Genomic DNA, 288,358 nt, shown 5'->3' with positions numbered 1-288,358 from the left:
AACTCAAAGCTGTGTCAAGCAGCATGCGATCAAGCATTCTGCATAACATTGTAAAAAATTTTAAAAACCCACAGATCAATGGAGAATTCCTAATGTGTTGGCATCCAGGGATTTTTTTTTTTAAAGGTGTCTGGAATGAAATGGACAGCACCATTGAACTTTGATTTTGTTCAATGTATTTATTTTTATTTACTCCATTTATGCCCCATCTTTCTTCCCAGCCATGACTCCAAGCAGCTTACATCATTCTCCTCGCCTCCGTTTTGTCATCCAAAAACACTGAGAGGTCAATTAGGCTGAGAGTATGTGACTGGCCTAAGGTCACCCAATAAGCTACCATTGCAGACTGTAAGTAAATAAAATTTTATTTGTATCCCGCCCTTCCCCGCCGAAGCAGGCTCAGGGCGGCTAACAACATTTAAAAGTGAACAATACAATAATAAGGCATTAAAATCACATTAGAACCAATCAATAATTAATTAAAACATTTCTAAATCTAACACTATTAAGTCTGGCAGTAAACATTATTGTTTGACGCTATGTCTGTCAGATGATGTAGTGGTGGTGGATCCCTAGACCAGACCATTTTGGCGTTTCCTTTGTTGTGCACCTATAATTCAGTCATTGATAAACGCCTGTTTAAAGAGGGTGGTCTTGCAGGCCCTGCGGAACTGGTCTAAGTTCCGCAGGGCCCGCACTTCCTCTGGGAGCTGATTCCAAAGATGTGGGGCCGCGGCGGAAAAGGCCCGAGTGCGGGTGTTTTGAAGTTTAACTTCTTTTAGCCCAGGGATAGTCAATCTGTTTTTTCCTACTGACCTCAGTGCTCTCTGGGGCTCATATGGGGCGAGACGGTTCCTCAGGTAGGTCGGTCCTTGGCCATATAGGGCTTTAAAGGTAATGACCAGCACTTTGTACTGGATCCGGTATACAATCGGCAGCCAGTGCAGTCCGCGCAGCCCCGGCCGTATATGCTCCCATCTTGGGAGACCAAGTAGCAGCCTGGCCACCGCATTCTGCACTAACTGCAACTTCCGGGTCTGGCACAGAGGCAGCCCCATGTAGAGAGCGTTACAGTAATCCAGTCTTGAGGTGACCGTCGCATGGATCACCATTGCTAGGTCCTGACGCTCTAGGAAAGGGGCCAACTGCCTTGCCCGCCTCAGATGAAAAAATGCTGACTTGGCAGTGGCTGTTATCTGGGCCTCCATTGATAATGAAGGCTCCAGTAAAACACCCAGGCTCTTTACCCACTGCGCCATCTTCAGCGGCGCACCGTCAAAGGCCGGGAGAGATATTTCCTTCCCCAGAGTGCCACGACCCACATAGAGAACCTCTGTCTTCGCTGGGTTCAGCTTCAGCCCACTCAGTCTAAGCCACGTTGCAACAGCCTGCAGGGCGCGGTCCAGGTTCCCCGGGGCGGAGGCGGGCCGGCCGTCCATTAGTAGATAAAGCTGGGTGTCATCTGCATATTGATGGCAACCCAGCCCAAATCTCCAGGCAATCTGGGCGAGGGGGCGCATATAGATGTTGAATAACATCGGGGAGAGAACTGCTCCCTGAGGCACCCCACAATCTAGTGTGTGCCTCTGGGATCGCTCACCCCCAATTGCCACCCTCTGTCCCCGGCCCATGAGGAAGGAGGAAAGCCATTGTAAGGCCAACCCCTCAACCCTTATGCCGGCGAGGCGGTGGATCAGCAACTGATGGTCGACTGTGTCAAATGCAGCCGACAAATCTAATAACATCAGTACTGCCACACCGCCTTGATCCAGTTGCCGCTGGAGGTCATCCACCAAGGCGACCAGGACTGTCTCCGTCCCGTGGCCCGGTCGGAAGCCAGACTGGCACGGGTCTAGGACAGAAGCGTCATCTAGAAATCTCTGTAGCTGCAACGCCACTGCCCTCTCGATAATTTTACCTAAAAATGGTAAATTAGACACCGGTCGGTAGACTGGATATATGAGCCTAGGTCTCCGACTTTCAGCTTCTAGTCTGAAACTCTAAGCACTACAAAACAATGAGCAACAGATCCTAGAAGAAAAATTAAAGTTGTTTTTTTTATACTCTGCTTTTCTCTACCCTAAGGCAGGAATGTCAAACATGTAGCCCAGGGGCCAAATCAAGCCCCCAGAGGGCTCCTATCAGGTCCCCGAGCAACTGGCTGTCATCTGCTTCCTTCTCCCTATACCTTGCTTCCTTCATCACAGTTTGCTTTGCCAGGCTTGCTCAATCACACAGGAACTACAGAGAAAAAACTCTATTTTCTCCATTGGCTGAGGCTCTTCCCTTGGGGAGGAAGGGGGAAGGAGGCTGAGCTTGCTTTCCTAGGCTTTCTCAATTGCACAGCAGAGCTACTGAGCCAAGCCTCTCTTCCTTCTATTGGCTGAGGCACCCTCTTTCCTGGTCCCCTGGGGAGGGAGGGAAAGAGCCAGAGCTTCCTTTGCCCAGTTCCCTGGATTCCACAGGGGAAATACAAAGAAAGCACCTTTAAGATCAATGAGTGCTAATGTTTTAAGCATGTTTTTAAGGGTTTTTTAAAAAATTATTTAATTGTGTTTGTGTCCTTTATAAAGTTTATATCTCTGCTACCTAATCTTAAATAGGTACACACATGGCCCAGCCCAACATGGCCCAACCCGACAAGGTGTCATTTATGTCAAATCCAATCCTCATAACAAATGAGTTTGACACCCCTGCCCTAAGGAGTCTCAAAGAGCAAGTTTGGTGTAGTGGTTAAGAGTGCAGCCTCTAGTCTGGGAGAACCGGGTTTGATTCCCCATTCCTCCACATGTAGCTACTGGTGTGACTTTAGATCAGTCACAAGTTCTCTCAGCGCTGTTCTCTCAAGAGCAATTCTCAGCCCCACATGCCTCACAAGGGTGTCTGTTGTGGGGAGCAAGAAGGAAAAGGAGATTGTAAGCCGCTCTGAGTGAAGGGCAGGGTATAAATCCAATCTCTTCTCCTTGAAGCAGCTTTCCCTCAACAGTCACCTTGTGAGGTAGGTGGGGCTGAAAGAGTCCAAAGAATGAATGTCTGATTGCTGGTTGTTTCCATTTTGAAGTTCATGAATATTTTTTTTCATTTTGTTGCTTCAGTCGATGGAGAGAGAGCATTTCCCAAGGTCCTCTTTTGTAGTCTCCAAGCCTGAAAAATATGTTGATTCCAGCTGAGGGTCATGCCATCAGTGTTGACCTTCAAAATATTCTGTTATTTCCCTTTCCTCACTTGCATGTTATCAGCCTGAATACATCCATTGGCCCTGTCTTGGGGCCATTTCAGTTCATAATACCTAATAGACAGGAGATTGTAACATTGTAAGCAACAGGAACAAGAAAAATGACATAGACAAAAGATTGTGTTAATAGAAAAGGAGGAGAAGAAGGATCTGGCTGGTGGTAGTGTTGCCAGGGTAACAGGGCTGCTTTCATTCAAATTTTTCTCTTTTCAGCTTAAGGACATTTTCTACTAGTTGTGGTACATATTGTGTTGTAGTTCTGTCCCCACCTCTGCAAGTACATTTTATATATGCAAATACTGACTTAATTTTTAAGAGGCAAGAGAGAGAGTCATAATCAAAGGAACAACAGAGAAATCAGAACTGTCGTGGCAGAATTTTCTTTCTGGAATTAAGGGACACACATATGGGTGTTTTGAATGGATTTTTCAAGTAACAAAGTGGTCTTGGGAAAACTTTCCATACGAGCAATTTCCTAGCAGTTTTTAAGCCTGTGAATTTGCATTCTTGTTATAACGGTAGAATGTTTGCTAGACCACGTTGCCAGAGAAAAACAATGAGGATGGAACTGGAAGTCACCTCATGGGTGACTAAACTTTTTCAGAAACTATGGGAATCACAAAAATAAATAACACAAAGCTGACTTATGCTGGCCCTGTTCACACAGTGAACGTTATCATGCACAGTGTACACTTGATTTTCCTTTATATGTGCGTTGAGTAATTCTCATATACATTCAACACACGTAAAGCTAATTGAAGCAGCGCTTTTAACCAGGTACTGGTCCTTGGTTTCATTTGTAAAGTAAATGTGTGTGGACTCTTGCTTACAAGCAGGTATATGCATGTATATCTAGGATGTACATGCAATCAATGTAACTCGCAAATAGGGTTACTGAGTCAGACCATTGATCCATCAAGGTCAGTAGTGTCTGTCCTAATTGGGAGATACTCTCCATGGTCTCATGAAGAGGTCTTTGACACCAACTACTCCCTCACCCCCTCCCTTTTAAAACTGGAGATGCCTTCTGCATGCAAAGCAGATGCCCTACTCATTGAGCCATAGCCTCTCCCCTTGACAATGAACACATATGCTGTCTTGTAGTAAGTTGTAGACTATCAACATCAATATTGTATATTCAGACTGGCAGTGGGCTTCCAGGGTCTCAGGTAGAAGTCTTTCCCATTACTTACTACCTCAGTCTTTTTTTAAAAAAAAAGCTGGAGATGCCAGGGACTGACCCTGGGAACTTTTGAGCCACGACCCTGACCAGCATTTGTCTACAATCCTAAACACTATTGAACTCAGTGAGACTTACTTCCAAGTAAACATGCATGGATACAGGAGAGTATCAGTTTAAAGATCAGCCATCAGAGTTGTTGTCGTTTCTTTTTCCTCCGTTTCCCTTGACCTCATTTTTTGTTTCATTTGTTGATGCTTCTGTTGTTTCTTTAATAACCCCCTTTTACAAAATGTATACAGTTTTTATAGGCCACTGATGAACTAATAATGCTGGAAAATACGCACACTTCTACAAGAAAAGAAAATGGGACAAAAATGAAGACTAATGAAGAGAAACTAACACTGGGAGATGAGGATTGCACTAGAAATTTTGGTATGTCTTGTCTACTCTGGGGAGGATGAAGGGAAGGGAAAACTAAGAAGAGCAGGTGTAGCAATTTGCTTTTCTTCTTCTTTTTAGCCTACAGCTTCTATCATTTTTTAAAAAAAAAATGAGACAACTGCATTCTCGACAACTACTCACAGACCAAATTTTGCCTAATTTGCGCTGTGCTGAGGCCCATCGCAATGAGCATGTAACTAAGGATAATTTGATGTTCACAAATAAGGCACTAAAAATCCATAATTACCTTGTTCACAATGCCCATTTTTGATTGAGTCAAGCACTTCATATGATTGCTTTGGTCATTAGCTTGCAATTCAAAAGGATCAGTGCTTTGAGGAGTTTTTGCACCTATGTTGCAGCAATATTCCATTCAAGCATGCTCCCAGTTATGGGTTTTATTTATTTATTTTAATGAGGAATGCCCTGGAATCATCATCTCGGGAAGATCATGTGGTACTGAAATTCAGCCATGCTGGTCCATGCACATAGCTTAATGTTCCCAAACAAAGATAGTTATGTTCAGTTAATACAAACAAATACACATACAGTTTAGGAAGTCAGGCAGGGAAGTAAGACAAGGCTGGAATTTGAGACTATACTGCTACATATAGTGCGTATTATCTGTTTGCTTTATCTTTCTCTCACTGTGCTGTTTTCTTCTTACATAGTGCCATTTCTGCATTGTTTAACATTCCATGTCTTAGGGGAGGGATGGTGGCTCAGTGGTAGAGCATCTGCTTGGTAAGCAGAGGGTCTCAGGTTCACTCCCTGGCATCTCCAACTAAAAAGGTCCAGGCAAAGAAGTGTGAAAAACCTCAACTTGAGACCCTGGAGAGGCACTGCCAGTCTGAGTAGGCAATACTGACTTTGATGGACCAAAGGTCTGATTCAGTATAAGGCAACTTCATATGCTCATAATACTTTCTGCTTTTCAAAGATTTCAGGTTTTCACGGCTGGCATCATCATTAGGGTTTGTAGAATCTTTCGGGCTCAAGTGCTGTGTTCTACTGGAGAAAGTTTTTCTTCCAGACGTTTCGTTCTCAGCTGCAGAGAACATCCTCAGTGGCGTTGCAGCCGGAGCAGGCGTTCTGACCTTCTTGGCTGCTGTGCATTGAGTGTGCATTGCTGTGCATTTCTGCTTTGTTTCAGATTTCTGTAATCCTTGTCCTGTTGTACTGTTTATTAGATGTCTCATCCTATTGATTGCATTGGCATGCAAGGGAGAATCCTGTTGTGCCTCGGTGAAGAAGGTAGACTATAAATAATATATAAGTTAATTAAAATAAATAAATAAATAAAAGTTGTGCACTTTCCCTTAGCCTTCACCTCAGTGGGATTGAGACACCCAAGGAAAATGCCTCCACTGCAAGTAGGGTTGCCAGCTGTGATCTGAGAAAGTCCTGGAGATTTGTGGATACAGCCTGGAGAGGGTGGAGTTTGGGGGCAAGACGAACCTTGGTGGGGTATAACGCCATAAAGTCCATCTTCCAAAGCAGCCATTTTAGTAGGGGAACTGATCTCTGTATTGCAGAGATGAACTGTAATACCAGGAGATCTCTAGGCCCCACCTGAAGATTGGCAACCGTAACTGTAAGTTAGTATGTGTTCTCTCAAGAGGCCTGAGCAAAGAGATTGCAGGAGACAGCCCTGACAAAGCATTGCACAAACAAGCATCTACAAAATATTTAGACCTAACTCAGGCAAAATAAGCAAGGCTCAAATAAAGAACTTTTGAGAAACAGATACAAATCCCTTCCTCCATACCTCCCACAGATAGCAGGGCTTCTAGTATTTTATTTTAAAAGAAACATAAACATGACAGACAGGGAAAAGAAAAGCAGTGCAAGAATGTGAATATGCAAAACATTTACAATCCAATTTTGACTGCTGGAGGGGAACAAACATTTTCTTGTGTATGCTCCTAATTTTCAATCAGTTTGTGATCTGACAGAGAGTCTCCCAAATGAATATTTTAAGAAAACTGAAAAAGTCTGGATTTATAATCCTCCTCAGAGGCTCTCTTTTTCCTTTCCTACTGCTAAACAGGCAGGACTTGAAGGCACAGAATGTTCCATTATGAAGGTACTAAGCAAGCAAATGTACTTTGGCTAAACTTAAATCTGGGCCTCAACATTCTAACCTGAAAGAAGTCATTTGTTCTTGAGATACACAGTCCTTTTTGTTTTGAAACCAATAGGTCAAATATATAAGGAGTGTGTGTGCCTCTAGCTATCAAACACAAGAAGGAAATAAAATCAAGATAATTGAGGACCTTCACATTCACTGACAAGCCTGATGTAATATTGAACAATGACAGTTTATAAAAAGCTATTGCAAAACAAGCCTGCTAAAGAACATTTTGCTTGCCTGTAAGACTGAAACTAGTAGCAAGTAGTCCAGGCTGAGGGGGGTGGGTGGGGTCAAGGTAATGCAAGGAGGAGGAAGTCAATGCACAAACAGGAGCCTTGTTTCTGAGCCCATATGGTACTTTCTCACGTTGATTTCTTAAAGAAACGATCATCTAATGGGAATTCCCAACAGAAGTAGCGCAATCAGGACTCCTTAATAGCCTGAGTTCATTTTTAAAGTCACAACAATAAATAGTATAAATAGACCTCCATCTGAGTGCAAAGGTCAAGCTTCTCCATTACTCCTATTGGATTTATCTACAGCCTTTGATACAGTAGATCATGCCACCTTGTTGAGGCACCTGAAGGCGGAAGTGCGTATCAGAGGATGTACCTTTAACTTGTTCGAACCATTCCTCATGAACTACTTCTTCACCCAAAGGGTGATTAACATGTGGAATTCACTGCCACAGGAGGTGGTGGTGGCTACAAGCATAGACAGCTTCAAGAGGGGGTTAGATAAAAATATGGAGCAGAGGTCCGTCAGTGGCTATTAGCCACAGTGTGTATATGTGTGTGTGTGTATAATTTTTTTGGCCACTGTGTGACACAGAGTGTTGGACTGGATGGGCCATTGGCCTGATCCAACATGGCTTCTCTTATGTTCTTTTCAGTGTGGGACCTGCCTTCTGGGGTTTCACAGGGTACAATTCTATCCCTCATACTTTTCTACTTATGTAAAGCGCTTAGAACAGATAATCTGCAGTTTGAGGTTGATTGTGCCATCAATATGCTGACAATACTCATCTCTAAATATCCTTATCCAGATCTCCTAGTGATGCAGTAAGGGTCCTGAATCACTGTATGGCAGCTGTGGTTAACCGGCAAAAAGTTAACAAATTGAAACTAAAACCTGAAAAGACAGAGGCAATGGTGGCTGGGAAGGCAAAGATCTTGAAGGACATTATGCTCCCCACTTTTGATGAAGTTCAGCCGATCCTTGCTGACTCATTTAAGAACTTTGAGGTTATACTGGAACAAATGTTATTACTGGAGAAACAAGTTAATGCAGCTGCTGATATGGCCACCTGGGTTTACACCACAGCCTGGAGTTGTTCAGTGCCTCAGATCTTCTGGAACAGCTGATCCCTTCCTTCTCCTCCTTACCTATGGAAGTGGGAGAAATGGCCCTTCCAGGGGAGAAATAATACTGCAGTCATAAAAGCTCATTCCTTGAAGTAAGTATCATGGAATAAAATGGGACCTACTGCACAGCAGACCTGCTTCAGATTTCCCTGCTTTTGTGCACAAAGTAGGTCTGGGAGATGTTCTTTCTTTCTTTCTTTCTTTCTTTCTTTCTTTCTTTCTTTCTTTCTTTCTTTCTTTCTTTCTTTCTTTCTTTCTTTCTTTCTTTCTCTCTCTCTCTTTCTCTCTCTCTCTCTCTTTCTTTCTCTCTTTCTTTCTTTCTTTCTTTCTTTCTTTCTTTCTTTCTTTCTTTCTTTCTTTCTTTCTTTCTTTCTTTCTTTCTTTCTTTCTTGCATGGGTAGAGTCTATTGGATCACTCATGTGCACCAGACCTCTGGACCAGAGCAAGTTATCTTCCTATTCAAAATTAAGGGAGCATTTGTATAAGAATGTTGATCTTCTTGGATTCATGCATTGATGAAAAGCCTATTTATGCATCCTCTGAAGCTTCTGAGAAAGAAGTGTCCTTCTATGAGTCTAAACAATGAAACATGGGAAAAGGCTGTGTTGACATGATTCCTGCCCTTAGAAAAACTATATCTGTTAATAAATTCTGGAGATATATTGTTCATGAAATTAGCATGATCACTGGAGAGTCACTGGAGCCATTCTCCTAGGTTGGTGGCCAGAAAAGCCTCAAAATAAAATCTCAATGAAAAGAAGAAGACTGAAGATTTATACCCCGCCCTTCTCTCTGAATCAGAGTCTCAGAGCAGCTTAGAATCCTCTGTATCTTCTCCCCCCACAACAGACACCCTGTGAGGTGGGTGGGGCTGAGAGAGCTGTTAATAATAGTGCAAGGTTTGCACTATTATTAACAGTGGCAAGATTGGCCCTTGCAAAACATTGGAAGAACCGCATGATGTCCTCATTTTTATTTTTATTTTTTTATATATACTTGGAAAAATATCCTTTTACACTTCTCCAGCACACACATCCAAATCCCAGGAAGCCTTCGTGAAGCTATGGTTTCCTATTGTTACATACCTATCTGACCTTGACATTTTGCCCAAAATAATTTTTTTTTATCATAATCTGATATTTTTCTAAAAGTAGTGACACTTCTTTACTATTGCATTTTGGCTTTATTGTGTATATGTTTTTTGCTTTGTTTTGCTTGTGTGTTTGTTTTCCCCCTTTCCCCTTCATCTTCCTTTTCTGGGAAGTTCACCCTGTGCATTCTATAAGCTGAGCTCTTTTGAACTCTTCAGTGTGTTTTCTCTGTGTAGGGTGTTTATTATGCAGCTTTTTATTTTGATCATATTTTTTTATTTATTTTTATTTATTTAGAATTTATATCCCGCCCTTCCCACGAATGGCTCAGGGCGGTGTTGTTGTATCTACCTCTTGATCCTAGGATAATGGTATAGATGTGTTATTATAGGGTTTTGTCTGGGGGATTTAAAGGGTTACATATTTTGTGAATAATTGACTGCACTTGTTGCATATTGTTTTTAAAAGTTTAATTTAAAAAAAGAGAATTTATTTATTTATTTGTTTGTTTGTTTATTTATTTATTTATTTGGGATTTGTATCCCGCCCTTCCCACAAGTGGCTCAGGGCGGCTTCCAACAACTAATCAAACATAAATTTAACAATTTTAAATATAAAACAATTAAATAATTAACATTTAAACATTAAAACCAGTAACATTTCACTTCATAAAAACAATACAGCTTAAAACCAATAACATGTCATTTTATATAAACAGATGGCTGGCCAGTTACATCAAGTTTTTATCCCAGCTAGGTGTAGGCTAGCCGGAAGAGGGTCGTCTTACAGGCCCTGCGGAATTGAGCCAAGTCCCGCAGGGCCCTCACCTCTTCCGGCAGCTGATTCCACCAAGTGGGGGCCATAACGGAGAAAGCCCTTTCTCGGGTGACTTTCAAGAATGCAAGAAAGAAGAACTGTATCTGCTGGATGTTCATGCCCCATCTGTAGCACAGAGGAAATAGCATAGGGGAGGGACGGTGGCTCAGTGGTAGAGCATCTGCTTGGGAAGCAGAAGGTCCCAGGTTCAATCCCTGGCATCTCCAAAAAAGGGTCCAGGCAAATAGGTGTGAAAAACCTCAGCTTGAGACCCTGGAGAGCCGCTGCCAGTCTGAGAAGACAATACTGACTTTGATGGACCAAGGGTCTGATTCAGTATAAGGCGGCTTCATATGTTCATATATGTTCATCCACTGAGAGCTGAACTGGAGGAAAAACTTTTCATATGTAACACCACCCGAAAACTCTTACCTACCATAGTGATTGCCATTACATTAAAAAAATGTATTAACCTATGTATTGGCCCACATGAGAGTTGCACAATTTGTTTACTAGGCTGCATGTATATAATGTTGGACTGTGTGGTAATAACCATTCAAACATTCCATTCCAGCAGATGTGTATGGTACAGCTGTGGTTACATAAAACTGCTTGGGCCAGCAGTGGCATGCATAGGTAGGAACCTTTTAAAATATTCCATCCACTGTATGAACCACAGCCAATGATAAAGTATTTTTGGTCGTCCTGTACATGGAAGGTCATTTAAATGCCCACAGGACTGTTAACTGTAACTGATGGAACACATACTGATTTCAGGTGGGTATAAGGCAGAACAATCACCAGTGCATCTCTGTTGTTAACGTTCACTGTCCATCTAGTACAGAGCATAAATAACTGATTTTTTGGGGCTACATTTTTATTCTGATCTATTGCTACTCTCTTTTTCCAAGGGTGACAAAGAGCACTGATACAACTGTCTCATATTTAATGAAACACAGAGAGAGTATTTACTTTTTTGACTCTTCATCTTTATCCTCATGTATTTTTTAAAACGTGCATACACACCTGAATTTTAATGCAATGATAATTCTCAGTATAGAAATGATCGTTCCAAGCGATGGATAAATTGACACAAGCCTCCTTAAACCTTTAAACTGCTACATTTGAGCGAGCTGACTCTGTAATCTGTGTATCAGGTTTTTAAAGATATATATGTATTATATTATATGAAGTTATAAAGCTTTTCTTCAGATGTTGTGATTTGCCAAATAGGTAGGCAGCATTGTCAGAACAGATCTGCATCTCTTTCTCTGTTGTGTGTTGTTGTTGTTTTTCTTATTATGGACTCCAAATTGCCTGTGATCTAATTTGCTTTGATTGAAAATGTTGGCAAAAGCACATTTTTATTTCTAAGTGCTTTGCTAGATAGGAGTGAACCAGGAATTTAACTAGCATTTTTCGGATAACCACTCCTTCAATTTGATTGTAAGGAAAGAGTAATATGGAAGCAAGATATTTGTATTTATAAAGTAGACAAAATGTGCTAGCCTATTTAGATAAGTTAGAAGACCCATGCTGGATCAGACCCAGGGCCCAGTCAGGGCCCAGTCATGCAGTGGCCAACCAGCTGCCTCTAGGAAGCCCACAAATGGGACAACTGCAGCAGCATCCTCCCGCCCATACTCCCCAGCAGCTGTTATAAAGAAGCGTACCAGAAGCCTCTGGTACTGGAGGGAGTAGATATCTATCATGGCTAGTAGCTATCATGGCTAGTACTACTTTTAACTTTTCTATTTCTCAGCCATGCACATGAGAGAGAAAGAGAGATGTGTGTAAACCTCTTTATAATACTTGCACCTTTTCTCTGCGGAGAATTACAAGTAAACACATACAGCTATATCTATATATCACATATTGTGCTGAAACACACAAAAAATCATTCTGTAGAGCTCTACCTCATAGTGGAGCCACAAACACTCTAGCCCACTCCACCTGAGTCCACCTAACCTCAAAATATTCTGGTGAACTTTGGCTAAGCTGGGCTATTCAGGCTGCCATGCTACTCTTAAGCTGTTCAAAAATGTGAATAAGACATAGTATGTCATCAGCTAATTTATGTTTCTCCTTAAACCACAGAGAGTACCCTCCAGCTGCATATACTGTGAAAAACCCACTTGCAAAGACAGCAAGAAGATCAAATCAGTCAGTCCTAAGGGAAATCAACCCAGACGGTTCTGTGGAAGGTCAGATGCTGAAGCTGAAGCTCAAATACTTTGGCCACCAAATGAGAAGGGAGCACTCATTGGAGAAGATCCTGATGCTGGGAAAGACAGAAGGCAAAAGAAGAAGGAGATGGCAAAAGATGAGATGTAACTAACACAAATTTGAGCAGACTTCGGAGGATGGTAGAAGACAGGAGGGCCTGGCATGACTTTGTCCATGGGGTCACAAAGAGTCGGACTCAACTGTGTGACTGAACAACAACAGCAAAAAAAAGACAGCTTCAGCACAATGTAAATCTTTGAAAAAACAATGTATCAGAATCATTGTTCTGATTGATACATTGTATATGCATAGTGAACACACATGGGATCAAAGAATAGAAAATTGTTGGCCTTACCATAAGTTGCTAAGATCTTGTTGCTATAAAATTAACATTTAAATATGTATAATTTCTTCAAAACCTACCCAACTTTTAGACTGTCTACCAACACATAGCAGACATGTTTATGCCTATTGCACCTAACTCGGTATCAGACTATTAAGCACAGATTCAATTATGATATTCTCAAGCAACGTATCTCCCCATCCATACACAACTTTGTGTGAAAACACCAGTTCTTTATTTTTCTACTTCTTTAACATCTTTTAACATAAGAAATCAAATAAACTCAGCTTTTCATATTATGCAACACTTTCACAGCTACAAAACATGCTTAGAGTAGAGATGGGAATTATGTACCCAGCCAAGAGAGGAAGAATCTCTTCTTGATACCTGGCATGCATGTTAATATTTCTAAGTTGCCAGGGACACTGCCCTTCAGATCTGAAGAGTAAGCTGATCGTGCAGTGCTGCCTTAAATTCATTAAGTCTGAGGGCCCTGCTAACAAGTTCTGATGCCCATATATTATGGGGGTAGCCTCTCCTTTATTAAGCAGATATATTAGAAGAAGAAGAAGATATTGGATTTATATCCCACCCTCCACTCCGAAGAGTCTCAGAGCGGCTCACAATCTCCTTTACCTTCCTCCCCCAAAACAGACACCCTGTGAGGTGGGTGGGGCTGAGAGGACTCTCACAGCAGCTTCCCTTTCAAGGACAACCTCTGCCAGAGCTATGGCTGACCCAAGGCCATGCTAGCAGGTGCAAGTGGAGGAGTGGGGAATCAAACCCGGTTCTCCCAGATAAGAGTCCGCACACTTAACCACTACACCAAACCGGCAATATATTACTTGCCTTGTTCTGAGGTAGCACTCACAGAAACAAGTAGAGGTTTCAGAACGTATGTAACACAACTGCTTGAATTACATACAGTACATTCTCTTACACAGAGTTGTTCCCTTCTTTGTCTATTACTTCAGTTGGCTTAGTGGGGTGTACCTCTCTTTAGAATTGCACTATTAATTGGACAGTCAACATGGTACAGTGATCAGTGTCAGAGACACAGATTGAAATCTCCAGTCAGCCATGAACATAATTTATTTTTATTTCAGTAAGGCTTTTGATAAAGTTCCACACTATATACTTGTTGACAAGTTGGTAAAATATGGTTTGGATTTTATTACTATCAGGTGGATTTGGGACTGGTTGACAGAGTGCACACCATGAGTGTTTGCAAATGGTTCCTCGAGATGTTGACAAGATGGAACATATCCAGAGAAGGGCAATAAAGGTGTTGAGGGGTCTGGAGACCAAGTCTAGAGGAGAGGTTGAAGGAGCTGGGTATGTTTAGTCTGAAGAAGAGTGAAGGGCAGGGTCTCCTCCTCTTCCTCCTCCCCCCAAAAGGACACAAAACAGCGTGCAAACTAAAGAGCCTTATAGAACTCTTTAGCATGCTAGACATTCAAAAAGCAAGAAAAGATGGGGAGGAGGATTTTTAGGCCATGCTTCTAAGGGTCTCTCCGTCCCACTGCATCTTCCGTAGGATACTCTGGTGACCTCAGTGGGGACAGGGTGTGGCTGGCTGGTTTCAAGTGGTGCCCTTGAAATTCTGGAAGGAAGAAGCCAAAATGGATGCCATTCAGTTGGAAATTCAAAACCAGATTAGAGATAAGTGCCAGGAAGAACTCCGAGGACTCTTCCAAGAGTCCTTCTACTAACAATGCTGGAGATGAAAGCCACAGTCCTAAGAGACATTTCCTGGGAGTAAGTCCCCTTTAATAAAATGGGACATACTTCTGAGTAGAACTGCCTGGGATTGTTCTCTCAGTCAGAATGCTTATGATATGCTGCAGAGACTTTTCTGCTGGGATTACAAATGGAAAAATTGTCAAAAGAAGATAGAACTATAATTTGGTACTTGCTTTCAGCTGCTAGGACACTATATGCGCAGTTATGGAAGAAAGAAAAAATACCAGAAAAATGGGATTGGATTGTAAAAGTTATGACATGGAGTGAGATGGACAAATTAACAAGAACTTTAAGAGACTATGATTTAGAAAATTTTAAAAGGGAGTGGAAAAAATTTAGAAGTTATGTAGAAGACGAGTGGAAAGTAAAAGGACATTGGACAATTTTTGATAATGATTAAACGTTAGAAGAAAGAAGAATATTAATTTTAGTTCTTAGGAATTAAGGGTACCTTTTAATGTTAGTATTTTGAGTAAATAACACTGGCAGGGGTCAAGTAACGGGGGGAGGGGTGATTAGAAAGAAGCAGATGGGATAGATGAAAAGAAGTTATTAATGGAAATTATTACCATATGTTATCAATAAAATTGTTTAAGCAAAAAAAAAAGAATGCTTACGGTACAGTCTTAAACAGAGTTATACCTCTCTCAGACCATTGATGTCAACACTGTAAATTGATTTGTAACACTGTAAATAAAGATAAACATAAGTGAAATTGTGGTAGTATTGCCTAGTGCTGCTTCTGTTCTCTACCTGAAAAATTTCTTTGACAGCTAAATTATGGTATTCCCAAAGCAGACAACAAAGTTGATTGTGAAATTATCTAAATTGACTGAACTCATGAAGTTCAGGGACAGGCATTAAAAAAAATTCCTCAATTGTCAGTAATTTGGAAACATTTTAAAATTTTTGGCAAGAGCATTTCCAATTATCTCTAACACTGCAATGCTACTACAATGGGCCCACTGGTGGACCACCTGATGGCACCTGGGCTTTGGCCACTGTATGACATTGGTGTTGGACTGGATGGGCGATTGGCCTGATCCAACATGGCTTCTGTTGTATACTAGACCTAACTGAAGACCCACTATATTATAGCTTCTCTTATGTTCTTACGTTGTCTTATGACTGAGAGGTGATACAACAGCCATCTTCAAGTATTTGAAGGCCTGCCATATAGAGGATGGAGTGAAGCTGCTTTCTGTTGCCCCAAAAGGTTGGGCTGGAACCAGTACGTTGAAATTAAATAAAAAGAGGTTTTTATTTATTAGAAAGAACTTGCTGAGTGTTAGGGCAGTCCTGCAGTGGAACAGCCTTTCTTGGAAGGTGGCTCCGCAGGTTTTTAAGCAGAGGCTAGATGACCATCTGACAGTAATGCTGATTCTGTGAATTGAGGCAGATCATGAGAGGGGAAATGGGAAGGGATGAGCTAATACCTGGCTCTCATAGCCCTTATTACATGTCCAGAGTAATGCCAACCACCACTTTAGGATTGGTGATTTTCCTCCAGGCCAAATTGGCCAAGAGATCCTGGAGGTTTTTTGCCTTCCTCTGGTCACAGAGCAGGGGTCACAAGGTTCTTTTCAGGATAAACCAGATGCAGCTGACATGACCAGAAACATAGGGTTAAAGTTGCTGGACTAGACAAAAAAGATCATAGAGGATATTACGGCACATAAACCTGGCCTCTGAAGGAAGCATGCCAAGAGGGGAATCTAGAGACCCAGAATAGAAGAGACTTGAGGAGCAGAATAAATCTGAAGGAGTAAGAGGAATACAAAGTGGTCAGATAATATTCCACTGACAGAACAATGGATCCTGATAAATGGGATAAAAAAACCCATTTTGGTAATTGAACTGATATACTTGAAAAGAAGGAAGGATATACCTCAATTGAACAGAGTTTAGCAAACCTCCCCACACACCCCCCCCCCAAAATTGCTAATTTTGTGTAATTAAGTGGAGTGAAAAGATTTCAGTGGAATGTTATTTCAAAGATTTCTGTTAATTTGTTGTGTAATCTTGTAAGTTAAATAAAAAGAATACAAAATGTTGATACAGTTATACAGCACTGTGTAGATTAAAACCCATCAATGGATAAATACAATTTCTTTAGACCCAGGAAGAGAACCACTGAGAACTGAATGAATGTCCAATTTCACTAGGGTTGCCAAGTCCAATTCAAGAAATATCTGGGGACTTTGGGGGTGGAGCCAAGAGACTTTGGGGGTGGAGCCAGGAAACCTTGGGGGTGGAGCCAAGATCAAGGCTGTGACAAGCATAATTGAACTCCAAAGGGAGTTCTGGCCATCACATTTAAAGGTACAGCACACCTTTTCAATGCCTGCCTTCCATAGGAAATAATGAAGGATAGGGGCACCTTCTTTTGGGGCTCATAGAATTTGACCCCCCTGGTCCAATCTTTTTGAAACTTGGGGGGTATTTTGGGGAGAGGCACTAGATGCTATACTGAAAATTTGGTGCCTCTACTCAAAAAAACAGCCCCCCCCGAGCCCCAGATACCCGTGGATCAATTCTCCATGATTTTCTATGGGAATAAATCTCCATAGGGAATAACAGAGTTCCCAGGAGACATTCCGTCCCCCCTCTTTCTGACGACCCTGAAGGGGGGGAAGGGCCTCCAAACCGGGGGATCCCCTGCCCCCACCTGGGGATTGGCAACCCTAAACTTCACAGTAGTGATAATGCAGTTCAAGAATGTAAGTATTGATTGAGGGCCAGAAGATATTCATATGTACGAGAAAGTTGTAATTATTATTTTTAAATAGACAAGATGAAAAGTAGCAAGAATGAACTAACATTTTATATAGTCTACAAAGACATTTTAATTATAGGAGAACCGTTTTCCCACACAGCTTACCTCGGAGTGACGTCCCTCTTCACCACCCAGCGTCTGCTCGGATTTCCCACCATCTGCTCTGCAGAAGTAGGAAGTGCCAGGGCTTCTGCATCGCAAATGTAAATCGCTAAAACCCAGTTTACGTTAGCGACGCAAAAGCCGCGGCTCTTCCTGCTTCTGCGGAGCAGATGGTGGGAAATCTGACCAGACGCTGCGTGGTAAAGAGGCATGTCACTCCGAGGTAAGCTGTGTGGGAAAACGGTCATAGATTCAGGTTGGTAGCTGTGTTCATCTGAAGCAATAGAACAAAGTTTGAGCCCAGTGGCATCTTTAAAACCAACAAAGTTTAATTCTGGGTGCCACTGGATTCAAACTTCATTCTGTTTAAGTATAGATAACCTTGTATGGTGTTTGAAGTTATGAGATAATGAGCTAGCCAAGAATGGGTGCCCTTATCAAGTGGGACAGTTAACTATTGTTAGGAGATTAATATCCTATAAATATGAGAAGTATTAATCAAGAGCTACGTCTCAGAAGGGGCTCCTTGCCTGTGACCTTCTCTTTGGGGTAACAGACTTTTATCGACTCATGTAAATGCTCTCATTTAATTTTTTTATGTAACGACACATAGCATAATGGGAAATAACTTACCCCTTCTAGAACCTGTAGCAGACTCTGAAGTGCTTGAAATGGCTGTGACTTCTTGGACATTTGGGTCTTGTACAGCTGACTACTGCAAATACATAATAATTTAAGCTGCTAAAATTAAGAACTATGCAACAGCAAGATCCTGAATCCCAAAGCACTATAATTTGCAGGTTGCCTAACCCTGATCAGCAGGGGAGGGAGGTGAGAGAGGAGGACTAACCATACCATTGCTTCCTCAACCATATGCCTGGTGAAACATCTCTGCCTTGCAGGCCCTGCAAAATTGTAGTAGATCCCACAGGGCCCAGATGTCAGTCGGCAGAGAGTTCCACCAGGTCAGAGCCAGGACAGAGAAAACTCTGGCTCTGGTTGAAGACAGCCAGACGCTCTTTGGGCCAGGGAGCTCCGGCAGATTTTTTTTTTCTTTTGCTTGAATGCAATGCTTTCTGGGGGACATACCAGGAGAGGCAGTCCCAAAGGCATGTTGGTCTCTGATTGTTAAGGGCCTTAAAGGTCAAAATCAAAACCTTCAATCAGTACTCAGTCTGGAGCCAGTGCAGCTGGTTGAATGTGGGCTGTTACAGGGTTCCTGTAAGAACATGAGCCACTGAATTCTGGACAGGACAGGAAAGTACGCATTTGACAAGTTCAATTGTATTCCTGGGGGAGGGGGGGGTTGTTTTTTTTAATGCCACTTGTTACCTCTTTTCTTTCTCTTTGGGTGGGTCTCTGACCGTATTAAACTACACTAGACTTGACTTGACAAAACTCTTTTTTCTCATCTCACATAATAGGGAGCCTGAGAATTTCTCCAGCACTGCTATTTGTTAGGCGACGCTGCTCTGCTTATCTACCATTCTTCAGAGAAGGAAGAGTCATCAGCAACAGATTCAAGGGCTATCATATCTCAGCATGTCACATCTCTCTGACCTATATATGCCACTCTACAACTTTGTATGTGTGTTACAACAAAGGTAATTACCGGTATATGAAAAGTGGCAGATACCCTTGTTCTGTTCCACAGGCCTCACCCTATGATACAATGTGCAGTCTATATATAATACTAGTTTATGAATTCTAACGCTTGGGAATCATTCATGACCTCAAGGTCATGCAATAAGGGAACAAGCAATATCAGGCAACATTTGAGTAATTTTAAATAGACAGGGACACCATTCACCACACGGAGACACTCTGACGTTATTACATTATTTCATAGCTACTTCCACATGGAGAGGAGTTTCTGTGTTCCTTCTGAGAAGTACAAAGTGACAACAGAGGCTCTGCCTTGTTGTTCTCCCTGCACTTTCCTGGCTTCAGTTCTAGGGTTGCCAATGCCCAGGTGGAAGCAGGGGATCCTCCAGTTTGGAGGCCCTTCCCCAACTTCAGGGTCATCTGAAAGTGTGGGGGGAGGGAAATGTATTCCCTATGGAGACTGATTCCCATACAGTATAATGGAAAACTGATGTGCAGGTATCTGGGGATGGGGGGGAGCTGTATTTTGAGGTAGAGGCACCACATTTGCAGCATAGCATTCAATGACTCTCCTCAAAACACCCCTCCAAGTTTCAAAAAGATTGGACCAGGGGGGTCCAGTTCTATGAGCCCCAAAAGAAGGTGTCCGTATCCTTCATTATTTCCAATGAAGGGAAGGCATTTAAAAGGTGCACAGTCCTTTTAAATGTGATTGCCAGAACTCCATTTGGTGTTCAATTATGCTTGTCACACCCTTGCTCCTGGCTCCACCCCCAAAGTCCCCAGGCTCCACCCCCAAAGTCCCCAGATATTACTTGAATTAGACTTGGCAACCCTATTCAGTTCCCCACGGTCACTATTCCTCACCATCACTGAAGGGCTTTTAGTAAGAAAAAGCCACCCTAAAGACCTTTGATGGCAATATGATGGAGGAGAATAAAGTAAGGAAAATGGCACCAGAGTGGTCAGGAGATACAACAATGCACCCTTTCTGTCCACATGGCCATGTCCTGTGCTCCAGACCTAGTACTGAGGCCTGCAGTGCCCCACTGCTGGGCACCCTCCACTGTGAAAACTGCCTTTTTATACTCACTCTGTTTCCTGTTAATTTACCAGTTTTTAATCCACAAGAGGACTTGTCCCTTTATCCCATAAGTTCACGTAGGAGCCATTTGATGAGGAGTTTTATCAAACTTTCTGGAAGTCTAGGTAAACAATATCTACTGGGTCATTCTTGTTCATGTTTGTTCACCTCCTCCAAGAACGCTAAAAGGTTAGTGAGAACTTCCATTATAGAATCTATGCTGATTCTTCCTCAATAGCTTTTGTTCACCAATGTGTCTACTAATACTATCTTTAATAACAGATCCCATCAATTTACCCAGCATCAATGTTAGACTGACTGGCCTGTAATTTCCCAGCTCTCTTCTCATATCTTTTTGAAATATGGGGGTTACATTAGCTACCTTCCAGTGCTCAGGAATGGAGGCAGATTGTAATGTTAGATTACATATTTTTGTCAGGAGATCCACAAGTTCACCTTTGAATTCTCTCAGAACTCTTGGATGTATGCCATCTGGGCCTGGTGATTTGTCAGTTTTTAGTTTGTCCATCAGTTGCAGGGTATCCTCTCTCATCACCTCAATGTGACTCAGGTCTTTCAACACCCCACTTGAAATTGGCAGTTCTGGAGTATACAAGCAAGTCCCATCTTCCACAATAAAAGCAGAGGCAAAAATGCATTCAGCTTCTCTGCCATTTCCCTATAATCCTTTAGTAATTCCTTTACCCATTGGTCATTCAAGGTCTCCTTTGTCTTTTGGGACAACCCCCATTTACATAAATGTACATAACAACATTATGGTCACTGTTCCCAACCAATGCTATCACATTTACATTTCTCCACAGGTCTTCAGCATTACTTAGGACCAAGTCCAAGCCTCCCCTGGTAGATTTTGTGACCATCTGCTCCATGGCACAGTCATTGAGAGTATCTAGAAACCTAATCTTTCTCCTGAGTTGGACACATATTTGCCCTATCAGTGTGTGGGTAGTTAAAAATCATCTATTACATCACAGTTACCGTATTTTTCGCACCATAAGATGCACTCCCCCTCCCAAAAAAAAGTGGGGGGGAAAGTGTGTGCGTCTTATGGAGCGAAGGTACGTACCTTCCTCCGGGGGGGGGGTGATCCACTGCCTCCGCCTCTGATCCCGGCGCTTCCCACGCGCCTGCCTGCCTGCCTGGCTCCAGCTTTGACGCTTACAGCAAGCGCCAGGATCGCTCCCTCCGCCCTCCGATCCCAGCGCTTGCTTTAAGCATCAGAGCTGAAGCCAGGCAGACAGGCACGGAGAAAGCACACCACCCCCTCCACAGCTGGTGCTCGCGAAGCGCTGGGTTTGCGGAGGGGGCGGGTGCTTTCTCCGTGCCTGTCTGCCTGGCTTCAGCTGATGCTTAAAGCAAGCGCCGGGATCGGAGGGCGGAGGGAGCGATCCTGGCGCTTGCTGTAAGCATCAGCTGAAGCCAGGCAGACAGGCACGGAGGAAGCACCCGCCCCCTCCGCAAACCCAGTGCTTCGCGAGCACCAGCTGTGGAGGGGGCGGCGTGCTTCCTTCGCACCTGCGTGCCTGGCTGGGAGACAAGCGGTGAGATCGCTCCCTTTGCCCCCATCACAAACCCAGCACTTCGCAGGGAGCGATCTCGCCGCTTGTCTCCCAGCCAGGCACGCAGGCGCCGGCGTGCTTCCCCCGCGCCTGCGTGCCTGGCTGGGAGACAAGCGGAGAGATCGCTCCCTCCGCCCCCACCGCAAACCCAGCACTTCGCAGGGAGCGATCTCGCCGCTTGTCTCCCAGCCAGGCACGCAGGCGCAGGGGAAGCACGCCAGCGCCTGCGTGCCTGGCTGGGAGACAAGTGGCGAGATCGCTCCCTGCGAAGTGCTGGGTTTGCGGTGGGGGCGGAGGGAGCGATCTCGCCGCTTGTCTCCCAGCCAGGCACCTGCGTCTAATGGTCCAGAGTGTCTAATGAACCGAAAAATACGGGTATTTCATCTAGCTGCTTTCCTTTATTATTTTGCAATTTTTAAATCATCCTTTGACCTTTGAATTAGTGGACAATAACAAATTCACGTCAGCCTGAGTCCCTAAGACTTAATGGTCGATCCTGCTGTGCTACCTCATAACATAATAACTGTTACTATCACACATGAGTGCTTAGCAGGGGCAGATTGGGACACCAAAACAGCCTTATGTCAGCAAGGGCCCCACCACTGGTCCAGTTTTCCATGATCCCCCAATGGAGGAAAGAAAGGTGGGGCTATTGCATTCCTCACCAGGAAAGCTAGGAACAGCAGCATCTTTTTTTGCCTGTCCAGCTAACTCCACTCACCTCTACTGGTCAGCCCATGCAACTGAACAGGACCAGACAGTAGTGTTCTCTTCACGCAACTCAGCAGTACTGGGTTGAGCATGGGGGCATGCAGGGGCACCCACCTTGCCTGTGGGGGCAACCTGGGCTCCGCCAGACCAATCTCCTCACCCTCTGGTCTGGTTGAGTCTGGGGAGGGCTCAGGAGAGGCAACCCCCCTGGGGAAAATCCAGGTGGCCATCATGGCCAGTCTTCCCCTGCTGCTTGATGAGAGATGGCAGCTGGTGTGGTGCAGAGTGACAGACTAGGATCTGGGAGACCCAGGTTCAAATTCCTACTCATTGGATGACCTTGTGCCACCCAGTCACTCTCACAGCCAAACCTACCACACAGGATTGTGGTGACAATAAAATAATGCATGCCACCCTGTGTTCCTTGGAAGACATATAATATAAAAATGCTAACTAAATAAATAGAAAAAACTTAGACACAATTTTACATTTTTCTTTCATATGAACATATGAAGCTGCCTTATACTGAATCAGACCCTCAGTCCATCCAAGTCAGTATTGTCTACTCAGACTGGCAGCGGCTCTCCAGGATCTCAAGCTGAGGTTTTTCACACCTATTTGCCTGGACCCTTTTTAGTTGGAGATGCCGGGGATCGAACCTGGGACCTTCTGCTTACCAAGCAGATGCTCTACCACTGAGCCACCGTCCCTCCCCTAATGACCCAACACCCAAATTTATACATTCTAATCGACCCTTTTGCTTTCAAAGGATGTTACATGCATTTAAATGTTCTGCATTTATATAGAAATGTGTTGATTTTCCTCCACATATTATTCATTATGCCATTTACTTCTAAATCTCATAAATGATCTACTTGATACTGGCAGCTCCGGTCTCCATTTATTCTCAAGTTGGCTGCCTTTGCATAATCAAACATTCAACTAGTAGAATTCTGCTCTTTTTGCAGAAGACCAGAACAAAATAGTAAAAAGGGGAAGCTTACACCATTTTGTTCTAGTACTGTCCAAATAACCCACATGTATGAACTGCTCAGGGAATGAAAACAGTGAGGAAGGTGCTGTGGAAGTGGAGTGGGGAAATAGCCTGCAGCGGAGAAAAAAATATTGACAGACCTGACCTGACAGTTTTGTGTCAGCGAGTACTAGCCTGTCTTAAAGTATTCAAGACTAACGAACATCTTAATAGTGTACTGTGAAAATATCTACCTGATAACTAAAGAATGAAATGCGGAATTAAAAACAACCAAACCAAAATAACCTATTGACTCAGCCAAATGGATCAGCTGGAAAAGAACTAGTCTAGTTTTGCTGTTCAGTGTGGAGTTGAAAATGATGCCATCAGTAATTTTACCTGTCTCTCATATATCTTTCTTACTCCACATATTCTGTGGTCAGTGCAGAGAAATCTACTGTGGCAAACCTTGATAGCTTAGCCAAGGAAAATAGATTTGTAGCAAGGCATCTGCAAAGTTCCCAAGATAACTGTAGTAGGGCAATGCTATATCACAGAGAGATCATTAATTAATTTTGGGTTTGTAGAATCTTTCAGGCTCAAGTGCCGTGTTCTACTGGAGAAAGTTTTTCTTCCAGGGGGTTTGGTGCCCTCTCACCACACCCCCTCCAGCCTAGAAATAGCAGCTCTCCAGCAGCCCTGGCCTCACTCAATGCACAGCAGCCAAGAAGGTCAGAGCGCCTGCTCCGGCTGCAACGCCACTGAGGATGTTATCCGCAGCTGAGAACGAAACGTCTGGAAGAAAAACTTTCTCCAGTAGAACACGGCACTTGAGCCCGAAAGATTCTACAAACCGTAATGATGATGCCAGCTGTGAAAACCTGAAATCTTTGATTAATTAATTTATTTATTAAGATTTTTCTACCCCAGTTTTGGGATCCAAAACAACTTCCAATTTTATTTTCTTGTTCCCTATTTTATTCTTTGTCTAGGATGGTCATAATAACATTAGGTAGAGAGAGAATGACAGACTAAAGATCAAACAAGTTTCCATGGCAGAATAGGGATTCAAAGCTGGGTTTCCCAGATCCTAGTCTGCCACTCATACAACTATACCACACTGGTTCTCAAAAATCCATTGTATGTATAAAGTGCCATCACCTCACAGCCAACTTGTGGCAACCCCATAGGGTTTTCAAGGCAAGAGACGTACAGAGGTGGTTAGTAGGGATGCCATTCCCCAGGTGGGGGTGGGGGATTCCCCAATTCCATCGCCTCCTACCTGCCACCAGCCAACTGGCCTTCATGGGAAGTCCCATCCCAAGCCCCACCCCCAACAATGACTACCAATGGCAACCACTCTCCCTCCCCTCCTGCGAGATTTAAAGGGCCCTCCAATGTGGCCCACTGATCAGATGGAGGGACCTTTAAATTTTGCAGGACGGGAGGGAGGGTCAACTACTGGCCACATGCCTGAACTCCAAGCCGTGAATTTGCCACTTGGAGTTCAGGCACTCTTCCCTTCCCCCGGTATCTTGCAAAAAGCATTTAAAGGGCCCCTTTATATGTTTTTTTTGCAAGAAGAGGGGGGCAGTGTGCGCGCCTGAACTCCAAGCAGCAAATGCACTGCTTGGAATTCAAGTGTGCAGGGAGCTGGTCACGAACATTATGTCACTTCTGCATGACATCAATACATCGGGGACATCCCTATCCCCTCCAGAAACACCCCCAAAGTCCTCCACTGGTAATGAGGAAGGACCTGGCAACCCTGGTGGTTAGCCACTGCTTGCCCCTGTGAAGCAATCCTGGACTTCATTGGTGGTTTTCCATCCAAGTACTAACCAAGAGCTGATCCTGCTTAACTTCTGAGAGATGATAAGGTCAGGCTAGGTCAGTCTATCTAGGTCAAGCTGAAAATCAATTACTAAGTAATACAACTAATCTACATTTATGGGCTTGGGTCCTATTAAAGATTCCCATGCATAAGAACACAAGAGAAGCCACGTTGGATCAGGCCAATGGTTCATCCAGTCCAACACTCTGTGTCCCACAGTGGCCAAAAAACCCAAGTGCCATCAAGAGGTCCACAATGGGGCTAGAAGCCCTTCCACTGCCCCCCCCCCAGCACAAGAATACAGAGCATCACTGCCCAAGACAGAGAGTTCCAACAATAAGCTGTGGCTAATAGCCACTGATGGACCTCTGCTCCACATACTTATCCATTCCCCTCTTGAAGCTGTCTATGCATGCTAAATAGTCTTGGCTGATGAAGCATGCTTGCTCTTGTACAAGCACTTCCACCAGTACAAAATCTGTGGTATTCTGTGAGCCCTTGTGCAAATGGAAGTTTGAATATAAGAGACAGAAAGTGTGCAATCTAGTGTACAGTGAATTTGTTCATAGGAACATAGGAGTCTTGAAGCTTGTTATTGTAAGGGCCATACCAAAATAATATTGCACAAGTGAGGTGCAGAAATAATGGCCAATTGACTAAGGAGATTAGAATAAATAGAGGTGTCCAACAGGGCTGCATCTTGGCTCCCTACCTTTTTAATTTCTATATAAATGATATCAGTAGTCATCTTTTTGGTGAACACTACTCACCTCACTTGGCTCAAAGGCCTATTTCAAATCTGTGTTATACCCAGGGTTGGAATTCTAGCAGGAGCTCCTTTTCATATTAGGCCACACGCCTCTGATGCAGCCAGTCCTCCAAGAGCTTACAAAAAAGAGCCTTGTAAGCTCTTGGAAGATTGGCTACATCAGGGGGTGTGACCTAATATGCAAAGGAGCTCCTGCTAGAATTCCACCCTGGTTATATCGATGATATTGTGTTGTCATTTTGGTCTTGGATTGTGCTAAGCTATCTATTGAATGTTTTTGCTTCATATTGTTTCCAGAAGTCTTTGGATATAAACTATCAAAAGACAAAAGTGGTTGTTTTTTTGCAAAGGTGCACCTTCATGCCACCTATTTTGGTCTATGAATGGCCATCCGATTGTTCAGGTGAACACCTTTTACTATTTTAGGTATCTTGTTTTCCTATAATTTGATCTGGACAAACTAGCATCAATACATTCATCAGCACTTCTAAGATTTGTTTGGACCAAAGGAGGAAACTGCATACCAGCTGCCATTCATGCCTTTCAGGCAAATGGAGCCAAGGTCAATGACAAATATGAGTCCTGTTTAACTTCTTTCATGTGGTCATTGTCAACTCTCCCTAGGAGTATCTCAGGTCTGTCTATCCGTTTACTAAACCATCCTTAGAAGCTAAAGCTTGGATAGCGATTTTAGGTTAGGTTAGGTTTCTTCGATTTATATCCCTCCTTCCCTGCTGAAGCAGTCTCAGGGCAGCTCACAGTTTACAACGAAACAGCAATAAAACATTGGGCGTTTTCGCACTGACCTTCAAGTGGTGCGACCACCCTCCTCACGCCGGCGGATCTGCAGGGATTTCGCACCAGAAGCGCCGGCGCACCCAAAAGAGCCGGCGACTTCCGTCGCGAAACCAGCTCAAACGGAAACCGCCAAGAAGCAGGAAAACGTTTGAGCTGGTTTCGCGACGGAAGTCGCCGGCTCTTTTGGGTGCGCCGGCGCTTCTGGTGCGAAATCCCTGCAGATCCGCCGGCGTGAGGAGGGTGGTCGCGCCACTTGAAGGTCAGTGCGAAAACGCCCATTGAGTTAAACATTAAGTTAAAAACATTAAGTTAAAAACAATTCAGGTGCTAATTCCAATACAATTTAATGATGGTATTCCTCATTAGACTAAAGATTCTTTATTCCTATTTATACCATGTAGATAAAGATGATTTTTTTTTTTAAGTTCTTGGTTAAAATTGGTAAATGGCAAGCTACAGAGAATTGGCTTTTCCCATGAGCTCTTTAACCAGATGGACTATTCTTCTGCATGTCAATGTATCAGATCTAGTATCTTACATATTGATAAATGGAGTAGTTGCTGCAGAGCTTGAAGTCTTTCAATCCCAAAGTTATCCCTGCCTGCTTACTGTAAATATTTAACAGTTCCTAAGTATAGAATACTTTTCTCCAAGGCTAGATTAACCCTCCCATGAACCCCCCCCCCCAACACACACTATACTACTTTGGCATAAGGGTCAAAATAGCGTTGCCAATCCCCAGGTGAGGGCAGGGGATCCCCCGGTTTGGAGACTCTCCCCCCACTTCAGGGTAATCAGAAAGCGGGGGGAGGGGAGGCAAATGTCTGCTGGGAACTCTGTTATTCCCTATGGAGATTTATTCCCATAGAAAATCATGGAGAATTGATCTGTGGGTATCTGGGGCTCTGGGGAGGCTGTTTTTTGGGGTAGAGGCACCAAATTTTCAGTATAACATCTAGTGCCTCTCCCCAAAATACCCCCCAAGTTTCAAAAAAATTGGACCAGGGGGGTCCACTTTTATGAGCCCCAAAAGAAGGTGCCCCTATTCTTCATTATTTCCTATGGAAGGAAGGAATTGAAAAGGTGTGCCGTCCCTTTAAATGTGATGACCAGAACTCCCTTTGGAGTTCAATTATGCTTGTCACAGCCTTGATCTTGACTCCACCCCTAATGTCTCCTAGCTCCACCCCCAAAGTCCCCAGACATTTCTTGAATTGGACTTGGCAACCCTAGGTCGAAATGACCCTCTGTTACAGCAGAAAGCAATGGAAACCTGATAGCTCTCTCAGTCATGGCATTAGCTACTAAGAAAAAAAAAATCAGGCCTCAAGAATGACTTCCTTCAGAAATGCAGGACAAAAGAGAGTAAAATTTGGAATTGGGGTCAAAAATACTCCTCACTGAAAACAAGCACATAAATGGAGTCCAGTTGACCATACCATATTTAAATGACTTGCCATTGGGACAATTAGCAGGCAGATTCCTAGGAATTCCTTTCTCTGAGCGGCTATGTGACTGTAAATCTGGTGACGCGGACACTATTTGGTACTTCTTTATAGTTTGTAATAAGTATAATTTGGCTTGCAATAAACGGACTACAATCCATATCCAAAAATGGAGTTCTGCCACAAAGTAAGAGTTTGCCGCAAGATAATTAGCAGCTATTGATCCAAATTTGACTGGCGGTTGCAAATTTTTTGTCTGCGGCATTTGATGGTATCATTTCCTAACATAAAAATTTATATCTGTGTTTTCCATATTGTATATTTATGTTCTCTATATTGTCTGTACGTTAACGTAATACTTTTGTATGCTTATCAACTTTTGGTCTTCAGGTATTAATAAATGGCTGAGACTATTGAAAGGGATATATTTAAAAAAAATCTGATGGCACTATGTTCTATTATATGCTATTTCCTAGGGTTGCCAACTAGCCTAGATAAAATTTCCCATTCCTTTCAGTAGATGCTTAATAGGAAGTTATTTACCAGGTGTTGTTACTGACCTCCATGCCGTGAAAACTTTCACCTTCCCACTTCCATCCATTAAGCATCTACTAAAGGGGCAGGATATTTTTCTCAAAGCCAATCGACTACCTCACATCTCCTTAACACAGCACTGTAGTATAGAGTTCACGGATATTCTGCTATTCATCATAAGCAGGCTACCAAAGATCAGTATCCTGCAGCTTTCAAGATGGCTACTGGAGAGCCAGTTTGGTGTAGTGGTTAAGTGTGTGGACTCTTATCTGAGAGAACCGGGTTTGATTCCCCACTCCTCCACTTGCACCTGCTAGCATGGCCTTGGGTCAGCCATAGCTCTGGCAGAGGTTGTCCTTGAAAGGACAGCTGCTGTGAGAGCCCTCTCCAGCCCCACCCACCTCACAGGGTGCCTGTTGTGCGGGAGGAAGTTATGGGAGATTGTGAGCCGCTCTGAGACTCTTCGGAGTGGAGGGTGGGATATAAATCCAATATCTTCTTCTTCTTCTTCTTCTACTGTTCCACTGGCCATACTTCTCCTACAATGCATTCATGCCTCCATTTCTGTGCGAGATACATGGCTGTTTAATAGCTATTGAAAAAATGAAGTGTGGACCTGCTAGAGTTTACCCATCATTTCCCTTACCTACAGTCTGAAGTGGCAAAGTCCATTCAGCTATTTTAGGACACTATCGCCTTTTTCTATTGCATTGCATAGGTCACCTTGCTTGGATGGGTCTGGGTTTTCCATAGAAGGAAGGTGATTTTTTCATTACACAGCACAATGTCCAATATTCTCAGCAAAAGCACGAACTGCCAAGAACCTTTCATCCTCCAACACATAGAATTTGAGACAGTCATGCAAATTACTGGCTGGTATGGTCAAAATCCAAGAGCAAACATAATCCTTTTCCCCTCAGGCTAGCCAACACACACAGAAAAATTCACTTGAATTACATTTTCACCGGCATTACCGAGAGATCATGATCTATGTTTTTCTAGTATTGAAGAATGTTTCCCATTTGTGTTAGAATTAGCATTTGAAACAGAGATGTATTTACATTGAAGGAACTATTTAAGATAAAATGAGTTTCTAAACCAATGAGATACCTGTAATGCATTTGTATTAACTCCCATATTGACAGCAGGAGAGGGGCTTTTTTACGCCAGGTGCCTTCAACAAGATAATCTTCCTAAAGCCAAACAAAAAACATATATTGTTTAATTTCCTTTTTCTACTATTGCTGGAGAGAGGTGGCAACTGAAATGGACTAAGGCTGCAATTTTATGTGCATTAAGTTAAGACTCCAGAGCCAACATGGCATAGCAGTTAGATTATTAGAGTAGTACTGGGAAAGGCCAGGTACAAATCCCCACTAATCCCTAGAGACAGCTCCAGAGCGTTATGTGCTTCCCAGGCCTGTGTATTCCTGAGAAGTGTAGAACTTCAGAACACACCTCTCTACCTGACCAGGGACATCTCTGAGGAAAATTCAATGGGTCATTAGGACCACATTTTAGTTAGGAGATATTGGAAAGACACTGGAGAGCCATCGTTAGTCAGTGTCAATAAAACTATGCAAGGTAAAACCAGTAGATTGCCTCAACATGCAGCAGCTTCTCCAGAGTCAGTGTGGTGCCGTGGCTTGAGTATTGGGATAATATTTGAGAGACCCAGGTTTGAATCCACACTCTGCCATGGAAGCTAGCTGGATGACCTGAGACCTGTCACAGACTGTTAACAGGGTTGCTGTGGAGAGGAGATAACAATATAAGCTACCTTAGATCCCCACTGGAAAGAAAAGTGCGGCATAAATGTGGTAAATAAATAAATAAATGGTGGGGGTTTTTAATATAATTCAGAACATTTCTATGCTGCCTGTCCGCCCAATTCAGGGTTGGCAAAGCAGCAAGCATTAAAACATTTCAGACATTAAAAAGCATTTCAAAACAAATATATAAGTAAAACATGATAAACACATGCAAACACACAAACAGGGAGAAGGACTAATAAGAGTTAATGATGGAACATCAAACCAAACAAAAACGCTTTTAAATATATATATATATATATATATATATATATATATATATATATATATATATATATATATATATATATATATATATATATATATATATATATAATTTTCAGTTTTTCTCATATAACAAAGTGTCCATTAATCTTCGTTATATTTCAGCATCACAACTTAAATAGTCTAACATCACAACTTAAATCAGTTGTAGAACAATGAGCTCTCTTATACAAATTTAGCATCTGAAAATTAGTTATACAATTATAAATTCAATTTTAAAAGTAAAGCAAATTTTTGTAGTACAGGTTTTTAGGAATTACTTCCTCTTCTGTTAAATAATGTTACAGGGAACCATGCCAGTATAAATTTCCCCTGGTCTTTATCTGACTGAAACATAAATGGGTCGTTTGTGCTCTTACCCAAAACAAAATGACCTCATAATCGGGACTGCCTGGTGGAAGACAACAATGCAAGGAGGTGGATGAATCTCCCTGACAAGGCTCTTTCACAGATTGCCAGCCATCTAGCAGAAGCAACTACTGCAGGGCTTCTGAGAATGCCCACAGTGGATGGGAAGGTTCATAGGGAAGAAGGCAGTCTTTAAGGTATGCTGTCCTCAAGCTGTATTAGGGCTTTCAAGGTCAATACCATCACCTTGAATTGGGCCTGGAAGCAAATTGGAAGCCAGGATAGAAGGAACAAGACTGGAGAGATATGGTCTCTGTCAGCTTTCTGGCTGCAGTATTCTTTACCAACTATAGCTGTCTTCCAGGGCTGTCCCATGTGAAGCACATTTCAATAATCTTAGCTAGATGTTTCCAGGGCACGCAGCCCAGTGGCAAGATCTTTCCTCCCAGGAACAGCAATAGCTGGCTCACCAGGAGACCTGGGTCCAGCAGTACCCCCAAACTGCAAAACTGCTGGATGCAACTACACCCAGAAAAGGAGATATCTCAGCTCCTAAGTCCAACCTTCTGTCCAGACCCCCAGCTCTCCACAAGGTTTTGCAATCTCCGCCCCCCCCCCCCCCAAAAAAAAGAAACCTTGGTCCAGTCTGGGCAGCAAAGCCCACCAAGGGAGACCCTGCATCCCCCAAGGAGATTCCTGTGGTTCATCCCCAGCTCTACGAAAAGGGGGGAAAGGGAGGCAGATGCTGACTTCCCTGAAGGCTGGATTGAGCTGGCCTCAGAGCACCTGGAAGGATCACTTGGCCCAGTGGAGCTAGTCTTTCCTGTAGCTGGAGGAGAACTAAATAGGAAGCCGTTTCACAACAAGAAAATGGATAACAGATAATATGCATTAGATAAAAGTTTATGGCTGTTCTAGTACACAAAGTAGAATTTTATGGGATGGATTTTAATGCATTTCCCCATCTATAAAACGGAAACTTGGATGACATGCTTACAAAATTGTTTGAAGGATAAATCCAAGGATTACGTGGGGAGGGGGAAAGGAATAATCATCCCAACCCAAGAATACTGTGAACATATAAAAACCTACAGCGGTACGTAGCTCTCAAAATGAGATAAACAACCAATATCCCTTATTTAAGACTGCCAATTCAAAAAAAGACATTAGTTTGATATACTATTCTAAAAGTGAAATACATTGGAATATTGATGTATATCTCTACTTGGTGAGAATGGGTTTAACATGTAATGAGATAAGAAACCAATATCCTTGTTCCATCCCAGAGAGGTGTTTATCTCATTACATATGCTAAACCCATCTTCCACTATATTCTAATGTATTCTTTTTTTTGTATTGGCAAACTGGAATGACGTTTATCATGTATGCTGCATCTTAAAAAGTAACTTAGGTGGACAGGAATGCCTCTGAGAAAAACATGCTCTCAGTTTAACCCAGGCTTGAGGAGCAACAGAGCAATTAACAGAGTTGGCTTTTATTCCCATTGACACTCTCACCGTCATTCTTCAATTCTGACATGTTTACTGCCTTTGTTGTAGTCCCACACAAATGGTGCTCTTTCAGTTTGTTAATGTCAACATTTTCCCTATTGGATTCTAACTTTGTATTACTTTGCATCCATAGCAACTGCCCCACCAGCTATATATAGCATGGCTCATTGTATCCCATTTCATCGTCTGACGAAGTGTGCATGCACATGAAAGCTTACGTTCTGAATAAAACTTGGTGAATCTTAAAGGTGTTACTGGACTCCATACAGAAAAGGTTAGTAAGTAAGTAATATATATATTACAAGAGTGCCTTTGCCATTGTTTCAGTGCACTGGCACAGATATGTGAACGGTTCACATTTTACTGCGATTATTGGCAATTCTTTACCATTTTTGTTTCTCTAAAGCAAAGGTATCAAACTCATTTGCTACAAGGACTGGATCTGACATAAATGTCACTTTGCCAGGCTGGGTCATGTGTGCCGTAAAATGCAACATCAGCTACTGGAGATATAAACTTGATCAAGGTAATTTCAGACGTTGCATGGCAACAGCAGGTGAATGACAATAGCAGCTTGATTACATTAGGTGTGATGAGCAGAGGGATAGTAGGCATGAAGATATAATAATAATAATAATAATAATAATAATAATAATAATAATAATAATAATAATAAAATTTTATTTATATCCCGCCCTCCCCGCCGGGGCAGGCTCAGGGCGGCTTACAGGGTGTGGCAAAAGCCATGTTAAACAATAAAACAATTATACATTTCTATACCATTTAAAATTTACCATTAAGTTTACATAATATAAAAGTCTAAAATCAATCTAAAATAATCTCATCTTATTGCTATCTCGGTTATATTGATGTTAGTGATGGCATGGTGTTCATTTCAGGTTCCATCTTGGAAGGCTAGCCGGAAGAGGGCAGTTTTGCACGCCCTACGGAATTGGCTAATGTCCCGTAGGGCCCGCACCTCTTCCGGCAGCTGGTTCCACCATTGGGGTGCTTTTATAGAGAAGGCCTGTTCTCTAGTTATTTTTAGTTTGGCCTCCTTTGGCCCAGGTACTTCCAGAAGGTTTTGTGAGTTGGATCGCAGTGCTCTCTGGGGAACATATGGAGAGAGGCCGTCCCTAAGGTAAACAGGTCCTCGGCCATATAGGGCTTTAAAGGTAATAACCAGCACCTTGTAACGAACCAGCACTGGTAATGAGACAGGAAGCAGCAGCAACCCCAGGGAATCATACAATCATAGAGTCAGAAGGGATCTCCAGGGCAGGGCCAGCCCTAGAATGCATAGAGCCCCCGGCAGCCTCGCTGCCCCCCTCCGCAGTGGTTCATAGTGCTATCCCCCCCCCCGCAGCGCCTCCTCTGTACCTCGTCCCTTCATCACAATTTTAATGCCAGGGAATGGGCAGTGAAGTGCTGCACTCCCCCTGCCAATCAGCTGATCAACAGGTAAAACTACACCGGGGGGCTGGCCCGTCTGGCATGCTCAAGATCAGCACCGGGGCAGTGACGGCAAGTCAGCTGCTGAAAGAGTGGCCGCGCCACTTTCTCCCCCACACACACTTCATTCCTGGATTGTGTGGGAAGGAAGTGGGGAGGAGAAAGTGGCGTGGCTGCTCTTTCAGCTGGCTCGCCGCCACTGCCCAGCGCTGATCTTGAGCACGCCAGAGGGGCGGCATAGGAGCTTCCAGTCCCTGGTCAGCCTTCAAAGAGCCTGGGAGCGTGATGCTTCATTGCCCATTCCCAGGCATTAAAACTGTGACAAAGGGATGCAGGAGGGAGGAGAAGGCAAGTAGAGTTTTGCCTGGGGGCAGGGTGGGAGGTCGAATTTGACACCCCTGCCCTACCGGCGCCCTAGGCAAATGCTTAGTTTGCCTAGTGGGTGGGCCAGCCCTGCTCTAGGGTAATCTAGTCCAACCTCCTGTACAATACAAGAAATGCACAAATACCCCCCATCCCCAGTGACCTCTGCTCCATACCCAGAAGAGATTGGGTTGCCAAGTCCAACTCAGGAAATATCCGGGGACTTTGGGGTGGAGCCAGGAGCAACGATGTGACAAGCACAATTGAACGCCAAAGGAAGTTCTGGCAATCATATTTAAAGGGACCACATATCTTTTAAATGTCTTCCCTTTATTTGGAAATAATGACGGATAGGGGCACCACCTTTTGAGAATCAAAAAAAGGATAGGGGCACCTCCTCATAGAATTGGACCCCCTGGTCCAATCTTTTTGAAGAAAGGCACTGGATGCTATGCTGATAGTTTGGTGCCTCTGTCTCAAAAAACAGCTCCCCTAAAGCTCTGTATGGGCCAGATGTGGCCCTTGGACCACATATTTGACACCCCTGCTCTAAAGCATCTCTACAAAGCAATTTAGTCCCTCCCTTCTCACACTAGCTATTTTAGCACCCCAACTATCCTTTAACTTAAAGGCTTTTTTGAGGAACCATATTTTTAAAGCTCCACATTTGCCTGTAGAGTCAGATGTTGCAGAATGCCAGGCTAGAACAAGGGGAAGCAAATAAGGGCTGTAAACATACAGAATAGGCACTGTGTTGTCTGACAGCAAATTTATTTAGCTTTGTTTACTCTTTTCTGGTCTCTCTCGGCCTAGCTCTGTTCAGAATGTAGCCATGAACATGGAAAAGGACAGTTCAAGTAATGAACTACCCTCATTCATCTCTTAAATGTCAGTGATATCAGCAGTAAATGTTAGCATGGTTAACAGTTTCATTGCTGGTCATTACTGACGAAGCAAGCCTTTATAACTCTTTTATTTCACAAAGGCCTTTTTTCATGTAAAAGAGCCCCACAGGTACCCAAAAGTGAGCTCTCACCCTCAGGTAGCTTTCTCATGTCTCATGGGGTCATGTCTATCATCCAGTCATGTGATAAGAAGAATTCTTCCAGGCTAATATGTAGAATAAAGTCAAGAATCCTTTCTCTTTAGGGTTGCCAAGTCCAATTTAAGAAATATCTGGGGACTTTGGGGGTGGAGCCAGGAGACTTTGTGGGTGGAGCCAGGAGACATTAGGGGTGGAGGCAAGATCAAGGATTTGACAAGCATCATTGAACTCCAAAGGGAGTTCTGGCCATCACATTTAAAGGGACACCTCTTCAATGCCTTCCTTCCATAGGAAATAATGAAGGATAGGGGCACCTTCTTTTGAGGCTCATAGAATTGGACCCCCTGGTCCAATCGTTTTGAAACTTGGGGGATATTTTGGGGAAAGGCACTAGATGCTGTACTGAAAATTTGGTGCCTCTACCTCAAAAAACAGCCCCCTAGAGCCCCAGATACCCGCGGATCAATTCTCCATTATTTTCTATGGGAATAAATCTCCATAGGGAATAACAGAGTTCCCAGCAGACATTTCCCTCCCCTCCCCCCGCTTTCTGATGACCCTGAAGTGGAGGGAGGGCCTCCAAACCGGGGGATCCCCTGCCCTCACCTGGGGATTGGCAACCCTATTTCTCTTAGTTACACAGAATTTGAGGGAAATTTCCTCTGTGCTGTCCTTCAGAACAGATCACCATACCAGAACAAACTGTTACTCAGCTTTAACTCTAGTTTCTCCCACTTTTACAACTGATCTCCAGCTGGCAGAGATCAGCTTCTCTGGAGAAAATGGCTGCTTTGAAGGGTGGACTCTATGGCACTGGACCATGCTGAGGCCCCTCTCCAAGCCCTGCCCTCTCCCAGATCCATCCCTAAAGTTTCCTGGTATTTTCCAACACAGACCTGGCAACCCTATCCTTTCCTTTAAGCGTAACAACATTATTTAAGGCATCATATTACAAAATAAACACACACAAATCCCAGTTTGATTCCCAGTAAATCTAGTGAGCCAGAGATGAGAAGATCTGGCAAAGTTAGCATACAGCATGGATCTGCGATGTTTTGCAATTAAAGATTCAAACTACAAGATAAAATAAGACCGCAAGGAAACATCATACAAAAGGAGATTGTTTAGATCGTTAGCCATGCAGAAGTTGTTAAGCATATGTCTGGCATAGGGATAGACTTATCCCCCGTTTAACAGATACAATAATTTTACATCCATTTGGAACAACAGATAGAATACAGGAAATGATAACCAATTCATTATGCAGTGGATACAATCGGCCACAAGAACAGCAGGTAGTGAAAGATGAAACTGGAAACAATGGGTTCAATCCAGACTAAATTGGCAATTTCTGCCAATACCATTCCTTTTGCAGACTCTCATGCCATTCCACAGGGTTCCCTATCCCCCTAGAGCAGTCTTGAAGGGAGATCAGTGGGTTGCAGTGGGAGGAGAGAAGGAGGAAAGTTCCATTCTGCCACTGGAAAATTTAATCTGGGTCCAACTAATAGGTCCCTTCAACTAAACTAGATCCTAAAACTCTATTCCGCAATATCTTGCTCCAACAAAGAAAGATTCAACCCCCCCCTCCCAATCACAAAAATAAAAATCATTCTGCATTGGTGAAAGGCCTTCTCCCTTGAAGGAAGGATTTGTAGCAGTCATGGGATCCAATTTAGCAGAAAAGAGTCACAGGACTCAACCCAGTGTATTTAAAACACAAAAAGAAGGATTAGAAGATGAAAAAAAAGGAATGATTGGTACATGGTGCTGCTAATTGTAGCTGAAGGTTTTTAAAAACACCTTCCTGGGTAAATATATCACAATACAGAAATTAAATTGCAATTAATCAAATGCTCCAAGATGATGCTTATATCATAGACTGACAATATAATTCCAACAATAGGTTCTTGTAGGACAGCAATTAAATTAAAAGATAAGAAAGAAACTGTACAATTTATTGAGGTTAATGAAGAGAGCATATCAAATTTATAATTACAAAGAAGTTTAACAATAAGATTAATTAGAGTATGCAATCTGTTACAAAAAGGGGTTCTAAACATTGAAGATAGATTCCTAGCAATAGGGAATGGAAAGCAGAACACAAGTTTTAAAAATTAAATTTTAAACACCTTAGTAGTTGTATCAAGATACAAAACTTTACTGTTATGAGAAAATTTTTAAAAGATAAACCAGTAACAACAGAATGGATATTTCCCTTAGTGGTACAAGGAAAAAAGGACAAAATCCAAACACTGTGCTTAAATCCTAGAGAAATATGTTGAAATAGATTGTCTATTAAACTTTTTGTCAAATGTCAAGGGCCAAGCTATTTATTATGTACATATTCTAGGTGCTTGCAGTTAATTCTGAAAAAAACTTTGCTATGTGGCCATGTATTCACCATTTGACAGTTTCACAAGACTGCCATTTTATGTTCTTCCCATTTTTTTTTCCAGAAAAGGGTGTGGTGGGCTGTTGAGGATGTGGTGGACCCAAAAATTAAGATGACATCTTAATTTGGGACACAATATCAGAGGACTGTGGTCAGAGAGTTTGAGCAATATTTTTTTCTTTTACATGAAGCTGTGTAAAAACTAAATGCAAGTTTATAATGAGAGAAATTTCATATTTAGAGGATAGGTATCTTGGATGGAAAAGAGATAGTGTGACTATCACAAAGAATTCTGCACCGGAAGAGAAGATGGGGTTCAGAAACACTGATGCCTAGTGTAGCATAGAAAACAATATATTCGCAGTCTTTATTGAAAAGAATACACAGGGGTGTTGCAAGAAGTAACATCAGAGGAAATCTGACAGGGTAAATTCATAATGGAAAAAGATGTTAGCCTTGAAATATTTTGATAATTTGAGGTAAATTGAAGTATTAAAAGAGATGTCTGAACACAGATTATGAGGTGCAGTTATTTTGCAGATATATAACTAGGGTTGCCACGTCCTTCTTCTCTAGTGGGGGACTTTGGGGAGTGTTCCTGGAAGGGTGGGGACATCCTCAATGCGATAATGTCACACAGAAGTGATGTCCCTATGTTGGGGACCAGCACCCCACATGCCTGAACTTCAAGTGGTGAATTCGCCACTGGAGTTCAGGTACCCTCTCACTTCTTGCAAATAGCATTTAAAGGGTCTCTTTAAATGCTGTTTACAAAAACAGCAGGGCTGCACGCTGAACTCCATTGGCAAATTCGCCATTTGGAGTTCAGGTGTGCAGCCAGCAGTCACCCTTCTCCCTCCCCGCTGCAAGATTTAAAGGGCCCTCTAGCTGACCTGTGGGAGCAGGGGCGGGGGGCATGCCTGAACCCCAGATTGAATTCAGCACTTGGAGTTCAGGCATGCAGCCAGTGGCTGCTCCCCTTTCTCTTTCCTGCAAGATTTAAAGGGCCCTTCCATGGATCAGCTAGAGGGCCCTTCAACTCTTGCAGGACAAAAGGGGGAGGGGTGGTCGTTAGTGGTCACTCTTGGGAGTGGGGCTTCCCCTTGCCAGACAACTGGTGGGCAGCAGACAGGAGCCTGCAAAATCAGGGGTCCCCTGCCCCCATGTGGAGGCTGGCATTCCTATACCAGTAGTGTATGTATCTAGCTGTCCAACCCAAAACAGAATTTAGGCCCAACCATAGTTTAAAACTACCAATATAAATGGACTTAGAAGGGAGTAACTCTGCTTAATATTGCATTGTAGCTCTATGACAGTAACACTCAACAATTTAATCCTTGTGTTTACATGTAAAACGATTTCATGTGTTTTTGGATGAGACACCCAGATCACTAGTAACTAGTAATTATTTTTCAAGAAGATCTTGAGTGATATTCCTCCAGTTTTACAACAGTTATTTTTCAATTGAAGTTATGTGATTTTAAATTGCTTTATACTCCAGAGAGGACATAGTCATAGCAGACATATTACCTAGCACTTATGAGAAGAAAAATGGTACTCCAGATGCAGAATTGCTTACTATGCATGCAAATTTGTTGAACAGAACAACAAGAGATGTTGAATAGAACAACAAGAGATCCATGGCAGCTCATTTGCATATTAGATCACACCCCCTGGCACCACCATTGTTTTGCACGGGGGGGGGGTTACAGAAAAGGTCCAGCAGGAACTAATTTGCATGTTAGGCCACACTCCCTGACACCAAGTCAGCCAGAACTGCATTCCTATGCATTCCTGCTCAAAAAAAGCCCTGCATGGCAGAATGTAAAAGTTTTTGATGAAACAACTATGACACATTAATAAAGGAATTAAATCTAAATGTGATGCAAAAAAAATATTATTACAAAAGGAATTCAGCACAACCGGTGGAATTCTTTTCTAAGATGGAATGAGAATCCAATGGTTGAAGATCAGATAAGTAAATATGGAAAACCATAAAAAATAATTGGTAAAGGAGAAATGTAAAAAGAGTGCAAGAGACACTGAATTGACCAAAATAGAATAAGAAAGCATTAATGTGAGAGTCACGTGAAACATGAGAGACTGGCTTCAGTTATCCATTGAGCCTAACAGTGTAGTGGAGATTTGAAAGAAATTAACTTTTAAAGCCTTACGCAGCCTGGGACCTACATACCTACGGGACTGTCTCTCCCCATACGAGCCCCAGAGGCCTCTACGATCGGCCAATCAGCATCTTCTGATCATCCCTGGCCCAAAGGACGTCTGACTTGCCTTGGCCAGGGCCTTTTTGGCCCTGGCCCCAACCTGGTGGAATCAGCTCCCCAAGGAGATACGGGCCCTTCTGGATTTATTGCTATTCTGGAGGGCCTGTAAAACGGAGCTGTTCCGCCAGGCTTTTGGCTGAGGCAGGCGGGCGTCCTCACACCAGCTAATTGGCCTCCCTGCACTGACCGCATCCAGTGTTCAACCTGTGAAGGATTTACATATCTGTACACCGATGCTGCCTCATTTTAATTTATTTTAATGGTCTGTTTAAATTTAATTGTTTTATGATGTGATTTTAATTATTTATTATGTTGTAATCCGCTCTGAGCCTGACCTGGGAAAGGGTGGACCAGAAATCAGAAGAAAGAAAGAAAGAAAGAAAGAAAGAAAGAAAGAAAGAAAGAAAGAAAGAAAGAAAGAAAGAAAGAAAGAAAGAAAGAAAGAAAGAAAGAAAGGAAGGAAGGAAGGAAGGAAGGAAGGAAGGAAGGAAGGAAGGAAGGAAGGAAGGAAGGAAGGAAGGAAGGAAGGAAGGAAGGAAGGAGGGACTTAACCGAAACAGAATGAATTAAGAACGTAAAGGTTAAGATCTGAATGTATAGCCCAATAATTATGTTAGACTAAAATTAAAAACATTAAATCTTGATATACATGAGTATACATTTATTTCTTACAAAGTAGATTTAAAAAACAAACAAACAGATCTTGGCCTTGGTGATTGCCTCAATTAAGAAATCAAATTGTACAGCAACAACCAAAAATGACAGTTATTGACCATGACCATTCACATTTCAGCCCACTGGCCTTCCTTAACGGTCGAACAAATAATATTGCAGAATGGCTCCTGACATTACAATACAACAATCATTGACGAAGATGGGAGGAAAAGGCAGATATATTAATCAGAGATCTCATTCTTGATAGTTTGCTGCCATGGTTAGGTACACTTCCTTATAGTATTGGTTTGATCCTAAATTTTTAAAGATATTCTTTCTTGCTTTGCCTGGCTGGCTCCATTGAATTTTTCTGACCAAGCAGAATTTGAGTGTGTTTCATTGGTAGAACACTGTGCCACTCCAGCATGGTACTTTTTCCAAAGTCCCCCTGCATCAGTTATTCGTGGTAAGTTTTGTTTTGTTTTCTTTTAACATAGCATGCAAAGAATTAGGCTGGAACCCTTAATTTTGATATACTTAAAAAAAAAAAGTAGAGAAGTTTTTACATGAACATTAAAAATGTGAAACTCTCTACAAGTAAACTGAAGTGGTACAGCCCATCATTCTACTTCATTGTGCTACACTTCTAGACCAGGCCCAAGTCTGACTGTGCCACATTGATTCTCTATCCAGACATTGCTATTTAACACTATAGCAACAAATCAGAACTAAACCCATTTACACTGAACGATGAACCTTTTAAGGTGGTGACTAATAATAAACTGTAATTTAGCTGTGCTGAATTTAAGATTTTTTTGCCAAATGTATGCTTTTCAGCGTATCACACATCTTGACCCAGATACCCACAGCCCAATGGATTAGTAGAAAATGGCTTTTAAATAATTAAGAAATGCTTTAGAAAAGAACTAGACTCTAAGTACAGCCATATTTGGCAGTACCAAATTACAAAACTACACAATTAAGAAACTGGATGGTCACCTGCAGGGAGTTGTTGTTTGAGATGAATGCTAGAATTAGACTCCCTCTGATTCAGAAAACAAAACCAGTGAGGGAGGGAGTAATTGAATAGAAATAAGGTAGAAAGGAAAGTGAAAGAAAAGGTGTTTTATGATTGGAGCATTTAACACCTTATCATAAATAGAGGGGAAAAAAACAGTTCTGCAGAATGGAAAATATCAGGGGGGATAAGGATACAACGTGTACAAAAGTATAAGAAGTCGGGGGTGGGGGGGAGGTTAGATCTAATTTAGAATCAGAAATTATGAATAGGAAAAAAATGTACAGTTCAAAATGCAAGGTTGTGGAAAACCCAAATATGGAGATTTTCTACAATAAGCTGGAGTCAAGGGAGGAAATGATCAGATTCAGGGATTCAACTGAAGATCAAAGTCAACTGAGTTCAAAGTCAAATTCTTCAAGAAAATTCTTCTGGAAGAGAAAGACAAAATATAATTTTGCCAGTTGCCCCCTGCCACTGCTTTCGCCTTTAAACCCCATGTTGTTCTGAGACTCCCTTAATCCAAGAGGCACATTTCAGGGTGAATAGTTGGCTGCAGTGGGGAAATAGGTCTGTTCCATGAGTTGAGCTCCATTCATGGTCCTTTGGATCTAACCTGATGGTGCAACTCCCAACATATACTGCAGGGTCTTTACAGCATGGACAGCTTGACTCATCAGTATTTAACCTTTGCTTTCCTTGCTGGCTTGCCTGCAGAAACAGGGTAGACAACAATATGTTTGTAACTGTATTTGATAGAGAGAGGGGTTTCTGTGTAGCTTCTGATTATGTGGCTGTGCTAAAGTTTGAAGTTTCTCTGGTTTTTACAAAATCATTCTATGCTAAAGTGGAAAACTTCTTTTCGCCCAGAACAAATCAAAGCACTCAGAAAGGCAAGATACCAACCAAAATGTTTTTGTCTAATGAACTTTGATAAAACTGCTCAAAGCAATTCAATGATTTTCCTATTTCTATTGGATATTTTCTCCCTAATACAATGAAGAAAGCTGACAGAAAGAAAGTTTGAAATGTGATGTTGGAGAAGTGTGTTATAGATACCATTTAGGGATGCCAGCCTCCAGTTGAGACCTAGGGATCTCCCAGAATTACAGCTAATCTCCAGACTTCAGAGATCAGTTCCCCTGGGGAAAATAGCTGTTTTGGAGGATGGGCTCCATAGTGTTGTACCTCACTAAGGTCCCTGTCGTCCCTAGGCTCCATCCTCAGATCTCCAGGGGTGCCGCCAGAGGGACCACTTAAAGCGAGACCGAAGAGCCTTTTTCTGGACCGGGGCAGAAAAATCCGACATGGCGGCATTCACATGAACGGTCGTATAAAGAGTTGGTCCCGTTAGTGAAAAGCAGTTGATGGATCACACAGTGATGGTGATTTCTGGGAGGGGGGGGGGTCCATTGAACAAGTGCCCAACTGCTTGGAGCTGGGAAATCAAACATTGCTTCAGCGGCAGGGGGAAGGGGGAAAGTTTCCGGAATTAACGTTGCCGATCCAAACCAAGGCACTGGCAGGAATTATTTTCCTAGAAATTGGCAGTGACAATGATATCTTGAAATCCTCACATTGAAAAGAAAGATTTTTTTCCTGTTCTGAAAAGTGGGATAACGTTTCTCCCCACCCTCCGATCCTGTGTTGATTGGAGAAGCAGAAGCGTCATCTCAGATTCCCGGATGATTTGGCAATGCGCATGTCCGCTGGGACTTTTTTTCAAAAACAAGGTGGGAGGCAGTATCGTGCATGAGCTGTCCAGACAACAAAAAGCCGATCTTGTGTCGCTGTTTTGAAAAAGGGCCGGACTTTCTGTGGTGTCAAATTAATGCGGCACTGATCTACAGCAAGTCGGAATGACGCTGGATCACGCTCGATTGCCAGATGTGGATGTCTGAACAAACACATTTAATCCGTCAGCGAGACGGAGCTGTGTCACCACTAATGGTACATCTGGCTGCACCCCAGGAGTTTCCCAAACTAGATCTGGCAACCCTACCCCCCCCCCCCCCAATTGGCTGGGGAAACTGGCAACCCTATGGAAACACACACACACAAAAAAACCCAGGTTCTAGATCAAATCAAACCTGAACTCTCCCTAGAAGCTAAAATGGCTAAACTGAGACCTAGTCCCCACTCACTTTGTTCCAGTCTTGTTGCTCCTTTTACCATGGTGCTTCTGCTGGATTTCGCACAAGCTGCCCCGGGGCGGTGAGTTGCCCTGCCTCTCCTCAAGTTCCCTCTGCAGTAGGCAGGATCCTCTGAAAACCAGTTTCTGCCTGCCATGGAGGGAATTCGAAAAGAGGTGGGGCAACTCACTGCCCCGGGGGCAGCTTGTGCAAAATCCAGCAGAAGCGCCGCAGGAAAATAAGCAGTGAGACCGGAAAAAGGCAAGTGAGGAACCAGTCTAAGGTTCCTTGGTCATGTTATGAAAAGGCAAGAGTCATTGGAGTAGACAACAATGCGGCAGGAAAAGAGGAAGACCCAACATGAGATGGATTGAATAATTCAAGGAAGCCATGACCCTCCGTTTGCTAGACATGGGCAAGGTCTAACAGTATGATGTTTTGGAGGTCATAGAGTCAGAAGTCAGAAGTGACTTGGTGGGTGTGGCCAGATAGGGAATTTGCTGTGGCAGTCTCCTGGCTTTGAAAAAGTCAGTGTTCTTTGAGGCATGTAGCAGCAATCACACAGTCCCCACCATGCTGCTAGGAGAGGCACAGGTTGCGCACATGCAAGAGGAGCAGTCCCACTGCTCTTTTGCATGCACAGCGCATGCATCCTTTGCCCCAGCTGTTCAGATAGCCAGGAAATGCTCTATGCGTGTGCGTTGGAGATTTGCTACCGGGAAGTTCCTGGTGGCTGTTTAATCCGGTCCCAACATGTCCTATGACAAGGAAAGGATGGGTGGGCCATGGGGTGCAGGTGTGTATGTGTGAACTTGCACATTAAATCCAGTGGTGGGGTGTGGCTACGGCGGATCAAATCCCGTGTGACTGCACCCAGTATAATGCTAAAAGACCACCAATTCTAATTCAGAAAGAGGTGCAGACAGTTTATTAAGGAAAACAAAAGCAAGCCTTGTGAAGCTGCCCCGAAAAATTCTCACAAGATAAGAGTGTACAGAACATATCTTGAATATATCAAAAATATGAAAAGTAAGGCTAGAATTTTATTTAGGGAAGAGAGATCAGACTGATAAGAGTTGCCACTCTCTAGGTGGAGAGTGGAGAGCCCCCATAATAACAACTCATTCACAGGCAACAGAGATCAGCACCCCTGGGGAAAATTGTGACTTTGGAGGGTTGACTCTCTGGAATCATATTCCCCCTGAGCCCCATCCCCTCCTCAGGCTCTGCCCCCGAATCTCCAGGAATTTCCCAAGCCAGAAAAGGCAACCCTACATGATAGTTTGCTAATTTCTTTCCAAACTGGGGAACAAATATAGTGTGTCAGGGGACTAAAATCTCTGAAATTCATAAAGATAACATACAGGAACTTAAACTGAAACATTAGTGGATTTATCAAGAAGAAAGAGGAAAAGGAACGTTGCAAGTGTTCTGTGTTCCCTTTCAAACCCCTAAACGGCATCTGTACACATGCTAGATCTAAGCAACCTGCCTACCCATTTAGCACCAGGTGATACTGCAAACAAACTTCAACCAACATATATTTCTGCTCAATATTTAAAAAAAAATGGAAATTATGTACCACAGTGTTTAAGATTTCAAATTTTATTGTCACTAACTCTGTGGCAAAGTCTTAAAACCCCTTCCCTACAGTGGCACTGTCACTTACAGCAGGAATTACATACACATTTCTGAAGGTATAACCCTTAATGTTGAAAACATAGGGGGGGGGAACCCTTAAGTGAGTGGAAATCCCATAATTAAATAGAACATAACATACATCTATGTATTAAAAAGGATGAATCTGATGCAGGAATACTAAAGCTTTTGCCTGTGCATTGTACATCCACACATTGACCATTCCTTTCACGGCCAGATAGGGCACATCTGCATGACAGTTCTCAAAACTCGCGGTGGAACCCTGGAAGCCGCTCCTCCTTTTCCTGCTGCTGCTGGAAACTCCTCCAGGGCTCCCTGACGGGGTCTCAGGAACAGTCCAAGAAACAAGATGCTTCTGGAATGATTTTCTCCTGTCTGCTGCTCAGGCTGTGTTCTGGGGCTCTTCCACACAGCAACAGCCAGGTCAGCATGCAGGCCTTTTTCTCATTGGCTGCTTTGGCCCCTTTCCTCTTCCACCTCCCCTAGGCTCAATCCTGCACCTCTGCCCTGCTGCCCCCATTGCTGCCTGGCGGATGGGGAGGAGGGAGGGCGGAAGACACTAGCTGTGCACGGAAGACACGGTACCCTGGAAGCTGTGCACAAAGATCTCAATGGCACTGCTGGCCAGGTAGAGCCAGCAGCCGAGTGAGCCTCCTGAGGTGGGCCAGAAAGGTTATACAGAATTCTGATTGGTGGGGCCCGGAACCCCCTAGCTGTGGGCCTGCTGGTTATACACATGGGGAACTGGCTGTGGCTCAGTGGTACGCCATCTGCTTTGCATGCTGGGGGTCCCAGGTTCAGTCCCCAACATTTCCAGTTAAAAGAACCAGGCAGTAGGTGATCTGAAAGACCCTGGAGAACCACTGCCAGTCAGAATAGACAACACTGGCATTGATAGATGAATGGTCTGAATCATGTGATAAGTGAATGGTCAGCTTCGTGTGTGCTCACATATGGAGGAGGAGACCAACACAATCTTAAGACCCTCCCTACAGAAACTGGGCATGTGACCTACTTGCATCGGATGCTGCAAAAGTGTATTGTGAAGACATCTCTAAGTGAGTACAGGGAGAAGCACGTTTAATATTAGCCCATCTATAATGGAAGAAAATGATTGCTCTACTTATTAAGGGATTATCCTCATATTATTTGATGTAACTGTTAAAATGCTTCTTGACAATGCAGTCAAAGAATTAAACACTCATTTATTTTACTCTACCATTATTTTTGTAATACCAAATAATCTCACAATAATTTGCATAAAATAGGTTTAAAGTTTAATTAGCAGAAAACATTTTTTTTTGGGGGGGGGGGGGAAACAACCCAGTGAACACTATTCAGTCAAAGTTAAGAGCATTTTAGTCCCATTGATTTCAAGAAGAATGTGCTTAGGCTTTGTCCCACTGAAGTCAATGGGAGTTCTTATGAATTCAATACGTTCCCCACTCTCCCCCAAACCTCCCCCCCTCCCCTGGATAGAACAGACAAACTCAGAAGCACCTTTAACATCGGGTGGATCATGCCCAATCTAAACCATCTGCAGTAATTAAAAAAGAGCAGAATTCAATAATGAAATAGCACGGTTTCTCCCTTCCTTTAAAACTAAAATATAAGAACACCACCAACTGCAATCATTTAAAATGCCACACTGGCTGTTGGAATCTCTTTTTAATGTCTAAACAGTTATTTTTCGAAGCAAATATGTTAATATGCAAACCAGTTAACAGCAGTTCTTAAAACAATTTCCTCTCTCAATATAAACACTTAGAACTATGACCAAATAGCAAAATCCACATAAAACCCCGACCTGAAGTCAAAAGGAAAAAAAAAAAACCACACCCTCTTTTTGCCCTTATAAATTCTGACCACAGGGTGAACTAGCAATGAGTCCCGACAGAAGCAAATGTGGACATCTCACGACGTATAGTACTAAAAGGGGAGAGTTCAAGCTCTGTAGTATACTCATTGTCATTATCGTCACTTGTCACCGTTGAAGACTTCTGAATGCACTCATCACAGCAGCAGCAGCAACAGTCCATAAAGGCCCGACTGAATGGTTTGCAGAGACAGAAAAGAAGAACTGGAGTCACACATGATTTAAAGAACAAAAGAAACTGACTAATGAGGTGAAGGAGGTCCATAGTCTGCTGAGAGACCCCTGTGGACATGTAGGCAGTGACTATGTTGCAGATGTTCTCTGGAATGATACAGAAGCCATATAAAATGGTCAAAGCCACCACCGTGCAGTTCATCTGGCTTTCCAGCTGGATCTGTCGCTTGTTGCCTCTTGTACATGCCTTCTCCACCTTGCGGATCTTCCTCGCTGTCACCAACGAGCAAGTAATTGTGAAAAGAGTAGGCAAACAAAAATAACAGCCGAAGTACCACCAGAGTCTTGCACCATCATACGTGAGGGCTAACACGTAGATGGTGTCCGGTAAGTGAGGAGAGATCTTCACCACGCACCGCTCCACAGGAGGGCTCCCACCAACTTCAGAATCTTCTTTAGTCATCTGGCGCAGAACCACCTCAGGAAGAGCTAAGAGGAGAGCCCCGACCCATATCACTGCCAGTTTCGCTGTCGTGGATGTACAGTTTTCAATCATCTCATAATACATCTGGACATTAGTGGCTGCACGGAACCGGTCTATACACAGAGCACATAATGTGAAAGTGGTGACTCCAAGAGATGCTACCTGCATAGGAGAAGAAATACAAAACAAAATTAAATAGAAACGAAGAACTGTGCCTAGATGCAATACTAGATTTCTAAGTGGCTACTAGCTTGGCCCACGAACCAGTTGAACCTGCATTACTAGGGCCGTTTTCCCACTGACCTTACTCCAGAGCGACGTCCCTCTTCACCGCGCAGCGTCTGCACGGATTTCCCACCAACTGCTGCGCACAACCAGGAAGTGCCGTGGCTTTTGCGTCGCAGATGTAAACCGCTAAAAACCAGTTTACATCTGCAACGCAAAAGCCGCGGCTCTTCCTGGTTGTGCGCAGCAGTTGGTGGGAAATCCGCGCAGACGCTGCGCGGTGAAGAGGAACGTCGCTCCGGAGTAAGGTCAGTGGGAAAACGGCCTAAGATTTAAACCAATGTAGTATTATTGCCTTCAGTGGGGTTTATCCTGATTCCAAGACTTTCTAAACCAGCACACAGGAAGAGACACAAGCATCATGGAAACACTACTGTTTCTAACTATGATTCCCACTGTATTATGCTGGCTCAACAGGAACATTATGAATTCACCCAGAAGACAGGAAGTAAGCTAACTTCAAGCCATATTTTTGGTTGATAAAAAAAGCCAGATTCCCAGTTCCTTCTGCTGTAGAACTTCCATTTGCTGTTAAAGCAAATGGAAGTTTCTGATGCTTGCTTTTTTACAGTAAACCTCTATCGTGGTGTACTGGTGCAATAAAAAAAATAACAGGAACTGCTAAAGATTTTCTTTTCTTTTTTTAAAAAACAACTGTTTGCCTTTAAAATAAATTAACCCAGCATCTGCACCATGGGGGAATAAAACCACATAAAATATTGGACAGCTGTCATTTTTTGCTTACTTAATGCTCACTGAGATAATTGAGATTCCATAATGGGCATATTTAAAAAGAGTCGGATTCCCCTCATAATGATGAAATATTCTTGTTTATGTACAAGTCATTAAAAGTCCTGCAAGGACATAGTGTGCAATTATATAAATGTATCATATGCATCGGCCCTCAACATTTAATGGCCATATCTGATTGCTAAAAGTCAATAGCACAGCAAAATATTTGACATGGGATTAAATTGGGTAGACTCTGGTTTAACTAGATGAGTCGCTTAATGACTTCTGGTGTATCACGGGGCCCCTTTAATTAACCTGCAAAGGGAGACATATTTAAATACGACAAAGCAAATCTGTAAATATTTTTAATAAGCAAACCTATTAATTTGGAGAGTTAAACTGTCAGAAATCCCTTCAAAGAAAACAGCTTAGTAAATACAAACAACATGGATGGACAAATTGAGAACACACCTTTTGGGAGGAATAAAGCTTAATACTGAGAAAGAGGTCAGAAAATAGCTGACAAATAAAGTTTTTTAAGACAGCAGAGCTGTCTTAAAATTTAAGACTTTGTGAACTTGACCCCAAAATATTTTACATTCACTAGTTCCCTAGCAGCCACATATTTAACCTGTTCAACCAACAGGAAAGTGTCAAGTTTCAATACAAAGGCTACAAAAAAGTTTGTTGTTACATGAACAAGCTTATGGGACTGTTTGTCTCCTTGCATGCAGCTTGAAAAGTCAACACTTCCACCTTTGCGACTAACCATCAATTGATGTTTTGTCAGAATTTGCGACCTTCCCTTCCAAACTTGATTGCAGGCTGGAGTTTGCGATTCAGACAAGATGGCAAACTATGGCTTACCATAAATGTGAAAGTCCTAAACTGAGGTGAGAATGGAAGGGAACAGGGCTGGATCAAGGTATTTGACGCCCATACAAGGTACACCCATGCCCTGCTGGGCCTTGTGCCAGTTTCCCTCCTGTGCTGCTGGGTAGATGAGAACAAGAGAGACCCTTGTAGACCTATGGTGCTCTCCTCAATGTGGTGCCCCAAGCAGTTGGATGGGTGGCTTGGCAAGAGATATGGCTCTGGAAGGGACAAAATGGGCAATCCTGAAGATTCACTGTCATAACATGACAACACAACCAGGCAAAGAAATGCCTTATATCAATTCCTTATAGAGAAAACTCCAGAATACCCCCCTCCTTTGTTTGGAGCCTGAAGAGTTCTGGTGAACTTCAAAGCTTATACTGTTTTACGCCCTACTGGTTGCTCCTAATAAAAGGTATTACAGGGACTGTGTTCTTGTTTTGGGATTTTGTTTTCATTAGAGAGAGACTACTATAACTATATTACCATGAATAGCGATGATAAGACAATACGACAGAACAGAATAAAGCCTGGGAATCCCCAATTTGGATCTAGGAGGACTGGAGAGAGAGAGAGAGAGAGATTTACTTGGGACTTGCATTTAATCAGAGGTGTTATTTGACCTCTGGGATTCTATCTGCAAGAACAGACCTCCATTTCTGCCTCCTTTCTACAAATAGAGCTTACAAACTGAATCAGGAAAAATCTGAGCATGGGATTTCAGTGAACTTTTAAGTTGGGCCTTCTCTATGATAAAGAGCTCTAAATCAACAAATAATCTAATTTTTTCAGTTTCTCAGAAATGGGCTTCCTCATACACACACACACACTTATATAATTTATTGTATTTATTAATTGCTCAATTATTATGTTTATGGATTGCTACTGCAAGGCTCTGGGTGATGTACAAATCCGGAAAAAAAACATACAAATAAAAAAATCAAAACTTAAAAACATTTTAAAATCAGATGGTGATAATTAATCCCAGTTCAGACTGCCAGCTACTTTGCAGGCAGGGAGAGGTGGCAAAATACATCTAGAGCAGGGGTAGCCAACGGTAGCTCTCCAGATGTTTTTTGCCTACAACTCCCATCAGCCACAGCCAGCATGGCCAGTGACTGGGGCTGATGGGAGCTGTAGGCAAAAAACATCTGGAGAGCTACCGTTGGCCACCCCTGATCTAGAGCAGGGTTCCCTCTAAACTGAGTTAGCGTGAGCTAGCTCACAGATTTTTTCACCTCCAGCACACAGATTTTTGTCTTAGCTCAGGAAGGATGACCCCAGAGCACAATAACTTATGCAGGAGCTCACAACTTTATGCCAGTAGCTCACAAAATAGAATTTTTGCTCACGAGACTCTGCAGCTTAGAGGGAACATTGATCTAGAGAGCAGGGAAAGGTGCCAGCTAAGATGGTAACTGTCACTATCCTCAACCAAAAGCCTGGCGGAACATCTCTGCCTTGCAGACTCTCTGGAATTGCATAAGGTCCAGCAGAGCCCTAATGGATTTTGGCAGAGAGTTCTACCAGGTTAGGGCCGGAACCAAGAAAGGGACCACCAGCAAATTGCTGCCAAAGGAGCATAACACTCTCCTGGGGACATAACAGAGGAAATAGTCTCATAGGTGCATTGGTCCCTGACTAGGGTTGCCAATCCCCAGATGGGGGCAGGGGATCCCCCGGTTTGGAGACCCTCCCCCCACTTCAGAGTCATCAGAAAGCGGGGGGAGGGGAGGGAAATGTCTGCTGGGAACTCTTATTCCCTATAGAGATGTATTCCCATATAAAATCATGGAGAATTGATCCGCGGGTATCTGGGGCTCTAGGGGGGCTGTTTTTTGGGGTAGAGGCACCAAATTTTCAGTATAGCATCTGGTGCCTCTCCCCAAAATACCCCCCAAGTTTCAAAACGTTTGGACCAGGGGGTCCAATTCTATGAGCCCCAAAAGAAGGTGCCCCTATCCTTCATTATTTCCTACGGAAGGAAGGCACTGAAAAGGTGTGCCGTCCCTTTAAATGTGATGGCCACAACTCCCTTTGGAGTTCAATTATGCTTGTCACAGCCTTGACCTTGGCTCCACCCCCGAAGTCCCCAGATATTTCTTGAATTGGACTTGGCAACCCTATCCCTGACTGCTCAAGGTTTTGTAGGTCAATACCAAAACCTTGAACTTGACTCTGTGCTCTAGGCCAGCATAGAGTGAGTTATAGTAGTCTAGCCTGGAAAGGACTGTTGCATGGATTACTGTGGCTACGTCCGGGCACAACAGTAAATGGGCCAATTACGAGGCTTGGAGCAGAGGTAAAAATGCCAGCCTGCCAATGTGTGTGACTTGGGCCTCCATGTTCAAGGAGGGATCCAAGATCACTCCCAAACTCTTAATGGACTGCACAGGTATCATTGACATCCCATCAAGGGTGGGCAACCTATGTCCCAATCCCAAAGCCTCCCCCCACCCCACAGCCATAGAACCTCCATCTTGGTTGAATTATATAGAGGTTGGTTTTGTAGAAAAGAGTAAGTGTCCAAAAGCACCTTAAAGACTAACATTTGTTGTAGAATATGAGTTTTCATGAGTCACTTCCCTCTTCTTCAGATACAACTAGAATGTGCGTTTGTCATCATGATCATTGAAAAGTGGTGGGATTTCAGATGCCAAATGACATTAGCAGGCAAACAGTAATAGAAGGTGTGATTGAATTAGGTGTGATATGCAGAGAGGTAGTAGATGTGGAGAAATCAGCATTGATAATAAGACAGGAAACCCTTTAGTCTCAATTCAGTCCAGGTGGATGCATTGTCTTGAGCAGGTGTGGCCAAACTGTGGCTCAGGAGCCACCTGCGGCTCTTTCACACATATTGTGTGGCTCCTGGAGGTCAAGGAGGAACTTAATGCAGGCTTACTCTCAAGTAAGCATACTTAGCATCAGGACCTCAGTCAGCCCTGAGCGCTGATCAATAGGCTACTATTTCTGTTGTTTGTGAAGCAGGGAAGGAAGGGGAAATAGGCAGACTTGCAAGCTCTTCTCCTCCACCATAGAGGTTGCCTGGAGACCTAGAGCAGGGAAAGAGAATGCAACAGCTGAGGGAGCCATTGGAAGGAGGGGTGGAATCAAACAGGGCTGTGCAGGGTTCTCCCTTAGTTCCATAGCTCTTGTAGGAGCTGTATTTACTAAACTTTGGTTTCAAGACAAAGAGAGATGCATAATGATGCAAACAGTGGTCAGTGATTTATATAGAACATGTGTGTTTCCTTCTCCCACTGGTGCAAAAAAAAAAAAAAGAAAGAATTTCCGTAACCTTTCCCTATGCTGGTTTTATGGAGGCCATTATTCCCAGCTTCCCCCCCTCCCCAAGTCTCCTAGCATGGTCATGTTATAAAGAGCATACATATGTATTTTATCTTTTGGTACAAGGAAATATTAAAAGTTTTAATAAAGATGTATCTGTAATATTTATGTCTTAAGGCTCTCAAACATCTGACATTTATTTTGTGTGGGTTTTACATTAAGCAAGTTTGGCCACCCCTGGTCCTGAGCTTTGTTATCAATTTCAGTTCAGCAGCCTCTCTTTCTAATCACCCTATGAAATTTCTTTGAAAGGTAACTGTTACTTTTAGGTCAGCAACTGAATGTCCTGGAAGGTTAAAATGTTCCTCCGCTAGTTTTTTGAATGTTGCATTTCTGATATCAGACTTATGTCCATTAATTCTTTGTCGAAGGGACTTTCCTGTTTGTTCAGTTTAGAGAATGGAAAGGCACTGTTGACATGTGATGGCATAAATCACATTAGAGGATGAGCAGGAGTAGGAACCTGAGATGGTATGGCTGATGTTGCTGGGTCCAAAGATGCTGTTGCTAGGATCTCTATGCGAGCAAATTTGGCATCTTGGTTTGTCTCAGGCCTTGGTACTAGAGTCCATGTTACTGTTAAGTAGTTTATCATTGTGGGTGAGACGTTGATTTAGGTTAGCAGGCTGTCTGTAAGCAAGAAAGGGTTGGCCTCCCCAGTGTCTGTGTGAGGGAAGTGTCACTATCCATCATGGCTTGTAATGATGCATTGGAAACTGAATATGATGTCAGTACTGCAGGTATAGGTAAAGACAGAGCTCTGGCCTAACCAAACTGAGAAGGAACTGTGTTCCCAGCATTGGAAGCCAAGCTTAGATATCTCTTTGGCAGCCATTGTTCTGTAAGAAAATTTCATGCAATGGGGGCTGTATTAAAATGATGCTGTGATGGACCAGCATCCGCCTCCCCAACCCCCTGCAGCGCCTCCCCCCGTTTCCTCCTCCCTCCTCTGCTCCACCCCCGCAGTCTTTCCGCCCAGCCTCACCACATCCTGGTTTTACCACTTTAAGGCCAGGGAAGGTGAAGCACCTTCCAGACGGACCTCCCCCCCCCCCCGCCGATCAGCTGATTTAATCGACTGAGAAAACTATGGCAGCGTGGCTGTTTCAGTGGTCGCTCGCTGCTGCCACCACTGTTTTCCCTGCTGATGGGATCAGCTGATCAGCAGGGGGCGGGGAAGGTTGGCCTGGAAAGTGCTTCATGGTACCTTCCCCAGCCTTAAAGTGGTATAAATGGGGGATGGCGAGGCTGCACGGGGGGTGGGTGGGAGGCTGCACAGCCCACTTGGAAACAGGCCACGGACTGGCACCAGTCCGTGGCCTGGGGGTTGAGGACCCCTGCATTGGTCCATCACAGCATCATTTTAATACAGCCCCATGCATAATCTTGTAAACCTCTATCATGTCACCCCGCAGTCGACGTTTCTCTAAGCTAAAGAGCCCCAAGCGTTTTAACCTTTTTTCATAGGGAAAATGTTCCAAACCTTTAATCATTCTAGTTGCCCTTTTCTGCACTTTTCCCAATGCTATAATATTCTTTTTGAGGTGCGGTGACCAGAATTGTACACAGTGTTCCAAAGGAGAGGGCACCATCGATTTATACAGGGGCATTATGATACTGTCTGGTTTGTTTTAAATTTCCTTCCTAATAATTCCCAGCATGGTGTTGGCCTTTTTTATTGAAATGGCACACTGTCTTGACATTTTCAGTGAGTTATCTACCACGACCTCAATATCTCTCTCTTGGTCAGTCTCTGCCAGTTCACAACCCATCAACTTGTATTTGTAGCTGGGATTCTTGGCCCCAATGTGCATTACTTTGCACTTGGCCACACTGAACCTCATCTGCCACGTTGACGCCCACTCACCCAGTCTCAACAGATCCCTTTGGAGTGCCTCACAATCCTCTGGTTCTCACCACCCTGAACAATTCAGTGTCATCTGCAAACTTGGCCACTTCACTGCTTACTCCCAACTCCAGATCATTAATGAACAAGTTACAGAGCATGGGACCCAGTACTGAGCCCTGCAACTTGTAAATTGGTTGGAGAAAGAAATGTATAGGTTAATATAAATATAATCTTTATGATCTCAGGAAGGGGGAAATAAATAGATAAATAAAATGAGTAAGCCAAACAAGCCAGATAAGTCAGTCCCATCACCGGGAGCTTCAAAATCAATAGGAGCAATGCTTTCACAAGAAGCCATAAAGGAATTACAGAACTCTATGCAATCATATTTTATTGGTTTTTAACTGGTGCTGAGATTATTCAGATTTCTGAGGTGCTGGTATAGAAACAAGCATAACAATACAATTGGCACTGTTGTCTTTTAGAATAGAAGAGGAATCAAGTCATCCTCTGCTGATTAAACCCATAAGAAAGCTTAATGTCAAGGTCAGAACAGGCAGAACTAACTGAGTAGTGGGAAGAGAACAAATGTAGCATTTGCCCCCTCAAAAGAAACCATTGAACTCTGTTTAAGACAAATTCCTGTCAGTTTTGAAGCCTCCCATTAGAATTTAAACTAGAAACAAATATTTGCAGATAATTTAGAAACAGGACCAATGCTACTTGTATCACTTTATGTCTGTAAGTTGTGAGGAGGAAATTAGGAAATGCAGAGTGAAAAGCAGAAGCAAGCTTTTCTAATGTCAGAATGGTCAAAGACAAGTCTAGCTAGCTGGCTGAGAGCTTGGCTGGTGGAACAGCTGGGCACTTGCCAAGAAGCAAAAAATTAGATGAAACATAAGCTTTTTTTTTTTCATAAAAAAGAAACCTAACTGAATGTGAAATCTCAAACTAGCAACCCACATCAACAGTGCATCCATCATGTTATGGGCACACAGAATTTGTACAGTTTCACTGACTGACATGCAAAATTCCCTTCTTATCCCAGATCTGCTCAGACATTCAAATGTATTTATTTATTATTTATAGTCTGCCTTTATCAAGAACTCAAGGTGAATTACTCATAGACAATCAGTACAATCAACAAAATGAGACATTCAATAACCAATGCATTACAACCGTAGAAATCTAGAACCATAACTAAGAACTGAAGCATAGCATAAGAACATGACACATTAAGTGATACAAAAACAACATAATAGGATCCTACTTAAAACACAGCAGTATAGACCAGTCTCTAACCATTTTTCTAAGAAAGTATGTGAACCATTTTGTATAGCTGCAAGCCTATTATCTGTGCAGAAAAGGCCTCTTGAATAATGCAGTTTTGCATCGTTTGCAGAAAGTCAGGAGAGTAAGAATTATCCTGACCTCCACAGGCAGGCCATTCCATAGGATGGAAACCACAACGGAGAAATTATGTGTATGGGCAATTGTTGATTTTGCTCATTTGCAGATTGGCACCTGCAGAAGCCCCTACTGACATGAGCAAAGTTGTTATGACAGAGTATGGGGAGAGAGGCTGTCTCAGAAATAAGAGGGGCCAAGCCAATGATGGGCTTTGTATGTGATAGTCAATACCTTAAACTGAGCCAGGTAACAAATGGGCGGCCAATGAAGTATCTGCAGAATGGGAATAATATGCATGATCTGTCGCAAAGGTGTAAAACTCATGGCCAACAGGCTAGAACCGGCCTGCCAAGGGCTGTAATCAGGCCCGCGGCTCTCTTCCCCCCACCCTCTCCTCTGCCTGTCCCCATCCTTTCAAGATTGAGCTGCCGGAAGCAGAGGACAGGGATGGCTCCATTGAAACATAGGAAAAAGTTGCAAAGAAAATGCGGAGTGGATTTTCAATTCCCACAGTAGGCTGTCTGTGCTCAGAGACCTTAATGGAAAATCCATTCCGTATTTTCTTTGCAACTTTCTGTATGTAATGGAGCAGTCTGCTTCCCCCAATATCTGTATGATTTAGCTTGGTTCTACTGGGTGGAGCATTTGTTTCAGTTTCCAGTTTTGTATGTTAACCCCAAAAAACCAGCAGCTTCAGCTGTCTCCTTGCAAATGGCTAATGTTTTGAGCCAGCTTGTCCCTGCTGAATGGACATGAGAACAGGTGCCTAAGTGAGTATTCTAACCTGGGAACTCACAGCCAAAGCCAAAAAAGAACATCACACCTGGAGAACAACAGGCACACTTAGTAGACTCGGGGAGGGGAGAGAAGCTTACAGTTCACAGCCATATCATGTCTTCCTAGGCTCAGAGGATTTTATATTTTTAGTTTTTGCTGTGATCTTTGTTCTTTTTTTGATGTTTTATTTTTAAAAACTGCATTGCCAAATCCCACTATCCTTCCACCTCTCTATTTTAGGCAGGCATCTTTTAAGGGTGGGGGAAGGTTTAGGACCAACCACAGTTAAAATATAGAGTTGTGCAAACTCCAGGAATTCTAGTTTTGCAGAGAAATGTTAGTTTTAACACACACACCCTCCTCATATGGGGCTACAATGAAGAACAAGTACTGAAGAGGACAACCAAAACTTTTATCTCAAACTAACCTGAAAAAACCCTGGAAAGCTACAGCCACTCTGAGTAGACCGGGGTGAGGGGGAAGCTTGCAATGCCCAGCCATTTCATATTTTCCTAGGCTCAGAGCGTTTTATATTAGTTTATATTTTTAGTTTCTGCTGGGGTGTTTGTGCATTTTCTTGATGTTTTGCTTTAAAAATTGCATTGCCAAATCCAACTATTCCACAACCATTCCATTTTAGGCAAGCATCTTTTAAGGGTAGAGGGGAGAAGGTTTGGGAGGTGTCAGTTATCAAAGACTATTAAAATAAGCAACAAAAACTAAATCTAGCAAGAGTGTTATTGTTTTAAGCATGTTCGTATTTTAAGTTAAAATAATATATTTTTATTGTGTTTGTCTGTGTCCTTTATAAAGTATATGTCCACACTACCTGTCATTACATTTATGAAACATGGTGCCGGCCCAACAAAGTCCCATCTGGCTCTTAAAACGAATGATGTAATAGACTAATTGAGATGGGTAGCCATGTTGGTCTAAAGCAGTTAAGTTTGATTCCAGTGGCACCTTTAAGGATTTGTTGGCCTGAAAGGTGCCATTGCACTCAAACTTTGCTATGATTGACTAAGGCAATCTTTTATAGACTTCTGATGTTGGTCTGGTTACAGGATAGCCAATGTAGGCTTAGCTCCATCATCTTACGCAACTGTAAATAACTTCCTGATGTCCCTAAAATGATTAGAGCACAACAAAGAACTGTAGTGTTGCCATTCTGGCAGATGAAACCCTGTAGCATAACTGCCTGTTGCATGAGAATTTGTTGCATCAGATTTAGTACTGCTATTTAGGGTTGTAAACTACAACACATTTGTGGTTCATATTTCTGTGCAATTACTCTACACTAAGTGGATTATCACATATTACTTTTGCTTCTATTTTAACGCTTAAGAGTACTCCCACTAAAATCAATGTAGTGCCTCCAGAAATGTATTTGACTCAGAAATGCAATTTCTTGCAGTCTTTGGAAACCTAAGGCATATGCTTAAGAATTAGTTCAAGCTATTTTGACAATGCAAAAATACATTTTCTTCTGAAAAGCCTGGTCATTTGGTATAAGTACAATCTGCAATTATTGTTTTTATACCTGGCTCAGAAGTGTAATTTCAACAACAAACATTTCAAATTAAAAAATACAAATAGAGCACAACAATGAGATTATTCCCACAGCAAACTGAGGCCCTGAAAAGCTTTCTAGAGGTATGAAATGAAATAGCTGGTACTTACTTATTTTATTTTTTATTATTAGCCAGAGGCAAATAACCATAAAATTGTATTTTCACCATTTTAAAAGTCTTTCAAGAAGATTTTTCTGAACAAAATTCACTAGTCAATTAGTACACAGATTGATAGAACAGATTAAACAGAATCAGCCACCCCTGGATACAACTATGAAGTCTTCATGCGGCTGCACATTTTCAGGGCATTTTTTCAACCACTTCAATAACTTCTTTTTACTAACCAATGCAAAGATCAAGCCAAGTTTGATTCAGGTTAGACCTCTGTACTGGTTAAGAGGGGCATGGGGTTTTAAGAACATTTTGGTTACCTTTTAGTTGTACCCTACCTTATGAGCAAAGTTCTCAGGGCTTTTTTTTTTTTTTTAGCAAAGGAATGCACAGAAATGCAGTTTCAGCTGGCTTGGCATCAGAGGGTGTGGCCTAATATGCAAATAAGTTCCTGCTGGGCTTTTTCTACTAAAAAAAGCCCTGGAGGTCCTTATCAACCTTTGAGGTCTAGTAGCCAGCACAAAGCTTCTTGCTCTTTGCCAATACTCATGCCATATTCAGCACCAGCCCGAGGGCACATAGCACCCTAGGCAGACTCGCAGCCCACAGCCCCCCTCCACAGTGCCCTGTGCCTCCCCCCACGGCTCCTTCTCCCTCCCTTCCCCACTCCAAGTCTACTTCAATGGGGGTCGAGCTGCGCTCCTGAGCTATCTAAAGGTGCCCCCCCACCGATTATTTGGTCGACAGGTAAAACCATGCGGTGTGCTCACTCTCAGTGCCAAGGCAGGCAAGCAGTGGCAGGAAGGACCAGCGTTCTGAAAGGGCACTGCCGCTGTTCCCTCCTCCCAACTTTTTGGAGGGGAAGGAAGTGGGGAGGAGGGAGCAGCAACAGCACCCTTTCAGGACGCTGGTCCTTCCTGCTGCTGCTGGTCTGCTCCAGCACTGACTGACAGTGAGCGTGCTGCACAGTTTTACCTGCCAATCAGTTGATCGCCGGGGGGCGCCTTTAGATAGCCCTGGAGTGCAGCGCTTGACCACTGTTCGGGGCATTGAAACAGACTCGGGTGGGTAAGGGAGGGAGGAGGAAGCTTGGGAGTGAGCAAGCTCGGTGTTTGCCATGAGGGAAGGGGGAAGGCCAAATTCGGCACCCCCATCCAGCCGGCGCCCTAGGCAACCACGTAGTTTGCCTAGTGGGCGAGCCAGCCCAGGCCATATTAATAATAAATGAATATTTTTATTTATTAACATTTGGCTGTGTGTTATTACCTGAATCTTTTCCATATGAGTGTTGTTCCTCCACTGTGACTACTAGTGGTGTTTGCGTAGGAGCCACCCTCCCACATCAAAATACCCATATATTACTGAGGGCATGGGAACTGCCCAGAAAAGGTATGAGAACTGGCAATCATTCTGTAAAGTTAAGTGTGCAAATTAGGCCTCGCCTCAAGCAACATTTTAAGCATAGCAGAATAAGAACTTTCAGTCTCACAAGAAGATCTGAACTGCAGTTACCCCAATGACTAAGTATGCCCCAGGCAACTTCTGAAAAAAGTGCTAACTCACTTTTTTTGTACACTGTGGTGGACACAGAAGCTTCCCAAGAAATGGCCGGGTCCCATGATCAAATGCAGAACTTTCCCACCAATTAAAACAGGCAAAAGCTGGCAACATCTCATGGGGTGCAGTCACACGTACCATTAGTGACGACACAGCTCCGTCTGGCTGATGGATTAAATGTGTTCGTTCAGACATCCACATCTGGCAATCGAGCGTCATCGAGGGTCATCCAGGCTTGCTACGCCTGAATGGCGCATTAATTTGACAGCACAGAAAGTCCGGCCCTTTTTCAAAACAGCGGCACAAGATCGGCTTTTTGTTGTTTGGACAGCTCACGCGCGATACTGCCTCCCACCTTTAAAAAAAAAAAAAAAAGCCTCCGCAGACATGCGCATTGCCAGATCATCCGGGAAACTGAGGTGACGCTTCAGCTTCTCCAATCAACACAAGATCGGAGGGGGGGGGGGAAACGTTATCCCACTATTCAGAACAGGAAAAAATTCTTTTTTTTCAATGTGGAGGATTTCAAGATACCATTGTCTCTGCCAATTTCTAGGAAAGTAATTCCTGGCAGTTCCTTGGTTTGGATTGGCAACGTTAATTCTGGAAACTTCCCCCCTCCCCCCCTGCCTCTGAAGCAATGTTTGATTTCCCAGCTCCAAACAGTTGGGCGCATGTTCAATGGACCCCCCCCCTCCCAGAAATCACCATCTGATTACGCATGCTCCAAGAAAAGAGCGTGATAGTATTGGATGTCTGATCGCGCAATAACAGAATGAGTAGCATTCTTGGATGCTCGTCTGAACTGCCCTGCATCGAATCAATATTCAGCAGTTCAGATTTGAGCGCTACACACCCGCTTTTAATGGTACGTGTGACCGCACCCATGGTATGAACTATGTATCTTTTATTGTCTGCAGTCTCAATAACTAGAAAATGCAAGGCCCCTCTTGAAATATAACTCATTTGCATTCATAACTCAACCTTGCTGCTATGCCACCCCATGAGAAATTCTGCCTCAATGCTGCATTTTTTAGCCAAGCTTGTCAACTTCCAAGATTATCCCTTGTCTTTTAAATATATCTTGACAGGTCACTTTTCCTAACTAATACACAGGCATTAGATTGACGTAAACATAGAAAAGACTAAGAGTCCAGTAGCACTTTAAAGACTAACACAATTTGTGGTAGGGTATATGAAGAAGTGAGCAGTGACTCACAAAAGCTCATTCCTACCACAGATTTTGTTAGTCTTTAGGGTGCTATTGGATAAACCAATTCCACACTAGACCTTTAATCCTGGTCCAGCCCTGTCCCCAAACTAACATTCTACACTTGAATCGTGGAATCATAGAAACCGACTCTAGGAGTTTATGATTCTATGATTCTAGTGTAGAAAATCAGTTTGGGGACAGAGCTGAGCCAGGATTAAAGGTCTAGTGTAAAATATTATTCTTTTCTACTGCTACAGACAAACACAGCCATCCATCTTGAATAAAACATGTTTTACTTTGTTCCTTGAACAGAAGGCAGACTTCCTTTAACTGTGCCCCCCCCCATAACTTAGTGCACTTGCTCCAGACTGACAATGGATAGAACAAGTCAAAGATACATGACTTGACCACAAAAATCAGGAATTTTAAAAGTTCACCTCCATGACAAAACCAGCTGCCTGAATCCATTAAAATTTACACATACCTTCAATCATCAACATTTAGATTTTCTTTTTGTTTACAGTTACTCTGGAATGCAATATGTACCCTGATATATAAGTGGTTAAAAAGTACCAACGATCTTCTTGATACCTTCACTAACAGTGCAACCCTATTCAGAGTCGCATCTGTCTAAGCCCACTCAAATAAATTGATTTAGAATAGAGTAAGTGCTGTTAGCAGTCTGATGGAGATGTGTTGTTTTTTTCTCACTCACTATGAACGTGCACCCCAAGGGTATTATAAGGCACAAGCAGGGTCTACTAAGAAATGAGTCCAATTTTATACAGCGGGGCTTAATCGCAGGGAAGTGTTCTGATGATTCCAGCCTTACCCCAAGAGAGACCATGAAATGACTACACAGATCAATAGTCACTCAAAATACTTTTGAAACCACAAATTAGCAGCTGATTTACCAATCAGAAACATGTATGATCTATAGGTAGTCTAAAGGTGTGGCCTAGACAGAACCCCTAGGCTAGGTGTTTGTTCCAATAGTAAGCAAATAGGAAGATACTGCATGATTAGAATGAAATGGATATTATAACAGTTTGTGCACAACTATAAATGAGTAGAGACAACCCCATTGCACCACATGGGTTACCCAATAAAGTGACTAGCGATAGATTAAGGACTGGCATAATCATTGCCACTGTTTAAGGTGGCTTTAAAGTGATCAGAAGTATTTCTGGAAGACAGTGTTGTCAACAGATTACTGTTAAATGGAACCTCCATGTTTAGAGGTAGTGTGCTGCTGAATATCAAGTGCCAGGGAAGGTGAAGCAATGGGAGAAGGTCATTCCCTTGATTATCTACTGGCAAGTTGTCCTGTACCTTTAAGAAAGCATGACCCATTTACATGTGTTTCTGTGAGCAACAAAAGGTGACCTAATTCAGTTAAGTATCCAGACTTTCACAGGATTGACACTTTGAACTATCGTTAAAGTTTCAAACCTACAATATAGAAGTATTACTAATGGTTACAGTGACATTTAATAATTGTGCTTGGTTTTGTGATAAAAGGATACATTCTTCTATACAGGTGTGTTGCATGGGAAAATTCCACTGTTCAGTTTATTCCACACCCTAAACAATGTCACATGTCAAAGTGATTTATTTAAATGTGAGATTAAATGCATTCTTGCCAGTGCACCTCCCGCTTCGAGAAGGTTAGGAGGACAAGGTCACACCCACTTCTCCCTCCTCATACTTAGAGTAATCTCTATTCAATTAAAATACAATCCAATTAATAGCTTCTTAATGTACAGAGTGGCCTTTTTAGCGGTAATGTGAAACTCCCACCCTTTGTTTATCCTCTTGATGGTAGTTTAGCATTATTTCTCCCCCGCTCGCCCCTCCAGTAAATAAATAAAGCAGATGACCTGCATAATAGAAGGATTCTGGCCAGTTGGCTGAAGGACTGGCTAGTATTAGGATACCTGGGCACTTGTCAAGAAGTGAGAATTGAAATGGAACCAGAGGCATAAAGCAAAAAATAAATGGGATCCAAGAATGGGATTTGGAACCAACTGGCTATGTTAATGATGTTAACCATTTGGTTTGAAACCAACTGGCTATGTTAACCATCATATTTATGGTTTTCTAGCTATCCAAGTACATCCTTTACTCTTTTGTCTTCCAGTTTTATAAGGAGAAACAGGGTGCTTCTTTTGCGAAACAGAAGCAATTCACAAATTCAAAAGCAAGAACAGCGTATGCATGACTTCACCACAAATATGTGAACTACATTATAAATTATATTTACTGTGTTTCTATTAAGTGTATACAGAACAACGGTACACATATCCACTTTACAGATAAAAAGTCCATGCCCTGATAATATATTGTGTTTTCCACTGTAACTGTGCACACAGATGGTTTGCTGGGAGTTTCCCACTCTTTTAAAAATGTCCCGTTACAGTACCCTGGTTTACCAATTAAGGTGAAGGACTGAAGCTGACACCAGTCATAAATACGCTTAAGCCAATTACCACTGTGATTGCAAACACTCTTGCTTTCAGGTTTTACTGAGTTCACTTGCAAGAACGTATGGAGAAGAGCATAACCTTTAACCCCAGTCATAAACACATCTGTCCCAATTCAAAGATTGTTATCAGTGTACAGAAGCACTTTCACATAGCACTCCAGCAAATGTATTCACAAAGATGTTCACATGCCGTTTCTCAAGCATAGAGAACTCCTGTGGATGGCGAGCCACAAGTCACACCCACTGTGCAGACACAAATCCAATTTGTTTCAACTGACTTACATTATCCTTTTAGGATCAGGGTCCCATTCTTGCTGAAATTAATGGGGTTAAATCAGCTAGAATCCTAGTCAGAAGTGCAAAATCCAACAATTCAAACTACCGCACATCGCTTTCAAAACATAAAAAAACTTTTTAACAATGAAGAATAGTGAATACGAAGAACAGCAAACAACGTATACCGTTGCAATAACTGTTAAAAGGGGGAAATGATTCTGTAAATACCGCAACCTATTTGGGCCAAAAGCCACTATGCCATTACCACTTTACTATGCTAGACTACTCCACTTACCTCAATGTATGGTACAATTTTGCACGAGAAATCCTCCAGTAGCCACTTTTTTGTGAGTTCTTGAAAGATCACCAAAGGCAAACAGAAGAAGATGATGAGGAAATCCCAAAAGGCCAAGTTGGCCAGTAAGGAGTTGGAGATGCTCCTCATGTAGTAGTTGTGGCACACGATACACATCACTGCCATGTTTCCCATTATCCCAATGCCAAAGATCACTACTGATAGGCACATGACTGCATAGGCACCATAGGACTCCTCAGTCAGAGGGTAGAAGGGGTTCTTGACTGCAGACGGTTGGAAAGTTCCATTCCTGTGAGCACCAGAACTCCTCTCTCCCATATGAGAACCATTCAAGGGTAACAACAGGGGGATATCCTTCTCCACCACCCTATTCAGTGTGTTATTGACATTTCTTAGAAAGCGGCTGTTCTTGAAAGTCTTGACTTTTCCTGCTTGTCCTCTGTCCAGAGGATCACGAGCGCCTCGTTTGCTTCTCCTATGCCTCTTGAGGCTAACCCTTGTGGCATCCCTTCTGCTTTCCTTCCCCCGTACTTCATCCTTAGGGAGCTCAGTCCCCAAGGATACAAAATAGTCTTCATCCCCCTGGTTCTCATCCTGTTCTTTCACAGGACCAAACCATTCAGCTGTTTTCTGAGCACGAGGCCCACGATGCGCCAGTTGCACAACAGTCCAGTCATTGGGGTTGCCATAATCCACCAGCGGAACCCATGCTGCCCGAGCTCTAGCTGTGGCCTTGGAGCCACCTAGCAGGTCTTTCTGCAAGGAAGCCTGGGAGATGCTCCCTAATGGGAATCCCATCATGCTCCAAGCGCCCTCTTGCTTGGGTGTCTCTCGTTGAGAGATGGCGAGAGCCGCTTGACACCAGGATCCGCACACTGTGCTCTTGGTCTTGACATCCGGCGACCCCTCCAGCCCTTCCTCTTTCAAAGGTGGCTGAAACAATGCCGCTTTGGCGACGGCAGAGAGCGCCCCCAGCAGCCAAGCTACGGCAAAGTGAGGGTGGAGCGGGTGCATGCTTAGGAAGAGGGCAGGGGGGACTCGCAGGCGCCTTTAGAAACAGCCGCTGCCCGGCTTGAAGGAGCTGCCCGTGGCACCCATTCTCCCATAAGGCGACCCCCCCAAGTGCCCGCGGCAAGTCTTCAACTTCGAGCCATGTCTCCAGCAAACCTATCCAGGCTCCCAGCGGGGAGAAGCAAAATCCCAAGAAGCCTCCTTCCGTCTTGGCCGGGCGCGATCGTTCTCAAGCCGCCACGACCTCTGGGGACAGACCCTGGGAAAGTTGCAGCATCCCGCGCCGGCGAACGTAGCAAGTGGAAACGGGGCCGACTGCCGCGCGCGCGCGCACACACACGCATTCTCTCCGCCTTTGCCAGCGAAGGTTGCTGGTGGGGCTCGGCCGCTTTCGCAGCCGCCCGAGGACGTCGTTAGCCGGTCGCCCCAGGGGCGAAGGTGCGGCGAAGGGGCTCCATCGCCTACCGCTCACCCCGACCGCGAGCGCCTCCTGGAGGCGGCGCTCGGGGAAACAGGTTGTCGCCTGCAAGCCGGGACCTTGGGGGGGGAAAGCAAGGAGGGGCGGGAAAGGGAAGCCAACCTCTGGCTTGAGAGGCGCGGCTGCCGGGGGAAGAGCGGTTTCCTTTCGCAGTCCAGCCGGCTCCGAAGTTGCTTCTGGTCCCCGCTGCAAGTTCAGGAGAGGGGGCGTCGGCGAGCCCTCCCTCCAAGCAACGTGTTGCTGCCGCCTCGTTTCCAACCTAACCTGCGGCAGCCCCGATGGCAAGCGCCGAGCAGCCCCCCAGGGGTGGATGAGGGGGGGCGCGTGTGAAAGGGAAGCCCGCGCTGTTCTTGGGAAGACGCTGCTGCTCTGCTTTCGCTCTCGCCTTCCCTCCGCGCTCCAGACGCTGGGAAGCGGCTTCCCTCTGGCGGCTTCGACCCTCATGCAACATCCACTCGCGCTTTGTGGCGCTTTCCAGGCAGGAGAGAGGAGGGGGACCTCCATCGCGCACGCGCCGCTCTCCCGTTCCGGCGGCGGCAAGCGGGGAAAGCTGGAACGCGGCCGGGGACGGGAGTCGCCGCGCCGCCTTCCTTCGGGAAACCCTTTGCTTGCTGTCCCGTGGTAGGAGCGAGCAAGCCCAAGAGGCGCGGGGGCAAGTGCGGGGCACCTTGATTTGTGCCGAGACGCAGCTGGGCTGGGGTTGCCAAGTCCAATTCAAGAAATATCTGGGGACTTTGGGGGTGGAGTCAGGAGACTTTGGGGGTGGAGCCAGGAGACATTAGGGGTGGAGCCAAAATCAAGGCTGTGACAAGCATAACTGAACTCCAAAGGGAGTTCTGGCCATCACATTTAAAGGGACGGCACACCTTTTCAATTCCTTCCTTCCATAGGAAATAATGAAGGATAGGGGCACCTTCTTTGGGGGCTCACAGAATTGGACCCCCTGGTCCAATCTTTTTGAAACTTGGGGGGTATTTTGGGGAGAGGCACTAGACGCTATACTGAAAATTTGGTGCCTCTACCCCCAAAAAACAGCCCCCCCCCAGAGCCCCAGATACCCACAGATCAATTCTCCATGATTTTCTATGGGAATAAATCTCCATAGGGAATAACAGAGTTCCCAGCAGACATTTCCCCCGCCCCCACTTTCTGACAACCCTGAAGCGGGGGGAGGGCCTCCAAACCGGGAGATCCCCTGCCCCCACCTGGGGATTGGCAACCCTAAGCAGGGCTCAAACTTGAGATTTGGCTACTCTCCTGCAGGGAGAACACTCGAAGGGGCGCTTTATTTTAATGCCAATGGTCAAAATGCAGGTTAGAGCAATAGCGTAGAGCAGGGGTGGCCAAACTGTGGCTCGGGAGCCACCTGAGGCTCTTTCACACATATTGTGTGGCTCTCGACGCCCCCACCGCCCTGCTGGCCAACTTGGAGAAGGCATTTCTTTCTTTAATTTAAATCACTTCTCCAAGCCAGCCAGTAGCTTGGAAAATGTATTTAAAGTTCTTTCTACCTCTTCCTCCTTCCCCCATCTATTGGCCCTTCTTCCTTCCACCCTTGTCTTGCAGCTCTCAAAAATCTGACGTTCATGTCTGGAGGCTCTCAAACATCTGACATTTATTCTATGTGGCTCTTATGTTAAGCAAGTTTGGCCACCCCTGGCCTAGAGAGAGAAGCTACACCTACCTAGTCCTAATGGGGTGCTACAAGATTAGGATGGTGGGTGGGATTTGGAGAGGGGACCTCAGAGGGGTACAATGCTATAGAGTCCACCCTCCAAAGTAGCCATTTCCACCAAGAAAACTGATCTCTGTTGCCTGAAGATCAACGTAATTCGGGGAGGGGGGATCCCCAGGTCCTACCTGGAGGTTGGCAACTCAATGAGTGCCCAATTCTGATCGGTGACCTGTGGGCAGTTGATGGAGAAAGACGGAGTTCAACTCTTGGGAGCAGTTGGATGAGAAAGACAGACTTCAACTTCCATATATTGTTGCCAATGAAACTGATATTAACATTTTTATGGGTGGACAGAACTATGGATCTTTCAGAATATTGCGGCCTTTGACCTCCTGTTCCTGGATAATTCAAACAAGGCTGGAGAAACCAGGTGGGACAGTTGACAATGGCAAGCCAAATGTACAAGCTTGCAGATCGTTGTATTTATTTATATAAAACATGCCTCTCAGATAACAAGTAGGTAGCTAAAACAGTAGAAAGCACAGTACTGAAAACAGCTTTAAAACAACTGTCGGGGGGGGGGAGGGAGGTGCTATATTCAAGGCACCAATCCTCTGGAGAATGTCATTAGCCAAAGTCTCTTCTAAAGCATTCTGTTTTATATACGGTACTCTCTGAAAATGCAAAAGGGAGATTTCATCTGAGAAGCTGTTTCATAACATCTGAGCAGCTACAGAAGAATCCCACAACTAGGAGAGCAGGGGTGTCAAACATGCAGTCCAGGGGCCAAATCAGGCCCCCGAGCCACTGGCTGTTCTCTGTTTCCTTCTCCCTCTCTCTTGCTTCCGTCTGCATCACAGCTTGCTTTGCCAGGCTTGCTCAATCACACAGGAGCTACAGAGCAAAGCCTCTATTTTCTCCGTTGGCTGAGGCTCCTCTCTTGGGGAGGAAGGTGGGAAGGGAGAACTTGCTTTTGTCAGGCTCCCTCAATTGCACAGCAGAGCTACTGAGCCAAACCTCTCTTCTTTCTATTGGCTGAGGCTCCTTCCCCTCCTGGTCCCCTGGGGAAGGAAGGAAAAAGCCAGAGCTTCCTTTGCCCAGTTCCCTGGATCCCATGGGAGAAATACAAAGAAAGCACTTTAAGATCAAGTGCTAATGTTTTAAGCATGCTTTAAGTTTTTTTTTTAAATCTTTGTGTTTGTCTGTGTTCTTTATAAAGTTGATATCTCTGCTACCTAATCTTAAAAAGGTACATACATGGCCCAGCCCAACATGGCCTGAAGAAGAAGAAGATAAAAAGATATTGGATTTATATCCCGTCCTCCACTCTGAAGAGTCTCAGAGTGGCTTACAATCTCCTTTACCTTCCTCTCCCACAACAGACACCCTGTGAGGTGGGTGGGGCTGGAGAGGGCTCTCACAGCAGCTGCCCTTTCAAGGACAACCTCTGCCAGAGCTATGGCTGACCCAAGGCCATTCCAGCAGGTGCAAGTGGAGGAGTGAGGAATCAAACCCGGTTCTCCCAGATAAGAGTCCGCACACTTAACCACTACACCAAACTGGCTCTCCTGGCCTGACAAGGTCTCATTAAGTCAGATTCAGCCCCATAACAAATGAGTTCGACACCCCTGCCTTAGAGTGCACCTTTAAAAGGGCTGGAATGACACAGCATTGCAGTGCTGAGTGACTCATCTATATGGGGCCATGCTAGGAGAGGCAGTCCTTCAAGTATGTGGGCCCCAGGTCTTTATAGTGACCTGAACAACTGTATTTTTTATCAAGCAGAAAAGTTCCTTGTTACCCCACATCCCTGCATCTCTTTTTTGCCACACAGCTATCTTTCTTTGTCCAGCCGGGTCACTTTCCTATTCTGCTTTTGCTACCCTTTAAGCTAACTTTTTAAAGTTATGCTCTCATTAGCATTATTTTATTTCACTGCCTTGTTCTCCTGTAAAAATTCTTACTAATTCTATTTTTATTTTTATTCCTGCTCTTCTGCCAGGAAGCTCAGACCAACATAGCTGTGTCCCGTTTCCTCCATCTTATCCTTACTCTATGAGATAGGTTAGGCTGAGAGAAAAAGTGATTGCCCAAAGAACTTTGTGATTGGGGATTTGAACCCATATCTTCCAGGGCCCAGTGTGGCACTGTAATCAGTACATGACAAGAGTCTCAGAGCGGCTCACAATCTCCTTTACCTTCCTCCCCCACAACAGACACCCTGTGAGGTGGGTGGGGCTGGAGAGGGCTCTCCCAGCAGCTGCCCTTTCAAGGACAACCTCTGCCAGAGCTATGGCTGACCCAAGGCCATTCCAGCAGGTGCAAGTGGAGGAGTGGGGAATCAAACCCGGTTCTCCCAGATAAGAGTCCTCACACTTAACCACTACACCAAACTGGCTCATAGGTGGACTCATAGGTAAGTCCTATTGAGTTAAATGGGATTTACTCCCAAGTAAGCCTGAATCAGACACAGCTGCAGTTCAGTGCATACTTGATTGGTAACAATTAGGTCTCATGGAACTGATTGGGGCTTAGCCAGGAAGGAAAACACAGAAGATTTGGTTGATACACTAAACTTTCCCAGATGTTTCAAGCTATTAAATGGCTAGCACTGAATTTTTTAAAAGCATGGTAAAAAGCATGCTTGCTTAGCAAACAATTCCTAATCCGTGTCCTTTTGGCAGGACTGCATCATGTCTTCTCTACCATCAACAATGTATGCGCTTATGGCTCGCAGAATTCTATCCATCAGTCTAATTCCCTGGGTTACACAGCCCCAAATGCTGAAACGTTGCACTAGGAATGTAAGACTCATAGACTGCAGCCTCACCCCCTGGTGCTATGTTAACCCAGAAGTGCCATTTCCAGTTGTTATCATGGGCATGTTTTGTCTGTAGAATAGAACAGGCTGCAGTAGAGAACCTAAGCTATAGACAAGATGAACACAAAAGATCTTAGGTCACCTTTCAGATGCCAAATGCCATTGGATGGGAACACAGCAGAAATGAAAAACTGGCTACATTTTACCCTTTGTGTGATTGTTCTAACACTTTTTTTTTTAAAAAAAAAAAATCTGCCTATTTGTTGCTTTTTTGCTGATTTTTATATGGGATGTGTAGTTTTAAGGCTGTTATTGGTGACAGTAGTGTTTGTGTTTAATTTGTATTTAATTTGTATATAAAGCCCTATATGGCCTAGGACCTGCCTACCTTAGGGACCGTCTCTCCCCACACGTTCCCCAGAGAGTACTACGCTCGGGTTCACAAAACCTGTTGGTAGTCCCCGGGCCAAAGGAGGCCCGTCTAAAATCCACCAGGGATCGGGCCTTCTCAGTAGTGGCACCTTACTGGTGGAACCAGCTGCCGGAGGAGGTGCGGGGCCTAGGGCAGTTCCGCAGGGCCTGTAAGACAGCCCTCTTCCGGCAGGCCTACAACACCTAACTGAAGAGGAGAACATCTTGGATGGAACAAAATGCTTTTATAGACCGCTGGTTTTATTTTATCTTGTTTTATCAATTGTGATTTTAACTGTACTTGTAAATGTTTTAAATTGAATTATGTGAATTATTGTGTTGTGAGCCGCCCTGAGACACTTCGGTGAGAAGGGCGGGATATAAGTCCATTAAATAAAAATAAATAAATAAAATAAACTGTAAATTGGTTAGCTACTCTCAGTATGCAGTAGAGAGATGGGAGAGAAATGAAATAAATATTCTATGGCTCCAGTTAATTAATGTGCTTATTTGGATGGAATTTATTTGGATTGGATTGTAAGAAATATCATATGAAGTCGGTTTTTAGCTATGAAAACACATGCCACCCTAAAAAATTGTTTGTAGGTAGATCAGATATTCCTCAGCATCTAACAGAGGCATTTCCCTCTAAATCCAGGCACCACATTACAGCTATCACATATAACAGCCAGTGCTAGATCTGTCTTTGATATGTCTTTTCAAAGTGCTTTTTAGTTAATTGAAGCCACATTACGAGAAGACAAGAGTCACTGGGAAATGTCATAATGCTAGGAAAAGTTGGAGGCAGTAGGAAAAGAGGAAGATTCAACATGAGATTATCAAAGATTTCAGGTTTTCACGGCTGGTAACATCATTAGGGTTTGTAGAATCTTTCGGGCTCAAGTGCCGTGTTCTACTGGAGGAAGTTTTCCTTTCAGATGTTTCATTCTCGGCTGCGGAGAACATCCTCAGTGGCGTTGCAGCCGGAGCAGGCGCTCAGACCTTCTTGGCTGCTGTGCATTGAGTGGAGCCAGGGCTGCTGGAGAGCTGCTATTTCTAGGCTGGAGGGGGTGTGATGAAAGGGCAATTGGTTTGTGGATGTGCCCATTGTTTGGTGGGGCTTCCTGGAAGGGTAGTGATAAGGAAACTGGCTTTTGAATGTGACCATTGTTCTGTGTTAATTGCTGGGAGGGTTGGAAGGGGTTTGAAGATAAGGAAGATGGTTGTTGACTGTGCTGATTGTTCTGTGGAATTTGCTGGTTGTTCTGAGACTTTCTGCAATTTATAGTCTGTAGGGTGTTTTGCAGAGCTGGGTACCAAGCCCTGGCTCCACTCAATGCACAGCAGCCAAGAAGGTCTGAGCGCCTGCTCCGGCTGCAACGCCACTGAGGATGTTCTCCGCAGCTGAGAACGAAACGTCTGGAAGGAAAACTTTCTCCAGTGGAACACAGCACTTGATCCCGAAAGATTCTACAAACCCTAACAACATGAGATTGATTGACTCAATAAAGGAAGCCATGGATTTCAGCTTGCAAGACCAGAGCAGAGCTGTAAGGGAGTTTTTCAGGTCATCAGTTGCTAGGATTGCCATAAGTCAGAAACAACTGGATGGCACATAACATATAGAAGCCACAGGATGGCCTCTGGCTAAGTTGATTGAAAAGGGACAGATTTTATGGAGGATAGGTCTGTTGTTGGCTATTAGCCATGACAATACAATGGGATCCCCCAGTCTATAGAATGCTGCTTCTGATTGTCAGATGGCAAAGAGTAGACAGCCGCGGGAGGCAGTTTCCTATAGGCCCTACTTGTACAACATCTGATTGGCCCCCATTGGAAACAGCATGCTGAACCTGATGGACCATTGCTCTGATCCAGCATTACTCATGTCTTAAGCTGTTCCCCTTCCCCCCACATTAGCACAACCAGCCTTTTTGCAATATCCGGCGCTTGGTAATGAAGGTGGCCCACGTATTTTGCTGGATTTTATTGTGTTTTTCTGGTTCTCTCTAGCTGTCAGGCCCTAGTTACATGTCCTCTCACATGTGTTGGTTTGTTTCTGTTTTCAGATGTACCTCTGCTGAATTCTGGGAACAACACATGGATAAGAAACAACAGACGCTGTAGATAAGGGTTTGGGCTACTTTACAGGCTGTAATTCCAGCCCTGGTTGTCTCACTCTAGCCAAAGTAAACTCCATTTGCACAAATGGGTGGCTAAGAGGAGGAAAAAAGAAAGGAAAAAAATATGTGTATGTGATACGATGTGTGTTGCCTTGGATTTCTCTGTGCTCAGCTGGTAGGAAAGGAGGTAATGATCATAATGAGCTTACGCTTACTATGTGGCTCTTCCTCCAGGTTCCCAAGGGGGCTTCACAAATAGATATGATAAATGTCCCCCTCTTTCCTAAAGGATGTTTCAGTCATCCTGCTAGAAATATTTGCATGCGTAAGCAGCGAACAGGCATCGAGAGTGCAGACTGGGGTTAATCGATTGACTCAGAACTAAATATTGTATTTTTCTGATAGTAGCTAATGGCAAGAAGCAGTGCCGGCCTCCTGGATTTGCATTTGTTATGCGATCCTCCTGACAGCTTAAAGCTATCATAGCCTTACACATGCATGGAACAGGGGATAAAAAAAAAGCACCCGCCTACATAACAATTCCGCGTTTGAACGGGCTGGATTCATTTCTTTGACTTACACCCCTCCCCCCTAGTTAAGCATCAGTCGTGTCTGTGACGATAGCAAAGAGTTAGGCTATTTATCATTTCCTTAATATCCATTATATGGTTTTAAAGACATTCAGCAGAAGCTTTTCCATGCTCCTGTGCTAGTCTCCACCAGCCCCATGGCATCCACTTTAAAAACAACGTGGACTGTGCAGTTGGCAATGCAGAAATTACACAACAATCTCAGGGTGAAAAGGTATAATGTTTTTCTGAACTTCTGATTTAGTGCACAATTTCAAACTTAGGGACATAGCAAGCTCAGTTTTCCCATAAAGGAAGAAGCTCACACACTTATCATATTTTGCAATAACCTTAAAGGATCTGAAAAGAGCCTAGCTGCTTGGTGCCAAATCCTGAAAAAAAGGAGTCACCACTGTTTTCAGTAAATTGGGAAGAGATAAATGTTAATCTGGATCCCCTCTACCCAGCACCCTCTGGAAGGGGAGAATCTTGGATGGAGTTCTGATCATTTAAGTAGTGGAAGCTGGGAAGTAGAATTGTAGGCTTCTGTCCTTGCTACTTCCAGTTGAGATTTATGTTAAAAAAGAGCCAGTTTGGTGTAGTGGTTAAGTGCGTGGTTTCTTATCTTGGAGAAGTGGGTTTGATTCCCCACTCCTCCACTGGCAGCTGCTGGAATGGCCTTGGGTCAGCCATAGCTCTCACAGAAGTTGAAAGGGCAGCTGCTGTAAGAGTTCTCTCAGCCCCACCTACTTCACAGTGTATTTGTTGCCGGGGGGGGGGGGGGGGAAGTAAAAGAGATTGTGACCACTCTGAGATTCAGAGTATAGGACAGGATATAAATCCAATATCATCATCATCTTCTTCTCCCCCCTTTATCTCAGTATATCATTGAATATCAGCCACAATAGAGAAAGAAATGAGTGCGATCTCTTAAGTCTGAACATTAAGGCTTTTTAACATTTCTAGTTAAGGCTTTTTGACATTCTGTGGTCTCCCCACAGCAGAGCAGCACCGGTACCCTTTAAGGGCTTCCCTGGGGCAGTGCTGGCGAGAGAGGGCGGCGGGGTGTGTGTTTGGTACCTGTAAGAGCCCCGTGGTGCAGAGTGTTAAAGCTGCACTACTGCAGTCCTAAGCTCTGCTCACGACCTGAGTTTGATCCCTGGTGGAAGTTGGGTTTTCAGGTAGCCAGCTCAAGGTTGACTCAGCCTTCCATCCTTCTGAGGTCGGTAAAATGAGTACCCAGCTTGCTGGGGGGAAGGTGTAGATGACTGGGGAAGGCAATGGCAAACCACCCCGTAAAAAGTCTGCCATGAAAACGTTGTGAAAGCTGCGTCACCCCAGAGTCGGAAACAACTGGTGCTTGCACAGGGAACCTTTCCTTTTTTCCTTGGTGCCTGTGTGTGTTGGGGGGTGGAGGAAAGGCCGTGGGAGCTGGTCTCCCCACGGCAGAGCAGCCCCGGTGCTTTTTAAGGGCTTTCCTGGGCCAGCGTTGGCAAGGGAGGGCGGGGGTGTGTGCGTTTGTGTTGGGGGCTGGAGGGAAGCTGGTGTCCTCACGGCAGAGCAGCCCAGGTGCCATTTAAGGGCTTCCCTGGGCCAGTGCTGGTGAGGGAGGGCAGTGGGGGGGGTGTTTGTGTGTGTGTTGGGGGCTGGAGGGAAGGCCACGGGAGCTGGTCTTTGTTAAGGCAACTGCACTAAAAATAGGGTTCTGGGGAATTTACCGTGGTAGGCAATCAGCCTTTTAGCGAGATCTTGAGAACCTATATATACAGAAGGTGTCTGCATTGCAAATCACCCAATAATGAGGAGATTTGGTCTAATAATAAAAGGGGTTTTATTATAAAATACCAGCAAACACACAAGGGTATAAGATCATACAACATGCATACAGGCTTAAGAAAACAGATATGGAATTGATAGAGGGGTAACACAAGGGTAAAAACATAGACAGGGTATCCGACCTGATCCTGGTGGCTTAGGGTCCAGACACAACTAGAAGATATAGACATGCACTGCGATGTGCCGTGCCTGATGCTCCTTACTTAAGAGTAGGGAGGGAGGAACAATCTGGTTACACATTGCTCAGGCAGAGAGAGAGAATGAGCATGGCTTTCTCTCTGGTTATATTATTTTTGGAAAGGAAAAGGTCCTCCCAAAAAGGGGCTGGCTTGTTGGTGGGCAGTATCTAGTCTATTCCGGGTACCTGATTGGATGCCCACCTCCAGCCAATGAGCAGACCTGACTCTGGTCACCTGAATGGATCTCCAGGTAACAATGGAACAGGGGGAGGCTCCAAAGTGGCAGTTTGGGCAAGGGTGGAAGCATGGGTGGAGGGGATTAAACAAGCTATCCAAACTTATCTAAAGGTGACAATAGAGGGCCAAATTGGTACCTAAGGTGACACCCAATCTATACAAAGAACTCTGGCTCTAGGTGAAGCTGGTCTTCCTCTTCTGCTCTTCTAGCACTGTCCATTGTGTAAAGTTCCATTTGACAAAGACTTGGGCGGCGTGGCAGGACCCACGCCTAAGCTGAGCTTGATTGCCTTATGTAGATATAACAGCTGTTGAGTACGTGAGCCTCTCGCTTCTCTGTCATGGAGTCTGGCACTGCAGGAAGAGGATCGCTGATGATATTAGCCTACCAACATGGCTTTCATGGTCAAGGCTGGAAACCGCTTGCCTGGACAGTTCCTGGCGGCGCAATGTCTTCCACTGCAACGGCCAAGATAGTGCACGCACGGAGCAGCTGGAAACCCATCTGTACTCCTGGCTAGCACTCTTCCAGAGATATAGAGTGCTGTTGTAACTCTGAGGCTGTTAGTCTTCACATAAGTCTCTTATAAAATGGTAGATAAAACCCACGTTTCACAGCAAATGCGTGTGAGTTGAATCTCCAGGCACCCTGGCAACCAAATGGATGATTACGATGTCTGTATATAACTGAAATGAGGGGTCTCTTCCACAGCAGAGGTCATTGTAGCACCATCATTGCTTGTGCCAGGGTGCTGCAAGCTTCCACCTCTCCCTGGAGTGCTGTGTGTTCTTCCGCTGACGTTGACTTCCCCTTGCAACATTAGGGACCATTGGAGGTAAGAACAGGGCCCAGCTGAGGTTGAAGTGGGTATTATGAGGCTGACTTGCCTTGTGCACTTTAAAATGCTCCTACCAGGCTTCAGTTGGGGAGAGGGGAAGCTCTCGAGCGGCTCGATGAGTAAGCAGGGAAGAAGCAGCGAGGAAAGCTTGGGATCCTCATCGTCCCTTTTTGCCAACTGGGAAAGGAGGGAGGGAGGAGGTCTCCCTGGGACTAGAAGAGCAGGACATGCTGCACTAGCATTTGCCTCAGCAGCCCCCTTCAGTCTCCCCCCTCCCACTTCCCCTGCTCTCCTTGTGGCGAGCTGTCCGGCTAAAGGCAATCAGAAGTTGCTACTGAGTGGTTTGGTTCTCAAAGGCACAGCATAAAACGTTCAGGAGCTGGTGTCCTCTCTCCACATCTCTCCCTTCACTCCTCTGCCTGCCTTACTCATTCCTTCCCCCTTTTCCCCACTCACTCGTCCTCCTCTCCTTCCTCCTCTCTCTTCTGTCTCACTTCCCCTCTTTTCCTCCTCCTATTTTCTTTCTTTCCTCCCCATCCATCCCACCCCACTTTCCCCTTCCCCCTTTTTTTGTTTTTTTACTCAGCTTCTGCTGGCACTACACTGCAGCTTCTTCCGTCGACTTGCCTGCTTTCTCTTTCTCCTCCCACCCCTCTCTTCACTTTCATCAGTGCCGGATAAATAACTCTCTTGTGTCCCTTCCCCCTCTCCAAAAGCAGCATCCTTTGGGGTTTTGATTTTCCTGTTCCCCACACCCCTGAAGGAAGAAGCCAGTAATCTTTCCAGTAGCAGCTGCAGCAGCAGCAGCCCCCTTTGCTTATGATTGTTTTCTTTTGTGAGTTGCCAGGTAGACTTTACAAAACCTTGTCCATTTTCTGACACCACTATCTGTTTCAGTGGAAAATGTTGCACAGACTTGACTTGTTCTTCCTGGAGCTGGGTCATGGTGATGGTGTATGTGTGTGTCAGCGAGAGGTTACCTAACTTAGGGCGTTTTCCCACAGAGCTTACCTCGGAGCGACGTCCCTCTTCACCGCGCAGCGTCTGCGCGGATTTCCCACCAACTGCTCCGCATAACCAGGAAGAGCCGCGGCTTTTGCGTCGCTAACGTAAACTGGTTTTTAAGCGGTTTACATCTGCGACGCAAAAGGTCCGGCACTTCCTGGTTATGCGGAGCAGTTGGTGGGAAATCCGCGCAGATGCTGCGCGGTGAAGAGGGACGTCGCTCCGAGGTAAGCTCTGTGGGAAAACGCCCTTAGTGTGATGACTTGTTACTTAACATTGTGCTCTTCCTGGATGAGATGAATTAAAAAGGGACCAGCATCTCCTCTATTCATTTGCACTGGAGTTTTCATAACAATGCATCAAGATAAACGTGAATTTATTTATCCAGCATTAGCAAACCACAAAACTAGATAGCTGATGTATTTACCTGTTTGTATAATATATAATGTATTCAGGGTCACATCTGTGCTAGCTGGTACATTGACTCTCAGAGACAGTTATGTGGATCTGAACCTGTTCCTTTAAAATGCAAACTGCTAAAAATGCTATTTTAATCTAAACGATGATATCCAAAGTGGGGGTTGTTTTTATTAAAGAAGGCTTAATATGTTTTGGGGATTTTTTTCATCTTTACGTAAAGAGCTTTCAGAGCTTGTTCCTCAAAGGTCCACGTCACTGATGGTAGTAGACCTGTTCTGGTAAAGCGAATGCAGCTGTCTGATTGTTAAGAAATGTCTTTCTGCTTTTGAAGCACCTTTTCTCCAGGTAGGCTTGCCAGCTCTGAATTGGGAAATACCTGGAGATTTTAGGGTTGGACCCTGAGTGGTGGATGTTGCCTTCTGACACACTTGCAGTGATGTAAGTGGTGTGAGGCATGTGCAGATAAGGTTGCCAAGTCCATCCCCAGAAATATCTGGGGACTTTGGAGGTGGAGCCAGGAGACTTTGGGGGTGGAGCCAGGAGACACTGGGGTGGAGCTAGGGGGAGGGGGGAAACGGCACTGGGGAGCGTGGCGAGCCGCCCCGTCTCGGAGCGGGCGACGGCGCTGCACAGCTGCCGCCTTTTCTCCGCTCGCCGTGGCTGCTCCTCCAAGATGGGCTCAGCCTCTGGGGTGGAATCGGAGGGGGGTGGAGGCGGGCTGGGGGCGTGGCAAGCCGCGAGTCCGGGTCCTAGAAGGGCCCGGATTTGCGGCCCGCCATGCTCCTGGCCTGCCTCCGCCCTCCCCTGGTTTTGCCTCTTGGCTGCTCCTCCGAGATGGGCTCAGCCTGGGCCCATCTCGGAGGAGCAGCTACGGTGGGCGGGGAGGGGGCGGCGGTGGCGCGGCAGCCTCGCCCACTCCGGGATGGGATGGCTCACCATGCTCCCCGGCACCGTTTCCCCCCCACACTTCCGTTTTTTTGGGGAGCGGGGGAAGAGGGTGGAAATCCTGGGGTCCCCCGCCAGGGCGGGAGGGTTGGGAAGCCTAGTCTGGGTCTGGTGTGCATAGGTTGTGCAGTAACTGAGCCTGGATGGGCAGTAGCCAATCGTGCTTGCTGCCACTGGCATTTTCAAGTTGGGAGGGGGGGCTGTGAGTGGCTGGCAGACTGATGCTTTGTGAATCTTGAAAAAATTTGTTTGGTTGCTGGTATTGCCCAATATTGATCAAGGATGCTACCTGGTGACAACTCCCAGCTCTTGCCCAACTTTTTGTGGTAGCTGCTGGCAACCAATATGTGCAGCAATGTACCTTCACCAACCCAACCTTGGAACCATTTTGCAACAGTTGTTAAATGCTTGTAACTGGGAGAGGGGGAAATGAGATTCAATCAAATAACTTACGTGTTTAGAAAGGCAGTAGTCCATTTGATGCATGTCAGAGTATTTTAGTTTTGACCTCTTAGGAGCAGAAACCTTTTTTCTTTTTTTGTTCCTTTTCTCCATTTTTCTGAGGCAAAGGAGATCGCATACTAAAACCTGGGTGTTTGCTGCAGCTGGTGCATTAGAAAGCCAGATATAGTTACCTTGGGATGGTTAGCTGAATTACAGTGCCATTCTAGTAGAGCCAATGGGCTTAGAAGGGTGTAATTCCGTTTAGGATGGCACTCTTAATTTTGCTTCTTCCTCTTGGTGTAAATTCCTATATTTCAGATTCAGAAGGGATTTTATACCCAGCTCCAGCCAATGTCCCTATTAGTGTTACTTTTAAAATAAATATAATATAAATTATTGAAAGTATGGAAACTGTTTTTTTAAATAGTATTTTAATTGGTTTTGACAACATACACGGTAAATAGCAGAATAAGAAGCAAAAAAACATTTCAGAGAATTTTAACAATTGTGTTGGAAACTGCTTTAAAGCTAAGGTACGTGTGGTGTTTGTCTGCTGGAGTGACTCTCGATAAATTAAACTCCCTAGAACTTCCGGCTGGGCGTGGCTGGATAACGAGTTCCGATGACATTAGGGGTGTGTGGCCTAATATGCTAATTAGTACCTGTCATCAGGGGTGCGGCTATTCTGCAAATGATGGTGATGTCAGAGGTGTGGCCTAGTATGCAAATGATGGTGATGTCAGAGGAATGGCCTCGCATACTAATGAGTTCCTGCTGGGCTTTTTCTACAAAAAAAAGCCCTGCATGGAAGTATGTATCAAGTGGCATGAAACCATTTATGTTTTCAAGTGAATCGTGCTTAGTATTTTTGTCTAAGAGGTAGCTAGCAAGATAAACAAGATATAAATTTTTCAAGCATAATACCTGTTCTTTTTTCTCCCCGTTTTATTTTGTTTGTACAACTACAGAATGACTGATCTCTTAACTTTGTTTTCTAAGATTCTTTATTGTCAAAACATTTTTTTTCACCTATGTCATATTTTCCTGTGTTAGGTATATAAAAACCTTCACAGAATTCTCCTAAATCTCTCTTCAGAATCAAAACTACAGGCCTACACTGAAATTATATATTTCAGTGTCATCTCATTGACTTCCATAACTAAATGAACTGAATTGGCAACTACTGTTTATATTGTTAGACATTTAATCGTATAATTTCTCTTGATTGAATCCACTAATTACACTTCAGACACTAGTCTTCTGGTGAAAACTGCATTAAAATATTTTGGGATCTAATTACATCACCAGATACCCTGTCCAGAGTAAAACTTATAAATTGGAAATAAATCATCATTTTCTGGACTTGCTTTCTAAGAGCAAGCTTTGCTGGAAATAGCTATCACTAACTCTGTTAAAGCTTATACTTGGCCAAAGCCTGCTGGTGATTCTTGGCCCTAAAGAGGTCTGACTGTCCTCAACAAGGCCCAAAACTGTTTCTCAATTACATGAAAATAAAAATTCCAAGTATGATAGGAAAGTCCTTGTTTTCTCCTTTTTATACATGATAAACCAAAAACACTTTGCTTTATGTTGTAAATTTAACCTTAGTTATAAGTTGGGTTGCCAAGTCCAATTCAAGAAGTATCTGGGGACTTTGGGGGTGGAGCCAGGAGACATTAGGGGTGGAGCCAAGATCAAGGCTGTGACAAGCATAATTGAACTCCAAAGGGAATTTTGGCCATCACATTTAAAGGGACGGCACACCTTTTCAATTCCTTCCATAGGAAATAATGAAGGATAGGGGCTCCTTCTTTTGGGGCTCATAGAATTGGACCCCCTGGTCCAATCTTTTTGAAACCTGGAGGGTATTTTGGGGAGAGGCACTAGATGCTATACTGAAAATTTGGTGCCTCTATCCCAAAAAACAGCCCCCCCCAGAGCCCCAGATACCCACGGATCAATTCTCCATGATTTTCTATGGGAATAAATCTCCATAGGGAATAATAGAGTTCCCCTCCCCCCACTTTCTGATGACCCTGAAGTGGGGAGAGGGCCTCCAAACCAGGGGATCCCCTGCCCCCACCTGGGGATTGGCAACCCTAGTTATAAGGAAATGAAATAGCTTCATAATCAGTAGGTTTCCTGAAACATAAGTCACAATGATTTCCATTAGGTATAAAAATAATTTTGAAAAATTGTCTTGTTTGAGAGTCCTAACTGAGCAAAGTTCATCCTTTAAAAAAATATCCCTCAGCATCTCTCATCCCAAAGCAGATTAACTAACAATTCATTCCTCTGCATATTTAGCTTGGAGTAAGCCCCAATGAACACACTACATGACTACAACTTACTTCTGAGAAGCAATAGATTGGACTGAGCTCTTAATTACACACATCTCGGCTATCATAAAAACACACTAATACCACAGTACAGCAAAAACTATAAATAAGTTCCACTGTGGTCCGGCTTTCAATAATTATGCCACATACCTCTTAAAGAATACCTTGCCAGAAATTCCCAGAGAATTCAGAGCAGGAAAAGTTTCATCTTAACCCAATGTTACAATGATTTAAAAACCAAATTCTACACATGATGTACTTTTACACACATGTGCTATATTGGAAGCCCAGCAAGTACATCTAGGATGGATGTGAGAAAGTCTTACCCCTTGAACTGATTTCTCATAGGAAATAATAGTTCACATCAAACTGGCCAAAATTCATCCAGTCAAACCTGTTTGATTTCATTACCTCACTTTTAAGGCTAGGATATTTGTGAAGCATGACTTCTGTATGTTTACACAGTACAGAGTTGAGGAGGGGGCCTGTCAATCTCCTGTTCCTTTAACTGTCGTGCTTGCAGAAATTTCATATGGCATGAAGACCTTCAAGATGCTGGGGAAACCTGCACCTATTCACATCAGTCAATAGTTAATACTAAAGCCCAGGATTCAAATGTGCCTTGAACGACAAGGAGAGATTTCAATTAGATGTAGTGAAAACTCAAAATACCTTTATTTTTTCCCTTTTTCAGTACGACAGAACACACATGCGCTCTTGAAAGACAGAGAAAGGTCATCTCTCACTAGTGTGAGCTACAGAACTATGCCAGACTCATCTTTAGGTTGGGAATCAGAAAGAGTTATTTCAGAATCAGGTACTGTGGGCAGAAGAACATGAAAAAAATAAGGTGAAGGCTAGCACAAATCAGTTTCTGCAGACCATGCAGATACATCAAGAAGTTCCGCGAATTTAGCAGACTCAGGTGGAGTGTGACCTTATTGATCCTCACCAGAATGACTTTGCTCCTTGCAAGGCACCTGCCACTTCAGTGTAACCACAAGTCCATAGCGGTTTATAGTAGAAACAGTAGAGAAAGTCCCTTGTGTAATTTGAAATGTACACCAGATTTTGATAGTCCTGATTGCTATCAGAAACATTAATGTTCAAGTCCATGGCACCATAGATTGAAATTTTAAAATCATAACGTTGAGGCCGGTCATGGACATCATTCTTGCCCTCCCCCCCACACACAGGGAAAGAGCATTTCCCCTTTTAAGCCCTCCCCCTTCCTTCCTCGGTCTCTCTAGCAAGCCATTTATTTAGCTCCAGCTCCACAAGGCTGGTTCCTACCAAGAGAATGACTCAATGTATTTTTAAATAACAAGACACCCTGTATGCGTGTTCACTGTAACTTGTGAACAGGACTTGTGTGTGTGCAGGCGTGTTTGGGGAGCGGGCGAGAAGGCTGGCAATATGCTTTCAATATAGTTACCCTGGATTTGGGTAGCAGAACTGTGATATATGGGCTTTAATTTATAGAGCTGGGGTGGCCAACAGTAGCTCTCCAGATGTTTTTGCCTACAACTCCCATCAGCCCCAGCCAGCATGGCTGATGGCTGGGGCTGATGAGAGTTGTAGGCAAAAAACATCTGGAGAGCTACTATTGGCCACCCCTGTCATAGAGATAACAACTCTGGCTGGCAGATTCCTGGATATTCTTGGTGGATCCTGAGGAGGGCAGGGATCTCAGTGGCATGTAAAGTCCACATCCTCCCCCCCCCACCCCGCAAAAAAAAGCCATTCTGTACAGGGGAAATTATCTCTGTAGTCCAGAGAACAGTTGTAATTGTGGGTGATCTCCAGGCCCCACCAGGAGGTTGGTAGCCCAATATCTTGGGAGTAAACCCACTGAATAAGAGGACTAAAAGTAGTTCTGCTTCCCATTGCTTCAGGTGACCTTCCTGGAGTTTGCTTTAATTTTCACACACCCACACACCCCGCCCTCCCAACTTTGTTATTCCAAGGAAGTCTCCCATCCAAATACTTGCCAGAGCAATTTCGTTTTTGAAAATTGGTTATCCGAGTGGGGGGGGGGGCAGTAGGGAGTTTGAGTGTTCTGGGAACAGAAACAGATTTGGGTGGGTAGCAGCGTTGGTCTGAAGTAATAGAACAAAATTTGAGTCCGATGGCTCCTTCAAGGCCAACAAAGTTTAATCCTGGCTGTGTGGGGCACCAGTAGGCTTCCCAAACCTCCCGCTCTGGCGGGAGACTTCTGGGTTCGCAGCCTCATCTCCCGCTCTTCAAAACTCTGGAAGCGGGGGTGGGGGTGGAGGGGGGGGAGAACATACCTTTAGGCTTCATGTTGTAGAGCTCCTGAGCCGTTTGCAAAATGTCTGCCCCTTTAAGGCTGGGCAGGAAGCAGGAAGCAGAAAGGGCTTCTGAGAACGGCCCCTCCCTTTCTTTTGCTTTCGTTTTCACAGGAAGTAGAGTTGTCCGGAGGAAGATCTGGTAAGTGTGTGTGTGTGAGAGGGAGGGGACAGGGGATTCCCTAGTTTGGAGGCCCTCCCCCCCCTTTAGAAAGCGTGTGGGGGGGAGGGAAATGTCTACTAGGCACTCTATTATTCCCTATGGAGAACGATTCCCATAGGGAATAATAGGAAATTGATCCGTGGGTATTGGGGGCTCGGGGGGGCTATTTTTTGAGGTAGAGGCACCAAATTTTTAGTATAGCATCTAGTGCTTCTCCCCAAAATACCCCCCAAGTTTCAAAACGATTGGACCAGAGGGTCCAATTCTATGAGCCCCAAAATATGGTGCCCCTATCCTTAATTATTTCCTATGGAAGAAAAGCATTTTAAAAGGTGTGCTGTCTCTTTAAATGTGATGGCCAGAACTCCCTTTGGAGTTCAATTATGCTTGTCACAGCCTTGATCTTGGCTCCACCCCCAATGTCTCCTGGCTCCACCCTCAAAGTCTCCTGGCTCCACCCCCAAAGTCCCCAGATTTTTCTTTAATTGGACTTGGCAACCCTATCCCCCCGCTTCAGGTTCATCAGAAAGTGGGGGGAGGGGAGGGAAATGTCTGCTGGGAACTCTATTATTCCCTATGGAGATTTATTCCCTTCTGCCATTCACTGAAATCTGAGCACCTGATAAATTAGAGAAGTGGCCCTCTTTTATTCACGCTTGGAAGCAACACCAGTTTCTTTTAAACATTTATAGATTGCTAGCATTTGTAAGTAAGTAAAATTTTATTTGTATCCCGCCCTCCCCCGGCAAGCAGGCTCAGGGCGGCTAACAACAACAACAAAACAACAATACATTAATAAACCATTACATTAATACACATTAAGTTAATCTTAAAAACCAGTTAATACATTAATTAAAAACCATTATTAATCTGATTGCATTAAACTAAGTTACATTAATTAAATCTAACCATATTATTGTCGTTGACGCTATCAATGGCGAATTTCCTTGTTGTGCACTTGTGATTCAGCTATTTGGAAACGCCAGTTAAAAGAGGGTGGTCTTGCAGGCCCTGCGGAACTGATCGAGGTTTGAAAAGCAAATGGCTCACAGTGTTTTAATGGTTATCCTGAGATGCATGTTATCTGTAAGAAACTGTAGTTGAAAGATCTCTAAGCGAGATCAGATCCAAACAGTGCCCATTTGTTACCATCAAATTGCCGTTTGTGCTTTCTTTTAATCTCCATTTTGACTCTGTCTTCTTTCTGCTAGTGAAAGCAGGCTAAGTCAAAAGGTTTCTGGCCATTATTGAATCAAAATGCCAAGAGCTAGCAGAATGAATAACACATTGCCTAACCCTATCATGATTTCTGAGAAAAAGAAACTCAGCCTCACCCTCCATCAGGCAATCAAGACTGTTAATCAGGGCCTATCAAATGTTTAATCAGTGTGCCAGCCACAGAATAATTTTGCAGTATCAACAAAAAAAATCCACTACAACCACATTCCCCACAAAGAGATCAGAATTTAATATAATTTGGACTGCTTCAATTGAAATCCACCCACCCCTGAATAGTTCAATGATGTGACTAAGAATGCATCTTACACAGAAAGGATTCTGTTTCCTTGTCATCAGCACTGCTGTGAACATAAAGGCATTTGTACTGGGAACAAAGTATCAACATATACATTTTGTTTGTGCTTTCCTCCATCAGCCACCATTTCCCTCACTGCACCATTAGAGTGCTTTTTTGAGGCTTGGTTTTTTAAAAATTGGTAATTGCTATACTGCAGTGATGGCAAGACTGAACATCGACATCTTGGGAATCAGTAAACTAAAATGGATGGGAATGGGTGAATTTAACTCAGAGGATCACTACATCTATTATGGTGGCCAAGAGTCCCGTAGAAGAAATGGTGTGGCCTTTATAGTTAACAAGAGAGTGAGGAAGGCAGAAATGGGATACAATCTCAAAAATGACAGAATGATCTCGGTCCGTATCCAAGGCAACTCATTCAATAGCACAGTAATCCAAGTCTATGCCCCAACCTCTGATGCAGAAGAGGCTGAAGTCGACCAGTTCTATGAAGATCTATAACACCTTCTAGAATTAACACCAAAAAAAGATGTGCTCCTCATCATAGGGGACTGGAATGCCAAAGTAGGAAGTCAAAAGGTAACCAGAACAACTGACAAGTGTGGCCTTGGAGAACAAAATGAAGCTGAGCAAAGGCTAATAAGGTTTTGTCCAGAGAACAAACTGGTCATAGCAAACACCCTCTTCCAACAACCTAAAAGGTGACTCTACACATGGACATCACCTGGTAGGCAACACAGAAATCAGATTGATTATATACTCTGCAGTCAAAAATGGAGAAACTCCTTACAGTCAGCAAAAACAAGACCTGGAGCTGACTATGGCTCAGATCATGCGCTACTCATTGCAAAATTCAGGCTTAAACTGAAGAAAACTGGGGAAACCAATAGGTCATTCAGGTTTGACGTTGATCACATCCCTTATGAATATACAGTGGAAGTGAAGAATAGGTTTAAGGAACCAGAGTTGATAGACAGAGTGCCTGAAGAACTATGGATGGAGGTCTGTGACATTGTACAGAAGGCAGCAATCAGCACCATCCCAAAGAAAAAGAAATGCAAGAAAGCAAAGTGGCTGTCTGATGAGGCTTTACAAATAGCTGAGGAAAGAAGGAAAGTGAAAGGCAAAGGTGAAAAGGAAAAAATCACCCAACTGAATACAGATTTCCAGAAAATAACAAGGAGAGATAAGGAGACCTTCCTGAAGGAACAATGCAAAGCAATAGAGGAAAATAATAGAATGGGAAGGACAAGAGATCTCTTCAAGGGAACATTTTGTGCAAAAACGGCCATGATAAAGGACAAAAACAGTAGGGACCTAACAGAAACAGAAGAGATTAGGAAGAGGTGGCCAGAATACACAGAAGAATTATGCAAGATCTCAATGTCCTTGACAACCATGACAGTGAAATCGCTGACTGTGAACCCGACATCCTGGAGTGTGAAGTCAAATGAGCCTTAGAAAGCATTATTAACAACAAAGTGAGCTCTCCCCACGTTGTTTGGAGCAGGGCCAGAGAGCTGGCATCTGTAGATTGTGTGTTCTGTGGCAGGGAAACTGGCATCTGGGTGAGACGCCCAGAAGCAGCATGCTTGTTGTGCTTGGCTAGCTCTTCCCTTGTTGTTTGGGGCAGGGCTGGAGAGCTGACATCTGTAGATTGCGTGTTCTGTGGCAGGGAAGCTGGCATCTGGGTGAGACACCCAGAACCAGCATGCTTGTTGTGCTTGGCCAGCTCTCTCCGCGTTGTTCAGGGCAGGGCTGGAGAGCTGACATCTGTAGATTGCGTGTTCTGTGGCAGGGAAACTGGCATCTGGGTGAGAGACCCAGAACCAGCATGCTTGTTGTGCTTGGCCAGCTCTTCCCGTGTTGTTTGGGGCAGGGCTGGAGAGCTGGCATCTAGGTTTGCTGCAGCCAGGTCTGCAGAGCAGACCTTGAGCAGATTGTATTTTGTGCAGCAGTGACGTTGGCAACTGAGTTTATATTCGTTTCAGGCCAGCAGGGTTCATAGAGTAGATCGAGGGATGTAGTGCATTTGGGTCCTATAGATATTCTCTGGTGTAAAGTTAGGTTTGGCTTTGGGTGCCCCAGGAATTGGACCCCTGGTCCAATTTCTTTTTGGCCTTGTGGGTTTTGTGTGGGACAGTGCCCTGAAGCTGCACAGCAGTTAGGGGGGCTCTCCTCAAAACCCCCTGCTCCCCAGAGCCACTTTTCCCACAACTACTACAATGGGGGAAGTGGCTCTAATTGTTTTTTTTTCTCATTATTTGGAACAGTGTTCCTTTTGGGGTGCCCACAGATGGGTGCAGTCTTTTGGGGCCAGGGGGGGTTGCATGTGGGAGAGTCCCCTGAAGCTGCCCTGCAGTTTTGGGGCCTCTCCCTCAAACCCCCCTCTGGCCAGAGCCACTTTCCCCACAGCAATAATAGTGGAGGAAGTGGCTAATTGGGCTTTCCCCAGCATTGGTGGCAATGGGCCTTTTGGGGAGCCCAAGGACAGGGACCCCCTGTAGGCCCAATCTTTTTGTGACTTGGTAGTTTTGTAGGGGAGAGTCCCCTGTGGGTTCCCTGCAGTTTTGGGGGCTCTCCCTCAAACCCCCTGTCCCCCAGTAGCCTCTAATTATGCCGTATGTTGTCATTGATTTCAATGGCCCATAGGGTATAATGGTGGGATGGGGCACCCTCTTTGGGTGCCCCTAGAATGGGACCCCCTGGCCCAATCTTTTTGGGACGTAGGGGGTTTGTAGGGGAGAGTCCCCTGCAGGTCCCCTGCAAATTTGGGGACTTTCCCTCAAACCCCCTCCCCTCCAGGCAGCTTCAATATACCCTATTTTGCCATTGATTTCAATTGCCATAGGGTATAATGGGGCTGTATATTCAGAAATAGCCGCGCATCTACCGTTTATACAGCTATTCCGAGTACCGGTATTTGGAAATATATGGTATTCCGAATTTTTTGGCCCCATATATTTCCGAATCCGATTTTTTCCGATTTTTTTTTTTTTGCACACCCCTAGTTACAAAATCAAGGTGGGCCTGGAGTTCTCCCAGAATTGCAGCTGATTTCCAGACTGCAGGGGTCAGTTCCCCTGAAGAAAACGGCAGCTTCACATCCCCACTTAGCTCCCTTGCCTCACCAAACTTCACCATTCCCAAGCACCACTTCCAGATCTCCTAAGCAACTCTAGAGTTGGCAACTCTAGCTGCTGGGAACACAAGAAACCCGAAGAGGGGTCATACCCTGCAAATAACTGCGTATCACTCTTGTCTCAGACCTAGCTGTTTCACTGGGCTGTTGGACAATAAGTGAGATAAGACTTGTACTTCTTGTTCATTTTTGTACTGTACCCACGGCAGGTCGTGCCACTAGGCAAACTAGGTGATTTTCTAGGGTGCTAGCTTTCTGGGGGTGTCAAAATGGGTGCCATCCATGTGACATTATCAGTGCGGGGGGGGGGCACCAGACGTTAGCCTTCTCTATGGTGCCTGACAGTTTAGGGCCGGCCCTGACTGTACCTAGATTTCTTTGCAGGTTTCATCTGTAACAAATATCATACACGTACTGAAAGAATGCTGCAGAATATGATCAGCCGCACCTCAGAAACTACAATTGCGCTTGAATAATTTGCTTCTCTGGTTTCCAAATACCTTTGCCTCTGGTTATTTTGTGTTTGCTGGAATGGGAGTAATGTGTCAAGACATCTGCATCAACATGGCAAGCAGGTAAATCAAGGGCATTTAGGAAAGCCAAGAGCGTAATGAAAGATGTTTACTGGTACGCCCATATCAATGTCAGAAGGATGAGCTCATAGTTAATATCACAGAATTACATACATCGTAACAAGATTTTAGAAGAAAGATATTAAAGTATGGTGAATGGCTTACTCCAGTTACAATTTGCAGACATCTTACTCATTCCGTTTGGGCAGGGAGGAAGTTACATCCAGAAAACTGTTTCCATTAAAAAATACAAAAAAAAATTATTTTCTAGTATAAGTAGCTCAATTCCAATATTCAAGAACTCAAATTAATTTTCTAAAGGAACCTAAGAACTATGTTATTAGCACCACTGGCTTTACATGTGAGAAATTTGTCTCAAGACGATAGATTTTTAAAAATGTAATAGGCAGCCAATTTGCTAAGAATATTTATTTATTTAAATATTTACATTCCATCTTGTCTTGTGGCTCAAGGCAGGTTACAAATAATGATGAAAACCAAGACAATTTTAAAAAATAAAATAAAACCCTCAAATAACTTCCTCCTCCCAGAAGTTGTTTCATTTACACAAAACTTCCAGCTCCCCCAAAATTTCCCTTCTCATGAGTCAGAAGCAACGATGTAACTTTGGTGCAAGAGAGCATGAAACATTGAGGATGTTTTCATCATCTCTTGCAAATAGCAAGGATGACACTACCAGAACTTTTCTATTCTGGAAAGCACAGAGGCAAAGCCGCCTAGGTTGCCAACTCTGGTTTAGGAGATTTTGAGGCAGGAAAAGCCTGCCCTCCGAAAGCAGCCGTTCTCTTCAGGTAGGATTGCCATCCTTCCGCTGGCCGTGGGGGATTCCCTGCCCGTAGGCCTCACCCCTAACGCTGATCGACTGGCCTGTAGAGAAGACTTAGCAGATGGCGAGGCCTACTCTGGCATTTTAGAATCAACACTGACAATATGGTGATGCCCCTTATTGCATGCATCAGAAGTTACGCTATAACATTTCCAGTGATGTGGAATGCTGTGGTATTTGGGTAAAAACTCTACGGTAAAAATGACTTCTACCATAGAGTTTTGGCCCTAGTACCAGAGCTGATCTCTGTGGTCTGAAGATCAGTTGTAATTTGTCATGGTTCAGCCAGGATTTCTCAGGAGAAGAAGAGCCTCAGGAAATCAGCTGTGAACCAGTAGAAACTGGCAAGCAAGAAGATGAGCTTCAGGCTTGTCAGAGTTCACAACAAGCATCTTCTAGCCCAGTTCCAACAGAGGAAACCCAGCCTTTCACTTTCACCCACACCCTTTGAGCACCAGAGATGAAGGCTTAGAATGGAGCTCCAGGAAAGAAGGCAAAGTGCATATTTTCTGGCCTAATACCAGCTGCTTACTGAATATGAGTAGCTGCAGAGTTACTCCCAAGCAACTGGCTGCAAGTAAGAACTTCTAGCCAGTCAAGACAGACTGCTTGATGTGGAAGCAACAAGTCACCAACCTCTTGACCTAATGACCACAGCTCTGAACTCTGCTCAGTTCCTGAAACCCTTGGACCAGCTCTTGACTCTTACTCTGAAATCATCCTGCACTCATGAATGACCTCAGACTGTTAGAGTAGGCTTGCCAGCCCCCAGGTGGGGGTGGGGGATTTCTCAGTTTTGCGGGCTGTGACTCACCCCCTAACAGCCATCCTTGCACATCATCAGCAATGCACTGACACCATTTCCAGAAGTGATGTCATCACATTGGTGATGTTGGGGCAACACTCTACTTTTTGAGCAAAACTCTATGGTTCTTAGCTGTTTTTACCATAGAGTTTTGCCAAAAAAAGTAGTGCAACATTGTCACGATGATATCACTTCTGGAAGTGCTGTCAGCATGTCACTGACATCACCGTCCACCACCAGAACCACTCCCCCAAGACACCTGGCAACCCTATGTTGGACTTTGTTTCCTGTATAATGCACTGAACTGGACTCTGCTCTCTCAGTAACTGACCTTGGACTGAACTTTGACTGTGACTCTGGACTGATCCTGGATTCTGACATAATTATGGGAGATCTCCATGCCCCTCCTGAAGGCTGGCAACCCTACACCTAACTTAGTATTCTTGAGGTATCAGAATAAAACCATTCCTTTTACATAAATTTGTAATTAAGGGGATGATCTTTAAAACTCTTTTTTACAGTCTGCTTCTAGTCTGAGCACTTTGTGAGACTCATCTTAAGATGCTATTGGTCTTTAATGCTGGGTTTTAATATTTTATTAATTAACAAGGAAAATGACAGTAGTTCTTCACAGTGGGGAGGACCAAGGCAGTTCTTTGTGGCAAGTAAGTGTGCTTTCAATACCACTGGCTAATGGGTCGTTTTACATTACAATAAGCGGGCAGTTCAAAGGAAGGAAAAGAGGTCGATATCTCCAATTTCCCTGTGAATGAGGCCTCGAAAAGCTAAAGAACATTTTTAAATACTGGAAATAATTTGACTTAATCTGAATATGGATACTTAAATCGATCCGGATTATAATTGGATATTTGTTAAAGAGACTATTATTTGGCTGTAATACAGTCTGAACAAAATGAGATATTTGTTAGAGAGATTTCTCCTTGTTGTCTGATTGAAATTGAAACGCTAACACTCAAAACTCCAGCTGGAGGAGATTGGAAAGGACGGACTATCTGGGACTCTGAGCTACTTTTCAACTTGGATTAATAGACTGAGTTTGTTGACAGAGAAAAATTGCTTTGCTATGCGAAATCTTCTACAAAAAAGATATTTTAAGCAGTTTAAATTCTCTGAAGCAGGATGTTGGTTTATTAACAGAGTTGATTAAGAAACAAATGGGAGCTTTTGTGCTGAAAGCTAGCAAAATCTCAAATCTACATGAGCAGAGTGCTAAAGAGAACCTGGTGACATTTCTGGAATTGAAATGGGAGAGTGACTCACTGGGAAACAAACAAAAGAAAATCAAAATGGAACCCTATGGCGCAGTTAAAAAAGAAGACCGGAAATGGAGATTGACTGAAGCTATGCCAAGAGGAACAAAGGCTGTGGAATTTTTCCCACTGCATTAAGGAGTAAGAAGGTGCATTTTAACCAGAAAATCATGATGTGGAAATCTTTCAGGAAGAAGGGCTTTTTGAACTAGATCTCTTTCCGTGGATAGTTGGATATGGACCTTGCAAGAAAATCTGATATGTGATATTAAAAGGCTAAGTGAGATTTTTTTTGGGGGGGGGGAGGGGCTATAATAAGTTGTCTTGTCTAGAGTAATATGGACATAAAAGCTAAAGGACTGAAAAGTTTTTGAAAAGAATTTCAAGTAAAATAGTTAACTTAGATTAACTTTTAAGAAGGCAGACAGCATAATTATTTTGTAATTTGGTAAACATCTTTAACAGGTAATGATATTAGCTTTTTATGTTTGCTATCAATATGGGTAAACCTACAAGCTAGTCTGTAATTGTTAAGAAGGTAGACATCATAATTATGCTGTAAATTAGTAGATCTCCTTCTAATTTGTTTGTTTGAAGAAATTGTCTATAATGAGATAGATAAATCATTGTGTTCTATTTTTAGCCTGTTAAGGATAAAGATATTTGTCTCAGACTTTATTAAGGAGAGAGAAGGTGCATTTTAGTTATAAATCAGAAGATAGATTTCTTTTTAGGAAGAAGGGTTTCTTGAACTGTCTCTATCTTGGTGGGTGTTTGGGTATGGAACTCTTAATAAGAACAGATATGTGACTTTTAAAGGTTAAGTGAGATTTTTGGCTTATATTAAGTTGTTTTTTCTAAAGCAATAGGGATATAAGAGTTGGATTAATTGTTAAAAAGGCAGACAGCACAATTATTTTGTAATCTGGCAGATTTGCTTTTAATATGCTTCTCTGGAGAATCTGTTTATATTTAGATAGACAAATTACTATGTTGTATTTTTTTTAGCTTGTTAAGGATAAATATATGAATTTTATGTGCTTATTTTAATGAGGGTATTGTTAAACTAACAAATTAGTCTGTGCTTTCAACATGGTTAAGCTAAACCAGCCAGTTCTGTGTTGAGATTGCTCTGACTTTTTTTATACTTATTTGTGTTGAAGAAGAAACGTTTAGACTTGTATTGCAAGTAATAGTTCAGTAAAAAAAAATTTATAATGAAAGACAAAGATGGCAAAATATATGGAGAACTTTATACTTGCAGGTAGAACGAATTGGGTATTTTATTTGGAGGTAGAATTATAACTGATACATTTGTGTTTTTCTTTGTTTCTGTTTTTCCCATTCTGTATATGCCCTTCTCCCCTTTTATGTATCTATGCTTCTGCTGCTTCTTTTTGTAGTTAAAAATCAATAAAAATTATAAAATCCAACAAACAAAATGATAGCATATTTAATGATGGTGGATAGCGACATATCCATTCTGTATCTAATCATTCTCCACTTCCCTTGTGTGATCTGAACAACAACCCTGTGAGGCAGATTAGGCTGGAAGTCTGACTGGTTCAAAATCACCCAGTCAGCTTCCACAGCAAGAACCTGGGTCTGGTAGAGCCCACTGTGAAGCCCTAACTCCTTTGCCATAGTGACTGTCATAGGGTGGCTGCTGCTGAATGGTAGCAAACAGCCAGATGTAGGGTAGCCAACCTACAGGCAATGTTTCCTCTAAGCTGCAGTTTTATGAGCAAAACTTCCACTTTGTGAGCTACTAGTATTAACGTTGTGAGCTACTGGCATTAAAGTTGTGAGCTACTGCATAAATTATTGCGCTCTGGGGTCATCCTTCCTGAGCTAAGAAAAAATCTGTGAGCTGGATGCTAAAAATCTGAGAGCTAGCTCACGCTAACTCAGCTTAGAGGGAACACTGCCTACAAGTGGAGCCATTCCTTTATTTGCCCCTCTGACTTCAGGTTTCCATCACCTTCCCCCTCCCTACATAGGAAAAGGACAGTTTTTCTTCACAGTGTGGGAGAGACTAAAGCAGCTTACATCATTCTCCTCTCCCCTCTTTGATCTGAACAACAACCCTGTGAGGCAGGTTAGGCTGGAAGTCTGTGACTGGTCCAAAATCATCCAGTCAGCTTCCACAGCAAGAACCTGTGTCTGGCAGACCCTGCTCTGAAGCTCTAATTCATATGCCCTCCTCAAACTCCACCACAGAATCTCCAAGAATTTCCTACCAATTTGGAAAGGTACCACTAAAGGCCTCTGGGTGAGTGGCCCCCCACCCTTGCTGTCTTCCAGCCACTCAAGTGAAGGCATTCACTCACCCCACACACACCTCAAGGGGAGCTGATCTTTGCCATCTGGAGAGCAGTTGTAATTCTGAGTGATCTCCAGCCATCACCTGGAGATTGGCAACAGTGGTTCCCCAGGAAAAAAGGCCTGTAGTGATACCTTAGGAATTTCCCACCAACCTGGAAAGGCCTCTGGGCGAGTGCCACCCCAGTCTTGCTGTCTTCCCACCCACACAAGTGAAGGCATTAATTCCTACCCACCACCCACCTCAAGGGGAGGTGATATCTGCCATCTGGTATTTCATAGCTTGAAGTTGGCAACCCTGCAGCCTCTGGATAGGAAAAGGACAGTCTTTCTTCACAAGGGAGGGGGAGGGACAGCAAAGCAGCTTACATTATTCTCCTCATTCCTCTCCCCCCTTTGATCCGAACAACAATCCTGTAAGGCTTCCCTGTCTCCTTCTCAGGCAACCATTCTGGGGCCAGGGTGAGGGGAAAAGGGAGAGAGGGAGTGAAAGACAGTAAAGGTGGGACAACCATGCCCTCTGAGGCAGTGCCAGGCTCCCTGGCTATTGTAGCAGCCTTTGGAGGCTGCGTGTGCTGGGAGGCTGTCTGTGTGGGCTGTTGACAGGGCCTTTTGTGAGGCCACAGGAGCTCTACAGCCCGTTCTGAAGCTGGTCAACAGAGAAGAGCTGGAGATGTGGCTGTCTCTGAGGTAAGACTTCTTCTGGTAGTTTGTTCAACATTCCTGGGTTGAGTAGGCATGGCAGGGAAGTCAGCCAATGGGATGCCAGCAGGCCCGTAGTCAGAAAATTTCAGATGAGGGAGCCTGCAAAATAAAATTTTGGGTGGAGGGGCCCCTCACTCTGGCAGTCCTCACTCTCTCTGCCGCCATTGCTCTGGTGGCCCTTGATCTCCCTGTGGTCTGGTGGCCCCACCTCCCTCTGCGATGTCTCCCCCTCCCTTCCTTCCACCAACCCACCTTGTGAAGGCCCACCCCTCCTTTCCCTTTCTTTTGCACCCCCCCAGCGCACCACTCACCACCTGTGCCTCCTTCGCTGGCTTGCTGCTACTGCCACCTGCCCCTACTTTCCCTTCCCGTCACCTTCCCACCCCCCCCACCCCCGCGCATGATCACAGCACACCACACTTGGGCCCTGCCGTGATTGCGTGGCAGGGAGGCAACAGGAAGGGAAAGGAGGAGCGGGCAGCAGCAATAGTGGCAGGCTGGAGGAGGAGGCCCAGGCAGTGGGTGGCGCCATGGGGGGGTGCAAGTTCAATGGAGCGTGGCGCTGGACCGGCACTGAATGGAGGGGCCCCACAGGGTTAAGTGAGTTTAATAGAGGGGCTTCCCCCCCTCCCGGGGCTATGGGCCTGGATGCCACAGACACTAACTGGTGAGTGATGGGCCAATACTTTCTTCCAGAAATATTAGCCAATGACCATCCTCAATTCGGCCATGGTGATACGAGTATTATTACGATAGATACACTTTTTACAGCGTGTTATGTTCTAGTTTTGTTTCATTTGTTAAGTCATCTCAAGGGTGCTTTATGGAGAAGTGGCATAGAAATCATCCACACAAACAAATGAGATTTTCCATTTATTTTGTATGCTAGCAAAAATAAGGCTGTCCAGTGAAGCTGTCAGATCCCCAGCTATTTTCCATCATCTCATTTTTTTTAATGAAGAGGGAGTGATATGCATTGCTTGAATGTTGTGCAACAAATGAAATTAATTGGAGGGACAAGGGGCCTTCAAAGGTGGTTAGCAAAGCAGTGAGGAGGGGCGGGGGGGGGATTGCATGTCTACATTTAATCTGTTTGTAGGACTGGAAGTCCTGACTTTGTTAAAGGCTTGGTGATTAATGACGTCTAACAGGAAGATGTTAAGAACCCAGACTGAGTGCTGGGTAAAGTATACATTAACTGGATCACTATTGAAGATTGGCCCCCACCTCAAAAAACAGGTCTGTATAGCTAAACAGCAAAAAATAAGACACCGAAACTCATATTAGCATCCCCAGCTTGTGTCTTTATATCACAACCTGTGAGATATTTAAAATGGAAGCAGAGGACATGGCTATTATTTCTAAATTAAACATCTGTATTCAAAAATGTTAGCATTGCCTGTTATCATAGTCTTCCCTGAGCCATCCCTGCAGGAGCGTTGATTTTCTTGGGGACAGAAAATTTTATAGAACATGTAATCTGTCTGAGTAAATCCATCAAAATTATTATTCCCTGCATACCAGATATTAGTCTTGCCCAATATTTAAAAAGATTCATCTCCCTCAGATGCTGGTAAATTATGAAAGGTTTTTCAAAGATCCCATGTGTAGGCAACCAGTACATTCTCTCCAACAAAAACAACGCTCTGGTAGATCACACAAAATAACAAATCCTAAGTACGCTGCACTATTAAGAAGAATTCATTATATATAAATATGTTTCTCCAAGTATTCACATCCATGATAAGCTACTTGGTGTAGCTTTTCTCCCCTCTTGGGGGTCCAGGAACATTGAGATTTGTGTTCAGATCAGTTTTGAAACTGCATGAGGAAGAGTTAAATCTCTTTTATCTTTCTCTCTTTCACATACACGCCCTAGTAAAATTGTTGTTTCTGAGGTTTTGCTTTTAATTGGTTTTAGTTTTGCTTTTAATTGGTTTTATTATCTGTTTTTCACTGTGAGCCACCTTTATGGCCCTGATGGGCAGAAAGGCAGGCTCTAAATGTTTTAGTGAAATCTGATTCGGATGTGGTCTAAAGCAATAGAACAAAGTTTGAGTCCAGTGACACCTTCAAGACCAACAAATTTTAATTCTGGGTATAAGCTTTCATGTGCATAAAATTAGGGGAGGGACGGTGGCTCAGTGGTAGAGCATCTGCTTGGGAAGCAGAAGGTCCCAGGTTCAATCCCCGGCATCTCCAAAAAAGGGTCCAGGCAAAGAGGTGTGAAAAACCTCAGCTTGAGACCCTGGAGAGCCGCTGCCAGTCTGAGAAGACAATACTGACTTTGATGGACCAAGGGTCTGATTCAGTATAAGGCAGCTTCATATGTTCATATGTATATCATGAAGTATGCATGCAAATGGAGGCTTATACCAAGAATTAAACTTCATTGGTCTTCAAGGTGTCACTGGACTTACACTTTGTTTTAGAAAAAATAATTAATAAATCCTGACCTCAATTTTATTTATTTATTTTTATTTATTTATTTAGGTGGGGGTTTTTACCTCACCCTACCCTGCAAGTGGGCTCAGAGTCAGGGCAGTTCACATCAGCTCATAGAATGATAAATTATTTCATAAAAACATAACAATAAAATAATTTTAACCAGGTCAAAATTTAAATTAATCATTTAAATATCAATTAGCAACTTGATAACTGATTTTCACTTAGGGTTGCCAAGTCCAATTCAAGAAATATCTGGGGACTTTGGGGGTGGAGCCAGGAGACATTAGGGGTGGAGCCAAGATCAAGGCTGTGACAAGCATAATTGAACTCCAAAGGGAGTTTTGGCCGTCACATTTAAAGGGACGGCACACCTTTTCAATTCCTTCCATAGGAAATAATGAAGGATAGGGGCTCCTTCTTTTGGGGCTCATAGAATTGGACCCCCTGGTCCAATCTTTTTGAAACCTGGAGGGTATTTTGGGGAGAGGCACTAGATGCTATACTGAAAATTTGGTGTCTCTACCCCAAAAAACAGCCCCCTCAGAGCCCCAGATACCCACGGATCAATTCTCCATGGTTTTCTATGGGAATAAATCTCCATAGGGAATAATAGAGTTCCCAGAAGACATTTCTCTCCCTTCCCCCCGCTTTCTGACGACCCTGAAGTGGGGAGAGGGCCTCCAAACCGGGGGATCCCCTGCCCCCACCTGGGGATTGGCAACCCTATTTTTACTCAAGTATGCTACGCTTATGCCAGGAGAGAGAGTGCATCATTTGGTGGAATAAGTTTGCTGCTCCTAGTGCTGATGATCTAAATTGTGCTATAGAGTGCATGAAAGCACTTGAGGCAAGGTGACTGATGTTATTTGATGTCCACTGCCTCAACCAAAGGCCTGGTGCTGATAGAAAAGGGACAGCCTGATGCTAAAAGTCAAAACAAAAGCAAAAAATGCACAGGTAGAGCATCAACAATGCTCTTTCTGATATTTATAAACAATTAATTATTGCATAAATACAGATATGCAACACAATAACTGGATTGGTGGTCACAATAACAAACTCTAATGTTATCATAATGAAGTCCCCATCAATGTCATAAGTGCGAAAGTCCACAATTATAAACAAAAACACAACCAAAGGCCTGGCAGAACAATTCCGTTTTACAGGCCCTGCAGAATTGCAAAAAATCCTATGGGGCCCTGGTCTCATAAGAACATAAGGCAAGCCATCTGGGATCAGGCCAGTGGCCCATTCAGTCCAACACAGTGGCCAAAAAACCAGGTGCCATAAGGAGGTTCACGGTGGGGCAGGACACTAGAAGCCCTCCCACCGTTGCCCCCCCCCCCAAGCACCAAGAACACAGAGCATCACTGCCCCAGACAGAGAGTTCCATCAATATGCTGTGGCTAGTAGCCACTGATGGACCTCTGCTCCATATGTTTATCCAATCCCCTCTTGAAGCTGTCTATGCTTGTAGCCGCCACCACCTCCTGGGGCAGTGAATTCCATGTGTTAATCACCCTTTGGGTGAAGAAGTACTTCCTTTTATCAGTTCTAACCCGACTGCTCAGCAATTGCATTGAGTGCCCATGAGTTCTCGTATTGTGAGAAAGGGAGAAAAGTCCTTCTTTCTTTACCTTCTGTATCCCATGAATAATCCTCTAAATCTCTATCATATCACCCCTCAGTCGGCGTTTCTCCAAGCTAAAAAAACCCGTTTTAACCTTTCCTCATAAGGAAAATGTTCCAACCCTTTAATCATTCTAGTTGCCCTTTTCCAATGCTATAATATCTTTTTTGAGGTGCAGTGATCAGAATTGTACACAGTACTCCAAATGAGGCTGCACCATTGATTTATACAGGGGCATTATGATACTGGCTGATTTGTTTTCAATTCCCTTCCTTATAATTCCGAGTATAGCGTTGGCCTTTTTTTATTACAGTCACACACTGTCTTGACATTTTCAGTGAGTTATGTACAATGAACCCAAGATCTCTCTCTTGGTCAGTCTCCGCCAGTTCATACCCCATCAACTTGTATTTATAGTTAGGATGTTTGGCCCCAATGTGTATTACTTTGTACTTGGCCATGTTGAACCTCATTTGCCATGTTGACGTCCACTCGCCCAGCCTTGACAAATCCCTTTGGAGTGCCTCACAGTTCTCTCTGTTTCTCAGCACCCTGAAAAATGTAGTATCATCCGCAAACTTGGCCACTTCACTGCCTACTTCCAACTCCAAGTCATTAATAAACAAGTTAAAAAGTATTGGACCCAGTACTGAGTCCTGCGGCACCCTACTGCTTACCACCCTGCACTCTGAAAATTGCCCATTTATACTCACTCTCTGTTTCCTATTAATTAGCCAGTTTTTGAGGCACAAGAGGACTTGTCCTTTTACTCCATGATTCTTGAGCTTACTAAGGAGCCTTTGATGAGAAACTTTATCAAAAGCTTTCTGGAAGTCAAGGTAAACAACATCTATTGGGTCCCCTTTGTCCACATGTTTGTTCACCCCCTCAAAGAACTCTAACAGGGAAGTGAGACAAGATCTTCCCTTACAGAACCCATGCTGAGTCTTCCTCAATAACTTTTGTTCATCAACGTGCCTACTCATTCTGTCCTTGATAATGGTTTCCACCACCTTTCCCGGTATTGAAGTCAGACTGACTGGCCTGTAATTTCCCAGATCTCCTCTGGAACCCTTTTTAAAGACAGGGGTGACATTAGCTACCTTCCAGTCCTCAGAAATAGAGGCAGATGCATGTTCCACCTGGCAGGGCCAAGGCTGAGAAGCCCCTAGCTCAGGCAAGATGGATGCTTTTTGGGTCAGGGACTACCAAATGTTGCTGGGTTTCAGACCCGTAACCACGGTGGGGCCCAGCCCCTCCACCCAACCCCCCTTTCACCTGTGTGGCCCCTCCTTTCTCTGCTGCTCTCCCTGTGGTCCCATTTTTGCAGCTGTCGCCGCTCTCCCTGGGCTCTTCCCATCCCGTTACTACCTCCCCCGGTCTCCCCGCAGCCCCGTTTTTGGCACAGCCGCTCTCCCTGGGCTCTCTCCTGTCTCCCTGGTCTCCCCACAGCCCCGTTTTCGCTGCCACCGCTCCCCCCGGACTTTTCCATGCCTCCCCTGCTCTCCCTGCAGCCCCGTTTTTGCCGTTGCTCTTCCCTGCCTCCCAAGCTCTCCCCGCAGCCCCATTTTCACTGCTGCCGCTCTCCCTGGGCTCTTCCCTGCCTCCAAAGCTCTCCCCGCAGCCCCATTTTCACCACTGCTGCTCTCCCCAGGCTCTTCAAACCCCCAAGAGCATGAGAGAGAGAGCTGGGGCCCAGCGGCTGGCTGCTGGAAGAAGCAGCCAAGCCTTCATGGCCCCCCACCCAAAATTTTATGTCCTGCCCCCCCCCCCCAAAAAAAAAAATTTCTGGCTGCGGGTCTGCTGGGTCTAGAGACTGCAAGGCTCTTTGGAGAGGTGGGGAGAGGGAGAGAGGTGGTGTCATGATCCTAGGCCGAGTGCAGTCTGCAGGCTCCAGGGAAGCTTGTGTTGGAGTTGCAAGTGGGCCTACATCTCCCAGGACCCCTTCTGTCCCTCTGATTGGGTAGTAGAGGTTTTGGAGGGAAAATTAGCCCAGAGGAGTAGAACCTGGGTGGAAAGCAATAAAAGGCCCAGCTAGAAAGGGAAGTTGTTCTCTCTGGAAAAGGCAGCAGGAGGGAATCCGTCATCCAAGGAGGGTGAGTGAGTCTACTGAAGTTAGAAGAAGGAAACGTTTAGGTGGTTGCATCAGGGTTTTTGTTTCTTTGTACCAAACTTTGCTGTGTTTCTATATTCACTGTGCACTAAACGTTTTGCTACCCACTTATTGTTTTGAGGACTTATAATAAACCTGTTGTTATTGTTAAACTGCCTGGGTCCTCACCTTTCTTCGGTCACAGTTAAAAGGTTCTTCCAACAGGGAAGATGCAGGGGTTGGGTGGGTGTTCTGGGCCCTCCTATACAGATCCTTACCAGAGTGGTGGCAGCCAATACTCCCTCTAAGCTGTGGAGTCTTGTGAGCAAAAATTCTACTTTGTGAGCTACTTGTATTAAAGCTGTGGGCTACTGCATAAAATTAGTTTGCTTTGGAGTAATTTTTCCTGAACTAAACAAAAATGTGTGAGCCGGAGGCCAAAAAAACCATGAGCTAGCTCAAAATAGCTTAGGGAAAACACTGGCTGGCAGCCAGCCAGTAGAAGGCCCTTCCTGGTCTCCTGCTGTGTGACAGATGATCCTGCAGGTATTCTGGTCCATGGCCACATAGGGCCTTCAAAGTTAGCACCTTTAATTTGGAACTTGCGCAGCTTCTAGTTGCATTTTTAACAGGCAGGGAAGATCCAGTCCTGGCCTCCTGAATGTTTTATCTGTTTTGACTTTGGGAGAAAACAGTAATGTCGATGAAATAGCAGTAGGAACTTCTGAACTCTGCAGGATATATACCAGAGATAATGAATATAATAAAAAATGTAAATATAATTAGAGCTGAGCAGAAATCTTCCGGAAAATCTTAGTTAAACTTGCTGAAATTCTGTAGTGTTCCTTGAAAATCCTACACAAATCAACCAATTTTTCCTACATTTCTCTTTTGATGAAATTTGCTGGTAACACTCTTGTAAATATTTATATTCCACCCCTCAACTGAGAAGCTAATTTCTGGGGCAGCCAAGAAATACCAAAGCAAGATTGCAAACACTGAAAATTAAGTTTATATATATATATTTACAAAGGTTGGTACCATACAAACAGCCTGCCACAGTGGGAGGGCTTCTGGAATTCTGGCCCACTAGTAGACCTCTTGATAACACCTGGGTTTTAGCCACTGTGTGAAACAGAGTGTTGGACTGGATGGGCCACTGGCTTGATCCAGCATGGCTTTTCTTATCTTCTTATGCAGATAAATACAAACCTCAGCAAGGGAGGATTAAAATCACTAGCAATTCCAATCAGCAATCAATCAAAGGAAAGTTCATTATTCACCATTCTGAAGAGATCATTCTTCTCTATTCCCTTAGAAATGACAACACATCCCTTTCCTTTCCTTTCCACTTCACTTCTTCAGTGGCACTTCCCAAAGGAAGGCATTCTACTAAAAGTGAAAGGGAAGGAAGGCCTCTTGCTACTCCTGGAAGGGAGAGTACATATAAGATATCAATTTATGTTAGCATCACAACTTACCTTAAGAAGAGCTATCCTTTCTTCAGTGCACCAGGATAATTTCCATGGATATATTTACTAAAAACTTACCAGTAATGCTGGGCATTGCTACCATTGGGTTTATCAGGTATCCACCATGCCAAATTAGGAGACATATCTCATGGGGTGGGGCTTGATGATATCACACAGAGAAGCTGTACAGTGGTAGAACTTCCATACCCTACTAGGAATGGTGCCATTTGGTGTCTGTGTAGTCACAATCACATGGTTTTAAAGAAAACAGCATGAAGGGAAAGGCTGATGTCTCTTCTTGTACACCATGGTCCTGATCTGAATCAGGCCCTTGTGTATTCCTAAGAATTGAGTTACCAGTAGGGAACTCCCAAGTATACCTCTGACCTTGTGGTGGGACTAGACACACAAATTCATGCTGCACTGCACTAAACAAGGCTTAAATCTGTTATTTTTATTTATGACAGTGCAAAAGCCCTTGAATCCCAGACATAGGCACAGATCCCACATGACCACAACACACAATGCCCCTCTTCTAAACTTATTTCTATAAGCCAGTGTCTCTGCAATCCAACTCTGCTACTTTGTTGCAGCAAAGCATGCAAGAATTAATAGCCAGGCTATGTGTGGTCATTAATGTATGCCCTGCTCTTGAAAATACATCAGTAAATGTTATCTGTCAATCAGGAATGCTATTAATGTATATTTGAGAGTGTAGGTGTGGTTTTGCATTTTCAATGCCTATTGAAGTTCTCAGAGTAGACTATACTTAGCACAATAGGCTTGGTGGAGCTAGTTTGGGAAAGATAAATCAGAAGGCAAGCTTTGCCAAGTTCTCACAACACTGGCCTCGATTCTGAGATATTAGAATTATTTATCTCATAGTTATACCCCCCCAAAGGGGACCAGTATTTATGATAGACTCCTTTATGAACCCATATAGGTTTACCTTGGCTTAACCTGCATTCTTCAGGAAGGCTGAGTGATTTGGATTTTGAACACTGGAAGGAAGAATCAAAAGATACATGAAAGTCTAAAAACAGAATTACCAGATTTAGAAGCACCCCCCCCCCCCCCCAACTTGCAATGCAACCCTAAGCAGACATATCTTTTTAGGCCCCCTGACTTCAGTGAACTAAGAAATGTGTAACTCTGCTGAGGACTGCACTGTAAGAGTACTAACAGATGTCACTGTAAGAGGCAAATTACTTGCACAGTCACAGACCAGATCAGCAAACATAGAGGGGTCTGAGCTTTGAATCTCCACTTGGTTTTGCTAATCAAAACCAGCATCCTGGTGCTGTTATTAGAATTTTAAACAGGAAACAATAGATGGACTTTTAAAGGACACAATTTCACTCCTATGCCTGTTTCACTGCAGCCATGTGGGTCCAAGTGGGCTGAAAAGAATTGATAGAGGGAGAGGAACACAGGGAAATCTGTAGATCTTTCACTAATAGTTGGCTAGACCTAATCCAGCATCTGGTCAAAGAATGTTTGAATCTGTGCAGTGACCACAGACTTTGATTTAACCTTAATTGAAAGATCTGAAACAAGATGAACACTTGAGACAACACCCACTAAGAAAAAATTGTTTTAGGAGTGACTTAAGCCACACTTCTTAATACTGATCATTGTTTCCCCATTGTTCAAATGATACAGTAAGATTAAACAGGCCCAAAAAAGTTTCACACGTCTTCTCATAATGACATCTCAGGGAGAGAATTCCATGGAAGATGCATGGTGACTACAGGGAAGGACCCCCTCTCTGGTTTCCAGTGATCTAAAGTAGAGGAATTTGATACAAGGAGTGGAGAAATTCATATCCAAGCAACTGCAGCAATTGGATGATGCTCTGACTTAGTCTTCTCTTCCTCTGCAGTGTCCAAGATGGGACAGAGAAACAAGAATGTGAATGGTATCTTACCTTTCTTTCACACTCTGTAAATCTCATCCCAAGGCAGACTCTATCAAAGCACACATTGATCTTAATGAAGCTTGATTTCCTATTGTCAGCCACTTTATCATGTCAGCTGATAGTAGGAATCACAAGTCTGATTAATACACAGAAAAATCTGTCTCATCAAGTCCTTTTGTACGGTTAATTTTACCCATGCCTTCTTCTACATGTAAGTAAATGTGTGCAAGTCACACCATGTTACACACATTCTAAAAGTTATCTACTCGGTTGGCTTGTTTGTTATCTTTCTAGGGCTTATTATACCTGCTTCTCAAGGTCTGTCTGTTTCGGTACCTGGCTAGCAGCAGCTTGGCAGGAAACATCTGTTTCCATGGAGACAGGCACACCCTGCTATTCTTATCTCCATGGCTGAATGGTTCAATAATCTGAAACCTTGGATATTGCAACAGGGGGAAAAATAGCCCTGTCTCCCTAGTAAACCCTTTTCTTCAATCATCTCAGATACTATACCTCTGTTGTCACTTAACCCTTTCCCCCTTCTTACAGTACCTTTTTGAATATTACTGCTTAACATTGTTATGCCATAAATGAAGTGCTGGGCTGCACAGAGCAAAGACATGGCACAAGGCTCCTCTGTATTTTCAGAAAAGGCATGCGAAGGATCATCCCGCTGTGTAGGAGAACTGTTCATCTAGCTATCCTACACCATTTTCTATATTATATTTTGATATAAAAATGTGAAACAGCAAAGGTTTTTCTTTGCCCAATGAAATATTTTTTTTTCCATTCAAGCCAAGACTCTACTGTCTGTCCTAGTTTGTGGTGGAAAATCAGAAGCCGCTAAATAACATTTTGTGTTTCAAATCCCTTCCTATCGTGTTTCCCACATCTTGTCCAGGGGCTGAGGCAGATCCATACATTTTGCACATCCCAACTAAGGTGTTCAGGACAAACTCTCTGATATAGTTAAATGGGTATCATTCATTTTTGATAGATTAGCAGATCTAATCAATTGTTTTATCAAGAACACAGAGGAGGGGGGGAATCTGTCTGCTCAGAGCTAACATATATAAAGTTTCTGGTTCAGACCCTGCATATGGTCAGCCTAAAAGAAGTCTTGTACACAGATTAAATTTTGCACCACCAGACCCAGTCATTTGGTTAAAATACTCATCATGCTGATTGACTGCCTCTGATACCAATAATTTCACTTAGTGTCTTCCCATGTAAGCATTACCAGATGATCTGGAAGAAGTCGCACACAGCTAAGATTTTGTACCATCAAGTCCATCCACTGGGGGTAGTGAAGTTGTCCATGTTGATTGGCTGCCTAAGGCAACAGTCATTGTGCTTAGCATCTTCCTGTGTGACTAACCTCTTTGCAACATCCATCCATCCATCCATCCATCCATCCATCCATCCATCCATCCATCCATCCATCCACCCACCCACCCACCTGGTTTATTATCAGTCCCTGCTGCTATTCCTCCTAGTGATTATTTGTGATCATTGTATAGCCTACATGACTGATCATTCCAGCAGTGATCAGAGGGATTATGAACCTGGAGGTGTCTGCCCCTCCCTTTAGCTACAGTGATTGTGCAAACATTGGAGAATGCTTTCATCCTGGGAGGTGGTTGAGCTTCATGCTGAATATAGCTGGCATCAGTAATGAGCTGGCAGATGGCAGGCATAGATTCTTATCTAGCAAATCCCATTAAAACAGATAAACAGCTGTGAAACAATCCCACCATTCACTAACCAGCATCAAGAACAGAGTTCTGAATGCCAGTTAGATAAATTAGATAGGGCACCAGTTCTCTTGGTCCAGCAAGGCTTCCATGCCTTTGTATGTACAGCTGTTCTATCACTGCATGCCCATGATAAATAACAACTGTCTTGGTCAAACCTGCACTTAACAGCTTGCAGTAGTGCATTGGCCAGATGAGAATAAGAAAGTTGTCATCATGCAGCAAAGCAGTTAGATGCACACTGGCCATTGCAGCCATCACTCATGTTTTAAGCTTAGCAGGCGGTTGTAACTGTTTTGTGAATGGGGCCCACCCAGAAGATGTTTGGCTAAACTCAATGGTGTTTTTATTATAAAATACAGGCAATCATACAAGGATGCAAAATCACTCAATCATACATACAGTCCTAGGAAAACAGCATGAAATATACAGGGGTAACACAAGGGTAAAACATAGGGTATACTACCTGGTCCTGATGGGCTTAGGGTCCAGTTACAACTAGAAGATATAGACATGCACTGCCATGTGCCATTTCTGATGCTCCTTACTTAGAGTAGGGAAGGGCAGGGGGACAATCTGGTTACATGTTGCTCAGGCAGAGAGAGAGAGAACTGCCATGACCTTGGCCTTATATTACCTGAGATATGCCTTCAGGGGACGAGGTCATGGGATCTGTGATCGGTAGGTCACATGACTAGCGACACTGTGGGGATGTCGGAACATGTGACTCCTTTATCACCAAAAAGGGGTGGACAGGGGGAGGCTCCAGTATGACAGTTGGGGTGAGCCATGTGTTAAGGGGATTAAAACAGGCTACACAAACTTATCTGAAATGACAAGAGAGTGCCAAATTGATATCTAAGATGACACCTGATTTACACAATAGCGCTGTCTCTGGATTAAGACTGGACTTCCTCTTCTTCCTCCTCTGGCTGGCATCGTCTTTTGTTGAAGGTTCCATTTGACAAGGGCTTGGGCAGTCTGGCAGGATGCACGCCCAAGATAAGCTTGATTGCCTTATGCAGATGTTGGAGGTAACTGCTGGATGCGTGGGCCTCCTGCTTCTCCCTAATGGCATCTGGAAGTGCAGGAAGATGGTCACTGGTGATGTCAGCCTTGGAAATGGCTCCCATCGAAAAGGGCTGAAAAACCGCTTGACTGGACAGCTCGTGGCAGCGCAACTTCTTCCACTGCAACAGCCAAGATTAGGCACACACGGAGAGGCTGGGAGATTCTTTTACTTCTGGGTTCCACCCATTCAAAGACAGAAAGTGCTGCTGTAAAGATGAAGCCTTCAGTATGCACATAGGTCTGTTAGGAAATGGCAGGCCAAAACCCAAGTCTTAGTGCAGATGTGTGTGAGTTGAAACTGCAGGCACCCTGGCAACCAAACCAGTGATCACAGTGTCCGTATATAAGTGAAAACAGGGGGTTCTCGCTCACAGAAAGACACTCTGATATTCTGGATTCTAATATTTTCACTCCGGTTGGGAGCACTTTAAAGTTTAAAGGGCTGAGGGGCCACAGCCCAACTGGGGTGCACTGAAAACAATGAGTGGTAGACTTGGGCTCTATATTCAGCATCCTGGTCTATCACCCACTGAAGAGCCAGTTTGGTGTAGTGGTTAAGTGTGCGGACTCTTATCTGGGAGAACCGGGTTTGATTCCCCACTCCTCCACTTGCACCTGCTAGCATGGCCTTGGGTCAGCCATAGCTCTGGCAGAGGTTGTCCTTGAAAGGGCAGCTGCGGTGAGAGCCCTCTCCAGCCCCACCCACCTCAGAGGGTGTCTGTTGTGGGGGAGGAAGGGAAAGGAGATTGTGAGCTGCTCTGAGACTCTGTCCTTGAAAGGGCAGCTGCTGTGAGAGCCCTTTCAGCCCCACCCACCTCACAGGGTGTCTGTTGTGGGGGAGGAAGGTAAAGGAGATTGTGAGCTGATCTGAGACTCTGTCCTTGAAAGGGCAGCTGCTGTGAGAGCCCTCTCAGCCCCACCCACCTCACAGGGTGTCTGTTGTGGGGGAGGAAGGTAAAGAAGATTGTGAGCCGCTCTGAGACTCTTTGGAGTGGAGGGCGGGATAGAAATCCAATATCTTCTTCTTCTGAAAACAATGCCTTGTTTTGTTTTAAAGATGCTGATGCTTTATGGACAAATGAGGCCGGGGTACACTTTTTTCTTCTCCCTTCCTTTATGCTCCTTCTGCCTCTGGGGGAGCATTTAAAATTATAATTTTTAATTTCTTTTTGAATATTCAGAAAGGTCAGGATTATCAGTTTCTCTAAATTGGGAGTATTGTTTTGATTTTTTTAAAAATTTCTGACATAACTTTCCAGAATAACAGTACTCCTGATATTAACGGAAACAATAATTATGCCCTTCCAAAATTTCTGATACAGAAATAAAACGATAATTTTGCTAGTGCACATTTTTAGTGCAGAGTCCTTCCATTCCCAGGAGCAGCACTGGTTTTGTTGTTCAGTCGCACAGTCGAGTCCGACTATTTGTGACCCCATGGACAAAGTCACGCCAGGCCCTCCTGTTTCCCACCATCCTCCGAAGTCTGCTCAAATTTGTGTTAGTTACATCAGTAATGCTGTCCAGCCATCTCATCTTTTGCCTTCTGTCTTTCCCAGCATCAAGATCTTCTCCAGTGAGTTCTCCCTTCTCATTTGGTGGCCAAAGTATTTGAGCTTCAGCATCTGACCTTCCAGGGAACAGTCAGGTTGATTTCCCTTAGGACTGACCAATTTGATCTTCTTGCAGTCCAAGAGACTCTCAAAATTCTTCTCCAGCACCACAGCTCAAAAGCATCTATTCTTCTGCGCTCAGCCTTCCTTATGGTCCAGCTCTCACAGCCATACATTACTACTGGGAATACCATTGCTTTGACTATACAGACTTTTGTTGGCAGGGTGATGTCTCTACTTTTTATTATACTGCCTAGGAGGAACCAGTCATTTTAATGAGCTATATAGCACTGTGTATATTGCCTTGAATTTCTTCAAGTAATGCAGTTTATAAATATTTTAAATAAAGAACTCAAATTTCGTTCTCAGGCTGAAGCAAATAAATCCTTGATGGTGGTGAAGAAATATCACTATCTGTAGTGCTTTACAGCAGTACAATTGATTGAGAGAGTGGTAGCTGATCAGCTCCAGGGGTTCCTGGATGACACATCAGCATTGGATCCATTCCCGCCTGGTTTCCACCCCAGCCATGGAAGGGAGACAGTGTTGGTTGCCCTGACAATCTCTGTAGACAGCTGGATCAAGGTGGTGTTCAACATACTGATCTTCTGACTCATCACCTTGCCAACGTAGGAGTCTGTGGGGTAGCCCCTCAATGGCTTTCCTCATTCCTCCATGGTTGGGGACAGAGGTGGGTGCTGGGTGAGGATGTGTCATTTAGGCAACCTTTATTGTGTGCGATCCTTCAGGGAGCACTTCTCTCCCCAATTTTATTTAACATCTATATATGCCCCCTCACCAAGCTGGTGAGGAGTTTCAGGCTTGGGTGCCATCAATATGCTGATGACACCCTGTTATATTTGTTATTGGATGGTCAGTTGACTACCACCCCACAAAATTTGGCAGAGGGACTGGAGGTTGTGGTGGGATGGTTTAAAAAAATGCAGGCTGAGATTGAATCCATCAAAGATGCGTGGGTGGGGGAGCAGCAGGACTGGATTGGACTTCAGGCTTCTAACCATTGACACCAGCAATATCCATCAAGAGGCTGGGCATGACTTTGGATGCCTCATTATTGATGGAAAACCAAGCCATGCATATTACTAGGCCGATGTTTTTCCATTTCTGCCAAGCTCAGCAACTGTCTCCTTTCATGTCGTGACCTGACCTGGCTGAGGTAATCCACACAACAGCCACCTTCAGACTTGATTACTGTAACTCACTCTATGCTGGCCTACCCTTGAGACTTACCTGGAAACTCCAGCTGATCCAGAATGTGGTGGCATGAGGCCTGATGGGAACATCATTGATGGCACACATTCAACCTGCGCTGCATCAGCAACACTGGCTCAGAGTGGAGTAGTGAGTCAGGTTCTGGTATTGACCTTTAAGACCTTGAATGGTCCAGGACCAATGTATCTGCGGGACCATCTCCTCTGGTATGTCCCCAGGAGAACTTCATGCTCTGCAGATAACAACCTACTGGTGACCCCGGCCCTAAGGATATCTGTCTGTCCTCGATGAGGGCCAGAACCTTTTAAATCCTGGCCCCAACCTGGTGAAATTCTCTGCCAAATACTACTAGGGGCCTGCGGGACCTTATGCAGTTCTGCAGGGCCTGTAAGGCAGAGATGTTCCATCAGGCTTTTGGTTGAGGGCAGCAATAGTTTTTTTCATTGGCTGGCCTCCTCCTACCCTCCCACTGCCCACAAAATGGCCAGGCAGTCCAAAATTAGGAGAGAAAAACCTATAGGATGCCATCTTAGATTTTTTTTTACTCTAGTTTTTAATTTTTTTAAATCAATTTGTATATTGAATTTTAAATATTTATATATCTCTTCTATGACGTTATGCCTCTCTGTACATCGCCGAGAGCCTGGCACAAGCTGAGATAGGGTGATGAATCAAATCAAATCATCATCCTCATCATGAAACAAAATTTGTTTTCAAATCCAGGCTGAATTACATACTTTAACACCACCAACAAATATTCTGTCAGTGGAAAGCTAGCTGGCAATGAGAGAATTCCCAGCTCACTTTTCTGTCTGATATTTTCTGAAGAAAAGGAGCTTGTTATAAGGGAAGCATTTCGCCATGGAAATCCCATTCCTTTAAATCAGCACACATGCAAAAGACACTGGTACATCTCACCCTGAAACTATGGCTATTCCAGTAAGTAGGAAAACTCTATGAATGAAAGGGACCAAAAATCGGACCCTCTTTGCACTTTTATGTAGGTGAACTGTTCAAGAGGAAATATGACTTGTGTTACAAAATCTCAGTCCTTTTGGATGATGCAGCTGTAAGAAACCACTGTCCTCCGGGGAAATCAGACAACTCTCAGAGCAGTTAAAATGTGCCTCCTTTGCTTACTAGAGTGCATAGATCCTACTGCCACTGACGTGGTAGGTATGCTTTTGTTATCTCTGCAGGCTGAGTTTCAAAAGCAAACTTCTTACAACTTCCAGGTCCATGGGTGTTTTTTGTCCCACAATATTTTAAAAGCAAGACATCCTTTTAATCACACCTAGCAGTTATAATCAGGATTTCGTTGAGGTTATAGGTAGCAACAGGGGTTGTTTTGTAGAAAAATAGGTGGTGGAGCTCATCCAGGATTGTTATGCAGCTGCACTGACAGAGTGTGCTGGAAGTTCCTTGTGTAGAGCACTCTGGTCAGCCCAGCCCCAGCTATAGTTCTAATGAAGACAAACTCAACAACAGCCAGTTCAACAAGTATATTAGGGTTCAGGCAATAAGCATAAGTCAGTCCAATGGTCAGGTCACTCACATTCAGTCCAGTCAGTTCAGTGGTACAATAAGCACAGTCCAGAAGAATAGTCATTTACCAGTCCATCAATCCAATACAGTCAAGCAATCCAACAGAATAACACGCCACTCTCCAACTCCTCTCCACGATTCACCCACTATTCACCCACAAGAGTTAGTAGTGTGGCCACTGTTGTTATACATCCATCAGCCAATCCCTTTGCTCATTTGGCTAATGAGTTTCACATTTTGCTCACATGCTTCCAGTTACAGCTGTATAGTTGGAGTTACATAACCTTAACACAGTATTATGAAGCCTTAAAGCAACATATGCTGTCATGCACCTACTATTCAATGGACAAGGTGGGAAGGAGGAGGTGGAACTCTCAGAAAGGTTCAGGAGCTGCACTCCTGTGAGCTCCCACTGAATCCGAGGCCTGGGTAGCAAACACCAAAGCCATATGATACCTTTTATTAAGGTCAGTGAGAATAAAACCACACAGTGTGTAAGCTTTCAGATTTTCCAGAACTTTTCATCAGTCTAGATGTTTAAACCAAAAAACTGAAAGAAAATGGTGGTTCAGGCTGTAGTCTTAAGGCTTCTTGTCTTCAGCCTGAGTAGAATGCCAGGCAATCTTGAATATAGTGTGCTGGGTTTAGTGGAGGTCAGGCAGTGCTGCTCTCTCTCTGTCATCACAGTGAAATACTGCATGGGACTGAAGACTGTTTAAAACATTTCTGATATATGGCAACCTGAGAAAGGGCATCAAAACACATACTTAGAGAGGGAATCATAGAAGCATTGAGTTGTAAGGGGCCTCCAGGGTCATCTAGTCCAACGCCATGTACAATACAGGAACTTCACAAATACCACCCCCACAAACATACATCCCCATGCTCCATGCCTAGAAGATGGCAAAAAAAACCTTCCAGGATCCCTTGTCAAACTGGCCGGCAGAAAAAATGCTGACTTACCCCAAAGCATCAATCAGCATTTCCCCGGGTGTGTAAGAAAGGGCCACAAGAACTCAGGACTGAAGCAACCCTTCCTGATCCTATAACCTGTCTCCTCCATCCTATAACCACGCATTGGATTTTTCCTACCTAAATGCATAATTATACATTTATCATTTTATTGGTCTTAGCCCAGTTTTCCAGCCTGTCAAGATCATCCTGTTTCTGTCTTCTACTATATTTGCAACCCCTCCCAATTTAGTAGATAAAAAATAAAATAAATAAAAATTAAAAAAATAAAGTATCATCAGCAAATTTAATAAGCATTCCTTCTATTCCTTCATCCAAATCATTTATAAAGATGTTGAACAAAACAGGTCCCGGGACAGATCCTTGAGGCACTCCGCTTGTTACTCCTCTCCAAGAGGATGAGGAACCATTCACAAAAACTCTATCAACCAGTTACAGATCCACCTAACAGTAAAAGGATCCAAACCACATTTTACCAGCTTCTCAACAAGAATAGTTTGTGGAACCTTACCAAAAGCCTTACTGAAATCAAGATAAACTATATCTACAACTTGTTGTCGAAGGCTCTCACTTGTTGTCGAAGGCTGGAGTCCATTGGTTGTTGTCGATTTTCCGGGTTGTGTGGCTGTGGTCTTAGCATTGTGAGACCTGACATTTCTCCAGCAACTGTGACTGGCATCCTCAGAGGTGTAACCCAGAAAACTGACCCAGACCCAGACTGACCCAGAGAGAACTCCAGTTTTCTGGGTTACACCTCTGAGGATGCCAGTCACAGTTGCTGGAGAAATGTCAGGTCTCACAATGCTAAGACCATGACCACACAGCCCGAAAAATCTGCAACCATCTGTCTACAACATTCCCCTGATCCAACAAGGTAGTAGCTTTTCCAAAAAACAACAGGTTACTGTGACATGACTTGTTCTTGAGAAAACCATGCTGGCTCTTAGTAATCACAGCAATCTTTTCTAAACATTTAAGCACTGACTATTTATTCCAAAACTTTTCCAGGTATAGACATCAAGCTGATGGGTTGGTAGTTACCCAGATCCTCCTTTTCCCCCTTCTTGAAGATGGGGACAATATTTGCCTGCCCCCTATCTTCTGGCACCTCACCTGTTCTCCAAGGATTCTCAAAAATAATGGACAGAGGACTCAGGACTAAGGCTGATCCAGGCAATCAGAAAGGATGAGGAAATAGAGATGCTGGGAAATAGTTAAAAAAGACAGCGTCGACACACAACATCGCCACCAAAGGAAAGACTGGATCTCAGGAGATGATGACAAGTATAAAGTTAAAAACTGGAAGGAATTAAAAGTTTTATTGCATTTCAGTTATAGGAAAGGAGAAAGAGGGAGATTCTACAGGAAGTTAAGGGAAATTGGGGTTGGAGGAAGAGAACAAATATCTCTCTTAATTACATTTCTTTCTCATTACATATACATCTGGTTCAATCACTACTCCATCTAAATTACATTTACAATTGGTATTTTCTATTTTGTCTCTTATAACATTCTACATTCTCTATAATTGTTACTTTGGCTTGCAAATACACATTTCTTCTAATTGCTTCATGTTATTCACCATATTATACAGGACTCACTCCTTATCTTATATATTCTTTATATACAAATATGTTGCTGCTTAGTTGTCTCAATTTCCACACCTATACTACACCCAACCAATCATACAGAGGTTACCAAATCATCTTATTGTCTTGTAAATTCCCTTCTCGTAATTTTGCTGAAAGCAAGTCCATTTCTGCTATCTCTAAAAGTTTCTGAACAAAGTTTTCTTGTTTAGGTATTTTTTGCATTTTCCACTGTTTTGCTTACATTATTCTTGCTGCAATTACTGCTGCTGCTGCATGGATCAAAAATTTGATTGTCGGTTTGGGAAGTGAATCTTGGCAAATATTCAATAAGTACATTTCAGGTTTATGCTGTAGATTAATCTTTAAAATTTTCTGTAAACAACTGTGAATTAGTTTCGAACAATTTTTCACTGTCACAGTACCACCACATATGATAAAATGATCCTTTCAATTTTTGACACTTCCAACATTTATTTGAAACATTTGAGTGCATCTTCGCCAATTTGCCTGATGTAATATACCACCTATTCCCATTAGCAGCCTAGCTAGCTTTTTTTTAACATCTTATAAAAAATTCTTTAAATGTGACTCATCTTGTAATCTTAATATTTTCTTTCCATACACTTTCCCAGGTAGCTAAATCAATATTATAGCCGATATTTTGTGCCCATTCTACCATGTTGTCTTTTACTATTTCGTCCTGCATCGCTTCCCAGCTTCTTTAAAGCTCCCCCTCCGATCAGCTGATCAGTGGTAACATGCTGCTACCATTGCCACCTCACTTCCACTGGAAGTGAGAGTAGGCGTCCCAAATCCCCCGCTTTTCCTGGTGACCCCCGATTTGATGCCTTCTTCTCCCGCTAGCCAAAACTCTGGAAAGCAGGGGGGGGGAATGGCGGCCCTTCCCACCCAGCCCCGATCTCAGCACCTTTTCCTTGCCCTGCCCTTCCCACCCAGCCCCGATCGCAGCAGCCTTTCTTCAGTTTTCCCAGGCTGCTTCCGGTCCCAATCAGCTGGCTGGCGGCGGAGGGGGGAGAGAGGGAGCCCCGCCTGCAAAGGACCATGTGCCTTTGCACCTCCAGAGGCTTGACTTGAAAGGCTTCTATTTAAAATGGTGTGTCTGTGTGTGTTTCTGTGAAGAAGCTGGCAGCAAATGGTGAGTTGAGAGGCTGATCCGCTGCTTCAGACTGGCCAGAAGGGGGGGGGGAGAGGGAAACGTCTTTATTATTTCCTATGTGATCGATTCTCATAGGGTATAATGGGGAATTGTTCTGGAGGTTTCGGGGGCTCTGGGGGAGCTGTTTTTTGAGGTAGAGGCACCAAATTTTCAATATAGTATCTAGTGCCTCTTCCCAAAGTACCCCCCAAGTTTCAAAACGATTGGACCAGGGGGTCCAATTCTATGAGCCCCAAAAGAAGGTGCCCCTATCCTTCATTATTTCCTATGGAAGAAAGACATTTAAAAAGGTGTGCTGTCCCTTTAAATGTGATGGCCAGAACTCTCTTGGAGTTCAATTATGCTTGTCACACCCTTGTTCCTGGCTCCGCCCCCAGTGTCTCCTGGCCCCACCCCCAAAGTCTCCTGGCTCCACCCCCAAAGTCCCCAGATATTTCTTGAATTGGACTTGGCAACCCTAAGTGAGAGCGCTGAGAGGCCCAGGCCAGGTCTAAGGATAGGGCCGATTCTAGCCACACTCCTCTGAGTGCGTGGGGGGGGGGGGTGGCGAAGCGCGGTGCCGTGGAAGAGGAAGGAAGGGGAGGGAGTGTCAGAACTGGCAGAACGTCAAACAGAGTCCAAACTTGTTACAAAGTATAGGCGTTTATTGGAGAACTACAGAGCTGAAGCTACAAGATAACACTGATGCCTAGGCCTGGCATCTAGTTACATTTTATGTGGTTAGGACAGCAACAATAAAACCATCTTTCACACGGGGTACAGACAAGTGTCTCATTCCCAGGGATCGTTATCAGAAGGGAGGATGCATTCCCGCTGTGAAGGCCTATTCGGCCTGGCTTCAAACGGCCATCTGCAGATGTTGACCAGAGGTTATCTGTTACCCTCCAAGGATCACAGGGTGTTTGAAATGCAAAGCACTTGGGTGTTAGTTGCAGAGGCCAAGCGTTAAGTGTTAAGGGGAGTCTGCAATATGGAGTCGGTGTGGCTCACAGCATACATGAAAGTTACAAGTTCTGACAGGGAGGGGGTAGTGGTGGTGGCAGCAGCAGCATTTTACCCACCAATCAGCTGATCAGCGGGGGGCAGCGAGTCTGCCTGGGGTGTCATGCACCCTAGTGCCGGCCTTGCATAATATCCCTGTCATTTCTAACTCTTTTTATTTTTATCCAGAGACTCTCAACTGAACTGCCACACTCAGATGCATGTATGTCCTCACAAGTATATACCTCCTTCACATATAAATGCTACACCTCCACCCTTCTTTTTTTGTCTGTCCCTTTTAAATGAATTGTACTCCACAATCCTAATATTCCAATTGTGTCATCCCACCAAGTTTCAGTAATACCTATTAGGTCATAGTCCCCTTCCTGTACTAGGACTTCCAGTTCCTCCTGCTTGTTTCCCATACTTTGTGCATTAGTGTAGAGACATCAGAATCCATGTTTGAGGCACCCTGAGATTTTTGTTTCCTTATGCACTTGTGAGTTAATGTTACAAGCATATGTGCAACTCCGTGCAGAACTTTAGCATTCTTATCTACAGTTATTGGCATCGTACTAGGCTTTGAATTATTGTCTCACTTCCCCATACCATTTAGTTTAAAGCCCTCCTTATTAGGTTAGTAAGGCTCTTACTAAACACCTTTTCCCCTACCTTTGTGAGGTGCAAACCATCTCCTGATAGAAGAGCTTTATCTTGAAATCGTAAGCCATGGTCCAAAAATCCAAACCTTTTCTTGATGACACCATCTATAAATGACGTAGCCAGTCATTTATTTGCAGTATTCTTCTTTCCCATCCTAAGCCATAACCTTCAACAGGAAGAAATGATAAAAACACAACCTGCGGTCCCAGCTCCTTCACTTTCTGACCCAGAGCCACATAGTGTCTTTTAATACATTCCAGGCTGTGCCTGGCAGTATCATTTGTTCTCTCATGGATCAGTAAGAAAGGAAAATAATCCGTGGGCTTGATGAGTGTTTCTACCCGTTCTGTCACATTCTGGATGCATGTACCCCATAGACAGCACACCTTTTGAGACAACAAATCTGGTCTGTACACTTTGGGTTCTACCCCTCTGAGTAGGGAATCCCCAATTACCAGCACATGCCTCTTTCTATATTGGGGAGCAGAAACTCAAGGCTTCTCATGTACAGGGTCCTGAGAAACTTTCTTCAAGCTTCATGGAGGCTGGAGAAGTAGCCTTTGTTCTAGTGGTTCAGAATCAGTATCTGTGGGGAGATCTTGGAACCCATCGCTTAGCAATAGAGGCCCAGAATGTTTCCTGATTTTCCTGCTCCTGCGGGATACATTTTTCCATGTGCCCTTCTCCTCTGTTGGGTTCTCCAGTTTGCTGAGATACTTTTTCCTCTCCCTCCTGTTGTCCTCTCAAGAGCAGTTAATGTGTTCTATCCATGAAATCTTCACCTTCACTTATACAGTGCAGTGTGGACAAGCATGGCCCATATCTTCTCCTCCATAAGACTACCAGCTTACATTTGCTGCAAGGGTAATTGCTGTTACCCTCAGGTAAAAATACAAATATCCCACAGACTTTACACGTCACTGCCTTAGCTCCCTCACCAGCCATTATGCTGCAATCCAATTTTAAAATTAGTTCTGTTTATCTTGGCTTCTCTAAAAATTCCCCTGCCAAACTGCCTCTTGGGACTACTTGAGCTACTCACTTTCCTACAAGGCCCCCAGGTCAGACTCCTAGGCTAAGAGCCCTTTGACTCTCACCCTTCAGCTCATGCCACACCTCTGGTGAGGAGGAGCCATGTAATTTAAAAGTTCAGAGCCTCCACTTCTCACTCAACAGCCAGAGCTGCAGTAGAGGGCAGGGCCAGCAACCACTCCCAGGTAAACAGGCCCTTCTCTCTCAGCAACAAGCTAGACACAAGACACACAGAAGCAATCAGAAACCCCTCTCCAGCAGGCTCCAAGCACTCACACAGTTCTCTCACACAACAACCTCAGTTAATGCTCCTCAGCAGCTTAGGAAAAGCAGTGTTAATACTCACCTCACCAGCAGTTCTGTCCCAGATCCTAACACTTTCCTCCAACCCAGCTGAGTCACTTCAGAGTCCAAAATTTTGATGCCCTTTCTCAGGTTTCCGCAGATGGTAGGGCAACCAAAGTAGGACCTTAGGACCTCTGAATACAACTGGAATGGTCAGGTAGGTTCATAAATGTGCACCATCACTTAAAAAGTTATGAATGAAAATCTGGCACTTTCTAATGAGTTTATATTTATAAGTTATTATTATTATTATTATTACTAATAGTTCAACAGGTTTAATCAGGTTAGCTATTTCTGATAGGATTAATAGTATAGTATGGTTTATAATTTTATATAATATAAAGAAATCTTCCCCAGCACACATTAGGGACTGATGTTTAGTACCACCTGTAGCTTTGCAGGAGTAACCTCAAAAAATGTGGTGACATTACAATGGAAATAGTCCTTGTTTTAGCAATGTAAGAAATAACTACTGATTTGAAGCAGTTACCTAGCAATGGACTGTCTTGCTTTTAAAAATATATTTCCCCTGACCTGGATAGCCCACTCCATTTAAATTACAGATTTACAACTGACTTACAGACAACAGAGATCAGTTTCTCTGGTGAAATGGCTGCATTGGAGGGTAGACTTTATGGCATTATATTCTCATCCTTCCCCAAACTGCCATCCCCAGTGTTCTCCCCCCAGATCTCCATGAATTTCCTAATCTGGAGTTGGCTATCCTAGATGGAAAAAATGCAGAAGGCTTGGAATGGAGGCAGGAGGGGGTATGGGTAAGAAGTAAGGCTCCTAGCCCTTTACGTGGGGGCAGTAGTTTCAGGAAGAATTAATATGGTAAATTAATTTTTTTCCTAGTAAATTATTTTTTATTTGCAGGCAATTTTTACATTGTGGGGGGGGGGGGGACCTTAGAGAGCCAATTTGGTATAGTGGTTAAGTGTGCAGACTCTTATCTGGGAGAACCGGGTTTGATTCCCACTCCTTCACTTGCACCTGCTGGAATGGCCTTGGGTCAGCCATAGCTCTGGCAGAGGTTGTCCTTGAAAGGGCAGCTGCTGTGAGAGCCCTCTCCAGCCCCACCCACCTCACAGGGTGTCTGTTGTGGGGGAGGAAGGTAAAGGAGATTGTGAGCCGCTCTGAGATTCGGAGTGGAGGGTGGGATATAAATCCAATATTTTCATCTACCTCACAGGGTGTCTGTTGTGGGGGAGGAAGGTAAAGGAGACTGTGAGCCGCTCTGAGACTCTTCGGAGTGGAGGGCAGGATATAAATCCAATATCTTCATCTACCTCACAGGGTGTCTGTTGTGGGGGAGGAAGATAAAGGAGATTGTGAGCCGCTCTGAGATTCGGAGTGGAGGGTGGGATATAAATCCAATACCATCATCATCATCAACAACAACAATATCTATTATGGATAACAATCAAGGATTTCCCCCTAATCCTAAAACATTACAATTGGTACTAATTTCTTATTATTTCTCCCACTTCTTAAATTATCAAGGGCTGGGGAATGAAGGCAGGGATTGCTGCTAGCTGCCAAGTGGCAAACCTAGTGAAGAGCAATGGGAACCTGAGAAGAAGAGAAGTTTCAGAGATTTCTCTTACTTTCTCCATAGGAGTAACAAAAGAACCTTCAAGCAGGTCTGGGCTTCTAATGTGGTGAAAACAAATACTTGTGATTAAGAAACAGTCCCATCTTTCATGTGCAGGATTTTCAGACAAGACACAGCAGGTAGCTTATATAAATAGCTGGCCTGAAGGAAGGGAGGAGAAAGAACATAATGAGCAAGGATTAAGAAATTGTTTATTTCCCTCTCAGATGCCAGTGAATTATCAGACAGAATGATCATTGTGTTGGAAGCAAATGCAGAACTTTAAGTCACATTTGGCCATCCTGCTCCTACAGCTTTCCTCCCTTTCTTATTAATAAGGATTTATTGAGAAGAATGCTGTCAGAGGGAGGCATGCTGTGCATTTACAGGTGTCAGTGGATGCTAGCTAGCTACAGTTTGCTCAAGTTTGGAACAGGAAATTGAAATATTGCTAATTTGTATGAGAAACAAATTCAAAATATATGCAAGATAGTTGCAGTAAACCATTGCATACTCCACACTTGTCAAAGTGCCTAGAAGTTTCAGGGGCTGCAGTTCCTGGGCTGGTTCTCTTTGGAGGTAAGAGAACTGAGCAACATATTGTATTTTCCTAATATCTGATTTAATTACAATAGAGCACAGATGGCAAAAGAGGCACTCCATACGGGGTAGAAGATCTACTACACCACATCACAGCATTTTTATAAAGGGAATATTCATCACCTTGGAGACCCTGAATGCAGCATAGAAATGTTCTTCTTCTCATCCTTCTGGTCTTCTGACTCAAAGGCCTTGAACAGATTGAAACCCAACTCTCTTACGGGCAATCACCAGAGCCAAATATTTGGTGACTGTTAAGATGGTTTTCTGAACCTCATCTGCAAGGAAAATCTGGGGCATTATTTTGAGATAAATTCACATAACCTATTGCATAGAAAATTTTTAAAATAAAGTTCTGCTTTTAGGGTCTTTGGACATTTTTTGTATCGTTTTTATGGTATTCATTATTAGTTTCTAATTCAGCTTTGTCAGAAATTCATAGAGGTTTATAAGAAACTAAGTAAACATAATTTTAAAAAATCAGATTCCTTGAGAGATCCTGTGCTCCTGAGGTGCTTCAACCCACTAACAGTGATCTGTCTAGTTGCTTAGCTCACTAATTCTAAATTTAAATTACATTTCCATCTTACATGCATCTTAGCTGGAAGGGGATCACCTTCCCCAGGCTCTGATATAATACCTGAACACAGATATATTCTACCATTTTTCCCATTTTAAACAGTTTTTATTATTAAATGTATATTGATCATACATCATAAAACATTAACTTCAACTTTAACAATCCTGCTATGTTTACAAAACTATGTTCTTAATAATGTACAAAATTTACATATTTCTCTGGTAATTTACATAAAACACTTTGGTGGTTCTGAACAAAGTCGAAGAAAGGAAACCATTTTTCTAAAAAGTTATCACTATCATCGTTGGCATTTGATTGTTGCAGGTTGTATGAAATCTTATCCATGGAGAGCCAGTTTGGTGTAGTGGTTAAGTGTGCGGACTCTTATCTGGGAGAACTGGGTTTGATTCCCCACTTCTCCACTTGCACCTGCTGGAGTGGCCTTGGGTCAGCCATAGCTCTGGCAGAGGTTGTCCTTGAAAGGGCAGCTGCTGTGAGAGCCCTCTCCAGCCCCACCCACCTCACAGGGTGTCTGTCGTGGGGGAGGAAGGTAAAGGAGATTGTGAGCCGCTCTGAGACTCTTCGGAGTGGAGGGTGGAATATAAATCCAATATCAATATCATTATCAATTATATCCCAAATTTTAAAAAACCATTGCCTTTTACATGGCAGAGATGTTGATTTCCAGTGCTGGGCAATTAATATTTTTGCAGTAAAAGCATTGTTAATTCTGATTTACGTTTTGGCACTTTTGCATTCTTCCATAGGTTTAACAAAATAGATTCAGGAGAAAAAGGGATCTTGTGATTAATAACTTGCTCTATTGTTGGTAAAATTAGTTTCCAAAAATTCAAAATTAATGGACATTCCCACCAGCAATGGATAAAAGAACCAATATTATCACATTCTCTCCAACATTTTGCATTGGTCGCTCTTTTGGCAAGAAATAGTTGTAAGGGGGTCAAATAACACCTTGAGGATATTTTAAAGTTTTGTAACCTTAAGTTCAGTAAAGGAGTATGGTATAGTTTTGACGACCAAATGCTAGACCAATTTTCTATAGTAATTTGCTTACCAGTCTTTGTTCCAAGCTTTTTGTTGGGACGTTTCTTTGAATATCTTGCTTTGGCTAAGGGCTTTGTATATTATTGCTGTTTTACCTTTAAGTTTAGGTTCTGAATCTGCCAATGCGTCTTCAAAGGCATTTAATGGCCTGTTAATTTGGGATAGAATATTTGGGCTATGCATTAGGTGGTGAACTTGGTTGTATTGCATCCAAGTGGCTGTAAGTTGGTACTTTCTTTCTAGATTTTTATTCGTTCTCATTAAGTTATTAAGATTTAAATGCTTAAATCTAAAAACTCCTTGTTGTCTCCAGTTTTGAAAATTTGCCTTAGATTTAGCAGCTGGGAACCAATCCTGACCTAAGAAGACTGTCGCTGGAGAAGGAGTAGGAGCCAGAACTGTTTTATATCTATCCCACAAATTTAAGGTAAGTGCTAAAAAGGGATTGAGTTGAATATTGGGATTATGATGTTTAGGAAAGTTCCAAATCATTTCCTGGAGTAGGTCTGATGTAATATGCGATTGTTCTATTTGAATCCAGGCTTTCCCCCCTTTTGGTGAAGAATACAGAATAACATATTTTAATTGTGCAGCCATATAATAAGTTTCAAGATATGGCAAAGCCAATCCTCCTTGTGCTAGAGGTTTAGTTAACACTGAGTATGCAACTCTATGTTTCTTCCCTGCCCAAATATAATCTAATATCAATTTTTTCCATTTTTTGAAAATATTGGATTTTATTAGCACTGAGAGGTTTTGGAATAAAAATATGAATTTCGGTAATATAAATACTTTAATTTGTTCGATTTTTTTCTAATAAGCTTAATGATAACTTCCCCTATTCTTTAAAGTTAGTTTAACAAATAGAGCAAGGGATCAAAATTTGCCTTGAATTAGTCCTGTAAATTCAGAGGGATCATGATACCTAGATGTCTCAGCGAAAGTTGTTTCTTATTTTATATTCCGTCTCTGCCGAAAGAAAAATAGGGTAAATTTCCGACTTGTTGAAATTTATTGTAAAGTCGGCTACCTTTCCAAATTCTTTAATTAAATCCATTAATTTAGATAATGTTACTGGGTTAGTACAGTAAAAAATAGCATCATCAGCAAATAAACTTAATTGATAAGAAAATGAAGGGGAACCTATTGATACACCAGTAATTAGTGAATCAGATCCAATGACCTGAGCTAATGGTTCTAAGGATAAAGCAAACAAAATTGGTGATAAAGGGCACCCTTGTCTGGTGCCTCTTGTCAAAGTCCATGTCTGTGAGTTAGTTATTTATCGATAGATGAGCTTCAGGCACTTTGTAAATGGCTTCTATGGATCGCATAAAATTAGGGCCAAACCCCATGTGGTTAAGAACTGACTTAAGAAAAGGGATTTCCACCTTGTCAAAGGCCTTTTTGGCATCAAGTGAGAGCATAATTGAATCTATTTTATTATTCTTGCAATAATTAATGATGTTGAGAGATTTTCTTATGTTGTCTATGATTGACCTCTCTGGAATATATCCAGCTTGGTCCATGTGGATATAGTTTGGTATGATCTCGTTAAGGCGTGCAGCTAAAACTGGTGAGAAAATTTTAAAATCATGATTTAGAATAGAAATTGGTCTATACGACACTAAATTTAATTTATCTTCCCAAATAATTTATCTCCCAAATATTTAAAACTGTTAAAGCACAGGGTTCTTCAAAAGAACACCACAAGAGGAGTTGAAAAGAAAGTATTCCTTTATCTGTTTTGCAATCATATCACAAAAACTCTGATCATTTAACAATAAAGTGTTTAAAGACCAAGTTTAGTTTTTGTCTTCTGGGTTGCTTAATTCCAAAGTGGCTGTCACAGTAGAATGGTCCAAAAATGAATTGGGTTCCTATATCAGCCTCAATTATTTGCTGCATAATGTTGTTAGATACTAGCAAATAATCAATGCGTGATTATATGTCATGAACAGGCGAGAAGAAAGAATATTGTCTAACCCCTGGGTTTAACAGTCTCCAAGCGTCTTATAAGCCAAATTTGGAAAATAAAGATTGTAAGGTTGAAACATGATTTGTAGGGTTCACAAAAGAAGTATTTTTGTATGTTTTGTCTACTTTAGGGTCTGCAATTAAGTTGAGGTGCCCCGCATGTTTAAATTCATTAAGTTTCAAAAAAACATTTTCTATGAAATCCAATTGATTTTTATTTGGGGCATATATTGTAGCTATAGTTATTGGGGAACCATCAAGGTCACCTTGAATAAACAAAAACCTTCCTTGCGGATCAATCAGAGTTTTTTGACATTGAAAAGGAATGTTTTTTGATAACAAAATGGCTACTCCTCTTGCCTTGGAAGAACCTGGGGCTTGAAAGCTCTGAGAGAACCATTTAGTTTTCAAAAGAGGAAAATACATTCTTTTAAGATGAGTTTCTTGCAGGCAAAGAATATTTATTTTGTCTTTATACATCCAATTCAAAATAAATATTGTATGTACCAATTTAAATTTCATAGTAAGTTATAATTCATAGTATGCATTTCATTTTGTCAAACATAAAACACAGTTATAGTACTAAAGAATTACTTATTAACTATATACATATGATTAATTTTAAGCAACAGTTTTACATTCCATTATTAGGCTTTTGAAGATAAGAGTTCCAATGCAGTCCTTAGTTACTCTCTCTGACAGAGAATCCCCAGTAGTCTCTAAAAAGAAAACTGTTCCTTTTCAGATCGACGTTTTGCTAGAAGCAAATCACTGGAATGAAACAACTGCAATTTGACATATAAATTAGTTTTCTTTCATATGACCCAACTCACAGAACTGATGCAAAAAAAGACAAAGTTATCTAGTCTAGTTGTCAGTTTGAGAAACAGACAGCAGTAGTGCTTCTTCTTGTGTAATGGAAACGTTAAGCGCCGCCAGTAAAGCTTTGCCTGTGACGCCATCAGATGCTTGGAAAAGAGTGCCATTTTTTAATACAAGTATATCCGACACCGGGCTCCAACAAAATCGGATTTTTTTAAAAAAAAAAGTTTTGTTGATACGATCTTTAGAAAATGACATTTTTTTAATGTTTCTGGTGACAGATCTGTGAGAATAAGCACTTTTCTTCTGTTAAATTTAAGATCGCGTTTTCACGCTTCCTGTAATACCACGTCACGTAACTCCATGGAATTAAATTGAATTACATCTCTGGGTCTATTTTTACTTATAAGTGCCTTTGACCCTAGTCTGTAGGCGTTATTGATGGTAGTTAAGGAGATCATATCAATTTTAATTGACTTTTCAAGCAAGTCTATCATAAGTTTCATCATTGTTTTTTTATCTTTCGCTCCCTCCTCAACCTCCCTTATCTTCAGGTTCTGCTCTCGCCAACGATTTTCTAAAGACATAAGCCTCTCAGTTGGCCTGCTTTCAAAACTTTGTTGGGCCTTAATCTCATCCTGTGCTGCGTACAGCATCTCTGTGGCATTTTCTGCGACCTTAGAGGTTTCTTTCAGATCTGCTGCAAGAGAGTCAAGTTTGATGTTTACAGGATAAAGTAAGTTAGTCATAGAATTTGTAAAGAACATACAAAGATCTTCCTTAAAAGCTGTTAGATCTTTTTTTGTGATAGGGGCATCATCATTCTCCATGTTGGTGTCAGATCGGGGAGAATGAATGACGGATGCCATTTTGGCTACTGGTGAAGAGCCCCTTTCAACTGAAGATTTTCTATTATTTGAAGGAGAAAAAAAAGCTTTCTACTGACTTTGCTGACTTTTTTGCAGATCTAGGAGTCTTCTGTGAACTCCTCATTTTTTGCGTAGAATGAAGCTATCCATAGCGATCTCTTCAGCAGTAAGGAGGGAAAGAGGTCGGAGCTCTCTTAAAACACGCCCGCCATGTTGAAGCGATGCCCCGCCCCCCATCTTCTGCCATTTGTCTCTCATCACAAAAATTAAGAAATTTTAGTGTTGTTAAGTTCCCAGCTCAGCTGGGCGATGGAAGAAAAACAAGAGGGAAATGGGGGAGGGGGGCAGTTGACAGCATCCTGATGTGCTGACATCAATTCTAGGGTTAGAAGGGTTAAATCCCCTTTTCATTTCCTGTGTTGCCCTGATTTGAATTGAGCAAATTACTTTTCAGACTGAGCAGAGCCACAACCTTCCATAGACATCTATTTTGGCCTTTGTATAATTTGTCTTTAAGGACATGGGATTTTCTACCTCATTCCCATGCTTACAGTTGCTGTACAATTGGTTAGGAAGGAGCAAAAATGTTACCAGTTGAAAAAAGATAATGAATGACCTAGCAACACAATAAACAGCAATAAGTGGCAAGATGCACAAATAGGATTTCCTAGTTATAACCCAGACTTAGTTACTAAGAGCTCAGAGATGATGTCTGAATATGCAGCACTGTAGCACTGCCATCCCTTGCTATTCTTTAACCCCCCTTTTGCATATCCTTTTGTGCTTTTGACAGTGGCACTTTTTCACCAAGCAATTTTTACCCCATATATAACTGCCATGACAGGAAAAACCATATCAGTAGAATTATTAATTTAATACAGCTTTTCGAGACTCTATTTACCACCTAATGTGTGTGAATGTTTATTGGTGGTATCTGGGATACTGTATTTTCAATCATTCCCCAGTGCATGGCAGGCCTAGTGATACAAACCAGCCATCAATATTCACTCAGTCTCACTCAGATAAATCTCTTTGTAACGCAGAGCAGAGAATGAATATTAAAAAATCTCATAGCAAGTCCAGTGAATCATATTCTCTCACACTTTAAAAGAGAGGGAGAAAGGAAGAAATCAAAGTAAACCAAACTCAGTGTTTTAGACAATGAAACTCACAAATGATTTGCACATTAGTATTTGAGGTACTATTTGTTTTAACAGGGTGCATTTAACACTTTATTTTCACATTTGAGATATTTGAATTGCATCTAAAATTGGCAAACAAAATATTTGTAACTAAAGGTTTCTTGCTTTGATTAATCATGTGAACTACATGTCTAAGGGAAAAAAGCACACACACACACACAAAATTTAATATCTTGGTCTGTGCACAACCCCCAGTCCATGCACCAGTCCCGATCTATAGCCTGGTAGCATCCGGGATATGAGTTGTATATTACAATGTAGTAGTAATAATAATAATAATAATAATATGATGATGATGATGATATTATATTTATATCCTGCCATTGGATTTATATCCACTCCGAATTTCAGAGTCTCAGAGTGGCTCACAATCTCCTTTACCTTGCATGCATGTATTATGTATGTAAGTATGTATGTAGTGCTCCTCTCCTGATATCTGTGCTATGCAGTTTGGTCCTATTGGGTGAAGCTCTTGTTTCATTTTCCAGTTTTGTATGTTAACTGAAGTTGTTGATGGTTGGAGTTGTCTCTTTGCAAATTGTGCACACAGACAAATAGTGTGAATAAATAGTTTTTAAAATGTTTTAGTGTTTTATATATATTTATTATACTTGATGCATTTTAGAGCCTATTGTGTGATCCACCCTGAGCCTGCTTGCAGGAAGGGCAGAATACAAATTGAATGAAACAAAGTAAACAAAAATAAATGCCTGATATTTTGAACCAGCTTGTCTCTGCTGAATGGACCTGGGCATGTGTGTCGGAGTGAGTATTCTAACCTGGGAACCCACAGTCAAAGGAGGACATTACAGCTATTAACTGATTCTGAATCTGCCTCAGTAAGGGCAAATCCATGTATTTCTGTATGAGGTAGGGAAAAAATCCTCACATGGTGACTTTTACCATTTCATTTTCCCTAGGGTAAAGAGGGGTGGAATTCTAGCAGGAGCTCCTTTGCATATTAGGCCACACCCCCGGATGTAGCCAATCTTCCAAGAGCTTATAAGACTCTATTTTGTAAGCTCTTGGAGGACTGGCTACATCAGGAGTATGTGGCCCAATATGCAAAGGAGCTCCTGCTAGAATTCCACCCCTGAGGGCAAGCATATATATGTTGTCTTGCCCAGTTAACCCAGGAGCTGACCAATATGCTGATGACAACCAACTGTATCTGTTAATGGAAGGATGGATAGACTCAGGCTCAGACACTTTAAACTAGGTGCTGAGGGCTGTGGCTGGTTGGTTGCAGCAGAGTCAGCTGAAGCTAAATCCATCAAAGATGGAGATCCTGTACCTGAGCTGCAGGGGTTTGGATATAGGAATCTGGCTCCCAGCTCTGGATGGGACGGCATTGATGCTGGTGCCCAGGGTTTGGAGCCTAGAAGTGGTACTGGATTTCTCCCTATCAATGGAGGCCCAGGTCACAGTGGTTGCTAAATCAGCCTTTTTTCTATCTTTGGAACCCAAAAAGAGTAACGTGGAAAATAGAGCAGGATAAACTAGCCTCAATAACATAGAAACATTGTGCAATAAATATTACAAAGGTGCAATGGTATCACATACAAGTCCCATAAGTTCAATTTACGATGAAAGTTCTTGTTTTTGTAGAAAGGGGTTGGAATGTGATAAGATAAGCCATGAAAACAGAGTCCAACGCTCCATTTCTTCTCTAGATGTAACTGGTGTAGATCATAACAACAGCAAGGCACACTGATGCAACAGGGATGCGCATATGGTCCTGTTTCACATGTGGCTTCTACATGCTTCAGTATCTTTTACAATATTATACATGGCAACAGCTCAAACCGAGTTCGGTACAAGGTGCTGGTTATGACCTTTAAAGCCCTTTATGGCCTGGGACCTACCTACCTTAGGGACCGTCTCTCCCCACATGTTCCCCAGAGAGTGCTGAGATCGGGGTGTCAGAACCTCCTTATAATCCCTGGGCCAAAGGAGGCCCGTCTGAAAGCGACCAGAGACAGGGCCTTTTCGATTGCAGCCCCCTGTTGGTGGAACCGGAGGAGGTGAGGGCCCTGCGGAACCTTGAACAGTTCCGCAGGGCCTGTAAAACAGCCCTCTTCCGGTTGGCATACAATTAATTGATATCGGGATGCCTGAATATTTAAACTTTGAACATCAGAATATTGAACACGAGAATACTTGAAGAATTGATTTAAGGAAAAGGTAGCATAGTGCATATTGATGTAAGTTTTATGTATTTTTATGAATTTTATTGTATAATTATTAATGTATTTTAAACTGATCTTTGTTAGCTTTTTGTATTGTAAGCCGCCCTGAGCCCGCCTTGGTGGGGTAGGGCGGGATATAAATCGAACAAATAAATAAATAAAATAAATAATAAATCCTTTCTGCAGAATAACAACAGCCATGACCTGGTGGAATGAGCTCCAAGTAGAGATCAGGGCCCTGTCGGATGTTTTACAATTCCACAGGGCTTGTAAAATAGAGCTATTCCAGCAGGCTTTTAGTTGAGGCAGCAGACTCCAATACTACTTGGCTTCTCCTGCTCAACCCCTCTGCCAAACTGCCAAATCATTTTGTTCAATTCTTATTGGCAGGGAGCTAGTTAGCCCAGGAACCCTAGGATCTGGTTATATCAGAATATCAACAACACTGACACAGAACCAGGATAACACCATCATTATATTGCCATATTTGTTTTGTGGCTGGAATTGATGTTTTTAAATGTGATTATTGTTATAATTCTCGTGTTGTAACCTACCCCGAGCCTGTTCACGGGGAGGGGGGGATAGCAATTAAATAAGTAAATAAAACAGCTGCCTCCAGTCCTTTCTCCACTGATACTGGTTGTGCATGGAGCTGGGAGCATGGATGATGGAATGCTAGTGACTGGGTGGGTGGGGAGTCATCAGCAGTGGGGCCTGCCAGAAGCCCTGGTAGCTGCCCCACCTGAGGCAGTATGGCGGCAGCTCCCAGGAAAGCTAAGAAGTCTCAAGCTGGGCAATGCACAGCATTACTTTTCCTTGCTACAGTTCTTGACCATCCTATACAATTGCAGTTTCACGTGTGATACATATAATCTTGCTATCACACCAGAGACTGATGACTTCAATAAAATCACTAGGCAATTTTATTGTACAAAATTGTCTCAGACAAACAGATTTATTAGCATATGTGGAGTGACTGCAAAGGCAACAGTATTACCGGTAAGCATTTCATACAATTTCTCCACAAAAGGATAAATTATATTGGTTTGTAGATGTGCTTTAAAAAATGGCTTGGTGAAGCAGCCTTGCAAAAAGAGAATAACGATAAAAAATCGTTACAAAACATTTTTCATAAAATCCAAGAACTGCAGCAACACTCGCAGAAAAACACCGCGTCACGAATTGTGCATAAATATTATTTTACAGTGGGAATTACTAAGCATGAATCTGTTCCAGTAGACCATAACACATTTTTATCAGTTGGTAAAGGCTTTAAATTGTAAAGCTATATAAAAGTTATTTGTATGTAGATAATAAACTGGATTTTCTTGTGGATAACACTTGGTGCCCAGGGAAAAGGCGAAAGCAAAAGAGGCTTGCTTCCAGCTTGAAACCCCTTTTAGTGTTAACACATTTCTGACATTTTTCTTCAATGTTAAAGATGCTGAACGGAAAAGGTAATTGAGCTTTAAAGAGGGTTTCACAAAATGTTTAGACGGGTGCTCTAACATCGTAGCAGAAAGAATCAATTGCCTTGAAATAAAATATCAATCAATCAATCAATCAATCAAGAAATAAAATATCTACTTAACATCATTTTATACAAGATGCAGTAGAAGGAAAGTATCTTATATAAATTGAATAATCACCTATAATTCCTGTTTCCCATAACCACCACTAGACTGCAGGTATACACAAGCCATACGGTGTCAGACTAGGATCTGGAAGACTCAGGTCTGATTTCCCCACTCTACCCCGGAAGCTTGCTGGGTGACCTGGGATCATCACATCTCTCAGCCTAACCTACTTCACAGTTGCTGTGAGGGTAAAATGGAGGAGAGGAGAATGATGTAAGCTGCTCTGGGTTCCACTAGGGAGAAAGGCAGGGTATAAATTAAATAAACAGTTCCGATAAAAAAATGTATATTCCTTTCTTTCTGATTATTCTGAATTACTGCAACGGATTGGTTGCGTTTGCTTAGAAAATGGGACCACCCTCCCACCCCTCCAACTCTAAGCAGACAAAATGGATTGTTTGCTCAAACAAAGGAATATGATTGCAGCATGCGAATTAAAAGGGGGAAACCACAAATTCCACAAGGCTATCACAAATCCTAGACAAATCAAAGTAGGCCTAGTTTCATCAGAATGAATCACTCCCATTCAGTGTGGTGGTACCTCAGGGCTTAATGTTTTCCTTGTGTTTGCCCTGCTCCTCACAGCACACTGCAGAGTTCTGTGATCAGTTCTCATGAGCAGAGCACATAATTCAGACCAGGACTGTGGCACCCAGAAAAGGGAGCCTGAACCTTCCCACAACATTTTGTTTACTGAAAATGGCCCCATGGGGTGCAACTTCTTCTTATAATTATTATATTTCTATTCTGTCTCTTCCCCCGTTTGGGGGCTCAGAGCGGAGCACAATAATTTAGATTAAAATCGCAATAAAATCATAATTAAAAAGACAAGTTCAACATTCAGTAAGTGCAGTAAGTTAGTTTAGCAAGGTGATATGAAGCATGATGGTATAGCTCCACAATACAGTGATGCAGAGGGCCGTAAGGGGAGGCCAACCGATCTAATAGATGGATGCCCGCTGCCTCATCCAAAGACCTGGTGGAACAGCTCCGTTTTACAAAAGGCCAGTAGGCCCCGGATCTCCATTGGGATTCCACCAGGTTGGGGCCATGACTGAAAAAGTCCTGGCCCTGGTAGAGGCAAGACGGGCATCCCTTGGGCCGGGGACTGTCAGAAGATCCTGGGAGGCCGAACGAAGTGACCTCCGGGGCGTATATGGAAGGAGATGGTCCCGTAGGTATGTTGGTCCCAGGCCGCATAAGGCTTTAAAAGTCAAAACTAACACCTTGAAACGGATCCGGTACTCTATAGGCAGCCAGTTCAGGTCGTGGAGTGCTGGCCTTATGCTCACCCATATAGGTGATGCAGTCAGCAGGCGAGTTGCCGCATTCTGCACCCACTGCAGTTTCCGGATCAGTTTCAGGGGCAAGCCAGTGTAGAGCGAGTTACAGTAATCCAGCCTGGAAGTGACCATTGCATGGATCACTGTAGCCAAATCTTGGGAAGATAGGTATGGTGCTAGCTGCCTGATCTGCCGTAGGTGGAAGAAGACAGACCACGCAGCTGTTGTGATCTGGACCTCCATGGAAAGGGAGGCATCCAGAATCACTCCCAGACTCTTCACCTGCTGGGCCGGTACCAAGGCGGCCCCACCCAGGGCTGGGAGCTGGATGCACGAACCCCCCCCCCCTCGATTCAGGTACAGGACCTCCGTTTAAGTTGGATTTAACTTCAGTCGACACTGCTGTAGCCATCCAGCCATGGCTCCTAATGCCTCCGACAGCTGTTCATGGGTGGAAGACCCTGAAGATCAAATCTAACGTGTGACCGGCCCGGTGTGTGGGAACCGATACAAATTGGTTGAGTCCCAGCGCTTCCATGGATGACACCAGGTCCTGCGCCTGCAAGGACGCTGCATCATCAACGTGGACAATGAAATCCCCCCAAACTAAAAGTCTGGGGAAGTCCAATGCCCAGGTGGACACCGCGTCCAGCAGGGCAAGTAGGCTCTCCGGTAGTGCGTTAGGTGGTCGGTACACCACCCAGATTGCCAAACTCTCCTCAGTTTCCCACACCAGGCCGGTACAGTCTATGCCAGCGATGTTCGGGTCAGGGAGTGCCCTGTAAGAAAAAGTGTCTTGAATGAGCACTGCAACTCCCCCCCCCCCGCCCACTTGTCCGAGACTAGTGAAGGACGGCAAACCCAGGTGGGGTAAGCTGGTTTCAAGGTGACAGTTTCGCCATCCCACACCCAGGTCCCCGTCATACAGGCCAGGTCCACTTGTTGTGTTGTAATAAAGTCCCACAAAGTAGCAGTCTTATTATTAATGGACCTGGCATTTATCAACACCAGTGAAGGAGATGGGTGATTTATCCTAGCCTCACAACCAACATGTCTCAGGATGGGACATAGATGAGAGGGGGTCTGAACATTTCCATATCTCCGGCTCCCTCTGTTTTCGTAACCTATTCCCACCATCATACCTTCCCCGTCCTTTAACAACTAAAATCCCTGACCCTGACATGGCCTTCTCCATGCAGTGCTATTTGACCAAAGGAGGCCCTGCTAGCATCTGCTGATAAAAATCCAAGGAGCAGCCTCTCATTCATTAATCTACCCGCCCACTCCTTTCTCATGCACACTGCTATTAATTTCAGTTTGGCTCCCTACTATTTCTATTATTATCTAACTTTCCCTAACAATCAAGCTCATTAGTTGTCTGACTATCTAACAGATCAAATAACATCTAACAGTTTAAATTAATCCTACTACTAATTATTACCGGCAAGCCAATTAATAATAGTTACCCTCCCACAATTTTCCACCCTCCCCATCTTACACAACCCAATTAATTAGCTAGGTAAAATATTCAGTAGCACTTTAAAAGGTCCAATTTAAACGATGAGTTCCAATTAAATAATTCATTAAATTGATTGTATAATAACAGTTATTAAAAAGTTAAAAAGTTAAATTAAAAAATTAAAAAGTTAAGGCTTCAAATACAAATGAATGTGCAAAATAAGATGCTAAATAAAGTGCTGAATAAAGTGCCGGTGCGCCATGCCACGCTGCACTGAGGCTGGTCCCTACTGGCTTTGATTCAGCTGGTGGGGCTTCTACTTCTTTGAAGAGCCTGTGACGTGAGAGGAGACTTCGCTCCCTCTTACTTCCGGTTTCGAGAATGAGGGGGAGCGGTCTCCTCTCTCATCGCAGATTCTTCAAAGAAGTAGAAGCTGCACTAGCTGCATTGAAGCCAGTAAGGACCAGCCTTGGTGCACAACAGTACGGAGGGGGGGGGGGGGGGAGACAGAGCGCGGCACTGCCAGGCAGTGCCGCAAAGGAAGGGAGGGTGGCGGGTGGGGCGGCGGGCAGGGAGCCTGTCTGGGGCGCGACGCACCCACGGGCTGGCACTGAGTGCACGCACTCTTATCTCGGAGAACCAGGTTTGATTCCCCACTCCTCCATTTGTGCCTGCTGGAATGGCCTTGGATCAGCCATAGCTTTCGTAGGAGTTCTCCTTGAAAGGGCAGCTGCTATAAAAGCTCTCTTAGCCCCACCTACCTCACAGGGTGTCTGTTGTGTGTGGGGAGGAAGGTAAAGGAGATTGTGACTGCTCTGAGACTCTGGGATATAAATCCAATATCTTCTTCTTCTTCTATGGTTTACCACAGAGTTTCTTGTATTTCCTAGAGCTACCCTTTATCACTTCTGGTTTTACTGGACATTACACAGCCTGGCAACCCTATGTGGAGTTGATACCGTCATTAACTTTTCCATAAGATCTCAAGTGTTTGTTTTTAGTATTCCCTTCACTACAACCAATACCTTTTATATTAAAATAGTTTCACATAGTCATTTATTGATGTCATTTTTTTTCAAATATGAAAAAAATTATATGAAAAAGAATATATGCTTGAAAGCACAATGGCCCCCAATAACAATGAATTCAATTAAGAAGTAAACAATTGAATGAATAGCTTTGAAATACTTCATCCCCTGTCCAGCTAGGGGTAGTGCTTCTGCACACATATTACCTGCCTTGATGAGAGCAATAGGCACAAATAAATGCTGTATTTATAATTACCTCTCTGCAGGTTCAACAGCTACATGCATCTGGGGTTGTACTCAGAAAGTTTTGTTTTTTTTTTTTAAGTTAAACATCCCAACAATTGAACCTGTGGAATAGGTCGCAGAGTCTGGATTCAGACTCCCTTCCTTTTCTTGACCTGCAAAATAACAGATTGGCAGGACTGTAGCTTTTTAAGGAGTGCCCCGAGCCCAAACACTGGTATCTAGTTGCTCCATGTATGCTCTATTGGATCAAGATGCTTCAGTGAGAGAACGAGATCAGGTATTAAAAATGAAGGTAACTTGTTATATCAACATTAATTAGCAGTCTCTTGCCTTCTTTTAGCTGCTTAAGATAACCCTGCAGTAACAGTTGCTCAAACTGTGTATTTTTCTAAAGTAGAGGTGTTCAGTCACACCAAAAAGGTTTTATTTACCATTCTGTGCTAATATTTGAACATGTTAATTGAGAAGGCATCAGTGGTTTTCAGCAAGGCAATGGAATATTGGGATGGTTTGAAACAACTGAGAAATATTGGCAAGAAGAGATGCTCGTCAGTTATATAGAACAGAGGTGGCCAATGGTAGCTCTTCAGATGTTTTTTGCCTACAACTCCCATCAGCCCCAGCCAGCATGGCCAATGGCTGGGGCTGATGGGAGTTGTAGGCAAAAAAATATCTGGACAGCTACTGTTGGCCACCCTTGATATAGAAGATTTGATTATAATCTGTAAAAATTTAACAGAGTTTGGTTTTCAGCTGCTGAAATATGGCCTCTGTTCATGGAAGAAGCAGACATTTGGACAGTTACCATTAGTTCACAAAACCAAATATACTTTCAGAGCACTCAGTCAATTTGTAATTTAAGGGGATAAAATCTACAAGAATAATGAATTCAAATAATTGAATCAAGTTGGAAACATGGGAAAGCACTCAGTACATACCCACAGACTGGACATTTCTTCATCCTGCTCACCCTTTCTGTCCTAATATCATTTCAAAACTTGACCATAATATCTGGCCAGTGGTTTTTCAAGGCTTGCACTCTTTTCACTAATAGTACAACACAAAGTTCAGCAGTAAAATTCAATTGATCTTAGGGGAAATAAGCACAAGTACAGATGTTTGATTTTACTAATCTATATTAAATTAATGAAACTCCAAGTTCAGGCTTTAAACAAAAATCTTACCAGCAATTCATTACTATTTTTAGTATGCTAAACTTCAGATTTGAATTTTTTTTAAAATGCTAGATTTAGAAATATACAGCCCATACTTCTATGCAGTGCAGCCTCCAAGATCTGCAATGTAGTATACACAGGACTATTCCATTTTATCATCATAACGATGCACTTTCATGTCATTCCAGAGAGGGACCTTCTGCTGAAATGCCATGTATATGGACTGAATTCCTTCACCTGACATAAACAGGACAGCCTATCTGTGCACAACAGCTCTTTCTGTGTCTTAGCGTACACACAAGCCTCTGAATTGGATTTTGGATACATTGGTATAATTGTATTTATTTGACCTTAAAGTAATGACTTGCATCTTCAAATTGTGGAAAGCAGTGAGCAATGTTAGATATTTGTTTGAACGCTCTCTCCATCACTTCTGATCACTAAATTGAAGCCCCAACAATTCACAGCTCTCTTCTGCATTTACCAGGAAATGGACATCTGTGCTTTGCTAATGAACACTACAATGGACACCTAATTTCAGAAATGGAAATTATCTGAAAGCTCTTCAAGAAGTGCAACATAATTGTTCAAAATTAGGCCTCATTAAAATCCAATGAAGCTGATTCAGTTTACTAACTTTCATGTATAATCTTCATGAACAGAATGTACAGATTTTATCATATAATAAAATAATTTCATGATGTAATTGGAACTGTGTCAGATTTTTGTGACTGCTTTTGGGAAGCTGCAAAACAGGGCATGAATGAAATTGCCCCACATATTTATTTCCAGCATCTAGTTCTTTGCATTGACCATGGAGGTTTGATTTTGCTATATACCTAATATATATTTCTAATACTGATAAATTGCGGGATGCACACTGCATATTATATAGCAGCATTTACACTGATTCTTCCTGTTTTTGAGTCAGTCAAAAGGCGTTGATTTTGACTGATGAAGACTTCAGTGGGTTGGGCTGCACATAGAACCCTCCAGAATTTCATTCTCAATTGGGTCTTTGCTTTCCTACGCCTTCACATCTTCCCTGAATCTTCTACTTCATGCAAATTTATCTGTAATTTAGGGATATGCATCCTCCAATGTTGAGAAACTCTTTGACCTTCCTCATAAAGTCTTCCAGTATGTTGATCAAGAACCTTCATATTATCTTCAAAAGAGAAAGTACAGTCAAAATGGTTTTCTTGAAACCTTACAATGTACATCCTTGTGTTTTTTAAATCAGTATTAATATTTTATCAAGTGTGCCTATATCAACTTATTTATACATCTCAAATAAATAAATTTCATTTTTTGCTTATTATCTTCTACAAATCGAACTGAATACTAACAACAAATAAATAAATAAACCCCTTCCTCTTTATCTTATTTCCTTTCTTTACCTGATTTCACCCGATCCCCGTACCACTTTGCATAATTCTTATTCTAATCATAATTATATTCTTTCGTTTCCAAAACTTCTTTACTTCTTCACGGACTTCCATCTTTTCACACTTAATTTGTAAAACTTTAACTATCTTCTCTCGTGCCTGCAAAAGAAAGCTGGACAGGGTTACCTCTAGAACTAGGTGCTGCAGAAAAATCTCTACAGTCAGAGGTCGGGGGGGGGGGGCACACCCACCGCCTCCTTCCTACTCCATTACCTTTAAAAATTAATTTCCCATTTTCCATTCCCATTTATCATATCTTTATCCTTTCTTCTAACTATATACATATTCTCCTATTAATTCTCCTCAAGAAAACATAATTTCCCAATTCAAACTCTTCCCATGGATGTACTGGGTAGGGAGGCTGTGGTGCAGAAATAAATAATTTGAACCGGGGGAAACAGACCTGGCTGAACACCTATGCAAGTGAGTAATGCAGAATCAGCCTCAGAGAGTCTTCACCACCATCACCAACGGAAGACTTAAAATTGTATGCTGAACAGATTATTTGAACAGCTAAAGCCCTTAACCTCAAATATATTCATCAGCAGCAGCCTTTATTGAAATCAGTTATATGGAGTAAGAGGATTACCAAATCATACAGAATAAAAATTACTCGTAAAATATAAAAGATACAGTAAAATTTAGAAACATCGTTACCAATTAAAACTATGGTTACAAAATCCTTTGATCTATCAAATATATTTCCATATAGCCACAAACCTCAGACCCAGAAGGTTCTTTACACCCCAGAATATGGACCGGTGGCCTTAGCGCTCCTTCAAGGCATACAGGACATTGCTTTAAGTGCTTGGTACAAACTGGCTTCCAGCACAGTCTCGGCAAGGAAGCCTGAGAATTTATACAAAGTGACCAGCCTCTTCATACAGCCTAGGCCCCCTCCAGATGGCCACTGCCTGCCAGGCTTTCCACCACCTGATGAGTGACAGGCTTTTTTTCAGCCAGGGAAGTCATAGGCGGGGGAGAGGAGTGGACCCAGCCAATGGGGCATAAGTACAGTTGAGTGGTGGTTGGTGGGTAATAAAGTCAGCATCATGGGCCAATGGAGAGTCAGAAAGCACCAATACACCTGGACTTTTTAATATATAGGATAAAAATACGTTATTTTCTGTGTATGGGGGATAAGGTTCTCTTGCAGAGAGTGTGGGAAGGAGGTAGAGCAGACCACAACCCTGTCTCCCCACCACCCCCAGTGCCTACAGGGTGCTGCTGGGCATTCCCCCACCCACCCTGCTGCTCTCAGCTTCCTGGGTTGCGGATGCGGGAAGCTGAGAGCGGCTGGATGGCGTGCCAATGTGAGCTCTCCTCTGAGACTGGCTTCTTGCGGGGAGACAGCCTTGGAGTGAGGCAGAGCAGCCCAGCTGCCCACTGGTAGGGTTCAATGGTTTTAACAGAACAGGGCACCCTGTGCGGCAGTAGATTGTTTAACACCCCCATTGTTAAGTGTTCTCATGGTTTAAATCCCATTTAAATAAATGGCATTAAGTTGTAATAAGGCTGGATTACAAGCACAACCGTTTCAAAATTTAATTTTGAATTCATCTGTGGAATACAACAGTCTGTTTTTGAAATTATTATGGGAAGCAGCAAGGCTCACTACATTACAGAAAGCTATTCTCTTCACTTTGCAGTTGAACTATCTGCTGGTTTTTTTGCCCTCAGGAAGACTGATAAAACATTGCAACTCAGAGTAAACGTTAGATTACCTAAAACTCCGCTGACCAAAAATAAAAACGAAACAGATTAGAAGAAGAATTTACTCCAATATCCAATAATTGGTATAATCTCCATCAAAACAATTTTAAATACAAGGACAAGATCTACTTTTTGGCCAGGTTTCACTACTGCTGTTGCAAGTATGAAATGGATTTCATCGAAAGCTTTCTCCTTATTGGATGAAAAAGTTTTGCACTCAAATCTAGCATGGAGCCCAACAAAAATATTACTGAATAATTGTTTCACTCTGGGAGTCGATTTGTATAGCAACTTAATGGCCTGGCCACCAGATCAGATTACACCAAAGAGAGAAGCATATCAGTAAGAACATAATCCAATCCCAAATTTGCCTTCCTGGACCATGTGTAACATGGTATAGTAAGCAAACATGTTGTTAAAAGTACAATAAGACAGAGTGCTTATTTTAAAGATATCTGGAACTGATTCTATAATTTAGTCACTACTAATTTTAAAACCTGAATGTTCAGGCCACACAAGAAGTCTATTTGATTGAAATGTCATTGTTCTAGTGTGTGCAGCTATATGTATGAGGATTAGCCTGATAAACTGGGGACTGCAAGTGTAGCTTCTGATGCTTTTCTTATCAGTATGAGAAAAAAGACAGCAAATCACCATTGGTAAAGATAAAACATGAGGAGACCAGGAAAAGTATATGTGTTGTGTAAGCCTGTGGCTATCCGCATACGTGGCTACTGCATTGCAACAGCTGGAGCAATGTTCTGTTCCATTATATAGGGGGAATGTTATATGGTTAACTTATAGAGAGAACCCCAAGACAGCAGCATAAAATTCTACCACTGTACTCAGTTTTTGGGACAGGGCCCACTCGGACAGTTCTTAGTTACAGATATATGGTACACCTTTTATGGTAAGAATATTGATCAGGTCCACAATGGTTTAAGCTTAAAAACAGAAAAAATTATCCACGCACTTGCATTGTTTGCTCTGGTAATATCAAAAAAGCCCCATGATAATTTTTCTGACTATTTTTTTGTTCAGCTTTGAAAATCGACACCAGGATATACTGCATTTACTAGTGACCATGTAAGTTCTTTGGATACAAAACTGTAATTGACTGTACGTTGTCAAACTACAAAACTTTCAGTGAATACAGAAGGCTCTGCTAGGGACAAACTGTACAAACCCGTAATAGTTTTGTGACACAGGCAATATTCCATTTCCACATCTCATATAAAAAATAAGCATTGTATACGTAGCCACATTGTTTAGAAATTTAAAGAAAAGTAACAAGCACACAGGCCTTCAATCTTGCAAGCAGCTAGATGTATCAAACATCTTCAGCAATCGTGGTATCAAAAATCTGAAAGGAAAGCTGTTCTTCTGTTCCATCCCTGACATAATACGATTTGATGAAGCATTCCAAAGATGGGAAGTCATCTACAAATCAAAATCAAGGTTATCCATTTTAATGTGTTTTCCATATTCTGTAGCTGAAAACTGAGCACAATTAAAGTCTCACAGAGAACAGTAAACGTCAAGCTGAAATTCAAATGATTCAACTAGTATGAGGAAAGACACAGATGCAGTGGTATATAACACACATTTGAAGCGCACAAGGGCACAAATGGTACTAAAAGGGATGGACTAATGATGCTATATCCTAACAACTAAAATAAATTACTGCTAGAGGCAATTTTTAGCATCAGAAAGAAGAAGATGATATTGGATTTATATCCCGCCCTCCACTCTGAAGAGTCTCAGAGCGGCTCACAATCTCCTTTCCCTTCCTCCCACACAACAGACACCCTGTGAGGTGGGTGGGTGGGGCTGGAGAGGGCTCTCACAGCAGCTGCCCTTTCAAGGACAACCTCTGCCAGAGCTATGGCTGACCTAAGGCCATGCTAGCAGGTGCAAGTGGAGGAGTGGGGAATCAAACCTGGTTCTCCCAGATAAGAAAGTTACAATAAGGATGCAGATATTCTAGAAACTTAGTCAGCAACTAGCTTTGTTGGAAGGTCACTGAGAAGGAAGTACAAGTAGGTAGACCAAAGGCCCCATTCCAATAAGCCTGTTGTCTTGACCATTATCCTGCTAAACCAAAGCAGCCTGTCGGTCACTTCCGGGTTCCTGTCCTGCATCTCGACCTGTGTTATTAGTGACAGGCTGCTTCGGCGTGCCGCTGCGCCGGCCCCCTGGGTCCCACAACGATGGGACCGATGCCACAGGGACGGGCTCGAAACACTCTATAACCCCTCAAAAGAACAGCAGTCTAGCTCGCTTCCCCCGAGCCCTGCCGCCATAAGCCTCAAGGGGGCTCATTTTGCAGCATCTCCCGGCGGGAGGGTGGCACCCGCACGGGACACATATCAAATGAAAGAGGGGGCGCAGGGCTATCAGAAACAGCCGGCGGAGGGAGTCGGGAGACCACCCCACTGGGGGATCCACACCCCGAAAGTGATGAAGGTGGCGCAGATAGAGCCAACAGAGCAAACAGGACAAAATAAATAGGCTGCATTATGCAGCACAGTCTCACTGGAATCTCACTGGAATCTGACTGGCTTCTCAGCGTGGAACCCGTTCTCTCTAGTCTTCTCACTTTGAAAAAAGTAAAAAAAGAGTTTTATTTAACTTTATTTCCCCCTTTCCCTCTCTATAAATAATCTTGGTGTTTCCGGCGGTGATATTTGGGGGATTTTTGGGGACGTCACAGGAAGTGCTGTGAAGTCACTTCCTGTTTCCGGCAGTGGCATTTGGGGGAAATGATGTCATTTGGGGGAAATGATGTCACAAGAAGTGATGTCACTTCCTGCTTCCGGCAGGTGGCGCGGGGAAAATGATGTCACAGGAAGTGATGTCACTTCCTGTTTCCGGCGGCGCACGCACCCCTACCTCCCCCCCCCAAAGGTGTCCCTGGCTGGCCTTCAGACATTATGGCCACCCTACCTTTAGTATAGAAAAAACAGGAGATTGCGAGTTCACTGCTATTCACAGATCTTACCACTTCCTTAATATGAGTGGCCCAATTAGCACTGTAGTGGAAATGAATACCAAGATATCTGAAGCTCTTCACCTGTTCAATGGGGTTTCCTTGTATAGTCCATTTGGAGGGTCACTTTACTAAACTGAAATGAAGCTGTGAAAGCACTTCCCCTTGTTCTGATAAGTCATCTGGTAAATAATTCTAGCATTTACAAGTGTAATGAGTAGGGATGGGCAAGAAGTGGGCAAAGATGTCAGAGGGGGCCATGGATATTCCCCGAAGGGGGGGGCCATGTACTGGTAGTGGTGGTCCCCAACTGCAAACCTCAGGAATCATCTGTGGTCTGGATGGATGCTGAGGGGAAAATATGCATCCTGAAGTTCTATCATCACCATCCAATAACCCTCAGAGAGAAGGATTTGGGCAAGAGTAATCATGCTGAACTTCTTAAGTGAAATGAACTCGTTTAGAGCTCTGAGGTCCATGATAAGTATGAGACCCCCGTTCTTTTTGGGGATGGTTAAGTATTGGGAATAGAAGCCTCAGCCCCTCTCGGCAGTAGGTACAGGTTCTATCATGCCTTTGTCCAGAAGGGATGCGACTTTTTCCTGAAGAACTGCTGATGGATGAGTGATGACTAACCTTGGTAGGGGTAGTAATGAGTGGAACTTGATTGCATACCTCTTGACAATGATGGATAAAACCCACCTGTTTGTGATAATTTCTTGCCAGGATGGTAGGTAGGGGTGGAGGCAGGTATGAGATGATTGTAGGAGAGAGTCTGGTGGCAAACACTCTGCTTGGAGGCTTTTGATTCTTTGGTCCTAGACTGGTGCTGGGATCCTGAAAATTTGGACTTGGGTGGATAGGTCGACCTCTGATTTGAGTTACAGGGTCGAGATCACCAAGACTGTTCAGGAGAGCTTCTAATGGAGGAGTGCTGCAACCAGGATTGGGACCATGATCTGGCTTTATAAGATTTTGAAGGTGCCGATACGCTCAGGTTTCTGGAGTTCTTCAAGCTCTTATCCATGTCCTGCAGGACAGTGTCTGTGGTGACGTGGAAAAGGCCAAAGCCATTGAATGGGAGGTCTTCTATGGTGGACTTGGTATCCTGTGTAAGGGATGTAGAGTGGAGCCACGTATGTCTATGAAAAGCCACTGCAGAGGTTATTAGGTTACATTTTACAGAGTTCACCTTCTGTTTGGATACTAGCAAGCCCTCTTTCTGGATTTTTTAAATCTTTGTCTTGATGTCCTCAGAAGAGGAGGGGGAACCTCAGACAGTTCCCCTAGTGCTTTCTGGTAACAGGCCAGGCATGCAAGATAGTTGGCATTTTTGATGCCTAGTGCCCTGGTGGAGTAGAACTTCCTGGCAAAGGAATTGAGCTACTTCCCTTCTCTGTCCGGAGTAGATGACGCACGCCTACCCTTAGAAGAAGATGTAATTGCTAATGAGTTGGGTTTTGGATAGCAGAATAAGAATTCTGCCCCTGCTTCTTGGAATCTATACATGTGGTCCAGTCGGCATGATGAGACTGCCATGGAGGCAGGTTTGTCCCAAGGGGTCTTTGCTCTACACTCTACACTTTGCTGAGTGGAACCGGTGTAGAGTATTGATCCCACTTGGTGTGTCTCATCAGAGCCTAGTGGGAGCCATATAGATACTGGTACTGTCTCTAGTTTCAAGGATGAAGCCTGGATGAAGCCTAGGGGAAGACAGCCAATGGCATGGAAAACCCATATCTGGGATCTCCAGATATCGAGATTGGTATGGATACAGCAGAACTAAATTGGAGGAGCTGCTGGACTGATAGGAGATTCAGGAAGTGTTGGGTTCCGAACCAGCAAGCCAGTTTCATTAGTCGACATTGATGCTGATGATCGGCGGCTACATTGGGTAAGGTCAATGTTGTCACCTTCTGTCATGGTGAGGTCAACAGTATGCCCAACCTGTGCCCCTACTGGGGAGTTCACCTGACGGGTCGAAGTTTGGAGAACTTGGGCAGGTACTTGAGGTGGAAACAGGTCCAGTAAGTGATGCATTACTTGGCACGACTGGGAACCATCAGAGGGGTTCAACAGGTGCTTTTTCTTAGTGTGCTTCCTCTTTTCCATATGAGACTGACGATGTTTGTCTTTCTTCCACTTCTTAGTAGGGGAAGCCAAAGAAGACTGCGAAGATCTCTTTGACATCGAAGCACCGACAGTACCCGAAGCAGATTTGGCTAATTCAGGTGCTGACGGAGTCGACTTCGATGGCATTAATAGGCAGCCATCCCATCTGCAGTTGTAGAAGGGAGATTTAAAAAAACTCCCATGAAGGAGAGAACCTGTCCATGTGGCATTGATGAGGTAGAATCTATAGAACATGTACTGTTTTGTTGTCGTTTCGATTAGGAAGTTTGATCTAAGGTAATTTCCCCTCTACTTAATAATGACAGGTTGTTCTGATGCAAATATTTTAAGAAGCTTTTGATGGGTGCAAACCTACAGGTCGGTGTGAAATTTTACGTATAGATTCTAAATTTTAGAGATACATAATCGGTGCAGATCTTAAGTTTTTATGTATGGATTTTAAACGCTAAATCTTAGAGATGTTCCTGTTATATTTAGGCCAAATTTATTTTTAAATGTTTTACTGAATAGTTCTTGCTTTTGACTTGTACTGGTCATTAGTCGAATAAATTGACTGAGTGATTGATAAAGTCACTGTATCGATTATGCATTCTACAAAGTCATTCTGTTGTATGCATAGACTCAGACATAGGCTGATAATGGCCAGGAAATATCTAAGGAACTGTCCCACAGGCTGCAATTAGCTATTGTAAAAAAAGAAAAGAAAAAAAGGTCTAAATATGTGCTATCCTTTGTACCATATTCTCGCAGATTAACTTAAGAACCACACAGATGCTTGAGAGCCACAAGACATGAACATCAGATGTAAGGAAGGAAGAAGAAGAAGATATTGGATTTATATCCCGCCCTCCACTCCGAAGAGTCTCAGAGCGGCTCACAATCTCCTTTCCCTTCCTCCCCCACAACAGACACCCTGTGAGGCGGGTGGGGCTGGAGAGGGCTCTCACAGCAGCTGCCCTTTCAAGGACAACCCCTGCCGGAGTTATGGCTGACCCAAGGCCATGCTAGCAGGTGCAAGTGGAGGAGGGGGGAATCAAACCTGGTTCTCCCAGATAAGAGTCTGCACACTTAACCACTACACCAAACTGGCTCTCCCTACACCAAACTGGCTCTCTCTGAAGGAAAATAGACGGGGAGAGAGAGGTGGAAAGAAAGCAACTTTAAATGCGTTCTCCTAGCTGCTGACTGGCTTGGAGAAGTAATTTAAAGAGATAAATGCCTTCTCCAAACCGTCCAATGGAGTGGTGGGTGCTTTGAGAGCCACACAATATGTGTGAAAGAGTCACATGTGGCTGCCAAGCCAGAGTTTGGCCACCCCTGCTTTAGACTAGAATTACTGTAAGCACACCAGAAACATTTTAGATACCCAAAATAATGACATTTACATATCTGTTTCTAAACCTCCATCCCAAATCAATGCCTCACCTGGATTTGTTCCTGTTGGGCAAAGTTTGTTCATAATCCTCTCCATGTTATCTTGAAAAATATAACTGGTCAGGATTTCAGATGCTGGAATCTGGAAAAATTTTTCCTGATGGAGGAAGGAAAAGGAATGCAGATTATTAAACAACCCATCAGGTATTTTTTCTAAAGATTTTGATTTTTAAACAGATTTTAAAATTATGAAACTGAGAAATAAGTCATGCCTTCTACAAGCTCCAGTGTTAACCAACGGAGGTTCATGGAAGAAACATCTCAGAGAAATGATAAGTCCATTTGTAAATACAAGCATTACAAGTCATGCAAATCTGAATTCCAAGGCAGGTAACTACAAATTTGGTAACAGCAGTATATCTTTAAAACTATCTCCACCTTCCCTTTTAAGAAACACAATGTAAATTTTAGCTGGTAGAGGGTTGGATTTTTAAAAAAGAATATCCACATCAGCTTAATTTTAGAAGAAGAAAGCGAAGAGGAGGAGGAGGAAGCGATTTGATTTATACCCCACACTTCACTTGGAGTGGCTTACAAACTCCCCTCACCGCAACAGACATCCTGTGAGGTAGGTGGGGCTGAGAGTGCTCTTTCAAGGACTGCTCTTGAGAAAGCACCTTTTTGAAGAGCTGTGACTGACCCACAGTCACTCAGCAGGTGCATGTGGAGGAGGAATCAAACCCGGCTCTCCCAGATTAGAGTCTGCACACTTAACCACTGCACCAAGCTGGCTTAGTTTAAGCTTAGATACAAATAACAACCAGCCTTTTGTAGACAAAATCTTGATCAAATTCTAATGCATGCTTGAGGTTTGTACAGTATGTCACAGAAGTGAGTACACCCTCTCACATTTTGTAAATATTTAAGTATATCTTTTCATGTGACAACACTAAAGAAATGACACTTGGCTACAATGCAAAGTAGTGAGTCTACAGCTTGTATAACAGTGTAAATGTGCTGTCCCCTCAAAATTACGCAACACACAGCCATTAATGTCTAAACTGCTGGCAATAAAAGTGAGTACACCCCTAAGTGATAATGTCCAAATGGGGCCCAAAGTGCCAATATTTTGTGTGGCCACCATTATTTTCCAGCACTTCCTTAACCCTCTTGAGCATAGAGCTTCACAGGTTGCCACTGGAGTCCTCTTCCACTCCTCCATGACAATGTCATGTAGCTGGTGGATGTTAGAGACCTTGTGCACCTCCACCTTCCGTTTCAGGGTGCCCCACAGATGCTCAATAGGGTTTAGGTCTGGAGACATGCTTGGCCAGTCCATCACCTTTACCCTCAGCTTCTTTAGCAAGGCAGTGGTCATTTTGGAGTTGTGTTTGGGGTCATTATCATGTTGGAATACTGCCCTGCGGCCCAGTCTCCAAAGGGATCATGCTCTGCTTCAGTATGTCACAGTACATGTTGGCATTCATGGTTCCCTCAATGAACTGTAGCTCCCCAGTGCCGGCCCAGACCATGACATTCCCACCACCCTGCTTGACTGTAGGCAAGACACACTTGTTTTTGTACTCCTCACCTGGTTCCCGACACACGCTTGACACCATCTGAACCAAATAAGTTTATCTTGGTCTCATCGGACCACAGGACATGGTTCCAGAAATCCATTCACATTAACAATTTTGAACTTTCTGTGGAATTGAACTCAGCTAACAAAAAAGCACAAGTCAGCTAGATTTGAGCATAGGCCGGGGACTGAATAGAGACTGAGGATCCTTATATTCTTCTGAGACAAATACGGTACAGTAATGTTATAAGTTAATGCATATGAACAACAATCTTAGAGGAACTAATTAGTATATGGATTTGGTGTAAATGCAACCATCCTGCGTAATCTTATTTTCAATTCAAGGATCAACTTGATACATATTTTTATCCAGTTTTACAAGTAGTTAGTCAATGTATTTTTAAATGAGAACTTATCATTTCGGCATCAACGCAACTTGTCCTCTTTACCTGAAACAATACCCTTACACCTGTTGATACATTCATATTGATACTAAAGCTGTACAGTTTAAACATATAATACTTTCATCTCTTACACTGTCCACGAGGTATGCATCTAGTGTTCCTGTCCCATCATCCAGCGTAAACTTCATCACAAAAACATATTGAAGGAGGACAATGCCTAAAGCTGGACAGGAGGAACATACACAACGTATTTATAGACTCCTTATTTAAGAGGGCAACAAAGTTTCTAGAAAACAAGTTACACTTTCTAGAGTCTTGAGATACTGCCAAGAGAAACACCTTAAATCCAGCAATTTCCTACAGGTATAAGGGATTCCAATGTGCAGATGAGACTTCCCCAGCATATAAATATAAGCACCATACCCACTGGGATGTGTGCAGAGGACTTTAAACTGAACCATAGGTATATAAAAGCAGAATAATTTGTACTTCGAAAATCTATGTGATAAACTAGAAGAGGGGTGGCCAAACTGTGGCTTGGGAGCCACTTGTGGCTCTTCCACACATATTGTGTGGCTCTCAAAGCCCCTACTGCCCTGTTGGTTGGCTTGAAGAATGCATTTAAAATTAAAGTTGATTTCTTTCCACCTCTCCCCATCTATTTCCTTCCTTCCGGCTCTCAAACATCTGAAGTGTATTCTATGTGGCTATGTTAAGCAAGTTTGGACACCCCTGAACTAGAACAATGCTACTGTGGATGATACTCAAAGGCATGCATGCGCGCGCACACACACACAGAGGTTATTATTTATTCAAAATACCGATATCCTCCCTGACCCTTCTAAATTTTATCCAGTTTGCAGCTTTAATTCCAAAGAAGTCTTTGCTACCATTGCTGCGTGAGAAGGCACTCTCATTTATATCTGGCCATTTTCACCTGTCTTTCCTTTACAGAATGGAATCCAGCACAGTGAATTTAAGATTGAATTTAAGGATTTAAGAAACGCTTCCCAACAGCTACTTATTAAGCTGTTGACACCTTACCAGCTTTACTTTGGACTGATGTTTTTGTATTGAACTCTTATTCTTACCTAGTATAATAATAATAATAATAATAATAATAATAATAATAATAATGGTTCCACTTGCAAAGTACCTCTGCAGCATACATCTGCAACCTCTTTTTCAAAATCTCAATTTATTCTGTATAGCTTACATTCTTAAAGCAGAGTTCAATGCTAATAAGAACACTTCCAGACAGTGGGCTGGATCCGGACGGATTTCTTTGCTGATGAAAAAGGGCCAATAGCCATCAAAAACCTATCCTGGGGAATCACAGGTCCTGCATGGGAAAAGTCATGTAGGATTGGGGTGGGGGTGAGGGGAGGAGCTGAACTAAGCCAGGGAACTGGATGAAATAGAGTGAAAATGCTGACTAGGTTCAAGCCAGTATCACTCCCTAGTTTAACAGGGCAATCCTATACAGACTTAGTCTAGTTTAAGCCCATTGATTCTGCATAGGATTGGAATGTGAAGGTTTTTTGGAGGTCCTAGTGTGAAAAACTGCTGGCCTACTATGCTTTTTTGAATTATCCATACTTGAATGTATGATTTCTTTTCACCTACATTTCATCTAACCTGTTTCTCATTATCAGCTGATCTTTGTTTCATGGAATACTAGGCTGAAGGTATATGGGTGAGGGTGGCTGGCTGTGATTGTGTCCACTTTAGGGCTATACAAAGGCAAGCTACACCAAGCGGATAAGTCTATTCAATTTTCTGCAGAGAAGAGAAGGTAAAACAGGCAGGTAATTCTGCATTTTTCAGAGAACTCAAAAGGACACTGTGTGCATGACTGCCTCCTCCACCTCAGCCCTTCCACATTGGTATCCTGGCTATCATACAGGCAGCCTCCGGCCAAAATACCGACAATGTTCCTAGATCAAGCCCCACCAACTCTCGAAAATCAGCCCAGTGAAACTTTCTGATAAGAAGCAAAGGAAAAAAAAAAAGATCACTAGGCTGTCCCAAACAGAAGGCCATTTTCCCAAGAAAGCTGTGGCAACTCCCACCTGGATCTGACACTATTTCTAGAAAGCAGGAGGGTGCAAACCATGTGTTGGGATTCTCCAATTCAAACTGTTTCTATGGCACCTAAAGCCAAACTAAGTATGTATGGAGACACACCTTATATGAATGTGTATGAGCAGCATAAAATGGGAAGTTTTTCCATTTCATTGGTGTGAGCTTAACAGATATTACTCCTGTATTCAAGAACCTGCTTCCTAACTTTTTTGTCTCTCCCCCTCATCTGCTGGGTCAGAGTGGATTTGGGCAGAAGACTGATCACCCTTGTAGCTCATTTGTACTGGGCCTGGGCTCATTTTTGGCCCTGACACCAGGTTAGTCCTTGTATCAGTTCTTGCTGTCTATAGTAATTACTGGGAGAGGGAAGAAAAGTTATTGACTATCCAATTTCCTGAGCCAGGGCAAGACCCATAAAAGTAAAAATGGATCTGTATTTACCTATAACTGCATTCAGGCCAGATGCAGAGGTAAAGAGCTTGCAACCTTTCATTCTAACCCTTTTTACAGTACTAGGTACACTCCCCTCAGCTCCGATAGGCTCTATCCACCTAAACTGTCATAACCAGGAGCAGCAAAGCACTCCTTCCTTCAGTCCATCCTTTGAAGAAGATGATATTGGATTTATATCCCACCCTCCACTCCGAAGAGTCTCAGAGCGGTTCACAATCTCCTTTCCCTTCCTCCCCCACAACAGACACCCTGTGAGGTGGGTGGGGCTGGAGAGGGCTCTCACAGCAGCTGCCCTTTCAAGGACAACCTCTGCCAGAGCTATGGCTGACCCAAGGCCATGCTAGCAGGTGCAAGTGGAGGAGTGGGGAATCAAACCTGGTTCTCCCAGATAAGAGTCTGCCCTTTCAAGGACCTCTGCCAGAGCTATGGCTGACCCAAGGCCATTCCAGCAGGTGCAAGCGGAGGAGTGGGGAATCAAACCCGGTTCTCCCAGATAAGAGTCTGCACACTTAACCACTACACCAAACTTTGCCGCTGGGTAGCCCACTGAGAGGTTCATAGGAAGAGGCCCACAGTGGGGAAAGGAGGGAGAGACATGCATGGCTTCTTCACAGCTTCTGTGCAGTCCCACATGGGAGAACAGCAAGAACAGCAAGAGAAGAGTGTGGGCTGGTTAGCAGAATAATGACTGCAAAACTGCTTTCCCCAGAGCTGCCTTACTCCTGGAATCAGCATCTATCGAGTAGTACTTCATGAAAGTTGATGGTGCGAACCAAGTTGCCAAACTTGCAAACTTCAGTGATGGGGACTCTACCCAGAATTGCAACTGATGATGCCTGTATCCTAGCGGAATAGGGGAAGGGGAACCCTTCATTGGGAAGGGGAACCCAACTGAGAAGTGTTTGTGTTGTAGGAACCCAGCTCTTATTGAAGCTGGAGAAGCAGAGAAATAAATGCTGATCTTGGCATTTTTTTTTAATTTGTAAAGAGTCTTTTGCTCTTTGTAAATAAAAAAAATAAGGCCCACATGACATCCAGTGAGTGGAACGCATGTTCTCCCTTTAGGGGGAAATACTGGTAGGGTTACATCTTGTAAAAGGTGACAAGCAGACTTTAAGGAGGAATTCTAGGCTTGGCTTAAGCAATACCTTATCTGCATGGAATTTAATGAAAGGGGAATCCAATCTCAGGGCCCCCTTAAGTCTCCCACTCGGCAGGCTGAGGCTATAGCTACAAGAAAGGTTGTCTTAAAGCATATTTGCTGTTAATTGAGGTACCTCATTGGGGTATTTACATGAGGGTTGGAGGACACAGATATCATGGCAGCTACCAGCACATGGGGGCTCCAGCTGATGCCTTCTTTAATGACTCTGGCTTCTTCTTTAGGTTTTGTCTCTGAATTGAAGGGCTGACCTCTGCCACCTCATCATCCGAATTGAGCAGACTATCAACACTCTCTGTATGAGGTGATGGGGTATGGACAACATCAAGCTCATGAGATACAGAGTCCAGAGCTCTCTCTTTTGCTAATGGAGATGAGCCAGATGGGTTGAATGAGCACTCTTATTCTGACTTCACCTTCTTCAGAAGTAGCTCAAAAGCATGTGTCAGAACTGCGGCCAAGCAATGAGTGTGCTGGGTTGTTGGATCTGAGGGAGGAGCTGATAGAATAGACTCCACAGAGGATATATGGGACCATTTCTTGTCTTCTGCAGGGCAATGCAGCTGGGCTTCAGGTACAGTGAGAACTTTTCTCCAAAACTGGTGCTCTCATATAGGGCCTTCAGGGTAAATTGCTTGTAAGCTGCACAAGCATTTAATATGATGGGGTTTTTTAAAAAACGTAACAGGCACAGGGAGTGGTCATGAGATTGTCCCATTTTAGTGCCACAGTTGGTATATTTTTGAAAAAGGCTACAGCAAACACTCAGCATGAGATTACCGTTCTGAAGAAATTTGCCTGAGGAAATTCCTTGAAGAAATAAGACCAATGTGTAGGCTAGAATACCAAAAATTATCCTTGAGGGAAAAAAAACACACACACATGCTCAGAAGCAGAAATTCACCTCAGAGGAGATGAAGGAAGTTTCAGCACATCTTACCTCCATGTTGCAAAGACAGGACTGAGGGAAGGAGCACTTCCCACCCCTAGTCATGTGGTTTAGTTGGAAGAACCGACTCAATCTGAGGGGGATGGGAGAACTCCTAGTGCTGTAGAAAGCTTTTAAACTTTTTACCTCTGTGACTGGCCTGTGCACACTTGCAGTCCCATGTGTATCTGCACAGAAGCCATGAAGATGAACAAACCCTGGGCATGAAGAAAGGCAGGGCTTTTCTTTGCTCTCAAATGCCATTCTCTTAAAGAAAAATAAATGTAACTAGAACTTGTAATAATGTTCGGAATAATTTCATAAACTGACCACCAAAATCAATTCTCTTGCTTAATTGTACATGACCAAATAGAGTAGATCATATTTTACTTCAAGAAATTAGGAAGTTTACTTATAGCACAAAAGCAAGAGAGTATATTGATATGCTTCATTCTTTCTGGAAAGTTTCCTTACTTAGACGTCTACATACATTACTGGGTATAGATTTTTTTTTTTACAGTTCACATACAACAATCATCCTAATTTAAAAATATTACAACTGTGGGAGTTTTTTTTTGGGAGGGGGGTTAATCCTACTAGTCTAATAAACAAGAAGTATACTAATGATTTAGACTGATTTCATGTTTCGATTTAGAGGCCTTTCTGTGCCTTTCTTTGAAGAAGTAAATTCTCAAACTGGAAATTGTGGTCCATGACATATATGTTATGTTTTCCTTACTAACAAGAAGCCTCCGCAGATGTGAAGCTTTGGACATGCCTACTGTACTAGCATGAGCACACTATGTGTGTGCCCAGTTCCAATTTGACTCTATAGCTGTCAGAATAGTTGCTCAATATGCTCTGCACAGAACAGTCAAGTATGTACTGGAGAACAGCTGTTAACAGGCATAGGCCCAGAGCTGGTGGGACTGAAAAAAGTTAACATTTACATTAAGACTGCCCTCCAGAATGACATTCTGAAAAGCCTCAGCTACAGCAGACTTTTTTATACATATGCATGCTACTACATTTCAGCATAATTATTCAGCTTATCAATTTACCACTTGAGACACAGGAATAAACGTACAGTGTTATTACTTTATTTATACTGCACATTTCTCCCCAATGGGGACCCAAAGTGGCTTACATTGTTCTCTTCACCTGCATTTTGTCCTCCCGATGATCCTGTGAGATAGGTTAGGCTGAAAAAGTGTGTGATTGGCCCAAGGTCACCCATTAAACTTCTACGGCAGAATGAATATTTGAAAGTGGTTCTCCCAGATCCTAATTTGACATTCTAACCATCATAGCATGATGATTTTTTTGGTGATGATTTTGGATTTATATCCCGCCCTATACTCTGAATCTCAGAGCGGTCACAATCTCCTCTACCTTCCCCCCCCCCCCACAACAAACACCCTGTGAGGTAGGTGGGGCTGAGAGTGCTTTTACAGCAGCTGCCCTTTCAAGGACAGCTTCTATGAAAGCTATGGCTGACCCAAGGCCATCTCAGCAGGTGTAGGTGGAGGAGTGGGGAATCCAACCTGGTTCTCCCAGATAAGAAGAAGAAGAAGAAGAAGAAGATATTGGATTTATATCCCGCCCTCCACTCCGAAGAGTCTCAGAGCAGCTCACAATCTCCTTTACCTTCCTCCCCCACAACAGACACCCTGTGAGGTGGGTGGGGCTGGAGAGGGCTCTCACAGCAGCTGCCCTTTCAAGGACAACCTCTGCCAGAGCTATGGCTGACCCAAGGCCATCTCAGCAGGTGTAGGTGGAGGAGTGGGGAATCAAACCCGGCTCTCCCAGATAAGAGTCCGCACACCATGATGGCTCTATTATTTTATCATCATCATCAAGTCCAGTGGAACCTTTGAGATCATCACAGTTTTACTCTGGGTATACATGCATGCAAACAAAAGCTTATATCCAGAATAAAACTTTATTGGTCTTAAAAGGTGCCACTGGATTCAAACTGTGTCCTGCTGCTTCAAACAAACACAACTACCCACCTGAATTTATTATTATTACTATTATTTATTATAGGGCAGAATAAGATCATCTGACCTTCTGCTATTGTAGTGGACTCCCACAATGCATTTTGCTGTGCAGCTAGGGCATGCAGACTTGGCATCGCCTTTGGGTCCGAACAGCGTCGACACCTGAGATTTGGAAACGAAAAGCACAAAATGAAAGTTGTTAGACGAAAGGAAATGAGCCCAATTTCCACTACTTTAAACAATATATACAGATCTATTTAATTAAATACAGGCAACAATAAAATTTGTGTAAGGACTTGTCCCACCTGTTAGCCCTGACAGAATTCTTAACTATTGCCTTTGATCTTTATTTGGGGGAAATCAGCATCAAAAGGCAGAGCATAGCAAGAGGTGGGGCAAAGCGAGGATCTTTTATCTATGTTTACTGAGATAGTCCCAAATAGACCCTCTTATTAGAGCCAATAACCAGGCCAAGTAGTCAAATAAAATGGGTTTTAATAATAAAATTCAAACATACACACATAAATGGGGTGAGTTTCACACAAGATATAGAAACAAAGAGAGGAATGGGTGAGATAGGGGTATGAGAGATGGGGTGATACTATACCAGATCTTGGAGGATGGTCCAGCCTGAAGATGGACAAAAAGAGGTGCTCTACGCGGAGAATACCTGATGTGTGCCAGGGGTGCTGCTGGGTGAGTAGTCAGCAGAATCATAATCATGACAAAAAATGGGATGTATTTATAACCAAAAATGTATCCTGAAGTTTGTAAATGTGGATGGACTAAGATGACAAAAGACTTAATGGTTTCAGGCGATCCTGACAAAAACAAGTTCTATGTTCTCCCAGGTGTTAGACAAAAAGAAGGATTTGTCTTAATAGGTGTGATGGCAAATTCTATAAGGTGGTAGCTGGGTGAAGCTGCCTAGATAGTAGTTCCTTGATAGCCTGGCCTGAAGAGGAGAATGCAGATTTTGGAAGATTAACTTAAAGTGAATACTTGGAGGAGGGATGCACTAGAAATTCCATAGTATAGCAGAAGGGAAATTGGTTATGTTAATGTTGACAAACATTAGAATAGGTGTTAGCTAGAGGTATAGAATTAGGCACAGAATGCCGTTAGTAACAGAACATAATTCAATCATATCATTGTGCTAGAGGCAGGATCCTTCTGTCTGTGTCCCTTGTCCTGACAATAGGTAGCCTCTTAGTCCAGAGGTGTCCAACAGTAACTCTCCAGATGTTTTTTGCCTACAACTCCCATCAGCCCCAGCCATTGGCCATGCTGGCTGGGGCTGATGGGAGTTGTAGGCAAAAAACATCTGGAGATCTACCGTTGACCACCCCTGTCTTAGCCCATTAGAAACTGGAATCTTATGGCAATTGCCCATACTTTTTTCACAGAGGAAAGAGAAGAAGGGGGGGGGGGTAGAGATGGGAAGAGCATAGAGGAATGTTGCAACCAGCCTGTCACTGAAACCTGCATCTCTCAGGTTCAGAAATGGCTCCTGCCAGACCCATCATTAACGCAAGCCTGGCGTTTCTGAGGGCACTGCTGTGGAGGCTGTGGGTCTCTCTAGGTATCAGGGTGTCTCTACTCATGAGGAAAGACCACCCCTGGCTGGAGGGCGGGTGCCCTGGCAACACACCTTGTACCAGGGCCACGGCAGTCCAGTCCTACAGGGAATCCCCAACCACAGGCATGATTGCTTCCTAAAATTTACACAAGCATGCACCTGTGAGGCTGATTCATCTTACAGACAGAGATATGCTGCTAGACACATGCATTAGTTATAAAAATACAAGTTATGTTTATTTTAAAAAGGTAAAGGTAGTCCCCCGTGCAAGCACCAGTTGTTTCTGACTCTGGGGTGATGTCGCATCATGATGTTTTCACCTCAGACTTTTTACGGGGTGGTTTGCCATTGCCTTCCCCGGTCATCTATGCTTTTCCCCCAGCAAGCTGGGTATTCATTTTACCGACCTCGGAAGGATGGAAGGCCGAGTCAACCTTGAGCCAGCTACCTGAACCCAGCTTTCGCTGGGATCAAACTCAGGTCGTGAGCAGAGAGCTCAGACCACAGTACTGCAGCTTTACCACTCTGTGCCACAAGGCTCTTTTTTATTTTTTATTTATTAGTTTATTAAAACTAACCAAAAGAACCATCAAAATTCAGTCAGGATACAGTTGTCAGGATCTCTGCACAAAAAACAAACTTCTACAGACTAACATTTTTCCGCTTTAGTCTGGTAATGCATAACAGATACAGACAAAATACTGTTCCTTAATTACCATCTTCACACATTTGTCATTCTGGCATTCCAACAGGCAAAGGTCCAAGTGTAAAGGGCCCCACTGGTCAACAACTTTTTAAAGTTTTAGGGGTTAAAGGCACCATCACCCCACAACTACAACCAATCAGAATATCCCTTTAATTAGTGCTCAACATTTTTGTCAATTTAAATCTCTCACTTAAATCCAGCTCCTCACTTCTCAGAATTGAGCTGACCTTGCAGAGAGATAATACATGCCTAAAGACCCACAGCTGTTACTACTGTTTTGTGAAAAGAAGTTCTATTAACCCTTACTAACCAAGGAAGACAGGGGATTAGCTATTCCTTACAGTGCCTGTCACTGGAGAATTTCACTTGGATAAGAATGCTGGACCTCTGTGTATTAACAAAGCATATGTTTACAAACACCACTTTTGTTCTTGAAAGATACAAGGATAGTTCTGTATCTTATTAGCAATAACAAGCCAGGGATCCATGAGGCTCACAGTCTAGGGAAATTCTATCTTATCCCTCCATGGAAGCCTCCACATTCTCTCTTTCCCCAGCCTTCTCTCTCCATTTGATCCCACCCATCCAATCTTCTTCTCTCTCCTGCCCTTCCAGGATTTTTTTCTCTGCTTTCTTCTCCCATATCAACTGGCATTTTTTTGTTTTAGAGAAATTTTAATTAACCGTTAATATATTTTTAACACTGTTTTGTTTTTTTTCTTTTGCCAGCTGGAAATCTTCCCAGTTCTGTAGCAAAATCTCCCCTTCTTGTACACAGCCCTTTTATGTGGATTTTTGTGCCCCTTTTAGAATTAGATCTACTTGGTGAATCTGGCACACTCCATTAAAGCACAACAAGACAGGCCTGTAACTTCACTGGACACAATGTTAGATCCAACAGTGCCTTTCCATGAACAGATGTTTCCTGCAGGAATGGCAGACACCACTGGATGAAACTCCCTATGAATCACGAAGAGGGTTTTTAAAACTGCTTTTGTATTTATGTATCGAAATAACTGTTATAAATACGCCAACTGGGTAAATGTTTCCAGGGCCAGGAAAGTTGTTAATATGAAGTTGTGTCTGTGAATCCTAAAAAAAAAGGAACAGTGGTAGTCCAGGACCATCTATCAAACTGCTACTGTATCACAGTTAACAACATGAATAGTTATCTATTTAATTTAGGAATATACGGAGAAAGATGACTGCATGGAATTAACTGGGGTTTTTTTGTACAGTAGATTATGATCAAGATGGGCCATATAATTGGTCATAAAATGGAGACAAATAAAGGTTCTGATTCCAGAAACAAACTTTCATTAGTTCCATTAATTTACACGATATATAATTTAATGGGATCTCATATAATAACAGCTGACTAAATGAAAGTAGTATTCGTTTATAAACAGAAGGCAACGCATAGCCTGATTACAGATGGGCATTTTGGGTCAGGCTGGAGGTATTCCAAATCAGGCCAATCCAAAAAGAGCCAGCCTGAGCCCTCCACGCTGGCGTTCGGCTCAAAAAATTTGCTACCACTTTGGAAGTGGTAGCTTTTTGAGCTACTCTCAGGACACAGGAGGACGGGGCGAGTATGGGATGAGCACAGGCAGCAGATGTTTGTGTGTGGGAAGATTTTTTTGGGCTGATTTCAGAGGCGTCTAGGAGTCGGCCCAAAGTGCCTGTCTGTAATCACCTACATGGCTCTTGTAATCTGACTGAGAAAAAAGGAAGCGCTAAAAACGCCCCTGCGGATTAACCACAGCCACTGCATTTGTGCATGAGGCCAAAAAACAGTTACACATACATACGGCGGGGAGGGGATTAGCTGTCCCATCTCTTCTTGGCAACACCTTCAGGACTATAAACCTCTAACCTCCCCTTTACCCCACATTCAGCTGCTCCCAACATGCTGTTCCTTCTGGAGCAAATTTAGTCCTCATCAGACCACTTAGGGATTTCCTTTAAAAAGAAAGATTAAAAAAATCTATAGATTCTCTACTCCCCCCGGCATATCTGGATGCTCCGCAAAACATGGAGAGCCCCAACTGTCTGAAGAGGTAGCCTAGTTTTCCGACTTCTCTCATCTATGCAGAGGTCAGCCATTGTACTGTTAGATATAGTGGTGTGGGACAAGCTATGCATTTTTTTTATGTTCAAACCAAATTTTCCACCAAAGTTAATGGGTACTCATGAAACATATATACAGAAATATTTCCATTACTGGAGAGCCAGTTTGGTGTAGTGGTTAAGTGTGCGGACTCTTATCTGGGAGAACCGGGTTTGATTCCCCACGCCTCCACTTGCACCTGCTGGAATGGCCTTGGGTCAGCCATAGTTCTGGCAGAAGTTGTCCTTGAAAGGGCAGCTGCTGTGAGAGCCCTCTCCAGCCCCACCCACCTCACAGGGCATCTGTTGTGGGGGAGGAAGGTAAAGGAGATTGTGAGCCGCTCTGAGACTCTTCGGAGTGGAGGGCGGGATATAAATCCAATATCATCATCATCTTCTTCTTTACAGTTAATCATGTAAACATATTTCCTTTACAGGACAATATTTCCTTTACAGTTAATGATGCTTTCAATATTTAAAGAAAACAACAGTTTCTGCAACAGCAAATAGTTTCCATAATACCTGTTCTTTGACTTTGTGTACGCAAGATTCATTTCACCGCAGAGATAATAAGGGTGTTTTCGCACTCACGTTTTACTGGCGCCACGACCCTCCTGACGCCGGCGAATCTGCATGGATTTCGCACCAGAAGCGCCGGCGCACCCAGAAGCGCCGGCTACTTCCGTCGCTAAGCCAGCGCAAACGTTTTCCTGCATCTTTGCGATTTCCGTTTGCGCTGGCTTAGCGACGGAAGTAGCCGGCGCTTCTGGGTGCGCCGGCGCTTCTGGTGCGAAATCCATGCAGATTCGCCGGCGTCAGGAGGGTCGTGGCGCCAGTAAAACGTGAGTGCGAAAACGGCCTAACATAAAGATAAAAAAGTAAAGTGGAAGAGAGAAACATAGTAGTTCCTTTAGGTCATATATAGAAAGAATTGGATTCCATTTGATTCTTATTCGGACTATAGTGTTATCTTTCTGTCTCATGCAATTTTAGTACTTGCTACAGGGACAGGAGACGTTTTTCTCAAAAATTAAACTACCGATCAAAGGCTTCAGCTTGGAAATCTGAGAAACTGAAACAAAGGTGCTTTACACGTTTATATTATTCATATATTTAGGGGTTTGTTTGTTTTTTAAAAAAAAAATTACCCATAGTATTGAATATTTCCTTGCCAAAAAAATGGCGCTGAAAGGTCCAGTGACACAAGGTTATCTTCTATGGATCTCACAGGAATAATTCCTTTAAATTTTTTGGAAAGCCTTAAGATTTCTGGTACAGTCCCTCCTATTGGGGAAAAAAAAGAAAAAAAACCATTTCAAATTATTTTAATACTTAAGCCCTTAAATATTATTCTTACTCGTTTTATCCTTTGCATAGTTGCACATCCATTACATGGAAGTGGACATTCACCATGCATTAGAACACGGAGACGGGTATACAAAACTTAAGTGGCTCGCTATGCATCCTAAACCAGTCAAAATGTTAAACACACTTTATGGATGATTTCCAAAAGTAGTATGTCACTGATATAACAGGAGCTCAGCTTCTGTGTCTGATCTCTATAACTGGGAGATCTGCTGTGATCCCTGGGAGCTCATCAGATCCCACCTTGATGTTGGCAACCCTAGAAGGAAAAATAAAGCAAGAAAAGGGGAGAGACTATGGGGGAGTGGAGACACCTCAGCTGGACATAATGCCATAGAGTCCACCCTCCAGAGAAGCAATTTTCTCCAAGGGTCTCTGACATCTGGAGTTCAGTTGTAAGGCCTGTAGCTACGATGGGGGCCCCTGGGGCCCAGACCCCGACTACCGAGGCCCCCTAGACAACAGCAAAAAGGAGCCAGTGCCCTTCCCACCATTTGCAGAGTCTGAAAGTGTCCTTTGCCTCTGGGCCTTCTACATGAGGAAGGCAGGAGCCCTGCTGCCAGGTCTCGCTCTGGAAGTACAGCAGCACATGCACACAGCCTGCCAAGCATGGGATTGTCATCAAGGGAGTCCTGCCTGGGGACTGCACACCACATGTGCCCCCACGACTAAGAGGCCATGTAAGTTCTGTGCACCCCCAAAGAAGGCAGCCAAAGCCTACAGGAGCCCTCACTCTCATAGCCAGCCAGGGCCAGGTGGGAGGACACAGGGCGGTCACAGGGATGGACCAGCGCTGCCTCTGAAAGCCCTGTGCCAGGGAGGCCTCCCTTTCATGTTCCCTGCTACATGTGGAGCATTCCAGCTGCCATGGCCCCAACAGCTTCACCCAGGGACCAATGCCCACTGTAGGACGCAGATTCAGATTTGCATTAGAGCATCGACTGAGGGGTGACATGATAGAGGTTTACAAGATTATGCATGGGATAACTAGAATGATTAAAGGGTTGAACACTTTCCATATGAAGAAAGGTTAAAACGCTTGGGGCTCTTTAGCTTGGAGAAACCCCATGGACAGTACTCTGTCTAGTCAGCCAGAGTGACAGCTTAGATCAGAAAGATCTAGATCCTGGGGGCTAAATTGCATGCCAGCTCCTATTGGCTAGTGGCTAACTGGATGACAGCTAGCCAAAGACAAATAAACTACGAGTTGGCACAGTAAAGAAGGACATATCAGGAGAAGAGGAAGATGTCAGAATCCTCAGGGAGGAGACGACCTCTGACGTGAGAGAGTGCTTCCAGACGGACGTTGGAAAGAGGCAACTGTTCCAGTTTACTCCAAGGACAAGGAGCCAAGTTTCTTCATTTGAAGGTCTGTTCAATTTGCCTCAGAACTCTCCACTTATTTCCACGAAGTTGTGCAGATGCAAGAATACTCCTCTCAGGAGCAACCTTTTGAGCAAGCCAGCATTGTGCCAAGTGTAGCCCAGGGTATCCTAGACAGGGTTATTGTCTTGTGTGTTATCTGCATTTTGTTTGTGCACCTATTCCTGTTCTTTTAACCCTAAACCATTTTCTGTAAATAAATTCTGTTTTTATATTTTAATCGGAACCTCTCCTTTGGTCCTCAACTACTGGCAGGAAGTTTAGCTATCGGATACTGATTATATCACCAAACGGAAGAACCCAGTTACTTAGCTTATTCAGTGCAACCCAGTTTTATTTAATCTTTTGTGGGTTGATCAGAGGGTAAATTAGGCAACCCTCCAGGACTGGGAAAAGTCCTGTCTCAATATCAGTAGCTGCTGAAGCTTGGACATGGCAGCAAGTAGCTTAATATTTAAATATAATTGTGGCAGCTGCTTGATATTTTCACAGGAGCTACATGTGGCTCTTTCACACATATTGTGGGGCTCTTGAAGCACCCACCACCCCATCGGCTGGCTTGGAGAATAAAATTAAAGTTACTTTCTTTCCTCCTCTCCATCCCTCCCCCATCTTCCTTCCTTCCTTCCTTCCTTCCAGAACATGCTCCCACAGGAGATCAGGGCTCTGCTGGACCTTTTACCATTCTGCAAACCTGCAAAATGGAACTGTTCTGCCAGGCCTTCGAATGAGGTGGCAGTTACAAGGAACACAAGGAGTAAGGCTTGGTGGGGAAACAACTTTGCTCGCCACCCCTATGTATGCTGATCTGCTTAGCAAACAGAGCTCTATCCTGACCCTGCTGCCTTGTAACCTGTCACTGATAACCTGTGTGTGCTCCTGAAGCCTGGAACTCAGACCCCATATCCTATGCCTGTTCCCAAACTCGACCCTTGGACTGGACTTTTGAACCTCTGACTCCAGACTGGTTTGTAGACCTCTCTCCTGTATCTGGCTTTACTTGTTTTTGTATTTGTGTACCCTGGGGGCTAAGCCAGCCCTCACAGTGCCAGGTTCATTTCAGAGATCTGAGAGAGAGCAGATAAGAAGTGCTATAAGGGTGAGGTTTGGCTTTCTAAACAGCTGGGGGAGTTGCTGAGAATTTCTGAGTTTGTGTGACTGTGTGATTGCTGAAAATTCTGAGTTTCTGGTTGCTGAGGAACTGCTGTTTGTTTGGTTTGAGTGGGCTGAAGGTGATTGTTGCTGATTGATTAGGAGTGGCTGTGTTCCTGGGGCAGACTAAGGCCCCACCCTCTTTGCATTATTAACCTGCGCCTTGCCAGAGGCACGAGCCTTTGGCGCGAACAGAAGGGCGAGAGCTAAAGGGCTCTTGGCCTGGGGGCTGTGTAAGGACCAGGAACCCAGATCCCTATTTTCCTTGTGTTCCCAGTAAGGAAAGTAGACCCTCCAGAAGGAGAGCCACATAAACAGGATTTAAAAAGGGACTGTATATTTTAAAAAAAGCTATTATGAAAGTAGAATGCCAGCAGGGGGTGGGGGCTTTCCAGTGTTTTGCACTGAGTGTCACATGTATGACTATCTGCCCACAGGACAGACTAGTGGAGGAGGGAGAAATGATATGCTTCCTGCAAGTCTTTGCAGATTCCCATTTGTACCATTATAATGAACACAGGCTCTTTTACACCACCATTTAGATATGATCCAACAACTAATTCTGGTTTTAGTCCAGTACAGCATTTTCTTCTTGAACTAGCAATAAACTGTCTAAATTTTGGGGATCTACAATTTAAAACTTATTGGATATACAGAACTTTTTTCTCAAAATAAAATGAAATAGGTTACAAAAATTAAGCACTGCACTGCTGCTTCATTGGACACCATTTGCAACAAACCTGCTGTACCATATGCCCTGTTAACTCTACCCCAGAATATTCATTCATACAGAAAGGATATATATGGAATAAACTATTAAAAACAAGCAATAACAACAACAAAACCCTGAGGTAAACAGACAATGGGTATAGTTTACCAGGAAGTTCCCTGGTAACTTGCCAAACAAATTTTGCAAACAAATGGAAGCTACACAACACACGTCCTTGGGAAACTGCCCTTCCATTCAATGAAGCTTGTGCCCAAAACAGGCAACATATGTAGCTCTGTAGAAGAAAACCAAACAAAATGAAGCTACGTGCATCTGGCAAAAAGAAAAATGTACAATGGATTAATCACTGGTGATGGGTAGGTGGAGGAGATTGCTTCCAAGTTAGGTATGTTACAAGATCAAATAGTCAGGACCTTATTAATTTTCAACAGTGAAAGGATTGTCTACTGCTTTCTCATAAGAGTATTTTTTATATATGTGAAAACACTGACATCCAGAGGTTGACAAAGTTAAAAGTACATTGCCAATAGTAAAGGTATTCTAGTTTCTATTTTCCTGCAGCTAGAACTATATAGAGCATATAATGGACTCCAAATAAAACTATAATCAAAACTAGATTGTACACAGACAAAGCTAAAACACAAAATTTCTGATATAAAATTTAGTGTCCCGTTTACAACACTTCTCTTCAGATCTCCCCAATCTTTAAATTAAAATTATTTAAGATAATAAAAGAATATTCAAGTCTGAGTAAGGTGTTTCCTATTTTTTTTTTTATATTTTATATTGCCCCATATATGCTCACTAATTATTTTGCAAGACTCTGCAAAACGTATTGCTTACATAAACATGCTTATTACAAAATTCTTTAAAAAGGAAAAACAGGTTTCCCACCTGTAACTGATGATCTTCGAGTGGTCATCTGTGAATTCACACTCATGGGATGAAGCGCCAGCGCCGATCCCCGATCGGTAACTCCAAAGTCGAATTTTTCGCAGCCCGACCCTGGTGGGCATGCACAACAGCCCCAGTGTGCGTGCTCACCCGGCGGGCGCGAATATCCTGCCAGTTTCCTTCCCACCGCCACCTATCTAGCATACCATGATCGGCAGCAGAGGGGAAGGAGGGCAGGTAGTGTGAATGAACAGATGACCACTCGAAGATCATCAGTTACAGGTAGGAAACCTGTTTATCTTCTTCGTGGTCTCTGTGCTTCACACTCATGGGAGATTAGCAAGCTAGGCTTACCTGGAGGAGGGAGCTGGCGGTTATGCAGAAGTAGTGGCTTGAAGGACCAGGGTACCCAGCTGTGCTCTGTGATGCTTCCGGACATCCAAGGCATAATGTCTCATGAAGACATGAGGAGATGCCCAAGTTGCAGCCAAACAGATGTCCGCCAAGGAAGCACTTTTGAGAAACGCTGTGGACATAGCCATAGCGCTAGTGGAATGCGCACGGAGCAGCCCTGGCAAGGGACACTTAGCCAACAGGTAGCAGAGTCTAATGGCTTCTGTGATCCACTTAGAAAGTCTCTGTGCAGAGATCTTGAAACCCATCCTAGGGGCCACATAGGAGACAAATAGATTGGGATCCTTTCAAAATGGCTTGGCGTGATGCACAAAAAACAACAACGCCGTCTTAACGTCCAGGGCATGCAGATGCCTCTCTTCCGCAGAAGAAGGAGAAGGGTAAAATGTAGGCAGAAACACCTCCAAATTGAGATGGAAACTAGACACCACTTTAGGGAGGAACGAGATGTCATGAAATGAGATGTATGGAGCATCATATCTCAGAACCACTAACTCACCTGCCCTCCTGGCTGTAGTGACGGCCACTAAGAAGGCAGTCTTTCAGGTGAGAAGATGCAGTGGGAGATCCGGCTCTGCAGGAAACTTGTGGTGATACCCTCGCCCCCCCCTCCCGCAATGGCTAGGAGGATAGGAAACCAGTTCTGCCTCGGCCACCACGGAGCAATTAGGATGCACTTCAGACGATCCTGGACCAGTCTGTGAAGCACTCTGGTGAGAAGAGGAAAGGGAAGAAACAGGTAGAGGAACTTGTTCACCCACGGGAGTAGAAGACTATTCCCTAGGGACCTTGGGTCCGTCCCTCCTCTGGAACAGAATTGTTGGCATTTCCGATTATCCACCATGGCAAATACATCTATTATTGGATGACCCCAGTCCCGGAACACGGGTTCGAGGTATATCCAGTTCATCTCCCATTCGTGATGGGAAACCGTCCCCCTGCTCAGGGAGTCTGCTTGTACATTGAGTTCTCCCGGTAGGTGGGTGGCTACAATGAAGGTCCGGGAGGCTATGCAGGCCTCCCAAAGCTGCATCGCCAACGCACACCGTTTCCTGGACACAGTTCCCCCTTGATGATTTATATAACTTACAGCTGTCGTGTTGTCTGACATCACAGCTACAGTCTGACCGTTGATCAGGGGTAGGAATGACCTCAAGGCTAAGTGAACTGCCATGAGCTCCAAGAAACTGATGCGATGGTGAGCCATTGACAGGGGCCATGGGCTGCCTATGCAAAGATCACCAAGGTGTGCTCCCCATCCCCACAGCGAGGTATCGGTTGTTATCCTGACTGAAGGGAGCGGAACATGAAATGGAACTCCTTCGCATAGATTGGACTTCATCCTCCACCAACCCAGAGAGCGCAGTACCAGCGAAGGAATCTGCAGAATCTTGGACGGGAGATCTCTCATAGGATTGTAATTCCTGATGAACCAGAGCTGAAGGATTCGCATCCTCAGTCTTGCGAACCGCAGGACATTGGTAGTAGACGCCATGAGGCCCAAGAGACATTGGATCTGCAGAACAGAAGCACATCCCACCATTTGAAGGAGTTGAACCAGGGAGATGATATCCAGCGCTCGTGACTCTGGTAGAAACACTAGGTGCCAGGTAGTGTCCAGAATCGCTCCTATAAACTGAACTCTGCACTGGGACCAAATGAGACTTCTTCTCGTTCACCAGAAGCCCCAGTGCGCTCAAGAGTTTGAGAATCACTTGTAGATGAGCTCTTAGAGAAGCTTCAGACACAGCAACCACCAACCAATCGTCTATATAAGGAAAAATGATGATACCCTGGAGACGAAGGTAAGCCACCACAACTACCATGGTCTTTGTGAAGACCCTGGGGGCCATGGAGAGCCCAACGGGGAGCACCTGGTATTGGAAATGGTTCGTCCCAATGGCAAAATGAAGAAACCTCATGTGACTGGGGAGGATGCTGATGTGGAAATAGGCATCCTTCAAGTCCAGGGTAGCCACCCAATCCCCTTTGTTGATGAGTGGAAGGATGCTCTGTAGAGGCAGCATTCTGAACTTCTGATAAGCGATGAATATGTTCAGTCCCCTCAGATCCATAATCGGACGAAGTCGCCCATCCCGCTTGGGAACTGTGAAGTATCTGGAGTAAAAACCCTGACCCCTGAGATGGTCGGGAACAGGTTCTATTGCTTGCTTGCTTGCTGTGAAGATTTTGAACTTCCTCCATTAGAACAGCTGTTGGGTGTGTGATCACCAATCTGGAATGAGAAGAGGGCTGAACAAATTCTATCGCATAACCCTCCTGTTTGATGGACAAGACCCACTTGTTGGTGGTAATCCGCCGCCATGCTTGCAAAAATCTGTGGAGGCAGGTGGGCCCAGAGGAGGTGGGGAGGGGAGGGGGGTACCAGAGTCAAAGTCCCTGCTTAGGGTTCCTGTTGGTCTTGGACTTTCCCATGTGAGAGGAGAAGGAAGAAAACTTGGCTTTTCCTCCTGCAGCGAAAGAGCTTTTGGCACCATGCTGTCCACCATGTGGCTTCCACAAACTCTCAGGGGATTTGGTCTGGTAGGGCTTCTTAGGCCATTGCTTGGACCATAGACGAGGCCTGCCCGAGTGAGAGGAAGATGCAGGTACTCCCAGGTTACGAGATGTCTTAAAGCTCTTGTCCATTTCTTGTAGGACTGCATCCATAGTAGAGCTAAAGAGACCTTCACCTTCAAAGGGGAGATTCTCAACCCAGAATCTGATGTCTAACCGGAGGGAGGTAGCACGAAGTCAGGAATGACGACGCAATGTAATAGCTGAGGTAAGTGTCTTAGCTGCAGTGTCCGCTATATGCTTTGAGGCTTGTAGCTGTTGTATTGCTAGAAGCATCCCCTACCTTTAGGCCTTTTTGGCCAGGTTACGTTTATCCTCAGGCAGAGTGGCTAACAACGGTGAGAGTAGCTCCCAGAGGGAATACTGGTATCTAGCCACACAGGCAAAGTAGTTTAAAATTTTTATTCCAAGCGTGCCCACAGAATAAAAGCGCCTGCAGAAAGTATCAATCCTCTTCCCCTCCTTATCTGGAGGTAAGGAGTTGGTCTTCTTAGCCTTGGAAGAGGACGACACCACCACAGAGTTGGGGCGAGGATGCTTAAAAAGAAACTCTGCGCCCTGTTCCTGGACTCTATACATATGGTCCATACGCTTGGAAGAAATTGGGGTTGAGGCAGGCTTGGACCAAGGGTCTTTGAAGGCTTGCAAGATCACCTTAATGATAGGAAGGGCTACAGCTGTAGAAGTGTCCTTCTGCATAATGTCAAAGACTGTGTTGTTGATGTCTGGTTGAGGCTGGACCACAGGCAGGGACAAGGAGTTCGCCATACTTTTAATCAGCTTCCCATAGGATTTTAAATATTCAGAAGGAGAGATTGGGAGATCTTCAGGTCTCCTGGATTCCAGCGAGGACTCTTCTTGCTGTTGACCCGTTTTGTCCTCTTCCTCGTCATCGGCGGTCAACAGAGAGGATGGGGTGCTGTCCTCAGATGGTAAGCCTGGGGTGTATACAGTAAGCCTAGTCGAGGGAGTCTGCTCGATGTCGTGAATGCTGGAACGTGCCGGCTTCCTGACTAACTTGGGGTCGAAGTGGGCATTGATGAATCCCGTCGACCTGGTGGAAAATGCGCTGAGACTCGAGCGGTGCGAGGCTTCAGAACGCTGGTCCCAGTCTGGGTTCTGAGGAAGGTATCAAGGGTATGGCGAATGGTAGGGATAGTACCCAAACGGATAAGCCCACGAGCGTGGGTCCCAGTTGGGCAGAGGATGCGGACGTCAAAAGGGGCCGGAGTCTCCCCAAACCGGTCAGGCTGAAGCATCAGCGACATTTTTGGCGTCGAGCGGTCCTTCGGTTGCGAAACTTCTAAGTCCAATGCCGAACTTGGACCGCCGCCCTCCTTAGAGCATGCTGACCGCTCTGTATGGTCAACCTCCTGATCAGAGCCAGAGAGGGAGGTGTGCGGAGCATCTGTTGGACCTGAGGGGCTTTTCGGTCGGATTGGTGAAGCAAGGATCTTTTCCGGAGGCTCCCCCAAAACGATCGCTGGGTCCTTCGGTGGAGGAGAAGGGGTCTGCCGATCTTGGCGCCTCTTCTTTTCCTTCTTATGCTTCCTGGGCTCAGCGGAGAGAGAGTCCCAGATCCATCTGGCCTTCTTTGCTGGAGTTGAGGGTTCTGACTGGGATACCGAGCCCGCATGCTTGTGGGGGCGGTCGGCTCCCTGGAGTAGTTGAGTTGGTTGGCTCGATAACGAGGCCAGAACTGATATCGATGCTGGAGTGGCCATCGAAGCGCTGGTCAACGCCGATGTCGACATCTGTGGTGCAAGAGCCGATTTTAACAGTGCCGATGATAGTCTTGCCACTCGTTTTTTTCTGGTCTGTTTGAAAATTTCGATCAGTGATGGCAGGATTCCACCCGGTGACCTTCCCCAAAACACAGCAAGCAAAGGGAATGTCCGTTGGGAGGAGGGATCTTGCTCCTGCACTTAAGGCACCGGTTGAAACCCCCCCAACGCTTTTCCATAGACAAGGAATGGTGTGTGTGTGGGGGGGGAACCCCCGAAGGGTAGCGACAACTAAACTAACAGTCTCTCTCTCTCTTTTTTTATCACTAAGCACAAGAACAAAAGAAAAAATAAGGAGAAACCCGGAGAAGAAAAGGTAAGTAAACTACTGACCGGAGCAACCAAGAACGTGTCTATCTGACATGACGGTAAAGAAGGAACTGGAGGGATATTCGTGCCCACCGGGTGAGCATGTGTACTGGGGCTGTCACGCATGCCCACCGGGGTCAGGCTGCGAAAAATCCCGGACTTTGGAGTTACCGATCGGGAATCAGCGCTGGTGCTTCATCCCGTGAGTGTGAAGCACAGAGACCACGAAGAAGATCTGTCATGGGTGATGATGAAGGGAAGCTGCCAGCTGTAGCAGAACCAGCAGCTGAGCCCTCTGACAGCACAGCAGCTGGTCCCTCAGAAGAAACTGACAGCTGGCCGCTGCCACCCTCATTACGTGCAATTGAGTGGCCACAAGCACAAAGTCCTCCTGACTCAAACCCGCAGATGGCTCGTCTTCGAGAGAGACTTCAGCAGGATTGGGCCACCCAGCACTGAGAAGCGCAGTTGAGAGCTAGGCATTCCCTCAGCCCAGAGTTCTAACAAGAGCCTGGCTGCTCGCTAAACTGGAAACAGTGGCAGCAAGCCATTTAGCTCCCTGGCCTGATTTCTCCTGTGGAAGCAACGCGTCTAATTTTGCGACGTGCATCCACCCCAGCTGGCTTTGCAATCTGATCCTTCAGCTCCTGAACTCCCGGCTACGAATGACTCAGCTATCGGTTGGTGTGTTTTGGGACATTGCTCTTTATTGGTTCCTATTCTGCTCTGCTCTGTTGGCTCTGACCTCGGACTGGCTTCAGACTCTGTGCTTTGGACTTACCCTGGTGGTTCCCCCTCTGCTCTTCAACTCGTACCCTGTCTGGGACTGTGTCTCGTTCCCTGCCTGCACCCCAAGGTGTGACAGGAGTGTACAAAAAAACCCCAAACATCATGGACATGATTCAAAGCCTCATTCAAGGTTTAGTACAAACATGGCATACCATATGGCTCTCACTTTCTTTGCTGTACCACTCTATGTGAGGTATGTTTTCTCTAACAAAAAAAAAAAAGTGGCTTTCTGTGCACAGTGCACACTGAAACACCTTGACCACAGCAGAAGGATTTGAAAATAGGACATTAGTGTACCACAAGCACTTTCATGAAGTTGGGCTTACTGGAATCATCTGAAGATAGGTTACCAGCCAACAATGACTCTTGGATTATCGAATACATCAGGTACAATTTAATTAGCTAACCTTCAATCATAATCAAACTGTCTTCTGGTTCTTGAAGTAGTTCATAGCGTGTCACAAAATGAATTGCTACGTATCGTCTTCCTTGGTTTTCAATATCCCACACAACAGATTGACAGAAGGGGATATTTTGTAAATTTGGATTTGGATGCTTAGATGAAGCTTGTAAAAGTGCATCAAACTCGGACACATCTGGAACTTCTTGCCTGAAAACAATTGCAACATAAAGATAAGCGGCCTGTTTCAAAGCATACAATAAGCGGAAATGCAACACTAGCGACTGCCATGAACCAGCTCGCAAATGAAAGTTCATCACAAATTTTGGCTGATTCATGGTTCACAAAGTAATTATTATGAACGAAACAGTCATCACAAATCTCCATGAATTTTAGGGCAATTTGTGGCAGTTCATATGCATTTTCCAACCTGTAGGCTCTGCTTTCTGCTCTTCACAAAAAAAAGCTGAGCAGCAGGAAGCATAAAGCAGGGGGTGAAATGGCTCCTGCTTTCTGCTCCTTGCAAAACCCGGCAAGGAACAAAAAGCAGGGGTTGTGAACAGTTACAAACTAGCTCAGTTCATGAATCAACATATCAGTTCGCGGTTCAGCAATCCCTATACAGTGCCTTTTTAAATGAGATTATAACATATTTCAGACACAGGATCTTACAAATTCATACATTTCCATGTGCAAGTTTAAATTAGGGTAATTGGAAAATGCATACAACAGAAACTTAAAGCCTTCAGAAAAATTTGATTGGTGGAGCACTGGGGAAATCCTGTGGGGCACTTGCTCATGCTTCCAAATGAAATGCTCAACCAGCATTTTTTTTTTAAAAAGCAACTAACAGGAGAAACATCTCTCATATTAAACAAGATTCATTTGTACGAGACTTGACTGAAAATGACACAGCAAACAATACCATACATGAAACTTGAAGGGTGGGGGGAGAGGCGAGGATATTCAACAGAGATGAATTTTTTTTTAAAGCAAGGGATGGATGTCTGGAAAATGCACCAGTAAACAGCTAAATAAGAGACTGGTATTTTAGGTTTTTCCTTGTGGTTTTCTTTCTGCCATGGATGCAACCTCTGCCATCCCCCAAGGATTGTCTTATTAAACACTTTATCAATGCAGGTGGCTAAAAGGAAGAAGAGACTTACAGCATCTTAAACAACTAATTATGTTTTATTTCAGCCTCAGTTTCCACTTGACTTCACTTTGTTAGATGCTCATCCCCTGGGAAAACAATCTGGCCTGCCTGCTTAAGGAACAAAGTGTCCTAAAAGGGAGTCTGAAGGTGAATTCCGAACAGTCCAAAAGATAAGAGGCAGTGGCCCTTTCTCATAAATGCTTCCTTCCTAAGCTCCATCCCCATTACCTGGCCCAGGAGAATTCCCCCATGCAGTGGCTGCTGCCATCCCCACAGAGCTGGACAAGCAATGGACAAGGCAAGCAGGCCTCACTGCAGTTATGTGACCCAGTCATGTGATGTCAGGACATGACTGGTCACATGACTGCAGCGAGGCCTGCCTGCCTCATCTGCCTGCTCAGCTTGCAAGAGGGAGAGCTGGAGGGCTGGTGTGATTAATACTTAGCGAGGCGGTTAATAAGCACTCCAGCTGCACATCCTCCACCTCTGTGCCCATTGCCGGACCGGCAGGTACGGGCATAGCATGGGCAGTGGGAGTTGTGGGGCCTAGGCCATGAGTGACTGGACACATGACGCTAAGTGCCCCATTGTGGCTACATCCCTGCTTTCATGTTATAAAAATACCAGTGCATATGGGACATACGAAACCTGATTAGACAGGCTATAATTCCACTGAACACACAGTAATAACCCTAGAGTCACTTTTTAGCAGGTATGAACAGTTTAAAAACACCATAAAATCAATTCCGTAGGATTTAACGTTGCTAATTCCACAGCAATTCCGAAGGGCTACAAGGCCGTCATCTCACCCTCCTGGAGATGGCACAGGGTAGTGCTAATCTGATGGGGATTTTTTTTTTTTTAGCATGTTTTATACTTTGACTTGCTTCTAAATATGCTGATTAGAAACCACTTTTTCACCTTGAAAAAACATGCAACAAAGCTGGACAAAAACCCTGCCCATACACATTGACATTCATTTCACCCTATGCTGGATCCTTCTGCTTTTTTACGCACATATCGATATGGAAATTATGAGCAAAAAGAGCACACTGAAATGCTTGCAAGCTGTATCCCCATCTAATTATTCAAGTTGTATGCAACACAATGAAAACAATATTCCACTGTGCAAATATAATTATATGTCTGAAGAACCCACAAAGCTGCTGTATACCGAGCCAGTCCATTGGTCTGTTCATTTGGTCTGCTCTGACCTGACAGCGGCTTCTGAATCCTTTTCACTGGAGATGCTGGGGATTCAACCTGAAATCTTCTTAGTCTTGAGCAGATGTTCTGCCACTGAGTGATGGTACCTTCCTATTTATTTATTTGGCAAGGAGACCATTGAATGTCAGTTAATGATAACGTACCTATATATTGTGCATTATGTTTCAAATGACGCCTTTGCAAGATTCTGACACATTGCTATTTAATTTGAAAATTCAGACACAACACATGACAACATCAGGATATAATAGGCATTTATCATATACCCAAAGCGGCAAGTGATACAAAACTCCAATGCAGCTCAAAACCTGGCCCATCCACAATGCTTCCAAAATCGAATTAACAGTTTATAATGAGATGCAACTCAGAACTTACAACGAGTTGCACTGTGGACAAAGAAGTTTAACGGATTGATGGAGCTTCTTGGGTTCAAATCTTCTCAGCTTAGCTCTGATGCGATATTGTTGAGGAACTCGGCTATTTAGAATAGTATTAACTGTTGTCACATCAAAGTGCTGGTGATCAGTTAGCACTGGAAAAAATAAAATACTAATAAGCAACTAGTACACAAAGTAGGCAAAGTGGGCAAGGAAGACCAACAGAAGTGTTCATACAAAAACTATCATTTCTCCAACTTTAAATCTTGGAACAAATAATGTTTTTCCCCTGCCCTAAAAGATATATTTTAGCCTGGCACCTAAAAGAAAAAGTAAATGCCAGGCAAGTCTCAAGGGGGGCACTATTACAAAACAGAGGTACCACCTGAAAGAAATGCCACTTGCTTTACCTCTGAAGGCAGAAGCACAGAGAGCAGGGCTTGGCAGGCAGGTATTACCGGGCAGGCTAGGCAGTATGAGAGGAGATAATCCTTCGGATAGAAATACTTTTTATGCAAGTTTATCTATGCAAATCAGCACCAAATGCAAGAATCCTACCTGTAACAGATAACTGTTGGTATTCCTCTAAACAGGATCCTACTTAAAAGAAGAGAAAAGGGAAATTAACGTTTTTGTATCAGCAGAAATCCCTGCAACGAAAAGATACAAATTTAACGTCTTGAGTTTTAAATATTTTGACTTAAAATGACAAATTGAAACGGACAAATGAGAACAAAACCTGAACATCCAAGAATATTAACTGCCAATATCTTTTCTACTTATCACTCTAGGTATAATTATTGGTTTTTATTCTTACATGTAAGATAGGAGTGCTCAGGTTCTTGAGAAGAAGAGTTTTCTGAATCTGCATATCCTCTCGTAGCCTGAGAGTCCAGGAATCTGAGAGATGAGGAAAATGACTTTTTGAAATTAAAAACAAAGAAACCCGAAGTAAACAATTCCGTTCAGGCTTGTGCTCCTACATTATCAGAACAGATTAACTCATTCCAATTTGTGCATCTATGTGATAGATGGAAGCATATTTATTAGCGACAAACTCAGGTCAAGATGCAATGCCACTCTTAGCCCCCAATTTCTATAATTCAAAGGCTATCAGATTTACATTGTAAATACATACTTTGGAACTCAAATGCCTAGTGATTAAGGCTGCTGAAGAGCTTGGGCATTTGAAACAAAGGATTTTTATGATATCCTGGAATAATGCATGCTGTCTTAAAATAAGAGATATCTGGCAAACTGAGTCACTACACTCTAGATTGCTGCAGTGGATGTTACTGGCTCACTTTGCATAAATGCTACATTTTGGCATTCTAAGAAAAGGTTGTAGACATCATCACGAAATGTCTGCCAAATGGCTGTAGCACACTGCAAAATAGCGGCAGGTTGTAAGTCAAGTGTTCTTCTATGATGGAGGCAGTTGGTGCTGCATGAGCGTTCTCTGCCAATGCAGAGGCAATGCCTCCTCGACCCTTCTGAAGTACTTAGCACAAGGAGGCAGAGAAAACCTGGAGTCAGCTCTTTATGGCTGAAGGCATGATTCTTACTGGGGCTTCTTCAATCACAGTTCAGTCTTTCAATTTCTGTGGTGCACCAGCTAGAACCTCAGCCATTTTCATATCCATACCTTTTGGGGGTTTTTTGAAAGTGGAGAAACAGTGTGGGAATGTGCACCAAAATCACAAGATTTCTGAGAACTCTTAAGCCTACTATAGTCGTTCCACTATGGAGGAAAAGGTCAACATAGTACTACACACAAATACACCATCTCTATTATCCAATGACAGTTCTCTCAATTATTTACTCACACTTTTAGTTCTTTGACATCTGGATGGTTTTCTGGCAGGACTGTAATCCCGCGGCCATAACCAGTGCCTCCATGAAGATGGAACTGTATGTATGAAACATCAGGTTTGTCTTCAGGGCTTTGGGATTTTGCATGCAAACTGTACATTCTGATGAAGTTTCCAACCTTAGAAAAAAATCAGAGCATAAAATTAACAAGAGGATTACTTTTTAAAAATCTAAAAAAATCCCAGTTGCTCGCGACAGGCAAAGAGTATTAACAGATTTTACAGTGGAGAGTAGGAATGCATGCTTGGATATATCCAGTGTGAAAATAGGTATCCCTATCCCAAATATTCCCACAAATCAGGGCTCTTTTTCTAGCAGGAGCTCCTCTGCATATTAGGCCACACCCCCTGATGTAGACAATCCTCCTGGAGCTTACAGTAGGCTCTGTACTAAGAGCTCTCTAAGCTCTTGGAGAATTGGCTACATTGGGAGGGTGTGGCCTAATATGCAGAGGAGCTCCTGCTAGAAAAAGAGCCCTGCCACAAATAATGCTGTTTTTTACTTTCAAATTGATGTTTTTTTTTCTGAATTGCTTTAGTGTTGACTTCAAACTCTTTGTGTGCTGCCTCAAGCACTATTTAGTGAAAAGGAAGGGAACAAGCAATCTAATGGATTTATTGTTGATATGGATGCCATTATAGCACAGGAAAAGTTTTTAAAAACCCAACTAATACAGGAAATCAGAAATCTTGAAAATAAGGTTTCATAAAATCACAGCTCAAACCCTACCTGGGCAAATGCCAATGAACTGGTGCCACTAATTTCTGAGTAAGTAAGAACAAGTTATGGGAGAATTAAGAGAAAAATATTACCGCTACAAGGGAAAAGTTACATTTTCCCCTTGGCAGTCCATGTTGCACAAAGGGTTTGCCTAAAAGAGGGCAAAAGTAGATGCAAGAAAATTGAAAATAATACTTCCAAGAACAATACTATTGCAATGTAAGTAAAGTTAGCAATGCAGTATCAATATTTTCCTTGAGATGGCAGCATTGTACATTGTTACTATGCTGAATTGTGCGCTGAGCATAAGAAATACACCAATCATTCTGAGACTGAAAGACATGCAGAAGATAGCTTCTGAAACAAAAACAGATATTCTTCTGGTATTTTACACTTTATGTAATAATGCAGCAGTCTTTTTTGAGGCGCGGAGAAAGAAGGAACCTCCAAATGCAAGAGTTAGTATGGTGAATAAGATTAAAGTAATCATGCCCTTTTGACTCACACATTTAGGAAATATTATTGGCCAATTCCGTACTAGACCTTTCATCCTGGTTCAGATCTGTCCCCAAACTTTTTTTTTCTACACTAGAATCACAGAATCATAAACTCATATGATTCCAAGACTCAAGTGTAGAATGTCAGTTTGGGGACAGGGCTGAACCAGGATGGAAAATCTAGTGTGGAATCGTCAGACTCTTCACAGAAAGTGTCTCAGATAAACATACAGTCAAGCAAACCTCCACTCCAGTCCTTCAAATGAAGCTGCAAGATATCTCACATAAGTAAACAAGGTAGAGAAGAGACAGAAGAGATCATGCTTCACAGAATAATTTGGTTTACACAACCAGCAGAATAAACTGATATAGTGGTCTATGCCACTTCACGATACAGGTGAGTGATAACCTTTTTAACATCCTCCTACTTATAAGACACCAGACAGGCAGGAAACTAGCACAGTTGGCCATGATCTGGGCTACAATTTTTACCCTTAACTTCCCTCCCCCCTTACATGAGAGCACTCTCAAAGATGAAATTCCCCACATGGAATCTGAAGTGGTGCAGTCTACTTCACTACCATGTATCTCAGGTCAGGTCTCTGATCATCTTCCATCTTTCCACTGAACAGTCAGAGTACTCCAAAACACCTATGATCAGAACATTTTCTTCTTGTGCAAGGTGCTTTTGGCTCATTCAAAGACACTGGTGTTGCATGAACTGAAGTGTTCAGAAGGAAAGTGTTTTGCAGAGGGGGAGGAGGAAGACGACGATGACGACATTGGATTTATACCCTGCCCTTCACACAGGGCGTTTTCGCACTTACCTTAATCGGCAGTGACGCCCCTCTTCAGCGCGCAGGATCTGCGCGGATTTCGCACCAATTGCCGCGGAGCACCCGGAAGAGCCGGAAAGTCCCGCGGCTTTTGCGGCGCAAATGGAAACCACCAAAAACCAGTTTCCATTTGCGCCGCAAAAGCCGCGGGACTTTCCGGCTCTTCCAGGTGCTCCGCGGCAATTGGTGCGAAATCCGCGCAGATCCTGCACACTGAAGAGGGGTGTCGCTGCCGATTAAGGTCAGTGCGAAAACGCCCACAGAGTCTCAGAGTGGCTTACAATCTCCTTCCCTTCCCCTCCCCACAACAGATACCCTGTGAGGCAGGTGGGGCTGAGAGAGCTCACTCAGAACTGCTCTTGAGACAAACAGCTCTGAGAGAGTTATGACTAACCCAAGGTCATTCAGCAGTTGCATGTGAAGGAGTGGGGAATCAAACCCAGTTCTCCCAGATTAGTCTGTGCACTTAACCACTACACCAAAACTGAAATGTCAGTGCAGAACACATATGAAATTGATTTATAATAATTCTGTCCATCGGTCCATCAAGGTCAGTACTGTCTACTCAGATTAGAAGCACTTCTCCAGGATCTCAAGCAGAGGTCATAATAAACGAGTTTGACACCCCTGTTTTTAAACTGAGGGGTTTTTTTAATGCTTTATTTAAGTATTTTAAAATCCTGGAAACTTTGTATGTTTGTATTTTCCTAGACTATTCCTGCCAAAGATTGTACTGTTACTATACAGAAAAGATAACCCCTGTTGTCTCAAACCTTGAAAATCAAGTGATCTCCAACAATGTAGTAAGATAGGCAACAGGAAATAAACCCATCTTTGTTGGTGAACTTCAAGTATTACACCCCACTAATACTAGCCAAACATTCATAATTTATTTGGAAGGTCGAAAGTAGAACCTTTGCACACTGGCAGAAAAACAAATCCTAACTGGAAAAAAAAGGTCCATTACAAAGTGCTGTGAAGGACAGATATTGTCTCCATGGTAACATGTCCCATAACTGAATTCCAAAATGAAGGCACCAAGGGAATTACTACGTGAGCTCACACTTGCTGGAAGACAACCAAGCCTGGTTCATTATGAAGAATGGAAAATGAAACATTGGACTTACTTGAAAGTTTCTTCTCTTCAGTGGGGCAAAGGCATCCAAACTGGTTAGGCCACACCCCCTTTCACTCCGGGCAGGGCTATGCAAATGTTTTGGATACGCCTACTTAGGCAGAGCGAGGATGCCCTTCCAGGCGTGAAACAGCCTAGTCGAAAAAATTACTAATAACGCTTATAACTGAACTGTGAATGGAACTTTAATAATGTAAGATACAGAAACAAGGAGGAAAAGGCAGTAGTGTAACAAGAGAATATACCTTTTTCTATGCCATTCCCTACCCACATAATCCTCTGTATGCATGACCTTTTCCCCTATGAACATATACAATTCTAAGCAGATTTTTTTTTTTTAATTTTAAACATTAACATCACAAGAATAGCGGTGGGTAAACTGGATGCCTTCGCCCCACTGAAGAGAAGAAACCTTCATGTAAGTCCAATGTTTCGTTCTCCTTCAGTGGGGGAAGGCATCCGAACTGGTTATGTAACAAAGACACAGTCAGGGTGGGAAAATTTTAGGGTTCACTCGCTAACAACCTGCTGGAGGACCCTTCTCCAAAAGGCAGCCTCAACGGACGATTGTTGGTCAATTCTATAGTGCCAAATGAAGGTGGCAAAGGAAGACCATGTGGCTGCCCTACAAATCTCCCCAATTGGGGCTCTGGTAGAAAAAGCAGCTGATGTAGCAGCTGCCCTGGTGGAGTGTGCCGTTATACCAGGAGGTGCCCTCAGACCATCTCTATATACAGCTTTATAACTTTTTTTTAATGCTCAGACGATGTCTTAGTCAGGACCAGGGACCACAGGAGGTGCAAAGCAGACACTTAGACAAGACAAGGCAGTAAGGAAGAAAGGAATGGTGGATGGAAGGATGGAAGGAAGGAAGGAAGGAAGGAAGGAAGGAAGGAAGGAAGGAAGGAAGGAAGGAAGGAAGGAAGGAAGGAAAATAGATGGGGGGGAGGGAGGGGAGGTGGAAAGCAAGCAGCTTTAACGTTACATTCTCCAATCTGTTGGTTGGCTTGGCTTGGAGAAGTGATTTAAAGGGGAAAAAATGCCTTCTCCTAGCCAGCTAACAGGGTGGCAGGGGCTTCAAGAGCCACACAATATGTGTGAAAGAGCCACATGTGGCTCCCGAGTCACAGTTTGGTCACCCCTGAAAGTAATCAACAAGTAAATAGCCTCTTTCATCACTAGCAAATAAAAAAGAGACATAATTTGCTTCATGATTGTTGGTGGTGATGGTATCAGTAACATAATTCAGAAAAATTACAGTTTTGCATTACATTATATGAAGTGAATTGTTTGTGGCCTGAATACTACATTATAATTTGATATTTATAAAACAGATCATCATATTCCACTATCACCTAATATCCTCATAATTTTTTTGCTACTTTTGCTTTCTTGCTCATTGCTGTATTTTCAAATAAGTATCATTTTAAACATAAAATTAAACATTTGGTTTACTTATAGAGTTTGTAACCAACTTCTTGGTAACAAAACAGCAAGAAAGTACATTTGTACTTTAAGCCATTGATTCCAAACTCTTAGCTATTATGATAAAATGGAACATGATATTGAAAAGGATATCCTAGCATTTGATCAGCAATTCACATGGCAACACAATCCTGAAGCAGCTTCAAATGCAAAGGAGAAATTTCTGCAGAAAGTGAGCACTTGATTGCATCTACATGCTTATCACTAAAATCACTCTCTTCCGCGCTGGCCTTTGTGAAGCAAAAAAAATCTACTGAAGTTAAGGAAGTCTTTGCAATTTTCAATAGAACTGTGGGCTAAAAGTCTAAAGCATGATTTTATAGCCTGAGAAGCCACTGGTTGACTGTTTATTCCACTTCTCACCCCCAAGGAAAATGAGCTAAATAGATATAAAGGAAGGATAAATACTGGCTGGAGAAAGTCCGTCAGCTTCTCATCTACTGGATGGAATTTCTATGCTTCTCAGCACTCTGCTAATGGAGGTGAATTTGAAATCCCTAATACATATGCAGAGCTCTCATGTGGTCAGAGTGACATGTAGCCAGGATCAAAGTGACTGCTTAAAAGGAACAAACAATTTACATGTTCATACGGAAAAATTGTACATTGAATGCATTTACGTGGAATAATGTAAGGCAGAAACTGCCATCAGTTGGGAGAGTCAGAGCCAAGGTGAGGAGAGCTGACTGGAGATGGGCAGCACAATTTGTACGGGTCTGCTTGCTGAACTGTAAACAATGCAGGCAGATGTCTGTACGGTGAGACTCCCCCAGACAAAGCAGGCATAGAGAGTGTCTGTTCGAGGGGATGAGTTTGCTCCCACAATGGGAACAGTATTTAAAACAGCCCCACATAGGCTGAAGACCTAGTGAGAGAGGGGAAATAAGCGAATGGAACTTGCAGGACTTATCCTAGACTAGGGGTGAACTAATTTCTTATGAGTACTGGATCTGTTATTCCAATAAAGGTTCTGTAACTGTGAGTGCTGGATCTGACATAAATGAGACCTTGTCGGGCTGGGCCATGTGTGTCATAAAATGTAATGCCAGGTAGCAGAGATATAAACTTTATAAAGGACACACACAAACACAGAGCAGTTTAAAACAAAACACGCTTAAAACACTAGCACTCGTTGATCTTAAAGGTGCTTTCTTTGTATCTCTCACATGCAATCCAGGGAACCGGGCAAAGGAAGCTCTGGCTCTTTCCTTCCTTCCCCAGGGGACCAGCAGGGGGAGGGGCCTCACCCAATAGAAGGGAGGCTTGGCTCAATAGCTCTGCTGTTCAATTGAGAGAGCCTGGCAAAGCAAACTATTCCTCCCCAAGAAAGGAGTCTCAGCTAAAGGAGAAAACAGAGGCTTTGCTCTGTAGCTCCTTTGTGATTGAGAAAGCCTGGCAAAGCAAACCGTGATGCAGAAGGAAGCAAGAGAGAGGGAGAAGGATGCAGATGACAGCCAGTTTCTAGGGGGCCTGAAAGGAACCCTCCAGGGGCCTGATTTAGCCCCCGGGCCGCATGTTTGACACCCCTGGGACCTAGACTATGACTAAACAACCACAAAAACTTTAAGTCTAACTTTTTTTTTTTAAGGAGCTAAAGGGAACAGAAGATTCTGCTCACTTACTGTGAAGTTTTCCTTCTCTGCGGTCCCAGAGTGATCCAGTCCTTACTCCTGGGATCATAGCTCCTCCTCTCTGAAGGCAGGGCCGACAAACCTGAACCCGAAGGGGAGGTGCTTGTCTCTTGGCTTCGACTTCAAGCCATCACACCTCCCTATATGTAACTCACATAACGTAACAGGAGAGAAAAACAAGAAACCCTCTCCCTCCAACTAACACTCAGATTAACCTAAACAGTCTCTGTCCCCCTAGCTCTCTGAAACCAAGTGGGAACAAGGGAAAGGGAATTCAGATCCCAGTCTAGCGCTGAAAACTGAGGCCACCAATAAACGGGTGGGCAGGACTGGACCACTCTGGGACCACAGAGAAGGAAGACTTCACGGTAAGTGAACAGAATCTTCTGCTCTCCAATGGTTCCAAGAGTCATCCAGTTCTTACTCCTGAGACGTAAAAAAGCTGTACCCCAGAGCAGGTCTCCTCAGCTTCCCCTCTAGACAGCATGCTGACGAAACCTTCTGTCAAATGCAGCCTCAGCTGAAGCAAGTTTACCAATCCTATAGTGCCTGGTGAAGGAATGGATTGACTTATAAAAACTACCGCTTTATAAAAACTACCTCTGTGGATGGAAAAGCTCTATAGGCTGCTGAAGTAGCCGCTTCCCTAAGGGAATGGACTGTAACCCCCTGTGGGTTACACATAACACAACAGGAGAGAAAAATCTTACAGGCCTCAATAATGCACCCCCCTACGCCATCTGCTAATTGTTGCTGGAGACATCCTGCATCCCCCGGAAGAGTTCCTAAAGGAGACAAACAATGACTCAGTGCTATGAAAGTCTTTGGTCCTGTCCAAATAAAAGCTCAGGGCGTCTTCGCATGTCTAGGCAGCACCATAGTTTTTCCTTCATGTGAACAGGATTAGGGCAAAAGGATAGAAGGCCAATGTCCTCTGAATAGTGAAAACTAGAACTGACCTTTGGGATGAAGGCTGGGCCTGGGCGAAGCACTACTTTATCCTGGTGGAACACGCAGAGATCCTTGTGGATGGAAAGGGCTTGGATTTCTGAGACCCTGAGTGCAGAGGTAATGCTAACCAGGAAAACCATCTTAAAAGTAAGTAGTTTGAGATTACAAGATGCCATGCGTTCAAACAGTTTATGGCATAAGGCATCTAAAACTGTATTCAAATTCCATGGGGGAAAACAATGGACCTGGGGAAGATTTATCAAAGACACCCCTTTAAGAAAGCGCCTTATATGAGGGTGCATGGAAATGAACCCACCCTTCTTGGACCCTCTAATGGCTGAGATGGCTGCCACCTGCCTAGAAAGAGTACTGGTGCTAAGGCCTTTGTCTAAACCAGATTGTAAAAAGGTAAGGATGGAGGCTATTGGGGCCGTCATGGGCTCAATCCTTCTGTCTGCACACTAAGTGCTAAACACCTGCCAGGTGATGTTGTAGGCTCTATTAGTGGAGGTCCTCCTGGAGGAAAGCATGGTGTTGACCACTTCTCTGGGATAACCTAGGCGATTCAGGTGTTGCTGTTCAATCTCCAAACAGTGAGACCGAGTAGCTCTGGATGAGGTTGCTTCAAAGCTCCCTGAGTGAGAAGGTCTGGGCTTATTGATAATTTCTAGGGTGGACCCATCGCTAGTTTTTGAATGTCCTGAAACCAGGCCCTCCTGGGCCAAAATGGGGCCACCACTATCACCTCTGCTTTCTGTTCCTGAACTCTCTGCAGGAATCTTGGGAGAATCTGAAAGGGTGGGAATGCATAGAAAAGAGAAGGGGGCCAATCTGCATTGAGGAAGCCAACGTCCCTCTGCTTTTTGTTCTGGACATGTACTGGTCCACCTGATGATTGTGGGCTGATGCCAACAAGTCTACTTCCGGGTTCTGAACCACTTGCAAATCTGTAGGAAGACCGAGCGATGAAGGGACCACTCTGATTGGTCTACAGTCTGGCAGCTCAGCCAGTCTGCTACTGTGTTGTCCCATCCTGCCACATGTGTGGCCTTCAGGGAGAGAAGGTGGTTTTCTGCCCACTGGAAAATTAACTCCACTTCTGCATGCAGGGACTTGAATCTTGTTCCCCCTTGTCTGTTCACGGAGGCTTTGGCTGTCAGGTTGTCTGTCTGAATGAGAACATGTCTTCCGTCTATATGATTTACCAAGTGTTGTAGGGCTAGTCTTATTGCCCTCAACTCCAAAAGGTTTATGCTCTTCAGGGATTCCTGGGAGGACCACTGACCCTGTGCCACTGCCCCCATCAGATGTGTCCCCCATCTGAAGAGACTTGCGTCAGTTGTCACCACTAGCCTCTTCGGGTCCCTCATCACCTGGCCAGCTAGAAAGCGATCGGGAATGAGTCACCAGCAGAGAGCTTGTTTCAGGCTTGCCAGCATCAGGATGATCCTTGAACTCCTGAGGCTGATTTCATTCTGGAAGGGGCAGAGCAGGATTTGTAGTGGTCAGGTATGGAAGTGGGCCCACTGCATCATGTCCTGGCACATGACACCAGTATTCCCAGTAGTTGTGCCAGAGTCATGAGGTTTTCCTTCCTCCTCCTCATGACTCAGTTCAGCATGCCGACTAATTTTACTGTCCTCTCCTGAGTCTGGAAGATTGTGTCCCTAAATGAGTCAATTTGAACCCCCAGGTGTACTAAATTCTGAGTTGGATGAAGAGAACTCTTCTGGTAGTTGATGATGAAACCATGAGAGGATAAGGTAGCAATGGTCATGTTCAGAGCTGTCCTGGTTTGATCCATGGATGGCGCCTTGACCAGAATATCGTCCCAGTACGGGAACAGGGACACACCCTGTAACAAGAGAGCTACCACTAGGGTCACCAAGACTTTGGTGAAGACTCTGGGAGAGCACTTGAGACTGAAGGGGAGAGTGCAGTATTGGAAGTGACATCTGTTGTATGAGAATCTCAGGAACTTGCAGTTCTATTGGGATATGAAGATAGGCCTCTGATGGGTCGATCGAGGCCATGAAGTTCCCTCGTTGAATGAAAACTAGAATGGACCTTAGTGTCTCCATCCTGAACTTCTTCGTGACAATCCTTCTGTTTACCCACTTCAGGTCCAGAATGGCTCAGACATCTCCATTCTTCTTCAGTACGATGAAAAAGACCATGTAGACTCACCGAAAATGCTCCTCTTGTGGGACTGATTCTACAGCCCTTATGTTTAGGAGATGATCAACATCCTGAAGCAAGGAATGGTGTTTTTCTGCTGACTGGGATCTGGGCACCTCCAGAAAATGATCTTGAGGTGTCATACGGAACTCTAAGAGATAGCGATTGGTCACTGTGTCCCGCACCCACTTGTCTGCGACTGACTGGTGCCATATGTGAGTGAATCTCTATAGGCATCCCCCAACGTGTCTGTGGTATCATTATAGACAGGCCAAAGTAGGTTTCTTTGGTCCTCTGGAGGTCTGCCCCTGTTTTCCTGAGAAAGAAGATCTGTTGTCTCTTAGCTTCGGTTGCCATTTTGTTCTGTAAGGCTTGTGGGAAGTTTGCCTGGATTCCCTTCTGTTGTCCCGAAAGGACTGAAATCTTCACTTGTTCTTATTGTCCTGTCTCTTGGAAGGAAGGACCTTCTTCTTGTCTCTGTCTTCCATCAAGAGCATCTCCGAAGAGAAAATCTCCTTTAAGGGTACTGCTGCCACTTTTGCTCTGGCTGACGGATCTGCGTCCCAGATAAGTAGTCAGGTGTTCCTACGTGCTGTGATGCTGGAAGCCATGGCTCTGGCAGACAGTTGGACTGCTTCCAGTGTGGAGTCTGCTGAGAATGCCGTTGCCAGTGTGATCTTCTTAAGGAAATCCTTCATGTCTTTAGGGGGGTTTTCTCTTTTAGAAAGTTCCGAGAGCCAAGTATAGAATGCTCTGCAAAATAGAGAGGATGTAACTGATACCTTGAGGGAGTTGGAGGAAGCTTCAAAATCCGGTCTCAGGGCCTGTTCTATGCGTTTGTCAGAGGAATCCTTTAGCATTCCTTCGGCATCCATCAAAAAGACAGAATTAGAGGCCAGACTGTTGACTGGGTCATCTACTACAGGCAGCTTTAGGCGTTTGGTGGCTTCAGGAATAAAGGAATAAAATGTTGAAAATATAGCTGCTGTAGCTTTAGGCTTAGCTGGATGCTCCCACTCAGACTTGATGATAGAATAAAAGCCTGCAGGCAGAGGAACCTGAAGAGGTTTGAAGTTAGACCTGGGTAACATCTGCCCCCACTGGAAAGTCACTGTCCTCCTTCTTGACCTTGGGGGTGTACTGAAGTTGCAGTGTCCTAATCACTTTAGGAAATAATCGTGAGTAAATATCTTGAGGAAAAAGTTTAGAGTGGTTAGTGGCAATCACCTCTTCTTCCTCTTCTGAGAGCTTCCCATCTTCATTGGGCAATGAGGAGTCGAGAGATCTGAATCCTCTTCCAGGTCTGAGAAAGAAAGGCTTTGGGACTGAGGATGTATGATCCCCTATCTTTCTATGTTTAGGGGATCTGGGAGAGAAAGTCTCTTCTACCCTGCCTTGTTCCCTGTGCTTCTGTTTAGCAGTTTTCTTGGTGGGGGGATTAGGTTGAGTACTCACAGTAGAAGTTGCCTGCACCTCCCTTCTGATCAGTTGCTGGATCCAGGAGAACAGGTTGGTTTTGGCATCCTTCCCTGAGAGATCTACAGAATGGCTGTCCACCCTATCTTCCTGTGGTGATGAGTCAGGAGAGATACAGGGCGTGCTGTCTGTGACTGTTCCCTGAGGGAAGTCAGAGGGGGCAGCCATCTTGGGAATCAAGAAACTGAAAATGAAAGTAGATGTAAAATGGCTGCCCTTCCTGCCTTTTCTAACCCTATCCTGCATGACCTTAGTGGTTTCTGCTCTGGATACTAGCCAGGACCCACCCTGCTTAGCTTCTGAGATCCAGCCAGACGGGGCCAGGCAGGATAGTGCTGAGCGCCCTCTTCCTCCTGTGGCATGCTTCCCTACTGCCAGTAGGCATACACCCCCGCTCCTCCAAGGGACTTGCGGGTCCTACAAGGATTTCCTAGATTTGTTCCAGCTACATGGGGGGGAAGGGAATGGGGACGGTAGCTGAACCAGTGAAGGGTGAGGGGCCGAGGACATATGGATGGGATGGGGGAAGACTAGGGTTGACCTCCTCACCCCCTCCCCTTCCCAAAAAGCCCATGTCGCGGCTCCCTTGTTTGCAGGCTGCCGCCGGAAAAAAGACGCTTCCTGGCTGTGGAGTCTCCAGTGGTCTAGGAGGGCTCCGTGGCAGCCGCGGGTGCTCTCCTGCCAGCTCAACTGTCGCTCTACTGGTCCTCGGGTTTTCCGGGGTGCCTTGAAGAGAGAGCGCAGGGGCCGGCCATGGGCTGCGGTCTCCCTGCTTGTTGCGGGGCCACAGACCCAATTAGTGAGGCACTGCTCGCTGCAGTTGAGATTGTCATCAGTGGGAGGTGGGTTGTTTTCCCAGCTCCAACGCACAGCATGGCAACTGCTTGCTGAGGTCTTCTTCTTTTCTCTCTCTCTCTTTCTTTTGATTTTTTTTTTAAACTATCCTAACTGGGCCAAGAGCTAAGAAGTTCTGTCCGCTCGTCCTGCTCAGAGGGCAGGGCCAAACAAAGTGGAAGCCAAGGGACAAGCACCAGAACTCTGGGTTCAAGTTTGCCAGCCCTGCCTTTGGAGAGGAGGAGCTATGATTCCAGGAGTAAGGACTGGACCACTCCTGGGACCACTGGAGAAGAAAGGAATTCACTGACTGGAGCCGCAGGGAGATATCCTGTTGTATAATTTATTTATTATATATTATATATATTATTATATAGTGTCCTGAGAACATGCATGCCTGAGGAAGCCTCTGGGAAATGGAATAGCATGGCTAGTATCCATTCATTAACTGTGTGTGCGGGGACCAACAGAGATTTCATCTTCTCAACGCCAGCACAGTGGAAGGAATGAAAGTTCCCTTGAATTGGACTGAATTTTCTTGTATGTGCTTTTGAAAGTGCATTACTGTCGAGTCTGCATTGTATTCTGACTGGTGTGTGTACGGGATTTGTATCCTTTGTATTTTTTGAGAAATTCACAGTGAGAATATTATCAAAGATTGCAGGTTTTCACGGCTGGTAACATCATTAGGGTTTGTAGAGTCTTTCGGGATCAAGTGCCGTGTTCTACTGGAGAAAGTTTTTCTTCCAGACGTTTCGTTCTCAGCTGCGGAGAACAGTGGCTACAACGCCACTGAGGATGTTCTCCGCAGCTGAGAACGAAACGTCTGGAAGAAAAACTTTCTCCAGTAGAACACGGCACTTGATCCCGAAAGACTCTACAAACCCTAATGAAGTCACAATATTCTTTATTATTTATTACAAATAATTACAGTCAATTACACCTTGTGTTAACTGTGAGCATTCTGCTTTTTGTTCTTGACATTGTTATATACTGTTCCCTCCTAGCTTATTTTGTTTCAGTGGAGTTCCCAAGCATGCTCAGTGGGAGGATGCAAAATCCTTGCTTTGGAGCTTTCCATAACCACCAGAGTCGGCAAAGGTGCTGTCTATTCCCAAAGGTGTGAAGCACAGAGACCGCGATGAAGATTTTAAAAGCTCACACACTATTCATGTCCTAAGTTCGACAAGTTACAGATATATTTAACAAACAGAGGCAGGGCTCGGGAGGCATCTCAGCTCCCCAGCTATTTCTTCTGAAAGCCCTCACAGCTGCTTCTCCTTTTTCTGCTTCTTGTCTCCTTCCTACCAACGAACTTTTATCTTCCTCCTGTTTTTAGATTTCCTCCCCACCCCCACCCCCGCAGCCTTTCCTGGGGAAAACTCTGTGCGGTGTTCATCGCTGGGCCAGACTCATTTTTGTAGCAAGGAACTCACAACAACTTGCAGGGGGCACATCACTTTACCTGTATAATCCTAACCCACTTTATTTTCTCTTGCCATCTCCTGGCAACCCCCACATCCTCATCCTTCCTGCTTCCCTTTTTCCTTCCCACCTACTAAACAATCAACCCCATCTTCAGATATATTCATTATTTATTTACTTCATTTGTACCTTGCTTTTCTCCACAATGGGGACCCCCAAAGCAGCTTCCATCATTCTTCTCTCCTACATTTTACCCTTGCAGCCACTCTGTGAAGCTTAGGCTGTGAATGTGTACCTGGCCCAAAGTAATCTGGAGAGCCAGACCAATTTCATTACTTAATAATCATTATTATGATTACAAAATATATGCTAGAATATTAGCAGAACGCCTGAAACAGCATTTGAATAATTTTATTAAAGAAGAACAAGCAGGGTTTCTTCCCAGGAGGCAAATCAAGATAATATTAGAACAGTAATAGATATTATAGAATATTATGAAGTCACACCGTTGCTGCTTCGTAAGATAAAAGAAGATGGAGAGCTGGCAGGCTTCTATATAAATAAAGGGAAGTCAAAATTTTTGTGCAAAAACATGTCAGGAAGAACTACAAAGCCTAACAGAATGTGAAGTGACTTCTAAAGTAAAATATTTAGGAATAAAGACAACAATAAAAAACACTGACTTGTATAAAAATAACTATGAGAAGCTCTGGTGGAAAATTGATGAAGATCTATTAAAATGGAACAGATTGAATTTGTCTTTACTGGGCAGAATTGCTGCAATTAAAATAAATGTGTTACCAAGAATTCTGTTCTTGCTTCAAACAATTCCAATAGTGAAAGATGACAAACAATTTAATAAATGGCAAAGGAAAATTTCAGAATTCATATGGCTGGCAAAAAGCCAAGAATTAAAATGAAAATTTTGACCGATGCAAAAGAAAGAGGAGGCTTCCAATTGCCAGATTTAAAACTATACCATGATGCAGTTTGCTTAGTGTGGATTAAGGAATGGATAACGTTATTAAATAGAAAATTACTAACATTAGAAGGCCATGGAAATGTTTTTGGTTGGCATGCATATCTGTGTTATGGGAAAAGCCAAATGGATGGCTTTTTCTTACATCATTATATAAGAAGTAATTTGTTAAGAACCTGGTCGAAATACAAAAAATATGGAGATGAGAGGAAACCGCTTTGGATTGTGACAACAGAAGTAATAAAGTTATACTAGGATATTAATGAAGAGAAATGGTTATCATATAAACAATTGTTAAAAATACAAGGCGGTAAAGTGGAATTAAAATTGGTGGAAGAATTGTATTATAAATATAATTGGTTTCAATTGCAACAAATTAAAAGTTTGCTTGAACAAGATATTAGAAATGATGGAATAAGACAAGAACGAACTGGAGAGAATGCTGTTTGGCGATAATGAAAAATTGATTTCAAGAATTTATAAATTATTATTGAAATGGTCTACAGAGAATGAAGTGGTTAAATCTCAAATGATAAAATGGGCGATCAATATAAAGAAATACAGATGGAACAATGGGAGTATTTATGGAAGAACTCTATGAAGATATCGACATGTAATAATATTAAAGAAGTCCACCACATATGGTAGAAAGAGCCTTCATGCTTTTTGCATTTCCAACATCTATCTGGCATCTTGTTGTTCATCTTTGCTAATTTTTGGGGGGTCATATACCATCTATACATCATCTTAAAACAGTTTTCTTTTATACTATGACATGTTGCGAGTTTCATAGAGTTCTTCCACAGATATTCCCAAGATTCCATCTTTATTTCTTTGTTTACATTAATTGCCCATTTTATCATTTGAGATTTCACTACTTCATCTTCTGTAGACCATTGTAAAAGTAATTTGTATACTTTTGAAATTAATTTCTCATTATCTCCAAGCAGAACTCTTTCCATTTCTGTTTGCTCTTTCCGCGGCTGGGCCAAAGTCAAAAGGATGCTCAGCTGTGGATGTGTCTGATGGTGAAAGAAGAGTCCGATGCTGCAAAGAACAATACTGCATTGGAACGTGGAATGTAAGATCTATGAATCAAGGTTAAGTTGGATGTGGTCAAACAAGAAATGGCAAGACTGAACATAGACATCTTGGGAATCAGTGAACTAAAATGGACAAGACTGGGTTAATTTAAACCAGAAGATCACTACATCTATTAGTGTGGGCAAGAGTCCCGTAGAAGAAATGGTGTGGCCTCTTTGGTTAACAAGAGAGTGAGGAAGGCAGTAATGGGATACAATCTCAAAAATGACAGAATGATCTCAGTCCATATCCAAGGCAAATCATTCAATATCACAATAATCCATGCCTATGCTCCAACCACCGACGCAGAAGAGGCTGAAGTGGACCATTTCTATGAAGAGAGAAAGGATATGTCTTGCACTATGCAGCAATCACTAATGGCAACTTTCATAGGCAACAGCCTTCTGCAGAATATAGTACCACTTCTGATGGAGATTATAAATTAAACTAGAGTTTATCCCATTTACAAGAAATCATTTACAATCACATAAAACATCTTTTGTTTTGCATATGTTTACAAGTGCATGAAACCACAAAATCAAGAATGAAGCTGCTTCATTAGGAGGCCAATTAAAGCGATTAGTCTTTTTCATTTGTTTTGTGGAAGATCTGGCTTGCTGTGCAGTTTGAGTAGCCTAATGTTGGGAAAGCATATGAGTTCAATGAAGAGATACCGCAAACAAAAAAGGAAAGAAAAAAAATCAGAATTGCTAAAGTTTTCCTTTACCTTCAGTGATTTTGCCAACTGTACATGGTTGTCATATACGATAACATCCACAGACAGATTTTTAAGTTGGTTGATGAGAACACCATCTCCTTCAAGATCATCTTCCTTAATAAGCACTTTCCAAGATGGGAAGGGACATTTGGTACCATCCCACACCTACCAGGAAACAAAGTTCTTTATATTTATTCAAAGTGGCAATATAAAGGCAGTACAATTTTAATATTCTATATTCAGGCTGTGATCCTAGGCATGTTTTCTTCAAAGCAGATCTGACTTATGTCAACGGATCTCATTTGCTAATAAATGTATTTAGGATCATGAAGCTATATTAACAAAAATAATTTTTAAGACTTTCTTTAATGAGATTCCTTTATTTATAAAGAAACTTCAATATATTGTTGTGACGGACTGCACATTTTAAGAGGCTTAAAACTGCTGTACATAAAACCACAGGTCTGTGAAGGGTTAATTCTTCACAGAACCAGAGAGCCTTGAGTGACAGGCTGTTCCAAGAGATCTAATCGGTTAGCATCAGCTTAGCCAAGAAAGGATAAGAAGATATTAGATTTATATCCCGGCCCTATACTCTGAATCTCAGAGCAGTCACAATCTCCTTTTTACCTCCCCCGCCAACAGACATCCTATGAGGTAGGTGGGCCTGAGAGAGCTCTTACAGCAGCTGCCCTTTCAAGGACGAGTCCTACCAGAGCTATGGCTGGCCCAAGGCCATTCCAGCAGGTGCAAGTGAAGGAGTGGGGAATCAAACCCAGTTCTCCCAGATAAGAGTCCGTGCACTTAACCACTACACCAAACTGGCTCTCGACTTCAGAGCTGTGTGAGGAGATTTGAGAGTCAGATTCCTGCCTTAACTGAGAAGAGGTTTGTGCGTATGTAGACAGTCTGAGAGCAGCCCTGTCAGCATCCGGAGTCAAAAAGGGCTGTTGATGAAAGGTCAGTACAGGGCTTCACACTGACAGCCGGCCAGATACAACCTAAAGAGCGTCTATGTGTGTTTATCAAACCTTTTATATTTTCTGTTCTGGCCACAGAATCTTGTGGTGTTCCAAGGAATTTTCTTTAGAGGATCTGTGGAGCTCTGGACCATCCCAATATAGAACAAAAGCGAGTGCATGCCCCTTCAGATCCCGCCTTGAATGAAACCCAATCAGTGGTAATTAGACCATGGAGAATTCTTTTAAATATTTCTAAAAGATTCATCTCTTGGTTCACCACTGATAAGGCCGGTTTTAAATAAGCTGCATTTCAAAGGGTTTAAAAAAAAAAAAAACCTCATACCTGCGCTACACACAACTCCAATTTATTGGTTCAAACAAAATATGATAGAAGTATCTAGCATTGTGACATACGGTTTTAATTAGATCGCTTTCAGCTTGTTTGTGAACTGAAAATTAACAGATCAGGCTTTGTGCCCCCTCCCCCTTTATTGCCTCTCAGAAACAGCCACAGTATTTATTGCTGTTGGTTCCTATAGATTCAATTTTGTTTTTGTTTTTTAATGGTAACAGCTACTGAACACCTTCCAGCTGCTTGCTCGCTCTCCTATTTTTACATAATCTCTCTAATGGTCATTTATGTATATCTGAACAGGAAACACCTGCCAAACACAAATGGCATAAAATATCACAGTATCTTAATAGAGAGTTATCAATATAATAATTGTGGAATTTTCTGTTTTGCAAGTTACATTCTTTTGCTTTTAAGGTCTGACTGATGCAGCTCTTATATTCATGTTTTACCAACACTGGCAAATATATAAATTATAGTTAATGCCCAAGATGAGGAGACAGTAAACAAGCATAAGGGAAGGCTGAGAACTGTGCATGTATCTAATAAATGTCCCCAAATATAGAAAAAAGATGCCACTGAAAGTGGCCATTAATATTAAGATAACACTCAATAGCTTAATGCCAAAACTTCAAACATGGATCAAACATATGCATGATTTTCAGCATCCCACTGTGATTGCCAACAGTTTCTGCATTATGAACATCTGATGTAATATCCACCAAACCATTTGGTGCTCACTGTTTATAGTACCTCTATAAGTTTTATTCCTTCAATCCCCTCTGAAGGGCACACTATCTGGTTCAGTAGCTAGGAAGGCTTGTGAGGGTTTGTGGTTTGTGCGGCCCCACAAACCAAAATGAACCTCTATTTTCCTGGTTTGTGTCCACACCTAGCCCCTACACATGGCGAGAAACCAGCATGGGCTGACATGCTATTTTTCCATGCACAGACATTTTGTTTTTGGGAACATGTGAATGTCTCCTAACTGAAGTAGTCCAGTGAGATCTACTATGTGATATTTCTGATTGTGTAGAATGCTTGGCAAATACAGCTGATCATGTGTAATGCCTATACATTACACAAGGAGAGCCAGTTTGGTGTAGCGGTTAAGTGAGCGGACTCTTATCTGGGAGAACCGGGTTTGATTCCCCACTCCTCCACTTGCACCTGCAGGAATGGCCTTGGGTCAGCCATAGCTCTGGCAGAGGTTGTCCTTGAAAGGGCAGCTGCTGTGAGAGTCCTCTCAGCCCCACCCACCTCACATGGTGTCTGTTGTGGGGGAGGAAGATAAAGGAGATTGTGAGCCGCTCTGAGACTCTGAGTGGAGGGCGGAATATCCAATGTCGTCGTCTTCTACATTGAAAGGTTCTTCATTAACTTCAATATGTAAGATAACAGGAGTGTGATATGAGAAAGAATGAAGAGGAGCTGTCAGTCTGTGGTCAAACTGCATGCTTTGTAAGTGGAAGTTATCTAAGTCAGTACCTTACACTTCAGACATCAGGAAAGACCTTGCTCTGCCTGAAATGCTGGAGAGTTTCTGCAAGTCAGAACAGTCAATTCACACCCTGATAGATAGATCAATGCAGGCTCATATGCTCACATATGAAACCTCTGATTGCTGCTTATGCACTAGTTATCACTTGAAAATGCAGCCAGTGATGATGAAAACATACATGTGTGAAAAGATCAAAAGTGTGTGAGAAAAATGTCCCAACACCTAATGAAAAAGCAAGTTTGCTACGATGCATCTTTTTGTTCTTCAAGAACAGAGTGAATCTATAAAGCCATAAAGGAGCATATGGAGCATCCATGTTGATATTGGAAATTGATAGCTCCTCTTCGCAACTACCCTGCAGGCCCAACAAGCTGGTTCAAAAACTGATCCATGTTTGAAAAGGTGCTCTGGGAATAAGGCACAGCAGATAGTAATAAGGCTGGAAGAGACCTGGGACTGAGATCCTGAGAGACACAGTCAGTTGGAACTGACAGCAGTGAGCTTGATGGGATAATAGCTTAACTCAGCATAACATTTAAATGGACACTTGGGGAATATTATCCATGCACTAGCTGTCATTTCACTTTTAATCACTCTTGCAACATCCTGCCTCAGTACCAATGCGTAAGAAATACGTGAATTAAAATATTAATGCAAAATAAGCAAACCTTAAGGAGATAAGAAGATCCATCTACTTTTGCTTTCCCAACTAGCTGGCAAGTGAGGTCAAAAAACATTTGTGGCTGGATGCTCGACAAATCTGCTGCTGGCGCAGAGTTTGAAAAATTTCTCGCCACCCAAACACGCAAGTTTTCTACCGTTTTCTTGTCTTCATCTGTAAATGTGAATAATTTGCTAGTGGTTCGGGGGACCACTGGTGCTCCTACTGTGCTGTCAAAAGTAAGCGCAGCAAAGCCATTACTGGTAACTCCTTGAAACTGTCCATTGAACTCTTGGACCTAGACAAAATGAAGAAACTGGTTATGGTACAAGGAAAAGTAGGTTTACTGTTCTTAGTATTCACCTACAGATGTCAACGCACACTTTTCAAGAACATGCCATGCATTCAAAGAAATAGCAATTATAATACATTAGAAAATAAATGAGCCAGCATGATACAGTAGTAAGAGAGCTGGATTAGAATTTGGGAGACCCAAGATTCAGCCTCCTCTCTGCCATGGAAGCTCACTAACAGTGCAATCCTAAGAGCACTTTCCTAGTATTAGGCCCCATTGAACAGACCTTATTTGAATTCAGAGTAGACCTGCTTAGGATTGCTGTCAAAGTGACCTTCAAGCATTCTCCTTCAGCTTAACACTCCTCACACCAGCATTGCTGAAGAAGGGAGAATGACTGCTGTAAACCACTGGGTCTCAAGTGTGGAGGAAGTTGAGAATCAACAAATGAATAACAAAAATCAAACAAGCTATCACTTGAACTCAGTTTTATGTTATTTATAAAACTGGGAACAGTGGTTTCGGCATGCTGAAAGTTATACAATTTGCATACAATCACAGGCTAACAATTACTTTGAAATGAATGGATACGGTCATTATTCAAATGCTACTTTTCTACTGTAATTAGAGGGGTGAAGCACACAGCATTTTCTTCAGCATCTGAAGAAACTGCATCTTGACTTAGAGGCAAATAATAAAACAAAATATTCTATATTTCTCAATATTTTGGTAATGAGCAAAATGAATTTTTCAAAGAGAAATTATGAGGTTCAATGTTATCTAGAAGGTGCTCAATTAGTCCTTCAGTATAGTGGGGGCAAATTATGAGGGGGAAATCCATCTGCTCATGCTCTCCTGACCACTAAAGGCTGTTTAAACAAAATGAGTGTAAGCCAGGACTCAAAAAATCTCAAGTGCAAGGTCGTCATTGCAACTTCATTTTGACATTTAATGTTTTGGACAACAATTTTATCATTGCAACTTTCACTAAGCATTGGTATATGCGCAGAGATTATCATTTGGCACCGGAATATTTTCTGTTGAATGTCAAAAACAAATGCGTCTGAAGCTCTTGTCATGTATTTATGAAAACTACCATTTATACCATTCAATACAGGCAAGATGACTGCTTAAACAGATGCTTCCTGTACTGGCTCCAAAATTCAATTAACCTGAGCTTTTTGTGCAACAATGAAATTACGAGAACCTGGGGAGAAACTAGGGCAGGGTTATAGGTTAGCTTTTTGTTATGATGACAAACGTGGTTATCCTGCAAACAACAACACTTTTGTCAAAGAATTTAAACAAATCACAAGAAACTGTGAAAATAGGTCAGGATCATGTTTTGTTTAGCAATACTTAGAGTATGTTCACGAAAACATGAAACACTGGTTTGAGTCTGGTTTCTCTTATTACTCTTCCCAACTGTGAAGATAATGACTCTGTACCTATCAGGATGCAATGAAGTTGGGCTTCCCAAAGTGGAGAGCTCCACATACTCAAGAAGTCTTCAAGCATTGTGGGGGAGGGGGGGGCATAGTGGCACTTACCTGTAACTGCTGTTCATTGATTCCTTTGTGCAGATACTGTGCTTGCGCAGACTGGCCATGGACAGAACTTTGTCTAGCTTTAAGGAACTGAATGGAAGGAGCTCCTCCCCTCTGGAGCTGACACAATAGTTTTTTTCTTGCCTAAATCGTAATGTGCTCTGGAGGAGAGTGCCCCCTAGCCCTCAGTCCCTGCCTGGCTGCCGTGAACTCCCAGATTGCTAAGAAGGTAAGCTCACAGGTGGGCGAGGGAATACGTGTCTGCACAGAAGACATCGATAAACAAGTTATAGGTAAGTGCAACTATGTTTGCCTCACACTGGGATATAGCAAGCTACTCACCGGGAAGGAGGAGGGGTAATGCACTCATTGAAACAGCACCTAAAAAACTGCCTTGCCACCTCTGCATCCTTTCATGATTGCAAGTCTGGTGTGTAATGCCTGACGAATGTGTCCTCAGCTGGCCATGTTGAGGACGAATGTCAACAAGTAGTACCTTGCAGTGAAAAGTGGCTAATGACCCATGTCTTGGTGAAATGGATCTTAATACCAAGGGGCAAGGTAACCCACCAAAATATGGACTGAGAGGAGACCAATTTCCCTTTCTTTGGACCCGAGTAGCAGAGAAATAAAGTTTTGTTAACTCAAAAAGGTTTTATCCTGTCAGTACAGTATAACAGGGCCCTCAACATTTTAGGTATGAAGGGCCCTCTCTGCCCTAGAGGAAGGAGAGGGGAAAATATAGGCAAGACCACTCCCTGGGCAAAGTAAAACTTGGAAACTACCTTACGTAGGAACTTCAAACTAGGGTGGAGGATATCCTTTTTCACCGAAAACCTTCAGGAAAGGGGATTCTACTCTAAGGGCACTAGACCTAGACACACAAAAACAACACACCTTTGACAGGTGACCAGAACCAAACCTATGTGTGTCACTACAAACTCCCTCAAAAACCAATGACAAACCGGTCATCCAAAAAGAGGGAGATGCATTCTCAGGTTTGCCACAACTTCCACCATACACTAGGTGAAGACCCTGTCAGTCATGGCTAGACCAAACAGGAGAGCACAATACTGGAAAAATTCAGAGCCATATCTAAAATGGAGGTACTTTCTATGTGAAAGGTGAACGCTGATGTGGAAATAAGCATCCTTAAGTTCTAATACCATGAATGATGAGTTAGGTGCAAGGAACTCCACAACAGAAAAAGAGAGACTTCTACTAAATTTGGATACCTTCAAAAACTTATTTAATTTCCTTAGGTCAAGGATGGGCCTACAGACCCCCACCTTTTTCAACTAGAAAAAATCTCAAATGAAAGCTCAGTGTCTCAAGACACAAAATTCCTGTTTCCTACTATTACATATATTGTTAAAACCCATAACCAAGATATAGGTTGTCAACTGCAACTACAACAGGAGAGCAAGTGGGAACAAAATAAATTTTGCCTGAACACTCAATCTCGAACACCAGATCATTTAATACTGGAATATTAAAGAATTGATTTAAGGAAGGTAGCATAGTACATACTGAAGTGAGCTTTATGTGTTATTATGCATTTTATAGGTATTTTATGTATTTTATTGTATAATTATAATTATTAATGTATTAATGTATTTAAATTGATTTTGTTGGTTTTTATGTTGTAAGCCGCCCTGAGTCCACCTCGGTGGGGTAGGGCGGGATATAAATCAAATCAAATAAATAAATAATAAATAAATAAATTTTAAGAAGTAACCACTATGAACTGTAGCAAAACCCACTATGAACCCACCCAGCTGGTCCAAGGGTTTGGGCTGGGGTGTCACCAATATGCAGATGAAACCCAGCTCTATCTGTTGTTGGATGGCTGCCCAGACTCCACCCCAGAACATCTGACGGGGCACTGGGGTCATGGTGGAGTGGTTGCAGCAGAGCCAGCTAAAACTTAATCCAGCAAAGATGGAGGTCCTGTACCTGAGCCAGGTGGAATTGTGTCAGGTGTCAGGCTCCCAGTCCTTCACTTGGGCCAACCCAGAAGGTGAAGAGCCTGGGGGGGGATCCTGGATGCCTCACTTTCTATGGAGGCTTATGTCACCATGGTTGCCAGGCCTGCTTTTTACCATCTCAGGCAGATGATGCCCTACCCCTTCCCTGACTTGGCTAGTGACCCAAGCAATGGTCACATCCAGATTTGATTACTGCAACTCATTCTACATGGATTTGCCCTTGGGGCTGATCTGGAAACTCCAGCTGGAGCAAAACAAGGCAGCACACCTGCTGACTGCAACACCTGTGCGTGCTTGCATCTGGTCAGTGCTATGCCAATTGCACTGGCTATCAGTTGAGTACTGAATCTGCTTCAAGGTTTTGGTACTAACTTTCAAAGTCTTACACAGCTGGGGACTGACGTATCTGATGAACCACTTCTCCCTGTATATGCTCCAAAGAGCTAATCAACAGTTGTTGGTTGTTCCCAGACAGAAATCTGTCTATTCAGTCTCAACTCGTGCCAGGGCTTTCTCTGCCCTGGTTCCAGCATGGTGGAACATGCTCCCACCTGAGATCAGGGTCCTGCCATTTGACCTTTTGCCATTTCACAGGACCTGCAAAATGGAGCTGTTCCACAAGGCCTTTGGATGAGGTGATGGACATCTAAATACATTAGCCTCCCCTGCTGAATTTCATCAATAGGTGGCCCAGACTGCAGACTGTAAACATTATGTTGGCCAGCAGTCCAAGCACTATAGCCTTGCACCACTGGGAGTCCACATGTGGACTCTCCCTACCCACTGAGATGAATGTTGCCTTTGCTTTTGGCATGTCTGCATCTCCTCAGTGATGAGGGAAGAAAGCGGTGGGCAGGAATCCTGCTCGATCTTGTAAAGGTTTTCCACACTGTGAGAAGTTGTTAGTATGGATGCTGATTTCTGTCAAACTGGGGCAGTTAGAACAGGAAGGCCCTGTAAGACCAGGAAGGGAACAATGCCCAGGCAGTCTGGGTAAAGGCAGCTCAATATTTTATCTTCCAATTTGTTATCAATTTTGGTGACATCAACATCCAATGCCTTCGCCATTCTCAATATTTGCTCATCATACAGGTGAAGATCCTCCTTTAAGGAGATGGGAGTAGGGTCCCCAACCCTGTATCTGGAAAAGGTTCTGAGTGACTTTCAGAACTTGACATCACAGTCCCTCCACTTCATGTTTGGAGTCAAGAGACATCAAGAGAGGGACATGGGTTTCATGATGTCTAAATTCACCACCAGAATGACCATATCCTGGAAAGGGTGGTCCCAGCTGAGGACACTGTGAGTAAAGTTCTGTTGGAAATAAGCTGGTGACATGTAGTAGATATGTCACTGGGGAGGAAGACAGGGTTGCAGCCATGGCAGGTTTTGACTGGAGTGACAGATAGTCCTCACTGTGAGGGCTGTCCTGTTCCATTTCATCCTCAGAGAGGGGTTGAGAGGGGTGTGAGGTGACACCAAAATAACATCTGGTTCCTGAGAGGAAGACGTGGGTGAGGAAGATGGGACATTTCCAATGTTTAGTAGAGGTAGCCAATTTATTCTTATCCTTTTCTTTGACTTCTTTGCTGGCAGTTCCGAGGAACTGTGGGCTGGAACTGTGGAAGTCAGGGCTGGCAAACTGGGGCATGTTGATATCATAGATGGGGCCATAGATATAGATATCTTCGGATGTGACTGAGGTTTTTCAGCTACCAGAACTGCTGAAATAGAGCATACCAAGGGGGGGGGGCAGAATAGGGCTCCTGATGAGATTGAACAAGCTGAAAAGGGTGCCAAATCACAATTATTCATATAAAAAAGAGACTAGAGATAAAGCAAAGCTAGACCGATCCTATCCATGCAGCAGCAGAAAAGAAACTGAGATGCTTTTGGTGGGAAAATGCTGTTGTATCAGCTCCAGAGGGGAGGAGTGCCCCCCCCCCCCGTTTGGTTCCTTAAAGCTAGAAAAATTCTGTCTGTGGCTGGCCTGCACAAGTGCAATCCCAATGTAGAGCTGCACTGAAGATCAAGTCTTGGTTAAAACAACTAATTAAATATCCCAAACCAGCTTTTCAGAATTGGGCAAACTGCCCAATTAATTATTTTCCTTCTGTGATTCCTCACAGTCTTCCAGCTTGTACTTTTTTTTAAAATTTATTTTTAAAAAGCAGTGAGATGGAGCACTTGGGGCATAGATCGAGACACAGATCCAAAGCTTCAGGCACAAAACATCTCCTGGTCCTAGCCAGACCAAATCGCCACAATCACTCTCTAAGCCTCTTGGAGTGTGTCTTCTTGTCAAAAGCCATCCAAAACGAGGCCAGGATCAAAAACTCCCACAGTGTCCAGGTGGCGCCAACGGTAAGATAAATGCCAAGATGATATTCCAATCACCCAGACAGCCTCGATCAACAAAGGCAGATGGAACTTTGGTCAGAAGAGGGCCGGTGAGAGAGCCAGAGAAGATGGGCAAAAGAGTCAGGAGAGTTCTTGGCAGCATAGGCGCCATCCAGGCTGCTCAGCAGAGATGAACAAAGGTTTAGTGGCCAATTTCTTATGCCACTCCCATTGATACTTCACAGAGGGTTTGTCGATGATGACAAGACAAGCTGCCAGACAGACAAAAAGTGGAATTTCCAGCTGAATTTCCAATCCGAAGCAGGTTAGTTTCAGTTATTTGTCAATTTTAGTTGCTACAGAACCAGGAGCTCGAGCTTAGAGCTACTTCCTGGTCGCCATCGACAAGCCTGGTGGAGGACTAGCTGTGACGGACTCAGGAACTTAGCCTGAGTAGCTGAGGAACAGGCTTGCAGCAATTGGTTGAAACGTTGCCTGAGCAACGAAAAAGTATCCATTTTGGAGATTTGCTCAGCAGAAAATCACCTCAGGATTTTAGTCTGAGCCAGAGGGTCAGAATATTAGGCAATAAACCAGTCTGAAGTGAAGACAGTGGGCTTAGGCCGGGCAGTTGTAAAACCAACTGGACAAGGGTCTGAGAGCGGCCAGAGTGGCTGGCTCCTTGTGGGAGACAGAGCTGAGTAGACTCTGTCTGGAAGAGGGAGTTTTCAAGTGGTTTGAAACTCTCTGAGGGAGACTTTGCCAGCACATCAGGCAATCTCCAGGTACAAACTAGATCACACAAATACACACTGAGGGGAGAACTGGAGTCTGGCGGTCAGCAAGTTTCAGAATCCCACTAGATTCTACTTCAAACAGGCTGTGCCTTCTGGGCCCTCAGAATGCTGTTACTACAGTTGTTTTAGCCTAACTTAGCTAGTTAGCTAGTCCTCTGGTCTGAAACAAGACTCAGACCAGAGGACTAGTTGTGGGGCTGAGATGCATCGGTATTGAGGGGTGCAAGTCCTGGAAGATAGCTAGTGTGAGAGGGTCTGTGAGGGAGAATACTGACATCAGTCAGGAGTTCTCTATGTGTGTGTGGAAGAGTGATTGAGGTTTCTTATTTTTATGATTTGGCACTGCCAAAGTTAGGCTAAAACAACTGTAGTAACAGCATTCTGAGAGCCCAGAAGGCACAGCCTGTTTGAAGTAGAATCTAGTGGGATTCTGAAACTTGTCTGGTTTATTGTTTATTTCAAAGATCTTCTGCCAAAGTTTTGTTATATCTTACCTCAGCCTGATTAGTCTCTACTCTCTGTAACTGATTTATTCTGCCAACCAGCTGCCAACTGAATTGCCTTTTAATATTGAACAGTGGTAATCAATATTATTTCATCCCTCTCCCTTGCCTTTTGTTACCTAATAAATATTTTGTGGTTTGTTAACTTTAAAACCGTCTGGTGCCAATTATTAATAGTTCTGACAGGATTTCTGGGAGTGTTACCAAGGGAAGGTGACCAGGGAGAAATTTGAAGTGGTCACCTCCCGAATAAAGCCTCTGACTGGGTTCCTCACACTAGCATTCGCAGCTCTCCACTGTTGCACCAAAGCAGCCCCATGGTGCACCCTGGAGCTGCAGAGGATGAAGCGACAGCTGAGATGGCTAGAGCGAGTGTGGTGGCATATTTGTGACAGAGGAAGGAGCTCCTTATAGAATGTTTATGAAGTATATGAGATGGAAGGAAGTCTGCTTTGAAGGAGTCCTATCTGCAAAATCGCATTTGGCCCAATTATTTAGAACTATTCAGTCTTTAACTATGTTGTCATCAAGCAAGCAAAATGGTAGATAATTGTATATTGGCTGTGAGGCTTTTGTGATCTATTTCACAGATAAAGTCTTGTCACTCTGCCAAGACCTTTCAGCCATGGTTGATAAAGTAAGGGAACGGGAAGCCCCTAGAATTTCTTCAGGTCCAATTTTGGACCACTTCAACCTCTTGGGAAGATGATGACAGGATCCTGTCAGCTGTGAAGTCAGCTACCTGCCTTCTTGACCCATGTCCATCCTGGCTGATTAAGGCTTGCAGGGATGGCATTCGGGACCCCTTGGGTGAAATTGTCCCTTTCTTCAGGGACTTTCCCAGAGGGGTTGAAGGAGGCAGTGATTTATCCACTTTTGAAGAAAACAACATTGGACCTTATTGTCCTGGCTAACTGCTGCCCAGTTTCAAACCTTCAGTTTCACGGTAAGATAGTTGAGAAGGCAGTGGTTGAACAGATTCAGGCTTTCCTGGAGGATGCATTCGTCCTTAATCCATTCCAGTCCAATTTCCGCCCTGGCCATCGGACGAAGATGACATTGGTTGCCTTCACAGATTTCCTCCAGAGGCACCTGGATCGAGGTGGCTCAGTGCTGCTGTTGTTTTTAGGTCTTACAGCAGCATTTGACATTTCCATTTACAATCTTATGACCCACCGCTTCACTGGCATAGGAGTTCAAGGAATTCTTACAGTGCTTATTCTCCATTCTCCACGGTCAGGGGCAGAGGGTGGTGCTTGGCAAGCAGACCTCCTTGCAACACTCACTTGAATGTGGTACGCCACAGGGGGCAATTCTCTGTCCAGTGATGTTTAACATCTACATGTGCCCCCTCGCCCAGTTAGTCCAGGGGTTTGGACTGGGTTGTCACCAATATGTGGATGACACCGAGCTCTATCTGTTGATGGATGGCCACCCAGACTCTTCTCTGGACCATCTGATTGGAGCATTGAAGGCCGTGTCCAGGTGGCTGCAGCAGAGCTGGCTAAAGCTTAATCCAGTTAAGATGGAACTCCTGTACCTGAGCTGGGATGGAGCGGAATTGGATATCAGGCTCCCAGCCCTCGGCAGCACATTACTGGTGCCAGCCTGGAAGGTAAAGATCTTGGGAGTGATCCTGAATGCCTCACTTTCTGTAGAAGCCCAGGTCACCTCAATTGCCTGGTCAGCCTTCTATTATCTTTGGCAGATCGGGCAACTGGCACCCTACCTCTCCCTTCAAGACATAGTTACAGTGACACAGGCAATGGCCACTTCCAGACTGGACTACTGCAACTCACTCTACACAGGCTTGTCCTTGGGGCTAATCTGCAAATTCAGGTGGTGCAAAATGGGGTGATGAACTTGACTGCTCCTGTGTGAGCATGCATTCGACTGGCACTACATCATTTGCACTGGCTACCTACTGAGTACCAGATTTGCTGCAGGGTTTTGGTATTGACCTTCAAAGCCCTGCAGAGCCTGGGACTGACATATCTGATGAACCACTTCTCCCCAAATATTCCCTGAAGGCCTTTGCGTTCACAAAATCATCTGTTGGCTGTTCCTAGCCCAAGGGACATCTGTCTAGCCTTGAATAGGGCCAGGGCCATTCGTGCAAACTGAAGAGACATAACATGTCATGTGAGCTTTTGCCTTAAGCACGGGTTCCAGAACATAAGAAAAGCGGCCAGGAGAAGGATTAATGAAACACGGACTGAACCTAGGATCCGTGTCGCCACACCTGTTGGAGTTTGGACTGCTACCCAAGCAAGAAGTAGCACATTTATTGGTACTGTACACGTCTATCAACAAAAGCATACAGACAGTGGACTTTGGTACCATTACAGCAATTGGAAATTAATTTGTATTTTGAGTTGTGCTGTATTCATGGACATTTGTAAGAATCCTGGTGAAGAATTTTGGTGAAGGATATAAGAAATTGTGGAGCAATTATTTGCAATATGTAAGTAACGCAGTGGTTTATTCTGTTAGAGATCAGGGCCTTGCAGACCTTTTACCATGTCACAAGGCCTGTAAAATGGAGCTGTTCCGCCAGGCCTTTGAATGAGGTAGTGGGCGCCCAAATTAAATCGTCCTCCCTTGCTGAAACATCCCATCTTTAAATGGCTCAATTAGAGATTGGCAACATTCTGGTGATTCAGTCGTTCCAGCTTTGAAACAATAGGGGAGGGACGGTGGCTCAGTGGTAGAGCATCTGCTTGGGAAGCAGAAGGTCCCAGGTTCAATCCCTGGCATCTCCAAAAAAGGGTCCAGGCAAATAGATGTGAAAAACCTCAGCTGGAGACCCTGGAGAGCAGGGGAGGGATGGTGGCTCAGTGGTAGAGCATCTGCTTGGGAAGCAGAAGGTCCCAGGTTCAATCCCTGGCATCTCCAAAAAAGGGTCCAGGCAAATAGGTGTGAAAAGCCTCAGCTTGAGACCCTGGAGAGCCGCTGCCAGTCTGAGAAGACAATACTGACTTTGATGGACCGAGGGTCTGATTCAGTAGAAGGCAGCTTCATATGTTCATATGTTCATATTAATTTCAATCAAACCTGTCTCCTGCTCTGAAGCTGGATGGTTTTAATTAATTTATTGCTGATTTATTGATTTTCATTGTATTTGATCCAGTTGTAATCTGCCCTGAGCATGTTCACAGGGTCAGGTAAAATAAAAATCCACAAAATAAATAAATATTTAACACATTCTACATACATGCCACTCCACAAAGAAAAAGAGGGAATGAAAAGAAATTAGAATATTCTGGGATGTGGAGTAATTTTTGACAGTAAGGTTCATAAAAACAAAAACTAATATAAATCAAGGAAAGTACCAAGAGAAATCATGGCAGGGAAGATCAACATTACATCTCGAGTTTGATTAGTAAACTGCCCCCCCACGCAATATTTTGGAATGTGTCCCGTACCACAGGGAAAGGACCTCTACTAATCTCTTCATCCTTGAAATACCTGGGATCTACCTATAGTAAAAAGAAAAAAATCCCTCCAAATTCACATACAAACTGAGAGGGCAGAAAGGAAGAGGCCAGAGCAGTGGACTCACAACCCCAAATTCATATACATAGTCCACAAAATAAAATAAAATTGGGGGGAGGGGATATTCTGGGAAGTGCAGTAAATTACATAAAAACATAAAAACAGCTCCACCTTGTATTCTTGTAAGACAGACCTAATCAGTAAATTTATATTTCTTACCATTTTCTTTATTTGGCATGTGTGGCAATTTAAAATTAACTTATAAAATAAACTCTTCCCAGCTATCAGTTCCTGATGTTGTAAGTAAGCATCTTTCACAAATAACTTAAAAGTTGTGATAAATGGACAGCCTCTCATTCTTCAGCTGACTTCAGCAATATATCCTATTTCTGCTGAACAGCATAAACTACACTCGAAGGAAAGAAAGTCTTGTTTCATCAGTTTTATGTTTAGGTTTTTTTTGTATGTGACAGTACTGTTTTATATATATCGCCACATTCAACGCAGAATTTTGAACCTTTGAACAATTGTTTCATTTCTCATTTGTCTAAGCCAAAGTGTTCTAATTACCCAATGACAGTATTCGGAGATACTACTACAAAAACATCAGGGATACAGAGAAGAACAAGTTCTACACCACAAAACTCCTGATTATGCCACCAAGTTTGCATTTTAAATAAAAGTTTCATTCTGACTCATAGTGGTTTATATACCCAGATTAATATTGGATCCTCTTTACTAAACTGTAATAGTTCATCTTGCAACACAATAGAGAATGCAGGAAGCTACAGAAGAGTTTCACTGGCGCACAGTGATGCTATACACGCGTTAGATAGCATTAATATGTCACTAAGCAAGAAAAAAACCGACATGTTGCGTATCTCACACTGCAAAGAACGATGCCTTCCCATACAGGAGCCACATCAATCAAAGTTAAGCACAAATTTAGCTACACTGATTTTGTAGTTAGTTTCTCCTAAACTGATTCAAGAAAGTAAAGTAAGAAGGAAAAGAACAACGTTATGCAATATCAGCCACCAGGGGCGATTACTCTGAGTGTTACGACAATCCATGGAGTTTATTCACCTGGGTGACTGCTGTTCAAACACAATCCTGGATTAGAAGGATCTTCCAGCTGACCCAGAAAAGCCATTATTTGTTTCATTCAGTACAAGAATCACATTCTCTATCTACTATTAAGACCCTGGTTTCTTCAATCTTCATAAAAAGGTAAATGACTGTGCAAGCACCAGTCATTTCTGACTCTGGGGTGACGCTGCTTTCACAACATTTTCACGGCAGACTTTCTATAGGGTGGTATGCCATTGCCTTCCCCAGTCACCTACACTTTCTCCCCAGCAAGCTGGGTACTAATTTTACCGACCTTGGAAGGATGGAAGGCTGAGTCAACCTCGAGCCAGCTACCTGAACCCAGCTTTCGCTGGGATCGAACTCAGGTCATGAGCAGAGGACTCCGACTGCAGTACAGCAGCTTTACCACTCTGTGCCACGGGGCTTTTAAAAGGTAAAGGTAGTTCCCTGTGCAAGTTCCAGTCGTTTCCGACTCTGGGGTGACGTTGTAACATGACCTTTTCACGGCAGACTTTTTACGGGGTGGTTTGCCATTGCCTTCCCCAGTCACCTACAATTTCCCCCCGGCAAGCTGGGTATTCATTTTACTGACCTCGGAAGGATGAAAGGCTGAGTCAACCTGGAGCCGGCTACCTGAACCAGCTTCTACTGGGATCAAACTCAGGTCGTGAGCAGAGCTTAGGACTGCAGTACTGCAGCTTTATCATTCTGTGTCACGGGGCTTTTAAAAGGTAAAGGTAGTTCCCTGTGCAAGTACCAGTCGTTTCCGACTCTAGGGTGACGTCGTATTATGACCTTTTCACGGCAGACTTTTTACGGGGTGGTTTGCCAGTGCCTTCCCCAGTCACCTACAATTTCCCCCCGGCAACCTGGGTACTCATTTTACCAACCTTGGAAGGATGGAAGGCTGAGTCAACATTGAGCTGGCCACCTAAACCCAGCTTCCTCCAGAATCAAACTCAGGTCGTGAGCAGAGGGCTCAGACTGCAGCTTTACCACTCTGTGCCATGGGGCTCTTATCTTCATTGCTTATTTTTAATTCACAAAATAGTATTACTGCTTTCCAGGTAGACTGTGAGAAAACAATGCTTTTTAAGAATTCTGAACAGATCCTAATGCAACATATGAAAAACACAAAAAGAATAACTTCTAAAATAAAGATTTTACTTAGTAGAAATAAACACAAATACATCAAATGGATTGAAAACAATATGGGGATAAAAATAGAACAAAATATATGGCATAAACTATGGATGACTCAAACAAGGAAAACTGTATAAATGTTAGGGAGAATTCTTTGAAACTACATCAATGGTATATTACTCCAGTACTGGCTTTGTTAAGTTTTGGGGGAACAAAATGGAAAAGTGACATCCAAGGAATTAATAGTTTATGTTGATGGCAGCTCAAAGGGTAATAGCAAAGTGTTGGAAGTCTGCAGAATTTTTAACATTATGTTATTGGTATTCCAGGTTATGGCAAATAGCCATGGCAAAAAAATTGACATACCAATTTATTGTAGTCAAAAGAAAAGTTAAAATGCCAGGTTTTTATGAAATGTGGCATGATTTTATTTCTTATACAAATCAGAAAGGTATCCAAGCCCTTCCTCAAATTATAGAAAAGGAATTAAGCATAAACTACACAAAAATATTTTTAACATTGTGCCTTCAGTGACTTCCTCTCTTAGCTATATCTTGTAAAATAAAATGAAACTTGTGTACAATATTAAGGCCTCTGTCAATAATTTAATTCAACATTGTCTATTTTTTCATTTTGTATGTTCTCTTTTGTGATCTTGTTTCTAAGATTGTGAATTGGGAGGTCCTTCTTTGTCTTCAGTAGTGGTTGCTGTTCTTTTCTTGTTTGTTAAAAAAAGATTCTGATCACCATTCCATCTTCACTAACAATTATAGTTTTATTAATAACTACTTCATGTTCATCTGGAGAAAGATGTTTAGTGTATATAAGAATTCAAAGTACTTCACATGCCTCATCATAATAAGACTTACATTTATAAAATTGGCCAATGATTATCATTCCCATATTCCAGAGGGGAAATCTAGGATCAGACATAGCAGGTTTCTTATGGTGGAGAAGAGAATGATGTATACTGCTTTTGGTTCCCATTGGACAGAATGATGAGAAGAGTTGGTTTTTATAACCCATTTTTCTCTACCCTGAGAAGTCTCAAAGTGGCTTACAATCATCTTCCCTTCCTCTTTCCACAACAGGCATCTTATAATAATAATAATAACTTTATTTTTGTATCCCGCCCTCCCCCGCCAAAGGCGGGCTCAGGGCGGCTCACAGACATGGAATTCCATGATTCAAATAAAACAATATAAACAACAATTTTAAATACAATCAATTACATAAATAAATTTGTTAAAAATAGATAAAATAGGTGCTATAAAATACTATACGTCATAATCATACATAAGATGGCTAGATGGCTACAAATCAGTTTAGCCAGGTTCTGTCTTAAAAGCAAGCTGAAAAAGAAATGTTTTGCAAGCCCTGCGGAATTGGTTCAGGTCCCGCAGGGCTCGCACCATCTCTGGAAGTTGGTTCCACCATCGAGGGGCCATTGCTGAGAAGGCTTGCTCCCTGGTTGTCTTCAATCTAGCCTCTCTTGGCCCAGGGATTGTTAAAAGATTTTGAGAGCTGGATCTCAGTGCTCTCTGGGGAACATATGGGGAGAGGCGGTCCCTTAGGTAGGCAGGTCCTCGGCCATCTTGTGAGGTAGGTGGGGCTGAGAGTTTAAAGGGAACTGTGGCTGACCCAAGGTCACCCAGCAGGCTTTATGTGGAGGACTAGGGAATCGAACCCATATCTCCAGATTAGTCCACTGCTCTTAGAAGAAGAATTGCAGATTTATACCCCCGCCCTTCTCTCTGAATCAGAGACTCAGAGTGGCTTACAATCTCCTATATCTTATTCCCCCACAACAGACACCCTGTGAGGTGGATGGGGCTGAGAGGGCTCTCACAGCAGCTGCCCTTTCAAGGACAACCTCTGCCAGAGCTATGGCTAACCCAAGGCCATTCCAGCAGGTGCAAGTGGAGGAGTGGGGAATCAAACCCAGTTCTCCCAGATAAGAGTCCGCACACTTAATCACTACACCAAACTGGCTCTCTGTAACCATTACACCATAGAGAGCGATAAGGTATAAGCGAAGCATATAATTTTTTTAAAATGGCTGTTTTAATGGCTGAATTTAAAATTTCATCATGGCCTAATGTTTATAGATTTATAAATACCGTGGATTGCCAAAAAGACAAATATGTGGGCTCTAGGTCAAATCAAGCCTGAACTCTCCCTAGAGGTTAAAATAAACTTGAGGTAATCACTGAAAAAGACAGTAACACCAGAACGCAGTAGGCAAAGGGGAAGACCACACATGAGCTAGATTGATTCAATAAAGGAAGTCATGGTCCTCAATTTGGAAGACCTGAGCAAAGCTATTAATAAAAGGACATTAATTCACAGGGTTGCTGTAAATCAGAAGTCACTTGACAGCATAGATTCACAGTGTTGAAAGGGGCCATACAGGCCATCTAGTCCAACCCCCCACTCAATGTAGGATCAGCCTATAGCATCCCTGACAAGTGTTTGTCCAGCCACTGCTTAAAGACTGCCAGTGAGGGGGAGCTCATCACCTCTCTCAGTAGCCGATTCCACTATTGAACAACTCTTCCTGTAAAAAAAAGTTTTCTCTAATACCCAGCCGGTATCTTCCCATCCTTAATTTAAAACCATTATTGTTGTGAGTCCTATTCTCTGCTGCCAACAGGAAAAGCTAGCTCCCCCACCTCCTCTAAGTGACAGCTTTTCAAATGCTTGAAGAGAGCAATCATGTCCTCCCCTCAACCTCCTCTTCTCCAGACTGAATATTCCAAGTTCCTCAGCCTTTCCTCATAGGGCTTGGTCTCCAGGACCCTGATCATCCTTGTCATTCTTCTTCTCACCTGCTCCATTCTGTCCACATCTTTCTTAAAGTGAGGGAACTACACTGCATACAATACTCCAAGTGCATCCTGACCAATGCAGTGTGACATCTTGCAATTTGGATGTTAAGTCTCTGTTGATACACCCCAAGATCACATTAGCCTTTTTTTGTTGCTGCATCACACTGGCTGCTCATATTTAACTTGCAGTCCACTTACACCCCAAGATCTTGTTCACACACACGGCTACACAGAAGTGTATTCCCCCATCCAGTAGGCATGCTCCCCATTTTTGCTACTCAGATGTAGAACTTGGCACTTACCCTCGCTAAATTGCATTTTGTTCACATCCACCCACATTTCTAGTGCGTTAAATCTCACTGAATTCTATCTCTATCTTTCGGTGTGATCACTACTCCTCCCAATTTGGTGTCATCTACAAATGCAATGAGTAGCTTCTACACAACCTCATCCAGATCACTGATAAAAATATTGGAAAACACCAGGCCCAGAACAGAGCCCCGTAGAACCCCACTGGACACTTTCCTCCATTTAAATGAAATGACATTGAGAACCATTTTTTGAATGTGGTTCTCCAACCAATTCCCTATCCTAGAGCCCAGTCCGCAGTCCTCTAGTTTACTAATCAGAACATCACAGGGAACCCTGTCAAAAGCTTTACTGAAATTCAGATAAACAAAATCAACAGCATTCCCTAGATCCAGTAAGCTCAATCAAAGAAGGAAATGTCATCCATCAAAGAAGGAAATGAGGTTGGTCTGGCAGGACCTGTTGGGGACAAATCTGTCCTGACTTCCCCAGATTACCAAGTTGTCCTTTAGACATTTGCAGATTGATCCCTTTAAAATCTGCTCCAGTATCTTCCCTGGGACAGAGGTCAGAATGACTGAACTGTAGTTCCCTGGCTTATCCCTCCTCCCTTCATTGAAAATTAGGATAACATCTGCCCCTCTCTAGTCTTGTGGCATTTCTCCTGTCCTCCAGGAAGTCGAAGATGATGGACAAAGGCTCTGCAAGCTCTCTAGAAAGCTTGTCGAGCACTCTTGGGTGAATACCAAGATGTTAATTTTATTGTTTTAAGATGTTGTTTTATTGTTGGGTGAATACCAAGATGTCAGCACCAAGATGTTAATTTTATTGTTTTACTGTTTTTAGAATTTTAATTAATTGTTACCTATTGTTTAAATTATTGTATAATCTGTTATAGTAATTGATGCTGTTAGCCGCCCTGAGCCTGCCTCGGCGGGGAGGGTGGGATATAAATAAAATGTGTTGTTGTTGTTGTTATTGTTGTACCATCTGGCCTGGGGTATCTGTACTCATTCAATGCAGCCAAGTGCTTTTCAATTACCTCTCTGTCCATGTCAACCAGCTGTCCGGCACAATGGCTTGCCTACTACCATCCTTAGATAAGCTTGTTTTCTTCAGCAAAAAAACTGAGGCAAAATAGGCATTAAGCTTTTCTGCTTCCCTCTGTTATCTGTTAAGAGCTTCTCCACTGTCACTCAACAGTGGGCCCATTGCTTCTTTCATCTTGCGTTTGCTCCTCATATCTCTGAAATTTTCTTTGTTGTAGTGAGAGTCTCCGGCCAGCTTTAGCTCACAGTGAGCTCTGGCCTCTCCGATGGTTGACCTACATTGTCTAGCAACCCACAGATACTCTTCTTTAGAAGTATGTCCTTGCCTTCATTTCTTGAATAATTCGTTTTCCTCCCTTAGCACATCACGGAGTTCTCTGTTCATCCACATTGGTTTCTTGGATTGCTAGCTCATACTTTTTGTTAGCGTATCATACCACTTTACAATTCCATGCACTACGAAGTAGAGGTGCATGTCTAATTTTAACAATTTGGTTATGCAAGGTTGGGGGGGGGGTTAGCATACTAAATCAATTTGATTTAGGGAAGATACTGGAGCAGATTTTAAAGGGATCAAGTTAAGCTCTGGATAAGTAGAGGTTTGTTGCTGAGAAGGGCTGTAAGGACTGCAGCAAGTAATCACTGAGCTGTTTTTCTACATGCCAAACACAACCTTGACCTACTCAAGTCAATATGGAACTACATGTATGTGCAGTTCTACGGTTCTTTTTGTGACATTTCTTTCTTTACAGAATGCAGTCACACAGAGCTTTGGTTTGAAGAGGAGGCTGGAACATGTGGAGGACAGATAACAAACCTTTCCCCTTAGGCTGCTTTCATGCCAATAATCTGTCCCCCTCCCTTGACAACAGCTGTTTTAGGCTCTGTTGGAGAGAGTTTATAAGCAGTTTCCCACAACAAGGCCAAAAGCACATGGAGGGTAGAGTGAAGGGACCTATTAACCAACAGACATTTTTAGCACTTAAACTACTCTAAAGGAAAATGATTAAATAGCTCTCTACTGCCATACCATTCTGTCCCTTCGATTCATATGCCCAAGTGGCTTCATTCTGCTAAATTAATAAATATGAATTACTGAACTACATGTTAAACTGGAGAGCCAGTTTGGTGTAGTGGTTAAGTGTGTGGACTCTTATCTGGGAGAACCGGGTTTGATTCCCCACTCCTCCACTTGCACCTGCTAGCATGGCCTTGGTCAGCCATAGCTCTGGCAGAGGTTGTCCTTGAAAGGGCAGCTGCTGTGAGAGCCCTCTCCAGCCCCACCCACCTCACAGGGTGTCTGTTGTAGGGGAGGAAGGGAAAGGAGATTGTGAGCCGCTCTGAGACTCTTCGGAGTGGAGGGCGGGATATAAATTCAATATCTTCTTCTTCTTCTTCTAATATGAATTTGCCCCCCATCTGGTCTATATAAAGGTCCTGATTTGGCTACCTATTACATTGATCAAAACCAACAAAGCCGTTTAAGTTCTGAATAATGTAAAATTGGAGTAATATTTCTTCAGAGATTATTTCTAATATTACAAAATGCATGATGATAGATAACTCAGGGAAGAATAAGTGTTTGAATCTATCATAACTTTGAACAAGATGAGTGATTTAATAGCACATTTTAAAGTCAGAATATATAAAAACTTCAATTTATACACTTTTTAGGTCTAACATTTAGCTCTAACAACATAATATTTCAAATACTGCTCCATGATTATAATTAATTCTAGTGGCAATATAATGTCTGATATAGGATAAGATGCTGTTCTCTTAGACAAAGAACTTTGCTTGGGAAATGCATGAATTAATTGAAACGATGGGAAGCATCTTCCACACTGATAAGCAGGAAAATTATAATTTACTTAGGCAGCTTTAAACTATAACGTTTAAGTAGCTTAATTAAATTTTACTATTCCAAATTTGCCTGCTAGTTGAACCCTGACCACAGCTAAATTAAATTCTAAGATAGACCTGAGGTAAAAAATTGTGAGCCAGTACTTATACGACTGCAAGTGCATTAAAGTAGACAAATCCATTCTTTCAAAACACAATGCCATTTACTTAGATCCTCTTCTTCAAAGTCATGAAGGACAATCTGATGGTTGTAAGGCTCTCTCTTCCTATTATCCACTCATAACCCTGAGATCACTGAGACTGTGGCTAAATTTCTGTGCTGTGCTTCTAAGAGGAGAGGAACGTTTCAAATGCTAGGGTAATGGATGTTTTCTTCCTTGCTGATGGTGGACATTTATGCTGTTATGCCAGTAAAGTTTGTTAACATAAGAACATAAGAGAAGCCATGTTGGATCAGGCCAGTGGCCCATCCAGTCCAACACTCTGTGTCACACAGTGGCAAAAAATTTTATACATACACACACACTGTGGCTAATAGCCACTGATGGACTTCTGCTCCATATTTTTATCTAAACCCCTCTTGAAGGTGGCTATGCTTGTGGCTGCCACCACCTCCTGTGGCAGTGAATTCCACATGTTAATCACCCTTGTTGTTGTTGTTGTTAAGACAGTGGAGAGTTGGTAAGTATTTATCTTCTCTCCCCACATTCTCAATGAAACAAATAAACATCATTGAAAAGAAAACAGGAATTTGACTTAATACAGCAAATACTTTGCTTCTAGCCACTTTGTTATAAACAACCTATTAAGTGAACACATGTAAGACTTTGGTAAACTGTGCTGCTGTGCATAAATTACATTTTAGAACTTTACAAACATTTAATAAAAATTGTTGGGACAACAGCGGTACAAAACTTAAATATATTGTTCATAAGCTGAGTTCCCAGCCCTCTGGAGGAAGAAGTGTTTTGTGCCTAGAACTGGAGGGAGAGGGAAAGGACAGGTTGTGATAGATGATGGTGGAAGTTAAAAGCACAGATTGTCAAAAAAAAAATTAAATTGTGGCATCCATTCCTGAATAATGAAAAGGAACCAAAGGTAGAGACAGTCTATGTCTGGCATCTCCCTTCTACTTTCATTCTATACATGCTTCCTTTAAAGGTTTCCTTACTATGGGCTACAGTCAGTTGCCAATTCACAGACTAAGAAGGAATTTTACTAGGACACAACAAAAGGGGTTTGGGGGTATGCCTTACTCCTAAGCAGAGTTATTTCAGTCATTATCTTTTGGGAAGATTGTTAAGGCATTTTGGAGACATATTCTATATTATCTTAAAGGTATTACAAACCTTGATATTCCTTTATGTCCACGTTTAATTCTTCTTAATAATTGGTCTAACCGCAAAGTAACCCCACCCAAACAGGCACTCATAACAGTTCTTTTAACAGCTGCAAAATCTGCTGTTGCCCAAACATGGACCTAAGGATCTGACTATTGATTCATGGTTATCAGGGATATGGAACTAAATCATTATGAATGAGATCTCAGCCAGTCTGAACCAATCTGACCCATATCAGGCTCATCAAAACTACTTGGTGAAATGGTTTCCTATTCTTGAGAAACTTGATAACGACCCTTTTTATGCCAATCCTACAGCTAAGTGTAAAGCTTACAAAGAAGCCTTAGTATTTTAACTTCTCTATAAATGTTGGAACCTGTTATTTTTACTTATTCTAGATTACGCTTATTGATCTGTAGCACCTGATGAATGATATACCACTTTTACCCTCATTAGTTAATTTGGCTGATCGTTTCTCTCGCTTTATACCACCATTTGTTTGCAATTGTTTGTATTAGGTTGCTATTCAGGCACTTGTCTAACAATTTCGTAATGCTTGCTGTTTTTGATGTTTATTGTAAACTAGCAGCAAAGTCTGTTGTAGGAAGAAATACAATGGGCCCTAGAAAAATATTCCGGAGGGGGGTGATGAATGTGTAGGTGGCAGCACGGCCAATGCATGGGAGTAGGCCATGTAGGTGGCTTCCTGGGGTGTTGCTTGGTCTATGGGGTGCCGCTAGGTGCCCCTCCCCTGTGAGGAAAGGCAGCCTCAGAGCAAGGAAAAGGCGCCACTCCACCTCTTTCGCCCACCAGAGACCTGGGCGGATGAAAGAGGCAGCATGGCCTCTCTCTCCTTGCCTCCACTGCAAGGAAAGGCAGCCTCAGAGCGAGGCAAAGGACAGGAGAACATCTTGTGGGAGATTTCCCATCCTACTCGTAGAGAGGCAGGAACAAATTTTAAACTTCCTGTTCCTGCTGGGAGTCACCCGTTTTCCTCAGTTCGGCAACTCTGCAAGCAGTGAACTATAAGCAGCTAGAAAGATACTAAGAAAGAACATGTATGCCAGCAAAACATTGACTAATAGTTAATGTTTCAACGAGAAAATTCAGAACACAGTGAGAAAAAGAGTAAATTTCAGTATGATGAATAGTTCTTCTGTGAATTATTATCGAGTAGAGAAGAACCCCTGAAGTTAACCGACAGCTTTTTGGGACGGGCCAAGATGTCCTCCTGTCCTTAGAGGAGAAGGACCCTTCATGGTGAGTATTCAATGGTCGTTCTCCCTCTGAGGCAGTCGGACATCTTGTGGGACATCCAAGAGCAGTGTCCCTGGTATGAGGGAGGGAAAGAACTGTCGGTGCCCCCCAGGGCATTCTGCAGTACCTTGTGACCAAATGCTGCATCCGCAGAAGCTTGTTTATTTTGTAATGTTTGATAAATGTCGATATTGAGGACCATGTTGCGGCTTTACAGATCTCTTCAACGGACGCTCTGTTTGCAGCAGCTGCGCTGGTGGCTGCACTCCTCACCGAATGTGCTGTTAGACCTGTCGGAACTGGAATCCCCTGCGCTTTATATGCCTCTGATATGCATCCCCAGATGATCTTGCTAAGAGCTGATTTGGACATCTTTTTCCCCACGTGAGGAGGTGAGAAGTTTATAAATAAGGAGTCCGTTTTCCTTATCTGTTCTGTCTTGTGTATGTAATATTTTAGCGCCCTGCGGATGTCCAAAGTATGCCATGTGACCACTTTGGAGTGCTTAGGATTGGGACAAAAGGATGGCAAACTGATCTCTTGCGATCTATGGAACATGGAATTTACTTTTGGCTGAAAGGTGGGATCCGTGTACAGCACAACCTTATCCTTGTGGAAAATGCGAAGGTTGGAATTCACTGACAATGCACCTAGTTCTGATACCCTTCTAGTGGATGTTATAGCTACAAGGAAAATGGTCTTCATCCTCAAGAAGGCTAAGGAAATGTCCTTGATAGGTTCAAATGGGGCTTTTGTGAGAGCCGTTAGCACAGTATTTAGCTTCCAGGTAGGGAACCTATGAACCTGAGGTGGAAGCAAGAGAGTAGCCCCCCTCAGGAAACGCTGGATGTGTGGGTGTCTGGAAATTGGATCTCCGTTCTGCTTGGGAAGAACTGTCGACAAGGTTGATTAGTCTACAAAGAGTAGCAGCCTTAAGGCCCATAGACAAACTATTCTGCATGAAAGATAAAATGTCACTTATCTTGGGCTTTAAGGGGTCATAGTGTTTCCTGTGGCACCATCGAACGAAGGCTTTCCAAACCACGTTATACAATCTTTGCGTAGACAGTTTTCCGGATGCTAGTATGGTTGAATTGACCTGGCTGGAGTATCCTATTCGTAAGAGTTTTAACCCCTCAATCGCCATGCGGTCAAGCGTAGCCACTCTGGACGCGGGTGGAGAATCAGACCCTGCTGTAGCATGTCTGAGCGAATCTCCAATGTCAGCAGATATTGAATTGATAGCTCCTGTAGATCTGCGAAGCACGGCCTACTGGGCCAATATGGTGCTACTACCACTATCTCCGCCCGTTGCTCCCTTATCTTCCTGATCAGCCGTGGAATCAGTGGGGTTGAAGGAAAGGCAAATAACAGCTCCCTTGGCCATTGTGTTGTCAGCGCATCTATGGCTTTTGCCTTTGGGTGGATATAATGAGAGTAGGACCTCTTCAGTTTGTTGTTGAGTGGAGACGCAAACAAGTCTATGGCTGGTGTTCCGAAGTGGGCGACAATGCTCTTGATCCTCTGGTTCAGGATCCATTTGCCCTGGTCGATCCCCTGTCGACTTAACCAATCCACTTGAGTGTTCAATGTCTCTTTTATGTGCTCTGCTCTGATCGATGCTATGCATGACTGCGCCCATATGAATAGCTTGCACGCTTCCCTGTGTAGATTCCTGGACCTGGATCCCCCTTGCTTGTTGACATATGCCTTTGCCGAGACATTGTCTGTTCGAATAAGAATATGGCTGTTGTGCAGCTGAGGGGCAAAGTGAAGGAGTGCCAGCCTGATTGCCTTCAGTTCCAATACATTTATCTGAAGTCTCACTTCCTGCGAAGACCACTGGCCTTGGACTGGTGAGTTGTCGAGCGTCGCTCCCCACCCCGACAGACTGGCATCCGTGAACAATTGGATCGTGACGCTTGTCCAGAAGAATTTCCCTTGAAGTAGGTTTGAAAGCTTTGTCCACCATCATAAGGTTATCTTTACCTGAAGTGATGTCTTGAGTAGAATGTTGGCCTTTTTCGATATGTTCATCTGGTATGGGCGTAGGAAGGATTGCAGCTGCCTGATGTGGAATCTTCCCCACCGTATAGTGTCTACGGCAGAGACCATCAGGTCTTGGAGAGCTGCCAATGACATGAGAGAGGATCTCTTGGCCTTTATGGCTGCTTTTGCTGCCTCCTGTATTTTTAGAGCTTTTTTCTTTGGTAAATAGAGTCGATGAGATGCAGTATCTATGACGACCCCCAAGTGTTCCATGTGCTGAAGTGGTTGCAGTAAGCTCTTTTGAGAGTTCACTATAAAGCCGAAATCTTGTACACACTTGAGTGTCATGGATGTATCCTGTGCTCTTCCCATTGATGGTGCTCGAATCAGGATATTGTCAAGGTACAGGTGAATCAGGATCCCCTTCTCCCTCAGTACCATTATCAGGTTCACAAGCAGCTTGGTGAATACTCATGGAGCTGATGCCAGGCCGAAAGGGAGCACCCTGAACTGATAATGGTTTCCACAGTAGCAGAATATGAGGAACTTCCGGTGCCCTGCAAAGATGGGAACATGCAGGTATGCTTCCAAGAGATCTATCGATGTCATAAGATCTTGAGGTTGTAAGGATTCTGCTACTGACTTCATTGTTTCCATCCAGAAGTGCTTGGAGATGATGAATTTGTTTACGTACTTCAAGTCCAGCACCAACCTCCAGTCTCCCGACTTCTTCGGCACGGTGAAGAATATGGAGTACACTCCTGTACCTCTCTCTTCCATCGGAACTGGCTTTATGGCCCTGATTGTCAAAAGGTATTGCTTGAAGTGTCCTTGTTTTCTTGGGGGGTTTCTGTGCTCCAGAGAACAAATGAACCAATGTGGGGGAAAGGACTGGAACTCCAGCTTGTAACCGTCAGAGACTATTTCCTTGCGCCAGTTGTCGGTTACTGTCATGTGCCAATGTTGCTGGAAGTGAAGTAGTCACACTTCAACAGGAATGATAGCGTAGTCACGCTTTGTTGTTCTTTGGGTCTATCGGATCTATCTTGTTGTTTGCCTGACTTGTTGAAGCGGTTGGGTAAATTAGGTCTTCTGAACTGTCTGTGCTGGTTCCAGGTTCCCCTTTTTGTATCCTGACAAAATCGCTGCAGGGTATGTTGGGCACGAAAGGACGATGGATTAGAAGATCTTCTGCCCTGACAACGAAGGAATTTGGGCATCGCCTTCTTTTTGTCTTTCGTCTCTACCAGGATTTTTTCCAGAGTATCCCTGAAAAGCAGGCCTCCTAGGAAGGGGTATGCCATCACTATGTTCTTAGACCGATAATCAGCGGACCATGCACAAAGCCATAAGGATCATCTAGCTGCTGTGGAGGAGGCTATGGCCCTGGAAGCAAACACCAAGGAATCCAAGGTAGAGTCTGTCAGAAAAGAAACGGCCCTCAGGACCCTCTGTGCACCGTCAATTGTGCGTTGTCTTCTTCAGGTATTTTTGTAATTAGTTTTCGCATCCAAACTATTGATGCTTTAGCCACCATTGACCCTATGGCTGAAGCTTTGAGTACCATAGTACAGGCTTCATGTACTCTTTTAAGGGCAAACTCAGATTTTTTTTGTCTAGGTGGTTTCTTAGGGCCCCATGTCCATCTTCTGATACCAGGCCCGCGTTTTGCAGCGCTGTAGTAGGAGCATCAACTAAAGGAATCTGTAGAAATTCGTTTGTAAATGAGTATAAATTGTACAGCTTCCTTATAAAACCAGGGTACTGCTTATTGATTTTCCTAGTCGCTAAGGTGATTTTCCTACTCGCTGTGACTTCAGCCAGAAGAATCTCTGAATTGCGGGCATTATCGGTAAAACGCGAACTTTGCACATTCCATAAAGACAAGGTGGTGCTACATATGGATCCCACCTTCCAGCCAAAGGTCTCCTCAAGTTTCCACCGGTCGCAGAACATCTCTGTCCCCTCTTTCTGTGATTTGGATCCCCCCCGCCAATTACTGAGGTATGCCTTTGCTGCCACGCTGTTGGTGCGGACAAGGACGTGTTGATGTAGTAGTCGGTCCCTGAAATGCACAAGTGCTAGTCTGACTGCTCTCAGTTCCAGAACGTTGATTGGGAGTCTGCTTTCTCTTGGGGACCATTGACCTTGTGTTGGTCTCTCTAGTAAGGTCACTCCCCAATCATCACTCCCCAACTCTTCTCTTGCATCGAGAAGAGTTGCAGTTCCCTTTCTAAGTAATATATCTTCCCCTGGTGGAGATTGGAGTTGATGGTCCACCATTGTAGGCTTTCTCGCACCACTAATGGCACTGGAATCCTGTGGTTGCCCTTTTCCATTATCTGCTGCTGAAAAGGTCGTAATAGATATTGAAGCGGTCTGGTGTGAAAACGTGCCCATTGGACAGCATCGAGGTTGGAGATGACTTCGCCAAGGTCAGCAGTGGAGATGAGTCCGTTTGGATGACTGTCTGTACCAAGTTCTTGGTCTTCCAAACCTTTTCCTCTGGGAGATAGAGGGCATTTGCTCAGGTGTCTATTATCATGCTCAGGTGTTCCAACCATTGAGTTGGTTGTAGTGGCTCTTCTTGAGATTGAGCAGAAATCCATTGTCTGTTGTATATCTTGAAGGCACTTCTCCCTTTTGGGGGAATGGATCAGATCGTTGAGATGTATACGTGTGTCCCCTGCTGGCGAACGACAGACACTAAATTCACGAGAACCTTTGTGAATACCCTCGGGGCTGTGGCCAGCCTGAAGGGCAGAGCTTTGAATTGGAAATGGTTCCCGTCGACACAGAATCGGAGGAATTTGCGGTGGAGAGGGAGGATAGGAATGTGAAGGTAGGCCTCGGTGGGGTCCAGAGATGCTAGGAATTCTCCTAGTTGAAGGGCCTCCGTAATGGTCTTGATTGATTCCATATGGAAGTGGTATTTTGATGGACCTGTTCAGGAACTTCAGATCCAGAATGGCCTGGCAGTCCCCATTTTTTTTGGGAACCATGAAGAAGATGGAATAGAGACCTTGGCCCCTCTGATCCTGTGGCACCAGTTCCATAGCCACAATGTCCAGTAGGTGGCTTATGGCTTGGCAGGTGATGTTCCTCCTGACTGGGTCCGCATGCAGAGGAGAAATCAGAAAGCAGTGGAGGGCGGGCCTTTTGAATTCTATGGCATAGCCTTTTGAAATAATTTCTAATGTCCAGAAATCAACTTTGGAGTCCTCCCATATTGACTGGAATTGAAGTAAGCGGGCCCCTATGGGGAGGGCCTCCCAGTCATGCCTTAGTAGACTTGGCATCTTTATCCTTGTCTGTCCTGTCCGATTGTTGCTTTTGGAATCTGGAGTTGGCAAAGGACTTACGAAAGGACTGCCTTGGTTGTCCCCAGGACGGCTTCCTCGAGTCTTGTCTTGGTCTAGATGATGATTAAGAGTGAAAGGATTGGGGGCCAAAGCTCCACCGGTCCAAACGTCGAATGTTCTTAGGCATGGCCTTCTTCTTATCCCTGGTTTCTACCAGGATCTTTTCCAGGGCTTCTCCAAAACGCTTTTCACCCTGGAATGGATAGGAGGCTACTATGTTCTTAGAATGTAGATCTGCCAGCCATGCTGGAAGCCAGATGCCCCTCCTAGCCACTGTCAATGCTGCCATTGCTCTGGAACAAAAGGTCAGTGTCCAGAGATGCGTCTGCAGAGAATTCAGCTGCTCTGAGGAGTCTGTTGGTTCCTTCAAGCACTTTCTTGCTGGCCTCCGGTAGCAACTGGGTGAGGCATCTGATCCACACTATGGCTGCTCTGGCTACTATGGAGTTGATGGCTGAGGCCTTTATTGCCATGGCTGTGGCCTCATGGTTTCTTTTCAGGGCCAGATCTATCTTCTTGTCCCAGTTGCCGCGTACCGTTCCATGCCCATCCTCTGCCGACAAACTCTGGGACTGCAGAGCCGCCACCGGACCATCTATTAGGGGGACCTGCAACATTTCATTAGCGAATGATGGTAAAGAATATAGTTTTTTTGACAAAGTTGGGGAACTACCTGTTGGAGTTTGGCTTTGCCCATTCCATCTTTAACTGTCTCTCAAAAGAACTCAGGGAAATGAAAAAAGTTCCGCAGGGCCTGCAAGACCACCCTTTTTAAATTAGCATATTCGGACTGCTAAGAAAAACGGTAATCAAGGATCCGCCAATGCGGTCTAAAGATCTATACCGCAGTATAACCGTTATTTACTGGATTGGTTTTAATTTAATGTTTTAATGTCTTATTGTTCTATATTGTAAATCTAAGGTTTTATTTATTACTGTATGTTTTTATGGAATGTTGTTAGCCGCCCTGAGCCTGCCAAGGTGGGGGAGGGCGGGATATAAATGAAATTAATAATAATAATAATAATAATAATAATAATAATAATAATAATAATAATAATAATAAAAACCTTATCAGATTACCGGTAGCGTGGGAAAAACTCAGAATTACCCCTAAATTTGTTCTTAGGATTAGTCAGAGGGCAAGATGTTTCCTGGTCCTCTGGTGACTCATATAGGTCCAGGGCTGCCAGCACTTTGGACAATAGGGATTGATATTCTTCTGACTTAAAGAAACGCGAAGATGGCAACATTCTCTATTTCTTCATCAGAAATAAATTCACCCTCCTCCCTCCCGATGTCTGGAATTGGGGAGTGCTCCCTGTCAGGGGGATCTTCACTATCTTCGCTGGTACTGGGGACCTGCTTCCTTGCTGCTTTTGTCAGCCAAGTGGCACCCCTAGATCTTTTTGGGGAGGGAGATCAAGAGGAGGCTCTGGATATGGAAGCCTGGGAACCTTCTGCACCAGTCTGCCAGACACTGAATATCGCAGACGTTACTGCCTGCTTAATCGAGTCCATAAAAATAGAGGAAAAATCACCCCATTTACCATTTTGATGAAACTAAAAATAAAAAAGGCAGTGGGGAAGGGAGAGATGGACTTCAGGGCACTGCAGTTCATTGAGGAGAAGGCTCAACAGAAGTTGGGTGCCTATAGCAAGCTTTAAATGGACAAACCAATTCTTTCCCATGACTTTCTGGGTAGAAAAAAAAAGATTGCTTAGAAGGGTTAAGGCCCTTAACAATCAGGGACCCACATATCTTCAGAACTAGCTCTCCTGGTAGACGCTCCCTCCAAAAAAGAAGAGATGAAGAGATTGGATTTATTCCCTGCCTTTCACTCAGGAGTCTCAGAGCAGCTTACAATCTTCTTTCCCTTCCCCTCCCCAAAACAGACACCCTGTGAGGTAGGAGAAGCTGAGAGCTCTTTCAAGAACTGCTCTTGAGAGAACAGCTCTGAAAGCACTTGTGACAGACTCAAGGTCACACCAGCATGTGGAGGAGTGAGGAATTAAACCCATTCTTCCAGATCAGAGTCTGTGCTCCTAACACAACTCTTGGCACAACTCTCACTTGATCAATTCTGGACCATGTGGCATACAAAAAAACACTGAATGCTATAGGTATGCTCTTGATTAACACATAAGGCTATAGAACAAGAGGCCTCAAGAATATCTCTAAGCCTTTGTCACTTCACTAAATTTCCTTGTGGTCCAGCATTGTTCTATTATTTTATTCTGTTCCGTATTATGAGCCAATATGTGTACTTACCTTTCTGACCTTTGAAGAAGACCAATTTAGGTCAAAATGCGTCAGGTCAAGTTGAGTGTGTTCCCACTGAAGTTTTATGATTTTACACAGGATAGAGGCTTATGATGGCCCTTAAATCATTTTAGCTTTCAACAATAAATACATGTATGTTGATTTATGATTTTTTACACTTTGTTTTTAATGTTCGGCCCTTTAATTGCATATTAACCTTTTAGGTTTCTTACTCCAGTTTCTGGTTTAAGTTTCTTTCCCTTCTTTGTTTTTCTCCTAACCACTATGCCAAACTGGCTCTTAACCACTACACCAAATGAAGAGCATTATGCAACTTCTGGTGACTGACCCCTACCGGGGGCATGAAGGATATTCAGAGAGGTTGCACAATAAAGCCTACGTCTACCTTTCAATTTGTGGTATTCCAAGGGGCTTGCATGGACTATCCAGGTCAGGGCAGCATGTATTTATATCCCTCATCAGACACATTGTAGTACATATTCTTATACTTTACCATTAACTTTCAAAATGAGCTCCCTCAAAATATGAAGACACAAAGCCAATGTGTTCTTTCCAGAAAAGGATTTATAATTCCCATTTTCTTCCACAAGATATTAACGAAGAAATACAGTATTTTGAATTTAAAGCCATATTACTAAAATCCCTTTCTGCAGTTGTTATACAATCTAACAGAACTTGTATCAGAAGCAATTCCAAAAGCAGATTACACCAGGACAAGATGACTACAAATCATGTTAGTTTCAATCAAGTTTACTATTTTTAGGTAAAGTTCTCATTTGGAATTCAAATATAAGGTCTGCGTTCTATGCATTTCAGGGAATGGAAGATTTGTCCTCACTTACCATGAAGCTTCTTTATCAGTGGCCTGGGAGTGGGGCAGTCCTTCTACTCCTGGGATACAGCTCTTGCTCGCCAAGGGCTGGCCTAGCACATGATTGATCCCAGAGGGGAGGGGCTTGTCCCCAGCTTCACAATTGTTCACCAAGGCATGACTCCCCATGCTTAACTATTCTTGAAGAATACAGAAAAAGCATACACTTCCCCCTGTTTGGGTACTAGTAAACTAACCACCTACCTGGGTCCTGCACCTAAGTTAAGAGTTTCAGTCTAACGCTTAATGAAGAAAAACTACTCAACACCCCCTCCTAAATTCTCTCTTTTGTTTGTAAAAGGAATGCCAAAAGGCTTCTTTCCCCAACGTATCTACTTGCGAAAGTACTACAGAAACTAGATGCCACTAAGAACATGGAAGCTGCTGTTCTCTGAAGGGTGGGGAGGACTGCCCCTTTCTGGGACCACTGAGAAGGAAGCTTCATGGTAAGAGAAGACAAATCTTCTGTTTTCTGGTGATCCTGGGGCAGTCCTTCTACTCCTGGGATGTAGAAAGGCAGTGTGCCCCAGGGTGGATCCAACAGCTTCCCATTCTAGATGGTGTGCTGCAAGACCCTCCTACTGCATGCCACCTCAGCCAAGGCTAATTTATCAATTTGGTAGTGTTTTGTGAAGGAATGAATAGACTTCCAGGTGTCTGCCCTAAAAATTGTTTCCGATGAAGGAAAAGCCCTGTAGGCTACTGAGGTGGCTACCCCTCTGAGCGAATGCACTGTAATACCTTAGGGCAGTTCTAAACCTCTGACTTTATACACCACTATAGTATATCCCCTAAACCATCAACTTAGAGTCAAAGTCAAGATTCTCTTGCCTAAAGATGCTTTCCTAAAGGAAACAAGCAATGCAACAGTAGATAACTGCGTGCCTATGGAACACAAGGCAGCTATCGCAGCAAGGGAGTTGTTCCTTGCAATATGGGAATGACTACTCACCTGCTTAATGAGATACTGTATGCAAAGTGTTCTAGCAACCAGAAAGCCATTATATAAATAATCGATCATGTCTATCTTTACAAACTTTTCAAGGAGCTACCAGGATACAGGAGTCTCATGGCATAAAAGTTTATACCAACATAAGCTTTCACAGACTGGTCTAGTTCTTAAGATGCAATGAGTGGATTTTCCTACATAACATGTCTACGTCTTAACTCTTTTTCAAGAATTGATATGTTATGGATTACAAAAAAATTGGGGTTGATGACAAAAAAAAAAAAGAGATTCTTCCTAAAATAAGTGCAGATCACAACCCAATAACGTGGTTTGCGAAGGACACCAAAAAGACTTTGAGATGGCGGATAAATGAAGATTTACTGCAGAAAAAAGAGGCAGTAGACGCTCTGGAGAAAGAGACCAAAGCTTTCTTCCAAGTAAATGAAAATAATGATGTCCAATACCAAACGGTGTGGGATGCACATAAGGCAGTAATGAGAGGCATTTTAATCACACTGAATGATGACAAAAAAGCTAAAGAAAAACAAATGATGGATTTACAAAAAGAAATTGGAAAGAGAGAGAGGTAACTAAAAAAAAGTCCAGGAAAAAAGAAAATCTCAAAGGAAATTACAATTCTACAAGAACAACCAAGACATTTATTAAATGAAGAAGTGGAATGGAATTTAAAAAGGCTTCAACAAAAATCTTTTGATAGCGCTAACAAACCGGGAAAATAAGTAAAATTATGGAAATATACAGTGTTTTTTGCATATGAGGACTGGGATTAATAGAGAATGATTAAAATAGATAACAACAAAAATTAAGTATAGTAATATTATAAGACTATTAATTAAGATAGAAAATAATAATGGTAAGTAATTCTGTTCTTATTTGTATTTTATTATAGTTATAAGTTTTTAGAAGGTTCTTAATAGGTTATTATTACCTTTTATTCTTTTTGTATTTTAAGTTGAATGCACCGGAGAAGTCATAAAAGGGGGAGAGGGAAAGGGGAAATGTGATGGAATATGTTTGATGTTTATTTTTGGAGGATCACTGATTAATGTTGCTGAATAATAAATCTTTTTACAAAAAAAAATCTGAAGAAGTGGGTTATAAACCACAAAAGCTTATGTTGCAATAAATTTTTCTTAGTCTTTACGGTGCTGCAAAACTCTTTTATTAATTGTGCTTTAAAGAGTATATATTTATTTTAAAGTTAAAGTCAGCTCTGTGGATCTCAGAAAACATAGTTTATCCTTTAATTTTTGTTCCTATGCAAACTTGATGGGCAAATATGTTGGTGTATTTAAAAAAAGTGCCGGGTTTGGAAATACTCTGAGAGGAAGATTCAACCCAAATCAACAGGTCTCTAAGATTTTTTTCCCTAGTGACAATGGGATAGAAAAATACCTACTCAGCCCCCTTTTTCTCTGGCAAATTACAACGGGAGCTCTATATGCACACACTCCACAAGCACTAGTAACTGAACTAAGTTTACCTTTATTCTGTGAAATCGAACAATGTCACCATTTTTGTAGATTTTTGGAAGGGCATCTCTGTTTTCATTAAAAAGTGTGCAAACCAACTTAGTGTCCGACTGGTCCACAATTGTTACCACTGAGCAATAATCTGAAAGAAAAAAAAGTTGTGAAAAATACAATAATTTCAGAAAGCATGGACTGACATGCAAAATTATTTGCTTTGCTTTCCCTGAACTCCTTATATTAAAAAAAATTAAAATAAGTACAAACATCAGCAAAATAAGAGTTTTCCTGAGAAACACAACCAGTCAGAAAAACTGTACTAAACTAGTTGCTTCCAAATCAGTGGTGAATCTGGGCTTTTGCCTGGGCAGGACCTAGGCTTCCCAACCCCCCCGCCCCTGGTGGGGGACTCCTGGGTTCGCAGCCTCATCTCCCGCTCTTTAAAAATCGGGAAGCGGGGGGGGGGGGTGGGAGAACATACGTGTAGGCTTCATATTGTTGTAGAGCTCCTGAGTCATTTGTAAAATGTGTGCCCCTTTAAGGCTGGGCAGGAAGCAGGAAACAGGAAGGGCTTCGGAGAACAGCCCCTCCCTTTTTTTCCTTTCGTTTTCACAGCAAGTAGAGTTCTCCGGAAGAAGATCTAGTAAGTATTTGTGTGTGAGAGAGAGGGAGGGGGCAGGGGATTCCCTGGTTTGGAGGCCCTCCCCCTCTTTAGAAAGCGTGGGGGGGGGAGGGAAATGTCTACTGGGCACTCTATTATTCCCTATGGAGAACGATTCCCATAGGGAATAATAGGGAATTGATCCGTGGGTATTGGGGGCTCTGGGGGGCTATTTTTTGAGGTAGAGGCACCAGATTTTCAGTACAGCATCTAGTGCCTCTCCCCAAAATACCCCCCAAGTTTCAAAACGATTGGACCAGGGGGTCCAATTCTATGAGCCCCAAAATATGGTGCCCCTATCCTTAATTATTTCCTATGGAATAAAGGCATTTAAAAATGTGTGCTGTCCCTTTAAATGTGATGGCCAGAACTCCCTTGGAGTTCAATTATGCTTGTCACATCCTTGTTCCTGGCTCCACCCCCAATGTCTCCTGGCTCCATCCCCAAAGACCCCAGATTTTTCTTTTATTGGACTTGGCAACCCTAGCAGGACCTGCAGAAGGAATCAATGTCACAAATTATGTCAACAGTGATCACTTAAAAGATTTTGTTTTCAGCAAATGGCACAGACACATCTGCACAACTGCACACCTTGGGAAAATTCATTCTAAGACAGAGAGCATAAGTTACTCAGCTTTTAGTTGTATGCGAAGATAGCAGAAGTATGTGTTGTCAGAAAAGTCGGCTTCCCTTAGTGAAGTCACCACTCAGCCCAGATTACACAAACTTCAAAATCCAGCAGCACCAGTTTAGAGATTGTGCACATAACAAATGGTGCAACCTGTTTTTAGATTATCTTGTTTTAATGTTTTTAAATTATTTATTAATATATGTTGTGATGCAGAATGGCCTATCTTATGATCTGTTCTGAACCTGCCTGCCAGGAGGGCAGAATATAAATTTGAAAAAATAAATAAATAAATCTAAAGGTATAAAGAAGTACTTAATATTCAAATGAGACGAAATGTTCTAAGATCTGATTGTCTATATTGGTAAAATATATTTCAGGTGGGTAGCTGCTAGTCTGCACTAGTAGTAGACCAAAATTCAAATGGAGTACAATCTTAAAGATCAATAAACATTTCCAGGGTATCAACTTTTACTCTGAAAGCTTATACCCTGGAACATTTTATTGATAGAAAAAAGCTAACACATGTCTCTGTCCTGTCCTACTGTGAAAGAGTTTTGCCATGGCTAATATATACTGTAAATTAAATGCCATCAAGTGACTTCCGGCTATCCTATGAATTAATGTCCTCCAAAACATCCTATTGTTAAGCCTTGTTCAGATCTTGCACATTGAGGGCTGTGGCTCCCCATGAGCCAATCCATCTTGTGTTGCCATCTTTGCCTGATGTCTTCAACTTTTCCTAGCATTATTGTCTTTTTCCAGTGTCTCTAGATTTTTCATAATGCAATCAAAGTACAACAGCTTCAGTCATTTTAGCTTCTAGGGAGAGTTCAAGATTGATTCGATCTAGAACCCACTTATTTGACTTTTTGGCAGTAAGCAGTATCCATTAAATTTTCCTCCAATACCACATTTCAAATGAATCAATGTTATTCCTGTCAGATCAAACCAAAATCTCTAATTTTTAGATGTAATTCTCCCGTTGCTGACTTTTAAAGGTACAAAGAAAAATAAATTCATATATTTAAAGCAAAGGCAGATTCATTACCTTTTCTCTTGACAGTTAAGAAGCTACATCATAAATTAAACATATCAGGACATAAAGACAAGTTAACTAGTCCTTCAAGAATATCAATCACATGTCTTGTATATGTTCTGAGGAACAGCAACTGCATGACAGTCATAATTACTTACTACAAATACAGCAAATATTGGAAGACAAATTTATTTATGGATTTCATGAAGAGGCAGCAGATTTTGAGGTCTATCTAACCAAAATACGTGACAAGCATCACATATCCCATTTAAACTCTCTTGGGCCAAATCTGATCAGCTACTTATTGTATTTAGAGTATATCTTTAAGACAGTTTGCAGCTGAAATCAATTTGGTGCTTATAGGTGTGGTGAGGTATGACTGTGGTTGAGAAACTTCTCAATGAATGGGGAGAGTGGTCCATTGGAATGTGGTGACTTTGAGTATTTTGAGATTGATAATAATTGAATGGTGATATATGTAGTATGGTTCTGTATATTCTGTATTTATAGGTGTGTGAAAGATGCCTCTTTGATAAAGAGCTAGTTGGAAATGGTGTCACAGGCTGGGGTTCCATCAGGGGCTGTTTGATGCCATACCGGTTTTGTGATAATTCTGGAAATGTGAAGTTAGAAGCAACATTTGAGAATTCTAAGGAATATTTCTTGTGAGGACAGAAATCTCTTGTCAAGTATTCCTTTGTCGAAGGAATCGGCACTAGCACTTTGAATCAGCCCACTGATGTGGGGAGATTGTTATTAAAGCTTCAATTTTCCTGGAAGTCTTTATTGTGACAAACTCTGAATAACTGAACACTGAGGAAAGGACTCTTTGAAATTTGAAGAAAGGACTCTTTGAAATTCACACCTCAATATGGAAAATTGCACTTTATTATTGTATATCATGCCATTTGCACTGAAAATGTATCATTCACACACACACACACACACACAGTTGTTGTATTAACCTACTGCATCAAACCTGGCTACATCTATTGAGAGGCTTCTAAGTTATGGCTTGTATATTATTTTTTCTATACATATTCGAGCCTGGCAACTTGCACGAAAAATTGGGAGATGCTTGGATATGTCCCTCCCTCCCCAAACAATGTTATTGTATTTATATACATACATGCTGTTCACATAAAAAATTTTTACAAATAGAACATAGTTATGCAGAAATAACATAGAGCCTTAGTACAATACAAAGTAAATAAAATAAAATAATTTAACATAAGGTAATAGAGGGGATTACAAGGCATTCAGTGAACCTTTATCAGGTTAGAATAATTTGTTTATGAATGGCACGCTGGTTGATTGAGGAAGAATGGGATCAACCTCAATTTTGTCTAAAATAGGATACCATTTAGCGATGAAATTCTGAGCTGCTTTCAATGGATCATTAATGTCTGTCAGCTGTGATTTTATCCATTGTAATAAAGTTCCATATTTTAATAAGCCAACTATCAGTACTTAAGACCTCGGCGGGGAGGGCGGGATATAAATCAAATAAATAAATAAAGTTATGTGGGGATTTCCAGTTCTGGGCTATAATAGTTTTAGCCGCAGTTATAACGGAAATGAGCGAAGAGATTTTAGAGGGAGATGCATTAACAATTTGCCAATTATTAAGAAGAATGACATCCATTTAACTAGGAATAGTAACACCAGAGATAGACTCTGTCTTAGAAGATGACTTTTTGACTATTGGGCAGTCCCACCAACAATGAATGGGGGAAGCTACTTGAACACATTGCCACCAGCATTTGGAATAATAGTGAGGATCAATATGGGCAAAATGTTGAGGGGTGCGGTACCACCTTGATATTATTTTATAGTTTTGTTAGAATATGTTGATGGAGTTGGTACGGTAAGCTTCACTTTCCCATATGTTTTCCCATTGGGTTGATGTAGCTGTTTTCCCATTTGCAGTCCCAACACTGCAAAGCATCTTCAGTATTATTTAATCCAATGTGATATAAACCTTAAAGAAAGATTAAGTATTAAAAAATCTTAAGCAATTCCTCTCTCTCGTGTGTGTGTGTACACTTATGTGTGTGGTGGAGAGAGAGGGGGGGAGAGAGAGAAAGAGAAAGTTATTATTATTTACTGATACTTCCTTCATTTTGAAGAAAATTAAATGATTAAAAACAATTGGTATTAACAACAGCAGCTGAAATGAATCTGAAACCTCAAAACAGAATGGTAAACAAGCTACTTTATGGAGATTTAAACAGTATGTTAAAATATATTCTTCTCACAGGAATAGTCCTAAGAAATTTAGCCTAATAAGCATGAAACTCTGAATTAATTTAGCTTTGGAAATTATCACATATCCTCGCAAACAATATCAAAGTACAGCAAATCTGCCAGAGAGCAGGTACAAAGAATAGATAGGAAAAGAAATTTTAGCATCAACATCTGACAGTTGGTTTTAAGCTCATGCACTGCCGCCTATCTACTTTTAATGAAATAAGGTCAAGAAACTGCACACTAGCAAGTTACACAAGATCTATAAAAATATAAACTGAAATTCAATTGCTTTTCAAAACTAGGAAAAAACAGTGGTAGCGAACATTTGCAGCTGTGAATAAGTACAAGGTTACTTGAACCAGGTCTTTTTTTTGTAGCAGGAACTTCTTTGCATATTAGGCCACACACCCCTGATGTAGCCAATCCTCCTGGAGCTTACAGTAGACCCTGTACTAAGAGCTCTGTAAGCTCTTGGAGGATTGGCTACATCAGAGGTGTGTAGCCTAATATGTAGAGGAGTTCCCGCAACAAAAAATGCCCTGATTATTTCAATTCAAACAAGATAGGAAGCATAAAATACTTTCTCTACACAGAGACTTCATATTGTATAAGGAGAGAAAATACATTAGCTCAGCAAAGTATTACTTGAACCTGGTATTTAAAAATACAAACACTACGGTACTAACAATTTATGGTACTTTGTTCTTTGTAGAATGTGTGTAGTGAATGGCCTGGACCCACACTCTTGTTTTGCGGATGTAAGTCCTTGTGACTGAGCTTCATCCACAGAAACGGCAGTGTAGATCCAACCCTCATACTTCCAAAATTATTATTTTTTAAACACACAGCTTGGGAGTTCTTCCAAACCTGGCCACCCTCAATTGAAATTGAGATTATAGAGCTGAGGACAGAGAGCTGAAACTAACTCTCTATTGCTAAGTGGCATGAAAGTAAATTAAAAAATACGAATTCATATTTTTGTGAAATCCTAACTACTGCTTTACAGAACCTTCTTCTTGATTTTGAATAACAACATTATCTTACAGCTCGAATGAATCCAGTTCATTCCTGTGATGAAACAGGTATTGCTATTTTTCAGAATTCTTCTTATAAATGACGCAGCGAAGAAAGCCATTTTTATGAACTATGCCTATTCTATAGGTGTAGCAGGAAATTCCTGCAATAAGCAGTTAACGGTTGGTTCAGTGACAGATGAGGCCTGAGGCAAGATCAGGAAAACAGCCTTTTCTATATTTAAGTAACACGCGCATGGATCAGGGCCAAGTGGCTCATGCCAAAAGCTGTGGGTCTGATGACAATTACAGGCAAGACACCAGCTTTTATACTGTGTTAAAGTTATACATCAGCAAAATCAGATAAACTGGAAACGCATCATAAACTGGCAACACGTCACAAACTAGAAATGCATCACAATACAAGTGGGACTTTTCGGTACTTTCCACACATGGGAACACTGTTTGCAATCCTGTTCAGTAAAAAGACTCCAAGAATCCATTCTCTTGGGTCGCAATACATCTACTTCTGTTCCTTTAAGCTACATGTTGTAACATCAGTTTTGCTAGCTAGCTAACCACAGACATATTTCACATATACTTAAGGCGTCCTTATGCTGCTGCCAAAATAACTCTAATCCTACCCTGCTCCTTATCAATAATCACTTTAGATTTTTATTTTCGTACCCTTCCTATCACCTGCCACATAGGTATATATACCAAATTACTGCATACAGCAGCAAAAATATGAAGAGCTAAGTCCCACCACTATAGTGTCACGAAGACAGGGCCAGCTCGCCCACTAGGCAAACTAGGCGGTTGCCTAGGGCACAGGGAGGGTGGGGGCACAAATTGGGCTCCCCCCGTGCCCCAGGCAAGCGCCTAGCTTGCCTGCCTCCTCTGCCCGCTGGCCACCAAACCCTCCCCAGGTGCAGTGCCCGCCTGCTCCTCCCCTTCCCTTCTCACCCTCCTCGCCATGCCACCCGCTGCCTGTGCCTCCTCCACTGGCCCGCCACTGCAGCTACTGCCGCCTGCCACTTCTTTCCCTTCCCGTCGCCACCCCCCCCCCCCCCACGCGCGATCACAGTGTGCCACGCCTGGGACTTGCCGGCCATGGCATGGCTTGTGTCTTATCTTTTGAAGGACGGGCTGGAGAAGCCTTCAGCGCGGTCTTGGAATGAAAAGATACACGCCAGGTTGCAGCCAGTACAGCCCAGGCATGGAGCTTTGTGATTGTGTGTGGGGGAAGCGAATGGAAAGGAGGGGCAGGCGATAGCGGTGGGCTGGCTGAGGAGGCACAGGCAGCGGGGTGCAATAGAGCAGTGGCCGGCAGCACCTGCCTAGGGTGTCACGTGCCCTTGGCCCAGTGCTGAACAAAAAGGTAAAAATTCACAAGCATCTCACTGTAAATCTAAAACATCAGTGTGATTTGCACACATTTTCCATCTAAAAAGAGCCTACTCCTAGGTGTAAACAACTTACATGGTAAATGTTATGTTTTGATATGGCTCAGGGAGCACAAGCATTCCTGAATTTTAATCTTTGCATAGGCTGATTTGTAGGCAAAATTCAGAAATATTACTCAAGTAAAGTTTTAACACTATACTAGAGATTCTGTTAGTTTTTAGGTTTTACATATGTGGGTGAAAGTATCAAACTGAATGAATCTGTAGCCTCTTGGAATTAGTCAGCATATCAGTTGTTCAGAAAGTGAAAAATAAATTGATAGAGGGGATGAATGGTTAAATTAAATGTATATAGGTTAAATTAAACGTATATAATGTCTATGTTACCCAATTTATGACACTAATATATTGACAGTTTACAGGAATAAAAGTTCTGAATAGCTATACTAGAGCTCCTTTTGCTATAATATAAACATACAATTTACAAATTAATCTATTGTTATGTGCATTAGATGAACCATTATAAAACAGATGAAAGTGGCATACATTTTAATCTACACTACTTAAGTAATAAATTAGATTGGCGTTTCCCAATGACAGGGTCGCGAGCCGGCACCAGGCCTCACAGGCCTCGATCCCAGGTTGTAAGGCCTCCCACCGACCTCCCCCACACTCACTTTCCCACCCAATTTCAGGCTGTGTAAAGCCCTCCATCCCCCTCTCCCCGCCAACCACCTTGGTGGCGGGGAAAATGGTGCGCGCCGAGTGCTGACTCATCACTCAGGCAGGCCAGCGGTAGATCAAAGGGACGGCGTCCGAAAAGGGTTACACAGCTACTCCCTTCCCCACACTTCATGGATGGGAAGGAAGTGTGGGGGCGGGAGCAGCCGTGGCACCCTTTTCGGACGCTGTCCCTTCCATTTGCTGCTGGCCTGCCTGAGTGATGAGTCAGTGCTCGGCACGGGCCACTTTCCCCACCAACGAAGTGGTCAGTGGGAGGAGGGGGAGGGGGGCTTTACACACCCTGAAATTGATCTGAGGTTGGGAAGGGAGGGAGGAGGCACAGGGGCAAGCACGATGCTGCAAGGGGGAGGCGCGGGGGGGCAAACTAGGCCTGACTTCCCCCTGGTCAGCAGAGTGGCTAGAGTCAGCAGTTTAAAAGGTAAGTTGCTCCCGTTCCATTTTTCTTTTCTTTTCCTTTCTTCTGTTTTCCTTTCTTCCTTTTGTCCCTCCTTTCTTTCACTCCTTCCCTCCCTTTTCCTTCCTTCCTTTCTTTTTTCTTTTTCTATTTGTTTCCAACTCTCCCCCCTCCCTCCCTTTCATTCATTCATTCATTCTTTCTATCAGTCTTTTTTCCCTATTTGGTTTATTTCCCACTCCCCTTCCTCTGTCTCTTTCTCTCTGTCAGTCAGTCTTTCCCCCTGTCTCCTTCCTTCCTTCCTTGCCATTGCTAATCTGAGTACAGCGGGGTGCGAGGGAAGAAGCTTGAAATGCCCTGCTATTTCATGTTTCCCCAGCACTGCCATTTCATCTTTCTTTCTTGAGGGGTGGGGAGAGAAGCTTGAAATGCCCCACCATTTCATGTTTTCCCAGGCTGAGAGCATTTTATATTTTTAGTTTTCTGCTGTGTGATCCCTGTGCTTTTTCTTGATGTTTTATTTTTAAAATTGCACTGCAAAATCCCACTATTCTCCTACCTTTCCTAAACAAAATGTTGCAAGTGTTTTAGGCTTGTTTGTGCATCATTTCCTGTCTCCCGGCTCCACCCCCAAAATTTCCTGGCTCCATCCCCAAATTTTAGTGGGCCATGAAGTGTAAAAATAACCGAGTCACGGGGGGGGGGAGGGGGAGTTTGGGAAACCCTTAATTAGATACATGCAGAGCTTTTTTTTGAGCAAGAACGCACATTAGGGGGTGTGGCCTAATATGCAAATGAGTTCTACAAAAAAGTCCTGGATACATGGTTTGGAAAACCACATTTTTCTCTTGCATTCAAATATGCATTTGTATACACAGACAGAGTAGCAATCACTGTTGAAGATACTAACCTGAATCAGTTTGCTCTTGCTACAAAAAACACTTCTTTAGCAATAAGGAAAACATGACACTACTTTAAACTACACACAAGCACATCCAATACTCTTATATGCAAATACAAAAAAATTAAGCTAAAAATGAGATTATGAAATTTATGAAAATAAATTTTGGACAAGCCAGAAGCTGCTTCAAAATAAATCAAAACATTAAAAAAAACTACCAATAGCATCTGGCTAGACAGATGCTTTAATGTTAATGCTTGTAGATTGTTCATCAGAAGAAAAACAACTTGCTTACATTATCTATGCATTGCTTGTTTAAGAACTCTTCAATTTTAATTTTTTTTAACTATCAGAAGGGTTATAAACTACTGGACAGATTCAAGCAGCAAGAAGAAGTTTTGAAAGTAATAGTTATTTAGTATAATTGTCTCTCTTATTTTTTGTCCCCAGCCAGAAAAACTTTTGTTTCATTAGCCAATTCAATGTTAATATTGTAGCATGAATCTAAAGTATGGATTCTATTCATTAAATACAGTGAGTATTTTTCCCCAGAATGTTACTCCATCTATGTGCCATACCAATGAGCTCTGCTACACCAATTTCAGAATGTGTACTCAATTCTCAGTTTGTGTGAACCCTTCCACAACAGACTATAACCTATATCTCAAGACAATAGCAATCAGCATTTGAGATTTTATTCATATGTGCCTTTCTACCAACCTACAAGAGCAGGTTGTGAGGCTTATCATATTTATTCAGTCTTAGCTTTTTGGTTAGTTCACTAACGCTTTCTTATTTTGAGTGGTGCACATTGTATAGCTAAGGAACATATGTAAGATTTTGCAGTTTCAGATTTGAATTTAGGGCAATGTTCAGTCTGCATTTGAACAACGTTTTGAGTATCCAACCATTTTTCTTTGGCTTAAGTATATGAATTTTTTAAAAAGAGTCCAAGGAGCAAATCTGAGGCAATTTCTAAAATCTGCATAGTTACATTTCTGTTGATATTTCTCTCTCCAAAGGGGCTGGCTCCCCTGAAGCCACTTATTTGTACATTTTAGCTTGACCTATTAACCCAAAAGTGCATCAAGAAATCATATGGGAGACATATTGATTAGGCACACAGCATTTCTATATTAGAGTTCATTTTCATGTATAGTTCCAGCTGTTGAAACTAGCTTCCTGACACAAATTGTTAAGACAGCAGCCAGCACTCCTGAGGGGCCATTGTTCTTGCTGCAGAAACTGCTACATAGCAAAAGGATATTTCAAGAGGCACGCAAAAGGCAAGAAGAGGACAAGGGAATGTGCCATCTGGAATCTGCAAAGTCACATCTTGAACTTGCAAGCCAAAGGACTTCTAGACAAATCTGCATTTTAAAAGAATTGTATATTCTGTATCAGACTGTAGAATGCAATTCTGAAAAATGCAAGAGAGACATTTTCACATTCACTCAAGTAACCTGAGAGGGACTTATCCAATAAAACAGGGACAGGTCATCAGGTCAGGCACCTGAGGAACCAATTATAACTGTTTTGCATAATTAAGGTGAGGTCATTTCATGTATAAAATGATCTGAACTTCCTGTATTCCTCAGAGAACCGTTGGCTCCTGAGGGTCTTTATCGCTCTGTACAGTCTCTATCTCATTAATTAATCAATCAATTTCCATTTCTCACAGGACTCCAATTGTGCTCTGAATTGGGCAGCAGAGCATGCTTGGCTCCCAGGTTGTGTGCAACATCCCAAGCAACTAAGAACATAGTTCTCTCCTCCATTTTCTCACAACCACCACTCTATGAGGTAGGTTAGGCCGAGGCAATGTGACTATTGTAAGGTCACCCAGAACACTTCCACAGCAAAAGTGTGGATTTTAACCCAGGTTTCTCAGAACCTTAGTCAGACATTCTACCTCCTACACTATGCCAGATATATACCTCTACACAAAAGATGGCCCTCACTCAAAACCATTTGCAACATTCTTATCAGCAGAGCTTTTGGCTTCTCTTACTTGCTGTTTCTCACTTTTAGCTAAGCAAAGATGCGGCTATTTAACATGGAGGTGCATTCAGTATTTACCGAGCTGAATAAATACCTGAAAAATATCTTATTGGGGATTTCAGGGATTTCCTAAGCCAAATCAGATTCTCTGATCTGTAATCAGCTGCCAATATAGAAAATCCCAATAAAAGCTGATATTATTTGGTTTCTATTGAGCTTAGCACAGCAATATCAAATTGCAGCTTCTTCTGGCTCATGGTTTAAATTGTAGGGCAGGAGAAGTCTAATGCATTTAAACTTCTGCCATGATCTGAGGCCTAGTGCAGCCTAGAGGCAAGGAGAAGCCTGTGTAGGAGTAGATACAGGAGTCTACATCTTCCAGGATTTCTTCTGTCCCTCTGATTGGATGACAGAGATTTTGGAGGGAAAACTGGCCAAGGAGAGGTAGGACCTGGGAGGAAAAAATAAAAGGCCAACCCACAGACAAGGTAATGTTCTCTCTAGAAAAGACTGCATGAGAGAAGGTGGGTTCCCTCACTCGAGTGAACCAGAGTGAGTGAACTGATTTGAATTAGAGAAAGGGCATGCCTCCTCAGACATGTCATGTTTTTTATTTATTTACACCAACCTTTACTGGTTCTTATTTCACTGTTGCACTAAATGTTTTACTACCCACCAGTTGTTCTAGAGCACTTATATTAAACTTTTTGTTGTTAAACTGCCTGGGTCCTCACATCTCTTTGGTCACAGTTAAAAGGTCCTCTCTAACAGGGAAGTTACAGGGGTTGGGTGGGTGCTCTGGGCTGTCAGTAGAGTGGTGGCAGCCAGTAGAAGGACCTTCCCGGTTCCCTGTTGTATGACAACTCCCTTTAAATACATTTTGCAAGCCAGGTTTGCCCTTCTGGATTCACTCACGCCACATCTTGCAAAACATATTTGAAAGAACCATCCCTCTAAGTTAAGTGCAAATTGACTTGGGGTGGGGGAAGATCCTAAGGTTGGTTCAATATGCCAAAGGAGAGGGATCGAGTTGAATGCCTCCCATGCAAGCTAGAGGCATTAAGCTGGCAGCAGGACTTGCCAGGGTGACCTTCTATCTGCCCTCCAAGTTGTGTGCAGATTAGCTGGGGGGGGGGGGGGAGAGAGATTCTAGGATCGATGTACAAAAGGGGAAGGAGTGGCAGCAGACCTCACCAGTATGTCCTTCTGTCTACCCTCCAAGTTGTATGCAGACTGGCTCTGGGAGTGGGGGGAGATCCTAGGGTCCATGTGCATAAGGGGAGGAAGTGCATCAAAATCCTCCCTGCAAGCTAGACCTCCCCAGATGTCCCTTTACCTGCCCTCCAACTTGTGTTTAAACCCTCCAGGCAGGAGAAGCTGAACACATTTAAAGGGACCGTCCCTTTAAATGTGTTTTGCAAGCCACCGCACAAGTGAACCCGGAAGGCTTGCAAAATGCATTTGAAGGGACCATCCCATTAAATGCTGAGTGGATAAATTCAAAAATATCACAAAATACCAGTATTTTTGGTATTCAAATTTTGGTATTCAAATATTCAGTGCATTCAAATTTTAAAAATAATGATTATTTTCTGCACACCCCTATTTTCTAAGGCTACCTAAAACCAATGAGTTCTTCAGTGTAATTGTTTTTGTTCATTTTTTTGTAAAGAAGAAGAAGATGAAGAAGATATTGGATTTATATCCCGCCCTCCACTCCGAAGAGTCTCAGAGCGGCTCACAATCTCCTTTACCTTCAAGGACAACTTCTGCCAGAGCTATGGCTGACCCAAGGCCATTCCAGCAGGTGCAAGTGGAGGAGTGGGGAATCAAACCCGGTTCTCCCAGATAAGAGTCCGCACACTTAACCACTACACCAAACTGTAGTTTTCAACTTATCCTTAGTATATGTTTAACCATGTCTAAACCAGTGAATCTCATAACAGGGAAGCTTTAACTTGCACCTGTTAGTATTAAATCTGAGTGATAAGCCTGCAAGTTATAACTGCTGGAGTTAACCAGATTTTAATAAAAAGATGAACATTTTGTTTCAATGGGGTAAATCCCATCAGAATGCAAGACTGCATGCCAAATCTTCTAGATTAGGGTCAAATCTGTCCTTCTAAACACTAACTAAAGCAACAATGCAGCAGCTATGGCTACAGGGCAAAAACCTCACTTTGAAGGATACCGGTCATGTGATCACCAGCCTATCAACTTTTATCCCTATTGCTAAAGTGGTTCTCCACAAGACCTAGTCGCTAAGTAAAGCTGTCGATCTTCAGAAGATATATTGTTGTTTTTAAGTGTGCAGAACAGTGGCTAAGACATTGATCAGGAAGCCTGGTTCAAATATTGCCTCTTCCATTAGCTTCCTATGTGGCCTTAAGTAATTCTAGGTCTAAGCGATAGAGAGAGGTTGGTAATGTCACATGAAGGGTAGCAAATCAAGATTTCTGGGTAGAATTCTCTGCAATCTAGAGGAAATTATTCACAGAGGCATGTAAAACAGGGAACATAAAAGTATTGGGAAGGTAAACAAGACAGCCAGCATGGTGTAGTAGAGGTTAAAATGACAGAGTAGAATCTGGGAGACTGAAGTTCCAACTCCCATTCCGCCATGGAAGCCTGCTGTGAACTTGGGCCAGCCACATTCTCTCTGCCTATCCTACCTCACAGGGCTGTTCTGAGGATAAAATGGAGAGAATATTGTAAGTCAGTTTGAGTCTCCACTGGGGACAAAAATGGAGTACATAAATTAAAAAGTAACAACAAACAACAGGCCAGTATATTAAAGCAGTAGAAATAAAAGGTAAAATATAGTTTGAGAAATTCTCTATGAAGGAATCATGTACAAGTTTTATAGTACATACACATTTGCCTTAACTATATTTCTGGTTGCTACATGTCAAAAGCTGGAGAAGATGCAGAAAAACAACTAAAATGATGGGGGGTGGGGGTGGAATTCTGTCTGAATTAAGCGGAGCTTGTTAGATTAGTAAGAGTTAAGAAGAATCATAAAAAGATACGTGACAAATGGAGATTTCAACAATCAATGGCTCACAAATATTAGTTGGCAGTGGTATCACTAGACAGAATTTTAGAAAAAAAGATTGCTTCGCCTTTAGCAGTAATAAGGGAACTGACAAGCCTTAACTATGAACAGCTACCCAAGTCTCATTCCAAATTATCTAGCAGGAGCAAAGAAATCTACACCAGCCACACAAATACTCATACTCTGGCGAAATAGTTATACTTTATCCCAGATCAACAGTTTGATGCTTTGACATTCACAGCATTCAGTGTGGGGAAACATAAACCAGACAATATGAATGGCATTTTGTATTTGTAACAGAACTTAAATGCACTGCTAACAATAATGAAGCACCTTTCTTTACCAAAAGAATTCAGACAAAAGACAGATAAGGGAACTGTTGGTGGTTCTAACTTCTAAGTATGCAAAGGCGCTTGGGTTAAAGCACATGAGCTGCTCATGTAATAGTGCTGCAAACGTATGACACCTTGAAATCAAATCATGCTACCATAATATTTCAGAAAGTCAAAAATCACCAACAGGCATAAAAAGCAATAAATTGCAATCCATTACAAAATTATTTGCCTATATTCATATGGGTTGAAACAGCCTGCATGGTTTAACACTATAGAAGGTAAAGGAGAAATAGGAACACCAGAAACCATAACTACTGCTGTCTTATCAGAGTCCAGCCTGGATCAAATTGTCATTGCATGGACTATATTTTCCATCCTCAGCTGTGTCTTAATAGCAGGTAGTCTGCCCGACATTTCCATTTAATATATTCAAATGAGTGCCTTTTCTCCAAGCAATTCATTGTCTACAACCTGCACCCTTCTTTTTTCAGCTACAAGGAACAAGAAAGAGGAGGATATCTGTCTCACAAGAAGTAACATTTGAAAACTTCAGTAACACACGTACAGCAATATACTGAAGGATAGAAAATGATAATTCTTTCAGCTGCGTATGGCTCTCTCAAGAGAACAAAAAACCCTATTAAAATTAAGAGCTTAAAAATGTAGCACAGATTGCATTTTTCTCCATTCTACAGCCCCAGCACAGTTCAGTATCAAAGGACAATAAACCATGAGAATCTAAATATATTGTAAATGCTGTACATAAAGGACTAAAAAAAAATAGCCAATATTAATGCGTCACGACTGTGTGCTGTTTCAGATGCCTTTATTTATTTTGTTTTACTTGTCTCGTTCAAGTCTGACATTCTACAAACTTTAAAGTTCAGTGAATTTAGAAAGAAAGAATAGCAGGAATATGGAGGTGAGACCTGTTCATAAAAAAAAACTATTTTTTAAAATTTCCATTCTTTGCATGTTCCTTAAGAGGATCCCAGCTGATTGTCTATGATAAAAATTTCAGTTGCATATGAACTTGGCAAAGAGGGAGATATCACAGTCAAAGTGAATAGTTCCTGGAAGTAAATGCGGATTGATGGAATTTCATAGAATAGAAAGGAGACCAATTTGTATTGATCAAATAGCTCGTCTGACCTATTACTGGAAGATGACTTACAAATATTCAAACCTAGTCTAAGTATTACACCAATCATGTGAGCACATCAATAAGGACTTGATAAATCTGGGTTTCTCCTCTGCCCCCCGTAAGTTACAACACACAAGTGGTACTCTGAGTTTGGCTTGGTAGATCTTGAGCTGTGAAGATAGTAATTTTGAACAGAATTACTGCTTAATTTTAGAAATAAATCCTCTACATTCTCACAATCTCCACCCCACAACATAATCCCTTCCCTTTCTTCATTCCTATTAAACCAAGCCCCTGACTTACTCCACTCTTTTAGTACTCTCTAAACTATATTTTCTGCATAAATTTCCATGGTCTCTTTTGACACTTCTAGCACGAAATGGAGGTCTAAGTAAAACTGCATTTCTGCTTCTTCCAGAACTGCAAATTAAAAGAATGTTCTTTCCTATTACAGTCTGCCTGTCACATTATGAGAATGTTATTTTATAGTACTAAAAGGTTGACATTTTAAAATTTTTGAAAGCATTATTGGAAGAATCTTTTTTACCCTGCTGTTAGAATAAGCCACCCATGAATGATTCACTAGGCCATATTTAATTCCACTGAAAAACAGATGACCCATAGCGGACTAGTCCCATTCCTAAACTCATGACTGCAATACAGTTTGAGAGCATTAACTAATTTTACTTTCAATTTAATTTGGAGGACAGAAATAGAAAAAAGCATAGGATAGAACACTGGCATTTGCACATACTTACTAAATCTTAACACTACTTTTTATTGCTACATTCATGCAGCAAAAATCAGGCATGCAAATTATTGTATTTCATAATTGTTAGTAACAGGAATGTAGAATCATGTTTCAGTACTCCTGCAACTTCATGTTCAAAGTTCTTCCTACAGATGATTGTTAAACTTTCTGAACTTTTCAAGACCTACATGCAAAGTAACTCCACTGTACTTTCTGAGACCCCAATATAAAGCAAAGGATTCTCACAACAGTTAACATCAAATAACTTTATACATTACTTTTTAAAGATTACTTCTTAAAGATACAGCATCATTGAGCAACAGACCATTCTGCAAATTATGCAGCAGTAAGCATAAATATACCCTCAAGCTTCCCAAGCTTACCCTCTTTCTCCCTCACAAGTTTTTTTTTTTAAGGAACCAATACTATCCACTGTTTTCCTTGGTTCTGAGTAATCGTGCTTTAACCTAGACACTGGAAATTTTAAACAAAAGAAAGATGCTTATCTACTGTAACAACTCTCCCATGTTGTCATTACAAATGTTCCAAAATGTTGAATTTCGCACTAACTGTATCAAAGAGCAAGCACACATAAAGCTGTTTTCCATTGCTGGCCCACAACTAGGAAATCTTTCCAACAAGGATCACCTTAAGATGCCCAATTTCCTATGCAGTTAGAGCAGGAGTGTCAAACATGCAGCCCGGGGGCTCCTATCACATCCTCAAGCAACTGGCTATCATCTGCTTCCTTCTTCCTATCTTTTGCTTCCTTCTGCATAACAGCTTGCTTTGCAAGGCTTGCTCAATCGCACAGGAACTACAGAGCAAAACCTCTATTTTCTCCATTGGCTGAGGCTCCTCCTTTGGGAAGGAAGGGGGAAGGCGGAGCTTGCTTTGCCATGGCTGAGGCTCCTCCCTTGGGAAGGAAGGGGGAAGGCGGAGCTTGCTTTGCCAGGCTCTCTCAATCACACAGCACAGCTACTGAGCCAAGCCTCTCTCCCGTCTATTAGCTGAGGCTCCTCCCTCCCGATCCCCTGGGGAAGGAAGGAAAGAGCCAGAGCTTCCTTTGCCCAGTTCCCTGGATCCAATGGAAGAAATACAAAGAAAGCAGCTTTAAGACCAACATGTGCTAATGTTTTAAGCATTTTTAAAGTTTTTTTTAAAAAAAATATGCAATTGTTTCTCTCTGTCCTGTTTATATCTCTGCTACCTAATCTTAAATAGGTTCACATGGCCTGGCCAAACAAGATCTCATTTATGTCAGATCCATCCCTCATAACAAATGAGTTCGACCCTTGAATTAGAGCTTAGAATCTTCCTCCAAAGACTTGCAAATATCTTTCTTCTCCAGAATATTTTGTTTATGAATTCTTTTGATTTTGGAAATTTTCTACAGTATTATCTGCAAAGGCATTTTAGTGGTCATTTCAAAGCACAGTTTACCAGCCTGTTTAAGCCAATGTTTAACTTTTCATTTGAAGCTAACAAAAATAATGGTACATATTACTGTTTTCAAAATGAGAGGAATGAAACGGAAGAAGGATTTGCTTGTCACAACTTAAGAAAAAAAGGGGGGAGGGGAGAACCAAATGAGCTCACAATGTGCTCATGATCTTTTAACCATACAGACTGATTGTTACTAAATTGGGCCTTAAAACCTCCCCAAAGCATAGACATCTTTTGAAAACGTCACATGACCTGTCTTCTTTTAGATAGGTCTTTAAAAGTAGTGCACTTGTGCTTACAAGCCATCTTCTCCCCTCAGGTCTATCTATTTTAGCACCCTTTGAAAGGATCCCAGCAACTAGCGGATGTTACATGAATCATCAGTGCATAGCAGCCTAATTTTGGGCCATAACTGTTTCAGTCAATCCTAGCCCTTTTTTCACTCAACCACTTTAAATTTTCTATGTTCAGTAATACCTACCAGTTCCTTTGCTTACATATGGAGGTTTGAAGAATTTCACAACACCATACAAGTTGACGACAGTACCACCTTTCAGATGATTCAGAGGAGTATATATATACTTTGGGGCAACAGACTAGAAAGACACAACAGAAAGCGATTTCGTGATAAAACTATTCACTTTGCCTAAATTTTTTCCAACATTTAAAAACCGCATGTGACACACACACACACACCCCGCCCGAATACCAAACACATATCGTTTAAATAATATGTTGGTAGTGGCACAAAATACTTCTCTTTTCTACCAGCCATTAATTCTTATTATACTATTTCCAAACAAGGAGTTATAATGCATTTTCATTTTGTTTACCGGCTGCGACTATTACTTGGCAGACAGCCTTTCATTTGCCTTGGGAACATCTCCGTTTGCAGGAAATTCTACAGTAATAATAAAAGAACAACCTGCTTACATGGGCAGAGAAAACACACCTCTCCAATATAAGCAAATCTGGGCCTAAGTAAACTATCTTGCCAAACGTTTGATGCATATCAAAAATTTAGCATCACTGCCCTCTCTTGATACGGCAGATTCATTTTAATAAAAGTTTTGGAAAGGCTGTCAGTACATGAACATTTCTACTCTCTCCAGCAATGAACAGAAGGTGCCACGGGCAATGTAATTATTTCTTGCATTACCTCGTTCTGCTGGCTGGCCTAACAAGAGCCAAGAACACCCCCAACAATAAATCGCCAGCGTATCTGAGCCCACCGTTGGGTTTGATTTGATTTGGTGATCCTGCCTAAGAGGATTTGTTTACACATAACATAATTTTTTAAAAAAATCTCAAGAAAGTATCACAGAAAGTGCCCGGGTCTCTACTGAAAAGTAAAGGAATACATTGTAGCTAGGATCTGTTGCGGAATTTATTCTAAGTTGGCCCTTTTTTATGATTTTAAACATACTCTTTATGAAAATGGCTACAAGAACTCTTTCTGAAAGCAGCCAGACCCTTATGAAATGGGCAGTAAGAGCTATTCAGCACTATCATGCATTCATATTGCTAACAGGGCAGAATAGAAAAAAACCTAGTGGAAAGTTAAGAGTCTTCTGAGGATAGGCATTTCCTTATTTGGTATTGCAGGAAACAGCCATCTAGCCATCTATAAGACCCAGAAAGTAGCTCAAAGGGGGAGGGCAATTGGGCCCGGTCCCATTGCCCACCTCCTTGTACTCATGAAAATTCTGTGTTTGATGCAAGCCTGCATATTTTAATTTGCTCATTAAGTTTGGGTTCCTGAGCTTCTTCCCTGTTTCTTTTGGAATGTGTATTCTCCTGCAGAAGCTATCCAATAGAATAATTCAGGCTTCCAGATTAAACACGCTAACTTGAGAATAAGGTCCCTGGGATTTATTTCTGAGAAAACAAGCACGAACTGAAGAATATCTATCTCATCTACCTGTCCTGAAGATGCCACAAAACTTATTTCAGACCTTGATCCTGGCAACGTTCTACATATGAGCCCTCCAAATAAAAACTTACCGTGGCTGTTTCTGAAGTAGCTGTTGTACGTGATTTAGAAGAAATCTAGGAAGAAAAAAAGAACAGAGGATCATAAATACAGTATGTCAAAGATTCAGTCTTTGTATGCCAGCATTTTTACATGAATGGACACAAAACATCAATTAAATTTGGTGCCAGTTTGGTGTAGTGGTTAAGTACATGTAATGATTAAGTACATGGACTCTAATCTGCCAGAACCGGGTTTGATTCCCCACTCCTTCACATGCACCTGCTGAGTGACCTAGAAAGAGCTGTTCTCTCAACAACAGTCCTTGAAAGAGCTTTCTCAGCCACATCTACTTCACAGAGTGTCTGTTGTGGGGAGAGGAAGGGAAAAGAGATTGTATGCCACTCTGAGTGAAGGGCAGAGTTATAAATCCAATGTCTTCTTCTTCTAAACATTTGCTTATTTCTATCCTTTCCTTCCTCCAAGGAGTAGCTCATTCTCCCCTCCCCCGTTTTATTCTCACAACAAAACCGTGAAGTAGATTAGGCTTAGAGGCAGTGACTAGCCCAAGGTGACACAACAAGCTTTGATAGCAGAATGGAGATTTGAACCTGGGTCACCCAGATACTAGCTGGATACTCTAATCACTACTAAAGTTCATACAGTATGCCCACCTATTTAACATGATTACTGTATCATTCTTAATTTTACTGGAATCAAACAGTATATACATTTTCTTCAGATTGCTATTTATTGGCTGGATAATTTATAGAACAGGAATTTGAACATTTTCAGTGATAACGAAAAACTAAAAGAAATAATTATCTGGCAAGATGCTTGTGCCTTTAGTAGCACAGATCCTATAGGCAGGGGAGGGACGGTGGCTCAGCGGTAGAGCATCTGCTTGGGAAGCAGAAGGTCCCAGGTTCAATCCCTGGCATCTCCAAAAAAGGGTCCAGGCAAATAGGTGTGAAAAACCTCAGCTTGAGACCCTGGAGAGCCGCTGCCAGTTTGAGAAGACAATACTGACTTTGATGGACCAAGTGTCTGATTCGGTATAAGGTAGCTTCATATGTTCATATGTTCATATAGGCGATTTCTGACACTGAGCTGAAATTCTACAGAGGCTTCACCAGCTGAAGTTCTGATCTAACTGATAAAGGAACAGAAACAATGGGTGGCAGCCTTATAATGGAAACAAATTACATGATGACTGTCTTACTATTTGGCAAACATTCTATAAAATTCCAATTATTCAAGGGCCATCTGTTGGGATTAACTTAAAAAAAAAAAGAAAATCAGAGTTGATGTCTCTTGCTCTTTGTTTTTCCTGTTATCGAAATAAAGGTGCCACTGGACTCAAACTCTGATCAAAAATAAAGATTGCATGTTGTATAAACAGCTTTACTGGATATTTATTCCAGAGAAATGAAAGCAAAATTACTTTACTCAGCTAAGTCAACACGACCTCCAACATCCCAATGCCAATTCAATGCTAACACTATCAGAAATCTGGCAGTGGCCTTAGTTGTTTAAAAATTTAAAAGCAACGCTGTAAGGCATGTTTATAACTACAATTTTAGCACAGCATAATTAACATAAAGAAACTATGCTTCTGAAGTAGTTGTGCTTTCCGCATCCTTATGATATATATTTTATAAATTCATTGGCTACCCAAACAAATAAAAGAACCTGTTCCCAAAACTGCTCCATGAACCCACATAGACTTTTGCGTGTTCTATATTAAAAACACTGCTTATATAACTCTAAACTACGAAAAAAAGCACAAAACAATATAGGAAGGCTAGGATCACTACATTCAGTGAGCAAAAGCCTTTGTGTATGCCTAATGGGACTTTTGATCCTGCCCCCCCCCCCCCCCCCCGCCCACCATCTTTGAACAGTCTGCTTTTATACTCCACTCAGGTTTAAAAAAATGGTTATCTACATGACACGGGAGCTCACTGTTTGCAAATAAGGAAAAAAAATCCAAATGTCACTTGGGTGTATAGATCTAGTTGCATGCTCTGCATCCTTGCTGAAGACATCACTACCACGTATGAGGCTCAGATTCATGTACTGTTTATGTCTCGTATTGCATGGGTTGGGGGAACCTTCAACATACGTACAAAAACAGATGACCCAGCTTCATCAGGCACTTCCAGCTGACAGCAATGCCTGCCATCTTTGCTGGCAGATTTAGTCACGTTGAATCCAGCTATCACCACAGTATCCTATTGGAAAGAAAAATGCCATACTATGAGTTATACCATTTCCCATGATTTACTGTATAATAATTTATCTTTCCTGTGCACAGGAAAAAAAAAAACACAATGTTTCACAATGTTTGTCATTTGGAACAATGACAAATCCTCACATAATAGCCTAGGCTCCTAAAAAAAAACAGAAACACAAAGCAACCAAAAGTTACATCCTTTTGGTTTTCATGTCAAGGATACACTTATATGCAAAACTGGACTGCTAAATAAATCAGTCTTGAAATAAATAGATGCTAAGCTATGAGAGAATCAAAGCATTGTAGACCTCTCAACCATAAATAATTGGAATCAAGAATATTACCTTAAAAGGCCTGTAATTGACAATTTTAAAATTATTAACCTTCTGAGGTTTCAGATTTTAGAATAAACAGATTTTGATATAATACTCTTGTATAAGCAATACATATTACATATGGTGTGCTGATCAGAGACCATGAGTTCCACTATAGGCTTCTACTTGGAATTAACCGCAAATACATTTTTCCACCTGATATGGGAGGAGAAGGACACAGTGGACTGTGGGTTGCCAATCTTTACACAACAAACAGTAGCTAAATATTATGTGTGCAGCAACAAATATGAATCCTATGACCAAAAACAGAAGTATCATATAGATGCAGGTTACCCTTCCAAAAATACACAGAATACCCAGTATAAGGTGATCAAAGTATTTTTGTTACAGTGGATTTAAGCAAAAAACACTTTAAAACAACAACTATTTGTAACAAAACAAAATTAATGAAAAGAAAAATTCAGATGTTTTGACGTTGGTAAACATGAAAGGTTACTGAACAAGATTGGTCATTTATACATAATGTTTACAAAGAAATTATGAGATGGTTATGAAAATCAACTCTAAAAGGTCCCTACCACAATATACATTTATAAATCAAGAGAAAATCCCCAAAAGAAACAGATTCTCCAATCTATTTGTTTCTCTACAAATACTGTATTTGCTCAACAGCCAAAACTGGCACAAAGACAAAATAAGATATTTTATGAAGACTGACTTTTGTGATGGCATTTTCCATTATAGGATATTTAAATAGCTTTTTAAATGTCAAATTGAAAACTGTATTGAAATAATAATGGAATAATACTTGCATGTAATAGTCCCACATTTTAATGTGCTTACTACCGGTTTGACTGAAGATATAAGAAGCAGGATGAGAATAAGAAACTATGTATCTTGTGAGTTTTGTAGAAAATGACAGCAGATAATTTATTGTATTTAATTCATTCATATCTACTCCACCTTCCTTCCCAATAGGGACCCAAAGCTGCCCACATCATTCTCCTCTCCTTCATTTTATCTTTGAGGGAGGTCAGGCTGAGAGGCTGTAATTGGCTCAAGGTCACCCAGCAAGCTTCCATGGCATAACTGGGGATTTGAATTTGGGTCTTCCAGACATTAATCCGTTGCATGAATCACTGTTGCCAGATCCTGACGCTCTAGGAAGGGAGCCAGCTGCCTTGCCCGCCTCAGATGGAAAAAGGCTGACTTGGCGGTGGCTGCTATCTGGGCCTCCATTGATAGTGAAGGCTCCAGTAAAACTCCCAGGCTCCTGACCCGGCATGCCACTTTCAGCGGCGCCCCGTCAAAGACCGGGAGAGGTGTTTCCCTTCCCAGAGTGCCCCGACCCAGACAAAGGACCTTCTGTCTTCGCTGGATTCAGTTTCAGCCCGCTCAGCCTTAACCAAGTTGCCACAGCCTGCAGAGCCAGGTCTAAATTCTCTGGGACGCAGTCAGGCCGGCCGTCCATTAGCAGATAGAGCTGGGTGTCATCCGCATACTGGTGACACCCAAGCCCATACCTCCTGGCAATCTGGGCAAGGGGGCGCATATAGATATTAAATAGCATCGGTGAGAGAACCGCTCTCTCTCAGCTGCAACTGAGTGAACTGAAACTATGATGGGTTCTAATCCTCCTTGCTCTATAGGGACATGTCCATTAATTCTGTCACTGATTCTGTTCAGGATTAGCCTCTTGAGGAGTTTACAACAGGAGCTTAGAAGGGAAACCGGTCTATAACTTTCTGCCAGATGTTTGGGCTTTCCAGGTTTCAGAATAACAACTACCTTTGCTTTCTTGAATTCTCCTAGGAGACCTCTGTTCTCAGGTGAGTAAGAACACTCCTTAGTGAAGATGCCACTGTTGATCAGGAACTCATTATGGATGCAGTCAAAGCCTGGTGCCTTTCTGCTCGAGGTCCTTCAGTCCCTTGGAAAACTCACTGACACTGCTTTTACACTTACATGCTCAGCTTTTTCAGTATTGCGGAATATAGTGCTTCAGTGTTACACAACAGCCCCCATATCCACAAACGTAATGTACAACTCAATACAACAACGAGAACCATCAGAGGATATATTAAACCCACTCCAACCTACTGGCCACCCATGTTGTGCCACATTGCTCCCCACATCTCTAAAGACAAGATGCTCTTCTTCGCGAATACAGAAAGAAAACTGAAAACAAGAATTGTCCATCCACAAAGACATCGTTGACATGGGCCGATCCAGACTAAGATCCTGACACACAGCAATAAGATCTGCACAAATCCTGAAATCAGTTCCACCCAATATCCATAACCTGATAAACACCAATGACAGGCTCACAGGATTTGACAGCTAATGGCAGTTGTGCAGGCTTTGGCAGTTGCACAGACATGTTGTTTAAATGGGGTGAAATATGAGGATCCGAATGCAACTGTAGTGCAGCTCGCCAAACTATTTTCCATCTGTCACAGGAATGTGAGTGTTGTGCTTTCCAGGGTGATGTGATGGAGCTCTTTGAACTCTCCCCAGCTGCAACTGAGTGAACTGAAAATTTAGATATTAGTACTTAGGGGGGTTGCCCAGTCAGTCTACATATCCATAGAATCGACTTGCTTATGTATATTGCATGCTTCCTGTGTGTTACTCTGACATATGGCAAATGCATAATACTGTGCTTTTGATACTGATAGACACAGATGTAATCTGGAAAAAGTTAGGAACATGCAAGTCTTTTGGAAATCACTGAAATGTATAGTTACAGAATTCCCACTTTCAATAAGCACATTTAATTTTCTTACAACTTTCTCCAGAATCAAGAATAGCAGCATGCCAACAAATCTTTTTTACACTAAAACCTGTTAAAATATAAGATTTATATACCTTGCTTTTTATCTTGCTCTCACTGTGCTATATATTTCTAATAATTTCATAGGGTAGCCATGATGTTCTGCAGTAGAATTCTTAAGATTTTAGTCCAATAGCATCATAGAGACCAACAAGAATTTCAGGGTATAAGCTTTCGAGACTCTTGAGAGCTTATACTCTGAATATCTTGTTCGTTTCTAAGATACTGGTCTCAAATCTAACATTTCTACCCATAGAATATTATTCTGGCATTATTTAATGTGTCATGTTTAATAGTTACGTTTTAGTTCTGATTTCTGCAACCCTAGTCAAATCTCTGAAGCTAAGCAGGTGGGCCCTGGTTAATATTTGAATGGAGACCACCAAGGAAATCCAGGGTCACTATGCAGAGGCAGGCAATGGTAAGCCATTTCCGAATGTTTCTTGCCTTGAAAACGTGATTAGAATTGATTGGACTAGGGTAGCTCTTCTCTTTCCAGCCACTGTTCATACCTGGTAAACCACAGCAATCCATATTTTAGGCATTGAACATATGAACATATGAAGCTGCCTTATACTGAATCAGACACTTGGTCCATCAAAGTCAGTATTGTCTTCTCAGACTGGCAGCAGCTCTCCAGGGTCTCAAGCGGAGGCTTTTCACACCTATTTGCCTGGACCCTTTTTTAGAGATGCCGGGGATTGAACCTGGGATCTTCTGCTTCCCAAGCAGATGCTCTACCACTGAGCCACCATCCCTCCCCTACTTCTCCCCTACATTCTACTTCTTCACTACCTATTGCATCCTTCATAACAAGTAGCTTTTCAAGAAACCAAAATTCAAAGATTCATTCATCACATGGAATAAACTAGATTGCTGTAAACAGAGCTTGCTAAATAATAACATAAGAAAAGCCATGTTGGATCAGGCCAATGGTCCATCCAGTCCAACACTGTCACACAGTGGCCAAAAGACCAGGTGCCATAAGGAGGTCCACTAGTGGGGCCAGGATACTAGAAGTCCTTCCACTGTTGCCCTCTCCCCCCACCAAGCACCAAGAATACAGAGCAACACTTGCCCCAGACAGAGAGTTCCATCTATACCCCGTGGCTAATATCCACTGATGAACCTCTGTACATTTAAATAATGGCAGCCACAATAAAGAGAGAATAGAAAGAAGAACGTCTCCAGTCAGTGGCTAGAAATTTAGACACACCTCAGCCCAATGTTGGTCATGGGGCTGCTGAGCAGACACTGCCAGGTGCCCCCTTCTGACCACCATCAGACCTCTCTCATGCCTCTTTCACAAATCCACCTCCAAGTCCCCTCACTATGCAACCTTTCCCAGCTCACAAGCTCTCCAACCGCACTTGCTCACATCTACCTGCACCATATTAATGCTTATGTCAGCACTGCTGCTGTGGTTATCGAGTGCATCACTTACATATTCTTCTCCTCCAAAGCTGAGGAGCTGGGAACACAGGTAGTAGAGAGAGCTTTTAAGTGAATGGTTATGGAAAGGCACATGGATAGGTGGCAGGAAGGTGTTGAGGTGGAATTAGCAACAGGGGATCCTTACCAGAAGCCCTGAGCCTCAGCAGCATCTCAGCTTATGTTGACCCCAGCCCTTCACAGAGCTAAACACTGTGATAGACACTTCCACTTCTTAAGTCCCTTAGGCTGCACAGAAGATTATCTAGTGAGAGCACTCAATTCTCTGCCATCATGCATCAGAGATGTCAGCTATTGACTAGTAGGAGACAGGTCAACAAGAAATAAAGGCTTTTAACACAAGCAAACTGCCCAAATTCTCCTGCATCTATCAAGTTGCTAGACTGGAAACTCCTATGGAAGTAAAGAGAATTTAAAAAATAAATAAATAACAGAGTCAACAGACTACCTTACTGACAGGCAATGAAACTAAGCGAGATTGCTGAGAAAATGAAACTGCACACCGGGAATTGGAATGGAAGTTAAAGGCTCCTTTACTTAAGTTAATTCTGGCATTGCCTGAATATTAAACCACCGTCTCAGTTTTGATTGTGCCCTCTAAGTACCTTCATTCAGATGGATGTGTGCTCTTACTGAGAAACACTTTACCCTCCAAGCCTCCTCCTCCTCTGCATTCAATCTTGTACCAACAGCATTCCCATTAGCTTTTACTGCATGCCTTATTGTTCATGTGTTTATTTGATTACAAACAAATCTGATTAAAGCTGGCAGTTTTAGCAAAACACTGCACTAGGATTGCCCTTTCTGCTACTTCAGCAGTCTGACAATACTTCTCTTAACCAATTTAAAATCCCAAACCTTAATGTTTTCTGCAGAAACAAGACTGCTAACCTAAGTGATACAGACAGATCCAATTATTACCAAAAAAAAAGTGTAAAAACAAATGAAAACAAGACTTAATAGGCAGAGAAATTGCCAGGGCATGATGATAAATTATATTTTGTACTATAAAAGGCAGGGAAATGTATACTGTAGTTACTTAGGCCACTGTTCTATCATACCTCTTGCTCAATAGAAAACTTGCTAAAAATTTTCATTTCTTCAACTGGTCACCCTCTATGCTATCATCCATTTTTAAAAACACACACACTTTCTAAGTATATTAAAGTCCAAGATCATAAGAGAGGCTTGAACACTTTGATACCTGCTCACAGAGGCTGTTTGAAATTTACAAGCTCAAGGGCTGGGGACTGCAGTTCAAGATCCTTAGTTCAAGATCACTCTGTGATCTCTTAATTGATGCGTCAGGCTTTGCTTTACCACTTTGCTTTAATCACAAAGAATACAAGCCTCTAATTAAGTTTTGGACACTTTAACAGACGTGGCAGTGTAGACAAGTTGGTAACTTGAATGCAACTGCTCAGTGATCTACCTAGGTCATAAGAGCAGCATGTAGACCACCTGTTTTCGCCTAGATCCAGGTGAGCAGTTGTGTTGATCTGAAGCAATACAACAAAGCAGGAGTCCAGTTGCACCTTTAAGACCAACAAAGTTTTATTCAGGATGCAAGCTTTCGTATGCATGCATACTTCTTCAGACAAGGAATGAGGTACAGTAAGCACAGCTACATATAGCTGGTGGGCAGTGGCTTAGAATTGATTCTCACCACTACGTTGTTTTAAGGCTGTTAGATTAAGAGTTAACTGTGCAAACATTTAAACAGATCCCTAAATCTGAAAGCAAGGAACCCGGACCCACCTGGGTCCTGTTTGAGGTGGAGTGGGGAGGGGTGAGAGAAGGGGGCAGCCATGGTTACCTCTTGCCAGGTGGAGGGGGCATGTCAGGATCAAGTGTGGGAAGTTGGAGTCCACCCAACCCAACACTGGCTCTATCAGTTGTCTCTGGGGTGTTCAGAGGGGTGAGGGCGCCCAGTGAATACTTGCACAGCGCCACCCCTGCTTAGAATCCTAAATGTCCTTGATAAGAAAATATCCAACAGTATAGCTGAAAAAGAACTTCCTTCAAACAATGTGAAGAGAGGCCATGCTTATGCTGCAGAATACATCACTCATACACACAGACATGCATGCTTTGCAATATGCCTTGAGTTTCAGTGAGAAAGGTAGGCTACAAATGAAGAAGAACTGCAGATTTATACCCTGCCCTAGTCTCTGATTCAGTGGCTTACAATCTCCTATATCTTCTCCCCCCACAACAGACACCCTGTGAGGTGGGTGGGGCTGAGAGGGCTCTCACAAGCAGCTGCCCTTTCAAGGACAACCTCTGCCAGAGCTATGGCTGACCCAAAGCCATTCCAGCAGGTGCAAGTGGAGGAGTGGGGAATCAAACCCAGTTCTCCCAGATAAGACTCCACACACTTAACCACTACACCAAACTGGCTCAATAAAGTCTATAAAATAAATAAATCCTAACTAAAAAGCGTTCAGAATATTCAAAACTGGAGAACATACAGAGAGTCTTGTCTATCTTCAAGATGTGTTCAACAATTTTTTTAAAAAATATATTGATAGGTATCTGTCAGGAGCTAGACTATAACAAATGGTCTCTCTGATATTACCGGCACCAGTTCTGTTCCAGAAGAACTCATCATAATGCCTTCAGACAGCACATGATGCCACTGAATCTGATGGTAGCCTCCCAATTAAAATCTATATCAACTAATATGTTAAGAGCATGGAAAACCTAACTCAATACTGCATATATAAAAGACCTCTGGTGAAGCCAAATCCAGGCCCCTCATTGGCTAAGCCTGCACTCGATGAGCCACTGGCCCATCACGTGTCCATCAACCCCTCTGGCCTCACTGTCCTGTCCCCCACCCTATGCCCTTCCCCACCCACTGCTGGCCCTTCAGGCAAGAACACCAACAGATGGCCACTGACGTCTGAGGGACACAGTTCTTTGTTGGGGGCTTACAGATCACTATTGCCTCTCCTCAGGGCCCTGTCTATCTTCCTTCTCATTTTTCTTTCACTCCTTTCTCCCCCTCTTTTTTCTACCTCACCCTTCTATTCTTTCTCTGTATCTCTGTCTTTCAGTCATTTTATTTCATTTTGTCTGTTTAACTTCCTCCATTTAATCCACACAAACAGTAGCAGTTAACATCTCTTCAACTGACAAGGAATGTTTGTTTACAGCAGGGAGGGGCTACTTCAGAGGGAGCAAAAGGGAGGCTTGCAATGGCTTTCCTCACAATGTCAGCTGCTTGATGCTACCAGCCATTTCCTCCCAGGGAACCACTGTTGCCAACCTCCAGGCGCTTGGCTCCCTCCCCCGTGAAGAAAGACTGTCCTTTTCCTATGTAAAGGCTGCCAGGTTTCCAACTCCAGGTCACCTCCCCTTGAGATATGTGTGTGTAGGGGGATTAATGCCTTCACTTAGATGGGTGGGAAGACAGTAAGGCACTCCAGAAACCATTACCTGATCACAGTTCAGACAGAGTCTTTTGCCTCCCACTGGCTGACTCCCCTGCCTACTCAGGCCCAAGAATGTTGAACAAACTGCCAAAAGCAGTCTTACCTCAGAGAGAGACACATATCCCACTCTTCTCTGTCAACTGGTCTCAGAAAGGTCTGCTGCTGTATTGCAGCCTCACTAAAAGTGTTATGGCCGCCACCAGCAACAAACCTCTTCCCTATCAGCCCACACAGACAGCCTGCCAATACAGGCAGCCTCCGAAGGCTGATGAAATAAGCCAGGAAGTTTATTTCCTGTCTTTACTGCCTCTTTCCTCACTCCCTGTCTCCCTCCTCCCCTCAGCCTCATCCCAGGATGGTTGGCTGTGAAGGAGATAGGGTTGCCAACTCCAGATTGGAATATTCCTGGAGATTTAAAGGGTGGAGCCTGGAGAGGACTGTGTGTGAGGAAGGGTGCTCAGACAAGGAACCAATGTTGCCAATCTCCAGGTGAGGGCTAGAGATCACTCAGAGTGGCAGAGATCAGCTCCCCTTGAGGTGGGGGGGAGTGAATGCCTTCACTTGGGTGGGTAGACAGCAGGACGGGGGGGTTCTTGACTCCTCTTCATAAGATCTCTGCCACACTCGCTCTAGCTGAAGATGATGAAATGGCAACTTAGACAGCTAGAGCGAGTGTGGCGGAGATCTTATGAAGAGGAGACAAGAACGTCTTATAGAGCGTTTATGAAAGCCTATGAGAAGGCAGTGAAGTCCACGAAGAAGGAATTCTACGTGGTCTCCATTGCATCTGCTAAGTCGTGCCTGGCCCAGTTATTTAGGACATTTTGATCATTGACTACAGTGTCTATGGGAAATTCAAAAGTTAAGAGAATTGGATATAGGCTTTTGCGACCTATTTTGCAGATAAAATCTCGACTCTCAGCCACAACCTTCTGGCCACGATTGATACAGTACGGGAACTGGAAGCCCGTTGCCCGTCTTTGGGTCCTATATTGGACTGCTTCAGCCATCTTAATAGGTAAGATGTGGAAAGGATCTTGACTGCAGTGAAGCCAACCACTTGTCCACTGGACCCATGCCCATCCTGGCTTATTAAGGCAAGGGGCGAGGGTATCCAGGACTCATTAGCCGATATTATCAATCTATCCTTGGAAACAGGGAACTTCCCGGCTAAACTTAAAGAGGTAGTGGTCCGTTCGCATCTGAAAAAGCCAGCTTTGAACCCAACGGTCCTGGCCAATTACCGCCCAGTTTCAAATTTACCACTCCTGGGCACGGTAATTGAGAAAGCAGTGGCAGAGCAGTTTCAAGCATTCCTGGAGGATACCTCTACCCTTGACCCCTTCCAGTCTGGATTCCGTCCTGGTCATGGGATGGAGACGGCTTTGGTTGTCCTCACAGATGACCTTAGACGGCACCTGGACCAAGGCGGGTCAGCGCTGATGTTAGATCTCTCAGCAGCCTTTGATATGGTCGATTATGATCTAATGACCCACCGCCTTGCCGACATTGGAGTTCAAGGGGTAGCCTTGCAGTGGCTCTCTTCCTTTCTCCACGGTCGGGGACAAAGGGTGGCGATTAGTGAGCAGACCTCACTGCGGCACTCGTGACCACTAGAAGCAAAATAAAATTCCAGAAAAATGGGATTGGGTTATGAGAACTATGCACTGGAGTGAAATGGACAAATTAACAAGAACACTAAAGGAACTTGATATGGAAAATTTTAATAATGAATGGCGAAAGTTTCAGAACTATGTGGAAGAACATTGGAGAGTGAAAGAACACTTGATGATATTTGATAATGGATAATTTGTTTATTAGCTATTTTTAATTTATTTCCACAAAAATTCTATTAAAAGGGCCTGGAACCTAGTGTTAGTGACCATTAAACATCAAATTTTACTGGCAGAAAAAATGCAGTGGCTGACTTAATGTACAAAATCCAGGATTTTTGAAGCACAAGGAAATCTGTTGTGCCTTAAACCCTGAATTAAAGAGGGTTTTTTTTTAATTTTAGCTTTTTCACATTGCACTGAGACAGATGTCTTACACTTTTTCAATTCAATGTGCATGCCCACTGATATGCTGCAATACCTGTCTTCACAAAGATCCGCATCTGGGAAAGTTTTCCATAGAACATTTACACAACTTTATTTTTCTATCAAAAAACCCAATTAACTTAATTTTGTGAAATAATGCAGCATAATGAATGGATATCAGTATGGCCAATAGTATCAAAGTTACCACTGCATTTGTTCAGCTTTGTTTCTAGGAAATATTTTACACACACACACAATATTAGATAACTGTCTCACGTCCATCCTCATTCTTGAACCATATAAACTGCATTCAGTTGATTCGATATTTTCCGGAAAACAACATCCCTACTGTTTCTGCAGTTATCTGGAGAATAATCATTAGTATGATGGGAGCAATATGTCGTGAACTTTTCAAGTCTGCCGCTAAGGCATCTGCATTTCATTCAGGCTCAAAAGAAAGGTAAATACACAAACAGTGATCTTATGGTGATGTCATGTCACACGCTAAAAAGTTATCTGATATTCTATGCACATCTCATAACACATGGAATATATACTTTCTTGACCATATGTACACATTTAAGGGTACTATGATTTCCCCAAGACTCCACAGCTTGTTTCCACTGAGACAAAAATCAGTACATTTCCTCTCATTATGTTATAGATACACAGCAGGTGGAAGGTATGACAGCCTAATCATCTATCAGACTCAGAATGTTAAACTCCAGCTGGCAGTAAATAATGTATTTTGAACAGAGACATGACAGGAGCAGGACTCAGAGACCAAACCTGCCTAGTACATCCTATGCCTAAACTCACGCATCTATGCACTGAGAAACTTGAATTATTAGCATAAGGCAATAAACAGGTTTTTCTAATTAAAACTTTAACATTTGAAAACAAAATCCCAATTTCTTGCCTCAGTCACAGTTTTCCACTGCCTAGAATATTAAAGTCCCAGTTCAAATAGTTAACTGATTTGACATGACAACTTACATCGCACTGCTCACAACTGCTCACTGATCACATTGATCTTTTGGACCATAAAACCAGCACCAAGCCAACAGAGGAAATAAAATGCATGTTGAATTTCAATTTATTGCATTGTTACCTGCAGGAAGCAAAATAATTATGCACATGGTTCAAAATATATTTGGTTTGTCAGTTTATATCTATCCGATAAGGAACCTCATGTCAAATCAAAACGTAGTTAAAATTTATCCCCAGTCCCTCGCTAAACATTCATAGCAAAAGCGGACTGGTACAACAATATAGTTGTACTAAAAGAAGCACAAAGATGATGTGAATAGGAATTTCTTCCATCACCACATACACTTCATGGTAAGGCAGTCCTAGTCTTCTGCATCTGGCACACAACAAAAGAGACCTCAAATCATACTGAGCATATAGGTATCTATTTCATTTTTATTTCACCATTCCTCCAAGGTCTCAGGGCACAGTACATCTATCTGTCCTCAGAACTACCCTGTGAGGTAGACTAGGCCTACAGACAATAATTGGCTCCCTTAGGAGACTTATGGAAATGTGAGGGTTTGAATTCAGTATTTGTCTGAAATGTTAACCATTATAACAAACCCAATTACTGAAATTAAATTTATGGACACCGGTAGTGACCTACCAACCATTTTGGTGGACCCCTGCTTCCATCACACTCTCAAGCAGTCTTATTTTGGTTATATCATAGGGTTGCCAATCCCCAGGTGGGGGCAGGGGATCCCCCGGTTTGGAGGCCCTCCCCCCCGCTTCAGGGTCGTCAGAAAGCGGGGGGAAATGTCTGCTGGGAACTCTGTTATTCCTGATTGAGATTTATTCCCATAGAAAATCATGGAGAATTGATCTGCTGGTATCTGGGGCTCTGGGGGGGGCTGTTTTTTGGGGTAGAGGCACCAAATTTTCAGTATAGCATCTAGTGCCTCTCCCCAAAATACCCACCAAGTTTAAAAAATATTGAACCAGGAGGTCCAATTGTATGAGCCCCAAAAGAAGGTGCCCCTATCCTTCATTATTTCCTATGGAAGGAAGGCATTGAAAAGGTGTGCTGTCCCTTTAAATGTGATGGCCAGAACTCCCTTCGGAGTTCAATTATGCTTGTCACAGCCTTGATTTTGGCTCCACCCCTAATGTCTCCTGACTCCACCCCCAAAGTCCCCAGATATTTCTTGAATTGGACTTGGCAACCCTATTATATCATGATGGATCTAGCAGAGGGGTGTCAAACCTCCGTCCCGCGGGCCAGAACTGGCTCACCCAGAGTTGTAATCCAGCCCGCAAATGGGGTTGTCTTCTTTCCCCTCCTCCACTCCCCGCCCATACCTGTCCTCACCCTTCCTCACCGTCATTGAGTGCAGGGAGCAGACAGTAGGGCCGCTAAACTTCCCAGTTTACTTGGTTTCATCTTTGCTAGTTTCTCCTGTGCCTGATCAGGTTCTGCCCCCAGGCAAAACTCCTCTAGGCCTACACTGTCTTGCTTGACCCTGCAATTCAGCAGCTGTGCTTCCTCAGCACCTGGGATTGGCTGAGGGCTGCCTACTCTGGTGGGGTGAAGATAGGCAGCTCTCCCAGAACTCCGACAGCAAGGTGGGCATGTGGCTGCACGTGCCTGGCCTGCCTGCCGGCCACCCCATGACTGCCCTGGCTGGCTGGATTCGGGTGCGGGTCAGAAGAAGGAGAGCTGGCCTGGAGGTCCTCAGCCACCAGTGAGGGACAAAGCCTGGCCAGAGGTTTCCTGCAGGCGTGCATGAGTAAGATGCCTCTGGATGTGGAGGAGGGGGGAGAGGGACTGGTCAGGGAGTAAGCTGACCTGGGTGTTGCTTACAGGCATTTGCAGAGCAGCAGTGTGAGCAATCTTGGAGAGGCTGCCGCTGCAATGAAGCCCGTCTTTGCCCGGGTGAAGAAAAGCAGGGAAGGACGGCCCAAGCTGGCTTCCTCAGGAGTCAGCTCCCGACAGAGGGGAAGGCATTTGCCATGGAACACATGCTGCATGGGAGATACTCCCAAGAAAATGTGTATTGGATCACAGCCTTGTTGCTCCTTGGAGGAGTTGAACATATGAAGCTGCCTTATACTGAATCAGACCCTCGGTCCATCAAAGTCAGTATTGTCTTCTCAGACTGGCAGCGGCTCTCCAGGGTCTCAAGCTGAGGTTTTTCACACCTATTTGCCTGGACCCTTTTTTGGAGATGCCAGGGATTGAACCTGGGACCTTCTGCTTCCCAAGCAGATGCTCCACCACTGAGCCACCGTCCCTCCCCGAGTTGGAGAAGGGAGGCTGTGGAGGAGATGAGGAGGAGCTTCTCCCTCTCTCTGTCTGAGTGGAAAGTTTCAAAGTCTCTGCCACACCATATGTGCTCCAGCACTTTAAAATCCCACTGGGGTTACTGGGGGTAGGGAGTGGGAAGACTGGTCAGGGAAGAGAAACGAGGAACTGGAACATAGAACCCAAGCCTAGATAGTATGTCTTGTTGGGAATCCCTTGCAAAAAAAAAAAAATGTTGCATGGAATGCAATTCTCAAAGGTATCAAGTTCATTCAAGGCATAATGTGTTAAGTATGTTTGTTGTTTTGTAGTTTAAGCTTTTAAGAAAAATTTAATTGCATTTGGCTGTGTTCCTTAAAAAGTTTACATCTCTGCTACCTTGCATTACATTTGATGACACACATTTGATGACAATCGTATACCGGATCCAGTACAAAGTGCTGGTCATAACCTTTAAAGCCCTATATGGCCAAGGACCGACCTACCTGAGGGACCGTCTCTCCCCATATGAGCCCCAGAGAGCACTGAGGTCAGTGGGGAAAAGCAGACTGAATATCCCTGGGCCAAAAGAAGTTAAACTTCAAAGCACCCGCACTCGGGCCTTTTCCGTTGCGGCCCCACAACTCTGGAACCAACTCCCAGAGGAGGTGCGGGCCCTGCGGAACTTAGACCAGTTCCGCAGGGCCTGCAAGACCGCCCTCTTCAAACAGGCGTTCACCAATAACTGAATTAATGTTTACCGCCAGATTAATAATGTTTACCGCCAGTGTTAATTTAGGAATGTTTTAATTAATTATTGACTATTGACTGGTTTTAATGTGAATTTTAATGTGAATTTAATGTTTTTATTATTGTATTGTTTACTTGAAATGCTGTTAGCCGCCCTGAGCCTGCTTCGGCGGGGGAGGGCGGGATATAAATAAAATTTTACTTACTTACTTACTTACTATGACCCGGTCCAACAAAGTCCAATTTATTTTAGATCTGGCCTTCGTGACAAATGAGTTTGACACCCCTGATCTAACACATCCATACATTCTCCAATTATTGTTTGCCAGTAGCAATCTAGCAAGCCACTACTTCTTTACTTCATTCTGCTTTATTACATTTTGTTGCAGCAGGCTGGTTGAGTCTAGTTAACATTTCCATGATGGAGAAAGCACAAAAATGCCTTTGTGGCGATCCTCCAGAGGAAGCCTTCCCTGGACCCTAATTATGTTAATTGCTGTTAACTGGTTGCCAATATTATACTGCTGGATAATATACATTCACAGGTGACAACCACACAACCACAGCCTCCCCTCAGATAAGACAATTCATTTATATCTGTTTCAGTACACTTCCCAATCTGATTCTGGAATCATAAATTGCCTTGGTCATCTTGATGGAAAACTGTGCTGGAATGGGTCCCCCATTGGCCTCAAAGTAACTTCTGATGTCACCGAAGAGAACATTCTTCTTGAATACCAGTCTGAAAAAGGTATCAGAGGCACTGCACCAGAATGTTTGCATCCCTGTCTAAGTGGACTGGAGCCAGAAGGTCAAGAGAGGTAGTAGAAGATTGGGGGAAGCAGTTGAAACCTGAAAGGCAGTAATGGGTTGGCTGAAAGCAAACAAACTGGAGATGAGCGCTACTTAGGCTTCCCAATCCCCAGGGCCCAGCGGGGGATCCCCCGGTTTTACAGGCTTCCCCCCTCCCCCAGCCAGCTGGCCGGCGGGGGAAGCCCCGCCCCCAAAGCTATTATGCACCTCCATGAACGAGTCCCATAGGGAATGATGGGGAATTGATCTGCAGGTATTGGGGGCTCTGGGGGGGCTGCTTTTTGAGATAGAGGCGCCAAATTTTCAGTATAGCATCTAGTACCTCTCCCCAAAACACCTCCCAAGTTTCAAAAGGATTGGGTCAGGGGGTCCAATTCTATGAGCCCCAAAAGAAGGTGCCCCTATCCTTCATTATTTTCTATGGAAGGAAGGCATTTTAAAAGATGTGCTGTTTCTTTAAATGTGATGGCCAGAACTCTCTTGGAGTTCAATGATGCTTGTCACACCCTTGCTCCTGGCTCTGCCCCCATGTCTCCTGGCCCCACCCCCAAAGTCTCCTGGCTCCACCCCCAAAGTCCCCAGATATTTCTTGAATTGGACTTGGCAACCCTAGCGCTGATTGATAATTTAGACAGAGATCAAGGAGTCAGCCTTGCATGACTGGGTTTGCATTGCCTCTAAAGAAGCAAAGTTGAAGTCCAAGGGTTCTATTAGATCCATGTCTACAGATAAACTGCCACCTCTTCTCAATTACCCCCATCCCATCCCCTCCTTCCGCCATGGTGTCCTCCATCCTTCCCTGTCCAACTTGAAAGTTGCTAATGACACCTTATGGTGCTTTTATTTATTACTCACCTAATTTTTTTTTTTTACTTTTCTATTCTTAATTTTACTGGCAAATTACTGTCAGTAATTTATGTTTCTGATTTAATTCTGGGGGCTCTGCATTATTCTTTCATTATGTTTGCTGTGACTCATATTGAGACTCCTCTTGGATTCTCCAGTGCAGAAAATACAAAATAAATAAAAAAACATTTGGCTGCTTCATTTACATAATAAAAAGGCACCAAATTAACTTTTCTTTTTGTTTTACAACTCGTGTTGTGCTATTGTTAAAAAAAAATCCTTGGCAGTCATCCTACAGTGGTATCTTATGATGGGAAAGAAGCACCGTAACACAACTTTAAATGAAAAAGGGAAGAAAAGCTGATAATGTGCTGCATACAGAAACAGGACTCGGCACTCTACCCCAAGAGCAAACACAATGTGACCTTCAGGGCTCTGTGATTTGCTCTGCAAAGAGCAGCTGATATGGACAGGGTGCTGTGTATTGGGGCCATGGCACTATTGAAAACAGGCGCTTAACTCTTCTCCATGCAGTCCCCAGATCAAAAATGCTCTCCACCCTCCCAGTTGCAACCATAATAAAGAAAAAGCAGACATGATATGAGCATATCTCTCCCACTCTCCTTACTTGCATTTAATGCAGCCAGGAGAGTGTGGGACACAGCTTTAATTGGGAAGGCCCCAAGCATGCTTAAGTTAACATCCTTAAGGGTTAACACACAGCTAGGCATGACTGAGAAGAAATAAAGTCAGAAGAGTTACCAACATTCCAGTCTTATCTGCAACAGAACTTGCACTATGCCTTAATCAATCTCTACTGTGTTTCTAAGTAACAACAGAAGTTGGGGGTTCTTAAGAGCCCAAACTGGATTTACCTGGTCAAGGTGCATGTGAAGTAGAATTTCCTTCTGCAACAGAAATCCTGACCAATGAGTTGATGCCACCCTGGCAAACTGTGTTAGTAGTGTGTAGCTCGCTCTCACAATGAAATTATGCTGGATGTTGCAGCCAATTAGTGTGTGTATATGCCAACATGTGCCAATGTGTCATCAAGGCTATTTAAAGTACTGCTCACCCCAAAAAGGGGTAGAGCAGCTTGGTATTGCAGGCTTTGGCTTAGCTCTGCTCTCCATTTATTGCAATGAACTTTTCCCCCTTCCTCTTCACCTGGACTTTGTACAAGAAGGGAATTTTAAATAAACTTTAATGATTGTACCCTGGGGGAAAGTGATGACCTCCAACTTCCAGTGTTACTAACTTACAGTCCAGTTCCCTATCACCTTCCCCTCCAAACAATTATTTTGATTTATACTTTGGGGAATCTAACCCATACCACATGAAATCCATCCAGTCAAAAAGCAACATAACATTGGTTAATTAGATTGGTAGAACAAACTTCTATGTTATCATAAAAACCCTTACAAAAATGAGAAGTATAAAAATATTTACCTCTTGGTGTACCACTTTTTCACAGTCCTCTGCCAACCTCCCAAAAAGTAAAATATTGATTGTGTCCGGTCTGAAATATGAGTTTTCTGATTCTAGGAAAAAAACCAAGAGCAATTCAAGTGTTTCTGTAACAATTATCTAAGCACAAGGCAACACTAATTCTGGATGTGGGAGTAGGTTCCCATGGAAAACCACCTCACATCAGCAGTGAATGAACCCAACAGACTCTTAAATAGAAGGTATATGGATCAAATCATAGTATACTTTTAGAATATACATAGTGATGACTACAGTTAGGAGCATATATATCATACTGTAAGGTATAAATGAATCCTGCAGGTGATTAATGTAGTTTGCATTTCCAACTCTGTCTTGCAAGAGGAAACTGAAAGGCAAGATTTTAGGGTTGCCAGGTCTGACTCAAGAAATATCTGGGCACTCTGTGGGTGGAGCCAGAAGCAAGGCAGTGACAAGCAAGACTGAACTCCAAAGGGAATTCTAGCCAACACATAAAGGGACCACACACCTTTTAAATGCCTTCCCTTCATTGGGAATAATGGAGGATAGGGACATCTTCTTTTGGGGCTCATAGAATTGGACCGCCTAGTCCAATGTTTTTGAAACTTGGGGGTTTCTTTGTGGAGAAGAATTAGGTGCTATGCTGAAGATTTGGTGCCTTTACGTCAAAAACAGCCCCCCCCCCCCCGAGAGCCCCAGATACCCATGGAACAATTTTCCATTATACTCTATGGAGACTGGTCTCCATAGAGTAATGTAGTGCCCAGTGGGCATTCTCCCCCCCCCCCATTTTTGATAACCCTGAAGCGGGGGGAGGCCTCCAAACCAGGGGATTCCCTGCCCCCAACTGGGGACTGACAACCCTATTTGTGTCCAGCCAATACACATACCTGATTGAGCAAGTTAAATCTGACAAGGAACTGCACCCCTACCTGAGTTCAGATTTTCATATAGTATCTTCAATATACCTTTTCTGCCATTATGAGAACTGTACAGCAATGTTCTTCAAACTCTGCAATAGGTCCTCATTTCCCATCTTTTACTCATTAATTCAATGCAACAGGTTTCTCCTCCCCACCCCATCTTTATGCCTTCAATGAATGACAAGTAACGAGCAAAACTGAGAACTATATATTTAAATACCTTGAAGTACAATTTTGAAGAAGGCTTTTCCATTTCCAAGTCTAGTTAATGGATAGGAAAGAACAACTACTCCCTGAAATGAAGGAAAATAAATCTAATTAATGAGTCAGAAACTGCTACAAGAGAAATCATTATAAATAGTGCTTAGCATATTTACCAGAACATCCATCCGTACTGCCTTGCAATGTGTCTACAGCACAAGCATCACTGTAGTGTTTAGGACAATGTGGCAGCAGAACAATTATTAGGGGTTTTTTCTAAACATACATGTCAGCGGTAAAAGCCTAAAATTGTACACCAGACTTGTTTCTGAAGATAATCTAACATTAAGCCAATTTTATTCAAGTCTGGTGAAAGCAAAAGTAGAAACAAGAGGCCCATCTCTTCTATTTCCTACTGCAGGGTCCTGCATGTTTTATATATATGTGTTTGCATGTGTATCATTATGTAGAAAAAGAATGTTTTCATTAGCACAACTTATTTGCATATGCCACACACCCTTGACTTCACTGAAAGGTGGAGTAAACTATATCAGCTCAGCATCTACCTTAAAATGCTTTTTGAATTATAGTTGTCATAATAAAACCTGACTCCCATCACACTTTTTAAATTACTTTCTCCTATGTGGCCACAGTGGCATGATGAAGATTTCCATCTGTCTGGTTTATATGTTTTGATTATTTTCCCATTTTTGTGGGGAAAAATATTAGAAGAGCTTGTCTAATCTTAGAGTTCAGCAAAGTTCTTACAGGGGGTTTAAACAATGGAGCCCAGAAGCAAGGGTTTTTTTGGGGGGGAGGGGGGCGCGCTAAGAAAGAAAGTACAATAAAATGTAGAGGTTCTGGAGCTCTGCTCCTGTGAGCTCCTTGCCAAAATGCGGCCTATGTGTGTGTGTGTGTGTGTGTGCATATGAAGTTAAATGTGTATGCATGCGTATGTATAAGAAAAATAATGTGCATGCCTGTATCTATGGGAAAGTGTGCCTATACCGTCTATCCTTGGCCACAGTACCAAATTTAAAATTCACAATTTGATGTCAAGATAAGAAAATCATTTTTTTTTTATTGTTGACTTGGTACTTTAGCATTTTGTTTTACCTCTATCATGACAAGAGAAACTGCTTAAATACACAGGAAAATGTAAACCTTATGCATAGCAGGAGACCAGTCAGTTGTACTACTATCACTCTATATTAAACTGCCTCAGGTTACAACTCCTCCAGCATCTCAGCTAGTTCTCTAAGGACATACTTATCTGTTTTGAGCATAGCCAATATAGTAGCCTTCCTTGGAAAACAGTAAACATGTAGTGCAACCACTGTGATGATTGTAACGTACTTCAAATCTGCTTCTAGGTAAAACACAGCAGATGTGGATTCTCCAGAACAGTGCCTAGGACATGTTCAGATTCCCTAAATGCTTCTGTCAAATTAGCAAGAACTACTTTCCATGTTAGCTGTGCTTTTGTGCCAGGTTTTACAGTCACCTGTTATTTTTCCCCTTCCAGGCAGCAGATTTCAGCTGTGTTAAACAGCAAGGCATGTTTCCTCTAAGGTAATTATCCATCACAATGAAATAAAATATTGAACATATATTTTACACTGAAACAATAATACATGAAACGCTCTCTTTTTATACAAACATATTATGGCAGTCATCTTTAGCAGCTTCATTGTTTTTGTGCCTCCATATTTATTTTACGAACAGAATTCAGTGGCTAATAAGACTACTGAATCAAAATTGTTTCAGTAACAGTGCAAGTATCCAGAAGAAGGGTAAATCCTTAAAGAAAACATCAGACAGCAGGGGTGGGGAGTGGAATACAGACATGCAACCCTCTTTACTAAAACAATTTCTACAAATAGTTTGCCTACTTCCAGGAACTCTAACTATGCACTTGGGATAATAATATTAGACTAACAGAGAAAAAAAGTGCACGTCTGTTTCAGGTGTATACACTAAGGAAATTGAGAAAATAAAGCTATAAACCTTGCTGAATACTTTTGGTCCATTCATAGGTTACTAATACAAACTTCATGCATTAGGCTATCACAACAGAAGGGGAGTAAGTCAAAGGCATCTGATTTTGCCAGATTTTTTCAACATTTAAGATGCGCCATGTCAACAATTCAGACTGAAGTATGTTCAGGAATGCTTCTCTAGCTTATGTGATTCTTGACCTCAATATGGCTGTCTTCACTGTGCCATTTGAAAGCCTGCATGGGGTTCTGGCTAAATTGTCAGATCAGGCTCTTGGGAGACCTAGGTTCAAAATCCTCACTGTTACCATGGAAGTCTCCTGGATGGCGGCCCAGTCACATTCTCTCAGCCTAACTTTTTATCTGTTGTGGACAGGGTTATTGTGAAAAATGCAGGAGGGGAGAATGATGTAGTTCTGGGTCCTTGCTAGGGATAAAAGAAGGATATAAATAAATGTAAAATGCATTTGTACTCTGTAAAAATTCCTTCAAACTTGAGTAATAAATTTATTTATTTGGCTTATATCCCACTCTCCCTATAAGGCAGGCTCAGGACGGGTTACACGAGAAATCAAACAATTAAAATGATTAAAAGCAGATTACAATTTCAATTCATTAAAGTGGCCTTTTAAAAAATGGGCCCAATAAGATGTGTCTTTGGTAAGGTTGGATCAAAACTCCTTTACTCTAAGTATGTGTGATGGACTTAAAGCAGTCTATCTGTGTGAGTGGTGAGAAACTGATTGGCTGGGCCGTTTCCATGCGGAAGGAGGCTGACAGAGGGGGAAAATCTTCTCAGGGTTCAATTCAGTTGAAGCTCGACTGGAGATTGGAGCTAAGAGCAGTCTGTCAGCTCAGTTCCTGAGACAGAATTGGTTTTTATAGCTTCTGTCTGGAAGAGAGTTAATTTGTGAGAAGGGGATAATCCAAAGCTCTTTCTCAGTGAAAACTCTCAAAGCTGTGGCACAGTGTGCCACAAGGCAGAGGGGAACTTTAAGGCTCTGCTGAGGAATTCTGTCGGTGCCAAAGGACAGACTCCTGGTTCTAACAAAGAACACAAACACACTGGGAGAAGGACAAAAGGTTCTTGTGGCTGTTTGGAAATCCCAGAAGTCAGACAGGGATCCTAGATGTGTGGGACTTAACACAAAGGGAATTGAGGTGCTGGTGTGAATAGCCCTCAAGGGTGCTAGCTCCTGGGTATTGTTCTACAGTCTGGAGCGTACCTGATTGCTAGAGGAAAGGGTCTGTGAGGGGATATATCCATCACAAGTTCAGTCAGTCCTCTGAGTGAGTGGATCTATATATGAAAAGCCTGAAACTACTTTATACACCTTTCTCTAATTAAGAGGGTTATCCAGAGTGAAGGAATCAGTTTGTTTTTATATTACAACTTCAGCCTGCCAACATCTATAGTGTTCTAGGTTATTTGTTATTTGAATCCCTGCCTGCCAACTGATTTTCATAAACACAAGATAGTTATTATTTCCTCCTTTCCTTGCCTTCTAAACATAATATTTGTTTTTTTACTTTGAAACGCTATCAGTGCCTTTATTATTTTCCGACAAGGTTTAATTCTGGTTTCTTGAGGTACTGGGTAAAAGGGACAAAATTTAAAGTGGTCCGTGTTTATCCATTCACCCTGACTGTCCTTCACAGTATGTTTCTGGCATCCTTCTCCCTCTCATTTTTTTTTCTTTGTGACATTGGTTCTGAGTGTACTAATAATCAAGAAAACTTATAAAAGCTGCATCCTAGAACTTCAGTTTGGTGCCAGTTTGGTGTAGTGGTTAAGTGTGCGGACTCTTATCTGGGAGAACCAGGTTTGATTCCCCACTCCTCCACTTGCAGCTGCTGGAATGGCCTTGGGTCAGCCATAGCTCTGGCAGAGGTTGTCCTTGAAAGGGCAGCTGCTGTGAGAGCCCTCTCCAGCCCCACCCACCTCACAGGGTGTCTGTTGTGGGGGAGGAAGGTAAAGGAGATTGTGAGCCACTCTGAGACTCTTCGGAGTGGAGGGCGGGATATAAATCCAATATCTTCTTCTTCTTCACTCTAATCCAAGGTTTATTTCCACATCATCTTCAGTTTTATGGTGTGCACGCATCCTACGAACTGCATGCTTTCCTTGCAGAGCACGTCTTCACAGAAAACAAAACAATGTAATTCTCAGCTAATGTCTCAAAGTGCTGCTGATGAGAAGGCTTTCAAATTAATTTCACCAACAACAAATAAAAGCAAACATGCTGAGAAAATTAGTCTTCTATGTTGTAGTCTACATGAGAAAGTTTGCACACTGAGCCTAACATATTATAAGCACTGTGTTCATACCACCAGCAGAGAATGTTTCTTGCTCATCATAGTCCAGCACCATGTTTTCCTTGTTGTAGCAGACAACAGAAAACTACTGGTAGAAAGGAAACTAACGTTATAAAGACAAAAATTATACTGTGATGTGATCCTTCCCATTTTTTTAAAAAAATGTTTGTTCATAAATCTGAGAGAAACTATTGATTTTTAAATGCTCCATTAAGTCATCAGAAGGAAATTTTTATCACAATGCCATTAAAGTTTAAAGCTTAACCGAAAACATCACCATCTATTACAACCCCCCCCCCCTCCACACACACACACAGTTCTACTCTTCTTCAGGGGTAATAAAAGTTTAAAAATCCTTCAAATATAGTCCTATGGAAATAAAACAAAATTGATAAGACTGACTTCCTAGCACATTCTTTATTGAGGGACAATTCTGCCAGATTTACTTCCAAGTAAGCATACTTACGGTAGATTCAAGCTGTAAGGGACGGGGGGGGGGGGAGATATAGCATGTCTCCAAAGGGAGAACATTAACTTTAAAAAGACCATTGTTATTCAAGTAACTTAATCTTATGAAAGTTTTAATGAGTATCAAGCTAATGCACTTAAAATCCCCCAAAACAACAACTTCAGTTCAAAGAAATCTTCAAACATGGTCCACCACTAAATACAACAGGAATTGATATTATCAAGCAGTCTCACATTCCTTGGACGACAAATACTGTAGTATACCAATATCAGACTAGAATCTACGATGCCCGGGCTCAAAGCCCCATTCTGCCATGCACCTTACTGGGCCAGTTATTCTGTCAACTGAACCTACTTCACAGGGATGGTTGTGAGGATATCATGGAGTAGGACAGGACTATACACACCACCATGAGTTGTTTGGAGGAAAGTGGGATAAACAGGTAAATAAACAGTAAACAGTATGTCTCAGGCCTTGCTGGTGTAGGACTACAGCAGAACCAAAAAGCCATGTAACAGAATGCCTTTCCTTAAGAGAAACCATAACAGAACATACTGAGCATCTGCGTTGCTACAGTATCCAGGCAAACAGGTGTGAAAAACCTCCGCTTGAGACCCTGGAGAGCCGCTGCCAGTCTGAGAAGACAATACTGACTTTTGATGGACCCAGGGAGGTCTGATTCAGTATAAGGCAGCTTCACACGTTCATATATGTTCAGTTTTGTCAATAAAAGGAATTGCACAGATTTGCGATTTTGCTGCGGAACAACAGCTGCTCCTTTCTGCTGTTGTTGGCAAGCTTTAAAGTTACACAGAACTGCCCACAGCAAGCATAACACAATAGCAAGCCAGCTTGCGACAAAAAGAAACGACAGTCTTCCATTCAGCGTGCAGAAGCGTTTCGTACACCTCGGAAGCTTGCTCGTTCCCAACATCAAAATGCCAACCGTTACCAGGCACCCCACCGTACAGAAAGAGCCACTTTAGGGACCAGTCGTTTTGCACCGGGACGAGTCTTCACTTTGGCCGCTTTTATTTACAACGGTCTTTTTGTTTCGGAGGGGGTGAAAAGAGAGAGAGATGCATAGGGACCGGCATTTTTTTTTTAATGAAAAAAAGAGGGAAAGAATGATGAAAGTAAGTTTACCTGAAAATATTTGTTGGTATATTCCCCTCCCAACTGGAAATGCTTCAAACCGACTCTCCGGAGATGCTTGGGGAGCGAAGTTTTCAATTCCTGCAGGGACCGTTTTAGCTCCAGAGGCATCGCTTCTCTTGACCGAACCGAGTTAGTTCAGCTTTTGTCAAACGCATGCATATTCGATTTTAGTACCCAAATCGGTTAGATTTCACTGGAAAAGGCTGCTAAAAGAAACGTTGACTTGCTTGGTTAAATGGGAGGACTTGCCTAACCCGCACCAAAAACTGCGGACTTCACGAAAATCCCCAGCGCGCGCGCGCCCCGCTCGCTTAGCCTAGGTCTTCTCTCTCCGCGGCTCTCTATGATTCACGGCGCCTCCAAAACCCGGAAGATAACCAGCCAAGCGCATGCGCGGGGTGCTCAATGCCTCCGCCTGTGGGTAACATGAGAGGCTGTAAAGATTTGGCGGGGAAAATACGAGCTATGCACTGGAAGGTGGAGTCCGTGTCCGTCCCCGTTGAAGAAGCGTCGCCTGCGTTGTTCCTCGCAACTTGTGCAAAATTGCGATCTTATTCTGTGTATGCATGCACGGAAGTAAGTTCCGCGTTGCTCGACGGAGCTTACTCCCCACTAAGGGGGCAATTCTAAAACAGGTCTGTACAAAAGTTATATTCAACAGGAGTGTTTTTAGGACTTGGGCGTGAGTGTGCATGGAAGAAGAAAATTGCACCCCCGTGTGCAGTTAGCTGAAAGATCCATTGAACATGATGGAAGTTACTTTTGAACATGTATAAATCCATTGTTTTAATTTTTTTTTTCAGGTCTGCAAGCAAAGCTTTCTAAGATTTGTATTTACACAAGCATGGAGATTCCTAAACAGTCTCTTCTTCTAAAATGCTTATTACACAATATACATTGCTGGGTGGTTGGGAAATTTCTGGAGATTTGGGAAATGGAACCTGGAGAAGGAGGGATTTGCAGAGGGGAGAGGAGGGACTTCCGCAGGATTGTCAGGATAGAATTCCACACAGTTCACGCTCCAGAGGAACTGGCCACTTTCGTCTGGAGATCTGTTGTGATTCTGGAAGATCTCCAGGCTACACTTGAAGATTGGCAGCTCTACTGTTTGGATCATTTTTTAGTGCGTCTTGAAGTTGTTTGCTTGTTTGTTGTGTTTTGTTTTTTGATAGATCATAGTGTTTCCTATCTCAGGGTGATAACTCGGGTTGCAAACCTCCATGTGGTGGCTGGAGATCTCCTGCTAGAAATCAGTTCCCCTGGAGAAAATAGCTGCTTTGGAAGGTGGAATCTATGACATTATGCCCATTGAAGTCCCCCCCACCCCCTTCTCAGGCTTCACTCCCAGAATCTCCAGTATTCCCCAACCTGGTGCTGGCAGTCCTATTGATAATTGTTTTATAAAAATAGAAAAGTTGCTTTTCCTTGAAGAACTTACGGTTCACATATGGTAATCGAGCAATGCCAGTGGTACTAGCTGCAAATTCCATATATAGCTATGATGGGATGTGTTTCAAAACTGGCTACTGATATCAGATTTATAAAAGGCAGCTTTGGTTGGAATCTGACTCTTCCAGCAAACTCTAAAAGTAAAATCCCATTAATAGGAAAGACAAAACGATGAAAACACATGACATTTAATTTCATGCCAACTTTTATTTCTGATGTGACTAAAAAAAAAAAAGTCTTCTCCAATATAACTGTAGGAATGTGAGTTATTCTTTTTCTGTTTTGTCCCCCAAAAGTAGTATAAGATGTTCTCCAGAGGTGAATGCAATCATACTTGCATGCACAAATTAAAAATGAAACATACCTTTAAAACTGATTTTAAACTATATGAGGAGGTGACTCTCCATGTATTTGTTTTTAACTAGTTAGAAAAAAAGTTTTAGTCAAGATACTTGCAGTTTACTATTAGTCACTATTGGTTTGCTTCTGAAATTATAGACTTCAGGGTTCAACTGTGGCTGGGGGTAAAGTGTTAATTACTGTTGAGGAATCCAGTAACACTTTTGCTGTTGTTTCCCTTGATATTCTAAAAAAGGCAAGCTTAATAGTTATAAGAAGATGTGAAGATATTGGATTTATATCCCGCCCTCCACTCCGAAGAGTCTCAGAGCGGCTCACAATCTCCTTTACCTTCCTCCCCCACAACAGACACCCTGTGAGGTGGGTGGGGCTAAGAGAGCTCTTACAGCAGCTGCCCTTTCAAGGACAACCTCTGCCAGGGCTATGGCTAACCCAAGGCCATTCCAGCAGGTGCAAGTGGAGGAGTGGGGAATCAAACCTGGTTCTCCCAGATAAGAGTCCACACACTTAACCACTACACCAAACTGGCTCTCCATTTATATGGCTCTCCATATAACCATTTATGTTACTCTTATCACAGGTAGTTGAGACAGAGCACAGCATTCTTTTTAAAAGAAAACTGCCATACAATCAAAGGATAACAACTATTCCTCAATATGAGAACAATACTAACAGAAACAGCAGTGCTTTTTAATGTCAGAGTATGAATTATCCTCTGTATGGGGAGGGACGGTAGCTCAGTGGTAGAGCATCTGCTTGGGAAGCAGAAGGTCCCAGGTTCAATCCCTGGCATCTCCAAAAAAGGGTCCAGGCAAATAGGTGTGAAAAACCTCAGCTTGAGACCTTGGAGAGCCGCTGCCAGTCTGAGTAGACAATACTGACTTTGATGGACCAAGGGTCTGATTCAGTATAAGGCAGCTTCATATGTCCGTGTCCATGGCGCCTAATTGAAATGTCATCTTTGACAAAAAAAAATCAGGTCTACTATAATTATTTATAATCATGAATTCAGTACTTTATGGGTTATCAAGCTCCAGGTGGAGCCTGGAGATCTCCCAGAATTACATCTGATCTCCAGAAGACAGATATCAGTTCTCCTGGACAAAATTGCAGCTTTGGAGGGTGGACTCAAGGGCACTATATCCTCCTGAGGTCCTTCCCTTCCTCAAATTCCAGCCTCCCCAAGATCTACCGTGCCCCCATCTCCGGGGATTTTCCAACCTGAAGCTGGCAAACTTAGTAAGCATTATTTTTAATAGGAGAATAAGCAGCTGCTGCTTGGAAATTTCCTGGAGAAAGGGTTATATAGATTATAGACTAGATTATATAGACTACTGTAACACCTTCTACATGGGGCTGCCCTTGACTCAACTCCGGAGGCTGCAACTGGTGCAAAACGCAACAGATAGGTTGTTGTTGGAGCTATCTGTACGGCAGCACATCCAACCTGCGCTGGAAACGTTACACTGGTTGCCTGTGGCATTCTGGATTCGTTTCAAGGTGCTGGTTATAACCTTTAAAGCCCTATACGGCCTGAGACCTGTTTACCTTCAGGACCGCCTTTCCCCATATGTGCCCCAGAGAGCACTACATTCAGGGTCCCAAAATCTCCTTCAGATTCCTGGACTGAAAGAAGTTCGATTGTCCACCACTAGAGCCAGAGCATTTTCAACAATAGCCCCTGCTTTGTGGAATGCCCTCCCTGAAAACATCAGGGCCCTGCGGGACCTGCCACAGTTCCGCCAGGCCTGTAAGAGCTGTAAGACTATTTAAGCTTGCCTTCAGTAGTTAAGGGGAGGTAGCAAATGTCCCACAGCACTGACAGTCCCACTGGACAAATAGATATTGAGAAACACCAATGTGTATCTTGGATTTTATGGTTAAAATGTGTAGAATTGATTTTATTGTATATTGTTTTTTTAGTATTCTATGTGGTTTTTAACTGTTGTTAGCTGCCCTGAGCCTGTTAGGGGAGGGTGGGATATAAATCTGATAAAATAAATAAAATAAAATAAAATATATAACATTAAATTGCTATTCTTCCTTGTTCATTCCATTCCTTAATATTTTACATTATCCATTATTTGTACTTAGAATTAAAATGTTTGTATTTGTTTGTATTTAAAATGTTATGTATTTTAATATAGTCAAAGGGGGATGAACTGATACCTTCACTGTATTGTGCTTTGTATTTATCGTTCTAAAAACTTTAAGTGATAAAAAATTATATATGAGAAAGAAATCCCTTGCAACCAGAAAAGGAATTATTTGGCTCTTTATCTCCATCACAATGAGAACCCAAGATCTGAAGTTTTAGGAGCTTTAAGGAAGAGATGGGGTGTTTTCGCACTTACGTTTTACTGGCGCGAAGACCCTCCTCACGCCGGCGGATCTGCAGTGATTTCGCACTAGAAGCGCCGGCGCAGCCCATTGCGCCGGCTACTTCCGTCGCTAAGCCAGCGCAAACGGAAACCGCCAAGAAGCAGGAAAACGTTTGCGCTGGCTTAGCGACGGAAGTAGCCGGCTCTTTGGGCTGCGCCGGCGCTTCTAGTGCGAAATCACTGCAGATCCGCCGGCGTGAGGAGGGTCTTCGCGCCAGTAAAACGTAAGTGCGAAAACACCCGCAGTATTTAGGCACACAATCAGAAGCTGTTTGTTATCCTTTTCTCTGTAGAGTTTGGTATGAGCAGCAGATTTGCTTCTGGCTTTTGTCTACTCCGTTTGGGAGTAAGTCTTGTTAAATTCAGTAGGATTTACTTACAACTAGATATGAGTAGGATGGTAGTTTAAAATATTTGCAAATAATAGAAGATTAGCAGAGAACACAGAGAACTTTTTCATCTGCTGTGCCAGTTGGGGAGGGTTAGGGACTGGATCGAGACTAAATTTTCCATCAACTAGATGTAATTTCTCTGATTCCACTCTTGTACTGCAGCTCACTGATTTTCATTAAATGCTACACATAAGGGATAGGGGACCTTGAGCATGAGGGAGGTCTGCTTTGGGAAGGTGGAACCAACGGTAGTTTACAAGTTAGTCTGGATTCAGCCCCAAAATACTGACTAGATCCCTTATGTCTTTAAGATTCTATCAGAAGTATAAAGGATTCTGCGCTAGTGCTGTAACGTGACTGAGTTAGGAACCAGTACTGGACCTGCATCAGGGAGAACAAGTGGGGCTAACTAAGTGGAATCTTTTGCTGATCTACTCAGAAGTAAATACAGCTGTGATTAAAGGGACTTACTGCCAAGTAAGTGTTTATAAAATTAGCAGTCTTAGCAATCCTAAGCAGGTCTATTCAGCAGGCATACTCATGCCTATTCAACGAGGCTGACTCAGGCCTGCACTGTTAGAATCCCCAGGTTTCTGAGACCTTGGTACCCGCCCACCCCCATAATGTTCTCCAAATAGGCAGTCTCCTAATTAGTTGGAGAAATTGCTTTAAAGGAGACAAGTGAGAGGGGGTAGCTGGGATTCTCCACCTATGTATATGGGGATCTTTTCTTTCAGAAAATTGTTGAAATAAACTAGGCACATTTCTACCAGAAAGGTTTTATTTAGAAAAATGAGTTGTGCCAGAATTTGACAGAGATTGGTGTGGTTCAGCTGGAATTGGCTTAAATTTCCATAGTTTGATTCTCTTTCCCGTAGAACTTTGTAGCTTGGCTGTTCCTCTAGTCTCTCAAGTAAGCATGCTTTATTAACTTGATCCCAATACATGGCTTACATACCAGGAGCCCTTGGTACCAGCCTCAAAATCTAAACATTTAGATATCATGGTATGTGACTCCATGGCATGGGGAGTGGCTGGAGATTTCTGACCTCATAGATTATGAGCTGACTCTGAGCAGAGTTCAGTGAGGGGCATAGCCTGGTTCCTGTAATAGTCTTGATTGGTGTCTGCATTGAAATATATAGATGCATCAGGTATATAAGACTTGCTTTTGCTTTACTCTGGGCTGCCCATCATAGACTCCCAGGGTTTCAGTGTACATTTGGGTAGTAGATAGGAATATTCCTTTTTGAATTCTATAAAGTGCACTAATTTTAGGTGTTGGATTTTCTTTATGTTATTGGGTTTTGCTTTTGTGTGATTTCTAGGTTCAATAAATAGTTCTTAGTGTAAAGCAGCTGTCCTCTCTCTCTCTCTCTCTCTCTCACACGCACCAGTCTCTCGCCAGTCTTAATCCAGCCCATTGAACTCTACTGGGGTTAGGGGTGGGGTATCCCAGGTAGTCACCTCGGCACCAGAATTCTTCAACAGGAATAAAAAGGCAAATCACATACATACAAACAGACTAACTAGCTAAAAGGAAAACAGGGGAGATGGTAGAGGCATCTGCTAAAAAAGCAGTATTTCATGGAGCAAAGAAGAGAGGACCCAAATGGATTTGGGGGTGTGAAGTATGGCACCAAGAACACACACACTGCTATGGAGCAGGGTGCTACAGTTACAGGGGGAAATGCTCCCTGAGGAAGTCTGATGTGTTAGCCCCCAAAAGAATAACTTGATTGTTTGTTTGTTTTTTGGAGGTAAACAATGATTTGGGAGAAGTGGCTTTACCTGAGGTGGACTATAGGTGTTAATAGTCCTTGATGGCCCTGTGATTACTGGATGGAAAAAGATACCAGGTTTTGTGAATAGTGTTAAGTATAGTTTAATTCGGGTAAATGGGTGAGGGGAGGGAGATCAGGCATTGATGACATTAATCTAAAGTGAGGAGGTAACTTACTTGGAAGATCCATTGTCCTAAATCAGGTATGTCTAACAGGTAGATCATGATCTACCAGTAGATCGCAGAGGGGTCAGAGGTAGATCACCAGCCCCACTTGGTCTCATGGTTTGCTGGACAGGTGTTTGGGTTTTTTTGATGATTGTTTGGTGTGGTGGTATTTGATTATTGGTGCCAATATGATGAATTCTTATTTTTACTTTTAGAACTGCATGTGTGGTTTTGGCATCATCCAGAGGTCTTCAGTTCCTGTTGATCTTTAATACTTTGGGACAGTGACAGCTTTGGACCAGATTCAGCCAGTGTTAACTTAGCACCCCAGCCACCCCAGTCTAACAAAGATGAGTGTTCCGAAGAAGAGCAAAACCTACCACTTTCATGATGAATGGGAAATGGACTACTTCTTCAACATGGTGAAAGACAAGTGTTGTTGTATACTTTTTAACACCGCTGTATCCTTGCCCAAAAAGGGTAATCTGGAGCATCATTATAAGGCTCTGCATAGCAATAAGTTTGATGCTGATTTTCTACCCAAAAGTGAAATTCGTAAACTGAAGCTCAAAGAACTTAAATCTTAATTGGCTGCACAGCAACAGTTGATGGCGAAGCCAAGGTCACATTCGGTCAATGCAACCATGGTATCCTTCAGGGTCAGCAACGTGATCGCAAAGAAATGCAAACCTTTCAATGAAGGAGAATTTGTAAAAGATTGTTTTCTTGAAGCAGCAGACAATCTTTTTGAAGGATTTAAGAATAAGAAAGCGATCACAGCTACTGTTCAAGATGTACAATTGTCAAGAAACACCATTGTGCGGCGAATAGAAAAGATGTGTGGAGACACAACTGAACAATTGTTGGAGGATGTTTCAGTTTGTGCTGCTTTCTCACTCCAACTGGATGAATCTACAGACATAAGAGACATATCCCAGTTACTAGTCTTTATCCGGATGGTTTTTGAAGACTTCAGTGTTAAAGAAGAACTGCTTGGAATGATTTCTTTAAAAGGGAGAACTACCGGTCAGGAAATATTCAGCTCTTTCTATTCTTTTGTGACAAAGTCACAATCTTCCATTGCATAAACTTGTTTCCATCACTACTGATGGAGCAAGAGCAGTGACAGGTGAAGTTAACAGTTTCATAGGCCTCCGTAGACAGCATGATGACTTTACAGATTTCCTTTCTTACCACTGCATCATTCACTAGCAAGTTTTGGCAAGCAAGAGACTCAATACAAAGCCTGTCATGGACATCACTTTCAAAATTGTAAAATCAGTTCGTGGAAGATCACTTCAAAGACAGCTTTTAAATCTTACTCTTGATGAAGGGGCAGTGGAAATCATTTTGCACATAGATGTAAGGTGGCTAAGTAGGCACAAATTTCTGAAAAGATTTTGTGATTTGCTGAATGAAATACGAAGGTTTTTGAAGGAGAGGGGAGATGACAAAGCAGAGTTGAAAGATGAGGTGTGGTTATGTGATCTGGCATTTCTCACTGACTTTACAGGCGAACTAAGTGATATGAACATTGAACTACAAGGTAAAAACAAATGCATTGGCGAGATGATGAGTACAGTTTCATCCTACAAGTGTCAAGCATGGTAGAATTCCACTGGTAATTGATTGTTTTAGGGTCCTCCATAAAGCTGGCCTGTGAAATATCATGGAGGACCAAGGTCTATTAACTCTGTTATTCTTTCCCCCTCCCCCTTCTTGCTTTATTGCTTGCAAAGTAGAAGTAGAGAGAAACGAAACTAACTTGAGAAAGAGTAATCAGCACCTTCCCATACATTCCTGTTAGGGAGTGTGGCACATCTGGGGAAAGCAAGGACGGAGTCCTGATAACGCTATGATAATGTAGACATTTATGATAGTTTATGTGTGAGAGCACATCCCTGGCCCCCACCTTTTGGAATCCTTTTGAAGTATGCCTTAAAAGTATTTATGTATCTTTAGCATCACTCTCAAGAATCTGTTACACTGAAAGTATCAGTCTATCAATAAATGTAGTTTTGTATCAAACCTGACTCGTCATTAAAACTGCATGCTTGACAACAAGAGCAAATTTGAGCTAACGATGACTGACCTTGCAAACAACACTTTTGATCATTTTCCTAATACGCAGGACCATCTGGGACAATATCCAATTTTTTTTTTCAGAACAAGAAGTATGTGACAGAAATCTGCTCTGTTATCCAGGAATTCGAAAAAAGATTCTGTGACTTCCAAAGAATTGAAAAAGCTGTGGAGTACTTGTCATACCCATTCAAAGCAGATATGGGCATTAAGGAAACTGCAGCTGCTATCAGTAAAAATTACTCATTGAACAAGGCATCTCTTGAAAACGAAATAGTAACCCTTAAAAATGACATTTTTCTCAAGACCCGCGCTAAGCAAGAATCGTTTTGGAAGCTGGTGCCTGGAGACAAATTTCCCAGCTTGAGAAGATGCAGTGAAGCTGTACACTCCTGTTTCAGTTCAACTTATTTGTGTGAATCTGCATTTTCCCATCTGAAAATGACGACTACACAGCGTTCCAACATGACAGATGAACATCTCCAGGATTCCCTGAGACTGGCCCTCACGCAATATTCACCCAACTTCAAAAAGCTAGTAGATGAAATGCAGGCTCAGACGTCTCACTAATTAGCAACAGCGACGTTTTAAAGATTGTGCAAGATCTGCCTGGATCGATACTTGACCTACATTTAACACAAATTACTCAATAAAAGTTAAAGAAAGTTATTAAGACAGTTAAAGAAAGTTATAACAATAAAAATGTAAGAAAAACTGTTAGCAGTTCTTTCTGGATCTTTGTCTCTGTTTTGTTTTTGCTTATTTTGCTTACCAGTAAATGACAGAAGGTGCATTGTAAATGGGAGGGGGGGCCGTGGAACCCAACTTTGGTGGGTTAAAATCTAATTCGAAACTAATTTGAAACTTAATTTTCATGGTGGTAGATCACCAGCACTTTTGTCCGGAAAAAATAGATCACGACCTGTTCGAAGTTGGACATGCCTGTCCTAAATTATACATCTTCCTAGGGTGGGAGAGGAAGTCGTTAGCTGGCCAGCTGCTCTTTCTCACATTTCTAAACTATATGTCCAAATTTGTCCCCAGCTGGCATCCATTATGTGTCATTTTGGGCTGCGCAGTGTGTGGCAGGTCATGATACTTGAGCATGCTCAAATACTATAAGCTGCCATATACTGCCTGCCATGCACTGTCTGTCTGTCTGTCTGTTTTGGTTTTCTATCTATAAACTGCCCCTCAGTGAGAGGAGGGGTCTGACTGCTAACAATTACAGGTAAGATTATATTAACAGTAGTGGGTCATTGACATAGTGGGATAATAGGCAGCCCTGCCCAACAAGTACATTGGTCCTAGTCCAAGAAATCATATGTGTGACATTGCCAGTGTAACAGAGATGTCTTCATATATTTGGCCCAAGAGCTCCCTCACTGTATCTGAACAGGGAAGTTTAAGCAGCAACTGCACAGGAAAAGGGGTAAAACCTCATAGCCTTGTAAAGCTTCCTAGCTTTGGTCCTAGTCTGGGGCCCATACAGCCGCTACTTCCCTTTTAAAAATATTATAAAGATCTAATCTCAGATCACTCTGCAACATTCTAATTTGGTCCCAACTTTGCTTTTAACTCAGTGCTTCAGTTAGACTTGGAACATATATAGCAATGAAATCTAACAGCATTTTCAGACAAATTCTTAGTTGTTAAAGAGCACATGAGGTCATAGAAAAAATACATGAAAGTCTCCCTATACTTCTCTGAATTATTCCCCATCTATATTTGTCCTTTGCTTCCCAAGTATTGGATCACCTCATTTATTTTCTGAAATCAGGGGAGGTAAATATCATCTTAAACTTTTGACAAAAGAACTATATTCAAATGGAAAAAGACTATTCAAATGTAAAAGTTTAGGAGTCTTACAAATACAGCAGAATCTGAGAGATTAAAATTGTGTTGAAATGTTTGACCTTTGCAGCCCTGTATATATGGAACTAGTTTTTGAAAAGGTTTCAAAGAAATGGCTATGTAAAAAAAGGAAACCTGTTTTAAACACATGGGGGGTGACTGATAAAATCTTTATTTCTGTCAGAGCAACTGATAAGATGTGCAGTAAATACATTTTAACTACGAGATGAGCATTTACTCATTTCTAGTAGAATGAGGCTGCTGATCTTTTTGTATTTTGAAGATCTCAGCAGCTACAGCAGCCAGAATTTAATAGCCAAGAATGGTAGTGGAAGCTGGCCAGTGGTACAGAGCATAGTAGCAATGATCTACACAGAAAACTTGGCCTACCACATCTGAGTATTTCATCCAGTGGTACCAGGTGTTCAGAACACATTGAAATTTTTCTCAGATACAAAAGACAGTCTGCTGTCCTGTCCTGTTCAGCGTACTCTCTAGTCAAGCTTGTCAACATGGTCTTTGAGGTAATGATCCATATTTATTGTCTTGTGTGATTTCAATCTTTCTATTAAGGTCCTCGTAGCCAGGATATGAAGAATCAGCAAGCCTTGAAATTTTTCAGGTCGCCAGCTGGCAAGGAGGAATGGGCCATCGCCAAAGCAGAGCAGGGGCCTGGGAGGGGGGGAGGCAGAAGGAAGCAGCAGCTGCCTTGTGCCCCTCGAAGGTTAGGGGCTCCTCTGAGCATGCACAGCAGAGAGCCGGGGAGGGTGGGGAGGAGGCAGCCTGGCCAGCAAGCCAGGGTGGTAGTGGTGGGGAGCATCTTCCCAGCACTGAGAGGGAGGGCGGCTGGGAGCTGGGTTCTTCCCCTGAGCAGCGCAGGCTGGGCTCTTTAGGCAGAAGTGGAGCTGCCCCACTGATGGGCCAGGTTGGCAGGGCAGCATGAAAGGTGGAGGAAGGGCAGGTGGCTTGGAGCTGGGTCCCTCCTCAGAGCAGGGCAAGTGGGGCTCTCCAGGCAGCAGCGAAGGTTGGCAGGGCAGCACAAAAGGTGGAGTGCTGTAAGGGCTGGGGTGAGGGGAGGGGTAGAGGGGTGAGGCGATGTGTGGACATCCGGGGCAGTGGAGGACTCTGTTTCAAGACTTCCCTCTCACCCCCAAACTGGCAAGCTGGCACTGGGAAAGTACAGTCCTGGCAGCTGGGGACCTCGGGATCGATGAGCACCTGAGGCCTGCGGGGTTCTTCTGCCCTAGCCTGGTATGATTTAAAGGCTCTGCCAACCAGCTGATTGGCGAGCCCTTTAAATTGCTCAGGGAGGCTGGCAACTCTTCCTGCTGCTTTTCCAGGCCAGATTTTAGTGGGGGGATGGAGGAAGATGCAGCAGAGGCCCCGGGGGCTAGCTGGGCACCCAGAGAAGGGGGCCCCACCCAGAAGTTGGCCTTCACCCCCACAGGCCCCCTCATAGCTATGTCCGTGGTTAAGGCTACCTCAGGTCTTCGTTGTCTTTATGCAAACTGTGGGTCAATTCCAAATAACATTTTGGTGGGAAACCGAATTTGGATCTGTTTTTGTATCATGTGCTAGAAAAAGGTACACAGAAAATCTGGAAATGTTGAGAAGAAACCATTAACCACTGTGGCCTAATCTTTATAGAAAGTGGAATGCTGAAGTCACTTGTACCATATAGCAGCTAGATTTTATTCTAGTAGCACCTGAGAGACCAACAAGCTTTCAAAAGTCAAACCTCCCTTAGATACCAAAAACATTGGCCTCTGAGAGTTGTTACTGAACTCAAATCTAGCTGTTCTACAGCAAACCCAATGGCCATCATCTGAAATCATATACCACCTAAGGCTGCATCCACCAAGATGTTTTGTCTGCCTTTGTTTACAAACGTAACCATTTTTGTATTTAGCACCCATACAACATCATCCTCTAATCATCAGATTGTCCAAGTTTCCCCTTGCTTTGCTATGACCCCCCCCCCCCCAAAAAAAAAAAGAATACAGTCTAAGGATGTTTGCACACCATGAATGAGAAGGAGCACATCTCTGAAAGTTCCACCAACATCCGCACTCCTGTCCTTCCACCAATCCCACATGTCCACTATTTCCCCTGCCATGCCGTTATGGGACTTTTAAAGAGTTTTAAAGCAACAACCTGTGATTGCCATTGTGCAATAGCGCATTCACATTAGAGCGAGATCTTGACGTTATTTAGTTGTTTTCATTCTTGACATCTAAGGAGAAGGTTGAGGCAGTTTTTGTCCAAATTGTCTTGAGAAACGGCAAGATGTCTGCACAATCCACTGCTCAGCTGATCATGTGGATGATCCATCCTTGCCCCTGTATATTCATGTTTCTGCCTTTGTAGCACCAATGAAAGCATCATAGAAAACTGTTTCTGTCTAATTACAATCTAAGTTAGTGTTTATGAGACCTGTGCAAATAAAATGAGAGAATGCCTGGGAAGGTCAGCATTGACGTCTGATCTTCAGCCACCTATTTCACAATGCTGCCTGAAATTTTATTGAATGACGGGGAAAATTGTAAATTGGTCAAAGAGTTCTAGAACCCAGGTGGTACCCACAAAAGCCTGAGGTTAACCTTCTTTGACAGACTCATAGATCAGCAAGGATCTGTGCTCACAGACAATAATGATCCTACTGTGACAACATCTTCTTAGCTGCAATTATGTCTACAAAATGCCATCTGTCAGAACTCTGCTGAGTGGAGAATGGCCCAGTAAATCTTGCCTGTCTTCTCGTAGGGGGTGAGTCATCCTTTGCCAGGCATGATAAATACACTGATGGAAGTGTGTGTGTGTGTGCAGCAAATCTTTAGTTGTTTTATGGGCCTGTTCACACAACCACAGTTGGCTTAGGCTTTTTGTCTGGGAAGATTTTATAGCAGATGAATCTGCCCTTGGCTCTTTAGTATTCCTAAACGCTGCTGGAAAAT

At 43.1% G+C, this 288,358-nt stretch overlaps 2 protein-coding genes across 2 annotated transcripts; both read right to left on the bottom strand.

Moving 5' to 3' along the window:
* Positions 1-47,380: 47,380 nt before the first annotated feature.
* GPR37 (G protein-coupled receptor 37) lies at positions 47,381-66,276 on the bottom strand. Its single transcript, XM_060244812.1, has 2 exons — positions 65,069-66,276; positions 47,381-48,442 (listed from the first exon to the last, which is right to left on the bottom strand). Exons 1-2 carry the CDS (start codon positions 66,101-66,103, stop codon positions 47,624-47,626), a joined length of 1,854 nt encoding a protein of 617 aa, XP_060100795.1. The 5' UTR covers positions 66,104-66,276; the 3' UTR covers positions 47,381-47,623.
* A 73,068-nt stretch (positions 66,277-139,344) lies between these two features.
* POT1 (protection of telomeres 1) lies at positions 139,345-275,047 on the bottom strand. The gene is made up of 20 exons (XM_060244811.1): positions 274,924-275,047; positions 269,015-269,087; positions 267,854-267,945; positions 250,537-250,641; positions 248,440-248,484; positions 247,423-247,425; positions 246,917-247,031; positions 228,682-228,812; positions 195,884-196,174; positions 192,410-192,565; positions 176,407-176,570; positions 175,398-175,480; positions 175,139-175,180; positions 174,579-174,735; positions 171,828-172,030; positions 161,172-161,307; positions 155,697-155,791; positions 149,133-149,224; positions 147,070-147,175; positions 139,345-141,962 (listed from the first exon to the last, which is right to left on the bottom strand). Exons 1-20 carry the CDS (start codon positions 275,041-275,043, stop codon positions 141,853-141,855), a joined length of 2,319 nt encoding a protein of 772 aa, XP_060100794.1. The 5' UTR covers positions 275,044-275,047; the 3' UTR covers positions 139,345-141,852.
* Between the last annotated feature and the right edge of the window lie 13,311 nt (positions 275,048-288,358).

This window comes from Heteronotia binoei, chromosome 8, assembly GCF_032191835.1.
Source record: "Heteronotia binoei isolate CCM8104 ecotype False Entrance Well chromosome 8, APGP_CSIRO_Hbin_v1, whole genome shotgun sequence".
NCBI lineage: Eukaryota > Metazoa > Chordata > Lepidosauria > Squamata > Gekkonidae > Heteronotia > Heteronotia binoei.
This window is presented reverse-complemented; position numbering and strand designations above follow the sequence as displayed.

Excerpts from the sequence above, each read along its gene's own strand:
- GPR37 (XM_060244812.1), bottom strand. The coding sequence starts at position 66,103 with ATGCACCCGCTCCACCCTCACTTTGCCGTAGCTTGGCTGCTGGGGGCG. Across the intron at positions 48,443-65,068 it reads AAATTGTACCATACATTGAG|GTAGCATCTCTTGGAGTCAC; the intron begins GTAAGTGGAGTA and ends TCTCCTATGCAG.
- POT1 (XM_060244811.1), bottom strand. The coding sequence starts at position 275,043 with ATGCCTCTGGAGCTAAAACGGTCCCTGCAGGAATTGAAAACTTCGCTC. Across the intron at positions 248,485-250,536 it reads AAGCTGGGTCATCTGTTTTT|ATTTCTTCTAAATCACGTAC; the intron begins GTACGTATGTTG and ends TTTTCTTCCTAG. Across the intron at positions 149,225-155,696 it reads GTCCACTACAATAGCAGAAG|CTTTAGGCATTGTCCTCCTT; the intron begins GTCAGATGATCT and ends CCTCCTGTCCAG.